Raw genomic sequence first — 242,124 nt, forward strand, 5'->3', positions numbered from 1 at the left:
CAAGCATAGGCCTTTTACGTTGTTGAAGTCCGCGATTGCGTCACTTCGAGGTGCCCCCCTTGGGGCAGCTCTTAACGACACACCTTTTGAGGTATCAATTCGAAATTTTGTACGAACTATCAAGAAGTATTACTCTTTCCATCGAGCGCGGTCCCATAATTTTACCATAATCCGTTGTGACGTCACAATGCGACGAAAATCACCTTTGTTTAAACAATCGCTGGGTGGCGCACGTACTTGGGAGGGCAAAGTGAGGGGGTGCAAGGTCGAGAGGAGGGATAGACCTTTCCAACGGTACCCGGATTGTCGCTCTGCGCGTTCTACTTTTTGCGTAGTGGGCTCGCGAATTCTGGTCAAGAAAGTACACTTGGTGCAAGCATAGGCCTTTTACGTTGTTGAAGTCCGCGATTGCGTCACTTCGAGGTGCCCCCCTTGGGGCAGCTCTTAACGACACACCTTTTGAGGTATCAATTCGAAATTTTGTACGAACTATCAAGAAGTATTACTCTTTCCATCGAGCGCGGTCCCATAATTTTACCATAATCCGTTGTGACGTCACAATGCGACGAAAATCACCTTTGTTTAAACAATCGCTGGGTGGCGCACGTACTTGGGAGGGCAAAGTGAGGGGGTGCAAGGTCGAGAGGAGGGATAGACCTTTCCAACGGTACCCGGATTGTCGCTCTGCGCGTTCTACTTTTTGCGTAGTGGGCTCGCGAATTCTGGTCAAGAAAGTACACTTGGTGCAAGCATAGGCCTTTTACGTTGTTGAAGTCCGCGATTGCGTCACTTCGAGGTGCCCCCCTTGGGGCAGCTCTTAACGACACACCTTTTGAGGTATCAATTCGAAATTTTGTACGAACTATCAAGAAGTATTACTCTTTCCATCGAGCGCGGTCCCATAATTTTACCATAATCCGTTGTGACGTCACAATGCGACGAAAATCACCTTTGTTTAAACAATCGCTGGGTGGCGCACGTACTTGGGAGGGCAAAGTGAGGGGGTGCAAGGTCGAGAGGAGGGATAGACCTTTCCAACGGTACCCGGATTGTCGCTCTGCGCGTTCTACTTTTTGCGTAGTGGGCTCGCGAATTCTGGTCAAGAAAGTACACTTGGTGCAAGCATAGGCCTTTTACGTTGTTGAAGTCCGCGATTGCGTCACTTCGAGGTGCCCCCCTTGGGGCAGCTCTTAACGACACACCTTTTGAGGTATCAATTCGAAATTTTGTACGAACTATCAAGAAGTATTACTCTTTCCATCGAGCGCGGTCCCATAATTTTACCATAATCCGTTGTGACGTCACAATGCGACGAAAATCACCTTTGTTTAAACAATCGCTGGGTGGCGCACGTACTTGGGAGGGCAAAGTGAGGGGGTGCAAGGTCGAGAGGAGGGATAGACCTTTCCAACGGTACCCGGATTGTCGCTCTGCGCGTTCTACTTTTTGCGTAGTGGGCTCGCGAATTCTGGTCAAGAAAGTACACTTGGTGCAAGCATAGGCCTTTTACGTTGTTGAAGTCCGCGATTGCGTCACTTCGAGGTGCCCCCCTTGGGGCAGCTCTTAACGACACACCTTTTGAGGTATCAATTCGAAATTTTGTACGAACTATCAAGAAGTATTACTCTTTCCATCGAGCGCGGTCCCATAATTTTACCATAATCCGTTGTGACGTCACAATGCGACGAAAATCACCTTTGTTTAAACAATCGCTGGGTGGCGCACGTACTTGGGAGGGCAAAGTGAGGGGGTGCAAGGTCGAGAGGAGGGATAGACCTTTCCAACGGTACCCGGATTGTCGCTCTGCGCGTTCTACTTTTTGCGTAGTGGGCTCGCGAATTCTGGTCAAGAAAGTACACTTGGTGCAAGCATAGGCCTTTTACGTTGTTGAAGTCCGCGATTGCGTCACTTCGAGGTGCCCCCCTTGGGGCAGCTCTTAACGACACACCTTTTGAGGTATCAATTCGAAATTTTGTACGAACTATCAAGAAGTATTACTCTTTCCATCGAGCGCGGTCCCATAATTTTACCATAATCCGTTGTGACGTCACAATGCGACGAAAATCACCTTTGTTTAAACAATCGCTGGGTGGCGCACGTACTTGGGAGGGCAAAGTGAGGGGGTGCAAGGTCGAGAGGAGGGATAGACCTTTCCAACGGTACCCGGATTGTCGCTCTGCGCGTTCTACTTTTTGCGTAGTGGGCTCGCGAATTCTGGTCAAGAAAGTACACTTGGTGCAAGCATAGGCCTTTTACGTTGTTGAAGTCCGCGATTGCGTCACTTCGAGGTGCCCCCCTTGGGGCAGCTCTTAACGACACACCTTTTGAGGTATCAATTCGAAATTTTGTACGAACTATCAAGAAGTATTACTCTTTCCATCGAGCGCGGTCCCATAATTTTACCATAATCCGTTGTGACGTCACAATGCGACGAAAATCACCTTTGTTTAAACAATCGCTGGGTGGCGCACGTACTTGGGAGGGCAAAGTGAGGGGGTGCAAGGTCGAGAGGAGGGATAGACCTTTCCAACGGTACCCGGATTGTCGCTCTGCGCGTTCTACTTTTTGCGTAGTGGGCTCGCGAATTCTGGTCAAGAAAGTACACTTGGTGCAAGCATAGGCCTTTTACGTTGTTGAAGTCCGCGATTGCGTCACTTCGAGGTGCCCCCCTTGGGGCAGCTCTTAACGACACACCTTTTGAGGTATCAATTCGAAATTTTGTACGAACTATCAAGAAGTATTACTCTTTCCATCGAGCGCGGTCCCATAATTTTACCATAATCCGTTGTGACGTCACAATGCGACGAAAATCACCTTTGTTTAAACAATCGCTGGGTGGCGCACGTACTTGGGAGGGCAAAGTGAGGGGGTGCAAGGTCGAGAGGAGGGATAGACCTTTCCAACGGTACCCGGATTGTCGCTCTGCGCGTTCTACTTTTTGCGTAGTGGGCTCGCGAATTCTGGTCAAGAAAGTACACTTGGTGCAAGCATAGGCCTTTTACGTTGTTGAAGTCCGCGATTGCGTCACTTCGAGGTGCCCCCCTTGGGGCAGCTCTTAACGACACACCTTTTGAGGTATCAATTCGAAATTTTGTACGAACTATCAAGAAGTATTACTCTTTCCATCGAGCGCGGTCCCATAATTTTACCATAATCCGTTGTGACGTCACAATGCGACGAAAATCACCTTTGTTTAAACAATCGCTGGGTGGCGCACGTACTTGGGAGGGCAAAGTGAGGGGGTGCAAGGTCGAGAGGAGGGATAGACCTTTCCAACGGTACCCGGATTGTCGCTCTGCGCGTTCTACTTTTTGCGTAGTGGGCTCGCGAATTCTGGTCAAGAAAGTACACTTGGTGCAAGCATAGGCCTTTTACGTTGTTGAAGTCCGCGATTGCGTCACTTCGAGGTGCCCCCCTTGGGGCAGCTCTTAACGACACACCTTTTGAGGTATCAATTCGAAATTTTGTACGAACTATCAAGAAGTATTACTCTTTCCATCGAGCGCGGTCCCATAATTTTACCATAATCCGTTGTGACGTCACAATGCGACGAAAATCACCTTTGTTTAAACAATCGCTGGGTGGCGCACGTACTTGGGAGGGCAAAGTGAGGGGGTGCAAGGTCGAGAGGAGGGATAGACCTTTCCAACGGTACCCGGATTGTCGCTCTGCGCGTTCTACTTTTTGCGTAGTGGGCTCGCGAATTCTGGTCAAGAAAGTACACTTGGTGCAAGCATAGGCCTTTTACGTTGTTGAAGTCCGCGATTGCGTCACTTCGAGGTGCCCCCCTTGGGGCAGCTCTTAACGACACACCTTTTGAGGTATCAATTCGAAATTTTGTACGAACTATCAAGAAGTATTACTCTTTCCATCGAGCGCGGTCCCATAATTTTACCATAATCCGTTGTGACGTCACAATGCGACGAAAATCACCTTTGTTTAAACAATCGCTGGGTGGCGCACGTACTTGGGAGGGCAAAGTGAGGGGGTGCAAGGTCGAGAGGAGGGATAGACCTTTCCAACGGTACCCGGATTGTCGCTCTGCGCGTTCTACTTTTTGCGTAGTGGGCTCGCGAATTCTGGTCAAGAAAGTACACTTGGTGCAAGCATAGGCCTTTTACGTTGTTGAAGTCCGCGATTGCGTCACTTCGAGGTGCCCCCCTTGGGGCAGCTCTTAACGACACACCTTTTGAGGTATCAATTCGAAATTTTGTACGAACTATCAAGAAGTATTACTCTTTCCATCGAGCGCGGTCCCATAATTTTACCATAATCCGTTGTGACGTCACAATGCGACGAAAATCACCTTTGTTTAAACAATCGCTGGGTGGCGCACGTACTTGGGAGGGCAAAGTGAGGGGGTGCAAGGTCGAGAGGAGGGATAGACCTTTCCAACGGTACCCGGATTGTCGCTCTGCGCGTTCTACTTTTTGCGTAGTGGGCTCGCGAATTCTGGTCAAGAAAGTACACTTGGTGCAAGCATAGGCCTTTTACGTTGTTGAAGTCCGCGATTGCGTCACTTCGAGGTGCCCCCCTTGGGGCAGCTCTTAACGACACACCTTTTGAGGTATCAATTCGAAATTTTGTACGAACTATCAAGAAGTATTACTCTTTCCATCGAGCGCGGTCCCATAATTTTACCATAATCCGTTGTGACGTCACAATGCGACGAAAATCACCTTTGTTTAAACAATCGCTGGGTGGCGCACGTACTTGGGAGGGCAAAGTGAGGGGGTGCAAGGTCGAGAGGAGGGATAGACCTTTCCAACGGTACCCGGATTGTCGCTCTGCGCGTTCTACTTTTTGCGTAGTGGGCTCGCGAATTCTGGTCAAGAAAGTACACTTGGTGCAAGCATAGGCCTTTTACGTTGTTGAAGTCCGCGATTGCGTCACTTCGAGGTGCCCCCCTTGGGGCAGCTCTTAACGACACACCTTTTGAGGTATCAATTCGAAATTTTGTACGAACTATCAAGAAGTATTACTCTTTCCATCGAGCGCGGTCCCATAATTTTACCATAATCCGTTGTGACGTCACAATGCGACGAAAATCACCTTTGTTTAAACAATCGCTGGGTGGCGCACGTACTTGGGAGGGCAAAGTGAGGGGGTGCAAGGTCGAGAGGAGGGATAGACCTTTCCAACGGTACCCGGATTGTCGCTCTGCGCGTTCTACTTTTTGCGTAGTGGGCTCGCGAATTCTGGTCAAGAAAGTACACTTGGTGCAAGCATAGGCCTTTTACGTTGTTGAAGTCCGCGATTGCGTCACTTCGAGGTGCCCCCCTTGGGGCAGCTCTTAACGACACACCTTTTGAGGTATCAATTCGAAATTTTGTACGAACTATCAAGAAGTATTACTCTTTCCATCGAGCGCGGTCCCATAATTTTACCATAATCCGTTGTGACGTCACAATGCGACGAAAATCACCTTTGTTTAAACAATCGCTGGGTGGCGCACGTACTTGGGAGGGCAAAGTGAGGGGGTGCAAGGTCGAGAGGAGGGATAGACCTTTCCAACGGTACCCGGATTGTCGCTCTGCGCGTTCTACTTTTTGCGTAGTGGGCTCGCGAATTCTGGTCAAGAAAGTACACTTGGTGCAAGCATAGGCCTTTTACGTTGTTGAAGTCCGCGATTGCGTCACTTCGAGGTGCCCCCCTTGGGGCAGCTCTTAACGACACACCTTTTGAGGTATCAATTCGAAATTTTGTACGAACTATCAAGAAGTATTACTCTTTCCATCGAGCGCGGTCCCATAATTTTACCATAATCCGTTGTGACGTCACAATGCGACGAAAATCACCTTTGTTTAAACAATCGCTGGGTGGCGCACGTACTTGGGAGGGCAAAGTGAGGGGGTGCAAGGTCGAGAGGAGGGATAGACCTTTCCAACGGTACCCGGATTGTCGCTCTGCGCGTTCTACTTTTTGCGTAGTGGGCTCGCGAATTCTGGTCAAGAAAGTACACTTGGTGCAAGCATAGGCCTTTTACGTTGTTGAAGTCCGCGATTGCGTCACTTCGAGGTGCCCCCCTTGGGGCAGCTCTTAACGACACACCTTTTGAGGTATCAATTCGAAATTTTGTACGAACTATCAAGAAGTATTACTCTTTCCATCGAGCGCGGTCCCATAATTTTACCATAATCCGTTGTGACGTCACAATGCGACGAAAATCACCTTTGTTTAAACAATCGCTGGGTGGCGCACGTACTTGGGAGGGCAAAGTGAGGGGGTGCAAGGTCGAGAGGAGGGATAGACCTTTCCAACGGTACCCGGATTGTCGCTCTGCGCGTTCTACTTTTTGCGTAGTGGGCTCGCGAATTCTGGTCAAGAAAGTACACTTGGTGCAAGCATAGGCCTTTTACGTTGTTGAAGTCCGCGATTGCGTCACTTCGAGGTGCCCCCCTTGGGGCAGCTCTTAACGACACACCTTTTGAGGTATCAATTCGAAATTTTGTACGAACTATCAAGAAGTATTACTCTTTCCATCGAGCGCGGTCCCATAATTTTACCATAATCCGTTGTGACGTCACAATGCGACGAAAATCACCTTTGTTTAAACAATCGCTGGGTGGCGCACGTACTTGGGAGGGCAAAGTGAGGGGGTGCAAGGTCGAGAGGAGGGATAGACCTTTCCAACGGTACCCGGATTGTCGCTCTGCGCGTTCTACTTTTTGCGTAGTGGGCTCGCGAATTCTGGTCAAGAAAGTACACTTGGTGCAAGCATAGGCCTTTTACGTTGTTGAAGTCCGCGATTGCGTCACTTCGAGGTGCCCCCCTTGGGGCAGCTCTTAACGACACACCTTTTGAGGTATCAATTCGAAATTTTGTACGAACTATCAAGAAGTATTACTCTTTCCATCGAGCGCGGTCCCATAATTTTACCATAATCCGTTGTGACGTCACAATGCGACGAAAATCACCTTTGTTTAAACAATCGCTGGGTGGCGCACGTACTTGGGAGGGCAAAGTGAGGGGGTGCAAGGTCGAGAGGAGGGATAGACCTTTCCAACGGTACCCGGATTGTCGCTCTGCGCGTTCTACTTTTTGCGTAGTGGGCTCGCGAATTCTGGTCAAGAAAGTACACTTGGTGCAAGCATAGGCCTTTTACGTTGTTGAAGTCCGCGATTGCGTCACTTCGAGGTGCCCCCCTTGGGGCAGCTCTTAACGACACACCTTTTGAGGTATCAATTCGAAATTTTGTACGAACTATCAAGAAGTATTACTCTTTCCATCGAGCGCGGTCCCATAATTTTACCATAATCCGTTGTGACGTCACAATGCGACGAAAATCACCTTTGTTTAAACAATCGCTGGGTGGCGCACGTACTTGGGAGGGCAAAGTGAGGGGGTGCAAGGTCGAGAGGAGGGATAGACCTTTCCAACGGTACCCGGATTGTCGCTCTGCGCGTTCTACTTTTTGCGTAGTGGGCTCGCGAATTCTGGTCAAGAAAGTACACTTGGTGCAAGCATAGGCCTTTTACGTTGTTGAAGTCCGCGATTGCGTCACTTCGAGGTGCCCCCCTTGGGGCAGCTCTTAACGACACACCTTTTGAGGTATCAATTCGAAATTTTGTACGAACTATCAAGAAGTATTACTCTTTCCATCGAGCGCGGTCCCATAATTTTACCATAATCCGTTGTGACGTCACAATGCGACGAAAATCACCTTTGTTTAAACAATCGCTGGGTGGCGCACGTACTTGGGAGGGCAAAGTGAGGGGGTGCAAGGTCGAGAGGAGGGATAGACCTTTCCAACGGTACCCGGATTGTCGCTCTGCGCGTTCTACTTTTTGCGTAGTGGGCTCGCGAATTCTGGTCAAGAAAGTACACTTGGTGCAAGCATAGGCCTTTTACGTTGTTGAAGTCCGCGATTGCGTCACTTCGAGGTGCCCCCCTTGGGGCAGCTCTTAACGACACACCTTTTGAGGTATCAATTCGAAATTTTGTACGAACTATCAAGAAGTATTACTCTTTCCATCGAGCGCGGTCCCATAATTTTACCATAATCCGTTGTGACGTCACAATGCGACGAAAATCACCTTTGTTTAAACAATCGCTGGGTGGCGCACGTACTTGGGAGGGCAAAGTGAGGGGGTGCAAGGTCGAGAGGAGGGATAGACCTTTCCAACGGTACCCGGATTGTCGCTCTGCGCGTTCTACTTTTTGCGTAGTGGGCTCGCGAATTCTGGTCAAGAAAGTACACTTGGTGCAAGCATAGGCCTTTTACGTTGTTGAAGTCCGCGATTGCGTCACTTCGAGGTGCCCCCCTTGGGGCAGCTCTTAACGACACACCTTTTGAGGTATCAATTCGAAATTTTGTACGAACTATCAAGAAGTATTACTCTTTCCATCGAGCGCGGTCCCATAATTTTACCATAATCCGTTGTGACGTCACAATGCGACGAAAATCACCTTTGTTTAAACAATCGCTGGGTGGCGCACGTACTTGGGAGGGCAAAGTGAGGGGGTGCAAGGTCGAGAGGAGGGATAGACCTTTCCAACGGTACCCGGATTGTCGCTCTGCGCGTTCTACTTTTTGCGTAGTGGGCTCGCGAATTCTGGTCAAGAAAGTACACTTGGTGCAAGCATAGGCCTTTTACGTTGTTGAAGTCCGCGATTGCGTCACTTCGAGGTGCCCCCCTTGGGGCAGCTCTTAACGACACACCTTTTGAGGTATCAATTCGAAATTTTGTACGAACTATCAAGAAGTATTACTCTTTCCATCGAGCGCGGTCCCATAATTTTACCATAATCCGTTGTGACGTCACAATGCGACGAAAATCACCTTTGTTTAAACAATCGCTGGGTGGCGCACGTACTTGGGAGGGCAAAGTGAGGGGGTGCAAGGTCGAGAGGAGGGATAGACCTTTCCAACGGTACCCGGATTGTCGCTCTGCGCGTTCTACTTTTTGCCCAGTAGGCTCATATACTGCGGTGTTGGATTCAGTGTATACCTCTTTCGTACTTTGCTCGTATGGGATATAAGAGATAAAAGGAACCCAATATCGTCATAATTCGCGAATTCATGGAAATCATATACCTAATTACAAAATGAAGCGTTTTTGATGATTTATTTTGTATTAATAATATTTGTCAATGTCAGAAGAAGAAGAAAAGGCGAGAAAACTGCTTTTGTTGTGACGCTTTTGGGCAAAAGGAGGCTGTTTTGTCGTAAAATTTGTGTTGAATGGTACCTTACTCCTGTTTTACGGCAGAGACGCGACTGTTGTGCTTGCGCTGGTCGCGTCACAGGGTTAACTTAGTTTAAGGTGTAAAAAAGTTGTGTTAATGATGAGCGATTGACGTCATTTTTTGCATGACGTCATCAGAAGGTGTGATGACGTCATGTATAAAGTTTGGGCTCGCTACGATGAGTATTTCACAAAATGGCGTTTTTTAGAAGGCCTGTAAAATTTTATGATGACGTCATAGTGACGTCATTATGTGTGTGACGTATCCGGGTTATGACGTAGTTCATTATATATCAATATCGTAAGGTTACGTCATAGGGTTCGGAAGTTATTGCGTTTGGTCAAGAAAGTACACCAGACCCCAATATTTAACACCGCAAAAGATGGTGACCGTTTTCTACTTTAAAACCTCTTTTATGTTCAGTCCGGATTACTGTTACCTGTAATGAATGTCAAAAATCATCCCACACTAATCACACTATAAGACACACGTTTTTTGTGAAATATTTTCCGAAGTTTAAGTGCACTTCATTTCTAACAGTCGGATATTCCCGCCCTTGCAGGTTTAGCAAATGCTGGTCCTTGAAAAATTCTGTGCTGATTCGCAACCAACAACTTTTCGCTGCAACGACCAGTTTCGTGGAATTTATTTCCAAAACTCGGGGAGATGAATTTTTGTGAGACAAGTATAGGAAAATTTAAACGTTTGGATCGGACAAGTGAGTTTAACCTTCATAGTTTTAATAAACGTTTTTTTGTTCATGTTACATTGCAAAAGAAAAAAAATCGTTTAATTGGAAATAGTCTATTTTTCAACTGTATTTGTGGAAATCAATGAAAAAGCGGAACCATTTTTGTAGACTTTAACTTTGATTTAATTTGAGATAAAAATATCAATTGTCCTATAAAACAGAACTCTTGTGTGCTAACAACTTGTTTAGCTGTTTGGTTCCTGGACTGTACATCTGTTTACTTGGAAGAAACGTTTTTTGGCCATAACACCAACAAGATGATCAACAGCAACTTTACTAGCAGCACAGTATTGTGGACGCTGATTAGCTGCGTTAATTTGCATCTAGATTGTCGTGCTTTATTTAAATTTAAACAAATCATGGTTTGCCTAGGATCTGCCGATATAAAAGTAGTCAATATCGACGTGTGCAACCTGTTCAGGTTAAGAATGCTTCTTTATTGTTAAGCTGCTACTGACAAAATTAAACGAGTAATGGCTACATATATTTTATTTCAATAAACGAGCATATTTACCTTTGCTCCAGCACCAAAAAGTAACAAAAACAATCAATAGAAAACTAACCACTACATGAAACAGCTAGGTTACACGCATGTGTAGGCTAGGCTACATGGCGCCCTCTATTACAAGCAGTATCAACATAGCCTACCAAGAACAAATTTGAAATAGCAAAGCTATTACAGCAAGCAACATTTATGCACAAAAAACTATATTAAAAATATACATAGGCTATATTTCACAGTTGGCGAAACGCTGCTTCTTTAGATGCTTGAACCTAACGTACACAGAGACAAACAAAAACGTCACAGTGCAAAAAGCCACCATAGAGAGCAAAGCAGATACAGTATCGCAAACAGAAATCTAATGCTGTTGAAGCAGCATGGCCGCTCCACACTGCACCCAAGTGTTGTGATTGCCACCGCAAGGCACATCCAGACAAGTGACGATGCTCTCTCTGGTGGAACTCGTGTACACTGGTAGGGATATTGTTTCACTTGAGCTGTACGGACCAGGTGAGTCCTGCAATATAATGTCTAGTCGTTAAACAGTACACAAAGCACTATATAACAGCGGCATGAATTTAGGAAAAAGCTAACAGCATTCGCCATTTTGAGAAAACGATGCATTACTATGCACGGTGTTTTACTGCCCAAGCGTGATGTTAACCTCATTTTAGTCAACAAAAAGTTACATACAACTTGTGACGGTTAGAAAGTCTGAAATCTCTACCTTTCGAACCCATGCAACATAGCACGATGGTACAGCGGACACAGTAGGAGAGTCGCGCTGATTTTCCGAGAGCCGAGTGCCGTCAAACGAACATCCTTCCAGCTGCAGGTTTCCAATCTGGTTCGAACAAACGTATGTTAAACCGATGTACAGTAAAAAGCGACAGCACATTCAATAATACTCGTTAGCGACTGGAAGTAGTTTTCGTCAGATCGCGCTTATGTTACAAGAATTACTAGTGTAGTAGCGTGTACAGTAGGCCATTTTATTGCGACTATCGTAAATCAAACGATTTTATACACATGAATCTTTATCATACAAAACATATTTAAAACTGATAAATGTACAACATCATGACATAATTAGCGCACTGCCGTTCACATACTAACTTGGTTTTGTTTTCATTTATCCGATAGGTGCACAAATACCAACCTTGTTTTGTAACAGCAGCACAAAAAGAGATTATTGTCTGGCCCAACACAAGACCGTTGACCATATTTTAAAAAGTAGACAAACTTGACAGGGAACTACCACTAATAAAAAGATGTAAAGAAAAAAATACAAATTCTTTGTTTTGGGTTGAACATCTTGACAATCTATACAGGTACACTTTTGTTTTACCTTAACGGTAACTTTGGATGCCGATACGGTCCCTTTCCACGAACAGACAAACTTCAGTTCATCCATAGAAACATGGGATTCGCGAGCAGTTTTCTGTCGGACCGCATTCAGGAAAGTGCTCGGATGAAAGAGATCAGCAAGATTGAGATCCTCCGAGCCGAGAAGAGAACCACGTTCGGCCTTTTCCACCCAGCCCTGCATCGAAAACAGAAAAAAAGTTTAACAAAGAAATCTCACCAACAGTTTTGCCCCACTCCCCCTCCAACAATTTTTTGCCCTCTTTGACAAATTCTGTTTTGGTACGCCTACAATCCAACCACATAAAATGCAATATATTTAATCGGTAGTATGAAATTACATTCGTATACTGATTACACAAGAAAAAATATCCAATCAAGTGCTCAAAGAAATAAAAAAAAACGATATTCCGCAGTTTATTGCAAGACAGTACGCACTGAGCCCATGTAACAAACAAAAACTGACAAGTTAACACAGCAATAATCACGACCGGCGGTTGGAGTCTTGATGTCTAAACTCTAAACAAGTAACAAACCTGTAGCGCCATGGTCTTGGCTACCAGTGCGTGTAGATATTGCATTGGATCGTCTGGTCCCTCCCACATACTGTGCCACTGCAACGGGGTTTCTTGCTGAAGGATCGAGTTAGCCAACTTGTGAACCTCTGTTGTTAACAATTGGGTACCTACAAGAAAATAAAGTATATTTTGTTTAGTGGGTATTTTCATTGTTAAAGTCAAACATTTTTGGATTGCTCCTACAATTGCTTTTGCTCAAATATATCCTTTATTGAATAAAACCTACATCATTTTAATTTAAAAAATCCCATGCTAATTTGTTACCTCTCATGACTTTGCTTAGAGCAGAGAGTGTCTGGTGAACTTTCTGGACGAGACGGATCGCGTTGTAGCGCTCCAAGTGGACAAACTGCAGCACGGGTGAATCACCAGACACAGTTGGGATGTCGACCTTGGCGTGAATAACGCTGCTACTTCCCTGGTTCAATCGCTTCCAAAGTTGGAGAATTGGGGCAAGTTCAGACTGCCAAGCTTCCCTGTAGTAATATGGTCATTATTTCGACAACATCGGTTTAAATTTCGGGAAAGTAATATTATATTTTGGAGGTGTGTAAACTGGTTTTAGTTCGAATCTGTAGGGTGCAACAAAGCTGTGTGTGGGTTTTGAGGTCCTTAAGCAAGCTGGTTTAAATTCTTTGGCGACAGATAAAAAAACGCAGGGCTTTAGCGAGTTGGTAAAAAATAAGAGGTTCTATGATATTTACTGTAGATTTTAGATTTTTTTAGCCATATTACAAATAAATCAAGAGAACGTCAAAAACCGGAGCATCTGTAAAACAAACCTGTCAAACTTTGCCCCCGCCTCTACAGTACGCATAAGCGCTTTCAATTGTGAAATGACTCTTTGCGAGTTGACCCGTTGTGCTGAACGCTCGATGTTTGCAGGTAAACTAAAGTACTTGGGAAGATCGTCTTCTGGCAACTGATTGATGATTTCTTGATAGTCCTGTAAATAAAAGTTTGTCTGTGAAAAGATGTTTAATGTATTTCTGCAATTACGACATCTAAAATACCTATAATTTATTGATTATGGCAATAACTTAGTGTACAGCCTCGATATCATTTTATGCTATACTTCCCTGTTAAATCACCGCTAAAGCACCAGCCGCAAAAGGTTTAGAACCTGGGTTTCATATACCTTGATATTAGTGCTTTGTGGGAGGTTGACGTTAGGAACAAGACTCTTGCCTCGGCTCCTCGATCCCGATAACACACTGGACTGGAAATATTGTCGAAGGTATGCAGATAATACTCGCATATCGAAGGTGTTATCAACACGACCTCCATATATCGCATTCTCCATCAGACCGTGCATAAAGTCCCACTGGATTTCTTGTCCTGACAAAAGAAGAGTTTTTGAAGAAAATGCCGCTGAAGAAATTATTGTAAGCGCGATTTTGTAGATCCTTGACAGTAACTTAAACGTTTTGCATTCATTCAAATGGTTCTAAAGAAGTTATAGTTTACCAACCTGTGCAAAGACGATCTAGAATATCCGACGCTGCTCGCATATCGCCCAGCGAGAACTCGTAAAATTTGGTCCACCCCTGCGGGATAAAATTTCTGCGCTCTTGCACCACCGCGTGGAACCATGCGAGAGCAAACAGGGACTGAAACAAAACAACAAGCGAATTATTTTTACTCAAAAACGACACAACGTTGTTTATGTTTAGTAATAGTACCTGAGATCTCATAACAGAGGGTTTTGAATGTTTCGTTCCGTTGGAAACAAATTCAGCGGTCCAGCTATCGTAAGTGCGGAATAAGTTTTTCTTGATTCCAGGTGGAGCCTGATACAAAAAAATCATCAAACTTAGCAATTCCATCATGTTTAAAAACTACTACTATAATAATGTGAACTGCAATCAAGCGTCGTTCTAATTTGATTAAACCACAAGCGTTTGTTAAGAAAACAGCTATTTAAAGGCCCAACATCGAACGACCTACCTCGTAAGTTATTTTCAAGCTGGACTGCAGCAATATTGTTGGAAACTTCACGTGAACTTCCGAAGTAAGCCACAAACGGAAGCTTTCGTGAGGAGTAAGCGAGTTAAGTTCCTGTTAAAACGGGTAAAATAATGAGGTATGAAATCTATTGGCAAAGGTCCTTAAAAATACTGCACACCTTTTCGAGCACCGGTAGCCACTTCGTAACGAGATGAAGATTCTTGAGACACAACCATTGTCCGTTTCTTGCACATTCCCTTACAAGTTGCATGGCTACATCTGCCTGGCCCTGACCCATTGCAACCTGACAGAAACAAATGGTGAAATAAGGTGGAGTTGAAGATACTTTGAAATTGATAAGGGTTTACTTTTTATCTGTGTCGCATTTACATCTCCTTGCATAAATATAAAAGCATACACAGCGTAATATCAGCTTAATATGTATACACACAGCGAAATATAAAGGTAATATTTAATAAGCAATAATATTGGCAAATTATTGAAATGAAGGTTTACGTTTGGGCCTGCTGTTTATTGGTCTTTATGAGGAAAACTTATTTCCAATTTATTTTGAGTGGGACATTTATATCATGAAGAACAACTGTCAGGTACACCACACAAGCACATAATTTCAATTGGGTTGCTGTAAAAAACGAGGGATATATAGTAAAATCACAGTGCAGTAAGTACCTGGTAATAGTTTTCATCTCCTACTACACTGCTGGCCAATTCCTGCAACTCCTGTGATGGATCGGCACCTTAAAGAAGAAGGAAGAAGAAATTGATAAGTACTGGTTTGGAACTAATTTTTTTAATACGGCTTTCAGTAAACCTTTCGAAATGTTAAAACAAAAATATTGTAAACTGCAGCTTACGTTGTACCAAAAAATACGTGATATCTATGTATGTATATATATGTGAACAAATGCTGTATACATCTTATTTGGTTGCTGTTTTGAAGACATAAGGATCCATCTTACATGCTTGGACATAAAATTGAAAATTACCAGGAGACAAAACAATAAGAACAGGTTCGCTAGCCAAAGTCACGCCGGATTCGTGCAAGCGACGAAGACTGGAAGCGGGTGGAGAAATTTCACGCAGACCAAGAGCCCGTGATGCGAAAAGAGCCATCGCACTTTGAAGGCGATCCGGTCGCAAAGCTTGTACCACCAAAATCTGAAAAGTCACGGAGTAAAAAGTTTAAAATTGCGCTGATTTCGCAGTTCGTAACGGTCGTAAGCAGTATAATGAATGTAAAATATTTTTTTACCGTATAAACGATGCGGTATTTGCTAAAATCGTCTCAACATATTAATCTTGATTAATAATTAAGACAGAAAAACAAAAACAACAATTGAAGACTTTGTAACATAAAAACATCACGAGACAAAATACTGTAGAGATATAGCCCATACATGTTACACCACTAAGATGAGAGATGGTCACCGTTTTGAAATATTTTTTACTGATTTTGCGTTCTGGACAACTCCGGCTTGCTTTCACCAAAGGTTGCTAATGACTCAAATGCAACAGCCGAAATAGAAAATTACACAAACCTGCTGAAACTGGGAAATCTTTGCAGCAACAGCATGTGGAAGTTCCTGTTCGCACTGTGAGCTTCTTGAAAACGTCACCCACGCACCGCTATCATCCAGTTTCAAAGCTTGGAAGAGCGACGGAAAGGTTGTTCGCAACGAAGATACTGCTCTATGTCTACAGACCAAACAATGTTTGTAGTGAATAGCTTTTACGAACTATTGGGTATTGTTTTTCTACTTGTTTGTATTAATTGAGCAATATACTACATATTGCGGAATTGGGTAACTTTGAAAACTTTACCGTAGTCAGATTTTGTGGAAAATTAAATACAATGTAGAAAATGATGCTATTACCTTTCCGACTCGATCCACAGAGGAAGATTTTCCCTGGAGTGTTTCTTTGCTTCACCTTTGTCCAGAACAGCGTCACTTACAATCATACCAAGAAAATATTCCCATTCCTAAATATAAAGAAATATGTATTACGTACACGTTTGTTTGTTTTCTGTTGTTGTATTTCGTTTTAAACAAGAGAAACCACGTCAGAAAAAAAGGTAAAGTAAAAAAACATTCAAAAATGATACCGTTTTGGCATAAAGTTTGGTTCAACAAGCGATGGTTTATGTAAAAAGATTATTCGTTATCTTAACAAAGCACACATAAAAGGTTAAAACCGATGGTTCCTGTCATAAATTTGTTCGTTATCCTGGCAAAGAACACATCAAGAAGCTTACATCCAGACTTCAAGGAATGGTAAAGATTTTTAAGACTTAGTAACAAAAGCAGCTATTTCAAAGTTCATGAAAGTAAATGCCACACGTTGTACCTTATCTTTAAAAATGTCGGGTCTAGTTCCACGAGCCAGATGGAGAGCAAACATGAGGCGGTCAGCCTTAAAGAGGGATTGTGCAACTTGAGCATATACCAACCACAACATGTGACTGCTCAGCGACTTGATACGAGCCTCCGTGTTGCTGAATTCCTGAGGTGCAGGGCAACAACAAAATATGACTTAATCATACTTTTGAAAAATGATTATTGAATAAAAACGAATATTCCACAAAATCCAATTAGACATATCTGCTCTAAAAATTTACCACTTAGATTTGGTTTGTGGGGGTGCACGAATGAAAATATCATATAATTTACAGCAAATAAAGTGACCCATATTTAGTGCATTGATAACAATTCTTTAAACTCTTATGGTAAACATCCCCTACCGTTTTCACTTCCAACGATTTCTGGAATAGCCTGAGGAATGAAGCCAAACTGAATCGATACATGTTGTTGATCTTTGAAAGATCACTGATGACAAAATAAATCGTGCTCCCGCTCTCAGCCAATGGCAGGTAAGCATCTCGTTCCTGGTAAATGGAAAGATTAATTTGTTTACATTCAATAAGAAAGCAGCAACATGAAAATCTAATTAAAATGCCTTAATAAAAAAGTGAAGTGAAACAAGCACAAGTTACCAGAACTTGTTTACTGACCATTATAACAAAGTAGTTGTTAAAACTTTGGAAACAGAAAACAACAAACAGGGGTTTTATTTCTGATTTAAACTGTTTGTGTTTGTTAACCTGGTCAAGGGAAGCTTCCATCTTCTGTGATTCGCTGAGCGATTGAGTGATGGTAAGACTGCTAGCTTTTGTCTGATTCAAGCCTTCGATCAGTTGTTTGTTCTCCAAAATGTTTCCTTCTGCTTTGGCCAATTGCTAACAAGACGCAAAACCTCTATGAGCTTAACAATTACAAACATGTTGCCAGCATGAAGCTCCACAAACCTCAAGAAGACTATCTTCCAGTTTTGCAAGCTCTATTTTCAATTCTTCCTCTTCTCGGAGTAATTGAGTCTTCCTCTGTTCAAGCTCTGGCTTTTCATGTTGAATGGTCAGTGCTAAAAGCTGAAACAAACCAACCTCACGATTAGATCTTGCAATACAACACAACGGTTAAGGTGGCGCACAGCAAACCGTGCCCCAAGATTCATTAAGAAGTAACATAGGAAAAAATGAAAACAGAGCAGAAACTTGACAATATATGTGTTTACTTTGGGACTGGGATTGTCATAAGCCAGATCCCCTTTAAAAATGTCACGAAAAATGTGAGATAATATGGGATTAAAATTTCAACACAATGGTGACATAACAAAGTATTGCTCATCCAGCAGTTTTATTATAAATAATCGACGTTTCGACGTCCTATACAAGACGCCTTCATCAGGATAATGACGTAACTTGCAGGACAAAATTCTTATATAGAGACAAAGTGCAAAACACACACAATGGTGACATCTTAGGTATATCATTAGTACTGTACCCACAGAAACGTTTATTTCCAGGCTAATATCAGTTAACTATCGCATGCAGAACAAAAATATTTCGCTAATGCAAGCATCTTTAAATTTCTTGTCAACAAACAAAATCAGTCCTTAACTTACTTGTCCCTTCAGGCCAGCTCTGGTAGTAGTGAAGTCGACTTCGGATATAATACTCGCAGCATCGGGTGGTATAGTTGGGTGTGGATTTCGAGTGGTCATATACAAGCGGAAATCCTCGTTGTAATCTACAGTCTTTTCACCAAGCTGTACCACATAGCGTGGACCTGTGAAAAAATAATGCACATACTTAAATATAGTTGAGTTAAAAATGTATGTTAGTTGGTACTTACCTAAGCTTACAAGATCTCCACGCAAGAGTGGATATAGCACGGGTTCTATGTGATCCATCTCCTGAATAATTAAGGTTTTTCCGAACCTCACAGCCAACTCCAACGTGGTACCAAAGTTGGCATCCTTATAAATAATAAATTCACATAAAAATTATAAAATGCATATTTTCATGTTCACTGTTGCTAGGTTACGAAATCCTTACCTGTTGATTGACAACTTCAAGTCTGGATTCTTTCAAATGCACCTTGAGCCACTCCGTTGCCCGGGACGACGGGTCGACGAGAAAAGGTTTTAGCGAGCTCTACATATTTCACAAAAAGTTAGCATAAGTTGGAACAAATTAGAAAGTGGGTGATTTGCTGTAAGCTATGAATACAAAGAAATCCCAGGTATGGATAACTAAACAGAAACTTTGGAAAGCGGGCGATAGATTGATTGAAATTGATTGCCGAAGTAATGAAACACAAACACAACATTTAGAGGGTTTTTCTCGACAACCCTACACCGATTGCACATGCATATGTTTTAGTAGATGTTTGATAGAGTTCGAACTATAAAAACATACAAAGCAAGAATTGTGTAAATCGAAAGAATGACCAAGACATCGCTTGCTTGGTGAGACAAAATACATGAGATAGTATACACGGTTAAGTGCCTAAGACAGTAAAGTGTGAGCCGCGCGGAACACTAGTGCGCCCGGAGAGATTCGAAAGCGTGTCCCAAAAGATTTGTTATTTTTAAGTTAAAACATCCTCTGCTGGTGTTTTCCGACTTTAAGACGAAATGCAGGGGTGTAGGACAACGTTTAAAGCTCCTTTTAACTTTATGTGTCTTAAATATCCATCAAACAAAGTTGCAAAGTAACTTTCTTTTGACAACTTCTGTTGTTGTTGGCCTGCAAAGTGTGCCGTGGAATGAAAATTCAGTTTGATTGTGCGCCGTAAGCTTGAAAAGTGGAAGAATATAAACAAATAAGTTTTTAATCGCATTTAGTTTTAAGCGTTTTATTTCACATTCGAAATATCACATTAAAACATAAGTGGCGAAAGCTGAATCTGACCCCTAAGCAGAAGAAATGTAAAGCAGTTTAGGAAAGAAAACTTCTTATTAGCATTTGTGCTCTTACCATGACAAGACGATCCTGATTAGTTGTTTCATTAAATGTTAAAACAATTAAGCGAACAAACAACATTATTTACAGTTGTGCAAAACGTGTTGTATTGTTGACGGAAGGATGCAGGCATAAAGGATTAGTTGTACTTTACGAGCTTATGTATGTACGGGTTTAAACATAGAAGCAAGCGACTGAAAGCAAATTAAAGGCCGATGATGCATAACTGAAGCAAAGGGTTTGGCACTGGCAGTTTACATTTTCTTACCTTTATCTCTGTAACCTTGAATATAAAAACATTCATAATTTTAAATCGGTTTTACACATGGCCGCTCTCAACACGGACAAGATAGAAAAATATGGACGGTATGTTATTAATATCCCTGGCTATTTTTTAATTTTTTGCAACTAGCAAGTAGTGTGAACGTGAACAATACTGTACATGCCTGCAAAATGATGAGTGCGTTCTCCATAGAAAGTTCATCCGAGGGTAGTCCCTCCCCTTTCCAACAAAGTTGTTCACTTTCTGTGCTAAGAAACCGACGAAGGTCGAAATCTGCGAAAAAAGGTTTAATGAGATGCCCCTGCAAAATTGCCATGGAAATAAAAAAAATCGCGCAGGTACATATTTTTTCTGACAATGTGGGAAAAATATACTGCATGATACTACTTGACATGAACTGCACAAAGCATCGCAAATTACCGACACTAAAGCGAAAACTGCGCATATTTTGTACAAAATGGTTAACACTTTTAACTAGTGTTGTTGCCAGGCATATTTCAAGATATTTCACATTTTAGAAACCCGGTTATTACAAAAAAACATTTATCAATCCGTCTGAATTGCTGCTAAGCTTATTTTTTTTCTAGACATTGGGGAACATACGTTTGAGTTGGGTCATTTCCATCCATTCACGCAGCATATCTTTCCTCACATCTTCAGGTGCTGAAGGAAGGTAAGTAATGAAAGCTGCTGCAAGTTGGGAGCAAGCAGGCAAACTTTGCAACTCCACCGTCAGCGACTTGACCTGGTAAAAAACAAAACAAATAAATTAAATACACAAAAGTATACACTGTTCACCCTTTACAATGTTAAGTGTTACATAAAGCAAGCAAACAAAAGCTACACCTTTCTTGTCAAAAGCACTGCTGGTATCATCTACATGTATTTCAAGTAAAAGTAAAAAAAATGTTGCATAACTAAAAAAACGTTTTTGTTGTCAAATGCAAAGAACCGCCAAAGCAACAGATCTAGTTCACCAATCCCGTTCTTTTCTTTTTTTCATTACCTGTTCATTCCAGCGCAAATGTTCGTCTCCAAGTTTCCCGACCAAGCTCTCTGCTGCCGCTATCGTCTCATTCGCTTTGTCGACTTCGATACGCAGTGTAGCGGCCTCAGTGGTTCGCTTCTCGAACTTGTTGCGAAGTTCGGCGACACGATCATCAACTTCATTCAATGCTTTGCTTAACTTCTCAACACGGGACTCAGCTTTCTCCAGGTTTCTGTGGTGATTAACCTTGACTTAGCACAAAAACATACTACATACAAGTACACACTTATATTTATTCAGCTATAAAACTATAGTTCTTTTGGAATTGGTTCAAAATTTTCTAGTGAATGAGGTAAGGTTTAATAATGAAAATAACGGCCCAAATAGACGTAAATAGCGACATGCTTTATTGTTCAAACGTTTCGGCAAATGCAAATACAAAGTTAGGGTTAGTTTTTGATTTGGTCAAAGAGGCCAATTTTTCAAGCCAAAACACACAAAAATATATGATTGTATGTACGCAGTTTATTAAATCTTTCAGACGAATGTATATCGAAGTGTGCCTTTGTTTTTCACTTTATCTGACCTTCTCAGTTTACTTTGTTCCTTTTCCAAAGGTTCGATCTTCTCAAGCACCTGCGAGTATTTCACGTTAGCTTTCACCCACTCAGCTAGTGGCAGAGCTGCAGTGCTCGCACGCTGGGCACTTTTCTTGTCGAAAGATCGCGAGTTGCTGTCGAGAAGTTCCTCCACAGAGCTTCGAATCTCAGGGTTGATTCTTCGGGCGTCGAAGTTAATAATGTCTTCCTTTACTCCCCGTTTGGCGAGAAAGCTAATTAGGAAAACAGAAGTTTGGATAAATTCTTGGTTTGCAGTTAAATAATGAGACAGTGACTTAAATGCTTCTCCGTCAATTTCAAAGCGCTGTTGTAACAAGTTAAATAGGCTGTTGCTGCCAGGCATAAAGTGTAAACGAGTAATGCTCTTCCAGTAGGTGTCATACTTAATCGACGTTTAAAAATCGAAGTTGTCTTAAAATTTGTCATTATCCTGTTGAAGGCGTCACCCTGATTTCGTATTGAACGCCGAAACGTCGACTATTTATAATAAAACTTCTGGAAAAACAACATTCGTCAAAACTTAGTTTAACCAATTTTGACTAGACTGTGGTGTAGAAGAACAGAAATAAAATAGAAAAAATTTTCACTTAAAAAAAAGCTATATACCAACCTTTTCATGCTGACCCAAGTTGTGTCAAAGATTCCCATAAGACGCAAAACGCCTTCAAGAATATCTCGAATAACTTCAGGGGGGCTTCGCAATGCTCTTATTTCTGATAGTGTTTGTGGGTTGATGTTTCCAACTGCCTGTTTGGCAGCAGTGATAAGCGGTTGTACCTAAACAGACAACATATCTAAAGTTAGGGAACGAGTAAGGATCAGGATCAGACAGTGCACACTGTTTCGTCCAATAGGGTTTAAGTGCAGTTGGTGACAAGACATTGGACGCCCAAGCTATTGGAGCTGAGTTAAGAATCACATAAAAAAATGTTAGTAGCAAAGAAACCGAATTATTTACAAACGAAGTAATTACAGGCTCTGAATTTGTGATGGGTTTAAATCGCAACGTAAATTGTTTTTACACCATAGCCTTGCTGCATGTGATTAAAAACAGATGGATTAGTGTTTGTACTCTTGTTACAAGTCAACATCAACCTGTACACAACTTTTAACCGGTAAACGTTTGATTGAACGTGAAAAACAATTGCCCAAAGATACCGACCTCTGAAAGTTCGATGTCAATCGCTTTCTTCCTCTTATCAATATTCACTCTTTCCTCCGCAGCCTTCTGTTTCAGGGCTTCCATTTCGTTTTTCTGTGTGCTGGCATCCTGGAAATTAAAAAAGATTGTAAATAACAAAATGAGCGTACAGTATCAATAATATAAAGCGAGTTCAAACGCGCACCTGCATTGCTTTCGTGATTTCCTTCAATGCATTATCAGCTTCCGACTGCTTTTGTACCAACAAGGCTCCTTGGTCGGCCGCTTTCTGCTTTAAGTTATCCACTAGCGACGTTGCCTCGTTCAGTTTGGAAAGACCAGCCTGAAATCGAAATGTAGGATATTAGTTCAAATGAAAACCTTGGATGTTTCATAAGAAATATGTTTCAACAAGCTGTTCGCCTGACTTTTGCAACAATGGGTTTTATACGCGTTACCACTTTTACTCTCACAAAACATCTGATAGATATGGCAATTACAGTATTTTTTTGAGACAAACCTGTAAATGTCCTTGTCTTCTCATTAAATCGTCTTTCCTGGATTGGAAGACGCTTCGATAGGTGCGAAGGAACGACATGTATCGTCTGGGTGTTGCGTCCTGCTGCCGACGCTGACCACACGATTGGTGAATCTTCACAAAGTTGCTGCACAACTGTTTGGCATTGTTGCTGCTGTCAGCAGGAAGATGCTGACTCAGCAACATTTCAGGGACCTGCAAAAACGATGTAACGAAAATTATTCTCCAAGGCACAGCCATCGTATTAACTGATTTACAAATTCTGAACTTGAATATGACTTTGTCAATTCCCACTAGCGATGGGCCGAGCCGAGCCGAAACCCGAGTACTCGGTACCGAGCATCGCTGTTTTTAATGCTCGGTACTCGGCCGAGCAGTTGCACAAACTGACCCGAGCGTTAAATTTGCATATTCATGCCCTGCTAACATACGTAACTGGTGTTCTAAAGGGTGTCTATGAACAAAAACGAATGTTTTTGTTTAACAAAATGTATAACAAATGTACTAGATGGTGGAAAAGCGCGTACTTTATGGGCATGTACAGCTTAATAAAACACCGCCGGTGACGTAAGAGACCTTGTAAAGCTAAAACGTAGAAAGGGGATTTTTTTATGACGTCACAATTTGGGATGGCCCGATAGTACTGTATCGGCGCCGATACCCGATGCCTCGAGCAGTATCGGTACTCGTCCGATACTTTAGCGGTATCGGTACAAGTACCGATACTTTTTTTGACTCATTTTTGAGGCAAAAAAAACAACCATCGGCTGGGATAAAATATTTATGGGACTACATTTAAAAAACGCGTTCGTTTTGGATTTAATGAAATAATATGACCTAATTCGCTACAGCGACTTGGTGCCGCAACACGTTTTTTAGGCCCGCGTAAGCATAAGTTTCGAAATGACAGGTGTTTAATTTGTATGGCCAAGTGTATTTAGACATTCCTAGTGTTATCAGTGACAAATTATTTTCTATGCTGTTAGGTGAACTTGTAAAAATGGCTTGTAAAAATCAAACTGCTGTGTGGGATTATTTTATGAAATGCGAAACTGATTTGTCTAAATGCATATGCAATCATTGTGGTGCAATTCTTGCCCGTGGTGGTAATAGTTCTAGGTCATGGTTAGGGATGTTCAAAGTAGAATAACTGGGTATTCTAGAATAATTGTTTCGAATCTAGAATATCGAATCCAATTCTTATATTATTTTTAACTTTGGAGTACTTTTAACGTTGACAATAACGAAAGTAGACCATTTTCGCACATTATAAAGTTAACCAAAACAAAGAAAATTACTGGGAAAAAACTTAGCACAACTGCATTGAAACTAAATACCCAAAAATCCACAAAGACAGAGAATTAGCATAAAAACTTTGATTATAATAATTTCATTTGGTGTTTTTTTTTGCCTTCAGTAGTAGTAACCATGTTGTGAGCATGCTGTGGTAATTTGATTTGTCTGGTTGTAAAGCACTGACATAGACTTCCTAGTGTACAGATATATAAAGTCATCACGTGATCAGATGCGTAACAACAAGTGCACCAATCGTTAATTATGCCTCCAAACTCAACTCAACTCAATGCACCACCGTCGTTAGGGCGTTTTTAGGTCGCCAACTGATTTACCAAAGAGTTTTTACCAGACCTGGGCATTTTACGACCTTAAGTGATTTATTAGACTGAGTGTGTTGCTAAATTAACTGTGATGGTAAAAAAGCAGTTATTGTGTTAGACTCAGTGTGTTGTTATATTAACTGTGATGGGAAAACACATTACAAATACATCAGTTTGAAAATGTTTTGGCTTGTTTGCAAAGTATCGGGTATCGGTATCGGATCGCAGTACTTTTGGGGTAAAATATCGGGTATCGGTTTAAAATATTGGTATCGGGCCAACCCTAGTCACAATGCACCGAGCCCGATTCGAACGGACGTTAAAGTTCTTAAAGGTCTCAACTTAGGCATTGAGCCGGACAAGAGAGTAAAATTGTAACCGGCATTGTAACCATCTTGTTACATTCCAAATCACGTACCTGTCTCATACTGTGTCTGTCCCAGTGATCCATCCATTCGACTTGACATAACTTGTACAATGCAGGATTGCTCTCACAGTTGATGGTAAAGTTTTCATGTGTGCAATCCATGATGAGCGCCACGTGCAGGTTACTCATCACCTCTGAAATACAAACTCAATTATGCAAAAGGACTCTTCGCTTGCATCAAATATATCTTCCATTTGTGTGGCATAGCAATCGACAATGTTTTATCTACTAGCAGCCAATCAGTGTTGATGAAATGAAATACTTAAAAACAGTAACGCATAAGGATTTTATACGTTTTGTTTTAACTCTGTTGCACTTGCACCGTATAACAGCTATCTGCAAGGTTCCAATACACGATAAACTTCCAAATATTGTTTTGGATTTTACTCAATAAACTACTACTACTACAGGGTATAAATTTAAAGGTAAAAACTTTAAGGTAAAGGTTTAAAGAAAACTTTCAAATCGTCTGCAGGCAATGGTAAAATGTATTAATTAGGTTTTGAATATTGCAAAATACTGCTTAAAAAAGCGAGTGTGACAATCGAATGTAACACAATAAATTCACTCAACTCTTTGCAAAATAACTGTAGAGTGGACCGCGATGTCCGGCTTCCGACGCTTCGTCACGCAAAGGTGCGAGCAGCGGTTCAAGTTCTTCGGTTGTGTACAAACCCGGCACTTCACCTGCCGACAATACACTGTTGATCAGCTCAAGGAAGGAATGATTGACAAGCTGGTAGTCCTCCAACAAGAGCACGACCTGAAGTGACAAAAAAGCAAAATTTGTGGTTGTGGATTTGGATACCTTTAAAGTTAAACTGCAGACAGTGAACACTGTTTCGACCTTCACGGCATCATCACTGCAGCTGGTGATAAGAGACCACCTTAAACGTCGAAACAGCGTACAATGTCTACGGATGTATTGGCTCGATGCTTTTATGGAGTGATAAACAAACAAAATAACTTGATTTTGGATACCCTTAACATTAGGGCATAAAACATAAATAACGTGCAAAAACATTTTTTTCAACACACCTCAGAGACCAAAATCGAAAACACGTGAAAAACAAATAAAAGGTGATTTGATTCCACAAACAGGACATGTTCTTATACCAACACCGACCTGTTCTCCTTCGATACCGGATTGTTGCATGACGTTCTTCAAATCGAGTCGGAAGTGTTTAAGACCGTAGTTCCGTGACACTTTGGGTGTGAACAGTGACATACGGTGCATGTGAGCGCACACTGCTACCGCTGTCCTACGTCCGACCCCTGTTCGACCTGCCATCAGCAAACTACCGCCTGGTGAAGACAGAACGCGGTCGACTCTTGCCATATATTCCAGAACCTAGAAAGATAAGTTTCAGCAACATACATGTCCGAATAGCCTTTGAATACACCCATTAAGTAGTGTTCTCGTAATATTTCCCAAAATATATTTGGGGTAAATTAGTCCTATTGAAGAAAACCTTAAAACCTACTGAATGCCTATGCTTTGTATTTCACTCGTGCCAAATATTTTGAGAAATTGAAGATATTTGACTTGTCTTAATAAGTATTTTAATTTCAGAAACAAGTTTTTCAACACACTGATTCCAGATAACTGTCAGCTTAAAAGCTACTGAATTCATAACCTTCGGCTGTAAATCACGAAGTTTATCACGAAGCTAAACGTGTCTAGTAAATTTGGAAACAAACCTCTTGAAAAACGAGAACATCTATTTCTCGCACTTCTCTGCTGTATGACGCAACAGCTTTAGTGACGACGTCATTGAGGTCGCTTGCCGACAAATGTCCGAGTGTCTTTCCATGGATGGGCAACACACCATCTCCTACAACAAATACACAATTTATAACCCACAGAGAGTTACACAGATTGATAACATAGTTCAAAGTGTTTTTCAGTGTCCTTGTAGCAACAATAACTTGAAATGTTGAATTTTCACTTGCCTACAACCTCTTGCCGTGCACCCCACGTTACGTAATATCCATCATGCATTCTCTCCGATGCATTTGTCGACCAATCATGTGCGAGAACTGACGACAACATCGAGTCGAAACGATCTTTGTCCTTTCCTCCAACTATTCGGTCCCTGTAAATTTTGAAAGTTTTTCTGGTTAAATATTTGCAAGTTTATTTTGAATTTAGTTGGTTTGGAGGGGCCAGTAAAATCGCACCACCATACAACATTCAGAAGAAGAAAAAAAACAGTCGTTTGCATATCAATCACTACTTGTTCTTGTTTTTCCTAATAACATTATTTAAAGTACTCACCTGAACATTCTGCAAGATTCGTACGTCCACACGCTAAGCAGGGCATCAGCTGACCGTCCGTCACCCGTCATGCTCGAGTGATCGTAGCGAATCATCGCCATGCACCACTTGGTGAGGTCACGTGGGGTGAAAAGGTAATGACCGTGGTCATCACTCAAAAACACTTTTCTTACTTGCTCATATATCTGAAAGAATGTCAATACAATTTATAGTGCACCTTAAGCTTTTGCTGATGCGGCTTTTACGTAAAAGTGCCTGAAGAAACTAATAGCACACGACAGCCTACCTGGACCATAGAAGATGCCAACTGCTGGACACGAGCAGCTGATCCCCACACCGGGTGGCGCTGCAGAGCAGTGTGGTGATGCAACACAGGTGTGAGGTAAGCCGTGTAAATCGAACACAACTCATCGGTGTCTGCATATTCCATACTTAAAATGCGAACTCGCGAAGTAAATCTGTAAAAAAATGTTGGTATTTAGTTGTTGGTATCAAACAAACTTGCCCCTACACAATGTGTTTGAACCACCACACTCAAGTAAAGATGGCTTTTGTAACATTTTTAGTTGGAAGCAAACATGCTTAAAAGTGTAGAAATGACACTCTTCCACGCAATTGGGGGCGTAGAACCAAGGTCATGTTTTATGAGTCTTTATGCAGAAAACAGTATCAATAATTTAAAAAACAAGAGTAGCCTAAGAACCTGGTAGTGAGCTTGTGTCTTCCGAGGGTAGCTGCAGCATTCATTGAAGCGACGATTTGAATTCCATCAAGTCCCACCCATTCGTTTTCCTCGTCGTAAAAGCCTTGGTATGTCAGAAGCTGAAAAAGTTAAATGTCGGAAATAAAAATTAAGACATGCAACTTGTATATTAGTCAAGGAAACTGTTTCAATTGTTTAACAAAAACAACATCGAACAAAACTAAGAGCACAAATCATATTTACTTGCTGCAAAAAGGCGATAGTCTGACTAGTCCCCCATTTGTCTGGTTTCGGAAGGTTGATGTCTTTCAAGTAAAGTACAAGATGTTCGCAGTCACGTGGTCTTAGAGCACGGCCGCTGCCACTGAAAAAGTAATAGTCATAAAGTTAATGTCAGCCAAAATTTCCTCTTCCATACGTTTATCTTACCTTCCACCTCCACTAATCGCCATACAAGCTTGCTGTAGTTTCTGTGTTAAGTGCGTTGGCGAAGTCTGTGCACTGCAGTGGATGGTTGCGACCTAAAACACATCGCGTTTTAGTCAAATATGTGAAAATCCCGGGATGGTGCACATACCTGGGTTGAGCGAAGTTTGTCGAAGCAATGGTGAAGCAACATGCTTTTTCCACTTCCGTCGGGTCCGACCACCACAAATGGATGACGATTGCCCGGCTTTAGCCAGTTCATCACGTGATCAACAAAGCGTTGCATCTCGGCGGTTTCAATCTGTAGAAATATATTACGTCCATCAACAACACGAAATACTGAATATTTGAAATAAATCTGAATGTAAAACAAGGTATTCGTTAAGGTAAAGGCACTTTGTCGACCAGTCTTTTTTAGCTTTCGATACAATTTGTAGTAAACAAAGCCGGGTTGTCTTACCATTGGAAATCGTTCCATTGTGGAAACGTTTTCCGGCGGAATGACAGTCGCATTTACGTCCAAACGGTAAGAATCAAGTCGTCCTGCAAAGAATCGAAAACAAACAATACAACATGTTTCTTTAGGGTGAAAACAAATAATCTCCACCTGTTTTTTCGTTGTAGAAAATGTTAGTGGGAGATCGTGAATCAGGGGGAGACTCGTGAGCCCACTGAAGAATTTCTTTCGCAAGATCATTGCTGCTCGATGCTGATAAGTTTCCACCCAAACCTTGAAAACATACATATTATAAAATAGACCTAGGACAGTTCAAGCGATAACACACCCCTCGTAGGGCAGAAGGCTTGAATACAATGTAGAGAGTAGACTTAAAAATTTAAAAAAAAAGTTACATGAAAAAAAATGCAACCATTTTAACCTTTCAATTTGATAATGTTTAATTTTACCAACAAAGAAGACTAACAGGAGAGGGGGTTTTAAGACGGTCAAGTTACGTTTACAATTTTGGTTATGTTACCTCTGATGAGCCCGACGACAAAAGAAAACTTGTCACTGCAGCCATGCAAATGTGAAAGGCCGTTCAAGACAAGCCCAACCAAACTGCAATCCACAACCAATCCTGACGAGCGGCGGACCCATTGCAAGGCTCTAAAGAAATTGACAATAACGTTTGCTAGTTCAGTGTTTTACATTTGTATGTATGCCAGCGGTTCTCAAACTGGGGTCCGCCAAGCGATTTCAGGGGGAACGCGAGGACCTCAAAGTATTTCTACAATCTTATGTAATATGAGATCTTGCGGGAGTATAAGCAAAAAATTAGATAGACAAACGAGTTTTCTACAACAAGAAGTAGTTATATAGTTCATTTTCAAGTAACAAACAGAGGCGATTGTTCGCGCACTACGTTTTTATTGTTTTAGTCTTGTTCGTGACGTAAGAAATTGCCTTTGAAACATTCCCATACAAAGTGATCTTAGGAAACTAAACTAAATTCATTCTGTATGGTGCTGTGCGAATGCTTTCGAAAGGAATAAATTAACTTTTAGTTTGGTAACTGGAAAGTTTTATTTTGCCAAGGTGTTTTAAATTTCATGAAAATATTTAGCTTGGACTGCGGGTGCTCGAAAAAAATTCGAAGGGACCGTTATGACAAAAAATTAAAAAAAGTTTGAGAACCGCTGATACATGCTTTATGATGAAGAACAGACCGATGGAAATAATCTTCAATCCATCCTTGTAGTTTCATCTGAAGTTCCTCCGGTTGTTTCTTCATCCAAGTATGAACGAGAGCCTTAACATCTGTGTCCTCCTCGCTGAGGAAGATCATTCCCATTCTGATCACAAAAAACAAAAGATTTGCAGTTTGTCAAGGCAACTCAGCAAGCATTATACAATATCTTCCACTAGTATTGTTTAGTGACTATAGTGCAGCGTTTCTCAACCCTATTTCCTTTGGGGGGGCTGAAAAATGCAGGTTTTAACCCAAGCGCAAAAAAACATACGCAATATCTTTCTCAGGTATTGACAGTTGGTTTAAACAAAAAATTGAATCAAACATTGTGCGTAAATAATCGCCCCGGTTCGCAATGTGATGGAATAAAAGAGCTTTGTATGGGTAGGCTTCTAGAAGAAGAAGCGGCCAGGATTTCACAAGATAAAAAATGTCAGTACGAGATTAGTTGACTTCCTCGTGTTTAGCAGCAATGACCCCAAATAACAGATTTTTCTTGATATTATCTTTAAACAATCAAACAAATCGTAATATCGTTAAACAAATGACTTGGTTAGTTTTTATTCAGCAAAGTACCTTGAGATAGTAGCAGGCGATGCACAGCTGAGGTCATGAGTCTCGAACAGAAAGTTGACATTCGGACCAAACTGGATTCTTTCACCGGATGGCATCGTCAGCAATCGGTTGTCATCCAATACTGAGTTGAGAGATTCGATCCATTCCGGGTCGATGTCGCCATCACACACTATCCATGACTGAACTTCCTAATGAGAGAAAAGGGTTCGTTAAATGTGTCTGTATGCAGAAATAACAGTTTCGTAAATAAGAATTGAATAAATACAACCAACAGGCGGCATGTGTGTATGGCTTGAATTTAAAATTTGCAACGTATTTACCAAGAAAGTAAAAAAAAGGATAAACTTACTACGAACAAAGGGACAGAGGATAATGGCAAAAACGTTTAGATTATTTGAAACACAAATTTACCCTTTTCAGTTTTTAAATAAAAATTTGGGAAATTTTTTTGCATACAAGTTAACGTCGCAATTTGTTATGCTGGACAGAAAGCAAAAAATCAAGACAAACGTTTCACATCTAAATACAGAAAACAAATAAAATCGTAGAACATTAAATTTAGCTTACCAACGGTTCGCGTACAACTTCTCTCGCACTGTTGGTTAGCACACCATCCGACCATTCCCGTGTGTCAAGGTCAATTTTACCGAGCAACTGTGTACGAGCCATGGCTTTCGGGTTCATCGTGTGAAGTTTCACCGTCTTGCCGAGTTTTGCTAATGCACCACGCAAGATCTGCCACAAAGTTGTCTTTCCTGCACAATATACTTCATCGTTGAAACAATAGTTATATATGTATAGTTTACGTTTTTGCTTTCGTCTTCCGGAGCTGATTCTACTGCTATTGATGCATTGCAGACCGAAATACCAAAATATCATGTCATAAAAACAACTTTTTTAAGCATAGGGAATTATAGTGTAAATGAAATAAACTGCGGTTAGATTTTAAAAACTCTGAAACGGTAATCGTAAATGTATATTATTTGCGTAGTTTTCCTTATAAACAGTAAATCATTTTTCCTTTACTAGTAAATAATGAAATGATCAATAAACGCGGAACAAAAGCTTCTCGAGAGTGGGTACACGATAGACATCTTTTACACAGCACCATTTACATTTTGACCCTTAATGAATTTTCGATTGAATAAGAACATTTTGTTGAGCAAAATTTGTTTTACCGGATCCTGACGGCCCGACAATGACAACACCCATCCTTTGCTGAAGTTGTTCGTACAGTTCCAGAATTTTCTTGATTTGACGATCTTGTTCGGCCAAATGAAGTTCGGTACACATTGCTTGAATTGCTCCCATCAGTTTCTCTTTTTCCAACTCTGCATCAGAAATATTAGTATCCCACTTTATAACAGTTTGTTAAATGGATTATATAAGTAACCAGTAAGCGATTAACCGAATTGGTCTGCATATACTTTTCCAAAAAAACTTGACACTATTCTTTAGTGTAACACTTTACTTGATAGGCATGTGGCAGGTCTCGAACGGATTCTATTTGGTAGAAGACTTTTCCCACAAACCAAGTTCAACGTTTACCTTTGAAGGTCACGTTCGGAAAGAGATCACGGACTAGGTCATCAAACCTCTGACTATCGGCAAACGTCAGTTTCGATAAAGTGTTGAGTCGTAAAGCTTGAACGACCAATCCAAATTCGTCCTCTGCACGAATCTGTAAAAATAAGTAAAACTAGTAGCTTATCTTTTCAAAGCTATTCAGCTTCTGGGTATTGCTTTTGGGTTATAAGTGCTTGTTGAAACACATTTGAAACTAAAGGTGACTATAGCCTGCGGTGGAATTTGAACCTAAGACAGAAGCCTATGCTGGGCTGGCGCTCTACCACTGAGCTCGATGATGAGATGGCGTTCTACTAACATAGGCACCGTTGCCTGCCTAGTATACGATTGGAAGAAAACAGTAACTTTGCTTTACCAAAACTTACTTTCTCATCGGAGTCTTCGGCCTCTAGTTTTCGTCTCAGTGTGTGAAGAGCCTGACCACTTCCACGCAGCACAGTTTTCAACGCACGCAATCCCCAGTCGTAGTGTTGTTGGGGAGTCAGAAGTTCACAGGAGAGGTTAAAGACGGCGACCAACTTGCGACCGAGCGCCTTTGCCTCGCGAAATCCCTCCGAGAACAGGATTACCTAAATGACATAGGTGATTGTTTATACTGGAGCAAGTAATATAAAAAAACATTAATGGAAAAAGCGCTCTCTGGAGATGTAAATAAAACCAAATTTAGCAATTCTTGCGATAAAAAAGCCTTGTCGAAATGCTGGAATGAACCTCATATTCCTGCTTTTAAAACTAAAGTAGTAGGCGTACTGCGTCTTAACTAAGAGAAGGAACTATTTTAATTCGTACACTAAGAAGGCTATGAAATCTGAAATACTGAGTAAATTGAATGAAGACCAGAAAATACACTTTTTTTCCTAAATGGACATTTATACATCTGTACGATTTATAAGCACAGCTAACATGTGGTACCTCAGCAATCTGTTCATTGTCAGGTTTGGACATCGCCACAGGTCTGAAAAGTTGCTTCAAGTTATCCGGAAGCTTCTGTCTTCCTCCGTAACCTTTCCCGGCAGGATTCATTGTTATGAAGATACCAGAGTTGGGATTTATGTCAACCTACAAAAAAACGGAAAAATAGAATTAGTTTTACCAGTTTATCGAACTTCGCTGTTTAATGCAGTGCTCGGTAGTCAAATAATACAATAACACATAATAATAGGTAAAGGTTTGAACAAGTCAAACACGTAAAGTGACCTCTATCAGAAATTATACGTCGAAAAAACGTTTTTTTAGAGTAAACGCCGCCGATGTATTGTTACATCATACTTATGTGACGCAATAATATGCTTGCAGCCGACCGTTCAAATTTTTTACATGGCGGGTGCTTCACCAAGCACGGTACCTGCAGTTGGCTTCTCATTGTGAAATATTCCCACCATGCATTTAAAGCAAAACTTTGGACCAACCTGTCTTCCAAGCAAGTCCACGGTGGGTGCACGACTTTTCAGGGCAGCCTGTATGACTTGGATGTCCATAGAAACAGTGGAAAGCACCGCTTCCTCAAGTCTGTTAAATTCATCGAAGCATCCCCAAGCACCACATTTCACTAAACCGATGAAAATCCGACCCATCGATTTCACATCAATACCCTGAAAATACAACAGTTGTTCAACCAAAATGTATGGCAACATTTTTTACGCATTTAGCCGCCATATTTTAACAGTGAATTGCTGGATTTCGGCGTTGGAGTTGGTGGACAGGCCAAGTGGTAATATTAGCCATGGGTCGAAATACTGCCACAGTACAACCGTTTGTGGTGAATGATGATAAGTTATCATCATTTTATCATTGATAAGTGATAACTGTATACTACATTTTACACTATAGTACGAAAACATAAAACCGGAGGGATAGGCATACATCGCGTCAAGTGTCAACATTATAACTTACCTTTATAACCTCAAACACAAAAACACATTATTTGCAAAGAAACAAGTTTTTACACATATCTTTTGACTTCCTGAGTATTAATGTTTTAGAAAAGCCACAATCTTTTAAATACCTCATCGCAGTTGAATACGAGCACTTGACGACCAAACAATCCTCCAAGTGCTTTTACCGACTCCGTTTTTCCAGTACCCGCAGGACCGTAGGGGTTTCCACCCAAACCCATATGCATACCCTGGGTAAGGGTCAGATAACATTTGTCGGTCAATGGGGTGTGAACCAGTTTCTGAGCATTTCCCTGTAAGTCGGTAAAATACGTAGTTCAGTTTTTGTAAGGTTTCAAAGTTTGAAGAAAACAAGTAAACAACTTCTTAACGAGTAAATGCAATTGGTTAATACATTAACCAAATCAAAAACAAATTATTGTACTCAATAAAGTCTTACATTTAAAAATATCGATATTGTTTGATCGCTGGTATTAAAGAAACACATTCAATTTTATGGAACCATTTATAGCCACTTTTTGCTCCAACGTACAGAGATCATAGCAGAGGAATTAACCAGAACCTTATTAAAACATACCTAATATTCAAGTATAGTTGAGTTTTTCATGGTTTTAATTGTGAAGAACAAGACACTTTAAAACGTGTAACTAAAATTTGTACAACAACCAAACCAAAAGCCAACAATCTTTTTGAGAAAAGCGATCCTTACACTGATCAGTGTTTCGTATTGTTGAATAGCAGGTATTCCAAAAAACACATTTACATTTTAGGGCACCTTTTAGCCATTTAAGGGGACCATACAGAGACCACGGGATCAGTATTTTACCGGAACTATAATAAAGAATACCTGATACTCGAAGGTGTAGTTGAATTCGGCGTCCACCATTCGCATAACAGTTGTACGTTGAGCGTAGTAACGCAGTTGTTTCTGCCACGTCCAGTCGCCAGTTGATCTGATTCCAGTCTTGATCAGTTGCTCCACCACATCTATGTTGTGGATGATGTCCAGGATAAGAGACTTCAGTTTAAGATCCAGGATGTGGGCCTCTGTGAAATTATATTTGGAAATATCGATTTAATATTGTTACAAGCATAAATACAGGCAACAAGAAATCATAAGGTTGTTTAAATTTCCATTATCTTCTACAAGCGCTGTTTTTGTTTGCATTCCTTTTTTTATTTGAAAAAAAAAACAGTTTTAGGATTTTAAACGCTACAAAATTTACGAAGAAGATTCGTTCTATCATGCAAAGTACTTCATTTCATCCGGCAAATAAAGACGCCCCGTATGAATCGACGAACCGTGGGATGATTTGTTTATTTATATTCGCCGGTTGAACAAAAGGATATTTTATATCTGTACCACGTAAACAATGAAAGTTTAGAGAAAAAAACATGAAATATGTTCGAGAGAAGTACTGGCATGTGAGTGTTAAATGCTGTGAGATGTTTCAAAAATGTCGGTATACCTGTTTGGCCCATCTCCTGTGCATTGATAGACACAGATGTATATGACCGCAACTTTTTGTCGAGTTCACTCTTTAGTTGACTCAAGCGATTTTCGCCGATCGCTGATTCGCAATCGCGGTTGAAGGCGATTTGCTCTCCCAAACACAAAATCTAAAAGATAATTTTTTTGGTAGAAATGAAAAATGAATTTTATGCAGGAATGTACCTGTGATGGAAAATTGCTTGGGTCTTTGTTACTTGAGCTGATGTTTTTCGACAGTAGGGATTTCAAGGTGTCTTTCATTTTTTCGGAGAGGTCCATCAACCATTCCTAAACACAAAAAAACTCAAGGTGTTGTGCTTATTATCTAGTATTAATCATTTCATTGTTTATGCGAAAAATTTGACTGAATGTTATAATAAGCAATAGCTGGCCTTAACTACATGATTTTCGACAACCGTTTTTTAGTAAATCAATACAAAAAAATAATCGAAATAGTCGAAGCAAAAAAATGTGAAGTGTTTCGCATCAATGCCTCATCCATCAATTCCATCACAATGACTGGTTCTATTTGTTGAAATCGTATTTTCTTCAACGGAGAGCAAAGTTTTCTCCGTTGTTTAAGAACGTTTTATCACTTTGTGATTACCTATTTACATGTGGTTATAATACACTAATCTCAGGAAAGCAAAACGCTTTAAAATATGCTTCATTACCTCCACGTCAGAGGTCACGTGCACTGATTGTTCAAGCGGAACGTGTTCTCCATCCAAACTTTTCATGGCAACAATTTGTTTCTTGTTACCACCATCATCTTCGAACTCGACCGAGTGAATTCCAGCAAAAAGTTTCTTGAGATGTGATTGGATCACTGTCGGGTTGGTCGACTAACCACATTTACAAGTTAGTGGGATTTAGTGTTTGATTGGTGAAAAACAACTCTTCAAACACACTAAAACTTTAAAAAAATATTGCTTAACCTCACATTTTAAGCGTTCAGTTAAGTAGTTTTTAAAGTATGTTACTATAAAATAGGGGTTCCCAACCTGTGGCACGCGTACCACTAGTGGTACGCGAAGGTTTTTCAGGTGGTACGCGAGTAGCTTCAGTTTTTTTCACAAAAACCTGGATTCACAACTTTATATTTTTTTATCTGGTTGATGGACAGTAAACAAAAATCTAATTCAATTTAGTTGTGGTGCTTTATTGTTATTGTAGCAGGCCAATATTATTATTCTAAATAAAATATGATCAAATTAGTTGTTCTGCAAGAAGTGGTACGCGTGGCAGTACAGAGCGCCCAAGTGGTACGAGATCGTAAAAAGGTTGGGAATCCCTGCTACAGAACAAAGGAACATTTCGAAAACATTTTAAACAAGCAGTTAAAAAATAGGGGGTTACATCTTACACACAATAAATTGATTCAAATGTGTGTTATTGATTTTGTCCCATTCAAACAACAATATTGCAACAAAAAATAAATTTTATCATAAATTGTAACAATTCTAAACATAAAAGTGTAGCGATTTTAGCACAAGAGAAACAAATGATTTAGTATTTGTAATGCGTAAAGCATTTTTTTATAATTTTGTTGGTTAACAGCACATTTTTTTGAGTACCAAATAAGTGTTTGTATCAGTCGACAAATAGAGGTTTATTATCTTACATACCAATACCAATATTTAATTCAAGTGTGGCAATGTCAAGAGGGCCAATGTTCTTAAATTTTCATGCTCAAACAACAATGTTGCAACCAAATTTACATTTTAATGTGAAATTGTAACAATTTTAGCACATAGAAATACGTTTTGGATTTTGGCATATTTTTACAGACCTGTCCGAGTATTTCAAGCAAGTCGTCGTCTCCGATGAAGTAAAAGCGCGGAAAGGCATCTCTCTTTTCCTCCAGATATTCATTAAGTGATCTCTGGCATCTCTGCAGCTGATCTAACATCGAAGTAAGTTGGTTCCGTAACCCGGCTCGACCCACAACAGATAGAACACGACCGTCTCTGCTTATGTCAGCCATGATGCCCCTTGAGAAACAACACCAAATGTGTTATGTTTCTAGGCAGTAGAAAACAAAAAAAATACAGAAAACAACATTTTTTCCCCACAGTATATGGATGTTTTGGAAAATTGCCGACAAAATTTATCACTGTCTGTATCTCTGATATCTAATGTGTACTTTTCTTCATAAACAGACAACTAAACATTTATATTGCTCGATAGGAATTGTCATCCACTTAGCATTTTGGCAATAGGTAAAATCTGTGCAGGTTATCAGCCATACCTTTAGAAATAAATGAAAATTACACTCAATGCAATCAGAAAATTGCAGGGTGCACAAAAAAGCCATAAAAGTCCTTTAAAAAAAACAGGAAATTTACGGGACGTACAAAAAGCCATCGGCAAAAAAAAACAGACAAATCAAAACCATCACTCCACAGAAATAGATGAAAAAACGAGTGTCGTGCTCTCGTGCTCCCGCTTAATTTTAGATTTGACGCAATTTGTTAAAAAAACGTTTAAAAAAAGACTGACCGTACTTAGTCGCAAAAAGACAAATAACAACATGCTACAATACACAGTCTATAATACTTACCTAAACTCGCCATCAACTCGAGAAAATCGCGCCTGCTCACGTGGGAGAGCCCCGTGACCGAAAATTGGTTCCAGGTAAACCCATTTCCGCTGGATGGCGTTTATCTGGCGCAGGTGTTCGTCGAGTTCCACCAGTTTGCGATCCCACACTCCTGCTTTGTCTTCGAATCCGCTGTAATAGGGCGAATCCTTAAGCGACTGAAGCAGGCATTGATTGTCACCGACCTGAAAGGAACAGTCGTGTCAAAAATAAGGTATTAACAAAGAGGGTCCTTGTCTAAGTATTTGATTTAATGTTGGAATTTGTTCAAAAAATCGCGACTTTAAGTAGAGAGTTCTTCTCCCAATATTTTTTGGTTACAAAAATAAACTAATTATCAAAGTCTTTCTGTTACTTATGTTGGAATTTAAACCAAAAAATAGTGGTCTTTTAGTAGCGAGTTTTTGCCCTAATATTTTTTGGTTACGAAATCGAGATAATCTTCTTTATTCTGTGGTCAACATTACCTCATTTAGCAAGTCTTTCCATTCTTTGATGAGTCGAATGGTTGCGTTGTTGCTGTCCTGATATTCTGTGAATGCAAACGTGGCACCCACTCCCCATAACTCCAGCTCTCTCAGTGCTTCTCTGATGGAAACTTCACCTTGTGCGCGGCTGTTTAATTCCTGCAACAATCAGATAAAAAGTCCTAATATAAGCTATTGCTGCCAGGAATAGTATCAAGTTTAAAGAGCTCTTCTGGCAAATGTGATTTTATTCCGACGTTTCGACGTCCTATACAGGTCGTCTTCATCAGGGTAAATAATTTTCCTTTGTTTATCGTGCACTGTACTAGTCGCATTCAGTGTTATTTACCCTGATGAAGACGACCTGTATAGGACGTCGAAACGTCGGAATAAAATCACATTTGCCAGAAGAGCTCTTTAAAGAAGACCTAATATTGTGCTGAGATTTACTTGGCAGTTTTTTCGACCACCGCGTATTTCAAATACAAAAGGAGTAATAAAGTGCGCTGCCTAAACAAACTAAAATAAATATATATGTATTACAGTGATTTTTACGGGTAAAAACGAGTTTTGGCTTTTGAATGTTAATCTTATCAAATACTACCACAAAAGATGCATTAGGTTTTGCAGAAAGCGCACAATTACCCAGAATGGCTTTGGAAATAAACAAATGTAACTAAAAAATCATTTTTGTCGATCTCTGTACTAATCTTTTGCCAAAATTATCCGGACCTTGTGACTAATTTGGAGAAATGAGAATTATATCATATTTTTTGCTATATTTTTTACCTTTAGTTCAGTGACACAGTTGACGATGTTCGGAGCAACTGATAAAATATCCTGGAAAGTCAACCTCTCAAGGGTGGTACCACGTGGCATGCCAATCAAGCGGAACAGATCAAGCCAGTGGTCATGTGACAAGTGTTCACCTCGTACGTACTTCAGTACTGGTATCATATCCTGTTAGAAAAGCACGTAACGCGTAAGATAGAAAAATGTGCAGCAATGCTCGGAAAAATAAGGTTATCACCTTGTAGATTGAAATGTCCTTCAGTAATTTCACAGTCATCATGGTCGTATCCCCTTTGCGCAGTCTGTCATCCCATGAGAGCAGGAATTCTTCAAACGTGTGAGTTTTGCCTCTGTAATAAAATAAAAATTAAGTCAACTAAGTCACTAAAACGAACATTAGTTCACAACTGGGATCAACCCTAAAGCGTCTAGCTAGACTCTATGCAGACCAGCGATCACGGAATACTCATATGTAATTTACAGTACGCCATAGGAGGCAGGCAAATTGTGCTTGCTGAGCCTGTGTAGCTCAGTTGATAGAGCGCGAGTCCCGGAAAGACTCCTGTCGTGGATTCGAATCCCACAGGCTACATTTTTCTAGCCTACGCCTTGCCATATGGTGGTGAATGCTTGGTAAACGGCTGGTTCGGTATAACGCCTTTAATGAGCATAGCGTACTATGATTTACTAAGCTACTAACACGAAATAACATTTCAGTGCGACTCTTATGTCACTTGTTAATCATTACAGTTTACTTGTATTTCAGCAGGAACATGTGGCCAAGCAAACCCTATATACAGTATTGAATATGTTTTTTTCAATGTATAGATATTTGTGTCCGAAAAAATATAGTGTATTAATTTCATACCTGAACGAAATCCAATCTTGTTGAGCCATTTCGGTCAAACCCGAATGAAAGTCTTCGTAGAGGAGCCACGTGACTTCCAGCTCTTCCAAGTCAACCCGAATTTCTTCAGCCAAACTGAAGTCAGGCGCGGGCAACTCGAAGTGCTGGCATTCCAAACTGCAACAAAAGTAAACATTGACAACAGAAGCAGTCAACTACTTATCGTATGCCTATTCGTGGTCATTACAACGCAAAAGCAGTTAGTTACGCCTGATTTTCAGTAACTGGTTTCGTTGACAGCCCGGACATAGTAAGGCAAAAACACTTAAACCAACGTTAGGTAACCAAGGAAGGGCTACAACTCTAACAACATTCCACATAAATGCATACCGCCTTAGATCACAGATTTTGTTTTACTCACAGGAGCTGATCCTTGGACTGGTTTAGTTCAGAAAATTCATCTTTTCTCTCCTTAATCGCTTTCACAGCTTCCGCGAGCCTCGATTTGTCTCCAGACTCGATAACGTCATTACCCGGTTTCAGTTGATGCCACCTAGCGGAGAATTTCTCCAGCTCGGCGACAAAAGACTCGACGCGAGACTGTACGCCACTCTTCATCACAGACATCTGGGAAACATGTTCCGTATTTAATTGTTACAAATACCAAACGGTATTAAAATAATGTGAACCACTCAATGTAATTTACTGTACTTAAACTGCACATACAGCCAAAAAGGATGGGCTGAGCCGGACCGAAATCCAAGTACTCGGTACCGAGTATTGCTGTTTTTGATTCTCGGTTCTCGGCCAAGCAGTTGCACAAAGGGAACCAAGCAATAAATTTGCATATTCATGCCGTCCTAACATACGAAACCAGTGTTCGAGGAGATATCCAAGAACAATAATGATTGTTTTTTAAATGCGTTAGAATGGATGCGCGTACTTCTGGGGTCGCTACAGCTTAGTACACCGCTAGTAACGTAAGGGAGCTTGGAAAACATAAAGTTTTGCCCACCATAAAGAAACAAATACTTCAATAACTGACAAACTAAAAATATCCCACAGCTTCCTGTCAGACAAGCGCCAATTTATTTAAGGTTTGTAACAAGAAAGTAATTACTAGTTGGATCCTCTACCTGACCACGTATAACTTCTTGGTGACTTTCCATCATCACATCGAGGGAATCCCATCGGGATTTCAGTGCTGTGAGTTTATTACCCACTCCCTCTCCACACATTTTACGCAACAAGCCGTCAAGTTTATCAGCACCTGCGAATCTTGATTGCTGATTTGGCATTGATTCCTTCAACTCGGCGTGTCTGTTGATGCAAAAAAATATTATTATGGTCTTGACCAAAACTTTATACCGTAATAGTTGAAAAAATGAAACATTGCGTCGAGGCTTGCTCTGTTGGCAACAGCAAATGGAGAAACAGCTACCAACCCGAAAATTGTTTTGTAAACATTATGATACATTGGCCTTTTTTACTGGCTGTTACACCAGCGTTTGTTTTGACGTTGTATGTGTAGTAGACCCTAATTTTCAGAATTTCAATAACAAATCAAAAAAATGCAGCCCGAGGTCATGAGTTCAAACCTCATCTTAGGCTAGCCCAGTGGTCCCCTTTATCGACGAATTCAGCACTTAACAATTCAAAACATTTTTATTTCTGCCCAAAAATAGTAAACCATACAAAGATCATTTAAAATTGTGTCCATTAAAAAAGTTCTTTTATCACTTCACAGGTTATATGCCCAGAGTTAATGTGTCTATGTACATACCACATGTACAAATTAAAGTAAATTCCTCCCCTCAAGTTTTAAAATTCCTCCCTGGTTAGGAACCATTTAGCTAGTCATTCTCATGATCCGAAGAGAAAAGCACATCCATGATTGCTAACAGCCGGTAAAACATAACTGCTTTCTGGCAATGTGCGTTTAACAACAGGTTCTTTTAACTATTTCACTTACTTGGCGTTGGCCAAACCAATTTCGTGAATGGTTTGTGGCATAGTTTGAAGCGAGTCGCTCGCCGAGTTCACAAAGTTGGTGAGTTCCTCAACGTCCGAGTTGAGACGAGTTCGCAATGACTCCACAAGTGAATCGAACAATCTCTGAAGTTGATCGTCGATGGCGTTCTTCACAGGTGCGGTGGAAACTAACAAGCAGTCGACCTTCTCCGACACCGGCAGCTTCTCAATTTCTTTACCTGTTTTGAGGGGGTTACAAATTGTGGTTATGAATGTAAAACAGTTTAATTGTCTGTTACGAAGAAGAGTTTTGTATGTACTGCCATACTGTGCAATGCTGTGAAGTCGGACTTTAGTTTGGCAGATATGACTACAGTGATATTCGCCTCAGTGGTATGCATACGTAACATTTTACTGTTGTTAATGGACTTTTTTCCGACGGCGGGACTACAGTTGAATAACAATTTTCTAACACTGGATGACATCTTTTTTAATTTTAAACTTAATTCCACTCAAACCATGCAATCCTAATAAAATCAAAAGCAACACGAGTTTATCAAAAAAATGGTTTAAAATCTTAAATTTTACCACACCAACGAAATTTTCCCAAAAAAAGCAACAAAATAAAACTACAGCATAGTCTCACTAACCCTTCAGTTTGACCATCTTGAAGTTTCGTTCGTAATCGTCAAACGTAACACAATGAGTTGCCACTAGTTCTTCGATGTCAACTTTACCGAGAACAACCCACTCTTCAAAACGTGCTTTGACAGCCGCGAGACGTCTAAAAGTCAAAAAACAAACAATTAACTTCAACAACAAAAAATTAATAGCTAGTTGTAGCCAGAAAGAGAGTTATATAACGTGTTTCCTATTGTTGCGAATTATGTATCCAAACTTATTCAAAACTTACATCGCATTGTTTCTTACCATGTTTAAAAAACAGATACGGACCGAAAAGTAACCATTTAAATTCAATGGTTAATTCCTGAGACTTTTTTTCTTATTGTTTTAAGTCCTGTACTTTGACGTCTACCTGAAAAGATCCTCAGACTTGCTGTATATCGTGTAGAAACTGTCGGCGTTTCTATCAATCATCACAGGAAAGATAACTTGTCCTGTAGCCACCGGATCGTCCCCGCTCTCTGTGACACCACGGAATAGTCCAGGAATCCCAATAAACCTCTTCATCTCGCGATAAAACTTGGCACGAATCTCCTCGAAAGCAGGTCTGAACTGTAAGCGACCTTGCCTGAAGTACAAACACAGTATTGCCGACCACTAGAAATGTGGCTTTCATGAATGTTATAACAATTTATATTAACTGCATCCTATTTTATGAGCTTGTATGTACACCAGTTGCATATACTTGCAACATATATAGCTTACATTTGTTACCTAATTTCAAGAGGGTCCCACCTTTATCGGAAAAAACGAATGAGTCCCCACAAACGTGTATACGCGAATATTAGCGATATTAATACGGTGCGAACATGCACATTGATTAGGAATATTGGAGCTCGTAAACAACTCAAAATTCCTAGTCTAAACTAACTTAAGATCAACTATTTTTTGGGCTACACCGGAGTATATTACTGATCATTACTAACTTTGATAAACCGGGTTCTTTTGTTATAAAGCACTAATTAAGTATTGTTATTATAATGTTGCAACTTGCCCATTCTTATACTTTAACATGCTGTTTTACAAGTTTAGCGAAACTAAGGCAAACTGTAAACAAACACTTTTTCCTTGTTACCTAAATGTGAGATCTACGCGGATTTCAGGAAGATTCTGGTTTAAAGCCTCCAGCCCTATCTGATATTGGTGTTCCAGTGCCTTGTAAATCTGACGATTCCAATGAGCTCTCCAGCCCCTCACAGCGGTTGCATCGCCAGCAGCCTCTCGACGTTGCACATCTCCCATGATTTTGCGAATCTCTGAAAGCGAATCCTTCCACCGCTGTTGGTTACGCAGCAAGTCGACTCCCATCAAAGTCATTACCTGATGAATGATACACATATTCTTATTTTGTATGTCAAGTTAAGTTACCCCACAAATAAGTCTATTTGAAATTGGATAATTTGGTAAAAACAAACACTGCATAGGTGCGACATAAACAACTCTCGTTCTAAAAACAACCGACGTTCTGCATATTATTGAGACGCACTTTTAGGAAACATATTTGGTTTGCTAATGTTAGCGTCTAACGCATATGTTCTTGACCAACCCAAAAACTTATAACAAATGTTTGCGCCAACACATATGTTCTTGATAAACTAAAAATTTTGTCAACAACTAAAAACGTTTATCCAAATGCAAGTTTCTTGTAGAATTTAAAAAGCAAAACATCGTGTTTAAAAAATAATAATTACAGCGAAAAAAGTTAAAGATGGGTGAGTTACAAAGTCTTTATAGAGCAAATGAAACCAAATTTAGCCATAATAAAGAGAATATAATCATGATTATAGGATACGCGTCGTGAAATTTGTACCCTAACGGAATGAGGTTTCTCACCTTATCACAAATTACAGTGTGTTGCTTTCTTAAGCGTCGATTTTCAGTGGTCAATTTGTCGGCGGCGTTTTGAAGTTTTCCAATGTATTCTTCGAGGTCGTTCTCTTTGTCCCACGTGATGTGAACACGACCCTCTCCCGAAACCTTGGACGCCGCCTTTGGTTTCTTGATGATCCGCTCAAAGTTGAGAGCTGACTCGAGCATCAATGGACGCTGACTGGTGATCATTTGCTGGTCGATTGTGTTGTAGAAATGTGCGACCTGCGTTTAAAGTAATTTATGAGCAAAAAAATAAAGATTGTAAAGAAGAGCATTACATAAATTTACAAAACACATAACTTCAGTTTGTTTGTTTTTTACCGAAATTAAAAATGGAGTTTGGAAAAACATTTCCAAAATGTTTGTAAAAAAAAATGTAAAAGAGCAACTAAATAGCAGCGTATAGAATATTCACAGCAATTTACCAAAAACGTGCTTCAAATGGAATGTTTGCATTAAGTGCAACAGAAAATACGCACCTCGCAGTGGTTTTTTTAAGGTGTTTTGGGGGACCGAAACGGTCCCCCAAATTTCTCCAGCGGTTTCCCAAAATTTGGAAATGGCTATTTTTTGGTATTTAAATGAAACACTTGCGGTCTCTTAAAACTACTTAGCGGTCACCCAAACCAAACCTTAAAAAAAACCTGCGCACCTGCTTTAGAATCACAGCATGCTTGTAGAATTTTTGCGCTTGTGTGGCAGCCGCTTGGAGTTTAGGTGGAATGCGATGTCCCAGACCAGCTAGCTGTCGAACTTCGCGCAGCAGCGCCACCGTGCGATCAGAATAATGTACAGTCAGTCTGCCATCGTGATGATCCAACTCCATTACCTTACTGCTATTCTGCAAACTGCAGCAAAACATTTATTAGGCGAATTGAAGATTAGATTTGATAAAAAGGTATCACATATAACAGTGATTGACAAAACCAGTATACCTGACTGGGTCTGACGGGTCGTTTAGAGCGGACAGCATATATTCCGACCACGACTGAAACTGTTCTAATCGGTATGCTTCCATTTCATCACGTGACTTGACGCAAGCGTCTTTCAAACGTTCGACGTTGGGAAGTGACGAAAGAAGGTCGGTAGCAGCCTTTAGTACTTCTGTCATCTACAAAGCAAAATAAAGTACAGAAATTAACATAGAAACAGAATAAGTTATACACCGACTGTCATTAAGAATGAGTAAACCAAGTATTCACCTTGGCTTCCAACTGTTTCGCCCATATGATGTTGCTGACGACCTCCGACAGATTTTTTCCATTCAAGTGTGCACTGCTGGGTGCGCCGTCACGTGATCTCTGCTTAAACTCGCTTCGAAGAGTCTGGAAAACAGAAAGTGTTTGCAATGTTTTTTGTCATCAATACCTAAACTGTGAAATGTACCTTTGCATAGTTTGTAAGTAAACCAAGAAGAGTCTCCCGTTCCGCAGTTAAATCCTGTGCAATGCGAGGTCTGCGAATCAATTCCTTGTAACGCTGAAACTCGTGCAGCAATTGATGTACCTGTACATATGTTTAATTACACAATACGTTAAACCCAGTTCTGGATACTCGGAGTTTCCCAATAATAATCATTTTAGTTTCTTACCTTGCCAGAACTGTCCTTTAGTCGGCGTTTCAGCTTTTCAGCAACTGCATCTTCGGCAGGATTCATTGCTCGTTCGTATGCGGCAACTGCTGACCGCCACATAGGCTCCGTGTACGGGTTGTAATGCAACGCTCCCACTTTGTTGAAAGTTTTGGTCAAACTATCAGAGGCCGACAATCGATCGCGTTCCGAAGAAGACAAAAGTCGCATGAGATGTTCGTGCACGATTCGAAGCTCGCATATCTGGTTTGTTTAATAAACATGATGTAAAACAATTTTGGATAATATATTTTAAATGCAAAATTATGTGATAGGAAAAGTAAAGGGGAAATGTAAAAGCTCTGCTAAACTTTACAGGAAGTAAAAGCGTTTTAAGTCACATTTATGCATAAACAATTTCTCCTTGCATATGTCTGTGCCACAAACTCTATATTGGTGCCAAAAAGTTTTTGCTATACCCACCTCTTGAAAGCGGGCAGAAACCTTGCCCACGTTTTTAGGCTTATATTTCCCACTTTTCCACTGGTGTGTGGGATATTGTTTCCAAAGGCGTGATGTCAATGTTTCACAGGTGCTGGTCCATCGATCACAAATCTTAATAGCATCACGCAAGGCTTCTCTTACTGCTGCAAATGAACCTTCCCAGATAGAGGAAAAGTCACCTTCCAAACGTTTTTGTGCAAATCGACATAACTCATCACCTTCACAAGCAACACATAAAAATAGTTTTGAAAATCACACTTTTCTTACAAATAGCAAAGATGAATACATTCACACTGAGATAAGCCCTGAAGCATCCATGCAGATCAGCGATAACGACATATTCATTCATAAATCAAAGTGTGCGCCTGGCTGTTATATTATAAATGCTTGATATTTGTATTCGTCATACACAATTTTCATTAATTGCATTCAACATAGTGAAAAAAAAATATTGAGCTTATGTTGAATTACCAATGACATCGAATAGATTGACCATTCTTTCTTCTGGATACTCATTGTGTTCAGTTTGTTTCCACAGGTCATCAAGAGTGTCATGCACAATTTCAACAACCTCCAATGCATCACCTAAAATGTATTCCCAAATTGGTAACCATGACAAAACGTTACCGGAGGGGAGTTGGTGTTTATAGCCTACCAATTGACAGTGAATCTATATTGGTAAACTGTTGTTCCATGGGCTTCAACAAATCACAGAAATGTTGAGATCTTTCCTGATCTTCTAATCTAGCACCAGACATTGTTAAATCAGCCCAATATCTGCATTCATCCAATGGAGTCAATATTCCTGAAAATGTATTTTACCACATTAGTTTTGATTTCATGTTTTACACATGTACAAAGAAACACATATACAAACATTAATTACCTGAAAAGTCATTATCTGAAGAGCGTTTGCTTGATGAGCTTCGGTTTGGTTGTGATTTTCGAAGAATGCTTCCGAGACTTTGCTCTAAATCACCTAGTAGCTTTTGAACATTTTGACCTACTCCACGATTTGAATTGTCCTTTAACAGGCTTGGAGCAAACACCTAATAAAAAGGCAAGCTCAGCTAATTCAAAGGTTTGGTTGGATATGTATATGGCATAAAAAGTTGGAAAAACTAATTTGGCATTAAACTGAAGTGCTGGTCTTAAAGTTTAGTGTCAGTAAAATTTGAATCCAAACAGCTACTGATATTGCTTTTTTGATTAAAGTGATTTAAAATTACTAAAATGTATCTCATATCTAACTTAAATTGACACAAAAAATGTCATGTCTTCTCCTAAAGTATTTAAAAAAATCATGTCATCATCAATGATATATATCGTAAGGCAATTATATTCTCATAATAGTCATAAGATTTATGAGCAAAACAACATCCATAGGTTACATTTTAAACATATTTTCATGAAAACAAATCTAAAATAATAATTTTAAGTACCTTTTGCACCATATGATAAAGGCCATTAACAGGATCTGGCATTGTGGTCATTAAAACGTTTGTATGGAGATTCTGTAATGTGATTGCTTCTGGACGCAATTTGAAGAATATAAGAGCACTGTCAGTGCTAGCATCTGCAGCAAACTGAAACATAACATTGATAACTTTTAATTCACACACATTCAACAGTATTTGTTTAAGACCCATAGGTCAAATAATCTCAAAAAGTTACTTACTGCATTGGATACATGAATGTTTTTGGTAGAGTCCACGGATATTACCAATACCATACAATTTCCATCATCCAAGAATGAATTCACTTCTCGTTTATTACGAAAATCAGAATTTGTTTTGCCATAGTTTTGACTTATAAGTTGGCAAAGAAAATCCTTTCTTTCATCGACAGCCATGGGTGAGATATTTATAACAACGCCATCAGTATTCAATTGATTTTATCCAAACCTAATATAAAATTATAAAGCATTAACAATGAATAATTTTTACAATAAAAACTAATATGGTAGTAGGAATCAATTAAGAAAGTAACTTGACTAAAATTTGAACTGCCGACCTAATTTAATTTGTGTAGAAAACATGACAAGTTTAGAAACATTCTGTAAAATTTAGAAAGTTCGAAACAAATTTCCTATTGATACAAACATGATTATGTTTGTTTAATCACGGTTTTTAGCAACAGAGTCTTAACTAAACAATAATTTAAAGAAACGAGTTTTCAAAACAAGACAAAAACTTTTCCTTTTACAATTTACAGCGCTTTTCGCATTCTTCCGGCAACAGCTACAATTAACATAACATCGTCACTCAGCGAAAACTTTTTGTTTCGATGTCAAGAAACGGAAAATAAAAAAATGCAAAATCAACTAAAGTTTACAAACGAATGTTAAAGTAAGTGTGACTATTATTTTCAGTGATTTTATTTAGAACAATTTTAATACCTAGAGCAGTGGTCTTCAACCTTTCTTTAAAGTGATTCCAATTTAAAAGATAATGAAATCGGCATTTACATGCAATCCCATTCTTTCCGATAGGAAGAAAAATATTTCAAGTAATGCCGAAACAGAAACTATTTTCATGTAAATTTGCTCGTTTAATTTTCAAGTAGACTTTAAACGTTGGCATTCTGCATGTATTATTACGCTCAAAATTTTGAAGCCAAAAGTTGTATCTAATTTGACCCATCTAATTCGCGTTAAAGCCCACCAGTTTGCAGAAATCAGAAAATTTATATAGTTTGTCCTGCATCCTTTCTCTGTATTATTTTGGACACAATGTGTCATTCATGGGGCTCTATCGCGTAACAATGGGTTAGACAATTTTATTTCATATAGATTTGAGTCGCAACTATTCGGTTTTTGATTATTGCATCACAATGACCAGATTGTGGCACAAGGGACCAAGTTGTACCGCAAGACTTGAGCAAAGGTTGCGAACTAGAACAAAACGTTTTGATCTCGAAATTTAACAGTCGCCATTTGGTCTGTTATAGGTTAGGGTTATCCATGTTACCACAGTTTTTAAAAAAAAATTCAAAAATCATATTACATGTGCTTAATGACACGAATTTGCAATTTTCTGTTTTAATGACCACGCAAGAACTTTATGTGCAAAATATTCAGATACAATTGTAACAGAACACTGCATTGCAAGACAATATAGGAGACAATAAAAGTGGCACCATAATTTTCCAAAAGCATCACTGGAAGCTTATAGACAAGTAATGTGCTCTATTCGACCGTCGGGATCTTCCTCAGATTGGAAGCTGATGGCTCGCTGTGAATCGTAGAAGTAACGTCTTGCGTGTAAGTGAGGCCTTGAATCAGTGACTGCACGAATACTGGGTTGTGCTGATTTCGTGCCTTTGGTAACCGGAAGCCCTCGAGTCACTTTTTTACTGGGCGGAAAAATGGTGAGCATGACAGGTAGAAAGAAAAACACGTGTATAATGCCGATTACAACAAGTATAATAAGTCCGATGAGCGGGGCGCGAAACCCATAGAAATCTTTGGCGAACAGTACTAGAGACGAGAATCCAAGGGCTAAAAGACAAATCAGATTTGGGGCTGCGTGTTGACGCAAAGCGATCTGAGACCACTTTGATCGCCCTCCGTCATTTCCACCTGGAAAAAAAGAAAATAAATAATATATAATGCATTAACACTGAAAAAAATTAGACTGACAAAACATATATCAATTGAGCCGCCTCAACTTTTTGTCGAATTATAGCTTTCCACTTCGAGATATTTTTTATGACAAAAATAACGGGTAAAGTAAAAGGTAATATTTCTGGATGTGTTATTGTCTGGACCTAGGAAAGCCAAAATCCTACAGTTGGTGTGTTTCAGATTCCTTGAAATTCCCTAAAGAGGCCAAATGAATCCTGAAAAGGGCCGAATATAGACCCGAAAGTTGGCAAAAATGCACCTAAAATGATGCCGAATGTGAAGTTAAGAGCTAATCAATCCGTTTTATTGAAACCCAAAACCTAACTTACAACGGTGATGCGTTCAATATTAGATACATATTTGAGACTGAGTGAACTCTTCGCGGTGTAGTTTTTACATTAACAAAACACTTACTTGTGAAAACATCCAGAAAGTCATACGCCAAACCGTTAGAGTAAGGTAAGGCAAAAACCACACACGGTAAGGTGAAAGGATCTAGCCCGATGCGATGAAAGCTCAGGAACCCGCTAACACCAAACGCCATCGACATGGCCATCATAAACGAAAAGAAAGTCTGTGACAATGTTCTCAACAACAAACTAGCCGCAAGAATCACTAAAAATGCAAAACATTTTGTTTAAAATACATAACTGAACTTTTACTTTTTTTGTGAAATTTGAAGTGGTTGTTTTCGCAGATTTGAAGCAGACGCAATAAAGTTCTTGTAAAACGCTAAAGATTTTTGTGAATTTTGACAAATTGCAATATTGTGTTTTGAAGTTTGAACACATTGTGTAATGGCCCGTTGTCGTATGAATGCTACTAGTCACGGCTTACGCCTTTTCGTTTAGCGTTCGCCACAGTTGGTTGCGCGCAAAACACACTATAGGAATGTTAAGTATATACACGGTGCAATGTAAGTCAAGTATTTTAATGTTTTGACTGTCGAAAACCAAAACGGCGACAGAACGTTTCCCACGTCTTTGGTTTGCCACAAAACACACCGTTGGACTAGAGGAAATTAATCAGCTTTAGATTTCCGCATTCAGCACAAAGTGAATCTCGTACCTAATCCAAAAACGGCAAGAATGAATATTGGTTGATCGAACGACTTCGCTGCGATGGTTGCCCACCAATTCAATTCCGAAGAATGAATAAAGAATTCTGGAACGATGGTGGCGTTCCTCTCTTCGATTAACTGTCGAAACCATTCGAGTAAAACCCGTTTTTCGCCAGGTAAAACCGTGTCGTTGATTTCGTACACCCATCTGAAACATAAACAGTGAAACAAAAGTTCAAAAAAACATGCTAATCAATTGATATCCCACTAAACTAAAGTACATTAAAAACTTTGGAAAGGGTATTATGTCCCCAAAATGTATGTGCTTTCAAAGTTCATTACAAATATGTTACGTGAATTTAAAGCACTAAAGGCAAGCCATTGCTATATATGTTTGATCCCTTATTGATCAGATGCAAACAGAGCTGGAAAATTATCTTACCTAAAACTAAACGTTGCATTCTCGGGATAATCATCTTGCAAAAATGTTTTTACATTAGTATAATTTCCAAACACCAAGTCCGAGGCATAATTGACGCGGAAATTGTCGGTCAGAGTAAAATTGCTCCATATTTCTGGCCAGTTCTTGTGTTCTGGAATGCCAACAAGTTCGTAGGTCACTTCTTCGGCAACAGGTTCAAATTCATATTCGAAGGTGTAGCCAGCCATGTTGTCGATGTTATCGCTTAGCTGTTGTTGAGTTTGGAGCATTTCTTCTTGGGTACCGTACCTAAATTTTCTTTTTGTTGTTAATTTCGGCATACAACCTACAGTTACACGGTCTGAATTGAACGACAGGCAATTACTCACAGTACGTATTGACTAAGCCAATTGTCTTTGAGACCCCGGCAGACAGCAGAATACGACGAGATACCTCGGTGAATTCGGTAAAGCTCTTGTAACACCTCCGGTTGCCAGGGGTAACCGTGAAACTGGCCTAAAACAGCGAATCTGGGTCCAAACGGTTTAAAATCCTTCTCAATTGATTCCAAGTAATTAAAGGCACTGCTTGTCTAAAACGTAAACAGTTTTCAAATAAAATTTCAGTGTTGTTGTGTTACATTAAAAACTTCAAAACCCTGTATTTGTGTTTAAAAAATGAGACACATGTCTATGCACTATCATTAGCAATCAATTTCAATACTCACTGGGGATAGCAACATTCGTGGTTCAATGATTTCTGTAAAATGAAGACAACCGACGTATCCGAAAGACAGGTACGTTAAGTAGAAAAGTACTGTGGTCGGTCTGGCGTAATTTGTCACAACTCCCTCGAAATAAGCTTGCATCATGTCAAGCAGTTTCTTTTTGATTTTCTAGGAACAAAAAGTCTTACAAGACAAGCTAAACAATTTTTTGTGTGTAAACTTTGAAGACTTGCACCTGTCTCGTTGTCTTACGGGTCTTGATTTTGCGATGCGCTCGTCTTCGGCGCAATGGGGCTTGGGGAACTTCAGGAGGCCTATTAAGAAAAACATGTTTTGTGTAGCAAATGCCCCACAGTTGCTTTAAGCCTCTAGTCGAGACCATAAGCACGCCAGTGTTATGTCGTTTAGTAGAGTAATCCTAAAATTGTCTCGCTCGTTTTCGTTAAATCCAGCACGCATGCACCAACAGTGATGTCGACAAGGAACAATGTGATATCGAACAAGCTCATAAAAGATTCATGACCATCTTATCTTGTAACAAGCGGCAACCGTCAATCCTAAATACATGTGAGCGCTTAAGTCACCTCTCTTCAAGCAGGACTCGTTCTTCAGCTTCAGACGACAAAGATTTCGCACGTGATCGCATAACAATGTCATGGAGCGTTGCGATTGGTTGACGCAGGCGGCGTTCAAAAAGTCGCGCGCACGCGGGAGAGAAAGTCAGTTGGATGACAAAGTTGAGGCTGAAACCTGAAATGTATACAACAGGTGAAATGATATTCATACACAAATCTTGTTAACTTGCATAAACAACGCTAAGTTATTCACAAAACGTGATACGACCCTTTGTATGCAATTACATACCACATGGCGTCAATTCAAACTAAAATACACACACAAGGTCAAAATATAGCAATTCATTATTCATAAGTAACAATGATCTTTGCCATAAGCTGATACCATTATGTTTTGTTGGTCTGTAAACAAAATAGACGTGTATGTCCCAAACTTACCAATACACACGGTGCTACTAAATTGTCGAAAAGATAGAACCTTTGTTGATGCCAACGAAGTTGCCAGAAATGCAACGATGAAAGCTAGATAGCAGATAAACGAAGACACCAAGGCTGTACGGAAAAGCTTCACGTAATTCTTCACATCTGCAAATTTGACTTAAACACTTTAACATTACGTCCAAACCTGTCACTTTACCAAGCGCCTACAGAAATAGGAACCAATTTAACTGACCAGAAAGTGGTTTTGCGGAAGGCGTTATTTCTTCAGCATCAGGTGTGCTTTGTTTGTTGAGTGTTTGACACTTGAACAGTAAAACGTTCCGAAAACGCATTTGGATGAGCGATTGAAAAGCTAAAAAAAATGTGAAAAACGTTGATGAAAAGACCGAAAACCGAAGACGATGTCCATTACCGGCAACAAAAACAGCGGCCTGCACAAAATTGAAGCTGGATGTTCCGATCGATAGAAGGTGGATAGTGAAAGTGCTGCCCAACGTCATAGCAAGCGACGCAGCGGAACATATAGCGAGAAAGGCGGCTCTAAAAATGTCACATGTGTCAACGGAAAACTAATGGACAAAAGTATTTTCTTAATGCACAGGCAAGCATACACATTATTCGAAAATAAGAAACTATATAACACTGTACACGGATCTGTTCATAAGTTTAATGAGGAAAATAACAGCCCCAATTGACGTAAAAAACGACATGCTTTATTATTCAAACGTACGGGTGTAACTGATGTCGCCCCTCACTGATGATGACATCAGAATTTACCGAAACGTTTGAATAAAAAAGCATGCTGTTTTTTACGTCTATTTAGGCCGTCATTTTCCTCATTAAATATGCTATGCCGTTTGATAATAAATGTTTCATTTATCACTATGGAATCCATCACACGGCCATTTCGTGTTGACCGAGGATCGAAACTGGTCTTACATGCAAATTCCATCAAGGAAAGTGAAATAAATTGCTAACAAAAGCGATGTGACGCAGCAGAGAAAGATCACGTGAACAATCTTTAGTCCAATCAGCGACTGCCACTCTCGTCCAATGCTCTCAGTCGTCATAGCAATTAGAGGCGTTCCATCGAAGTTTTGATTCAGCATTATTTCTTCAAATCGTTTCAACCAAAGTCTAAAAGAATTTAAGTTGCACAGAATATATAGATGTGTTGACCTAGAAAATGTGCCATAGTTGTGGTGTAGATAAGTAGTCGGCAACCACCGGGCCGCGGCCCAGTGCCGCTCCTGAACGGTTTGTTACCGGGCCGCATAAAACTTACTCAAGGTTCGCATTGAATCAAAGTTGTAATGACTGTAATTAGTTTTCAGTGCTGAACATTTGTGGCTTTTACAGGCGGTCCGTTATTAAAAGTTTAGTTTCAAACCGGTTTGTAGTCCAAAAAAGGTTGCCAACCCCTGGCGTAGATAACTTACTCTGAAGATCTAGTTGCAGTATTGTTGGACACATCAAGAAGATAAGAGATGTGAAAAGCTCGGGCTGCCATAAGGTAGCTTCTGATCTGATCTATTAGACCGATGTTCTTTTCCAAGAACACTACAAAGAAGGGAAACAAGTGAATTCAATCCCCAACCGAGATTTCTTGCCATATTTATCCTACGCTTCTTTCAATTTTAACCCCTGTTGTTCATACCCTTTTCTACAGAGACTACAGAGGCTGACATGCATATCTCTAAGCTTATTTTTGAATCGTACAGCAAAATGATTGTTTTATAGTTATTTAGCTTGTTACTTCTAGTGTTTTGTAAACAATGCACAAAAGACTGGGAGCATAATTTGTGCAATTTGGAAGTTGTTTACCTTTTTTGAAGTTTTCATCTGTGTCATAATCGTATTCAGATCGCATCGACGCGGGGAAATTCATGTTTGCCGGGTTTAACCCCACTTCCACGTATGGGGCGCTAATTTCATCGTCCACAAGAATTTCCAATCGCTGTGTTTTGTCATTCCTCGACCTGATATTAATAATGCATGGCTTAAAAAACACGCGACACTTTCAATCATTGTCGCATTTATCGTCAGCCTAAGGCCGAAAAGACAACAGTCAAAACGGAATTAGGTAAGTTTCGATTGGTTCCAACAACGTGTTTCCAATATTAAGAATAAAATATGTCAAACGTTTTTGGGGCACAGATTTTCACATTTCAGTTCTAATGACAAAATATATTATGTAAAATAAACACTAGATACGGATCTGTTTATAAGTTTAATGATGAAAATAACGGCCCAAATAGACGTAAAAAGCGACATGATTCATTGTTCCAACGTTTCGGCAAATGTTCGTGCCACAATGAAGAACGTTGCTTTTTATCACTTTTTGGGCCGTCATTTTAAAAATTAAAAAGAGCAAATTTACGCAGCAAAATGCAAAAAGGCTGTCATATTAACAAAACGTGCACGAACCTTTGAAACACGTCCAAGAGCGGATCAAGATAACAGTTGCCGTTCTCTGCAGTTTTCATTGTGGACCTGTCCAATTGTTTCAAACAAACATCCCTAAGCAAAATAATAAATGGTCAGGTATTGTCACCTACATAAACTTGTTTAAGGTGTGTAGGTTGTGGGGATCATACCATTTGTAAGTTACTTCCACAACAAAAATTGCCTTGAAATAAGTGCCAGGGCTTAAGCGACCTAATGTCAATTTAAGTTAACCCTTTCCGTTCAAGGTCATACAATCAAACGAGTGAGACACTTCTATTGATCAGGACAACAATTATGTCGGAAATAATCGATATGTCTATTTCAGCATTCAAATCCCGTTAGCGTTTCCACTCATAGAGATTAGGTACGGATTAACTCATTAGTAGTCATGGGCACGGTTCCAGGTTCGATGATATTTGAGGTTGTGCGCTTGCGTATTTGCATTTCCCAATACTTTCGTTAAAGAACAAAAACTGATTTCAGTTAAATCAATATGGCGCCATTGCTGTGTATGGATTATTTATACCAGTACCACTTTGTGCGATTTTGCGCGATTGTGGTTTCCATAAGATTGACCAAATGCGATTTCGGTCGACCTATATGTATAGTTTTTAGGCCTAGTTATAGTACTACGTTTTCAAAAATGTATAAACATATTAAAGTGCTTACTGGTAAGAGATGGTAGTATTTGACAATGGATCAAATGTAGAGATTTCGGCAACCATTTGGTGTAGCTTAAGCACCTCCGAAATCGTATCGTCTGTAACCAAATTTTTCTTCGATCTTGATCTTATAATTATTTGACCACAGCTTGATGTGTAGCCGACCTGTGCCCAGGTGCTCCCAAACCACGTCTGCAAATCAAGAAGGAGATTTGCTAAAATGTATGATTGAAAAATACTGTGAGCGCAAATTAGTTTTTTTCAAATTTTGATGGGATTTTCCTTGGACAGAGCCACGATCAGGCAGCTTGTGTTGTTTGTTGAAATTAAATCAAATCACGTAAGGTTTTAAACCAACATTGCTAAAGCCAAGGTAATTTGTTGAAAACATAATCGTGTGTTTTGTTTGTGAATGGAACGTTATCTAAAGAAGCCTATAAAACCAGACATATCTCTTAGCCTATACACAACCGTTTTTAAATTGCGACCCTCCTTATATCGGTGCTGCACAGCAATATTCCATTTCCTTGATTTTGAACAAAATGAATTGAACCGCTTTGTTTTACTGTGCAAATAATCCTTTTCACAATGGCCAGGGAATCGATTTTTTGCCAACACTCAAACTCGATACCAACTCACGTTTTCAAATCTCTTCAATCGACCATCTGTGTTGCTGTTCAATACAAACATGTCTTTGATTGTAGAAGCAAACGGTTCTTGTGGCTTAGGTGTAACAAGAGCTACGACCCCCAGCACTAAGGCTAACAGCGCTGGAACGACTACGAACCAAGTTTCGTGATTGAACACAGCGTTTCCGAATGAATCTGAAAGCAACTGCAACACACACAAATGTATATGTAGAACTTTCTGTTAGGAAAATATAGATTGTGATATCTATAGTCACGAAATCAACACTAAGCCAGGCCGAGTTTGCCCACATACCAAACACCATTATTGCCTAAAAAGGGACTTGTTTACCAACCTCAAGTATGTAGATCGTCTTGGAACGACATTTTGCGAAGAACGAAAACACAGCGCTTTTACGCTTTGGTTCCATTGTCATGCAGTTACAACACATTTTTTTAAGCAGACAGTTGAATTGTTCTGACTATACATTTCGCACTGGGAAACATTTTGCTAATACTTCAGGATAAAACCATGTATTATCAGTTTGTAAACGATTGCCAGTTCGCCAGTTTGCAAACAAGAGTTTTTCTGTTCGCCAGTTACATTTCTAATATTTAACTCCAAAGTGCAAGCTTTGTTCACTATCAAGCAATACCTATTAAAAACGTAACGCATTCCTTTAAATGTGCCGAAAACGGCAAACGCTGAAGGTGTACATGATCTTAAACCAAACACGTTGTCTTATACCGTTTTTCGGACAACATAGGCTTAACCTACACAATACCTTCTTTAATTGAGCCTAACTGACAACTTTGACGTTTTACACACCAACAAATACAAGCTGTCAGTCCTTTCTGAAATATGTCTATGCTCTACCAAGTTGAACAGTTGACTGAGAGGTTGCTTGTTAAGTTTCGCTTCGTTGCATTCGCTCAATTCCTGTTTTATAAACTGCTACGGCTAGGTGAGCAAACCGCATTTTATTGAAGCCTGCTGAAGTGTTATAAAGCGTGTATGACCCGACGTGAGGCCGAGCCACACTTCCTCGAGATTGAACAAAATCTATGTGCTGTAGCTTGGTCGATGATCGGTGACTGCGATTAGGAGTCTCTTGAGAATTAAGCCATGGATCACATGAGAAAACGGCGCCATGTCTTGCATTCCAAGGTGATACATGGATTGTAGCTAGGATAAAATCTGTTACACTCTCCAGCTGCATGAGGGAAACAACCAAAGACTTGCAAAGCTCACCACGATATGATAATTGTTTCAACTTGGCAAATCGTTGGTAGGACAGTCAACTTGGCAAATCGTTTGTAATACAAGATTTGTGTTTTTATTTGGTGTATTTGTTTGTTTTCGTGGGTAGCAGCGCTAAAACTACGTGCGACTGGTTGGGTGTGAAAACGAGCCTTAGAGTTGTAAGTCAGGTCGGCTTTGAGCACGATAGGAAACGGTTTTGCGACAGGAAAACATGGCTATAACACTGTGCTATGTAGGAATGTAACTTAAATCTCACCAATTGTTATGGAAACCGAAGAAAAACATGTAACACGTGGGCAATCCCAGAAATCACTGCCACACTCACATGACTTCATGCACAATGCTTACCAAGCTATGCGACAGTGTAGAAAAATCACGCTTCACGTGAGTATCGTACAAGAACGCTGCGTCAACAAATACATTGTAATGCCTAAAAAGAATATTGTAAAAGCATTGGATCAGGTATGATGGAAAAGGCAATTCCAATGAGGTTTTCGTCGCATTGTGACGTCACAACATATTATGGTAAAATATGGGACCGGGTTCGATGGAAAGAGTAATACTTCTTGATCGTTCTCACAAGATTTTCGAATTGACCCCTCGAAGGGTCTGTCGTTGAGAGCTGCCCCAAGGGACCAGAATTCGCGATCCCACAACGCAAAAAGAAGAAAGGCCCATCCCTCCTCTCGACCTTGCATCCCTTCAAATGACCTAGTATTAGTAGCAACCTGCCCAATAGCTACTTTATATATTTGTATCTTTTCCTTACAATGGTTTTTTACACTTGCAGTGGCACCAAAATTCAAAACGAAACACGATCTGTGGACTATGTCAGTGGTCTTCAACCTGTGGGTCGCAACCCCAAGTGGGGTCGCCTAAACTTTTTCTGGGGTCGCTATAAATTCAATCTTTCGGCTTTTAAGTTCTTTACCAAAAAAAATGTCACGTTTTTGTCCCAGTTCGCAACCTTTGCTCAAGTTTTGCAGTACATCTTAGTACTTCGTGTCACAATCCAATCATTGTGATGCAATAGTCTATTTAAAAAAAACGTTATCCAACCCATTGTTACGCGATAAAGACCCATGAATGGCATATTGTGTCCAAAATAATACAGCGGGTATAGGGAAAAATACATAAATTAACTGATTTCTGCAAACTGGTAAGGCCAAATTTAATAAAACTTTTGGGTTCTAACATTTGAGCGTAATAATGCACACTGAATGCTAATATTTGAAGTCTACTTAAAAATTAAGCGGGCATATTTACATGAAAATATGTTTTTGTATCACTACAATGATTGTCTTTTTATGTAAGCTGCACTTTCACCCCTGTTTAAATCGTTTTGGTCTCTGATTTATTCCGAACAACTTTGAATAATTGATTTGCTTTATGCAACCTTTTATTTTGATTATACCCTAGTATTTTTTTCGTTGTGTTATTTTTTTCTGGGCTTCTGTTGTTAAAATGTATTTTTGCTTTTTAGAGTTATTCTTGCTATTTTATTTCATTTAACGCGTGTTGATATAAAATGCGAGTACGCGTTTGTATCTACAAAAAATCAATTAATGCACTTGCTTGCAGCCGACAAAGGGGTGAGTGCATGATGATTTGTTGCCTTAGTATATAAGATTGTACGTTATGTATCATTGTTGGGGCGAATAGTTTTTGAAAGCAATATTTGTGTTCATGAACGCGCAGTTGCTATAGCCTACAACCCATCTACAAGCCGGGCAGGGATTTTCTAGTCCGCTGTTCAACTTTAAAACTCTTCGCCAGTTTCGGACTTTGCGTTAGGCTACAACTCCTATTGTACAAAACCTACTGGTATAACATACTAATTTGTTTTTACACAAGGTTCTTTTGTTTTAAAAGTTTATTTCCCTAAATAAACGCAAAAATCGTTTAAAAAAGTGGACCGAAACACCACAGCTTAATTGTAACAGGTCTTGATAAAAGCCATCACACCACAACAAGGTGCCAGCCTTTCGTGACGGAAAAATGTGTGCCGATTTTTTTTGGATGCAAAGTGCAAGTTGCACTTGGTATAGGGGTTGGTGGCTATGGCACGAATAATTTCGGTGAAATATTGAGATTTCTCCCGTTTTTTTCATCAATGTAGGAAAGATTCAATAAATGTCCATTCATCAATGTAGGACAGGGGTGGGCAAACTTTTCAGTGCAAGGGCCGCATTCAAAAGTTTATAATCTTACCGGGCCGCATAGTATTTCACCAACGACCGCCAATTGCTTGCTTGTTGTTTTGTTTTAAAACAACTGATGCAAAGAATAAGGTTTGTATCATATATATACCATTTAAAGTCGCCTAAAATGCTCTGATTAACAATTTCTAACTTGTGCATAAATTTAGCTCAACGGAGCTAAATGTTTATGACGTCATAAACTGTATTGTGACGATTGCAGTGCCTGTTTTTTCGCATTGTTTGCACATAATAAGCGGATAGAAGGCACATATGGTTACTAGACTGCTAATCTTTTTTCCAGTCCCACGAAATCTGTTTTAGCAGTTTAAAAATCAAAATATTTAGCAAAATAGATTGCGGCCGCAGGTTGTGCACCCCTACGCAAAATTATTACATAGTATATTTTCAGCTTTATGCAAATACGTTTGTTCATGACTGTACAAACATTGGTTGAAACGCTACAATTGTAATTGTTTCAAAAAAACAAGCGTTTGTTGCAACAAAGGCTGAACCACGTTTTTTTGTTAATAAAGTCCGAGTGCCAACATTAAACAAAAAGTACTGCAACGACCTAAACATGATCCAAAGTGACCAAAGTTTGGGCGTCAACAGTGCAAAGTGGGCTGTTTTTGAAAACGTGAATCGCTTTTACTTTTATCGAACGAAGAAATTGTGTCAAGTGACGATTTGCATAATAACGTGGCAGAAACAACAGGCTAAAGCACGTGAAAAGTATCTGTGTTTAGTTCCAAAGTATCGAACGGGTACAGATACTGCATATGGCATTGGTATCGGCAAGTCGCACCCCCGGTATTTTTAAAACTCTGCGCCTGTGCTCATAGTACTATTCAGCGTTACTCGGAAACATTTGGCGGGCCGCATAAACTCCTTTGGGGCCGTAGTTTGCCCACCCCTGATGTAGGAAGTAATAAACTCCCTATACGCCCCCAACTCCCTTTTGCAGTCGCACAAGATCTTATTATCATTGGTATGCATGGACTCCGTTAGGAGACAGTGCGGTGTGTCTACTGCTGCAGCATGGCATACCTAAAACAGTTGTATGTAGTCATTATAATCAGACGTGTATCAGGAATATAGCTTTCTTACGTGACAAGTTGTTATTTGCTACCCACTCACCAGACCAGATTTCCGTTTGGGAAGCAACTGAGATATGACACCCTCGAGAGTTGCTCGGTCCCTGATGCGAGCAACGAGTTCTAGGAAGCATTCCCTGAAAGAAAAGAATCATGACAACAAGTAAACCAATACAACATACAAGTTTATAGAGCTCTTCTGGCAAATGAATTGTTATTCCGACGTCCTATGCAGGTCGCCTCCATCAGGGTAAATAACACTACATACATATAATACCTTGCTGTAAGGTCAATGCCCTCAAAAACCCATTGCTCGCGAAAGGGTCTGAGCGTTAGAGCCGCTTATTCTTTTCGCCACCATGGTTTCATCTATGGCCACAATGTGGCCAACACCACCGATCACGTGTGGCCTTGCAATAGATCTTGGGAGCATATCTGCGATTCGGTGTAATTTAAATGTAGTCATATAAAAACGAAAAAAATACCAAATTTCCTATACCTCAGGCAGAAAATTACACCAATCGATGCAAACGCATTCTTGCATTAACACGTCTTGTGTGACGTCACGTGTCCAAAGGTTAACAACTGATGACTTTTTTTCCTTTCGTATACGATAGAGACACAACTTTTCTACAACTCTAAAAAGTTATTAAAAAATCACTCCAACACTTAAAAGATAAATGAACTATGAAATAACGTACCCCAGAATGACACCGTCAAACATATCCATCAAGCTTGATTGGATCCCATCTTTTTTCGACCATATTGCACCTGCAACTGGGACACGACATACTACTATTTGCAAGAAGGCTAAACTCGCGACAAAAACAATGACCTTTTGCCGATCACGAAGCACGCCCATTTCTGACATTTTCATCACATTAATGCTGTTTAAAGACATTTTGCGCACATCTACTACCTCAATTATAAACTACGATGAATGTTTCACAAAACTTCGTTTTTTAAAGCCCTGCATTACTCTATGATGACGTCATTATATGTATGACGTATCCGGGTTATGATGTAGTTCATTGCATATCAATATCGTAAGGTTACGTCATAGGGTTAGGAAGTTATTGCGTTTGGTCAAAAAAGTAGCTACACCAGAACCTTAAACACATATAGACAAAGTGAATCACCAATAATCGCCAACGGCTTTTCTAACAAACGACGCAGCACCGTACTTCACGGAAGTCAGCAACGAAAAGAACTAAACTACGTTGCGTTATCACACAAAACTGTCAGTCGATTGTTACATCACACAACGCAATAGGTTGCAACACAAGTTGCAGTGAGAAAAAGCGGGAATCAATAGAAATAGGTAATTACTGGCAAATAAAATGTAACAATTTATGTTGCAATTCAAGCAACTTTTGGGCCTTTTGTGGGCTTTGTTTATTAAAAAAAAGGTTTCGGTTTCATGGATTTGCTTGCAAAGTTACTTTGAGGGTGGGTTGAGTTCGGCCCCGTTTAGAACTCCTTTATGGAGACACTTTATGGCAGGGGTGTGCAACCTTTGTTACTGTAGGGCCAAATATAATTGCCAAATTTAGATTACGGGCCGCACCTGTGTATAACACAAGGTGATTTCAATTTGTTGCTAACCAAATATGCTCAACTACAAGTAAAATTTGCATTTGATTCTAGTCACATATTGCCAGGTTGCAGAAAAATAGCATTGGACGCATTAATCTGCTCAAAAACATGTATTAGTTAGACTCGTTTGTCAGTACATTTAAAATCCAAGCGTCTCTGCGGGCCGCACAACCTTTAATTAAGGGTCGCATTTGACCCGCGGGCCGCAGGTTGCACACCCCTGCTTTAAGGCACAATTATGTTTCACATTTGGTTTACGATGTTATAAACTTTTTTTTTCAAAGCGTATTTCAGTGTGGAAATTATATGAAATAGTTATGGGTTGTTGTGTTGGAAAGAATTCTTTTAAATATTTTCGAAATAGCCTACTTAAGCTAATTGTTTTGCTTTGGGTATAGTACGTTTGTTAAGGGGTCGCTTGGTAGGCTATTAGAAAACCTCTAAAGGGGGTCGCAAAGCAAAAAAAGGTTCAAAACTACTGCCTAAACCGACCAAAAAATTCCTAATTTTTATGCAATTGGCTTTCTGCGTTCGAGACCGGAAACGGCAAGATGAAATGGTACTTTTAGTAACGATTAGAACATTATTTTCTTTTTACTGAAACTGTTTAGGCTATAGGCTATATTTTTTGCATTTTTCTCTATAGCCTATAGCACTTGCGGTCCAAGAGCAAAACCGTTTTGAATCCGAATACAGCATCCTTATAACTTAATTAGAAGTTTTCTACCGTAGTGTGTTTATCATACATTTTGCTGTACAGAAAACTCCTAAAATTGTAGTTATTGCTCATGTCGCCATAGCCTAGGCTAAATCTAATTTAATCCTTTTCAATGTTTCGGGCTTTTTATATTAAAAAAGCCAAAAACACAACCATAGACGATTAGACGTATATATTTGCTAATGCTGTTGAAGCCTATAACTGTTGTGTGAGATACTAGGCTATAGCCTATGCTAAAAAGAAGTCACGGGGAAAGTTTGCATAAAAATCTTTCGCAATTGGGTTTTTGGGTTGCGTCTTCGCGACCCCCTCATAAATGTCTGGCGACTAGAGATCCTACCGAATATTCGGTTTGCCGAATTTTTTCGGCCGAATAATTTGTTGGGATCCGGCCGAAACCGAATCTTTTACGAACACACATTAAAAAGCGTTAAATGAGTCTTTTCTGCTTAGTCCAAACGAAAATGGCGTCAATCATTAATCGCTTTTTGCACTGCAGACGAAAAATCAGCAATTGTTAAACCCCACAGAACTAAAATAAGGACAAAACACAACAATTCTCCACTAATTTGCCTGGTAGGTAAACTTATATTTTCATGTCAAACACGTAGAGTACGACTTCGCATGGCGTTAAAAATGATTTGGTTGATTGGGCCGAATTTATTCGGCAAAACCGCCGAATATTCGGTTTCGGCCGAATCGAAGGTTCGCCGATTCGGTACATCACTAATGGCGACCCCTTTGGGGGTCGCGATCCCCAGGTTGAGAAACTCGCTGGTTTAAAGGTTTATTTGGGGCATACTTAACTTTCTGTCACATTTGTGTCATAATTTTGCGTTGGTAAATATAGGCCAGAAACGATTTTCGCCCCTTTGGAAAGCCGCAGAGCGACACTCAAATACAAAACGCAAACGATGTTGGCGTACCATTGAACCATTACATACTTGTTAGTATTCGAAAAACATGAAAGAGATCGCTGAACGTTATCCTGTGCCGATCATTTTTTTATAAGTGGTCCATTTTACGTCGAACTGATAAACCAAATCGTCAGAGTGAGCCTTACTAACAACGTGTACTTCCATGTTGCTAGTACTCCATCAGATCACATTAAATGCAAATAACATGTTTTTGAACTGGGCAAAAATCGTTTATCTGTGCGCTCCAACATTTCCAGGGGTGAACTTCCCTATTGTGAAAATCATTTTGTACAGTGGTACACACAGCAGGCTAATGACTTATTTTAGGAAACTCCTGTCAATATACGAATTCACTAAACATTTCTGTTGATGATGATCTGCAAAAACGTGTTGGGATCTTGCAGATAGGAGTGACGTAATGCAAATGAGCGTTTGAAGCATAAGTTGTGCAGTGCTAAACTTCAGTGGAGGGAGCATCTGTCCCACAAGTGTTGTATGACCCACATGGTTGACATTTTAGGCCAAGAATATGGAACTTTACCTCCGACACCTGAAAACACACACAATAAACCACAATAGTTGCAAGTATATGTTTCAGGTTTGTTTCAGAAAAGGACATTTTTACAAAACCTTTTATAGCATTATTGTAGCAACCAAACAGATACAAAAAATAAATCACCTAAATATAACAAATAACACAATTGAACCAGAGGCCAAACCTATTTATTCAACAAAGGTTGACTTTACTTTGTAACATACCAAACACCTTTATATGGAAGGGATTGTAGTCACATTTTTAAATGAAAGTAAATTGGCATTATGCTGCTTTACCTTATGACAGTCTTTGCATAATATCCACTGCTTGATATTACTATATTCTTCAGGCATTGGTGTATGCTCAATTTCTGTGTCCAACTGTAAAATATGTACAGCAGTCAAACTTTAGGATTGGCTGATGCCATGTTACTGTTTGAAAAATATTAACCTTATTAAAACTGATAACGTGGATTTACTATAACACCTGAATAAATTTTCAAAAAGTTTAAATGGTTGTGTGGGCTTAGTTTTGGTTATTTTCTTAAATATTTGTGGTATTTAGGTAAATACCAAAAAACTAAGGACACAACACCATTAGTAGAATAGTTTGCAGCATGAAAAAGCAAAATTGAAACCATTTTCCATTGTTCTTTCATGGATACAACAGAAACACCACAAATTGCACAACGGTAATCTCCCGCTTTTAATAAGCTTTCATAGCATGAGGTATGCAAAACATGTCCACAACTTGGAACATGGCTGGCAATTGTGGAATTGTGTATGTCTTCAAGACAAATTGGACAGTTCCTTTTGGAATTACTTTCAATGCATCTGCAAGCAAAACATTTAAAATATTTATAAACCCTGTATTATTTTGTTCAATATTTTTTTGGCTTTAACTAACTTGTGACTTTCAATGATGCTGTTCGGTAAACAAAATCCACAGGTTTCACAATGTTTAAAATTTATTCTCCCACCAACTCTACAAATTCCACATAATTCACAATGGAACTGTCCCTTGTCCTTATCATCATAAAGTCGACAAATAGCACAAAAGTAGTTGCCAAATTTAACATGGCAAGAAATACATCTGTTGGAAAGTATTGTGTTACAAAGAATGAAAACATCACTAAAATCTTCCTGCTGGTGAAGTGTACCAGTAAAACATATGAAAGAAGAGACAGAAAATGTAACTATGGAGATGTATAAACTTATCAGTACATACTTGTTTGAAATTCCTTGTGTCACAGTACATGCACAACATACAATTTTTTCAACAGCATGTCTGTTTAGTTTGTGAGAAGAAATTTCTTCGTCGTGACAAAGCCGACAAGAAAATAGTTTGCTGCAGCAAGGACTGACAAACTTGCACATTCGCTGGTAATGTTTACAGCCACTCTTCGTCTGGTCCATATCCAAATTTGCCATGTGCAATGTTATGCCGGTTACGTTACGCCCAATTGCAAACGTACTAGCGTTCTATGGTCAAAAACAGCAGAACTGTGAAGATTATACTGTCCATTACTTCATTTAAATCGCTGTTCAAAGTCGTCTAAGATTGCTAAAAAATATTTGAGGAAAAATGCTTTGTAGCAATCACGTCACAAGCTCAATCACCAACTCGTCATAATTGATTGTCTTCGTGCTATTCTCGTAATATCCTATGACCTATGTGGTACCTGAATCTCCAGATTAATGTCTAACTTAATCAATAGATACTAGATAGATAGAATTGAAAGATTGTCGATCACTGTTTATGACGTCACACGTAATAGATTAAACTTACAATCGGAATATTCCAGTTTTGCCACAGAGTTCGAGATAAATTAGCGGATAAACAAATGTAAGTTGCGTAAACAACGAGGTGTAGTTTGTTTGTTTGTTTAAAATGTACACAACAACAATCAAGACCGTATAAACAAACATTTTTACTTGCCCTCCAATCTTCGTACATTTTTAATAAGCCAATTCCATACAAATAATGTCCTTCAGTGTGTTATTAGTTTTGCATTCCCGCTGGTACCTTTTACTGATGCCAATAAATTTAATACCCTGTAGGTTTGGATTATGTGCTTGTCCACGCATTGCGCAAACGCGAAGGGGACTGTGAAGCTCTTTTTTACTTCTCCCTGTGGCGTGGTACCTGATTTACGTGTCACCAGGCTTATTTCAGTTACAAATCATCAAAATGGCAGGAAAACTGTATGCGTTTCCTAATAGCTTTCAAGCGCAAAAGATTCAAATTGCTGCAGCTTTTAGTGGAAAAAGTGTAGAGGTTGCCGACTTCGTTGTTGGAGAAACAAACAAATCTGCGGAATTTTTAAAAAAGTTTCCTTTGGGCAAGGTACCCGCCTTTGAAGGGAATGAAGTAACCCTCTTTGAGACGAACGCCATTGCATATTATGTGGGAAATGATGAAACCAGAGGTGGGGCTAACGAGGCTGAAGTCTTGCAATGGATTGGTGTGGCTGACAACGAAATTCTTCCTTTAGCTTGTACTTGGATTTATCCTACACTTGGTATTATGCAGTACAACAAAGCAGCAACAGAAAAAGCAAAGGAAGACATTAAAAAAGTTATGATGTTGCTAAACAATCATCTTTTGTCTCGTACATTTGTGGTTGGTGAAAGGATTACTCAAGCAGATATCTCTCTTGCTTGTACACTGCTGATGCTGTATGTTGGGGTTTTTGATGCTGATTTCCGTGCAGCATTTCCAAATGTAAACCGCTGGTTTACCACCTTGATTAATCAACCACAATTCAAATCTGTGTTGGGTGATGTACAGCTCTGTACCAAAATGGCACAATTCGATGCCAAAAAGTACAACGAGGTATGTGGCAAATCAGCTAAAAAAGAGCAACCACCCAAGACAAAAGCTAAAGAAGAGAAGAAACCTAAGAAGAAAGAAGTTGGTGGTGGAGAAACAGTAGCTCTCCCAGAAGCACCAGCAAAAAAGACGGACCCTTGGGCCAATTGTCCAGAAGCTACCTTCAACATGGAAGAGTGGAAACGGACATTCTCTAATGATTCACATGAGGTCGCCTACCAATATTTTCTGGATAATTTCCCCAAAGAAAATTATTCAGTTTGGCACTGCAAGTACATGTACAATGATGAATTGAAAATCAATTTTATGTCAATGAACTTAATCAATGGGATGCTGCAAAGATTGGAAAAGCTTCGTAAAAATGCTTTTGGTGTCATGCTGCTACTTTGTGATGATGGTCCACCAAAAAAATTGGCTATTGAGGGTCTTTGGATTTGGCTTGGTGACGAACTTGCATTCAAGAGGAGTCCAGATTGGCAAATAGATTATGAGTACTTCGCTTGGGAAAAATTGGATTATGATAACCAATGCACTAAAGATACCATTAAAAAGTTTTTTAAGTGTGAAGGTGAATTCAATGGCATGGAATGTGTAGATTCCTCAGATTACAAGTAGGGCTAATATTATAGATGCAAAATTTTTCGTCCTACTCTGTTATATGTTCCATGATATTGTGTATTGGGAGGTAGAAATGTATGGTTTTTGTCATAGTTTATCCACCAATCAAATTAAACAATGGTAACAGATGCATTGTGTGTGTGTGTGTGTTTTGTATGAAGGTGTAGGTTTAGGAAAAGTTGTTTTTATTATAAATTAGGTAAAATGCAGCCTGGTGGGCCAGGGTGGAATGATCCGCCAAAACTAAACTATCAAGTGTATTCTGAGACAAAGACAAGAAGAAATGTTTTAAACAAGCGGGTGGCATACTTGGGTAATGAAACTACTACTGCAAAAAACACAGAGAGTATAGGACTAGATGCCAGTAAACCCCCACCAACATGCAATTTCCTTCAAGTAGCTGACAATAAAGAAGAAACAAAAACATCTGACAAACCAACAGTAAAAGTTGATATCTTTACACCCGGTAGTGGACCTGCAAAGGACATGGTGTCACCTGTTCAAAACAAACTGCCTGATGATCTGGTGGAAACTACATGTGATGACAAATTTGACGTAGTAACACAGATACAAATGCTCGTGGATAAATTGGAGGTGTGTCTTGTAAGACGTATGCTTAACTTCCATGCATGAAGTCAAAATTATGTTTTAGGCTGCTTCACGAAAAGAAGTTGAGAAAAAAGTCTCTATGTTTGTAAAATTGAAAGAGGTCAATGAGCTTTCTGATAATGTGGCAAACAAAATGAAAGAGCTGGTTTTTTACCTGTCCACTAAGCAGCACCAAAAGGCATGGGATATACATGTCGCCTTGACCTGTGACCACTTTTCAGAGGTAAATAGGTAACTTGCGTTTACCAACAAGTTACATATGAAGCAATTTATTTTGAGGGACAGTAATCATCTTGCTTCAAGTATAATAGCTTTTTAATTATATAATTTTTAACCATATAAAGTTTTATCTGAAATAAAGCTAACATTTTAGAATTGATAAGGCATATTGTTCCACTTGGAAATTTTTTAGGCAGTTTCCAAAAAAGGTCAAAAACATGGATCTAAGCTAACTGTTAAAAAAATGTTTGCTTGTAGGTCAGTCAGTGGATGCCAGGAGTAAAGAGACTGATCAACACCCTAAGAGATATTGATAGTTTAAACTAAAATTTATAGTTTCTTGAATTTTATACCTGACATGTAAAGTTGTATTGTTGTTTTTCGTCAATAAATCATTATGTTGCATTTTTTGACACAAAACACTCTTTTACAGGGCAGATAAAATATTATTTTTGCACTTGAGATCACATAACAATAAATAAGATAAAATTACAAAACAACTGATTCATCAAATTTCTGTGATAAAAAACAACAACAAAATGAAATATGTATAACTAAAACAAGGCACACATATTCGGCATAAGACTAGTGATACACCTATCCCGTCTTACACTTACCCCCTAAAAGAATCAATTGTTGTTTTAAGACAAGTCAAATTTTTTTATGACAGAAATGGCCTTTATGATATAAAAGCTGTACAAAACAAAATTGTTGGCTGACAATTTGAAAATTTGCCTGACACCAAAACAATGCTAATAAGGTATATTTACTCAAAATGTTTTGGACAACTAAAACTTTAGGTGCATCAGTATACATAATGTTCAAACATTTTTGAAGCCTCTTTGGTAGTGCAAATATTGCAGGTTGTTGGTCCGTGTACCTAGGGTGTACAATAGAAGCTCAAAAAAATATACAAAGGCTGCTGCATAAAATGATGTAACGATTTGAAGAAATGTTAAATGCATAGAAACTGGTTGGCCCCCCTACAGCTCTGGTTTCTGTTTGGGGAACAGACATGATTAAGTGAAGAAAAGGTTTAAAGCAGAGTAAAACACAAATCTGACTTGGTCACGAAAGGAAAGTGCACATGCTGATTACTGTAGGAATCACAAGCAAGTGTGAAGTACAACTGGCCATAAAATATGTTGTTTAACTCAGTTTCCAGCATCATACATGCCTTCTGCCAAACAACTTGCATTTACAGTATCGATGAGATCATTAAAAGTGGTATGTAATGATTCAAATGAGGGTCTCTTTTCAGGTTCCATGTCCCAAGTGTTTAGCATCAGACTGTACACAGCATGCGGACAGTTCTGTGGTCTCTCCAGTCTATGTCCCTGGGCAACCCTCTCCACCACTTCTGTGTTACTAAAAGCCCTGTAAGGGGTCTTTCCACCTAAAACAACATCAAGAGACTTATCAGCTGTACCTTTACGGATAGTGTTAATGATGGTCTCACAACTGGGCCTTAAAAATCATCTGTACAGTGAAACTCATTTTAGTAATCATCATGAATAACGGAGAGAGCTGTACCTGTAAATAGTTCCCACATAAGCACACCAAATGCCCAAACATCTGACTTTGAACTAAATTTGGTGTAATTGAGAACCTCAGGTGCCGCCCATTTTATAGGAAATTTGCTTCCCAGTGAGCTTGTGTATTCATCATCAAGAACGTATCTAAATTTCAGAAAAAAGTTTCAGTTGAAGAAACAAAATGATTTTGCTGAAGTGCACCACGAAAAGGTTTCAAACAATCAAATTTCGAACGTTAAATTAGCAAAAGATAATTCATTAAAGCACAATTTTATAGCATCAAACATTTAGCTGCATACATAGGCGCCCACTTGCTAAAATCGGCGGGGAGGCAGAATTTTATAACTCGGTAAAGACGGAAATATTCAGCCCGGACGTCACTTAACGTCGCAAGTTACACCCTTTGCAGTGTTTCGGTACTAGTATACATAACATTAGCAGCCGAAGCCGACCCAACTATACAGTAATACATTTTTTCATCCCCGCAACAATTATTACAAAGCATGTTTTATTTTTACGCAACAAGGCGCACATGCGTCTAAAAAGCCATTATAATAATCGTTTCTTACGTTTCTAGGTCGTTTGGTTGGTTTCAACCATGTTTTCTATTTACACAGGAAATTGCATGTAACGCATTTAAGTTTAGTTTATTTTAAATCAGGAATTACCAAAGTAAAGCCCGCGAAGGTTTTTGTTCTAAATATATATCTTGGAAAATAACGAGTCAACCGTTGAAAGTTAATTTGCCACCAAAGAGTTCCCACAACAACATGTGGTCTTAAGTTTACCTAGTTTTACACTTCACAGGACGCATAAAAATGATCCAAAATCAGTTTGTTACATCACAGACAAGACTTAAAGTATCAATGCTTTCGTTACTGTGCGTGTACAGGTGCCTTTCTTTGTTAATTGTGATGACATAAATGAGAAGTTAGTAATTTATGTCACATAATTTTATAGTTCGACAGTAGCGCTATCTCTTAATAATATTGTATAGCTCCTGCTGGTCCCACAAAAGCGCTTTGTAGACCACAGTTGCGGAACGGCGCTGCGTTTGTGCTTGTAAGCGATGTGGCCGTCTAATGTCATTTTCATGTTATGCGGCATGCTTTTCATGTTATTTTCATGTTACCCTGAAAAAAAAATTGGCTACCCCCTTTGTAAACGATGTCAATTTGTGTCGATGTTGCTGACCGAGTTTTAGCAAACACTTCTTGCATGTTTTTATCCAATGGTTCATTGCATATAACCAGGGTTGCCATCGACATGGAACTCGAAATAAGGACACACGAACAATTGGACTTTCATGTCAAAGGACACACGAACAAATTGGACTTTCATGTCGAAACAAACGTTTTTGAATCTTTGCATTTATACGAGCCTTGACATATCACATGTCATATTTCTTTTTGCCAGGAACAATCTGTTCCAACTCCTTGTTCGTAGAAAACACGTAGTGCATCTCACGACAGCCCAGGTCTAGGTTTACTTTTAGCAGGGATTTGACTTGTAATTGTTAAAAAAAAGGACAAATCTTAGAAATAAGGACGGTATGGCAACCCTGCATATAACACTTCAAGTATACGTTTGTGACGTAACAATATGCGTTGTTTGATTTTTCAGAAAGGTTTGTCGGTTCAAACTAGGCAGTTGTTGACTGTGCAGTAGTACAGAGTTACTACAAAACTGTGTGTGCATAAATTAGCGCAAAACTGGTTTATGACGTAGTCAGCGACGCAAATACCCGGGGAGGCGGCGCCTCCCCGCCTCCCCATAAGTGGGCGCCAGTGGCTGCATACTTATCTGTTTGAAAGTAACACAGACCACAATATAAAACAAAGAAAGTCAAATATTTTTTAAATAAAAATGCTCTTGTGCCAAACCTTATATAATACTGACCTTGATAAGCCAAAGTCGGCCACTTTGATGGTCAGGTTCTTGCCAACCAAGCAGTTACGAGCCGCCAAGTCTCTATGGATTGTATTGATGCTCTCCAAGTATTTCATAGCACCACAGACCTGAAAATAAATGTACATTACATTAAATAAGAATAAATTCTCTGTATATGTACATATAAATTGATTAGTAGTGTACACTATTAAAAGAAAGTAAATGTGTATTTACATGATGCAAAATGTAAAGGCATGAGTAGTAGAAAAAAGTTACTGAACATTAACATCAATGATGTAGCTCGAATGTGCAGAGGTCTTAAAATTCTAAGTAGTGTGTTACCTAGTCCCATTACCACAAACCGGTAGGGCAGAAACACTTCGCATTTTTTAACATCAACATACCTGATAACACATATCCAGCAGCGTATCTGGATGGGTTTGTAAGTAGTGGTTCTTCCTGATGTATTCCAATAAGCAGCCGCCTTCCATGTATTCAGTGACAATGCAGATGGGTCTTTGCTTGGTAACAACACCATATAGTTCCACAAGATTTGGATGGTGAAGTTTGCTAAATGAAAATTGTTTCATTCTTAATATCAAGCAACTTTGAAAAAATACTGTATGGCAGACCTAGCCTCTTAATTAAGTGTTACATATCATTCTGGGACCTGGGTATTATCAATTTTGGTTTGTCAAATTTGTTTCTAATGTCAGAATAAGTAAACAAAACATTTTTTTGGTAGCAATTACCTAGTAATAAACTATAGACAGGGTTGCCATCGACATGGACCCCAAAACAAGGCCAACCGAAAAATTACATTTTCATCCAAATGAAACAAACGTTTTTGAACAAATCTTAAAAAAAGGACAATAATTTTTTCCTAAAACATTGCCCTTCAAAATACGGACAGTATGGTAACCCTGACTATAGTTATGGATTCTGTGGGTAAATAAACAGACCCTGTGCTTTACCGAATTGTGAAAGGACAACATTTCCTGTAATACAGGGGGTACGAGAACTGTTCCTAGGGGGTGCAGGGATGCTGAATCATTAAGGTTGGTTAGGTCTATTCTATATGAATACAAAAACCCAGGTGGGAGTGAAAATTGGTTGGTGATTTGAAAGGGGTGCACAAGAAAAAAGGTTAAGAACCACTGCTGTAATAGATTATTTAACTACATTTAATAGATCATAAGCCAACCCAAGTCACAAAAAGGGTTTCGCAAAGTAAAAGTGATGGTCTACATCAGTGGTTCTTAACCTGTGGGTAATTACCCCCAAAGGGGTAATTTGGCATTTTAAAAGGGGTAACATAGATTTTCTGTTATAGTTATCTTTAGATTCTTGATAATCATTATTGTAACCAGCAAACATTTTGTAATGTCTCTCCTGCACTCAGCCTAGATTTGCACGCTTAGTAGCTAAAAAGCAGTATATCAACCTTCCCATTAACTGCATTTGAAATGAATCTTTGAATGTACAATAAATAATGACTTTGTTTTTCTGTGGGTTTATTTTGGATTGCAAGCTATATTAGGTGATGTTTTTCTAAAAAGGGGTAATTGATATCCATCAAAACATTTTGTGGGTAACAACAGAGAAAAGGTTAAGAACCACTGGTCTACATTATCAACAGAATTTTTTCTTTGAACAGGTGATGGCTTCTTTAAACTTTATAACTTACCGCAACAAAACAGGATTATTCAATACAACTTTGGACTTATAAAATATATTTAGACTAGTGTTTTGTTTTACCAGTTGTTGTAACAAACTTCTGTATGGTAATTTGTGGGATGAAACTTAACAGTATTTATGCATCATTATGACTACACCCTTCCTGTACAAGTCCTAATTGATAAATGCAAATTAAGGATACAAGACTAAAACTACAACACCAATTTGCTGGTGTCATACACTTTTTTTAGCTTATTTAAATTTTCCCAGTTATTCTGTAAACTTCCTGATGTTATTAATAAAAGGTTGCACTGCAACACGAAATATTAAAGTCATATTGTTTGTGTGGTAAAAAAAACAAGTTTCAGTGTTTTTAGCCCAATCCTTTGTAAAAAGTTCACACTGCTCTTATACCATCTAGTTTGATCTATACCATCATCTACACATATGATTGTTTTATGATTGAAAACGAATGGGTCCCCACACGCGCGTTTGTGCGGATTTATGGTAAACAAACATCCTGGTTATTTTTAGATTTTAAGGAAAAAACCAACTTTAGCCTTAACCCAACTTTAAAAGTTTTATCCGTATTCTTTTTGCATCATTATTGTCATATAATTACAAAAAACAGTAAATAAGAACAGGAAAAATACTTTCAATTTAATCTCATGCTTTGACCTTGATATTGTCGTTCAAGGTCAGTTTTTAAACACAATATTCCAAAACTGAAAATGGGCTTGATAACTTAATAAAACGACATAGCATAGCTGTGCAAAAAACAGCTGATTTCTAATCACCAACACGACTGTATCGTAAAACGTCCGTCCGGACGTCAAGCTGAGCACTCCCGCTGCATTCACCCGCCTTAATCGTAAACAAGTGAATCACTACCTTGTAAGTTGAGACTTCTATCTGACAGTGTACACATATTATGGGCTTTAAAAGTAACTATTTGGCTGGTTAAGGCAATTTTTAAATACTAAACGAATAACCTACTGCAAACAATTGTTTAACATTTCAGCACATTAGGGCTTGTATTTCTGGCCTAAAACTTATTATTTTGGGGTTTTAAGGGGTAAAATTGGGTGAATCCCATAAAAAGTTACAAAATTCTTTAGAATAGCTTACATTGCACCAACCAACAAAGCATGAAACCCTCAGATTATGTACTTGGGTCAGTACAGCCGTTTTTAATTTTTTCGTTTGGGGGGCCTGTGGGTGAACTGCTGGGTCGTTTGGGGTCAAACTTCAGGAGGATCAAATTTGGAACAATAACTAACATCTGTGCAAATTTGAATAAATTTAAAGCACTCTTTCTTGACCAAGCGCATTTAACAAACCAGCGTTAGACAGAAACGAATATTTTGGGGTTTAAGGGGTGAAAATGGGTAAATCTTTTTTTAAGGTACAAAATTCTTTGAAATACCTTATATTGCACCAAACAACAAAGCATATAACTCCTAAATGAAGTAATTTAGCAAGTATAGCCATTTTAAAAATTCCACGTATTAGGGGGCTGTGTGTGAACCGAGGGATCAAACGGGGTTAAAATTCACATGGACCATCTTTAGACCAATATCTATAATGTGTGTAAATTGAAAAAGTTTGAACCATTCTTTCTTTACCAAAACGTGGGAACAAATCTGCGTTAGAAAGAAAAAAAGAAAATAAGAAAAAATATATATAGACAAAAACAATATGTGTCCCCTTCAGGGAAGGGGACCCATAATAATAGTAACCTCAGCCAAGTTCCTTGTTTCTTACACGGAACACAAACTACAATTTAAACTCAGTTTCGACATGGACAAATCACTTGTACTCACGTCATAAATTCAGCTTCCTCTATAAAATGATCTTCTTCCATTGTTCCTTCTTTCATAATTTTTAGTGCTACATCCTTTTTACCACGGTACTTTCCCAGTCGAACTACCCCGAATTGACCTAAATGATATAGGACTTTAAGTTAGACAACTGCACAAGGTTAGTGAAGGTTTTAATTAAACTTTCAGGTTCTATTCTTGGTTTGCTTAGCAAATATGTTCACTTAAGTATCAAAAAGAAAAATAGCCCCATAACTCCACTTCATACGAGGTTAACTTTTAATGAATTGTGTGCATGTACATATCATAACACTACACTAATTTCTGTATTTAGTCTTTGGAATGAAATATCTTACATGACGAACAAGTTAAGCTGGTAGAGTAACTCTTACCACTTCCTAGCTCTCGATCAAAACTTAGTTCGCTAACATCAATTTCCCATTTTGAGTCACTGAATAAATGTGTGGAAGGGCGCTCTGTTCGAAGAAATGCTTGAGGTGCCTGCCGTAATCTTGTAACAAGACCTAAAAATAAAACCGATTGTTTTGTGGTCTATTTGTAAACATGTATTCATGTGTTCAATTCTGGTTCAGTACTGGTAGTCTAAATATATACGTATAACAAAGAACAAAACAAAACATGTTATTTCAAATAATGTTGTGAAGATGACTAAACAAGCCTACATATTTTCAAACAACATCAGTTTTATGGGAAAAAATTTCATTTCTTTAAAGATCACATAAATGTGCTTGCCCATCGTTATATACTTTTGCATAGTAAACTCGGCCAATAGTTTTGTTGTTTAACCTTTTTTCAGAGTAACATGTGGCACCACGGAACAAGAGGCCAGGCGCTTTAGCTATTGTCATTATGCTATTGCTCAAAAAATATTGAAGTACAGCTATTTTGTTGTAAAGCAGGGGTGTACAACCTGCGGCCCCAGAGACGAGTTATGCTGCCGTGAACATGTATATTCAGTATGTGTACTGGCCGTCGTGACGTAAATACAACACTTTTGCGAAATATTTGGATTTCATAACTGCTATAATTGGATTTTTGTTGGGTTGAAAAGAGTATCACCAGCCTAATAGTCATATGCGTCGGACTTTTTGTACGCCTATTGTGTGCAAACAATGCGGAAAAACAAGCACCGCAAGCGTCACAATATGGATGATGACGTCACAAACAGTTAAGACTAATTTTAAAACAAAAACGATGCGGCCGTCATAGTTAAAAGCTTGTGCACCCTTGTTGCAAAGGGATTTGTTACATTGACAAAATGATACCTAAGCACACTAAGCAACCAAAACGTAAGTCGGGGCAAGCAAGTGCACCACAGAAAATTTCCAAATGTGTCGCAAAATGTTTGTTTTTGTCGAGTCATTTCATGTTTTAGGATTAATGACAAAACGCTGATGTGCGCGCCATCGCTACAACCCCATTTTGAACTTATTTAATTTGTGCCAAACACAGTCTCGCCCATTACCCTAAATTTGATTTTAGTTTTCACTATCTGCAAAGTATGCCTTGAAAATGATATTATTTGTGTAGTGAACCGCGGCATAATACCTAAAAAACACCCAAAAGGCCCACGTAAGCAGCAAATCCAAAACTGTCAGGTTTCACAAGGCCGTTAGAGTACCGTAACAAGCCAGAAAAGCAAGGTTTAAACCGGCCAACAAGTACCTTAGTGCCGAAAAACTTGACAACATTTTAGTTTCACGTGCAGGCATTGGTTATTACAACATCGGAGCATCATTGTGTAACAATGGACTGTAGATTTACTAGTTGAAATCCTTGGTAGTTTTTGATTCGTTTAATTCGGTAAAACACGGAAAGTTAAGCACAAAGCTAATAGCGCCAGTAATTTGTTTTGTTCTAACAATAATACTGTTTTGACAGGCCTAGTTAGTAATTAGGTCCAAAGTATGTTTTAAAAACCCACGTAGTATTACAGGCACTGACGCATCGAGGAATAGCAGAGTATTCAGTCAGGTACACAAATTGTTTTTGACGCTATAGTCCAACGTGCATACGTGTGATTTCATTGCTGCGAGAACTTTCCATGCGCACAATAGCCTTTGAACAACCTTTTCATGTGGTTTCGATGACACAAAGTTAATCGTTTAGCTCAGTGTTTCTAACCCATTTTACCTACAACGTCCCTTTTACGCCTACGAAAGTTAAAAATGCCTCCCTTGAAGTATACAAAAATCGAAACGAGTTTATTTCACGGATCATATGAACGCGATGTTTAAGGCCGAGGTAAAGACACTTTTTCTTTCACCAGCTATATTTTCGCATCAAAAATGTAATATACTAATGGTTAACACGGTTTATTATATTCTCCACTGAGCCTGCGTAGCTCAGTTGGTGGAGCGCGAGTCCTGGAAAGACTCCTGTCGTGGGTTCGAATCCCACCGAAAGATATATAACAAAAACTATTCTGTCGTTTTAGTTTGTATTAACTGTTCAATTTTTTCTCAGCGTCCCCAATCGTCCTTTATTGTTCAGGGCCCCCATAATGATAACTAGCGTCTACGTTGAGAACCGCCGGTTTTGCTTGTAAAAAATTGCATATTAATGCAATAAAATACAGAGACTTACGCTGCAACTGGAAACGCCTGTCTTATTTCAATACTGGGTAATGTACAACCGCAACGCACTGAACATTGTATGGGAGAGGATCGTATGCGATTTGCTAAGCAATATCAACTACTTTCGAAATGATCAAGTGAAACTATCTTGTGCGTTTGCTGTGTGATATGGCCAACATGAGATTAATTTTCAACAACGAAAACACTTCCTTGAAGTACGCCCGTTCATGCATGAAGTAGCGTTAGCTTTCAAACACATCTTAAAGAAACAAAGCGATTATGAAGTCGCAACTGAAAGTCTGTAAACAAAAACATTAGACAAACAAACCTAAGAAATAATGCTAAAAAACGACGGTAACATACTTTCAAAAGGTTTCAAAAATATGTCTTAAGCTTTTCTAAACCAAACTAAAACTGTACGTCTTCATATTGGGCATATAACTGGCTTGCAGATAAACATACCTCCAGCATTGTATTTGTGGTAGTTGATTAATGCCATAATTGTAGCATGAGCATGTTTTTCTGAAAGGAAGAATTGGTCTTGACTGTTCTTCCGGATGTGATAGTGCTTTAGGATTGGTTGTCCATTTATCCTAAAGTTACCATGGTGTTAATGTTAGATTACCCAGTTTATGTTATATAGTACATATTTGCATTGTTAGACTTTGCTATGTAATTTTAAAATATAGTTGTAGTTGTAATGAAGACTTCTGTATTTAGTAAGAGATAAGTGAAAAAATATCCTACAACTGGTAGTTTTCAAACACTTTTGGAATTTGAGTAAACACTACAAAAATAGCTAGAAGGTATGAGTTTTGTTTCAAAAATAAAATATTCTTGAGACACCTGCACTTGACAGTACATTGCGAAACAGGCTGCTACCCGATACTGAAAGTAATTAAGATTGAGTAAACAACATTAAAGATTGTTAAATATTAACATATTTCTTTAATGTGAACACTTCGATTCTGAAAGAAATCTTAAAAAAATATTTTAAGAAGATTTTTAAGTAACTTTTTTGGGGTCAAATAACAGGGAAAGAGCTAGCCATATACACATTCTTAATGTTGGCTAACAATTTTTTTTTAATATCATATCAGTCTTCAACGCAAAGCCTATGCATGCCCTAGAAACCTTATCTTTTAAGAGACATAAATTAAAATTCAAACCCTGATTATACCAAATTACTCTATAAAACATAAAACCTTGTACTTTCACTTTAGCAGTAAACATTAACAGAAAACCTTAGACACCAGTCAACAAACCATGTTCGCAAAGATAGTTTAGAAAATGGATTCGAAACCTTGTTAAAAAAAATTTAGGTGTTAAAATTTACTTAATCAAACAAAATATTGTTTTAACAGTCATTGGGTTATTGTGCTATCACACTCATTATGCCAAATTAGTGTCACAAGGTGTTTTTTTATTTCCTATTTCATCCTATTCCATTGTATAAGGCACTGTTTTTAAACCTTTTTTGAGCCACGGAACACTTTATGCATAAAAATACCAATTCAAATTTCATAATAATTCAATAAAATATACAAGCTCACACACAACTACTGTATTCTACTTAAAAAGCAACAGGCCCAGTACATTCTTACCATTATCCAAAAAAATTAAAGCAAATGTTGATTTAAACTGGTAATAATGGAAAATTACTTTCATAAAAGAAAATCTATATATGCCCACTGTGTTAAACCAGTCATTTGCAACCGGTATTCCATGGTAGAACACAAATCAAACTAATAAATGTTTTCCAGAACACCTGACAATCTTTCACGAAACATTAGTGTTCCGTGAAACACTGATTGAAAATCACTGATATAAGGCACATTTGGAACACTATATACGGATCTGTTCATAAGTTTAATGGTGAAAATAACGGTCCTTTATGCGGCTCATGTGTATATAAACGGGTGTAAATGATGTGGCCTTCATATCACTGAATGGCATGAGCATTTGCCGAAACACTTAAACAATAAAGCATGTCGCTTTTTACGTCTATTTGGGCCGTTATTTTTTACCATTAAAGGCACATTTGTGCGAGAAAAACTTGTAAATTATATTCATAATGTGTTTGATGATTCTAATATGAAAGACAACTTACATTCCACATTTGGAGACAACAGACAACGTGTAGATGACTGAGGGTTGTGATGAGTTTCGAATTATGAAACTTCCTTCTTTGCCATCTTGTTTTAATAAATATTCGGCTCGTTGTCTTGAGAGATCCTTCTGGAACCAACTGCAAATTGTTTTCAAATTAATAAAGTTGATTTTTTTCTGTACTGAGCAATATCAAGAGGTTATGGTGATAATGCAGGACAGACAACAAGCAAAGAAAACATTGCCTCATTTCAAACTCCATGTGAACTAGTTTATTACACAAGTTAAACAAATTTGCCCTTTTTAGGATTTTGATATCATGTGTTTGTAGTATGTATTCCATGATAACTATGCATAGATAAAGTTACTTTTAGATTCCATGTTATGACTAAATTTAGTTACTAAATTTTATTGTAGTATGACAACATGCAAAGTCAACAAACCCAATGTCATCATTACAAACAAATTCGAATTTAAGAATACATTTATTGCATCAGCTTGTAAATTAAGAGCTAAGGACATATTATGTGGGTTTATGATTGTACACAAGGTAAACAGTCTTCACTATGATGAACCTTATACTAAATGAATAAAATTGCAAGAGAAAAGTTGATACACCATAACATAATAATTTATAATTTTTTGTATCGCAGTTTATGCAGTAAAACTTATGTCCAAAACATCACTCAAAAATCAAGGCTACACAAAAACCAAGAAATTTATAATAACACTTACTCCTGTGTTTCCAATCCATCTCCAGTTTGTTCTTTGCAGTAATTTGCAGGAACATATCCCTCTTCCCAGTTTGAATTTCGCACTTTCCACCAGTGCGGGCGACCTGTGTCTAATACCGTGTATGACTCGCCTACTCTAAGGGGTATATCTCCCTGCTCCTGGGGCTGTTAACAAAATCACGTTACCTACAGTTTAGCAAAAGTTTTTTTTTAATCTTGTTTGTGAAAGCCATATGAAAGCAATAATCTGCACCTTCTGGTTTACATTAGCTAGAAGGATTAGGTTTTGATGTTTTGTAAAAGATTGTATTTCATATTGCCTAAAATTTTTTTTACTAAACTCCAACCTCAAAGTCATATATTGCAGTGACAATTTTTAAATCTGATGTATCAGGAGCTGGCTGAGGTGGTGGGGGGAAATTATCTGCAACAAAACAACAAAAAACTTGTTTACAAATTAAAAATGTCAATAATAAGATTTGCATCAATTTTTAAGTGTTAGCTAGTAATCGGTCAATTTACAAAATCAAATCAAAAGCCCTTAGTGCAATAGCAGATGCAAATGTAAACAAATTGGAAGATGCAAAATAAACTAATCCAAGCAGACGGCACTCTGTTTGTTTGAGTTGCAGAAAAAATTGCCACAAGCTGCTGATGAGTAATGACATGGGTACTTCCTGACAAGTGGTAGCTTGGTACTGAGTTTGTGCTAACACAGCATGCATCACATGCACGTTAGCCCACTTCTTAATGACGACAGTGTCGCCCAAACCCACATGTGTGTGGCACTGCACTACCACATAAATATACAAGACAAATTAAAGTCAATGAGCAAAATTACATCACTACAAATGTCACACAAACTACTGACAAATTGTGATGAACAAAAAAAAACAAGTTTGATATTATGTGTAATTAAATGTCTAAAATCCATGCAAATCAGAACTTAAACTGACTATTTGTTAAAGGTTATTAATCATAATGTAAATATTTAAATTTGTGCTCGCTTTGAAATCAACAAAAGATATATATATTTAACATCTGCATATCAATCAATTGTTGAAAGATTGGAGAAAAAAATTCAACAACTACTACTAATTTGTGTTACTTTTTTCAAAAGGATTATTGCAGGGTTAACTCATCATGCATAAAAGATAACTTAAAGTCATGCAGCTGATGCAATCAATTTCAGCCGGCATCTAACCTTGCTGGTGATATGAAGGTTCAAAGTTTTTCACCGGTACAATTTGTGATGACAGAGCATGGCTTTTGGGGTACATGGCACCTGCCCCATAAGACCTTACTTCTGGCTCATTGTCAAAAGTGTCCCCTTCCCCTGGTGGGTATTTTCCCTGACTTGGGTAGGTTTTCATAGAAGTGCTGACATTAGGTGTGTGGTCCTGACTTCCACTAGAAACAGGGCTTGTCCTTGGCCACTGTGAATGTCCACCCTGCTTTCCGGGGGGTATCAGACAGAATGGTTTTTGCACTGGTTGTGGTAGTGTATGAGAAAGTGGTTCAGCAGGTAACGGTTTATTCCAAGAATGGTTTGACTTGGGAATGGGTCTAGCAGCAACTGGGGGAGGATAGTCATCATGTGACGATACACTCCATGGTTTAGATGGAGGATAGGGTGGGTTTGAATGGGGCATAGCATCAAGTGTATTTCTTCTTAGTCCAAAATTGTTTATTGCCGGTGAAATAGGGGAGAGCCCTAACAATTTGAATGAGATGGTGCAACTGTTCTGTAAAAAGGTGGTAATATTAACAGTTTTTGCTTACCTGGGATAGGAGGTTGTGTTGGTTGATGTAATTGGTTAGGATTGTATATTTCACACCCAGGTGCATTTTTGTCACTCTTCAGGCAGCATTGCCACTTGCCACTGCTAAAGATTTTTGTGTGGTGCTTTTGTTGCAACAGATTTCCCTGGTTTATACATGCTAAAATAGAACACATTGAACAATTTGTTTAAAATTTAAACACATTAGGGGTGATAGTTTTTACTATACTTTTTTAAAGGACTGTTAAACACAAAAACGATTATTTGGGTAAAAACTGGGTGAATCCAAAGTCTCAAGATGAACAAAAGTTAATTATAATGCACCAAGCAATAAAGTATGAAACTCCTCAATCATGTACTTTAGTAAGTATAGTTATTTTACCAATAGCAAGGCTTCCCAAACTTTTCCAGCTCACGGCCCACTTTTAACAATTTTTTTTGGCGGACCACTGTTTCAACACATTGTGCTTTTGCCTCACAGTCAGTTCCTGCCTCTAGCATCAATATTTTACAACTAATACAAGTAGTGCTGTGATGCGACAATTGCAGTTTAAGTACTGTTGTGACGTAATAATTGCAATTTGTGTGTGTAATAAAAGCCTTGTAATGTGTTCTACCTCTCGATTGACAACCTGCACTGATGATGACAACAGTGATTGTTAAAACGTCTGCAAAATGTATTCTATATACACCAGTTCTTTGGCAGTTATGTTTATGACTAAATTACTCTTCAGGTCCGTGTATAGTGTTTTTAAACAAGCAAAATAGTATAAAATGGTTTGAAGAATTGAATAAAAAATATACATATACGACCAATATGTCACATTAGGTTCTATTTTTATGTCTTACTAATTCTCACCAAATCTACTGGACTGCTTTTTTCTCCAATTTATAGGAAGACATTCAAATACAAACCTTCATAAAAAACTAAACCTTAGGATTATCAGTCTCATTGCTTTATCACTCACGCAACCATAAATAAAAACGATTGTGTGCTGGTGTCATATTAATGTGTTTTTGCAATAAAGCTTACCTTGTGTAATTGCCAAAATCCACTCATCCCTTTCTCGACTTGTTTTGGGACAGCAGTACAAGTAGCAGTCATTATACGCTATCTATAAAATCAAATTTGTCTCAGCAATACATAATGTTAACTTTTCATGCAGAGATTTTGATGCTACAAACAAGAAACCACGAACACTTTGTGATATACCTGAAATGTGTTGGAACCTTGTAAATTAGAATCATTGATGTTTCCCACAAAAGTTATGTGGTTAATGTTTAAACTTCCCTTCACCTTCCCTCTTTGCTGAAATAAGCCATAACATGGAATAAATACAAAAACACATAAAAAATTAAATTTGTACAAACCAGACACTACACTCAGACAAGGATGTTACCAAGTTACATTTTGTTCATTAACTGTCTGAGGTTTGAACAACACCTTAAATATACATTCATATCTAACAAATAGTCCCACATTTTTCAAAAAAAGATTAACATCTAACCTGCAAATTTCCTTCGTAGTATGACAATTTAGTTGGAGTTAACACAAACACTCTATCCTTGTAATTTGTTGGCCCAATACTTTTCTTTTGTTGGGCTCTTTTTGTCATCATCCCAACCTTAAGCTCCTTTTCCCCCATGGTTTATAATTCCTTGAAGATAGTCCAACAGGGTTTGGCAATGTTATGAAACCCAAAACATATTGAATGACAAGTGTACCAAGTTTTTTTTTATATGTCACATGTTAAGTTAAGAGACAGTTTTGTTGTAACAAGTTTTACAGATGGTAATCTATTTGCAGCTGTTAAAAGATATTTTTGTGGCACTGTACCAGATTGGAAAGAATGGCCTGCGTGGAGGATTTATCCGCCGCGCAATATTTTGGATTTCCCCTTGTAATCCGCGCAAATTTAGGCTTTTTACGTGTAATCCGCACAAAAAAATGTTGTCCGCGCAACTTAGCACAGCTTTCGTAGGTAACTATAATAAACTTTTTTAAAATTTTAGTTTTTCATTGCACAATGCAGTTCTATGTCGATACAAGCGTTATTCGCGAACAATCCGCGTAAATCAGTCAAGCCCATCGAAAATTACCGATCGTCACGCTTGAAATAACATTTCTATTTCACTAACGTAATCATTAAAAGTACATTTATCTGTATTTTTAGGACGTAGTTTGACTATTAAAGTGACTGTCGGCTGGGCAAGTTGCATAAAATAATGTTTTCTGCATGACATATTCTAATTACTGACAGTTAAGAGCAGTTTGACAATCATAAACTATCCTTACAAACAAATCAGCAAAATGTTTGAATCGTTATGAAAATGAAAAATTGTAGAATCTAGCAGAACAGCTGCATGTGCAATAGAGCAAAACTGAAGATTCGTTGTGTTTATTACTTTATTTAGTTGTTCTTTTTGTCGGCTGGATAGTCTTGTAGGCGTTACATACAAATTGCGTTAATCGTTAAATCCACCTGTCAATCAAAAGTCTATCAATCCGCGCAGAAAATTGTAATTCCGTGCAATTATTTTGACGAAAAAAATATCCTCCGCGCAAAAATAAAACTTTCCAATCTGGGCACTGTATGCTATGAAAATAATAACTATCACATGTATTTATATATTTATAAACAACATGGCATTTCTGGAATGAAAACCCTACTCATACAAGAGATTATTTATAAGATGACACAAAAGTAGTTTCATTTAGTCAAAAATGTATTTGGCTTTTTACCAGCTTCATAAATAATTATTGTATGATCTACAACATTTTATGTACAAATCTGTACTAGCCTGCATTTTTGTAAACAAAAACCAGCTTCGAACAGCATAAATATTAGAAAAAATATATTAATATATATATATATATATACAGGGTTGCCATACCGTCCTTATTTCTAAGATTTGTCCTTATTTTGAAGGGCTATGTCTTAGAAAAGTTTGTTGTCCTTATTTCTAAGAAATGTCCTTATTTTTGGCTTGAGTCCTTCTTTTGTCTTATTTTCAACAATTACTGGTCAAATCCCTGCTACAAGTAACAGTAAACCTAGACCTAAGCTGTTGTGAGATGCACGAAGTATTTTCTACGAACAAGGAGTAGCTGCAAAAAATTGTTTCTGGCCAAAATATTTCATATGACATGTCATGACTCGTAAAATGCAAAGATTTGTTCAAAAACGTTTGTTTTGTTTTGTATGAAATTTTTTTTTCTGTTGTCCTTATTTTTGGTTTCAAGCCGATGGCAACCCTGTATATATATGAAAAAAAATAAGTAACTACAATTTTGTGAAGTTATAAACAGATGACGTCCACTAACATAGGTGTTTAGCGTGAAATACTGCCTGCGCCTACACAACAAACGAATTAAAGCAAAAACAATGAAATAAACTTGCATCGACAAGTGTCTGTAAATCTGTAAATCTTTTGAGCTAGCTTCCTTATTATTAACGGAAAGAGAACGTTATGTTTCCATTTTTACGCTATGGTGAGTTTACACGGTTGAATGATTATGAAACTTCCGCATCAATAATATTTTAACATGAGTAAAGTTGAGTAGAATTTAAAATTGCAAACACAAAATCTTCGAAAATATGCTGATAATTGCATATGTACGTAAAGCAAACCGAGAGAAGGGAATGGTTTCTAAATCATTTTTGTACTTTTAATGTTTATGCTTTCAGATTACGTTTATCTGGAAGTGTTTCCGACCTTTGTATTGTAGGAAATTGCTATTACTTCATTGACCAGTGTCATCTCTAGTTTATCATTAAGACGTCCTGTGGACCACCCAAAAAGTCATCATGGACCAGTGGTGGTCCCTGGACCACCAGTTGAGAACCACTGTCTTTTACCATATTCTATCAGTTGTTTTGTTGTGACGTCATACTGGCTACCAAAAAATCATTTTTACCAGCAAAAATCCACGAAATTTGTGGATTTGCGCCATGGGTAAAACGTGCCAAGTGGGCACGACCAGGGCACAGCGCACTACGGGGCGTAAACGGACGTGTTGCTATACACCAGGGGTGCACAACCTTTTTGCTAGGACAGCCGCATCGCAGATTCTTATTTCACCAACGGCCGCCAATTACCTGCTTGTTTTTGCTTTTAAATTTATTATGTGAAAAAATCAATAAATAGGCCTTGTCCCACATACATAAACCATTTAATGGCGTTCAAAAATCCCGGATAATTTAAAACTTGATCCACAGATTGAGCTAAACTGTCTGACGACCAGTCTGAGCTATTTATGACGTCATAATCTATATTGTGACGTAAGAGGTGACTGTTTATTTACATTGTTTGCACACAATAGGCGTATATAAAGTGTGATGCACAGGGTCACTAGGCTGGTAATATTCTTTAGTCTTGCAAAATCTATTTAATGCAGTTTGAACAAAATCATTGGTTTGAAAGTCAAAATATTTAGAAAAAGAGGTTTTTACGTCACGACCGCCAGTGCATATATTTTAATAAACATGTTCACGGCCGCACAAAATCGTCTACTCGGCCGCAGGTTGTGCACCCCTACTATACACGTTACCCTAATTTTCACTTAAGTTACAAACTGACACATACCGTATTTACTCGATTGTAAGCCGCCCTCGATTGTAAGCCGCACGCTGGAATTTTTGATACTATTACTTCTTAATACATATTTCTGTTGTTACATAGCACAACTATTTACCCACATTTGTTAGTTACGTTGATAACTGTACCCAACAGAACGTATATCGACGTATAATCTGTACATGCATGCATGTTTTGAACCCCAAATAATTTAAAACCTTGGAGTATAGAAATAATTTCGGTATAAAATTAAAATATAAGCCGCCCTCGATTATAAGCCGCACAAACGGCAGCTAAAAAACAATATAAGCCGCGGCTTACAATCGAGTAAATACGGTAGGCTATACTTTGTATGGTTGTTGTACATAGTTCTAAATCTCAGCAGAAACGTGGGTAAGCTGCTGTGTATAACGTAACGATGCGAGTTTGAAAATGTTTATGTTTTTTTTTAAGTTAAAAACATGGCATACTTAATCGTCTATTTACAACATTCAGATCAGAACCAAACACAAAATGCATGTAGGCTAGCCTACGGTTAATATATTTATGTGGCGAATATGCTGTCTCATTTTAATCGGATAGAGAAAAAACAAGTTCAGTTATAATACAGTAATCTGTAACGCATTGGCTTTTCTTTTGGTTAAATCTCTTTTTTAAACACTAAATTCCATTGTTGCTATGTATAGGCCAGTAACATTGTTGTGTTGCTAAAAAAATACCGAAAGCAGAAAATGTGATGACGAAGTATAGTGACTGGAGTTTAGTTTCTGTACAGGATTTATTACACAAGCAGTTGAAAACCAAAACTTATTTTCCGTTTAATGCGATTCAGTCACATCGCAGTTTCATGTTTACAGCTTTTATTGCCTCGCTGCTGCCTTTCCACGGATGCCATACGATTTTGTCCCATGCTGTTGTGCTTTGTCCCCATGGAGCATTCAGGCTTGCGCGAAAACAGGCGTTGTACCAAAATGATCCGGAGTTATGCCGAAACACACATTGGTCAGGGGCCCTGCGCACAAAAACAACACAAGTTTTTCATTTTTTAGGGTTTGAAAAATGTATTGAATCCAATTTTAAAATGTCACCAAGATGACCTTTTTGTTTGTCGTGACCGCCATGTGTTAAAGTGTGCTATAAGCTGCGTTGCTACCACTCAGTAAAACCTAATAGGGTGAAACAACTTGTTTTTAACTCAATTACTCAAAAGAAAAAAAATGTTTAACGAATTTGCGAGCAGGCAGCTCAACAGCGGGCTTATTGTGGGTATAACGCATTTACAGTAAAAATAAAACTAATCAGCAGCAACAAGTTTATATTATAGATACTTATCACAGAAAAGGATATGATTGGCATAAGCCACTTAACAAATAAAACTAATGGGAACACTGTGATGTTCTTTTGGTTTTTAATTAAGAATCGCTTCTGTATCAATATGGACGAGTTAGAAATAAAAAGAAAAAAAATTACAAATCGTTGTCACGATCTGCAGAACTGAAAGCCATTCCATTGTGAGGTGCCATGGCATCGCCAGCAGTACCACTGTAACCGTCGACATGCAAACGGTAATTGCCAGTTTCGTCTTCAATGTAAAACAGGCTGCAAAATAAAACCATACGTATAACCTACATATCGATAAGTGTTTTGTCGGACAACAATATTGCCCGCCTTATTTGTCCATACTTTTATAGGTTGTAAAAAATGTACCTGTATTCTGCATAGGCGTAGTTATCGTTGAAGTCCCACAAGTCAACACGAAGTCTGCAACCTTTTCTATGCGTGAGCTGGTGAAGCTTATTTAGACCTGTTTAGAAAAAAAATACTTTGTTAAAAAAGTAATTGACCCCAAATGAACAAACACCAGCCTTTTGAGGGAGGCCGAAAAGGCTAGTCGCTTCCTTACACAAAAGTTACCAAATACCACTACACGATCAGTAGATTTTGCCCTTTGGAAATGTTACGTCCTTGGTTTTTACATGTTTAGCTGTAGAAACATACATACACTATTCCGTATGGTTTTTTTACCGTTAGGTACTCGCCAGAAAACTTAGACAAATTAATGAAACAACTGTGTGTTTTAATGGCAAAGAAATGTTTCGTACATACATATTAAACTCAAGATATATTTGTAGCATACCAAACCAAAACTCTCCGGACAAGTTTCCGAAGCCACTTGAAAAGTTGGCCCAGTTCAGCAAGAAGTCGGTAGATCCATCAAATCGACGTTGAAAGACCTGTAGAGCGCAATGATCAAACGTCACACCAACTACAAACTAATGTATTACCACTAAATGCGACTTGCCGTCCATCCATTGTCGCAGAAAACTTCTTCGCCGTTTCGCAAAGTCTGACGCCCGTATACAGACGACGTCATGCAGCTGGCAGGACGCATTAAATTGTTCAAATCTAGGAAACAACCTAATATAAAAACTATGTTCCAATACTTATCTTGTGAAGAAAACGCATTATTCATTGACCTGAAGAAGCCAACAAAAATGCATGTTAAGTTCTCAAACTTTTTTGACCGCGACCCAAATCAGAGTTTTATGAACATCTCACGACCCAAGCCTCAAACATAAAAAATGTATTAACGAGATGGACTGCAATTTCGAGGCCACGTCGCCGCATAGAAGTCTGTCCATATCAAAATGTCTCCAGACTTGACGAGGTCGATTCATTCGACAACACTGCATAACGCAACACACATTGTGGCTTTGCAGCACCATGAATATTGATAGAAGTAAATCCCAAATCAAAAAAAGTTTCCTTGTACGAATACCTACTCATCCACGCTAACTGTTACGTCTCTACGTTCAGTTACGCCAGATTAACGTGTCCTATTATTTCCCGTGCTACAACGTTACAATCGCCATGTGCGTAACAGTCAAGTTGGTGGTAATGATTGGTTCATTTTACTGTACAACGTGGTCGAGTGAGGTGACTTTACTACTAGATTAAATAAATCCGTTTGTGTTTACTTAATGCAGAAATAGTTCGTTTGGGCAGAATTGAATCACCATAGCGTTTTTTTAAACCTGCGCGACCCATGTTTGGGGTCGCGACCCATACTTTGAGAACCACTGTCCTACAACCTACACTACCAACCTCGGCAAAAACATTAAATATTTTACACTTTATTCCAGTTTGCAGTGGTTACCTTGTAATCGACATCTGATTTCTTCCTTAAATTGTTCAAAGTTTTCAGGTTCGCCCTTGTCGCCTTTTGGACCAATTGGACCCATCTTACCAGGCGGTCCAGCATCTCCTTTCATTCCTCTTTCGCCTCCAAGTTGTCCTGGGGTCACTGTGACGTCATTATTACAAACAGGAACTGTGACGTAACTGCAGCTGTCTGCTTGCACTGTCGAAATTTGTAGCAGGCAAAATAATGCAAACCACATCTTTCAGTTTAATGCAGATCGAAAATAAACGTTGACTTGACAAGGCAGGTATTTCACTGTTTTCAAAACCAGGAAGTTTTTCACTGCTAAGGAGGAAAAACAAGGTTTGAGACAAACTGTGTAAGGCGCTTATAAATAAACCTTGGAGGTTAATTTTTTTATGACTGGAGGCACTTTCACAAACAGGTCTTTTAAATGGCAAGTGACAATTTAACTTTTTTGTAACAACCCAATCAAAAATGTCAATCAAGTGCGCTGGCGCATTGACGCAACCTTTGACAAGTTCAAGTATTTTTGTACGTCATTGCACAAATGCTACTTTGGCAATTGACTTTTGTGATGACTGAAGTCAAGAAATTAGATCAGCGATCCTCAAACTGGTGTACGCAGTCCCTCATGGGCAGTGCTGGATTAACCATTAGGCAAAGTAGGCACGTGCCTACAGGCCAGCCAAAAATCCAGGCCACTTTAAAAACAGTACAAATTTAGTCATGTTTTCAAAATAATTATTTTCTAAACTATAATAAGTATTTATCTTAATAGCTCTGTGTTTTCCAGATGAATTAAAGGTTGCAAAACTCGTTAAAAAAGACGAATTATGGGGAATACTAGGAGCAAAAAGTATTTCTGCCACCTCATGTAATTTTGGATCTTGAAACTACAAAAGCAAAAAAAATATGAGGTAAATAAGTGTCATGTAACAAAAAGTAATCATTTACCTCATTTTCAAGGCACAAAGAAGGTGATTGTTCGTGCACAAATTCATAATTGTTTTAGTTTTGTTTGTGATGTAATAAAATATCATCGAGTTATTCCCCGACGAGGTTATCTTACGAAACAAAACATCATTTATCGCGCATGTTGTCATGGAAATTCGTTTGCAAAACCGTTTGGTTGTTAACTCCAGTTTTTTTTCGCACATGCATCTTTAGTTTTATAAATACATTTAGCTTGGACCGAGAGTGCAAAAGAATTTTTTTGAAGGGACCGTTATGACTGACAAAAAAGTTTGAGAACCACTAAATTAGATTACACAATTCAAGACAAACATATTGAAATGTCCAGATTTTTTTCACGGTGTTCGAACCCAGGATGCTTTCTGCCAGTGGCGTAACGTGAAATTAAACCTTTGCCATTATGCGTTATCGTGAACATACCCAGAACACAAATTTTGAAAAACAATAAAATACTTGAACGTTAATTTACCAGCTGATTGTTGCAGAAAAAAAAACAATTATGCGCTTGCAATAATTATTTTTTAAATATAATTATTATATAATTTATTTTTTTGTTAAAAATTAAGCTATGTTGAGTATAGGTTTACCACATCGGAGTGGATCAAATTCGTGTAAACTCCTATAGAGTCGACTCTATATATAGCCTACCATCATATTGAAAGAAACGTCACAGATTTGTTTCCTTATAAGTTAGGTTAAAACTGTGATCAACTGTGACCGAACATTTTCTTCTCGTTTAGGATTGTTGTAATCATTTTGACAGGATATGATTGCATTTTTTTTAAAATTAACTTTACAAGATCATCAACATTACTTATAATTTAGCGTAGCAATCCATGTTGCCTGGTATAGTCATTAATACATTAATTTAAAATTATTATAAGCCTAACTTCTGAACAAAATCAACTATATTATTATTAGCTTAACTATTATAACGTAATGAATTTTCTTTTTTATTGGGATAATAAGCTCGACCAGAGTATAATGTTTAACATATATGGTCGGTTGAGTGCAGGAAATTGTTTTCATCAGAGAAAAAGGTGTTCGGGGCTCAAAAAAGGTTGAAATAGAGTAACCGCAGTACGGTAGCAATATGTCACTCTCACAATATTGTAGTAGTAATTTTTATTTACAGTGGTTTTTAATAACACAGCAATTAATATTTTTAACAACATATTTATTTGTCAAAATCAAAATTACACCCTGATTTGGGTGTTTGGCTTTGTTTATGTTAAATTATTTATACGCTCAAATGAAAACATGTTTTGAATCCATAATAAAACACGTTCGGACTTTAAACGATGTTAAAACGTAATAACTTACATATAACGAACTTTCAAGGCGTTTTTACTTGGAGAAATCTTCTACACCAGGGTTAGGCAACCTTTTTTTGTTTTTGAAACTTTATCGCGGACCAGTCTTCAAAAAACTACATATATTTAGCAATAAAAACGCCTAAATTAGTTTATCATCCCCGGGATACATTAGCAACATGTTTACTAGGATTTAACCTGAAAACTTATATATACGGCCCGGTAACGAACTCCTCGCGCACCGGTACCGGGCCGCGGACCGGCGGTTGCCGACCATAGTTCTACACTATTTGCGGTTTAACTAAACATTTCTAAAAAATACGTTAAATAGAATTTCAATCTTTTGAGACTGCTACGGAGTTAGAACGTGCGATTTTTTTATACCAACTTTGGCGAAAAACTTTTCGTATACCAACTTTCCTGCTGCGGTGCAAAACTATATAAGCTTAACCATGTAGGTTATGCGCCAGCAGAACTGCATTTACCTTTTGACGAAACTGCTCGCTAAGATCGATGGAATTAACAAGATCAGAAGTTATTTCCATACCAGCTGTTGTGCATTCCTTCAGTTTTTGTTCAAGGTGGTTTTGAGTGCTATCAAATGATTTTAATTGACCAACAATGCATTCTAAAGTTGATTGGTAATAATTGTTTACGTCACCAACCAGTGTTTTTTTTAAGGTGTTTGGGAAATTTTCCAGCGGTTTCCCAAAATTTGAATATGGCTATTTTTTGGTATTTAAATGAAACACTTGCGGTCTCTTAAAATTACTTAGCGGTCACCCAAACCAAACCTTAAAAAAAAAAAACCTGTCACCAACATAAACCTTGTCATCGGACGGTATAGCTTCGAAAACGTCTTGATATTTGCGCACTGGGTAACTGTATACCTTTTCGTTGTAAACTCCACTAAATACGTGCTCCTCAAACAATTTGGTGGCATATTTCCCCATTTCGGTTTCGTTGCCCAGCGGCAAAGAACAGGGTTTATTAATTCGTGGTATAGGCACGGACACAACACTGCAAGACACCCATTCTTCTTCAGCACTCTTTGGGTCTCCAAATAAAATTTCGGCAAATCAAACCAGTGAGCGGATGTGGTACTTAATACTAAGTCGGCAACATTGTCTTGTAGCGGTAGGCTTTCAGCGCTCCCTTGGACATAATACACATGACTCAACTTGTTCTGCTTTTTGGCTTCAAGAATTTGATTACAACTAACATCAACGCCCTTAACCTGTTGGAAAAACGGCGCAAACAGGTTTGTAGCCTGGCCACTTCCACATCCAACATCCACCAGCAATTCAAACTTAGATTCTTCTTGGCTTGCTGTGATTAACTTGTTTGTTGCCTTCACATAGTCCATTACGATGTTAATTATGTCTTGTGAGTATCCAGGTCGGTGTTTTGCGTACAAGTCGGTAATGGCTTGAGTTTCAGAACCGCGCAACATGTTCGAGCTTGAAAACTTAAAGGGTTGTCTGGGGTAAACACCTTGAAACAAAAAGGTTAAATTTTACGGGGTTTAAACGATTTTGCATTAGAGGTGTACATTGAGTCACTACATATAATTTACATCCATATACTTAACTTTCGCCTAATAAAGCTCCCACGGTATTGTGGTTTCAACACTTCTGATAAAAAAACACTATATAAAACGTTTTTAAAATAACAAACTACTGAGACTATTGAATCTAAACTGAAATATATTTTTGATTAAATTTCAGATAAAAATTAAGATTGGTTGCTACGATTTAAAACGATGGGTGCCTTTATTGTTCATGACAATTATAGGACACAACTGCCAAGCAGCTTTTATAAGCATTTTTAACCACATTTCACTGATGTCAAAAGCTGTCCTAGCCTGCTAAAAAAGGCACAAGTAACAACAGTTGTGAACATAAAACTGTAACAAACCGAATTACTATCACACTTATGCCTTTCCTATTAATAATGCTTTGCTATCTGCCATCAACCAGACTATTGGACACATAAACACAAAACCTAGCTAAAATTCAAAGGCAAAATTTAATTTAATAGTTCGTGGTAACACATTGCAAAATAAATCGTAAAATCTTATGACAGAAGTTTTTGCACTGTCTTTTGAAGAGCTAACGAAAAATTAGATTTCAAAACATTAAGTTCGTCCTTGTACGATTCATTTGTGCGAACGGGGGCGTTTGCTCAATTTTTGTTTAAACTTGCCACACTGTCCACCTTATGCCTTTGTTTCATCTACGAGTTTTTAGGGTTCGGGTCAGGTTTTAAAAAATATAACTTTCGGGTTCGGGTTTTGTTCCAGTTCTTGCAAATTACCTGGTCCAGAACGCTTTTCGGTTTTAAACCGGTTTGCATTCCGTTTTTTGTTTAATTCTCTCCACATGGCCATTTGAAACTACAAAAGCGCACCTTTTATCTTTCGATTCTGATTGTGAACTGTGTAACACCATGTAATGGGCCGTTTTTGGCATGCCCTATACCTGTGTAACTTCAGGTGTCCAGTCCTGATAAGCTGAGGAGCTTGGGAGGTTAAGGACGGTGTGACGCGGTTAAAACCTTGAGAATTATTAGCGAACATTAAACATATCTCTCGCTCGCGCTCACTACAAAATTTGGTGCCGCTCGAGTGAAGAGAACTTTAAAGAAATTGCTTTTTAACGAGTGATAACTTCAGAAAAGTTCGAGTGATGTCAGCAAAGTTTATTACAAGAGACCAAAGGAATTAAGTTTTCTCTCCAAATTTCTGGACTGTATCTTTAAGCTAATAAGTTGTAAACATTTTACTTTTTGCAGAAAACTGTATTTTATGTGTTGTCATCAACGTGCATTTTTGTTTCTCACCATTCGGATCATATGTTTCTATTCCATCGTACGATCAGTTGCACCACTGTACGACGTCTTTTCTTAAACGAGTTGAGCAAATATTGACGCGCTATTCTTGGCTGATTTGTTATTCGGATGCATTTTTATTCCACGCAAATCTTTACATATCTCATATTACGGCTACGGGAATTAGTTCAAAAATAAATAACTTTAAATCTTGAAAAATAACTACTTAACTGTACTCAACGTCGAACTTAAGAATATGGTACACGGGTTTTGCTTTGGCATACAATAGACGCGGAGCAGACAACACAACTACCGCTACGTCAAGGGTGGTGCTGCATGCGCGAGTCACAGCACCCGGTCTCCTATTTCTCCCGGCATGCAGCTTTTCCAAGTGTGCATGCGCACAACTGCATAACGTCATGAAACTGTGTGCTGTAAAGCCAAATACCCTGGTGAAGCCCCATCATAGATAACTTAATGGTCCAAAAAAAAATTGCCGATGCAGGCGGAAATTTTGCTTATTACGTTCTGCTCAACCATAAAAAAGTATTGTAATGAAAGTTATTTGCAAAATTGTAGTAGAAATATAGTAAAAACGTGCATTTTTGTTTCTCACCATTCGGATCATATGTTTCTATTCCGTCGTACGATCAGTTGCACCACTGTACGACGTCTTTTCTCAAACGAGGTGAGCAAATATTGACGCGCTATTCTTGGCTGATTTGTTATTCGGATGCATTTTTGTTCCACGTAAATCTTTACATATCTCATATTACGGCTACGGGAATTAGTTTAAACTACTTAAATAAAAAAAAATCTTGGGCGTACTGCAGCCCCGCAGCACAAGCCGCCCCTGAACGCAACTAAATCTTCGTGTAACTTTATACCGAAATTTTTCATTGAAATTTGCTTGACTTTTTCCTTTTTTTTCTATTTTACGTAAGTGGCCATAAATCCAACTAAAATTATTTCAATCAACACGATTTACTTTATTTCAGCCTAAAACATGAAAGGAAAAAAACACACGATAGCAACACTAAAACACGATAAACAACCACACCTGACAATAAGACAAAAAGTTCTTCAACGCCTTAGGTAAAACCACGTTTACATAAAATCCCTTTTGAGAGCAAGCAAACTAGTGAACTAAGTATCAGGTGCGTCTTTGCGATCTCTATACGCCTTGGCTACTAAGTCACCAACTTTTTTAATATCAGCCTCTTCTATCACATCACCTTCATCTCCATGTTCTAGGAAGTAATAAAAAATAAAACGTTTTTAATATTGGTATGCTTGTTTCAATTAAACCAGCGGCTCTCAAGCATGGGTACGAGCAAGACGCATTTCTGCCATCTTATTATTACATTTCAGATCTTGCAACTATATAAGTGAACATTTGACAGGTGAATGAGTTTTCTGCGACAAAAAGTATTCTTTTACTTTATTTTTAAGGAACAAAACAGGCGATTGTTCTCACACATTTTTTATTGTCTTAATCTTGTTTGTGTAGCAATAAGTTATACTTGAGTCATTCACATGCTGTGTAATGTTAGGAAACTAAACAAAATACGTCCTACATTATGCTGTGGGAATACTTTCGCAGGAAATAAATTACATTTTGTTTGTTAACTTCAGGTTTAGTTTCGCAAGGGCCTATTTATAGTTTCACAGATGTATCAAGCTTTGGCCGCGAGTGCTCGAGGAACTTGCGAAGGACTGTTATGACAAAAAAAAGTAAGGAAGTTTGAGAACATTGTCGTAGCCAAATTTTTGATGTTGTTTATTGGGAACTTTAATTTAGTGTAGTTTTGTATCAGATCACGGCCAAAATATCAAATAAATCTACAACTGCCACAAATGACAGAGTTGTAAGCATAAATCCACATATATTTAGATTTCTCCAAACAAAAATAATGAAAGCTTTACTGTGTCCCGTCGAACCATCGTGTTTGGTATAACACCTTTACTCAAACGGGATTGTGGACCGCAAATTATTTGGCCCCTCCCGTAACTTGAGAACCACTTAAATTAAACAATTTGGACTTTGGTGTCTATCCATTTCACTTACGTCGTAGTTTCTGGCCTTCTTCTCCATTAACGACAGGATTCATCCACGTCGAGGAACGTGTCACACTCGGCTCCATTCTGGCACCTTGTGGCACAAAAATGTAGAACGCTACCTCTATTACGTCATCACGCGTCATCGCAGTCTTCGACCGCATTTTCTTGCGTTCCCGGTTCATGGTACGACTCTGCGTGAAATTTATTTAACTTACACATGAAATGTTTTGCTTTAGTTAATTTACGTTTCTGATGGTACAACTACAAACCGAGTGGAGACTACAAAGTTTGTGCGTTGTAAATGGGTCTTGTGCGTTTGTCGTTTATGTATTTTCTGCGTTCTCTATTGCTTCTTGCCGCGCGCAAAACTTTAAACGAACTTGTATTGCTCTCATTTCTAATTTCATACGTTATTCATCGATGTTGCTCAACAGTTATAACAAAAAATGAAATAAGTCAAACTTTTCTGATTGAATCCCATGCGTCGGTTACTTCCTCTTGTGACGGAAACAAACTGCAGTCGTTGAAGAAAGCTGGCAGCTCACTCGATTCCATTTCATTCCAAAACTCGCGTTTCTTAAACATCAGTTCAAATTCTAAAACAATCACAAAATTGGTATGTTACGTTTGGGGATAAGAGCAAACTATGTGTGTCAGGTTGATGATTTAAGACAATTACTTTTCTTTTGGTCCAAATAACTATCCAGCTCATCGTAAGTCAAGTATAGAGATGGTTTCATCTTGCCATGGCGTTCTTGCGTTCTTCTCAATATGCCGCGGTACTCACTTACTGCTGAAGCCATGTCTGTGTAATCGCATTGTCTTATCTGCACGTGAGAAACGTGTAAATTACCAACTAACGTGGGTAAACAAACCTATGACCATATGGAAACAGTAAAATGTACAAGGATGTCAAAGAATCAAATCATAAAGCGCTTCCAAACAACATGCAACCGATTTGGTTAACATTCAGCTAAAAATGAATGTCTGCACCTTTTACTTAATATGCTTTAGTTTGTTTCGTAGCAACCAGCCCCGAACTTGTCTTTGTATTGCAACAGCACTTTCCTGAATCAGCTCCCTGAAGGGCAATTCAGGTGCAGGGTGAAATACCTAATATGAAAAATTGTTTGTAAATGAAAAAGCTCATGTTGGTTAAGAGATCCAACGGTTTTTTTATAATTACAATCATCATTGTTTGTAATCATCAAAGTTTTTTAGGGGAAACTCTTATCCGTCATTACATACCTCATATACTTCATTGTGTGGTCCGACGCGATTTAGCCTTTGCATCTCACGGCGTTCCGTAGCTCGCATGCTGTTCCTGGAATCCCGAAGACGTTGTTTGCGTCTTTCGCTTTTTTCTTTCAGAAGAACTTTAAACATACAAAGGTGTAAAAATTAACAAGTATCACAAAAAAGATATTGCTAACGCTCTTTTACTTATCATTGCTGGCTTTAGTTTGCTGCAATCAGCAGTTGTATAATCGACGCAAAATTATATGGATATAACCTTAAATACTGAAACATTTTCTGTAAACGTGAAAATTGGGTTCAATATTTGATTCTTGAACATTATATCATTAAACCTTTATAAGATCGCGCCCATTCCAATGTTTCTTTGCTTATTCCTGCACATTTCCTTGCAGCTCTTGTTCGTGCTAAATGATGTCTGTAAGCTCTCTGCATCTTCACGGCAGCATTGGTGTGGGTTTCGTTGGCTTGTTCCGCTGCTTCATTGGTTGTTTCGCTTTCTGCAAAACATCAAATTTAAATCGGACTAATCACTTACAGACGATAAATGTTTGTATGTTAAAATTTAGGTACATTTAGTGGTTATTACAATGTTACGTATAAACTAGAAGAGTGGCTTTCTGATATACTTCCATTTTATATATTCTATATGATATTTACCAATTTACTATACACATCATTTGATCTACATGTATGATTGTTTTTGTACACAAAAACAAATGGGTCCCCACACGCGTGTTTGTGCGGATTGACAGTAAACAAATGTTGCGTTGATTTTTAGATTCTTAAGGACAAATTTTTAGAAAGCATTAACCCAACAATAAAAAAAAATGTTGGTATTCTTTTTGCACTAGGTCGGGTTTTGAACACATTTTTTTTAGAAAGCTGTAACAGTTGTGTTACAGACACTTTAAATTAAAAAGCAATTTGCTACAAGTGTATACATAACAAATTGTTTTTCATTTAACTTTGTTTCGCAAAACGAGTACCATTGACCTGTAGTAACCTCTCAGGGTGCACACGCCAAACGACTGTTTGACCTTTTGACACCGTTTTCAATAACACGCCGTCCTGAGTGTTCAACAATACCGTTAAGCCTAATTATTACATGTCTTGAGCATTGACTCCTAAATTGATTGTCAAAAAAAAAAACGCTACCTTATGACGAAAGAAAGTACTGAACACTGTTTGTAATACCTACTAGTTGACCTTAAGTAACCCGTGATCATGCGGCGGCCAACCTGACAATGAGCATTTAAAAAAACATATATTTTGCAAAAAAGTCAAGTTCATTTTTTCATGTTTACTTTGATTAACAAAGTTTTGCTTGACATGTACGAAACCGAAGCACGGTTATTAGGTTTAAATCACGTCATAGGTGTAAAACCTTCGTCAAAACCAAAAATGTGAGTGATAACTTAATAAAACGACATAGCATTGCTGTGCAAAACAGCTGATTTCTAATCACTGAAACGACGTCTCGTAAAACGTCTGTCCGACGTCAAGCTGAGCCCTCCCGCTATCGTAAACCAATTACTCTCTTGGTACTTCTGCCTACAGTGTCTTTCTTGACCAAACGAGCGTTAGACACATTTACGTTTCGGGGGCCTGTGGGTGAACCGCTGGGTAATTCGGGGTCAAACTTATAGAGGATCAAGTTCAGATTGATAACTAACATATGTCCAAATTTGAATAAATTTGAAGCACTCCTTCTTTACCACACGAGCGATAAAAACCAGCGTTAAAAATTTTACGTTTCGGGGACCTGTGGGTGAATCGCTGGGTGATTCGGGGTTAAACTTCTGGAGGATCAAGTTTGGATTAATAACTAACATATGTCCAAATTTGAAGCACTTTTTCTTTACCACACGAGCATTACAAACCAGCGTTAAAAATTTTACGTTTCGGGGGCCTGTGGGTGAACTGAGGGATCAAACGGGGTCAAAATTCACATGGACCATCTTTAGACCAATATCTGTAATGTGTGTCAATTTGAAAAAGTTTGAACCATTCTTTCTTGACCAAAACGTGGGAACAAATCCGCGTTAGACGGAAAAAAAAATACGGACAAAAACAATATGTGTCCCCTTCAGGGAAGGGGACCCATAAATAATACATGAGTAAGTATAGTTTGGTACTGAAATTAACCCGTACAACCCCGAGATAACTGTACCTACTGCAATCATTATCCAAAATTACAAACGAAATTGACTAATATACAATATTGTTCACAGAATATATATTTCATTGGAGGTTTTCGCTATAAATAGTTTCTTATTTACCACTCGAAATATTTATGCGCTTGCAATAATTATTTTTTAAATATAATTATTATAGAATTTATTTTTTTGATAAAAATTAAGCTATGTTGAGTAGGTTTACCATATCGGAGTGGGTCAAATTCCTGATACTTTCAATAAAAACCTTGGCGACAACATCCTGCAGAAAGCAAAAGGATGTTGTCGCATTCTGCAAATCCCAACACCATTTGTTAACTGTAAACGTGTAAAGTGTAAACTCCTATATGGTCGACTCTATATTTAGTCTACCATCATATTGAAAGAAACGTCACAGATTTGTTTCCTTACAAGTTAGGTTAAAACTGTGATTAACTGTGACCGAACATTTTCTTCTCCTTTAGGATTATTGTAATCATTTTGACAGTATATGATTGCATTTTTTTTATCGTTGCCTATTTTTTTAAAATTAACTTCATAAGATCATCAACATTATTTATAATTTAGCGTAGCAATCCATGTTGCCCGGTATAGTCATTAATACCTTAATTTAAAATTATTATGAGCCAAACTTGAACAAAATCAACTATATTATCATTAATTATTATAACCAATGGATTTTTTTATTGGGATAATAAGCTCAACAAGAGTATCATGTTTAACATATATGGTCGGTTGAGTGCAGAAATTGTTTTTATCAGAGAAAAAGGTGTTTGGGGCTCAAAAAAGGTTGAAATAGACTAATCGCAGTACGGTAGCAAAATGTCACTCACAACTTTGTAGTAGTTAGTATTTTTATTTACAGTGGTTTTTAATAACACAGCAATTAATATTTTTAATAACATATTGATTTTATTTGTCAAATTCAAAATTACACCCTGATTGGGTGTTTGGCTTTGTTTATGCTAAATTATGTATACGCTCAAATAAAACCATGTTTTGAATCCTTAATAAAACACATACACTTTTGTACAAATCTTGCGTCCTAAATGTTTGGACTTCAAGCGATGTTAAAACGTAATAACTTACATATAACGAACTTTCAAGGCGTTTTTACTTAAAGAAATCTTCTACACTATTTGCGGTTTCACTAAACATTTCTAAAAAATACGTGAAATAGAATTTCAATCTTTTGAGACTATTACGGAGTTAGAACGTGCGATTTAGGCGAAAACTTTATCGTATGCCAACTTTCCTGCTGCGGTGCAAAACTATATATGCTTAACCATGTAGGTTATGCGCCAGCAGAATATACATGTCAGTTTCAACATTAACTAACACTTCAGCATCAGCAACATCTTCAATCTTCCAAGCTGCATTTACCTTTTGACGAAACTGCTCGCTAAGATCGATGGAATTAACAAGATCAGAAGTTATTTCCATACCAGCTGTTCTGCATTCCTTCAGTTTTTGTTCAAGATGGTTTTGAGTGCTATCAAATGATTTTAATTGACCAACAATGCACTCTAAAGTTGATTGGTAATAATTGTTCACGTCACCAACATAAACCTTGTCGTCGGACGGTATAGCTTCGAAAACGTCCTTATATTTGCGCACTGGGTAACTGTATACCTTTTCGTTGTAAACTCCACTAAATACGTGCTTCTCAAACAATTTGGTGGCATATTTCCCCATTTCAACTTCGTTGCCCAGCGGCAAAGAACTGGGTTCAATTCGTGGTAGGCACGGGCACAACACTGCAAGACACCCATTCTTCTTCAGCACTCTTTGGGTCTCCAAATAAAATTTCGGCAAATCAAACCAGTATGCGGATGTGGCACTTAATACTAAGTCGGCAACATTGTCTGGCACCGGTATGCTTTCAGCGGACCCTTGGACATAATACACATGACTCAACTTGTTCTGCATTTTGGCTTCAAGAATTTGATTAGAGCTAATATCAACGCCCTTAACCCGTTGGAAAAACGGCGCAAACAGGTTTGTGGCCTGACCACTTCCACATCCAACATCCACCAGTAATTCAAACTTAGATTCTTCTTGCCCTGACTTGGTTAACTTGTTTGTTGCCTTCACATAGTCCATTACGATGTTAATTATGTCTTGTGAGTATCCAGGTCGGTGTTTTGCGTACAAGTCGGTGATGGCTTGACTTTCAAAGCCGCGCAACATGTTCGAACGTGAAAAGAGGCTTTACCACAGATATAAGTAATATATAACTTGAACGGTTTTCTGAGGTAAACACCTAAAAACAAAAAAGGATACAATTTACGGGGTTTAAACGATGTTGCATTGGAAGATTACTTTTCAATTATTTCTGTGTTCCTGCATAAACGTTTCAAAGGCAAACGATTAAATCAGCTTCCACATCCAGAATGGGAGAAAGTGGAGGGGCGATAAAGTCAAAAAGTTATTTATGGCAGCGCCAAATTTTAGTTTTACCGTAAACCTTTTTCCCTTTAAGTTATAGAATTTATTTTATGGCAAATGTGCGAAGTCATAGCGTACTCTAACCGAGCTGCTATGCTTTTTCTCAGGTACTAGGGCGGTGGTTCTCAACCCGTTTTGGGCCATGGACCACCGCCCCAGCAAAAATAATATCATGGACCATTTAGTTTTTAAGCAAGATTGAAGTACGCATACAAAACAACCATTTGGGCTCAACACATACTTTTTAAAAACGATTTTCAAGAAGTGAGATACATTTATAAACAGCTTGCATTTTGATACTCCTTCAACATGTAATATGCAATCATCTCTAGTTTATTACTAAATTTAGTGGACGTCCTGTGGATCACCAAAAAAGGCATCCATGGACCACCAGTTGAGAACCACTGTACTAGCGGCTGTGATTCTACGTTAAAAACGACAGTATTGACAGGAGGAAGTATATGCGCAATGATGAACAAAGACCTTATGTTTGTGCAGAACATTCGAGAAAAACAAAATAACTCAATACTTCTTAGGCATTGTACGAAACGGAAATGTTATATCTTAGAAAACATTTTGTGACGAGTTAAACACATTTCCCGTTGTTGTATAAAATGCTCTTGCACACGAAAATGCACACGTTAATGTAAACATTGTACACAATATATCATGGCCGCTACACTGGCAACCCCAAGTACCTGAAGCAACTAATTGTGTCCTATTGATTTTTACTTTCTCGGTGTTTTAGGTAAATAAAAATTGCTTGGTAATTACGACAATTAAGTTAAACTTTCAATGTCATTCTCTTCGTTTGTTGCTTTTCAACAGTCAGCACGCATCTATAGACTTAGAACTGTGATGTCAGAAAACGAGCATTCAGGTTTTTTTTAAGGTTTGGTTTGGGTGACCGTTAAGTAGCTTTAAGAGACCGCAAGTGTTTCATTTAAATACCAAAAAATAGTACTGTAGTTGCAAGTCCAAATTTTGGGAAACTGCTGGAGAAATTTGAAATTTTTAAAACACCTTAAAAAAACACTGCGAGCATTGACGAAACCCTTATGAGACAAGAAAACAAACAAATGCAATCGGTGATGGAAAAACGTAAACTGACTCACATGGTGTACATTGAGTCTCTACATATAATTTACATCCATGTACTTTCGCCTAATAAAGTTCCCACACCATTGTTGTTTCACCAAACATTGCTGAAAAAAAAAAAAAAAACTATGAAAAACGTTTTTAAAACAACACACTACTGAGACTAAATCCAAACTGAATATTTTCTTAGTGCAATTTTGATTTAATTTTAGATAGAAATTAAATGATAATGATAATTATAGGACACAGCTGCCAAGCCCTTTGTAAGCATTTTTAGCCACAATTCACTGACATCACAAGTTGTCCTGGCCTGCTAAACAAAAAAGGACATAAGTAACAAAACTTGTCAACATGAAACTGCAACAACCCGAATTATCTTCAAACTTTTGCCTTTCCTATTATTATTGCCATCAACCAGATTATTAGACACATTTAAAGGCAAAATTTAATTTAATCGCTCGTGGACCGTGGTAACACATTGCAAAATAATTCGTCAAATCTCATGACAGAAGTTTTTGCACTACCTTTCGCATCACAGAATTTTCTGTTGTCTATGAAATCCGCTGCTAAGTTTTTCTTCATCACATATGAAAGCTTATAACCTCCTATTCCGTGTGTACGGTAGTTGTCTTTTGTCTGCTTGACTGTCCAGCGCAGAGGCTATCTGGGCTTCTTATCGCCAGAGGCAAGTCAAAAAGTTACGCTTCATTGAAGGGCGAAAGCCTGTTCCGGGCTTTGTTATGGACCCCTTTAACGGGCAGGTAAGATGATTTATGCGTTCGGTCTTTTTAGTTTTGCTGTTAACATGTAGGTCTGCTACCGCGCCATAGGTACACATTGATTTGCGCACTACAAGAGTTGGGCACCAAAACATGAGATTTGAAAAAATGTCCTTGTATTCGTTTCATTTGCTAAAGGTAGTGTTTGTTGCTTAGAACTAAAAACGGATTGAGCATATTTTAATGACACTTTAAAATAGTAGGCGACCGAGCTCAAATATTTTGCTTAAACTTGCCACATTATCCATCTTACGCCTTTGTTTTTATCCAGGAGCTTTTATTATTTTGGGGTTTCGTGTTCGGTTCAGGTCTAAAAAAATATACATATTTTTAGCTTCAGGTTTTGTTTCTGGGTTCCGGTTTGATTTCCTGAGTTAAACAATCCTAGAAGTTGCATATGGGGTAACTAGGCTAATACGTAATTACTGATCTATCCCCTTGCACTGTCGGTATTTTGACAACCCAAAAACGTTTTCTCTCGTTTCTTTTTTTAAATAAGTGAGCGCATAAATCCAACTACAATTATTTCAATCAACACGATTTACTTTATTACATTCTAAAAAATGGATGCAAAGAACACGATAGCAACACTGAAAACACGATAAGCAACCACACCTCACAATAAGTTCGTCAACACGGTAGGTGAAAAAAGTTTACTTAAAATCACTTTTGAGACAAAGCAATCTAGTTAACTAAGTTTTAGGTATGTCTTTGCGATCTCTATAAGCCTTGGCTACCAAGTGACCAACTTTTTTCATATCAGCCTCTTCTATCATATCACCTTCATGTCCATGCTCTGGAAGTAGTAAGAAAAATAAATAAAACGTTTTTAATGTTAATATGTTTGTTTCAATTAAATCAGCGTTATCAAATATGGATACGCGGTCCCTTACGGGTCCGCAGAGCAATTTCAGAGGAACCGCGAGGATTAAGACGTATATTTCTGCAATCTTATGTATTTTATATCAGATCTTGCAACTGTATATAAGAAAACATTTGACACATGAGTAAGTTTTCACTGCCTGAGGAGCACTAAATTAAACAATTTGGCCTTTGGTGTATATACGTTGCACTTACGTCGTAGTTTCAGACCTTCTTCACCATTAACGACTGGATTCATCCACGTTGAAGAACGCGTCACACTTGTCTCCATTCTGGCCCCTTGTGGCACGAAAATGTAGAACGCTACTTCCATTACGTCATCAAGCGTCATCGCAGTCTTCGACCGCATTTTCTTGCGTTCCCGGTTCATGGTACGACTCTGCATTAAATTTATCTGATACAACTACAAACTGAGTGGAGACTACAAACTTAATTTTTTTGTGGCTTGGTCTGCTTGAAACATTCCCCTCCAACCGCGCGCAAAATTTTGAACGAACTTGTAGAGCAGTGGTTCTCAACTCATTTCATGCCATGGACACCTTGTCCAGCAAAAATAATATCGTGGACCATTCCATTTTCAGCAAGATTGAAGTAAACATACGCAACAAGCTTTTTGGCTAGAAAACTTACCTCTTTGAAACCTCTTTTATAAAATGGGTTAAAATTATTAACAACTAACATTTTGACCTTCTTTTTATGTTTTATATGTAATCATATCCAGTTTATCACCAACCCAATCAAAAATTTAAGTCGGCGTATCTCCGGCCAACTGTTGATTTGACCAGTTCATGTCTGGATTATGCCACACTCGGCCACGTGGTCCTTGACGATTGTCGAAGATAATTTAGTTTTAAGCTTGGTTTGTTATGCGTGGCCACCTGAAGGATTTTTTAAGCATGGCCAGATTTATTGATTTGGGGAAAAGTTGAAGGATTTTTTAAGCATGGCCAGATTTATTGATTCGTTTTTTTAATTTTGTCTTAAATTTCAACAGTGTTCAATTTAACCTGCGTTAAAACTTGGTGTTGGTTTTGAAACGCTTGGCAAAATGCATGTGATGAATATTAAAACAACATGGGTTCGTTTCAGTTTGATCATAGGACAACTCATAGTCTGCATGTGACGAATAAATCAAAATGTAGTGCGTTAAAATGGCGTCGTTTTTTGGTGAAAATATATCATTATTTAGTTCAAGCTACATCAGCAACTAACTTTCGGGTGACGAAACGCGCAATGTTTTTTAAAAGCTGTCGGGTAACGTTGAAACAAATTTAAATAGACTGTACAGTTTATCAAATAAAAAACAGCAACTAGGTATTGTTTGGAGACTTTGAAAAACTTTGTGTGCAACCACAGTCTTGTCCAAATTGTTCCTTTGTGACGTCAAACAATGTCGTATCGTGTAATTGGTTGACAAAATCACGTGAGTATGTATTTGAATATGATCAAAGTCTATATAAAACACAAGTTGTCCAACCTATTGTTACGCAATAAAGCTTATGTAGCCATTTGTGTCCAAAATGATACTGTGGCTAGAGAAAAATAACACATAAATTGTCTGATTTTTACAAACTGGAGAGCATCAAATCAAATGTTAGAACCCAAAAGTTTTATTCGATTTTACTTATCAAACTCGCGTTAAATCCCACCAGTTTGTAAAAATCAGACAATTTATGTGTTTTTCCCTATACCTGCTGTATTACTTTGGACACAAAATGGCGTCCATGCGGCTCTACGCGTAACAATGGGTTGGACAAAGTGTGGCAGTTGGAGAGAGAGGTGTTGCAGTGTCACTGTTATGACTTTTTCAAAACCTTGTCATCAACTTTTAAGACAGCTTAAATGGAGTCGTCGTTTGCTATACAACAATGGCGAAGAGTGCAGGCTGTGGTATTAATGGAATTTATTTAGAATCTTCAACCAAAAAACGTATCAGCATAGGTTTGGGAAAGCGTATCAGCATAGGTTTGATGTACATCGTCTGTTATAAGTGGTAAGTTCTTGGTTTGTATGTTCAAGTTCCTTTAACTAACTGTGTTGAAACAAAATATACTAAAATAGTTTTATGTGTGTAATAAGTTGCAGAATTGGAACGTCTACTTTTAAGCAAGTCGGTTGAGCCTTTTATTTTTCTCATCACATCACAAGTTTCAGAAGTCTAAACTAACTTGCAGTCATTCTGTTTACAGATGTTTTATTACACGGTGAGCAAGAGCTGGGGAATGGAATGAGGACGTGCACTACGGCATTACTGGCAACATTGATTAAAAGCGAAATGTTTTTTTCAATACAAAGTGTACAAATAAAATATGTTGTGTTATTTTTACCATGCGCCGGGGTAAAGAAGTAATTTTCTCGTGTTTAGGCTTGGGACATGCAAGGGTTATCTGAATTTTAATGTATTTAAGTTTGGAACACCGAAGTGTTATCGTACTTGCGCAGTGCATAATGCACGTGTAGGCCATCGAAAGGCCGATGTCAAATTTCAGGGGTATACACAAGTGTCTATCCCAATTTTATCAATGGACTATAACAACTGACCATGTATGACTGATCGATAATTTATGGATAAATCAAGCTTGGGGTAGTGATAAATTTCTGATTGGGAAATTCAGTAGACGTTCTGTGGGCCACCCAAAAAGTCATCATGTACCACTTCTGGTACATGGACCACCAGTTAAGAACCACTGTGGTAGAGAGTTACAACATATTAGGTCCCCTCTATAAACAAAATGGACTTGCGAATCAGTGCTGATCGTAGTTTTAAATTCATACTTTATTTATCGATGGTGCTTAACAGGATACGTTGTAACAACAAATTAAAGAAGTCAAACCTTTCTGATTGAATCCCATGCGTCGGTTACTTCCTCTTGTGACGGAAACAAATTACAGTCGTTGAAGAAAGCAGGTAGCTCACTCGATTCCATTTCATTCCAAAACTCGCGTTTCTTAAACATCAGCTCAAATTCTAAAAAAATCACAAAGTAAAGTATATGTTGCCTTTACAGATCAGAGCACAATATATGTGTCAGCTTTATGATTTGAGACACAATCTTCTTGTGCGAATTTTACAACTTATGCACTTACTTTTTGTTTGGTCCAAATAACTCTCCAGTTCATCGTAAGTTAAGAATAAAGATGGTTTCATCTTGCCATGGCGTTCTTGCGTTCTTCTCAATATGCCACGGTACTCACTCACTGCTGAAGCCATGTCTGGGTAGCCGCTTTGTTTTATCTGCATGTAAGAAATGTGTAAATTGCTAACTAACGTGGGTAAACAAACCAACGACCAGAAGGAAACAGCCAAATATACAATGGATACTAAAGAGTTAAAATTTAAAGTACCTCCACACCAGAGTTGCAAGCGGGCCCGAAATTTGAGACCGAACCCGGTCCGAACCCGAATCGTTTTGAAGAAGCCTGTTGGTCCGAATTAGGCCCGTGTGATACAAACACCAAAGTCTGAACCCGGCCTGAACGCGGCCCGAACCCGAACCCGACCCGAAAAGCCCGGCCCGACTTACAACTCTGTTGCAGACAACATGTAATTCATTCAGTTAATTGTCTGCACCTTTTCCTCAATGTGCTTTAGTTTGTTTCGTAGCAGCCATCCCCGAACTTGTCTTTGTATTTCGACAGCACTGTCCTGAATCAGCTCCCTAGAGGGCAATTCGGGTTCGGGATGAAACACCTAGAATGGCATTGATGTTCGTAAACGGAAAAGGTTATGCTTGAGATTTTAAAATCACAGAACAACGGTTAATTTTGAGTAACAATCATCGTTGTATGCAAGTAATTTAACTCTTATACGTTGTTTCATACCTCATATACTTCATTGTGTGGTCCGACACGATTTAGTCTCTGCATCTCACGGCGTCCCGAAGCCCGCATGCTGTTCCTGGAATCTAGAAGACGTTGTTTGCGCCTTTCGCTTTTTTCTTTCAGAAGAACTTTAAACATACAAAAGTGTAAAAAGAAATAAGTAACACAAGAAATATGTTGCAAATGCTCTTCAATGTGGCATTGCTGTTTAAGAACATCAAATATTTTAACGTTTCAAAAAAACGTAAAAAATCGGTTCAATATTTAATTCTTGTACACTGTATTGTTAAACCTTTATAAGATCGCGCCCATTCCAGCGTTTCCTTGCTTATTCCTGCACATTTCCTTGCAGCCCTTGTTCGAGCTAGATGATGTCTATAGGCCCGCTGCATCTTCACGGCAGCATTGGTGTGGGTTTCGTTGGCTTGTTCTGTTGTTTCATTAGTTGTTTCGCCAGCTGCCAAACATCAAATAAAAAAGGAAGAAAATTAGCCTACTTATTTAAAACATCGATGTTTTGTTGTTATTTTTGTGCAACATGTGAAATATTACTGTAGGTAAAGCATAGTTTTGTTCAAAATCAATCCCTACAACAGAAGGTTATGCTGTCAAAATTCACTGCAAGCATTATTCAAAACTCAAACGGAATCGATAAGTAAACACAATTGTTAACAGATTAAAAATTTTACCAAAGATGTTTGGCATCATTTGTTACAATTTAAAATGTAAAATACATATTTTCTGTGAAAAAAATGTGTTTTTAGTTCGAGTCTTTAAACAGGGTTTCGTACAATTCGGATAATACTCCCAGTATAAATTTGTACAAACACAGACATAAAAAGCCATTTATATACTCAGTATATACATAAGACATAGCCAAAAAACTTACCCCGTGCGTTGTCACTGAATATCGCCTGAACATCAACACTACGATCAATTTGCTTTTGCCGAGTACTGGCGACCATTTCCACAAACGGATCTCGAACTTCCTTCTCGTCCGGGATTGGACGACCCGAGGCGGGCCGAGACAACGAGGTCACTGCTGCGATTTCTTCTCTCGTAATCAAACGCGAATCCGATTCCACTGCTGTTTGCAAATCGTCCCCAACACTGTTTACAGGCTCAGCTTCGGCATCAGCGGAATTAGAAACGTGTTTAACATCTTCTGTACTTGGGATTTCTGGATCTGTCACAACTGCAACCGAATCTTCTTTTAGGACTTCTTCAGTTTGTATTGACTCCTTTTCTTTTTGCAATTCGCGTTCGACCTTTTTAGCTGATGTGATCACGATTCGAATAACGTAGCCGTCGTGAAGGATCTCCCTATCGCTCTCTATCGATGACTCGGATGTTGCTCTGTCGCTGCGGCCCGATGATGGACATTCTGATTCGTAATCGTATGATGCATCACTTTGATCTTTGACCTCTATTGTTGCGGGTGTGCTCACTGCACTGTTGTCCTCGTCTCCCTCCTGCTCCTCCTTCTCTTCCTCCTCCTGCTCCTCGTTCTCTATCTCCTCTTGCTCCTGCTCTTCCTCCTCTACATTTTCGCTTTGTTCGTTTTCAGGGATACCTTCCAAAGTAAAGTCTCTGTTCTTCTTTATGCCTTTCCTGCGAATATCCTGGGCTGAATCATTTTTATCGAGGTTTGTTGTTTGTTTCTGTGTGGCGGTTTCGGGTACCACGTTGACGGCCAAAATAAGTTCGCTGACAACTGACTTAACAGCCTCGTGTATTTCGGCAACAACTTGCTCTCGATTAAACTCTTGTTCCGGAAGACCAACTTCCATGTTGTCTGTAGCAATAGCACTGTCAGAGGAGGATTGAACGTCGCTTTCATCATCAACACCGTCTGTGGTATTATTTCCCCGTTCCCCTTCATTACCATTTATTTCACTTTCTTGTACAATAAAATAGCCATCTTGGTCGGGTTCTATCTGGACTAAATCTTGGTCTTCAGGAAGATCATTATCCTCTTTTGCAGTCTGTGATCTTCTTGAGTCCTCAGAGCCGTTATCAACACCGGACGAGTTTTGTGTGGTCACCGAAGACAGCGATGATCTCGGACTTGCGGCGTCCAATGTGTTTTCATCCGATGCGGTAGAAACACTAAGGCCGTCGTTGTTGCAAATATTTGATGGTGGTTTTGAGACACCAAGCTGATCTACATCGCTGCGACCGACAAAGGAAGGATCTGACCTACAATAATGGCAAAACATTGAAGGTAAAACTCTAATTTTTTTTATTTATGCAAAAACATTTGCGTCATAAGGTTAGGGCTGAGGACATTTAATGACTGATTGGAGCAAAACTTACAAATGAATAAGTTTAAATGCGTTTTAGGTTTTTTATCGCTATATGAAAATGAGTGGGGTCAAAAAGTTGTTGTTTTCTCAGTGGGTCAAAAAGGTATTTAAGCTAAAAATACACTGCTAATCAATTACATCATAAACAAAAAAACGTTAATTATGATCAGTATAATTTTCAGGTGGCACGAAATATTTGAAACACAAAACACTATGGATTTATTTCTGAACGTAACACCGACCGTGGCGACAAAGCAAACTCCAAAACGTCCGGAGACCCAACTTGCAAAGCAGCGGCCCCAGTTGAAGACGGTTGTTCATCGGAATAGGATCTTTCATCCGATGAGTCCAAATTAGCTGCACGACTGACAAGATCAGCGTAAGTAGTGGCACCGCCCTGGCGACTGGCATCCTGCAAACCGTCTAGAGGTCCTCCTGAAGACATAAAAGACAATACTGAATACCTATATTTTCTTGTCTCAGACTCTTAGAGCAATTAATAATACGAAAACGTTATGGTTGTGTTTCCGTACCACTTAGCCATTTGGAAAGCCAGTTGTCTTGTTCTGCTTCACTTTGCTCCTCCGCTGTTTTGGCCACGCTGTGATAATCTAAATATAAACACTGACATTAAAAATCAAGCAAAAAACAAGTGATTCGGTTCAAACTTTTCAAAGTTTCCACTTGCTTGTAAAGCACATAAGCAAAGAGAAAAAACAACAGTCAAAATTTGGCCCTACAAAATTTCATTGTTGGTAACATTATTTCAGTTCTCAAGTCGCGTGTGTACTTTTACATAGGTCATAACTCCAGTACTCGACAAGCGAACTTGACTTACCCTCCAAACTTAGGACCTCTTCAAAATCCAAATCGTCGCCGGTTTGATCCCCCTTGTTGTCGGTTGCTATAGCTACGACCGCCGTGGTTCCACAGTAAACACCGCCTGCGACCGACAGACAAACATTACACAAAGGCACGGCCATGTTGAATAAAGAGATTTAGAATAATAGAACCATGCTATATTGTGGTAAGGTAAATAATGGCTGATTTAAATCAGTCTTATTGACTTGCGTTTGGTTTGTATTAAGGGCCGATTAAATTTTGCAGCGTTACCTGAATGTCATCCCTACGGAAAATATATGTTAACCGTAATATACTTTAACATTGTACACATTGATAATTAGCATGTATAGTTACCGGGCGGTGCATATGTGGTAGCGGTGAGATCGCTGGGTACGTGCATCGGTGCCACAATACTGACGAACGATAACTGTGGCATTGGAAATGTACCTTCGCACGTCGACACCTCGTGAATGTGGTCGGGCTTTTTTCTGCGGCCAGCTGACCACAAAACATGTACAGTAAAAATTTGGGCCAATATGGTAAGAAAGCGTGCAGTCAATACATGATCAGTAGTAAGCTGCACACAGTGTTCACTGTTTCGACCCCAGTTTGTTGGGAGTAACAGAGTAAAAAGTCTAGCACGTAGGACTGCTGTCTTGTCACCAGCTGCACTGACGAGACGATATTGGTCGAAATACTGTGCAGTATCTGCAGCTTACTTATCTAGTATTATTGACTCGATTTCATTAGCCAGCATGTTGTGGTAATGCCAGAAAGTAATTTAGCCTTGTCATTTAGCATCAGCAATATGACAAGAGTCATGGTACGGTTGTAGTACCTGTTGGACGAACAGGTAAAGGGCCTCCAGTCCGCTGTTTTGCTCTCAGCTGTGCAACGTACGAGCTTGCAGACGACCGTCCTGAATTTGAGCCGCGGTCCCTAAACTTTGCCACAGACCTAAAAACACAAGCGGTTTAAGTGTTACGGTGGATTATTGCAATAGCTGTATGACAATAAGCAGAGAAATGAGTTTCCGTAAGAAACCAATTATTTTGCCTCGTTGGCGGATACGTCCAAAGAACTTTGTCACCACTATTCCATTGATTAAGTTAGATACCAATCCGCTGAATAAGGGAATGATTACCAACAACACAAAAAAATAAGAAATTAACGACAAAATCACAAACCTGAAGAAAGAAATTTTAAACAATCGATTAGAAAATGAGGAAGAAAATGAGGAAATTTGAAACAAGGACAACATCACAAACTGTCCAACATTCACACGGTTAATTTTACCTCACTCGCATCGACTCCGCTACAGTCCTGTGACGAAGAATTCCAGTTGAGTGGTGACTGGCGGCTCCGATTGACTTCGAAACCTCTGATTGGGCGGGATAAGAACCCCACGAGGCTGCTGTTCTCGGCCGACTCGGCCCCTGGGCAGTTCCAGCACTACGCAAGCCATGGCCACGATCATACACACCAGCATGGTAATAGTCAGGGTCTGGGGTTTCGTCTGTGGGCCAACGAGCACCGGGCTTGTATTGACGATAAACCGCAGTCACTGAAAACACACAATAGTCAAATGACGTTTAAGGCCGCAATGCTACCTGCTGGTCGTCAACAGTACAACTTAAAATTTTGACAATTGATATGTTTTTCTAAGTTACCCCCAGATAAGTATCGCGGACTAGACTGTGGTCTCGGCGAAAGCTGCGTAGCTGTTCCGTTTGAAATAACGCTCTTGGCTGATTTTGGTCGCGATAGGCTTGTCCCTGTACCAAAGCGCCTTTAAATTAAAGCCAAATTGTCACGCAAAGAATACAAGCAAACTACGCACTAGGTGTGTTGTGTCGTGCATGAAGGTCGTTCAAAGTTTCGATGTCGCCCTGGAAAAAAATAGGGTCCCAAACAAAAACTCCAAAGTTACAAACAAAAAATCAAATCAGTCACCATGTTGTCTTCCATCGTCGGTTCTGTGGATTTTGCTCTTTCTGCTGCGGTTAGTGGTATCAGAACCTTGTGTTGAATCTTGTCGCCGTCGTGCAGAGCAAGGACCATTCCCGAAGCCGACTTTGGAACTTGTGAATCACTTGTCGCTACAGGAATCATCGGATATCGCCATCCATGCTGAGGGGCTGACAAAACCTGCCAGAAAGTATCTTTCCATTTAAGGTGTTTGGTAACGTTGAATGTTTGAGTATAATAAATACTGTTTAAATTTGTGTGTTGTTTTATGAACAGAATCGAAATTCATACCATACTACAGTATGTAGGAAGCATAGGTAAACGGTCAGTGTACCTGTTCTTTGATATTGTTCATTCTCTTTCCTGTACTGTCGGCCAAGTCAAAAACCGAAGAAACTGTTACGTTGGATCTCTTTGGTTGGACGACCGTCATCTTTTCTGTTGGAGGTTTAGGAATGCGATGTGGATTGCCGCTAGACAACAAAAGTGTGATAATAAAACATCGCAAAAACATGTAATTTGCATTGACAACTTCAAAATATCGTGACAGAAAAGTACCAAGCTGCACATGAACAAAAAACTAACTGCATATTTTCGCCGAACAATAAACAATACTTTTCTTTGTCAGTGAGTTATTGTACTTACTTTTCTGGCGCATTTGAAAACGATCTTCCGTCGTGGTCGTTATCGTGGGACATGACAAGTCGCGCCGGAGCTGAATTCGATCTTGCCGAGTTCATGTTTTCGGGAGCATTACAGCTTTCTTTATCATCGGTTTGGGTGACTGAAGAATCCTTATTTAGAAATTCCTCCAGCGACAAATCACGATAGGCCGACATTTTCGACTACACATTTACAAAAAAAAAAATTACTTGCACTTCAAACTAAAAAAAAAACAGAAATCACCCATCAACCGATGATGCTGTCAAAACATATGTATCTCAAAGTCTTAAGGACGAATGACCCACAGAAGTGTTGATTTTGTATTGGGACTTTACACGCAAGAGACGTCATGTTGGCTAGTCTAAAAGGAGCGCTCTAGCTTATCTAATGACTCAGTTGTATGACCAACCAAAAAACTCTTACCTTGAAAGCTCCATGACTTTTAGGAGGATTCCGGCGATGGAGGAGGTTGGCTGTTTTTCGCACTCGAGTCTCAGTGTTGTTCTCTGGAAACTCAAGAAAGTGCTGTCGGGTGCCGTGTTTGTGATTGACGTACTGTCGCATGTAGTTTTCTTGCTGACTCGCGTGCTGACAAAAAATCCGGGCATAATGTAACATTAAAATATCTGCTGCGTATATTGCAGCAAAAATGTTTGGGTAGTTTGTACTAGTGGGTAAAAGAAAACAAAGGATTCTTACTGCCGGAATTTGATACTATATCCCTAAATAGAATATGTAACAACCAAACGAAGATAAATTTGTAAAGAATTATTACGTCACTATGTCGTCATAATCTTGTTCCGGGATCAAGCACTTTCTACATTCGCAAAGCAAGCGCAATAATGGCCGCGTTTAATGTTCACCACACAATAGCACGCTATATAAGAGCAGGACAAAAGGCAATCCACATCGTCTGGAACTCGACAACACAATGCTCTGAAGTGGAAACAAATATATCGAACCGTGATATAATAGTTTCAGTGGCGTGTACGCGGTCGCCGGGACGCTGGCAAGTGTTAAAATACTTGAGACCAACAACAAAGCAGTAGCAACACAAACAGGCGCCTAAATGCCCTGATTGTCAACAACAATAGGCAAAATGCCTGTAAAAAGGCCTGAGCAGAGGGCTCCACTATTTTCATTTCGTAAAAATGTGCGTTAGCGACATAAACAAAACAGAGAACAATGGGTTTGAAACATTAAAACTGAACCGATAGTTTAGTAAACTCGCAAATATTTAACTAAAGGCGTTACATTTATTCGAGTCCACGCAACAAAGCACATGAACTTCCGGGCTCTGGCTTACACATCCTGTGTATTATTAGCATAAAAGTTGTCTCACCTGCACACAATACTCCTTAAACATAACCAGCTTTGCAATTCTTGCAGGGTCTGTGATGACTTCAGGTGCTGAGGGTGGCCCTGAAACATGTTCTGACGGAATGGTAATGTGTATCTTTTTGACAGTTGATTCTGCATCTTTTTCTACCTTTGATTTCTTATTTATTAATTTTGATAGAGGGGTAGGTGAGAGCTTTGCCCATGAAAGCTCATGTTGAACCTGAACAATACGAAATTTATTACAATCTAGGCATTTTATTTCTGTAAAAGATACTTGCATCATTCAGAGCAGATTGAGGTCTTGCTCTTGGAGTTGGCTTAAGGCCGTATTGAAGTGCCATATCCCTTGAGTCAGTGTTCTCCTGCATAGGGCTTGCAAACTTTTTTAGACGAGGTGGAGCAGTCATAGGTCGATTCAGTCTCTCAATTCGATTGCCACCAAAATATTCTTGATCTACTAGTTCTCGTGCAAAATCAAAGTCTTCCTCATAAAATCCCTTTGATAATACAACATATTTGTTACATTTTGGTATGCAATAAACAAAGGCTTATTAACAATAAACACTTTTCTTTGTTTGAGCTTCTACAGCATTTTTGTGATATAAATAGTTTGGTAAAAACACATTTTAGATGCATAAAAGGACAGGCAGTGTATTTAAACCAAACACAACAAACCTTGTCTCTAATGGTAGCTGAATCAACACTGGTTAAATCTTGTGTTGGACTTGGAGCAAACATAGATGAACCACTGTCTATATTCATACTGGATGCCTCTTCTTTTAAGGCATGTAATTCTTTCAGATGACCATCAATTGTCTGAAAGAAAAAAAAAATTAACAACATGCTTATTTTTAAGTTATGTCTTCAATTTACCTTTAACTGTGTTTGTGAAATATTTAAATGCTTTCGCTTTTTACCCAAAGCTGCACGCCTTCTCGCAATATTTTTTTGTTTTTTCTCAAAGAGTTCGTCAGTAATTTTGCGTGCAGATGGAAAATACTGAAAAACAACATTATCAGCTATAATTTTTGAAAAGTTAAAACAGTAAAGCTCTTACTCCATCTGATCGAACCAGAACATGCTTGTTTGATTGAAACCACAAGTAAACTTTTCGAAGTGCCAAAAGTTGCTGTTCAGCTGCCTTGGCAGAAGCATTGCTGGTAGGTGAATCATATGAAACCTCAAGTAACATCTTTTCAAGAACAGAAAAGAAAACTCTGTCTTGTGTTTGTTGCCCTCTGATATTTTTTCTTCCTGGTAACAGTTTATTTCATGTTACATTATTAATTTATGAAAAGGGTTTAAAAACAACGGTTTGAAAAGAAGTTTTTTTCCAAATTTGTTCTTACCTGTAAGTGCCCGAACAGCTAGATCCTCTTTAAATCTTTGCAAACTATTCACCATAGTGTTAAACTCAGTAACTTGCATTAGACGACAACTCTTCAAAATTTTTAGTTCCTTATCTGGACCAATCATTGTAATGGTGTCTTTATAACACTCAAATAAATATCCAAATAGAAAGAAAAAGTGTTGATTTTTCACCTCTTGCTAAAAACAATCAAACAAAAACAAACATTTTTTTCACTCAAAAGTAAATAGTCTATGAAATGAGTTGTGTTTAATAAAAACAGTAAGAGTGATTCTAAACAAATTTGGCACAATGTTTTCAACAAATTATATTCAACAAATTATATTCAACATTAAAATTTGCTTTCTGGAGTTTTTCTCCAACAAAATATCAGAACTGTAAGAGAAAACTATGATTAAGGCATTCTAAATGAGTTGGTACAGATGTTTTTTCACCTGTAGATTTTTTTCTCAGACAGATTTTTTTCAACTTCTGCTGTTATGGTTCGCAAGTCTTTAACTCACTCTCTCCAATATTTAACTTTAAGTTTTACCAAATTTAGCATTAAAGACTAGGAAAACCTAAAAATTCATGGGGGGGGGGGATTCTTCTTCTACTTTAACATTTGTGGTATGAATTATGGGTACCCTAATGTTTTAACCAATTTAAGTAGAACAACAATTCTAATTCAATTTGTATTTTTTTCTGTTATACTCACACTTTAAGTGCTGTTTTCTGGTAAATTCTTATAGCTTGGGAAATTTATACGATCATCCTCTTGTCCATTTTTAACAGAACCCAGCCCTAATCAACACACACACAGCAATTCAGTTGTAATGGCAAACCGCTACACCTAACCAAAGTCTATATAAAACTTTGCACCTAACTTACTTCACAGCTGTGGGTTCCTAACAACGCTCTTTGCCGCCAAATGTGGGCAAAGAAATAGTAAAATATTTTTAAGTAAAGGTTTGAGCATAGAAGTCTAATAACTTCTAAATGGTTTGAAAGATGGGGTGGGTAGCAGAATGTGCTGGAAAATTATTTTCCATTGGTAACTATATAAATAATACAAGAAACCATGGACAAAACCTGACTTTATCTGATTTCAAAAGGTTTCCTTTTTAGGCATCTCTATGAAGAGATCGCAGAACCATACGTCCTCTTTTTGGAAGATACGTTTTTCTTTGCTAGTAAAAGTAGTTTGTACTGTGGTCGTACTACAATGCCTAAAATGCCCTTTTGCTTTTTGAGTTCTTTATTTTACTTGATATCTACATGTAATTGTTAACTTGTTATTCAACTCTTGTCAACAACATACCATTAGCTCAACGTTTCAGTATAGAATCTATAGATGAAGTTGAAATGTCGGAATTATAAATGACTACTGCCAGAAGCCTTCGCTTTTTAGGGGTACCCTATCCCTGAGCAGAAATATAACAGTCACTTTCCAAGTTTAAGACAAGGGCCTCGTATACAACTTTAATCCGCTTCTGCTTCAGTTTTTTTTTTTTTAAATGGCCAAATGTCGTCGTGTGGCTTGTGAGATACATAAATTCATTCACTGTTATTTACCCTCACGACCTGCATAGTACGTCGAAACGTCGGAATAAAACTACTTGCCACAAGAGCTCTATAAACTGGACATTTCTAAGTTCGTTAAATGTTTTAAAACGAATGATAAATGTTTGAATAAAGGATATAAAAAGACGTAAGTTAATGAACAAGCAATAACCTTAACGTGTTTTGGCACGTGCTAAAATGCTTGAGAAACAGCTTTATCAACTGTATTTGTGTTGTGCCCATGCAGTCATGGACAACACAATTGGAGTTAATTGTCAAATTAGCATATATTTCTTATGTTTGCTTTCCTTTTGCCTAAAATTAACTGTTTTGAGAAGACACTTTTTCATAAACCATTCTTGACTACACAGAGCTGCTTGCCAATTAATAATTAATTGGAGAACAACCAAATGTCGTGAGCTGTGGCCCGTCTACCAAATGCTGTGCCTTTACCTCTTGTTTTAACCTCTTGATAAATATAAGCTCAAATGGTCTTGTACATAAAACTGATAACTCCAAAGTACATCAAAAACAGGTATAAAAGTTCGAAGTCGTAATCTCATGTAAAAAATGTATTTCAAAAATCGCGTACAAAAACAAAAGTGCTTAAAGCTGAAAAAAATAAACTACTCATCCTCTTCCATTCCAACAACATCGGGACCGTAGCTCGGAGTCCAATAATAAAAACGACGAATGCCATGTGACATTTCGGCTAAAATGGTACGACCGTCCACGACATACGGTCTCACGTCAGTGTTTTTCTGTTGCAGTCTGTTGGAGTCAATCAAGCCACCCATGGCGTCGCATGCTTTCTCGTCCAGGTCGTTACCCCACACATACAGATTGGCCAGTGATGAGTTGGTGTTCATGGACGAAGCGACGGCCACGATGCCTTGACCACCAATACAATTGCTGACCAGTACCAAAGCCTTTAGGTTGTTGTTTGATGCAGCTAGGGCGGAGCTAATGTACTGGGCACCGTCGTTTTCTATGCGATTAAAGCCCAGGTCAAGAATTTCCAGTGGAGTGTTTCTCCGCAGTAGCTTGGCAATGTGTCCTGCGCCATCACGAGTGATTCGGTTGCAGCTGAGGTTCAAATAAGCCATCGAGTAGTTGTCGTAAAGGCCATCGCAGAGTCGCTCAACTCCAAAGTCACGCATGTCAAATTTGGCAAGATGTAACTCCCGCAGACTAGTATTCACCTTGATGGTTTTGCCGATGTGTACCACCGTTTCTTCTTCCAATGAAAAGAGGATTGGCCTGTTCATGTTCAGGGCACGAAGATGCTTGTTCTGGTTGAGAACAGTTGACAAAGCAATCACACACTCTGTGCCCAAATCACAGTCTCCCAGATCTAGCTCCCTTAGCTTGTTGTTGATCTGCAGTGCTTGGGCAAAGTACATGCCACCGCGGTTTCCAATCTTGTTACCGTTCATTTTAAGTGATCGGAGAGTTTTGGAAGTGTGTAAGGCTTCTGCAATGTACTCAGCACCTCTTTCAGTTATGTCATTGCACATAACATTTAATTCTCTTAGCGAGGGGCTGTCTTTAATGAGCCTGCTAATATGCCTTGCCCCTTCATCAGTAAAGTTGTTGTATCGCAAATCAAGAGAAGTCAATGCAGTGCTGCGACTAAGAATGGTTACAACCGCTTCAATGTCAGAATCACCCAGTCGGCTATCTGTCATAAGCTTGTTGTTTCCCGCAAGGTCAAGTTTCAGCTCCTCAGTTGTTGAAATTAAAAATTCAGTAGCTGCCTTTGTTAATGCCTTGACAACATAGTTGTGTGGAGTGATATCTCTCTGCTGACAAAGCACAACATACCTGTCTCTGGTCTCAGTTGCAGCTGAAGATGCCATTACCCCCAAAATATCAGAAAATGTTTCAAATATTAGCTGTGGCGCAGTAAATGCCCTCCAAACCAAAATCAGTGGTTGATGCTTACTGTGTTTACACTGTTGCTAGGCGTTGTCATGAAGTACGCCACTAGTGGCTGCAGATATTTAATTTCATTGGGGACCGTTGATAATCACATCACAGCACCGTCTTTGCTAAACAAACGTGGTAGACCACAAACATTAACATTGGTTTTCAAGATATCTAACGGGCACTGAATAATCGTTAAAGCCATTAACAAATTTAGTGTAATAAGTTTGTAGTTTATCCGCTTTCAATATGTGAGCTAAATTACTCAAAATTAAGAAATGTTTACAGGTATTTACACCTGTATTTACAGGTAATTTTTAAACAGATTTTGACAGCAAACCTTTTCCATACACAAGGCTTTGTAACAACTCTTCCAATCCGCAAAACAGTGCTTATTTTTTTATTTCAAGACACGTGGTGGAACACCAACAATACAACAGAAATCGTAGCGACGTTCGTCGGAAAATTGCACAAGTTTGCCAATCAGATTCACAAAGTTAAGCACATAGAAAAAACATGCACTTTGGTCAATAGCCACGACTTTACTCCAGTTTTGTAAAAATGCCTCATTTGACTATTTACTCTTGTCTAGTTTAAGACTTGTTGGTCATTTCGGTGCTAACACCTGTCCAGTGGGGCATGAGTTCAGAAATTTGCTGTACCAAATTTGTCGCCACGATAAACAAGAGGTAGGCAAAAGATCAATGGACCAATTTAGAAACATGCCAGAAATGTCAGCTAGTACTTCCAACTAATAATCGCTATTATATCACAATCGGACATTCCCACTGTGTACAATAGGCAAGCACCCTTGGCTCATGGTAAAGTCAAGCGCAGATATATGAAAATGTCAGGTCAGAGAAAACAATCGTTGCGCTTTTTGGGAGCACTCAAATACGTGGCAAAAATATGTATAAAATGTAAAACAAATTCAACACTCTGGCGTCGCACGATAAAACTAAAAGTAGGTAGAATAGGTGTGGAAATGACAGGATTTAAACTTACATCATAATTATTTCTTCCTCGTCGTGGTTTTCCCGGCGCTCCTCGTTTCGTTTTACACGTGGTTTAGGAGTAGGTCGGTTTGTGGTCACTTTAGGTCCGCCATTGCTCATAGCGTTTGAACGTAACGTCGATCCCGAGGAGTTGGTCAAAGTGGAATGGGCAGTTGACTGACCAGACGGTGTTCGTACAAGCAGCGACGACGGCGAGGGGGATGACGCGTCACAGTAAACGGACTGCGCGGCAAAGTCGGACGTCGATAAGTGTCTAGCTGTGGCAAGCTGCATCGGCGTCGGGGTCGACTCGTCAATTACGCTGAGGGAGTTCACTGAAGATCCGCGACTCATCAACGAGCTTTTGCTGGAAGTCAGCGACGATTGGCGACTGCCGCTGCTACTGAGGCTCAGACTGCTGCCAGGGAGTGATGTGGTGGTGGTTGCAGTGATAGTGGAATTCTGTGCTGTCCTTCTAACGAACGCATGCAACGGACGGTTCGGGAGAACGTCGTCGTAAGGAGGGGAGTGTAGAGGTGTTGAGCCCTCACCGGCAGATGAAAGGGCGGGAGAAGAGAAGGCGGAATCTGATGCACCAGACGACGATGGGGAGACGCCGCCTTTGGTCATAGTTGGTCGAATTGGACCTTTTAATAAACATGTGGTTATTGCATGTGTCCGGTAATTACTTCGTTCCAATACATAAACTTATTTACTTCAAAAAGTTCGAAAAATATAACCTGCTTAGGTATGTCAGAATCGCGATAGAGTGTTTTACAACTTCATAGCAAACGTGTAAATAGCATGACTATTAACTGCACAACGATGTTAACTAGTTCACAGGAAACATGACAACCACATCCCACATTTCCTACTATGACCGCAAATAACTTTGATCATCTTACCCTTTTCGGCCTGTTCGGCGTGTTTACGCATACTTCTGCGTACCACCTGAGCCTGGAGTCTCGTCATTGAGTTGTTGCGACGAGTAAAAGACTGTGCGCGCTTTTGCTGGCCGTCAGCTCTTTGATGTGATGAAGCAATGCCGACCTCGCAACTGCTAGATCGTCCATTGGCAAGGGACATTGTTGTCATCGCTTTGGCCGAACCTTGACTGGACGTGGACGATAGTGACATGCTACTTGCTGAAAGGCTGCAAAGTTGAAAATACAGTTAGTTCTTGAAATAACTATGTGCTTACACCGCAGAACACGACATGCAACACTATTTTAGATTTAGGTAGTTATATTTAAATCAACCATAATAGCTACATTACTGGAGATGTTTGATATTAACAGTCAGGCTTTGAACGTGTCTACTGGACAAAACATGGGGCCGACTTCCAAATTTGTTTCTATTCGTACAAAACAAATGATTCGTTTTTTCATGGCGCTTATTTGATTGCTAAATACCAACTAAAACGATTTTATGTATAAACGATTCACACCCGAACGCGATAAGCAACATAGGCCGATGATGCTGTCAACATCCGGCTTAAAATCACGAGATGGAAACGATAAGAAAGCAACCGCACTTTACATGCGAAAATGCCTGAGTGACATCAGATAAGGTTGCACGAGCAGCAAATCACAGCCAGACGTATACCTTCTGAGGCGACACTCGATTCTGGTAGCAAGTTCCATCGAGTCTCGCAGCTGCTTGTTGACGCTCTCGTGCCGTTCAACTCGCTTCAATCGCTCGCCTAACTCGCGGTTGTTGAAATCTTTCGCGTTCCTAAAAAAATGTAACTTTAAAGCTTGTTATCGATGCTTTTTGTATTAACGATGCTTTTGTTGCTTTATAAGAACAATATGCCATTATCCTAATGAAGGGGTCTCGTATGGGACGTCGAAACGCAGGTTAATTATACAATAAAAAATCTGCCGGAAGAGCAAAAATTATGAAAAGTAAGACATGGATGTCACAGGACACGATAGTCTGACAGGTTGTCCAATTATTTTTTGGAAGATATGCACATTTATCAAAAATAATAAAAAATTCAAATATGTAGAGACACTAGTCAGGTCTTACAAAGTAGGTTGATTTACTACATAAAAAATATATTCATAACATATAAGCTCTCCGGCTATGGTTCATAATCATGTTAAAGGCGTTTCAACAAAATGAAATACCTTTCGAAATAAAGGCTGCAAGGGGAATTTTATGTAGTAATAGTCCTTTCCATAAAAGGGTATTGACTTAATGTGTTTCTGGCCACTTTCGATTTACTGGAGAAGTAATCCATTGCATTTGTATCAAATATCTTTTCAGGGAACATCGTAAAGTGGTTTATTTGTTGAGCACCACACCTCCCACGCAATGTTAAATTTCACTCGCCCTTTGTTTTACATCGCACAAAACAGATAGTCTCACATTTCTAACACCGAAGTGCCGATTGTGGTATACAATGCAACGGGTTTGTACCATATTTGGGTGTCTGGATAATGTCGGATTACTACGAAAACCGGAGATGGGTGCGAGACCAGAAGAACAGTCGTAAACAATATTTACCTCAAAGCATGTAAACACTGATAGCAAAATCGCGTGGCAGAAAGCGAAAGGAGCGAATCGCGTACCATACAGGTTGAAACACGTCGGTCGACATAACCCAGCAGCCGATAAGCCAACAATTACAAGCATCGCCAGTGCACTCTACACAGGACGTCAATTCGACCCCCTGCTAACCAAACAGCAATGTCGTTTGTGCAAGTCCCAGTGAGCAAATAGTACACGTCGTATGGGAGACCACGGAATGTACTCGATGGAAAATATGCGACCCGTTAAAAGCAGGCGCTCCATCGACCGTTTAACTTCTGTGGTCACGATTGCAATGCGTTTGCGTAAACAGGGGTTGAACGACTTCGCTCGCAATAACAACTGGTCCTGCGAAGTGGTGTTTTAGAAATGTCCTCAGAACCTAAACATTGCTTCCGAGTAGACTGTGTAAACTTTTAAAGTATTTTGCCAACACCTAGTTCAGGTTGCACTGGTTGCTGCTTCGCCGCACAAAAACAACAAAAGTGCGCTGCGTTGTAGAGTTTTAGAAATGTTGTAGAGGATATCCCTATTGCTTCCAAGTGGATCGTAGTATTGATTTAAGTGTGGGTTAACACCCGTTATAGGATGATATTTTACAGATATATTTGAAATACATACAGATATACATATTAAACTGTTGTGGGGTTACTATGTAAAATACACAACCCGAAGCACTTCTTACTGATTAACCAAACAAAAAAATCATCAGAGTCAACTTCAGTTCATTGACGTTTAATTCTATCCTATTGACAAGTGCCATTGTCCCGATGGTATGCATTGCAACTCTCAAACCAATATTCACACTCGTTGACATTCCACGCCAATCATCAATAAGTAACGTATTTATGTTTGACTTGTTCGCAACATATGGCCTGATGACTGGAACAATCATTGACGAACTAATTATAGAGTGTGGGCAATAGGACCTTGGTGAACATGTGAAAATGGACAAACGAAAATAGTTTATTGGCGAGCTTGCAAATCGCCAAACCAAAATTGTGAAACGCTTTCGCTTTCTGAATCTTATCTAATCCAGTTGAAAACTTTTCCATTTGCAAATATGGTTTCAGCTTTTTGATAAGTACCTTAACTCCTTTTCGAGTTGTTTGCAGCGGTCGACGGCAGTCTTCCTTTCCACTTCGGTTGACCTTGTCCCAGCTGTTCGCGTGTATAACACGTTTAGCAATTCCTCCTTTTCTGATATGAGTAGGAGTGTTTTCGGGTTCCCGTCGCACGACCCCATTTCCTCAAGCGACCGCAGTTCCTTGGTCAATTGAGCGATCCTAATCGAACAAAAAATCCAGCATATAAAAACGAAACCAGATTGTTTTTGTTTTTTGTGTAGACTGTAGACAGTAAAACATCACGAAAGTGTTCTCAGCTATTAACGGTAACTAATCGTTGAAAATTTATTGTAAACTGCTATTTGAACCGCCGAAGGATGAAACAAAACAAAAATGTACGTTACCAAACGACTATAATTTAAAGTCTCAAATGGGGCAGAAAATATGGCGAAAGTTAACGATACGAAAGAACTAACTACAAACCTATCGTTCATGCTCTGTAGTTGTGATACGAGCAATTCCTTTTCTTCTTCCTCGCCGAGTTCGTCTGCCTGAAACGAATCCCTGTAAAAAAACAAAAACAAAGGAGGTTAACTACAGCGAAACTATAGTTTTCAACTGAAATGAGACAAACATGTGCAAACTGGTCACGGGTATAAAAGACTAGCACACTCAGGGACGCAAGTTGTTATCATGCGAAGCAAATGCAGATATTGCCCAAAAACGTACAAATGGTTTTTCCATCTATCCTTCTGGCTGCGGGCATTGGTAAGGTCAGCTTCAGCATCCGTAAGTTCGCGTCTTAGCATCGCTACTCGGCGTTTCATCTCATTAAGGTCATTGCGTACTTGATCAGGGTCGAACTTGGTGCATATCGACCAGTTGGAACACGAAGTCCCCGCGCTGTTCACTGATCAATAGAAAATAATGGATATAAGGGCGTCTAGAGTCTGAAGTGATTGTGGGAATTAGTTGTATGGTGTCGTGCACCACGGTAAGAGCTTATAAGACCAATGTGTTGTCATTTAAGTGTGTATTATCGAACACTTGCCCCAGGATGGGATTATCATCGAAACACAATAATTAGCTTTAAACTCCTCAGTATATCCTATTACTTACGTATTGCAAATGCTAAATATTTACAGATAAAGGAAGTACTTGATTTCTTAAAGTATCGTTACAATGATAATCAAGAGCAAGCAAGTGGGTTTTAAAAGGAGTATAAAACCATAATAAACGGTTTAAAATCAATATCAGAGTGTGGAATCTTGACTTACAGCTCTGAGTGGACTTGGCACTCTGGCTTTGTTTTCTGATAACTTGATGCTTAAGTTCTCGAATCTGCAAACATAAATGTAGTTTATATTGGATGCTTACAAAAAGATATTTTCAATACACATGTAATAAATGGTAATGAGGACAAACCTGTTTTGTGGCCTCTTCAATCTCTTCATTCTTTATTGTCACAACTTTCTCTTTCACCTAAAGTATAGAAGAAGTGGTGTTAAGATATGGGTAAACCTACAAACGTTTTCAAATATTTAACACAGTGGACAAGCAAGTTTTCAAATAACGCAAACAGAATATTGTAAACTTACATCAACATTTTTTCCCAAAAATCACACAAATGAATCACTCTCCATAAATTGACCCACATACAGGTTCAAAAATCACATTTACACAGCGAAGACAGAGAGAGAGCGAAAATGATTTAACGCAGATAATCTACTGAATATTTTATTTTCACAAGTGGCTTGGACAAACCTCGGGCGACAAAGCACCTGGCGCAGGTAATAACGCGCCCGCCTGAAACAACATTGGCCTGGTGGCAGTTCAAACAGGGCTGCACCGAGCACACAGGCCGCAATCACGGCGCGAACATTCCGAACACGGGAGACAGTATACGACCGACGGAACGACAAGTTGACACACACATTCCATTGTGTCCACATACGGTAGTTAAGTTGACTCGGTTTTTGTATTTTGGTGACGCCGTGTGACTATGTATTGTGGGCTGTGGCTAAACGTTTTTTATATTGTATAATGGAACATAAACGTGTTAAGCTATTCCTTGCAATGTACAATATGGCTGGTCGTAGGATTGTTAATTTAAAAGGTTCTTCTGTTTTAGGACGATTACAAAGTTGCAAAACTACTTGACTAGCCGTTTTTACGCAACTCTAAACAGAACAAAAACATGTCACCTATTTCCTAATAATGAAAATTTGTACACAGTGTGAGATTGGCAGGCAAACCAATAGGACTAATTTGTTGAGGAGGTGCTGGACTATTCGACTTTTCACTTTCTGGGCTGTGTGGCAAGTTTCCTTTCGGCGACGTTTTTACCGTTTCGTTGTGAATTTTCACGTTCGCGGTTTCGTCGACGCCTCACTGAGCATTTGAGGCCACTCCAAGGCCACTTACGGAAAAGGCGATTGTATTTACAGCGGGCAGGATTACGCTAGAGCTCCAATCTTTTTCTTCAGCTGGAAATAACAGCGCAACGCTAATAAAGCACGCATTCGCGGTTGCCCGTGTCGAATCCGATCAATCGGCCAGTGTGGGAAAACGCTAATGAGGTCATGTTTTCGATTTATTGTCAAAACAGCCGGCCTGTGTATGACAAATTATGCAATACATTTCATAACAAGTACATTTTTTGTGACATACACAAGATTTGGTTTCGTCAAAGCCAACACAAACTCGGGCAAAATGCCTAACTTTGATAGACAAACGCAAACAAAATTTTAAGTGGTTAAACGTGGAACTTTGATTTTATCTTTCCGTCATCAGTACCTGGTTCTGCCTATGCGCATAATCGTTTGTTTGGGTTTCTGCATCAATGGTTTGCTCTAATTTTAGGGTGCTTGTGGTAGGACAAATATGTTGTGATTTTTCTTTGAGAAAAAGTAGTGGCAAAATGCTTTATGGTGCACTACCAGGGCTCTTGCTGTTCGTTATGACAAACATAATACCTAAATATGTGTTTTGCACGTGTACAATACACATTAACCGGCCCCACACCAGGGTATGAAAGGCAAAACTCGTGAGAATCAAGGAGTGACAATACCAAAAGTTATGACATATGACGGCTGGGTCACAAAAACATCAAAACATTGGAAAGGATTTAAAAGCAGAGTTGTGGACAAATGCGGGAGGAATGATCTTAAAAGGATTTTCATATCAAAGTGCACCGACGGTTGGTCTGTGTATGGAGTGTGTTTGAGTGACACAAACCACAAACTTGCCAACTATTTTCTGTTTCATTGATTCTTTAAATCGAGCCAGCGCGTCGCCATTTTGACACAACAAAGTTTTGAAGCAACATGTATTGGATTACGCGAAAGTTTGACAGAACGCGACATCCAACAAAGAGTTTCTATACTGGGCATTGTTTCACCACAACCGTAGGCGCTATCTGAAATCTGAACTAAATGACGTCACAAGTAAAGAAGCAAACGCGGTGTCGGGCAACAAAATTAACAATCGCCAGTAAAGATTCTCCCTTTCCCCAGCTTCTGCGGTTTCGCCCATCCATTTGCGCAGGCATTATACAGCGATAAGGGTTTCCTGCAGCAAGACTGGGCCAGACTATTCGACTGTTGGCACTGTATGAATGATTCACATTGAGTCACAGTCAATAGATTTCATCGGCGCCGCATCCTAGATCCGGCAACTTTTTGGAACTCAATCTTTTCTTATAATTTCAAATCGACGGACACCTGATTCAATTATTTGATGGACCGTGCCTTAAAAGTGTAAACATACCACGATAAGAAGCCAGATTGTGCAAACTTTTTACATCGCATATAAAGAACAAATCGAAACGATCTAATACGTAGTGGCAAATATCAACAGCCTCTTTAAATGTATGCTTTATCGGAAAACCAAAATTTTACACGCATTATAAAATCCGGGATCAAAATGCACTTGTCCAAAGGCAACAGCGATGTCAAAAGTAGGGATTACAGACGTCGGACATTCAATTCTCGCAGGAGTATTTTCGACAACAATTGGTAGGAATTCTCTAAAATGCCAACCCCTGACATCGCATGCCACAGGACCGCCACGCACACAATGAAATTAGGTAAACCAAACACATCACGTCATAAGTATTCTTGGCGCTTGTTTAATTTTCATACCACACCACGAATACACTGTGCGCGTGCGAACCCCGTTCAGGCGTACAGGGTGTGGCAATTGGGATAGAGAGGTCACGAGGTCTGGTAGACTTTTGTTTACGGAACAATGGAACGACTAATAATTGTGTCATGCCCACCCCGACGAAATACCCGAAAGTCGTCAGGTTGCCTATGCCCTTTCAAGGACTCACAACAGTGATGTAATGACCAAGGACGCCCATAACAGGCGAAGTAGGCTGGGGGGAATTTAAAACACAAAAGCCGCACGCTTGACTTCGCGCAAATCACAATTCAGGTCCTATGGGTATGAAGCTGCACAAATTTTCAGCTAAACAAAGCTTTATGTTGCATGAATGATATGTGCCAGCATAATATAGATATTATTTTACTTTGGGGCAAAAAATAAACTGTACACTGGCCGGTATAAGGGGTAACGGTCACTGGTCAACGACAAATGTTAATGGGATCGTGTGAACACACAGTCGCCAACAAGCAATTACGCAGCACATTAGCAATTTGACCTTCTTTCACATATAGTCATTGTCAAGTTGAACACTCAGGAATTTAAAACACTACAAACGCTTCAGGCTAAACCAGCGCTTTAGCATGAAAAAAAGAAAAATGCCTGTAGTGGAACTATCAATGCAAAATCGTTAAGTGGAGATATAAAATCGCTACTGAAAATAACTAAACTAAAGTAAACCAAAAATAGCAACAGCAAACATGAGCGAAATAAGTCAAGCCACCATAACACTTCAAAGTTAGGGAGAAGTGCTGTTGTGGCTCACTACTTTACCACAGATAACATGTAACATGACAGACATATTGCTGCACACAAGCCATCACAAAATTAGGTCAGATAACTGTTAAACCAGTTGTTAAGAATGCCACAAGAGCTTTTCACTGGAAAAACAGGTGCTGCCCTGTAGATTAATAAGGAAACTAGAAGCTGGATTTTGGTGATTGTTGAATGATATTGCACTTGTAAAGGTGCTTTAGGCAGCTTAACATTTTTCAGAGCCACTTGACTGAGTAATCGGGAAGCTAGCCACTACATAGAGTAGAGAGATTCTTTAATCGTTTCGCTCCACCATCAGTGCTGTGCAAGGATGAAGCATCCACACATATTATGGCTTGGCTCTTAGAACCACTTATCCTACCCTACAGACCAAGCTAACAATCACCATCCACAAAGAGGGTGTGGCTGCCCTTTACCTGTGTAAATGTGGCAAGAAGAATGCACAACATCATGCCCAAAGTTTAACATTTTGATTTAGTTACACACAAGATGGAGACTAAACCAAATATGCTGAAGTGGAACAGTATGACACTAGACAGAAAAGTCAACCTAAACACATGGCTTTGACAACAACAACAACAACAACAACAATGTTTAAACAGCTATAAAAAATCAACCAAGATGTCCATATAAAGTAAATATCCCACCATATTTAACCTTTCACAAGGAGTACATACTATCTATGCTAAAATACTTTTTTTGTCAACATTAACAGAAAGTTGCTTATGGTAGTGTTTACCTGAATTTCATTCACAGCAAGACAAAGGTAATCCTCGAGCATATTCTGCTGTGTAGTTCTCCAAACCACTCGTGGATCTTCCCTTTGGTTTACCTCTGAAATAGTAGCACATACTTTCAACAAATTTTGCACCCAAATACTGTGATAAGTGCTTGGCACACACAAAGTTATTTGTTTTTTAATTAGGCCAAAGATGAAAAAAAATATTAATCAAGCTGTATTAAGATATATAATATATGGACTTACGATTAAGATGATCAATATAATAAATGCCAAATTCATCATCTGTGTATTCTTCCCATCCAATTGGAAGTTCTAATAAATAGCAATGGACTTTTAATTGTAACGAATACACATTCAAAAACAGTAAATAAAAAAAGCAATAATGATGAAGGTACCTGACGCATTGTCGCAGCAGATTTCCTAAATAGGAATCGAACTTAAACTACAATGACACAAATGCAGCTTCAAATTTAAAATCGTCCCTTTCTTACTTACTCCTACTTTTGCCGTAACAATTCAGTAGGCAATATGTTGGATCCGAACACATCGACTTTACATTTTACATTATTTTCTCAAAATTTATTTTTTGTTAAAACTTTTCAAATTATTGTAGTGGTAGTACATGCATACCTGTGCTTATGCAATCAGCAAAAGTGTGAGGTTTTGTAAGTCGATCCCTTGGATCAATCCAAGATGTTCTTTGTGTGTTATGATCTATGTAGAACACCCGATTGTCAAAGTCGTAAGCTTCTTCCCACCCCGCGGGCAATGGAAGTTCTCTGCAGGTTTCACTCATACTTAAAGTTGTTCATACATCCAACACCATTTGAGATAATCCTGTGAATTGTCTGCTTGCTTCAAGTTCAAATGTAAATGAACTAAGACATTGTTACAAACAATCTGTAACTAACAGAACAACATTTTGTAAGTTACACATATGTGTTCTGTATGTATAGTTGTGTTGCAAATTTTTAGCAGTAAAAGTAAAATAATACATTCAGTTAGACTAGCATGTGTCTTTAAAAAACCTTAATACATCGACCAATTACCAACACTACTGTATTATTTGATCACATACATCAGGTTGGTCTTTACCTACACGCTACACCTAGATTCGGGTGTACATCTGAGCAGTGTACACTCAGCACTGCACAGTACACACTAACAGTCTAACATTTGTACCAAAAAATCTATTAAATCACGTTCTTTGCTTTATAACTTACAAGACAGCTGGCCTGGAAATAAAAGTATTAACTGTTTCCATGACATCAAACCAGAAAGTACGCAAAAATTGTAAAACAACTGATCAGGTCACCTATCCCCAAAGCGTACCGCCGAACTGTCAGAAAACAAACGCTTCGGGCGAAAGAATTCAAGTAAAAAATTCCACAACGAAATGGTTTGCACGACATCGCCATCACGCGGACAGCAACAATGCCGTTTATTTGGTCACTGCAAGTTTGTGTTTTCAAAAGATTTTGGTTTCAAATAAAGGACAAAGAAAATGAACTTAGGCAAGGCATTGTTTTGGGCAGCCATATTTTTCCTCAGTGTTTTTCAAAGCTCAGGTACATGCAACTCTCGTTTGCAGCATCGCGACGTATTTGCTGGACAAGACGTGATATTGTCATGTGCTTGCGAAAATGCGGTAGCTGCTTCAAGTCGTACAAAAATTAAATTGGACCAGTTGCTTACGGTTTGGACCGTCGCAAACGATAGCAGTCCACAAAGAATTGTAGCATACTCAGCGCACAGACAGCACGAGATGCATGATACAAAAGGTACGTTTTGATACTGTGACTTTGGCAAAAAAATTGGCAAATCAGGCTATATTTCTTGTGCAGATGCTAACAAGGTTGCTTCTCAAAGCGGCAATGCTGAAGGAGCAAGTTGTCAGTTTCCATTTAGAGTAAAGGACAAGTTAAACAAGACTAATTATCATTTTTCTTGTTTGGACTCAGGAAGAGAAGATGCCAGTTGCTGGTGCTTTAGTTTGCGAAATATGCATACTACTAAGTACTGTACTAGATTAGCTTGGAAACTTGGTATTTTTAGCATTAATTAGGCTTGTAGTCGGTTCACTCAACGCAACATTATTGTCTGGTCAGCCCAATACTGAATAGAGTATATTCCCATTCATGTTGGATTTCCCTACAGTGCAATATTTAAAGAAAGTGAATTGTTATTTGCAGGTGTTCCACGACACCTGATTTCGCGTCAGATGAAAAATGGGGATTTTGTCCATGTGCCTTTCCCACAACAGGAGTTCGTTTGTTGGCGGAGTACGGCACATCACCCGGCGACTATTGTCATTTCCCGTTCAAGTACAAAGGTGACTGCTCGAAAGTTGTTAGTTGTTATTGTGCTTCAAACATTTCCAACAAATTAACCAGTATATTTCAATATCATCTCAGGTAATGTGTACAAAGAATGCACAACGGACCACCGCCCAAGTGGCAGATGCTGGTGTGGAACCACATATCTGGTCGATGTCGACGATAAATGGGGATTTTGCCCTTGCGCTAGCGCAACGTTAGAAGGCAACTGGGGAAACTGGGGTGCCTGGACCAAATGTACATGTGGTGAACTGCGATTCAGGTCTCGTCCTTGCAATCCCCATACAGAGGTAATCCTTTAATAATTGTTGCATCCGACGTAAGTGGACGAACTAAAAGAATATTCTCGTATTCTTTTTTTCTTTTCTTTTTTGAACTAAAATTAAACCTTACTTTTATTTAGTTAAAAACTGTTCCTACTGGTAGACAAGTGCTGTGTGATGGGGATGCAATTGATATCGAAATGTGTTCATGCGAGCAGGCAACGCTAATCAGTGGAATTTTAGAACTAATAGACTTGCGGGTGCGCTTCGCTATACGGGGTTAGCGCGAAATGTACTTAACTATACGGTTTTATGTAAAACAGGGTCGGGTAACTGCAAGATCTGGAGCGTTTGCCGGTAGCAAATCATACATGGTCATCAAAAACATCAAAGTTGCTGATTCCGGTTTGTACCTTTGTAACAAATTGCATGTACCAAGGCAAGTGCTTTGACAATGTAGTTTTAAAGGTGTGCAAGGTAAATTCATTAATTAGGTTTTTCCTCAGGGCGATGCAATACGAAAAGCTTACCCTCAACCGTATGGGTGCATATCACATCAACGTGGTAGAGGTAAAATCGTTGGAGATGGTTCTCGAGGATAAAGGCGACGTACCTTCCCAGCAACAGGGCCAGTATGGATTGGACTGGTTGGTATGGCATTGGACTAACTGGCAAGCCTGCGATAGATGTGGAATATTCTTTGGGGAAAGAAGAAAGTACGGTAGGCCACATCGCGTTTGCGACGGTGTTAGAGCGAATTGTAGAAAATATTGATGCATTGCTTAAGGATCTAAATTAAACAACATTTTTGGTTTGCAGGTTTTTGCTACACAAGTGCCAATCTACCGCGTAACTTACAGGGAAATCGCCTGCCTTGTAAGTCACCGTTGTTGCCAATTGACAAGCGGAAGAGGCTTGACGCATTTCCAAACTACATGACAATTCAACGCTGCAAATCGAGATGCCCCCGAAAAACCAAAGATTACGTTCTTGTTAAGGCGAAGTCTGGTCAGTGCGTTTTAAGTATTTGAGTCCATTTATTTTAATGATGTCTGTAAGATATGTGTACTAAATTTACTGCGAACACAACACCAGGTGAAAATCCAGAAATGCCGCAACCCGCTAACAGAAAGGTAGCCAATGGCGTGAAATCTGCCGAAATCGTGCTTAATTGTTCTGGATCGTCACCTGGACTCCCTGTTTCTTGGCAATTTGACGAACTGAATGAAGTTGGACAGACGTGGGCATTGTCACGACAGGAACGTGTTAAAGGATGTTCTGTCAACGCCGAGGATAATCTACATGTACAAAATATTATGGTATGTTTATGGATGTTAACAATGCCGAGGTTATCATTTTTTACAAAACCTTGAGGGTTGCATCCTGATCCGTAAGTCGACATATAGATATTTGCAGTACAGGGGCGTATCCAAAAATTTTTGAAAAAGGGGGAGGGAGAGGGTCCAACATTTCAATTTGGAAAATTTCCCTTATAAATGTGAACTTGCAGCTTTGGCACGTTTTTCATCTCAAGCCGCTAAGGTGAGCGGCATCGGCTTCTATTTATAAGTGATTTTTTTTCTGAAACTTACAGCTTTGGTACGTTTTTTTAGCTCAAGCCGCTAAGGTGATTTTTTTAAAGCTTGTAATTTCAAGTTAACTATCTCGCTGACTCAGCAAAAGTGCAGCTGCAAGATAATCGTGACTGTCATGAAATTAGAATACGATCGTTGATTTAAAAATAAAAATCGGCAACAACTCCCAAAGGAACTAAACGTCTTTATGAAACGGTGATTCATCTTTCAAGTTGCGCAAAGTCACGAATGCACTAAAGTCGGTTACTAGAACACCTTATGCCACTTACCAATTAGGTGTATCTTAACAAAAAGCAAATACTTTGAGGATTAGAAGCCATTACAAAAGGATATAAAGGCGCACGGCTTTTAGACATAACGTATCCCTGTATCACGCAGTAATAAACAGAATGTTCTGGGCCCATTTAATATACGAACAACTTTTTAAAAAGGGGAGTCCGGCCCCTGAACCCCAATTGGATACGTCACACTGACACTGTACCTGCTTTGCTACTAGCATTTTCCCTTAAACATGAAGCTATATGATGCACACCAGATAGCACTTGTCGTTGTAGGCTACTGAATGGTCGTCTGTGGAAGATGATGCGAGGATAAGTAGGTTTTAAAAAGCAACACATCTCGTTGTTTTTTGTTCAGGAATATCATGCCGGGTACTACAGCTGCTTTGTAAATGGTTCGCTTTCAGTAAGCTACAGGCTATTTGTGATCAATGACGATTGGAAACAACTTTACCAGGCGGTGGATTATTCCATATTTTTGGTTATTTTGATGGTGGCAATCGTCTTTATTGTGGCAGTGTGTGGAACAATTCAAGCAGCCAGATTTAAATTCTGAAATCAACATTTGTGTTCAAAAAAGAGCAAAACACCTTTGAACACTTTTTTACTAATCTCATATTAGGGAGAGTCCCTACAAGACGAATGAGAGACGCCGTTTTGGTTCCCTTTTTTACATAAAAGAACTAATTCCATTTTAATTGCGGAAGTATGGTCGCCAAATGTCAGTAGTAGGTGTTATTTCAAACACTTCTTATTTGTGTGTTATAACGGCAACATTGGTGGTGCAAAAATGTGAAACAAGTTGTATTCTTTTTGCAAACTAACATATTGAGGTGTTACTTTGGTTAGTTTTTGAACGTTACTGGTGTATTATTGTATGAATTTTATTGGAGCAGATATGAGGAATAAAACTGACAGACTTACTCCAATAAGGCATATTACCAACAATTCCATGCTTTTCTAAAATCGTAAAGACTATGGCAACATAGTGCACCTCAATTTGAAAAACTTTAAATAATATGTTCAACCAAGTAACCAGTGCTGTTGTATCAAGTTATATAGAGTCGGCTGCTACTATTGTAATAAAAATGCCGCTGCCAGTTGCACAAGTCATGGAGGCCATCAGCACCATTGCCAGGGAGGAAAACATAAGAGTTTCTGTGACCCAGGCTCTTCGAGGTGGTGCATTGGCTGGTGGTGGGGCTGTGGTTGGTGCACTTTTGGGTGGACCAGCTGGAATGGCAATAGGTACAGTGATAAAAATTTAAATCTTACCTTAAACCATAATGACAATCAGACTTAAGATAAGTTGTATGGTGGTGTTTTGAGGCCAAACTTTTACCTAACCTTCTTATTTGTTTTTGAAGATATACAACTAATTTTTAAGTGTGTATGTTCTGCAGGTGGAACAGTGGGTTCCATTTTAGGTGCCACAACCTCCAAGGACTTCAAACCCCTAATAACTGTCCTGAAAGAGCTTCCAGCACACAAGCAACAAGAACTTGCTGACAAAATACAAAATGTTGTGGCCTCCTTCAACCCTCAAGATGCTTTAATGTTGGTGGCTTTGATCCAGGGAAGCGCAAGTGTACATCAAGAAGTTTTTGGGGCAGTTAGAGACTATTTTGATAAAAACTTGAGTGGAATGACTGTAGAGTGTTAACTGATCCAAACATATACCTGTTGATTTTTTTCAATATAATTGTCTTTGATGTATATACCCGATGTTTTACCTGACTTGGTCAGCATTGTAATAAATTGCACTAAAAGTAATGTACAGTATGACAATTTTTTTGTAAGGTTTAAAATAAAAACATGGTATGACCATATTCACACTGCTCTGACAGGTGTTGACATCTTTTGTACCATTATTTCAAAAAAAGGTAGACTGGACTACTTTTCTGCACTCAAACATAGAAGGAATATGTGTAGCACAACATGTAGAGTTTATTAGAATAATAACACTAAAGCAAGCAGCACAAAAATAATTGACAAGGCTTCATACAATCGTAGCATGCAATGGTGTGTTTTTATGAAGAGGAAATCCTTCCAACATTTACAAACACTGTTTGTTTCAACCAATCTGCTTCTGGCTCGCCCTGTTGCTTGTCACCTTTCAACAGTGCCACGATTGTTGTGTTCCCGTAATGCTCATGCTTGTACTTAAATGTCACCCAAACCTCATCCCCATGCTGTAGGTCCTTATCTGGAGTACACTGGAGATAAAATCCAATCCTGTTGCCCCGTCGGTAAGCAATTACCCTAAACAAAAGTTATGGTTGCTTATTAACGGAAGGAACTTTAAATGAGACATGGCAAAAAGGAATGCAATGAAATTAATCATGGCAAACCAAGCCACCTTGTGTAGCCACAACATTGATTTTGCAACTGCTACTGTGATTAAAAAAGAAACTGATTACAAGAAAAGAGCTTTTAGAGTCATGGAACATTTACTAAATGATAAAGAGAAAACTCATGTTCTAATGCCAATTTGATTTAAGTCACTTTCACAACTCTAAAGTACAGTTTTTTTATCAGCGTTTTATTACTGTTTCATGTCAGTTTCCTCCTGTTTTCACCCTGTGCAGTGTTATTAAAATGATTTCGATAGGTAGTGTATTAGCCTAAAGAAGATGCTCTGAATCGCAAAATGAAATCAAAACATCAGATTAGTTGTTTATAATTGCCAGTTGAGCAAGAAGAAAACTTTGAAACATGTTATGCATGCTGTCAACATAGCACACGTTGTAGGATTTAATATATTTACTCAGGGTCATCTTCAAATTGAGCTTGTCCACCTTCAGGAGCTATAAATTCAGCAGCTTCATCATACTTTGACAGCACAAGGTCACTTGTTGGCAATTCTACCTGTATAAACAAAAGTAAGCTATTTTTTACTTCTTGGATAAAGTTGATTAAACATAGGCAGTAGCACTGATACCAAAGCATTTTGTAAAATGTGGGCAGTACATAGTCAACTTACATGATACATCAGATCAGGTTTGTGGGTGGAACACTTCATGTTTTTTAAATTTAAATTTAGATAGGCTTTGGTACATAACAAACAGGAAACAGCACTATGACTATGATTAGTCATACAAACGCCTTAAAATGCTAGCTATGTGTTGTAAGTGATGCCAAAATGCGAGACCCAAGCTATGGTTGAATGTGCCATGTAATTAACCCACAGTTAATCCAATAAAATAAAAAAGAGACAAATGAAACCAGGTTTAAAAACTGTCACAGGAGCAGAAATGGACTGTAATTAACATTTGGGATTTGTTTGGATTGTCACATGTTGGTACCTCTAGCAATCTACACCAATGCTAACTATTTAAACAAGTTTTAAAAGTCCACAATAATAAAAATGATTTCTCATGTATTTTATCCACCTGGCAGTTACTTCTTTGGGTTTTTTCTTCCTCAATGTGTGGTAGCAATGTAACATGTAACACATGTTCAGTTGGGTTTACTAGAGTCAAGATTATTTTACAAGATTCACCAGGAACCAGTTTGGGAACTTTGTTAATCCGGATCTCAGGAATTTGATTTCTGTCAAATTAACATGCTTTAATAAACAACTGTAAAATGTGTTGTACAAGACCAACTGTAAACATACTTACACAGCAACAAGATGAATTTTAAATTTAATAGAAGATGCATTGTATTCTGGCTTGATTATGTTGTGGTCACAGCCCTGATAAGAATTTTAGATTAAGTACGTTAATACAACACGTCTATTATGTCAGTTTATATAACTAACCTTGCACCTTAGAGATTGCTTAATAAACATGCGCGTTTTTTGAGGCCAAAAATCATTTACACTTTCTGATTGATGTTCAGGATGACTGTGTCGTTGGGTAACAGAAGAAACTACAAAACAGCGTGTTATGCTGTAAAACATACCGACAAAATATGTGTGATAGAAAATTGACTGAATTTAATGGTTTTAACATTTTTTTAATGGCATGAACATTGTTTATTTCTACAATTATGACAAGCAAGCTATACAAACTTCTGCAACAAAACAAGCAAATACTGAAAGTTATTACCAGGAATTCACTGTAAACTGTTTAAAAACATTTACCACAACAGGCATTTGAAAGCAAACAGTAAGGCTTCTGTGTCATGGAGATATTTACATACAAACAAAAATTTGCATCGTAAATAGAATCAATGAAATCATCATGCTTGGTGTTTCCTCTGAGAAAGCAACCCTTAATATGCTGTTTTTTTAATTTTAACTTTATAATGATAGAAGCTGATGGGTTGCACCTTTTGCAAAGTTTACTACTTTATGATATATATCTTCTGGCAGTGGTTCCAAATCCTCCAGGGCATATGTTTTTGCAGGTTCAATGGTGACTTCTTTAAGTGAGGGGCTTTCGCCTAATTTTGATGATACTTGTGTGAGTGGAGAAGGCTTCTTGCCACCAATTCCAAGTCGTGCACCACCATACTTGTTCAGCTACAATACCACAATTCAGAAGCATATTTTTTTTGTTTTTTTTTTACAACTTACCTGCATGGCTACAGCAAAGTAACCACGCTTTTTAGATGAGCGCTTTGTTTCCTGATCCAATTTTTCTTGTTGAGCTACATACTTGTAATACTCCAGCAGTTGATTGACCTGCAATTGAGATGTTATGACAATGCACTTTTGTTCAAACATTGTAAACAGCTACACATTTTTTTAATTCTAAAATCACACTTATGATATTTTTTGTAGAGATTTGTAAATTTGTTTACCCTTTGCACATCTGGGTTTGCTTTTTCTGTCCATGCTCCATTTACTGAAAAAGTACAATATGATAGGCACAACAAAAATGTGGCAATTTTATTACTGGTATCAAACTAACCAATGTCCTTATCGGGCATCCCAATTCCTCGCGTTGACCACCTGCAAAATGTACATGCCTGGTAATAAACCTTTTTTGCTGTGGATTTTGTGGGATCATCTGTCACTTGAATTGCTGTGCTTGTTGCCCTGGTGGACAATGGGTGCAAACATGCTGGACACTGCCAGGAGTTTGCAGACCTAAAAAAGTTACAACATTATAAGTGCTGAATATGAAGAAATAGTTTAGTAATAAATGTACACACTTGTTCCTTTTCAATGGTGCTTCTGCAGGAGAAAGACTGTCCAATGTTTGCGGGCAAAAATGTGAATCTATCTGAAATTGATTCATATTTGAATGCATATTTACAATATTTGTAAGAATTGGGCTAGCAGACCAGACACCATATCAATACCATGAAAACTACATAATCATAAATACCTCGTGTTGCAAAACATCTGCTGATCTCAGAGATAAACAATACATGCAAAAGTACAGGTTTGCCAGTGAGTCACACTCATCGGAATTCTCATCTATCAGGTATTTAACCTTGGATATTTGCAGTAAAGTTGCCATGACGAGTAGCTACTGTAAAAGTAAGATTTTGCTGTTGTCATTAATTTGCTTTGAAAACTTTGTCCAATAGTGTTACGGTGTTTTACGGCCTATTTGATTGTATCAAAATACTATGACACGTCTGTCCGTTCAACAGTTTAGGCCTCCACCTCCACCATGTCAAACCACATACAACATGTAAACTGCATTTGTTGCTCATTGCGTCCCTCTAGCGGTTTATCACTAACATACGTTCAACCACAAAAAAGAAAGTACCGTATAAAGAGTTCTTTGACAACAGTATGCTGTAAGTCCCAACGTTTTTGTAATCTGTGGTCGCGTGTAACTTTAAGGTTACGCATTTCAAGCTTGTACGATCCATAAAAAAACAGTTTCGATAAGATTGGGAAACATTGAAAGTTCACAAACAGGCTTGTGCCGATATTTTGCACAATGTGCATGTTACAGCGAGAATTTTCTTGTATGCGCTTTCTTTCTCTGTTTCTAGTTCACCCCAGTGATCTGACTATATGTACTGTGACGTAACAAACCGCCTGCCACGTATGGTATAGAAATCTCCAACGTAACAAATGCGTATGATGTCATTAGTGGTGCAATCTTGTGCTTACCACGTTTTACAGTTTCTTTCTGTTCTGGGAGAAGACTTTTAGTAGTCGCAGTTTGTGGTTGATCTAATTTAGTTTTTTTTAGATATTCATTTCTAACATTACCGTGTATTCTTGCAGCTACAAATCATGAATGCTAAAGTTAACTTACAATGCTGAAACGTCCGCCAAAGTGTGTGTATTTTAACCTGGATTCCTAACAACTTGGTACGTACATTGATTGTGTGTAATTGTATTAGTTCAGGGATGGGCAACCTGCGTCCCGCGGGCCACATGCGGCCCATTGATTAAAGTTGTGCGGCCCGCAGAGACACTTGGATTTCAAATGTACTGGCAAACGAATCCAATGATTATATTTTTTGAGCAGATTAGTGTGCCCGGTGCTATTTTTCTGCGACCTGGCAATATGCTGCTAGAATCAAATCCGACTTTTAATTGTAGTAAGGCATTTTTGGTATGGAACAAAGTAAAATCACCTTGTGTAATATAAAGGTGCGGCCTGCGATCTAATCATCGCAATTGTATTTGGCCCCACAGTGACAAAGGTTGCCCACCCCTGTATTAGTTCAATGTCGTGATAATGTTCGTGTTTGGGTTAAGACAGCGGTTCCCAACCTGTGGGTCGCGACCCCAGTTGGGGTCGCGACCCACAGGTTGGGAACCGCTGCCCTAGTGCGACAGTCGGTGCAGATCCAGGCTGCACAGATTATTAAATAAATTCCGGCAGCTACAGTGCACGTCAAAATGTGTGTATATTTTCCAAAAACGCAACAACTAACTAACATAGCCTACAGTCCACACAATTGGCGTTTTAAATAATTTTTTGTTAAATTCCCATGCAAGCTGTCCCCTTTTGTTAAACTCCCAAGCTGTGTTTTAACAAATACTTATGTAAATACAGCAACATTTAACATAACTAAAGATTTAACTTGTCCAATGTTACTTTTTTTATTTTTACCAACATTCCCAGTATAACTATAAGCGTTAAACCGTCGAAGAAAATGAGGGAAGTGCCCCAATCACAACTTATTAAAGTCATCACATGTTTACGGAACAAGGGCTTTGGGTAAAGTCTAATAATATTATGTCAACCCTGTTCATCATGCACGTCACTGGACATTGTGCAAAAACAATCGGATTCTCGTCTTTGTGTCAAAAATGTACAGATGTCGAAATGACGTGCACATTTAAGCTTGCACATAAAAACAAAAAACGCACGTACGCACCCCCGTCTCGAATGTTCCTGAATAGACTACACAACCCGATTAGTTTTCGTGCAGTCTGAACTATGAAAATGTGTTTTCAGTAAGTTACGTATTGATCAGGGGTGTAGGCTATACGCCTCTGTTTGTTACCTAAAATGAAGAATACAAAATAGACCACTTCTTGTGACAGAAAATCCATTTGTCTGACTAATTTTTGCTTATACACTCGCAAGATCTGATATTACATAAGATTGTAGAAATACTTTTAAGCTCCTCTATCGCGGTCCCTCTGAAATTGCGTGGAGGACCCCAGTTAGAGAACCGCATATAGTGGCTCTGCTTGGACCGCGAGGGAGTGCGCAAAAAAATTGCGAAGGGACCGTTATGACAAAAAATTAAAAAAGTTTGGGGACCGCTGGTCTAAACAAACGTGTGCAGGCAGGGGGGTGGTACAAATTAGATTATACTACATCAAGTAATTATGCACATAGGCTAAATCCTGGTCATAAATTATGTAAAATATAGAAATGCGTTGCTATATCCTGAAACACTCTAGTCTACGATGTAAACAAAATCCCCAGGTAGTCACGTGCCCATCACAAGTACCATATTGTCTGTTTGAGCAACTAAACGACAGAGGCTATAAAAAAGAAAGGATTTTAACGCACATCCAGCTGTTGGTTTCAGACTTAACACAGCTGCTGTCACAGTTACGAATCGCCCTTTGATTTGACACATCTTAATTAACACTTGCACACTTAGCCTTTTACACCACTCAACCAGTTGGCAAATTATGTCAACCTCAGTAGACGTCGAGGTGAAACGAGTACGCCTAACACCCTCCCTTGAACCTACGATCGATCGACATTCCCAATACTACTGCTGTTACGGCGTGTTGCGTAACCGATTGCACCAGCGAGAGTCATTTAAAGGAGTGGTGCTACAGAATACAAATGCATTTCACTTGAGGCCGAAATGAAATATTTGGCCGAAACCAAGTTGACAAAATAAAACGCCGCGGAATAGTATCCGCGCCAGATGTTTTTATTCTTTATGATTTGGGTGTTTTTAGCTTGTCAAACAAACTTACATCACACATTTCAAACTCGTCAGTCTATCAAAAATTTCACTGAGTTGTCTAACATAACAAAACCACTCCGGGAGTTAGCAAAATCTTGTATGCACCCACAGTGACAACGTAAGTTTCTCATGGTCAACGCCATGGTGGTACATAATTTTGGCAACTTGATTGTTCGACAGTGTCACAGATCAACCAGTTACTTCCATATACAAAGTTTGTACTTCAGCTCCTCGTATTAATGCCCTTTTCATACATTTTTCAACATGCTCTTCTTGAAGCGTTACACCACCTGACCAAAACATAGTAGATTTACAGTGCAAATAAAAGTATATTACTGACATACCTGGTCGTTCCATATAAATAATGCGACCTTGCTGGTCTGTGACTATTGTCAACTGCCCTTCAGTTAGTTCTTCCTCCATTGAGGTTGGGTCCGCAATAATGTTTGACCTACAATTTCATAGATTTTTAAGAATCAGATTTTTTGCTGCTTTAAGAAGTCTAAATTTCTACACTGTTCAAGAACTTACAACACACCTATCAAATACACGGAACGTTGTTGAAACAGGACAGCTACAAAGCTTTAATGTGGCAGTGCATTTCAGATTAACTTCAACACTTTCACATTCCTCATTAATTTTCACTTCAGGCAGTTTGACTGAAAAAAGTACATATTATCATTGAGCTTTAGGGTTTACAAAAATGTGTCAACTAACCAGTGTTAAACAAATAAAGGGAAGTTACTGATACTGGTGTGATAAAAACAAATATTACCATTCTGCAGTGCTGCCATCAATGATATTACTGATGCATCGACAATGTTTCCATCATAGTCAATACAGATTAAATCACAATATAGAATCCAAACCAATTTGTCATTCTCCACACAAAGATCATCAAGACATATTAAATTGGTGCTAAAGGCAATGTATATTTTTATTTTAATCTGTAGTCTTATAAAGCTTATTTATCATTACCTTTGTATCAAGTTATCTAAAAACTTTGTGACCACTTGTGCTTGATCGCATGGTGGACCAGGTTTAAATTTCGGAGAACAAAGAGGTGAAAGTTCAACATTGGGAACTACATATCAGAGAAGCATTAAAAACAATAAACTGTACAAGGATGATATCATACCAACGATCCCCTTTCCAGGATGACTAGCATTCGGTTCAGTTAGTTCAGCTTTTATTCCACACACCACAGTAGTATTTCCAACTTTGACAAGTGAAGAGCCACTGGCAGTGGATATTGACCCTTAACGAAAAAAGGTATTGCTAAAGAAATATTGCCACCAGAATTTATCACCAGTATGCAATATATTGTATCAGTCTTTTTAGTTTTTAATAATATAAATGATATCATTTATCGAGCAATCCATTTAAATCTTACTACTATATTGTTTAGCAGCCCTTAATTGGTTGAAAAAAAATAAGTTAAAAGCACAGTTTCAAAAAACATTTTTTTAACCAAAACGTAAGAAACACTTAAACAATGACTTTCACGACTTAACAATCTTACCAACATTTAAAACCATTGGTCTCATTTCCATCAGCATTCTTCCATCAGGTCGGATTCCTTCTTTCTGTAAAGAAAAACAAATCTTTTTTCACCTGAACAAAAAAAAATCAAGCTAAATTTATCAACATTTCATAAAACAACTGTCATTCAACTGTTGTTAGTGTTAGGAACAGGTTGGCTTTTTGATATTGCATTAAGCCATAAAATAATGTAAGTACCAAATGTAAATGTAATATGATCTATGTTTTAAAAAAACTGGAAACGCCCATAACACAAACATGTGCACACTTTTATTTCTTACCAAATGCAATTTGTAGAAATCATCAGATTTATCATTTCTATAAAAAACAAAATGGGAAAAGTAATACTATATATTTTAGGTAACTAAAGTGTTCACTGTTCACCAGCTATAAAATTACATGAGCTAGTCACACTTTATAAAAGTAGACTTTACATTTCAGTAGTTACATATCTTTACTTCTGCACTTACATGAGGAAATTCATCATAAATAATTTTGGTTTCCAATTAAATAGTGTTCAGGGTATCTGTCCAAATAAACATGCAAACTGCTTTAAGCAAACTTACCAATTTCGCGGTATATATTATGCATCTAATTTGACATAATATCATGCATACTATTATCATTAGAACATTAAACAGTCGATTGTTAACTTTGTGTATGTTACGTGTCACGTGTGCATACGTTTGTTTAATACACAAACAATATTGAAAATACAGTATAGTTTAAAAAATCAACCCCTACAGTCGCAGTTGTCCAGTGCTTGATTTGATTACTGTTCGCATAATCCCAGTGTTTAAAACCCTAGGCCAAACAGAACCAACCGGTAACAATATGAAATGTATGTTTTTGAATTTCTGAATTCTGATCAGTAAAATTTAGGGTAGAACTGGCAGTTTTGGAAACTACAGCATAATGTGTTTAGGTAGTTGTCGCAAGATTATTTAATTTCTATTAACCAGCAGAGTGCTGATTAAGCCCTAATATTGTCATCGATTTCGCAAGCCGTGTACGTGACGTAGCGAACGAACTAAGAACAAAGCATTAAGCAACCGACTTCGATCTGTGATGCTGTTGCGTTGCGCAACAACGTCCTAACTGCTTTTCTGTTGCGTCACAGCTTTTTTCGTCATGTGACGTGTTGCACCAGAAAAGTCGCGATGTCTGGAGAAAAAACGCAAAGCAAACGTCAAAGACGCAATGCATTGTGGGAAGAAAAACTGTCCAATGAGATGGAAGTAACATCAAGCAACTGCGAGTTTAATGTTAATCCGCTATAATGTTTCCACAATATTTCATAATTTAATGCAAATTTGAAAAACAAATTTTCTACGGCTTAACTTAAAAATTGCTTTTGTGTTTCTTTTGCATACAATTGTGCTGAAAAACACTTTATAATGTACAAAGATATCATTTTATATCAGGCGGATGAATACATGACGTCACACTGTTTACCACTATGGGAACTGTTCATCTTCAGTGAAGCAACCCGAATCCACCATTTCTGCTGTTGCAAGTTGTGAATAGGTTGTTGGTTTTCGTCTTTGTAGTTGTTGTCGGTCAGCTAACAAACCAAGTGAAAGATGTTGTCAAGGAATTGAATTAGAGGAATATTATTATCACGGCTTGAGAATGGTACAGGTTTGCGTGACTTGGTGTAATGGCTAATAGGCTTGCGCTGCGCTTGTGTACGGATCGCCAGAATTTGCTCTTTTCTTGAGTGCTTGACACCAAAGATAACAAGATAAATGGTAAGCAGTGTTTATGATATGATTTAAACTGTGTAATTTTTAAACCTTCGCTTTGGAACTTTTTTTAAACAAAAATAACTTAATTCTTAGGTAACTTGAATGAATGGAGAATTGCCCTTTTATTTTCTTGTCTACGTGGTGTTAGTTGCTTAGCTTCAAACATACGTACTAGGCGATCAGGGCAGGGACTGTGTGTCTGTATTCCAGTTTACCATAAGAAAGGCAAGATTTGCATGTAAAGGAAGCAGTCCAACTTTTTTGTCATTGAGGTAAAAACGATTTTTACTTTGTGTTCTTTAAGGAGTTTAGCTTTTAGACTTGTACATCTGTGTCACACAGTTTACTCACTGTGTTTGTAAGAAAAACTGATGTAGTCATAATTCAATATTTTTGTCATATTGCAATAGACTATCAAATGGTGATTTCGATACAAAACCTATATGTTCATGAACAAACTAGGCAGCCTAGTTTTAACAACTTGTAAAAAAAATATATCTTAAACAAAATTACACCAAACAACAGCCAAAAATTTTTAAATGTGCTTTAACAAACATTTTGGTTTCAGTGTTTGCGGCTTTGTCTGTCTGGTTTGGTTTTCTTGAAGAAACAACTGTAGATGTTTTTTTTCTCATGGCATTGGTCATTAATACTAGTGGAAAAAATCAGTCCTGAATTCAGCAGTATATGTTCAACATCACACAAAGATTCTGAAGAAACACATGTCATCACATTAGCTTTATGCAACACAAAGAGTTTTGTCACATTGCAAATGCTAAAGGTATCTTTGGTAGTATGCACATTGGAAATTTGTTCTAAAGAAGGTCGGTAAAATTTACCAATGTTGGAAATTCCAAAAAAAAACTAGAATCCTCTTGGGTTGCATTATTGAAACAACATGTTTTTTGTGTGGAGTCAAACATTGATTATGCAAGTTAAAAATATTTACATTTGATTGTTTTTGAAGTGCTGATTTATTTCCATTACATAAGATACCATAGCACACATTTTTAACTTGTCCTTTCAACAAAAGCCTATAAATTTCACTCACTACAAATCTTATGTCTGTTACTTGAAAAATGTACAAAATTTGTTTTAGGTTGTATTGAAAGAAATTGTTCTTGCATAGTGGTCAAACACTTTTCAGTGATATTAGAAATCCTGTTTTAAATTACAAAACAACTAAATGCTTAATACAATGTGATGATGGTAGGTGAATGTCATTCGGTACTATGTGTGGTCATTTTATGTTTTAAGGACATAACAGGCTTTGATTGCAGACGAACATTGCTTCCGTTTTATTTTATCAGTGAAAAGTCATTCTTCTGTATGTATGGAGGTCGTAAGCATAAAGATTCAATACTTTTCTTCTGCTTGCAATTGTGTACGTTTTAGGGTGGTAACTCTTATTGCAGGAATAAAAACGTGGAAGATGCAATCGGCTTTCCCTGTGCACAAAACTTAGGTCTAAAAATGTCAGCAACTGCAGGAAATAGAATTATTCTCCCAAATGCGAAATCTAATTTATTCAAAGAAAATAAAACAAATTAACAACCAAACAAATGGTAATATGTATACAATGTATGAAGGTATGAGAAACCCTATCTGTGTTGCAGGATTGAGTGGAGTTTTTCAGTGAAACGTATGTTGTGTCAACATTTTTGTGGTGGAAAAATGGTGCTCAGATAATATTTGTAAGTGTGGGATTAAATTGTTTTGGACAGTAGCAGAAGTTGTGTGATACCTTAATCAACCTGTGTTCAGACTTTTGAATGTTCAGTAGGCAAAAATCATATGTTACAGGCATAATAAAGTGATCTGCAATAATTTTTTCCACTGGCTTAAAAAAAGATTCACCAAGACAAGAGCAAGGCACATGCAAAGTATGCTTCACTGTCCCTACTATCCCAAACAGACTGTGCTTTAAAGCGAGGATTGACGAAATGTGAACCACAACTATCGTACCACCCCCCCAAAAAACACTCAAAATTCAGCAGTTTGGTTTTTAACATAGTGTGCCAAATGTAGAATGTAAGAAATATTTTAACAGGTATTTCCACAAGCAAGGATGTGTGAAAATGTTTCATATCAAGGTTTGGCGGTCAGATTCGATCTCTGTTGCTTAGCTGCTTTGCAGAAATTCTTTTCTTGCCACATTGTTAACAGGCTGCATGAGAGTTGTGCTACAGCATTTATCAAACAAGCCACTCCAAAGAGTAACCACTGGTAAAAGTGTTAGTCTGTAAGATGTAATATTAAGGCAGGTCCAATAATTGTGTTTCAGGCTTAAACTCATTGAGAACCTGTGCTCGGAAGCAATTAATACTTTAAACCGAACAACTATGTACCTCTGCTTATACAAGCCATGATTTTAATCAAGACATTGATTCTACATTAAGACACACAAATAGGTTTCAGTTGTTGCCTATCTATGTTCAACATGTAGCTGTTTTTTTGTTTAAACATAAAATATGTTCCGTAGGCAATAACCATATGTTACAGGCATGATACAGTTCTTTGCATTCAATTTTCGTTACACTGACTGAATAAACATCGCCCCAAACAAGAGCAATGCGCCTGAGAAGTATGCTTCACTCCAGATTGTTATCGGTTCCAGGAAGTCTAAACTTAAAAGTGTTTTGTGACTGCGTGTAGGGAAGGTTGTGGTTCTTGTTGCAGGGCCTGTTTTCTATAGGATGAAACTGATCTCTTTATCCCCAACAAACTTCAAATGTAAACAAGGAACCAGCGAAAGTGTGCATCACAACTACAGCGCTAAGTACATTTGTACTACTTGTAACACCCTAAAATAACATTCAAAATTTTCCAGTCTGTTGTGTCAATATACTGCGCTAGATGTAGGATGTCAGAAATATTTTACAGACATTTCCGAAAGCCCGACCGCTGGTGTGTGAAATGGTTTCGTATCGAGGTTTGCCCGTCAGGTTTTGGTTTCTGGTGTTTTGGAATTAGCCGGTTTGTAGAAAATATTTGCTCGCCATTTTGTTTACAGGTTGCATGAGAGTTGTGCTACAGCATTTATCAAGAAATCTACTTTAAAGTGTAACCACTGGTAAAAAGCATTGAATGAAATATTTAGGTAGGAACAATAACTGTGTTTCAGGGTTAAACTCTCCCCATTGGCAAAAGTACGGTCCCTGTGGTAAAGACATGCAAAGTTGCTTACGAAGACTTTCACCATATTTTTTTCATTGGCACCTGCCCGAAAATGGAATCGTTGTGCTTTAACATACACATCATTCAAAACATTGTGGTTTGATCTTGCACTTTTGCACATTGTATGTATTTTGGGTATACATATTTTTTTTCAAATCCTGTTTTAAATGCACATCGCTGTTAAAATGAAGTGAGATTTACTATTTGTACCCCTAATTGTGATAGGTAGGACAGTAACCATGTATTACAGGTATAATACAGACAACTACAAGTGATTCCACTAAACGCAGCGAAAGAAAACACTCGGTGTCTGCGATATAATTTGGTAAAGGTGGATGAAAAATTGAGTCCAGATAACTGTTGGCAACCTGACCGCATTGTTGTTACTTTGTTAAGTTGTGATTTTAGTAGGTTAGTAACTCTTGTTTCAGAACTAATTTTCAATCTGTTGAAAGTATTTTTACAATTGCGACTCCTGCACTCTGGTGATTGAAAATGCGCTTGAGATGATGAGATAAGACGCAACAACTACTCGCTCAAATCCATATAAATTGTAATGTTATGTAACTAGATGTAGGATATCCCAACATATTTTGCAGATATGCATTATCCAAACTCATTACACGACTCTGGGAAAGCATTATACTAGGAAGTTTGCTAACCTAAAGATATGTTTTCATACTTTTAATGGTTCCAAGCTTATAGGATTTATGAATGTGGTTAGTTTGCGCAATACTTGCACTCTTTTTTTGTGTGATGTGTAAAATATCCGATATAGTGTGAAACTGTGTAATGACTGTTGTGAAAATGTTTTGGTAGGGCCAATGACTGTGTTTCAGGCATCAACTATTCCGGTTTGCGAGAACCTGTGCTTTGCAGCCAACTATGTACCTCTGCTTACTTGAGCCAGGATTGCGATCAAGACTTTGATTCTGCACTAAGACACTCACATATCAATAGGTTTTAATTGTTGCCAATCTATGTTCAACACGAGACTGTATTTTTTGTTTTTACGTAAAATATTTTCTGTACGCAATAACCATATGTTACAGGCATGATACAGTTTTCTGCAGTCACTTTTTTCCCTCTGACTGAATAAACATCGCTCCAAACACGAGCAATGCGCCTGAGAAATATGCTTCACTCCAGATTGTTATCGGTCCCAGGGAGTCCAGGGAGAAGTGTTTTGTAACTGTGTGTAGGAAAGGATGTGGTTCTTGTTGCAGGCCTTTTTTTGTATAGGATGAAACTGATCTATTTATCCCCAACAAACTGATTGTAAGCACGGAATTGGCAAAGTGTGCACCACAACTACAGCGCTAAGTACATTTGTACCACCCAAAAAAGGGTCCAAAATTTCCAGTCTGTTATGTAAATATACTGTGCTATATGTAGGAGGTCAGAAATATTTTTACAGGCATTTTCAAAAGCCGGACAGCGCATGTGTGGAAATATTTCATATTGAGGTTTGCCCGTCTAGTTTTGGTTTCTGATGCTTTGCAATTACGCGATTTGTAGAAAATATTTGCTCGCCATCTTGTTTACAGGTTTCATGAAAGTTGTGCTACAGAATTTATCAAGAAAGCTACTTCAAAGTGTAACCACTGGTAAAAAGCCTTGAATGAAATATTTAGGTAGGAGCATTAACTGTGTTTCAGGGTTAAACTCTCCCCATTGGCAAAGGTATTGTTTCCGTGATAAAGACATGCCAAGTTACTTATGAAGCGTAATATCCCTTTCACCATACTTTTTTCCTTGACACCTACCTGAAAATGGAATCATTGCACTATAACATACACATCATTCAAAACATTGTGGTTTGATCTTGCACTTTTGCACATTGTACGTATTTTGGGTATACATGTTTTTTTCAAATCCTTTTTTTAATGCACATCGGTGTTAAAATGAAGTAAGGTTTACTATTTGTTCCCCTAATTGTGCTAGGTAGGGCAGTAACCATGTATTACAGGTATAATACAGACAACTACAAGTGATTCCACTAAACGCCGCGAAAGAAAACACTCGGTATCTGCGATATAATTTGGTAAAGGTGGATGAAAAATTGAGTCCAGATAACTGTTTTCAACCTGACTTCATTGTTGTTACTTTGTTAAGTTTTGATTCTGGTAGGTTAGTAACTCTTGTTGCAGAACTAGGACATGTTTCTACAGTTGCGACTCCTGGGCACTGCTGATCGAAAATGCGCTTGAGATGTTGAGATAAAACGCAACAACTACTCACTCAAATCCATATAAATTGTAATGTTAAGTAACTGGATGTAGGATATCCCAACATATTTTGCAGATATGCATTATCCAAACTCTTTACACGATTGTCGGAAAACATTACATTAGGAAGTTTGCTAATCTAAAGGTTTGTTTTCATACTTTTGAAGATTCTAAGCTGATAGGACTTACGAATGTGTTTACTTTGCGCATGCTTCTTGCAGTCATTTTTGTGTGATGTGTAAAATGTCCGATATATTGTGAAACTGTGTAATGACTGGTGTGAAAATGTTTTGGTAGGGCCAATAACTGTGTTTCAGGCATCAACTATTCCGGTTGCGAGAACCTGTGCTTTGCAGCAATTAATACTAACAACTATGTACCTCTGCTTACTTGAGCCAGGATTGCGATCAAGACTTTGATTCTGCACTAAGACACTCACATATCAATAGGTTTCAATTGTTGCCAATCTATGTTCAACACGAGACTGTATTTTTTGTTTTTGCGTAAAATATGTTATGTAGGCAATAATCATATGTTACAGGCATGATACAGTTTTCTGCAGTAACTTTTTTCCCTCTGACTGAATAATTATCGCCCCAAACAAGATCAATGCACCTGAGAAATATGCTTCACTCAGATTGTTATCGGTTCCAGGGAGTCCAGGGAGAAGTGTTTTGTAACTGTGTGTAGGAAAGGATGTGGTTCTTGTTGCAGGGCTTTTTTTGTATAGGATGAAACTGATCTATTTATCCCCAACAAACTGTGATTGTAAGCACGGAATTGGCAAAGTGTGCACCACAACTACAGCGCTAAGTACATTTGTACCACCCCAAATAATGCTCCAAAATTTCAAGTTTGTTATGTAAATATACTGTGCTATATGTAGGAGGTCAGAAATATTTTTACAGGCATTTTCAAAAGCCGGACAGCGCATGTGTGGAAATATTTCATATCGAGGTTTGCCCGTCAGGTTTTGGTTTCAGATGCTTTGGAATTACCCGGTTTGTAGAAAATATTTGTTCACAAGTTGCATAAGAGTTTTGCTACAGCATTTATCAAGAGAGCCACCACTGGTAAAGAGTGTTAGATGAAATATTTAGGTAAGAACATTAACTGTGTTTTAGGGTTAAACTCATCCCGTTGGCAAAGATATTGTTTCAGCGATAAGGATGTGCGAAGTTACTACCGAAGCATAGAATCCCTTTCACCTAATTTTTTCTGTTCAAGAAATCAAATCATTGCGCCTTAACAGATACATCATTTGACACATTCTGGTTTGATCTTGCACATTGTATGTATTTTGGGGATTCTTATTTTTTTTCAAATCCTATTGTTAGTGCACATTTACGTTAAAATGAAGTAAGGTTTACTATGCGTTTTCTTAATTGTGCTAGGTAGGGCAGTAACCATGTATTACAGGTATAATACAGACAACTACAAGTGATTCCACTAAACACGCTGAAAGAAAATTAAATGACTCGATATCTGCGATTTGATTTTGTAAAGGTGGATAAAAAATTGAGCCAAGATAAATATTTGCAACCTGACTGCATTGTTGGTACTTTTTTAAGTTTTGATTGTGGTAGGTTAGTAGCTGTTGTTGCAGAACTTATTTTCAATCGGTTGGAGCCATTTTACAATTATGAGTCTTACACACTGCTGATCAAAAAAGCGCTTGAGATGATGAGATAAATTCATATAAATTGTAATGTTCAGTCACTAGATGTAGGATATCGCAACATATTTTGCAGATATGCATTATCCAACCTTTTTACACGACTGTCGGAAAACATTACATTAGGAAGTTCACCAATCTAAAGGTTTGATTCATACTTTTTATGATTCGATGCTTTAATGGATTTGTGAATGTGTTTACTTTGCGCAATACTTCTTGCACTCATTGTTTCGGGGACGTGTGAAATGTTTGATAAATGGTGAAGCTGTGTAATGACTGGTGTGAAAATATTATGGTAGGGCCAATAACTGTGTTTCAGGCTTCAACTTTTCCAGTTTGCCAAGACCTGTGCTTTGCAGCAAATAATACTCTTAACAACTACGTTCCTCCACTTACATGAGCCCTGATTGTGATCAAGGCATTGATACTGCATTAAGACACACATACACCAATAGGTTTCAATTGTTTCACATCTATTTTAACATGTGGCTGTTTTTTTTTGTTCTTACATAACATATGTTTTGTAGGCAATAACCATATGTTACAGGCATGACACAGTTCTCTGCATTAACTTTTTTTCCACTGACTGAATAAACATCGCCCCAAACAAGATCAATGCGCCTGAGAAATATGCTTCACTCCAGATTGTTATCGGTTCCAGGGAGTCAAAACTTAAAAGTGTTTTGTAACTGTGTGTAGGGAAGGTTGTGGTTCTTGTTGCAGGGCCTGTTTTCTATAGGATGATCTCTTTATCCCTAACAAACTTCGATTGTAAGCAAGGAATCGGCGAAGTGTGAACCTCCACTACAGCGCTAAGTACATTTGTACTACTTGTATCACCCCGAAATAACGCTCGAAAATTTCCAATCTGTTATGTAAATATACTGTGCTAGATGTAGGATGTCAAAAATATTTCACAGGCATTTCTCAATACCCGACCGCTGATGTGTGAAAACGTTTCATATCGAGGTTTGCCCGTCAGGTTTTGGTTTCTGATGTTTTGGAATTACCCGGTTTGTAGAAAATATTTGCTCGCCATCTTGTTTACAGGTTGCATGAGAGTTGTGCTACAGAATTTGTCATGAAAGGCACTTCAACGAGTAACCACTGGTAAAATGCGTTAGATGAAATATTTAGGTAGGAACATTAACTGTGTTTCAGGATTAAACTCTTCCCATTGTCAAAGATTGTCTCAGCAATAAGGATGTGCCAAGTTATTACCGAAGCATTGAATCCCTTTTTCCCTATTTTTTCCATTCGATCTGGCCCTAAAATTGAATCATTGCGCCTTAACATATTTATCATTCAAAACATTGTGGTTTGATCTTGCACATTGTATGTATAATATTTTGGCTGTATATATTTTTTTCAATTTCTGTTTTTAATGCACTTTGGTGTTAAAATGAAGTAAATAAGGTATGCTATATGTTCTTTTAATTGTGCTAGGTGGGGCATTAACCATGTATTTCAGGTATAATACAGACAACTACAAGTGATTGCACTAGACAACATGAAAGAAAATTACATGACTAGGTATCTGCGATTTAATTTGGTAAAGGTGGATGAAAAATTAAGCCAAGATAAATATTTTCAACCTGTCTGGATTGTTGTTACTTTGTTAAGTTTTGATTGTAAGTCCTACACACTGCTGGTCATAAATGCGCTTAAGATGATGAATCAAAATGCAACAACTACTCACTCAAATCCATATAAATTGTAATGTTAAGTAACTAGATGTAGGATATCCCAACATATTTTGCAGATATGCATTATCTAAACTCATTGCAAGGCTGTCAGAAAACATTACATTAGGAAGTTTGCCAATCTAAAGGTTTGTTTTCATACTTTTTATGATTCGCTGCTTAATAAGATTTGTGAATGTGTTTACTTTGCGCAATACTTTTTGCACTCATTTTTTTCGGGGACATGTGGAATGTCTGATAAATTGTGAAGCTGTGTAATGACTGGTGTGAAAATATTATGGTAGGGCCAATAACTGTGTTTCAGGCTTCAACTTTTTCCGGTTTGCTAAGACCTGTGCTTTGCAGCAAATGATACTCCTAACAACTACGTTCCTCTGCTTACATGAGCCCTGATTGTGATCAAGACATTGATACTGCATTAAGACACACATACACCAATAGGTTTCAATTGTTTCACATCTATTTTAACATGTGGCTGTTTTTTTTTGTTCTTGCATAACATGTTTTGTAGGCGATAACCATATGTTACAGGCATGATACAGTTCTCTGCAGTAACTTTTTTCTTCCACTGACTGAATAAACATCGCCCCAAACAAGATCAATGCACCTGAGAAATATGCTTCACTCCAGATTGTTATCGATTCCAGGGAGTCAAAACTAAAAAGTGTTTTGTAACTGTGTGTAGGGAAGGTTGTGGTTCTTGTTGCAGGGCCTGTTTTCTGTAGGATGAAACTGATCTCTTTATCCCAAACAAGCTGCGTAAGCAAGGAATTGGCGAAATGTGCACCACAATTACAACGCTAAGTACATTTGTACTACTTGTAACACCCAAAATACAGCTCGGAAAATTTCCAGTCTGTTATGTAAATATACTGTGCTAGATATAGGATGTCAGAAATATTTTTGCAGGCATTTCCAAAAGCCTGACCGCTTATGTGTGAAATTGTTTTCTGTGGAGGTTTGCCAGTCAGGTTTTGGTTTCTGGTGTTTTGGAATTAGCCGGTTTGTAGAAAATATTTGCTTGCCATCTTGTTTACAGTTTGCATGAGAGTTGTGCTACAGCATTTATCAAGAAAGCCACTTCAAAGAGTAACCACTGGTAAAATGCGTTAGATGAAATATTTAGGTAGGAATATTAACTGTGTTTCAGGGTTAAACTCTCCCTACTGGCAAAGATATTGTCTCCGCGATAAGGAATCCCGCCACCATACTTTTTTACCTTCAAAACCAAATGGTATGAAATGACCAATGTCTTCTCCACCTGCTACATTTCATTAGTTGTGTTGGTTTATTGGATTAAACGGTTGACCTCCAAACGCCTGGCATAAAATCGAATGATTGCGCCTTTACATACACATCACTGAGAACATTGTGGTTTGATCTTGCACTTTTGCACATTGTATGTATTTTGGCTATACAGATTTTTTCCAAATCTTGTTTTTAATGCACATCGGCGTTAAAATGAAATAAGGTTTACTGTTTGTTCCCCTAATTGTGCTAGGTAGGGCAGTAACCATGTATTACAGGTATAACACAGACAACTACAAGTGATTCCACTAAACGTTGCGAATAAAAATTACTTGACTCTGTATCTGCGATTTAATTTGGTGAAGGTGGATGAAAAATTGAATCAAGATAACTGTTTTCAACCTGACTGCATTGTTGTTACTTTGTTAACTTTTGGTTTTAGTTGGTTAGTAACTTTTGTTTCAGAACTAATTTTCAATCTGTTGGGTGTGTTTTTACAATTGCGAGTCCTGCACACTGCTAATCAAAAATGTGTCTGAGATGATGAGATGAAATACAACAACTACCCACTCACATCTATATAAATTGTAATGTTAAGTAACTAGATGTAGGATATCCCAACATATTTTGCAGATATGCATTATCTAAACTCATTGCATGGCTGTCGGAAAACATTACATTAGGAAGTTCGCAATCTAAAGGTTTGATTTCATTCTTTTTATGATTCGCTGCTTAATAAGATTTGTGAATGTGTTTACTTTGCGCAATACTTCTTGCACTCATTGTTTCGGGGACGTGTGAAATGTCTGATAAATTGTGAAGCTGTGTAATGACTGGTGTGAAAATATTATGGTAGGGCCAATAACTGTGTTTCAGGCTTCAACTTTTCCGGTTTGCCAAGACCTGTGCTTTGCAGCAAATAATACTCCTAACAACTACGTTCCTCCGCTTACATGAGCCATGATTGTGATCAAGACATTGATACTGCATTAAGACACACATACACCAATAGGTTTCGATTGTTTCACATCTATTTTAACATGTGGCTGTTTTTTTTTTTTTGTTCTTACATAACATATGTTTTGTAGGCAATAACCATATGTTACAGGCTACAGTACATGATACAGTTCTCTGCATTAACCTTTTTCTTCCACTGACTGAATAAACATCGCTCCAAACAAGATCAATGCGCCTGAGAAATATGCTTCACTCCAGATTGTTATCGATTCCAGGGAGTCAAAACTTTAGTGTTGTGTAACTGTGTGTAGGGAAGGTTGTGGTTCTTGTTGCAGGGCCTGTTTTCTGTAGGATGAAACTGATCTCTTTATCCCAAACAAGCTGCGTAAGCAAGGAATTGGCGAAATGTGCACCACAATTACAACGCTAAGTACATTTGTACTACTTGTAACACCCAAAAATACCACTAGGAAAATTTCCAGTCTGTTATGTAAATATACTGTGCTAGATATAGGATGTCAGAAATATTTTTGCAGGCATTTCTCAAAGCACGACCACTGATGTGTGAAAATGTTTTCTGTGGAGGTTTGCCAGTCAGGTTTTGGTTTCTGGTGTTTTGGAATTGCCGGTTTGTAGAAAATATTTGCTTGCCATCTTGTTTACAGGTTGCATGAGAGTTGTGCTATGGCATTTATCAAGAAAGCCACTTCAAAGAGTAACCACTGGTAAAAAGCGTTAGATGAAATATTTAGGTGGGAATATTAACTGTGTTTCAGGTTAAACTCTCCCCTTGGGCAAAGATATATGCTCCGCGATAAGGAATCCCGCCACGATACTTTTTTACTTTCAAAACCAAATGGTATGAAATGACCAATGTCTTCTCCACCTGCTACATTTCATTAGTTGTGTTCGTTTTTTGGATTGAATGGTTGACCTCCAAACGCCTGGCATAAAATCGAATGATTGCGCCTTTACATACACATCACTGAGAACATTGTGGTTTGATCTTGCACTTTTGCACATTGTATGTATTTTGGCTATACAGATTTTTTCCAAATCTTGTTTTTAATGCACATTGGCGTTAAAATGAAATACGGTTTACTGTTTGTTCCCCTAATTGTGCTAGGTAGGGCAGTAACCATGTATTACAGGTATAACACAGACAACTACAAGTGATTCCACTAAACGTCGCGAATAAAAATTACTTGACTCTGTATTTGCGATTTAATTTGGTGAAGGTGGATGAAAAATTGAATCAAGATAACTGTTTTCAACCTGACTGCATTGTTGTTACTTTGTTAACTTTTGGTTTTAGTTGGTTAGTAACTTTTGTTTCAGAACTAATTTTCAATCTGTTGGGTGTGTTTTTACAATTGCGAGTCTTGCACACTGCTAATCAAAAATGTGTCTGAGATGATGAGATAAAATACAACAACTACCCACTCACATCTATATAAATTGTAATGTTAAGTAACTAGATGTAGGATATCCCAACATATTTTGCAGATATGCATTATCTAAACTCATTGCATGGCTGTCGGAAAACATTACATTAGGAAGTTCGCAATCTAAAGGTTTGATTTCATACTTTTTATGATTCGCTGCTTAATAAGATTTGTGAATGTGTTTACTTTGCGCAATACTTCTTGCACTCATTGTTTCGGGGACGTGTGAAATGTCTGATAAATTGTGAAGCTGTGCAATGACTGGTGTGAAAATATTATGGTAGGGCCAATAACTGTGTTTCAGGCTTCAACTTTTCCGGTTTGCCAAGACCTGTGCTTTGCAGCAAATAATACTCCTAACAACTACGTTCCTCCGCTTACATGAGCCATGATTGTGATCAAGACATTGATACTGCATTAAGACACACATGCACCAATAGGTTTCAATTGTTTCACATCTATTTTAACATGTGGCTGTTTTTTTTTGTTCTTGCATAACATGTTTTGTAGGCGATAACCATATGTTACAGGCATGATACAGTTCTCTGCAGTAACTTTTTTCTTCCACTGACTGAATAAACATCGCCCCAAACAAGATCAATGCACCTGAGAAATATGCTTCACTCCAGATTGTTATCGATTCCAGGGAGTCAAAACTAAAAAGTGTTTTGTAACTGTGTGTAGGGAAGGTTGTGGTTCTTGTTGCAGGGCCTGTTTTCTGTAGGATGAAACTGATCTCTTTATCCCAAACAAGCTGTGTAAGCAAGGAATTGGCGAAATGTGCACCACAATTACAACGCTAAGTACATTTGTACTACTTGTAACACCCAAAATACAGCTCGGAAAATTTCCAGTCTGTTATGTAAATATACTGTGCTAGATATAGGATGTCAGAAATATTTTTGCAGGCATTTCCAAAAGCCCGACCGCTTATGTGTGAAATTGTTTTCTGTGGAGGTTTGCCAGTCAGGTTTTGGTTTCTGGTGTTTTGGAATTAGCCGGTTTGTAGAAAATATTTGCTTGCCATCTTGTTTACAGGGTGCATGAGAGTTGTGCTACAGCATTTATCAAGAAAGCCACTTCAAAGAGTAACCACTGGTAAAATGCGTTAGATGAAATATTTAGGTAGGAATATTAACTGTGTTTCAGGTTAAACTCTCCCTACTGGCAAAGATATTGTCTCCGCGATAAGGAATCCCGCCACCATACTTTTTTACCTTCAAAACCAAATGGTATGAAATGACCAATGTCTTCTCCACCTGCTACATTTCATTAGTTGTGTTGGTTTATTGGATTAAACGGTTGACCTCCAAACGCCTGGCATAAAATCGAATGATTGCGCCTTTACATACACATCACTGAGAACATTGTGGTTTGATCTTGCACTTTTGCACATTGTATGTATTTTGGCTATACAGATTTTTTCCAAATCTTGTTTTTAATGCACATCGGCGTTAAAATGAAATACGGTTTACTGTTTGTTCCCCTAATTGTGCTAGGTAGGGCAGTAACCATGTATTACAGGTATAACACAGACAACTACAAGTGATTCCACTAAACGTCGCGAATAAAAATTACTTGACTCTGTATCTCAATTTAATTTGGTGAAGGTGGATGAAAAATTGAATCAAGATAACTGTTTTCAACCTGACTGCATTGTTGTTACTTTGTTAACTTTTGGTTTTAGTTGGTTAGTAACTTTTGTTTCAGAACTAATTTTCAATCTGTTGGGTGTGTTTTTACAATTGCGAGTCTTGCACACTGCTAATCAAAAATGTGTCTGAGATGATGAGATAAAATACAACAACTACCCACTCACATCTATATAAATTGTAATGTTAAGTAACTAGATGTAGGATATCCCAACATATTTTGCAGATATGCATTATCTAAACTCATTGCATGGCTGTCGGAAAACATTACATTAGGAAGTTCGCAATCTAAAGGTTTGATTTCATACTTTTTATGATTCGCTGCTTAATAAGATTTGTGAATGTGTTTACTTTGCGCAATACTTCTTGCACTCATTTTTTTCGGGGACATGTGGAATGTCTGATAAATTGTGAAGCTGTGTAATGACTGGTGTGAAAATATTATGGTAGGGCCAATAACTGTGTTTCAGGCTTCAACTTTTCCGGTTTGCCAAGACCTGTGCTTTGCAGCAAATAATACTCCTAACAACTACGTTCCTCCGCTTACATGAGCCATGATTGTGATCAAGACATTGGTACTGCATTAAGACACACATGCACCAATAGGTTTCAATTGTTTCACATCTATTTTAACATGTGGCTGTTTTTTTTTGTTCTTACATAACATATGTTTTGTAGGCAATAACCATATGTTACAGGCTACAGTACATGATACAGTTCTCTGCATTAACTTTTTTCTTCCACTGACTGAATAAACATCGCTCCAAACAAGATCAATGCGCCTGAGAAATATGCTTCATTTCAGATTGTTATCGATTCCAGGGAGTCAAAACTTTAGTGTTGTGTAACTGTGTGTAGGGAAGGTTGTGGTTCTTGTTGCAGGGCCTGTTTTCTGTAGGATGAAACTGATCTCTTTATCCCAAACAAGCTGTGTAAGCAAGGAATTGGCGAAATGTGCACCACAATTACAACGCTAAGTACATTTGTACTACTTGTAACACCCAAAAATACCGCTAGGAAAATTTCCAGTCTGTTATGTAAATATACTGTGCTAGATATAGGATGTCAGAAATATTTTTGCAGGCATTTCTCAAAGCCCAAACCACTGATGTGTGAAAATGTTTTCTGTGGAGGTTTGCCAGTCAGGTTTTGGTTTCTGGTGTTTTGGAATTAGCCGGTTTGTAGAAAATATTTGCTTGCCATCTTGTTTACAGGGTGCATGAGAGTTGTGCTATGGCATTTATCAAGAAAGCCACTTCAAAGAGTAATCACTGGTAAAAAGCGTTAGATGAAATATTTAGGTAGGAATATTAACTGTGTTTCAGGTTAAACTCTCCGTGTTGGCAAAGATGTTGTCTCCGCGATAAGGAATCCCGCCACCATACTTTTTTGCCTTCAAAACCAAATGGTATGAAATGACCAATGTCTTCTCCACCTGCTACATTTCATTAGTTGTGTTCGTTTTTTGGATTGAACGGTTGACCTCCAAACGCCTGGCATAAAATCGAATGATTGCGCCTTTACATACACATCACTGAGAACATTGTGGTTTGATCTTGCACTTTTGCACATTGTATGTATTTTGGCTATACAGATTTTTTCCAAATCTTGTTTTTAATGCACATCGGCGTTAAAATGAAATAAGGTTTACTGTTTGTTCCCCTAATTGTGCTAGGTAGGGCAGTAACCATGTATTACAGGTATAACACAGACAACTACAAGTGATTCCACTAAACGTCGCTAAAGAAAATTACATGACTCCGTATCTGCGATTTAATTTGGTGAAGGTGGATGAAAAATTGAATCAAGATAACTGTTTTCAACCTGACTGCATTGTTGTTACTTTGTTAACTTTGGTTTTGGTTGGTTAGTAACTTTTCTTTCAGAACTAATTTTCAATCTGTTGGATGTGATGTGTTTTTACAATTGCGAGTCCTGCACACTGCTAATCAAAAATGTGCCTGAGATAATCAGATAAAATACAACAACTACCCACTCACATCCATATAAATTGTAATGTTAAGTAACTAGATGTAGGATATCCCAACATATTTTGCAGATATGCATTATCCAGACTTATCACATGACTGTCGGAAAACATTACATTAGGAAGTTTGCCAATCTAAAGGTTTGTTTTCATACTTTTTATGGTTATGGTTGTAAGCTAATAGAATTGACGAATGTGAATAGTTTGAACAATGCTTCTTGCACTCATTTTTGTGTGATGTATAAAATGTCTGAGAAAGTGTGAAACTATAATGACTGGTGTGAAAATGTTTTGGTAGGGCCAATAATTGTGTTTCAGACATCAACTATTCCGGTTTGCGAGGGCTGGTGCTTTGCAGCAATTAATACTCATGTGAGCCATGATTGTGATCAAGACATTGATTCTGCATTAAGACCCACCAATCGGTTTCAATTGTTACCAATCTTTGTTTAACATGTGGCTGTATTTTTTTTTGTTCTAGCATAAAATAGTTTCTGTGGGCAATAACCATATGTTACAGGCATGATACAGTTCTCTGCATTAACTTTTTTTCCACTGACTGAATAAACATTCCCCCAAACAAGAGCAATGCGCCTGAGAAATATGCTTCACTCCAGATTGTTATCGGTTCCAGGGAGTCAAATCTTAAAAGTGTTTTGTAACTGTGTGTAGGGAAGGTGGTTGTTGTTGCAGGGCCTGTTTTCTTTACGATGAAACTGATCTCTTTATCCCCAACAAACTTCGATTGTAAACACGGAATTGACGAAGTGTGCACCTCCACCACAGCGCTAAGTACACTTGTATCACCCCGTAATAACGCTAGAAAATTTCCAGTTGTTATGTAAATATACTGCGCTAGATGTAGGATGTCAGAAATATTTTACTGGCATTTCCCAAAGCCTGACCGCTGATGTGTGAAAACGTTTCATATCGAGGTTTGCCCGTCAGGTTTTTTTTTCTGGTGTTTTGGAATTAGCCGGTTTGTAGGAAATATTTGCTCGCCATCTTGTTTACAGGTTGCATGAGAGTTGTGCTACAGCGTTTTATCAAGAAAGCCACTTCAAAGATTAACCACTGGTAAAAAGCGTTAAATGAAATATTTAGGTAGGAACATTAACTGTGTTTCAGGATTAAACTCTTCCCATTGGCAAAGATATTGTCTCAGCAATAAGGACATGCCAAGTTACTACCGAAGCATAGAGTCCCTTTATCTATTTTTTCCATTCAATCTGGCCTTAAAATGGAATCCGTGCGCCTTAACATATTTATTATTCAAAACATTGAGGTTTGATCTTGCACATTGTATGTATTTTGGGTATACTTATTTTTTTCAAATCCTGTTTTTAATGCACTTTGGTGTTAAAATATAGTAAATAAGGTATGCTATATATTCTCTTAATTGTGCTAGGTAGGGCATTAACCATGTATTTCAGGTATAATACAGACAACTGCAAGTGATTCCACTAAACACCCTCAAAGAAAATTACATGACTATGTATCTGTGATTTAATTTGGTAAAGGTGGATGAAAAATTGAGCCAAGATAAATATTTTCAACCTACCTGGATTGTTGTTACTTTGTTAAGTTTTGATTGCAAGTCCTACACACTGCTGGTCATAAATACGCTTAAGATGATGAAATAAAACGCGACAACTACTCACTCAAATCCATATAAATTGTAATGTTAAGTAACTAGATGTAGGATATCCCAACATATTTTGCAGATATGCATTATCTAAACTCATTGCAAGGCTGTCGGAAAACATTACATTAGGAAGTTTGCCAATCTGAAGGTTTGATTTCATACTTTCAGTAATTCAAAGCATGTTAATGTTTGTATATGTACTTACTTTGAGAACGTGTTTGCCGGGTGTTTTTATTGTTTGCCATTAAATTTTTTTGGTGAAGCTGTGTAATGTTGAATATTCTGTTGTCTAATTACTGTTTGAAGGTTTTTTGGTAGGTTGCTGTGTTTCAGTCATCAACTTTCATTGTTTGTGGGGGCATATACTCTGTAACAATGAATGCTTTAAACTCAATTTGTGATTAAAAGTAATCAGTGAAATTGGAAAATGTTAGTTTTGGTGCTTTTCTTCTCATGAAACATGGCAATGATATTTTTTTAGTGGAGGCAATAATTGTGATTTAGAAATAGACTTGTCATGGTTTGTAATGTCATAAACTCAACAGTGAAATCATTTTCTAAAAATTTGCCCTCGACAAAAATCACAATCATGTTTGTTGTTCGTGAAACAGTTTCTTAATGATTATTGCAATTCCACTTGTTTGCTTGTTTTGTTATTCGTTGGATGTAGAAATTTTGATTGACAAAAACTTTCATAAACGCTTGGAAACCTATGTTTGAAATATTTTAGAAAAACATTGTTTTTGTAGATCTAACCTGCTACGATGCTTTAATATAAAATCTTATGAATGCTGTGTTTTTGACATAGTACCTTTGCATGTTGGTAAATTTCCAAATGCTTTACTTTGCATAAAAACCATGTACTTAATCCAAAACCTGATTATCATTTTCTGTGGTTATATGGATTAGTTAATCTGCAGTCTGCACACAATTTCACTAGCATTTATGGTCAATGTGTTAAACAAATGGTTCTGTTGGAATGTCTTTATTATTATTTTCACGCTGAAAGTGATTTAACAAATATATTGGTGCCTTGTATTTAGATGTTTATTGCCATCACATTTAGTAGATATAACTCACAACAATCATTGACTTTTTTACAATAATGCTTTTATTTGCATGAAGGCAAAATTAATCTAGTTTTAAAAGCAAATTTAAAACGTATACAATCATTTAATTCACGCACTTTGTTCTAGTGATGTTGTTACCTGGTGTCATGTTGGGTTTTTAGTGATTGACAGCATTTTTTACAATTCAATTCAAAACTTGGCTGTGTACCATTGGCTTACTATTAAGGTTGAAATGTAATATTTTGCAGCATGAAGAATTGTTAATCAGTTACTGTTTGCTCAACCTGTTGTTAGGTGTTTTTCATGTTTATTTGCATTGTCCATCCTTGATTAAATAATCTTTTGACTTCTAATGTTTAACTTCAAAGCAACCAAACTAAATTGTGTATGGTGTAATTTGAAGCATCATAGCCGTAGATACTCGCTTATTTAAGTGCGACGGTGTTTTCATTAAATATCCATTTTCTTGACAATCATAGAAAATGTTTATGCTTGTCTTAACTACGTTTCTATTTTCGTTTGCATTGCACACGTCATGTAGAACAGAAGCAACACAATCGAAACGAAAGTCGAATGCTTCGGAGACGGACTTGTACTAATGGGCGAACGTTGTTTGAGTTTGTTTCGTTTTTTCCTCTACCTTCATGCATGTAAATTAGCTATCGTTTTTGCTCAAAACGTTAATGTTTGTGGTGTTCCATCTGCCCCTGTTTGGCGCAATCTTGTTGTATGAATAGATTCCAGTTTCTTTTCCTTGCACAGTGATAGTCTACCTGTGCAGGGGTCTCTTCTGGTTTATCAAAAAGAGACCCACTGCAAAGGCTGGCACCTTGACGTGGTGCAGTGGCTTACTAACCAAGACCAGCCGACTACCACAACAAAAACAGTTCACAGTTATAAACTATTAAATCTTGATTGCAAAAAATAGTCTGCAACGAATACGGAGCATATACTGCACCAACATTTCAGGCAAACGCAAGCAACAAACTTTGATGGTGTGGTTTCAAAATAGTGTGCCGTCTGTCAAATGGATGTTGAATAAACTTAGCATCAGATAGTAGGCTACTGGAAGAAATAAACCACATTATTTCGAACTGGGTGTTGTAAGTTCAATATTTTCAGCTCGATGTTGTAAGTTCAATAAACTCATTTGACTTCTATCAAGCTCCTGCTCATAGCTGCAAACAGTGACTAACAAACCAATGCTATGAAGTGTGTCATACGTTGTATCAAACCAATATTGAAATCATCCACAACTGAGAGCAAAGAGAAACGCCATCGTATGAAAGGAATGAGTTTGCTGTTGTACCAACTCCTTAAAAGTGTTTCTTTACCTCAGTAATTTTAAAAAACAAGCAGGCAGGCAATTGGCGGCCGTTGGTAAAATAAAGATCTGTGGTGCCGCCGTCATAGCAAAAAGGTTGTGCACCTATGCACTAAAGCAGGGCTTCTGAAACATTATGCGTTATTATGTCAGTCACAATAAATGGTGTATGTGCGTACATTCATTGGTGCCAGAGACGAGTTTGTGCGGCCGTGGTCATGTTTATTAGAATACAGTCAAACTTCGATACTATGCCACCCTCGCTACTATACCACTTTTGATCGTCACCAACTAAATTCAATAGAAAATATATTTACTTGGCCACCCCTTGCCCTTGATACTATGACACATGAGAGCAAGGGCGTCCGCACATAGGGGCAAATGGGGTCAGCTGACCCCCCCTGGAAAATTGTTGGATGAAAAATGAAAATGCGTAAAGTAATGAAAAAGTAATTTTAAACATTTGCCAAAAATAAAACTATTTTCGTTACCAATAGGGGTGAACAGGCAACTTTCTTTTTTGTTGATACCCACGAAAGAACGAGACAGTTCTAAACCGAGAAACTTTTTATTCTGTGGATACATCGATATCCACATAATCATACACATTACGCTTGCTTTTCAATTTCTATTATACGCTTGCTGTTCAATTTCTTTAGTTTTTTGACAAATGCAGTTATATGGTGATTTGTGGTTCGTAGATATCAGAATAATTGATTTTGGGGATTAGTGCAGAATGCTCAAATCTTTTTTGGCTAACTGCAAATCTCAAATCATCACATATAGGCTATACTGGTAAACTGCATTTACAGCTTGCCACACTTCTACCAGTCCTTGGCAGATTGAAACTAAGCTATTTGAACAATCGCTAATTTTCAAATTTGCTGTTGATATAATCACAACTCATAACTTTTTCTGTGTATGGTTTTAAAGATTATAGACTCCCAAATACCATCGCGTAATTGAAATGCTTCTTTTTCTCTGTTCTTACCTTCCTTTACTATCTCTTCTTGGCAGGGCCGGATTAACACCATTAGAGGCCCTAAGCACTAAAACAATTTGGTGCCCCTTACACCATTTTTAATTCGAAATATAAACGTAAAAAGAAAATTCTTCATCGAGATTTCGATTTTAACATAATATACAATGGACTATAAGCTTAGCTTTGATATTAAACTGGCAGATTTGTTTCAGAATGCCAGAAATACTTCAAAACTCAATTAAAAACGCCTAATTTTGCTGCTGCCTTCCCCAGTCTCAGCACTGTTGCCCAATTGTAAAACATACTAGTATTAGCGTCGTGTTTAAGTTACATTTGCCACATACGAGAATATGTTTTCAAACAGCATGCTATTAACTAAGCACTGCCTTACTGTCTTGACCAGGGGTGCCCAATCTTTTTTGACTCAAGATCGACGTTTGAGGTAGTCCAACTCCGGGATCTACCATTCCAATACAAACTAACAAGATAATGCAAGACTATGTGTGTATTACCAAAGGAAAACTAGCATTTTCCGAGCCCTGTTTTATGTTTTTTATCGTGGTTTGGGTGTGACTTTTTACACTGCATTGAACTTAATTTTTTATAATTCATCCGACGCTAATCTTGATAATAAAAAAGTACCAGCACAAAGTAACCATTGCTATTGTAACTATTACTTTTGTGACTTTTGCGACGTAAAGCGTCGACTGAGTATTTGTGGTGTGACTATATCAACAAATCCTAATGAATAACTTTCACAATAAAGTCATCTATGTAGGGCAACATTCCCTAAGAACGCATTACAAAACAAGTATTGTAAATAATTTTCTGAATCCCTCGCGGTCGACTTGATATCAGTCCGTGATCGACCAGTCGATCGTGAGTCTTGACTGTTTCAGGTTTTAACAAACAGAACAACGCAACGTTGTTACGTCATATAGCACGCAATCAATCCCTTTTGTCAGTTATTTTATTTGATTTTCTCGCTTTATAAACAGAACTTATTCATTTCATTACATTTTGAATATAGTTGTAGTTTTTTGTTAGATTCAATAATTTACCTAGAAACCATTTCTGTGGTGCCCCTCCTTTACTTGATGCCCTAAGCGCGTGCTTATATTGTTTATAGGTTAATCCAGCACTGCTTCTTGGAACTACTAGCTACTAGCAGTCGGTCGCTGCGTAAACCACACAGTTATGAATTATGACAAAACAAAGTGCATTATTAACCCAAATGTATATATTACACCTTACGCAAGGTTCACTTGAGCACGATAATAGATAATTTGTGCTCTGGCCAATTTTGATTAAAAATCCGTAGAAATGGAAACACTGATAAAAATGATAAATTGTCTGGATGGTGTAATGGTCAAATTTTCAAAAAAAATTTGCATCTGGCCGAAAGGGCAGAGTGAACCCACCTTGACCCCCCCTAACCGAAAACCTGCGGACGCCCTTGCATGAGTGTACAGTATCACTGTATTAACGGTCTGGTTCCGGATTAAAAATTGATCCTTCTGACAATTTTCGGTTTGAGCTCATGATAAAACAGAGAAAAAATGAAAAACAAATCGTTGAGTAAATAAACGTGGTCATGCTAAGAGGTTTTACGGCTTTGCAGAGAGTTATGTAAACGCCGTTCCGTGCTTGTGTCACAACAAAACTAACAGATCTTGTTTGTTCTATGCACGATCTAGCCGTTTTTTGTAATAAACTATACTGCATACTGTACCTTATACTGTATATACTGTAATAAATTACAATCGTACAACACAACGTGGCATTACAGTACATTGTCACGTCACAAGGCTATTTTTACAACCAACCCTCGGTATTATGCCACCCTCGGTACTACGTCACTTTCCTTCGGTCCCAAATGGTGGCATAGTATCGAAGTTTGACTTATGCACTGGCGACAGTGACGTAAATAAAAACTCAAATTATTTTGATTTTCAAACTGCTCTAAACACATTTCGTGGAACTTAAAAGAGTATTACCAGTCTAGTAGCCATATGCGCCAGATTGATTTATGTCTATTGTGTGCAAACAATGCGAAAAAGCAGATACCACAAACGTTAGAATATAGATTATGACGTCATAAAAGATCAGACTGTCAATCTGTGTGTCAAGTTTTTTTAAGGCGCCATTAGATGGTATATATCAGTGGTTCCCAACCTTTCGTGGACCATGGCCCCCTTAAAGTATCTTTTTGGCCTCGTGGCCCCCTTCAAGTTACCATGTAGGACCTGTGGCCCCCTTAAAATGTAGATAGCAATCTCGTGTTGGAATGCGGTATTAATTTTGGCCTTAAACAGGTCTAATAGAGTAAATGAGTGTGATAAACCTCACTGTAAACAAATAGTATGTGAAATAGTCGATTAAATTCGGGAATAAAGTTAAAGTGAAAATGACTTTTAATGGGTGTTACTTGTGAATCTACGCCCATGGCCCCCCGGAACACAGCTCGTGGCCCCTGGTTGGGAACCGCTGGTATATATATACATATATAATATAAGTATTTCTTTACATCAGTAATTTTTAAACCTAAGCAAGCAGGCAATTGGCGGCCGTTTGTGAAATAAAGATATGTGATGCGGCTGTCATAGCGAAAAGGTTGTGCACCCCTGGGCTATTCCAATCAAGGGGTCGCGTAGGAATTTCTGTTTTAAAATGGGGTCGCAAAGCAAGAAAGTTTGAGTAGCCCTGCACTAAAGCAGGGGTGGGGAACCTTTTTGTTTATAAAGGCCACCAAACGGTTTGTTGACACTCGTTTAGGCCGCATAGACTATTTCCCAAGCCAAGGACAGTGGTGTTCAATCTTTTTGACTTACAGAATGGTCGTTTGCTATTCCCTCGTAGAGTTGTAGGACTTGCGGTCCAAGCTGAATACAATTCCTCTGGCTTGTTTGCAAATATCGATGATCTAAGGCCAGCTTGTGACATCACAGACGTGTTTAAGACATTCGATTATGCGCCAACAATTGTTCTATTGCAAGACAAGTAAGATTGTAGAACCTACGGAAATCGCTTCGTGCACCACAACGGGACCATTTGGCCGCAGCCCTATAGAACTAATCAAATAGTAATGTGGAATTAATGTCAAAAAATACGTTTCTGTATATTTTTCAGCGCCTGGTGCAGTTTGTAATATCAACATCGTAATATTTATTCTGACGTCGAGGGCCGCACGTAGTGCCCTAAAAGGCCGCATGCGGCCTTTAGGCCGCAGGTTCCCCACCCCTGCACTAAAGGGTTGAATTATAACAAAGGGGTTAACGTTTGCAGAGGAAAAATATGCAAGCCAGAAGTCAACGAATTTCGACCCACTGGCCAGATTTGGCCTTGAATAAACCGTTGAATGTCAACTTACTACAATAGTATTCCCGCAAAAACGTGAAAGATTAATTTCACAAGTCGCATGAAACGTTTAACTCATTTAACTATTGTTGATGAGCATGTAGATCAGAAGATAAACTATAGTTTATCAGCGAAACCCCGCCGCACCTATAGGTCAACTTGTAGCTATAACAAAACACATCTAGTTCACAATTTAGCTTCTTTATTTCTGACAAATTAACCCGAGAAACAGTAGCCTCCTTGGGTTATGTATAAAATAGGTAAAGCGTTGTTGTTAAACATTAACTGCGTGCTACCGAAAACCGTGTCACAAGGTCATTAAACGGTCGTTCGGTTAGTGCACGGCGAGAGGGTATTCGTTTTGCGATACGAAGTTCAGTGAAGAACAATTTGTTATACTGTTGATGTATTGTATAGTGACTTCTTAATTCGCCATTGTCTGTTATACAGTTTGGTTTTCTACGACAAGTTTTAACTGTTTTCACACTGACCTCGGATAACAATAAGGTCAAAGCTAAACATTTTTTACCGTTCTTTTTACTAAATATATAACAACACAAAGATGTAAAAAGTATATGGACAAAACCTTTTAAAGCTTGGGTGGACGCTTTCTACTAATTTATCCTCAATAATCTAAAAATAATCGCGACATTTTTACACCGAATTAGCATATATACGTGTGGGGGGACCCATTTGTGTTTGCTTGCAAAAAACATCATATTATAAGTAGGTCAAATAGTGTACATAGTAAGTCAATAGGTAGTATAAATAACATGTAAATTAGCAATATGTAGGAAAGCTGCTCTTATAGTTTCATTTCATTCCTTACTTTTGATCAAAATGTTTTTCGAAACCTGAAAAGGTTGTTGCCAATTTGCGTGCACACGTGTTTGAGGACCATTCGTTTTTGCTTGCAGAAACATTTGTGTTGTCTAATGCGGGATAAATGTGGGGACCGAATTAAATTTATGTTACGAATATGTATTCCATATTTGTAAGCAAATGGTGTTGTATTGTATGTGACTATGTGTGGTACGCATTATGTAAGATGTAGAACATATAAATTGCACATATGTAGAAAAGTATCAACAAAATTTTCAGCTCTTCCGGCAGTTTTTTATTCTACTGTGCCAACGTTTCGATGTCCCATACGAAACACCTTCATCAGGGTAATGACATACATTGCAAACACAAGTTATTATAAAGCGAAAAGGGCGGCGAAACACACACAAAAAAGGCGGTAGAAAAAACGCAATAAACGCAAAAAACGCACCAATGGTCGTTTCGCCGCCCTTTTCGCTTTATAATAACTTGTGTTTGCAATGTATGTCATTACCCTGATGAAGGTGTTTCGTATGGGACATCGAAACGTTGGCACAGTAGAATAAAAAACTGCCGGAAGAGCTGAAAATTTTGTTGATACGTTATGCCTGGCAGCAACAGTGTATTCATTGAATTCAAAGGTCTGTACGGACCCAACGTCCTTTCCCAACTGCGGAAATACGTTGATTTAAGACATACGATTGTGAGACACAAGATGCACCTTTTTTTTCAACCATAGGTGCCTTAGGGACAATGTGTTGCCTCGGTCGCTTCGGTTCAAATCGCCTCATAATTCGGCAGCAGGTAAAAAGATAATGTGGAAGTGTGGAATGGCGTTTATTAGGCTGCGTATAGGCCTTTCCCACAAGCGAATCAAAGAATCAACCGCACAGTCCGAAGAGCTATTTCTCAGATTGGCGGCTATTCTTTCGCATCATGACTTGCGTCGTTTTGAGAGGTACGTCACTGCGGGTGATGAGTTCCTTCGGCGTCAGCTATTAAACAACAACGAACGACATCTCAATTCGATGGCGCCAAAGATGAAGGAAGCTGTAAATGCAACCGAAAAAAGGAATTGGGTCATCAACCTGTCGCATTATCAGCCCAATGATGTGGAACTAAAGGTTTTACAACTTGGAACGAACTTCGCAACGGCACCAAGAGCAGTTCCTGAGGGGAGTATGTTAGCATGTGTGGAGAAGGGAATTTATTCGCTGCCGATGCACGTCAAGACATTGATACAGAGCAAGCTTGTTAACTGCCTGAAGAGTCACAAGAGCATTCCTTGCAACCTTACAGCAGCCGATCAGCGTGCAATTAAAAGTCTCAAAGCTAATGAAGACATCACCATTCTACCGGCAGATAAGGGTAACAGTACTGTTATTCTAGACCGCAAGGAGTATGACGACAAGATTTATAAGCTTTTGCGCGATTCTGATACTTACAGGAAATTGCCACGTGACCCGACCCGAAAAACGGAGCAAGTTCTCAACAAGTTTGTTTCTATCTTGCATAAAGAACGGAAATGCATTTCGGATGCAATGTTTCATCAGTTGCACAGCACCGATGGTTCTGCCCCACGGCTGTACGGACTGCCAAAAGTCCATAAAACAGATGTACCCCTTCGGCCAATCGTGTCTTTTGTTGGAAGCCCGACTTACAACCTCGCGAAATACCTGGCTCGTCTATTGGCGCCCTTGGTGGGTAACACAGAATACACGTTAAAGAATTCTGAGGAGTTTGTTAAAGCAGTCACAACACAACGGCCACTGGATGAAGACGAAACGTTGGTTTCGTTTGACGTAGTCTCGTTGTTTACCAACGTACCAATTGACCTGGCACTGGAAATCGCTAAGTCAAGACTGCTGGAGGACTACAGCCGTAAGGATATAGAACCAAGTGGTCATACGAGGACATTCATCTTGGACTAGAGATTTGTTTGCAGCAGACTTACTGCACATTTAGAGGCCAGTTTTACAAACAAGTGTATGGCACGGCCATGGGCTCTCCAGTGTCGGTGGTGGTTGCCAATATGGTTATGGAGTCGGTGGAAGAACGCGCTCTCCAAACGGATACCACACCACCACGATTCTGGCAAAGATATGTGGATGACACGTTCTGCATCATCAATATTAGCCAGGTTACAGCGTTTCTAGATCACTTAAACAACGTGCAACAAGGGATCGCATTTACCATGGAATTGCAACGTAACAACCGGCTTCCTTTTCTGGATGTGGAGGTATTACTGGCAACAGACGGGAGACTTTCCACGCAAGTGTACCACAAACCAACGAGCACCAGGCGCTACTTGCATTTCACGTCTCACCATCCTCTGCACCACAAGAGAGCTGTGGTGAAAGCGCTAACAGATCAGGCCCGAAGGTTGACCACAGAACCCGGAATGCTCCAAACCGAATTACGAAGGGTGCACCAGGCCCTGTGGTTAAATGGCTACCCGAACTGGATCCTCCGTGACCGAAAAACCACGGGTGCTCGGAAAAAGGTTCAGTCCAAAGAGCGTGCTTTTGTTACCTTGCCATACATTCCTAGGTTAACAGACATAATACGTCGCATGTTAATCGACTTTGGGATCTCGGTAGGGATTAAACCAGTCAACACCCTACGTCAGATGTTGTCGCACCCCAAAGACCCCATTGATACAAACGCGGCCAGGGGTGTGGTGTACGCGATCCCATGTCAACAGTGCAAGGAGATTTACATTGGCGAAACGGGAAGATCTCTGAATACGCGCCGTAAAGAACATGAAAGGGATGTAGCCAAGAAAGATGCTAAAAAATCGGCATTAGCGCAACATGCTACTGTCCTCGGTCACACCATAAACTTCTCTGCTGCCCAGGTGTTAGCGAGAGAAACCGATTTTCACAAGCGAGGTTTCCTGGAGTCGTGGAACATACATTCTCACACCAACACGATGAACGTTAAAACGGACGTTCTAATGCCGATAACTTATCGGTCGCTTTTGCACCATTGAGCCAGGTGTTATCACACGACCATTGGTGCGTTTTTTGCGTTTATTGCGTTTTTTCTACCGCCTTTTTTGTGTGTGTTTCGCCGCCCTTTTCGCTTTATAATAACTTGTGTTTGCAATGTATGTCATTACCCTGATGAAGGTGTTTCGTATGGGACATCGAAACGTTGGCACAGTAGAATAAAAAACTGCCGGAAGAGCTGAAAATTTTGTTGATACGTTATGCCTGGCAGCAACAGTGTATTCGTAGAAAAGTATGTTTCTAATTGATCATGGTAGTTGGTCTCAGCCATCACAGTAAACCAGGCCTGTTGAAGGCGTTATACATAACAGACAAAAATATTTTTCTTATTGTAGTAACAGTCTCAATAAACGACTTACTGTCAAACGACCAAATACTTTTTATACATTTTAGCTTGTTACATTTTAATTGTAAGTTTAGTAATGTACCTCTGCATTTGTCTGATATTACTTCGTACTGACTTGACGTTGCAATGTTCAACTGAATTCAGAAAAGGGAATGGAACCACCTAGTAAACAAAATGCAGAATTGCTCTAATCTAGCAATCCTAATGGGCTAATTCTACCACATAAAAACCCACCCAACAGGCGACTGTGAATTGATGAATACAAGCAATCTACACCTTCTTACGCTAACCGAGAGTAAAACAAACAAACGACAACTGCAACGCTTCAAATACGCATATTAATAGCCTACAGCAGTGGTTCTCAAACTGTGCGTCGCGACGCCCTGGTGCGTCGTTTCAATTTCCAAGGGCGTCGCAGAATATTTCCGTTTCGTGGCTGAACTCAGTTTATCTCATAAAAATGAGGTTTCAGTGCGGTTGACGTATATCTGCGTCCAAATACTTTTTGCGTATAGAGTGCGGATTGACGTAAATTTACCTTTTTTTTGATCAAAAATGCGGCTGTCCGTTAATTTACGTCGAGACCAAACAGTACAAGCAGCAAGTTAGGCGCGTGTCTGGGGCGACGCTTCGCGGGCATTAAACTTAAATATGTGAACGGAGTCTTGCTTCATAACAATGTAACAAAGGCGACTTTTCTAGCAAAGGCTTGAGGTAGTTATAACGTACAATTGTTAGCTAAAGTTTTAAGTGATTATTGTGCATGAGCTGCAGCAGTAAATTTTTGTGCATCAGTTTATATTGTGCGTAAGTTGAAACATTACTTTCATTGTAATTCGTTATTGATGCTTTTGAGGCCTTGCAGCAGACAAGACAATGCAATTCTGCGCAATAATTGAAACAATTACCAAAAGCCCGCACGTTATTGCAGGGTGCACTGAAAGTGTTGAGTGCAGTTTTACAACTTTGTCGAAAAACAGTTAGGCTAAAATTGTTCTCTAAGTGCTGTTTAATAGATTTAAATGAACTGTTTATTGATAAGTTTCCTCATTAACTTTTATTTGCTGGTGCGTCGCAAGTCCAGAAAACTTTTCTAGAGGCGTCGCAACCAAAAAAAGTTTGAGAACCACTGGCCTACAGAGTTTCAACAATCTTACTTTACTGCGGCAAAGAAAATGTTTTTTTTTATTGTTTGCGGTGCGTCGATTTTTCGACTGTGGCAGATCATAACTCGTACGTAGGATTCTTCTTTATTTTCGCGCAAAAATATGATGTTTGTGTGGTTAGTGAAGAAATAGGTAGGGTAGAACTACTAGGTAGCAGAGTTGGGCATGGATCCGGATACCGGATCGTGATCCGGCAGAATCTTCGTTTTTTGACGGATACCGGATCGGATCCGGATGCTACTTTACAGCTGCCGAATCAGGATCCGGATTATCCAATCCAGTTTTTTGCACAACATACTCAGGGAAAATAATATAATATTTGTGAATTTTTGTTGTATAAAATATTATTCTTCCCCCCCTGCATACTAAGTGCATACTGCATATAGGCCTAGTGCACAAAATATCAGGAAGGATTACATTTTTGTCAAGAAGGCTGAAATTGTATGGGGCAAGTATTCAAGTAACCGTCGACGGCAATATAAATAGAAACTTGAATTGAACATATTTGCTGTGTGTCGTGTGCAGTTGTGCACCCTTAAAACTCATAAGGTTATGAGTGTGTCCTGTGTTTTTGTGTTGTTGTAAAATCTGGTTATCACATGACATAGTAGGCCTACCGTAAACAGTAACGTGCAACAAGGGAGTAAGGGACGCGTTATACGCCCTTATAGAAGGTGAAAATTTGATGACTAAGAAGTTGCATACTTCAATGGAGGTTATATTTCTTTTATGTTGTGAGATGTTAATATTTCTTTGTTGTTTCAGGCTAGATGTTACATTTAGATAATTTTTGTATTGAACTAAACAGTTCTAATAAAATTAGAAAATTTTCGGATATTTTTCGGATCGGATCTTATTGTTGCTCGAAAATTTTGGATCAGGATCGGAGCGGAAAATCACAATTCAGGATCGGATTTCGGATCTCAAATTTCCCGATCCGCCCACCTCTGCTAGGTAGAGCTACTAACACCATACGTTTCGCCTGATCCAAAAGTGCTTAATTTTCGATAGGTGGCGTAAAGAGCTGAATTATTTATTTAGCGGCTATAAATGGGTTGGGAAATATTTACATAAAACTTTTACATTAGTAACTAATTTTTGGGGTTAGTTTTATTGAATTTTAAGTGTTAATTCCTTACCCCAACCCTAATAGCCCTAACCGTTAGCATTTTTTGAGTTATACCGTTTTGAAAATTAAACACTTTTGGATCAGGCGAAACGTATGGTGTTAGTAGCTCTACCGAACTACTAACACTGAGCTTCATCCCGGTCTGAGAACTTCTGGTAGGTGGCGCAACGGAGCATAGGCGTTTATGGTGCTGTTACAGCAGTTTGGGTTTATGGTAAGAATAATTGCTGAGTCAGCAGCATAAACGCCTATGCTCTGTTGCGCCACCTACCAGAAGTTCTCAGCCCGGGCCAAAGCTGAAGCTCAGTGTTAGTAGTTCTACCATAGATTACTTATGATACCATATTCTACCGAAGAAATACTACAATCGGATGCTGGGAAGGTAAGTGTCGGAGTATCGGCTATCGGCGGCATCGGGCAACAATAGGTTCCCGTTTTCGTTCAAGGTGTTTTAAAATGGAAAACTATACCTCTGCTTTATATTAGAATATTTTCAACCATTGACATCAAACGAACACAAATACTAACTGGAATCAGCGGGTCTTCTAAAAGCTGAACGTATCAATAAAAAGTTAAAAACCATTACCATTTGTTGCAAAAATAGTTGAGGTTTTGTATGTTTTCATGCAGATTTAATTTAAACACAATTGCGGTGGTTAAATTGCTATGACTGCTGATATTCAAAAGGATTTGGAGATGCATGGATGGTATGTTAATTATGTTAATGTGTTGTTTTAACTGTACGCTGAGCTGAGGTAGATGTCAATGAGAAATTGGGAATGGTAACTTGTCGGTTATATTTGGTAACCTCTTAAACTGAGCCTTGTATACAAATCTGATTAGGCTGCTCTCCCAATTGTCTAGCCCAGGGGTCGGCAACCTTTTTTACCGCTTTTGAAACTGAAATTTTGTCGCGGACCGGTCTTCAAAAAACAACAACAAATATGTAGCAATGAAAACGCTTAAATTATGTATCTTTCCCGGGAGACATGGAAAAAATGTTTTGAGGCATTTAACCTAAAAAAGTGCTCGGCCTGGTACCACTGGTCTAGCCCAAGTCCCTGCAGAAGTATAATAATTGTTCGTGGTTTTCAAAAATGCATACAGTTAAAGTACCAAATAATCTGATTTCAGATATCTAAGCATTGTTGAGTGCAGGCTTACCCTGGGATAAGTAGGCTTGTAGTTTAAGACTGCACCATATTCAAAATTTGTTACTCTTAGTTTAGATGAATTAACATATCAGTTTATTAGACATATAATTTATAGGCATCTTAGTCAAGAGGGGATTGACATCTGCAAAGAAGAAATCAAAACAACCCACAACAAGCCAGTTAAATGGCAGGACATAGAAAAAGCTGCACTAAATGTAGGTTTCAGTCTAAATGTTATTTGTGTGTTTTGTTTTGCTAGATCGAACCAGGGCTGTATTAAATTGTTTTGTTTAATTGCAAATACTGCTGTATGAAATTATTTGTGGTAATGTTTGTTATTGTGTTTTCAAATGTACCACACTTTGTGGGCATAATAATAATAATTGGGGTTGGTTTTAGTTAGATCTTGGTGACATTGGTGAGAAGTTTTTCACTGAAGAATTTACAAAGGAGAAGCGAAGTGAGGTAAAACAGTTTTGTCTCTTTCAATCAACCCAATAATTATGCTCAAAGTGGTTCTGTTCAGTTTACAGGACCTTGTGTGTTACAAGTGGTAAAAGTGCGCAATATATCAGCTCCAAAAGCCAATGAGCAGTCCACTGGAGCCCCACGAATGTTGCATATACACCTTACTGATGGCCATAGGACTTGCATTGCTATTGAGAATGAGAAAATCAGCTCATTAAAGTAAGACATTTCAACAAACAAATCTTAGTTTGTGCACCTACAATCTTTAAAAAAAATCAATGAATTCCAGTTTAGAAATAGCACCAGGCTCCAAACTCTGTTTGAAAGGAAAGATGGCCACTAGTTATGGAACAATTTTGTTAAACTCTCAAAATGCTGATTTACTTGGAGGGCGCGTTGACAGTTTGTACAACAAATGGATTGCTGCTAAGGTAGAAGATCACATCTTACTTACTTGATTTAATATCAAGTTAAATGCATATAACCTAAATTGATTACAACTATTGTATATATTATTGTTTTGTTAGGAAGCAAGTGGGTATACTCGCAGCATTGGTGAATCAGATGACACGCCTCCACCTTTTGTAAATTTTGGAAAGGTAAATAGATGAATCCAACTTATAATAGGCCGTGCATGCCAATGGTTTGACACGTGCTTTTCCATGAGTCATCAATTTAAAGGATAATTATTGCCAGAGAATAACCTACAAGTACAAAAGCAACACACCCTCACTGGAAAAGTCCGACCAGACAAATGATGATGCAAAGGAATTTAATGAGCAACGACAAGCAGCTATTGCAGAAGTTCAGAAATCCAAAACTGATGCATCAGGAAAGGTTTTTTCAACTGGGATAAACAAGACCACAATACGTAATTGTCTAAAATTTTTATTCCATTGTTTGTTTTATTTTATTTTGAGAGGTTACATAACTATATATTTATCCACTGAAAAGAACTAGTTTTTGTGTTTTGTATGTAGCAACAAACACGTCCTACCATCAAAGACAACCAGAAAAGTCTGAGGTTTATCGAGATGTTGCCACCACTTCACACAAGGTATAAAAATCACTATTGTCATGATTGTTCCACAGAATAAGCTAGCTTTGGTAAGTTTAGGTGTTAAATAACAATTAGTAATAAAACTTACAACTAAGGCAAGTTTGTATTTGGGAAACCTTTTCATGTCTAACATATTTATTTTAATGTGATAAGAACCCTTCTCTGGATGAAAACCTCTGTGATCAGTTGGTTCAAATGGGATTTGAACGTCAGCCTGCATCCAAAGCGTTGCTCGCTTCTAACAACAGTTTGGAACGTGCTTTGGAACACTTGGTAACGTCAAATGACAAACCTAACGTGCGGGAAACGAGGTCAGGAGACCGGGCGGACCGGGGAAGACGTGGTTTGTCACTTCTTTTAATTTTCCAGTCATGCATCTTCATTGTAAAGGTTCTCTTTGCTTTGTTTAAACCACACCGCCAACGTATGTTTGAACCTAATTGCCGCATACCTAATAGCCATTTACATAGCTTTAATTATGGGTCCCCTTCCCTGAAGGGGACACATATTGTTTTTGTCTATATTTTTTTCCCGTCTAACACTGATTTGTTCCCATGTTTTGGTCAATAAAGAATGGTTCAAACTTTTTCAAATTTACACACATTGTAGATATTGGTCTAAAGAGGGTCCATGTGAATTTTGACCCCGTTTGATCCCTCGGTTCACCCACAGCCCCCCCAAAACGTGAAATTTTTGAAACAAGTACTTCATTTAGGAGTTATATGCTTTGTTGTTTGGTGCAATATATGGTATTTCAAAGAATTTTGTACCTTAAAAAAAGATTTACCCATTTTCATCCCTTAAACCCCAAAATATTCGTTTCTGTCTAACGCTGGTTTGTTAAATGCGTTTGGTCAAGAAAGAGTGCTTTAAATTTATTTAAATTTGTTCAGATGTTAGTTATTGTTCCGAATTCTCCTGAAGTTTGACCCCAAATGACCCAGCGGTTCACCCACAGGCCCCCAAAACGAAAAAAATAAAAAGTACATAATCTGAGGGTTTCATGCTTTGTTGGTTGGTGCAATGTAAGCTATTCTAAAGAATTTTGTAACCTTTTATTGGATTCACCCATTTTTACCCCTTAAACCCCAAAATAATAAGTTTTAGGCCAGAAATACAAGCCCTAATATGTTGAAATGTTAAACAATTCTTTGCAGTAGGTTATTCGTTTAGTATTTAAAAATTTGCCTTAATCGCCCAAATAGTTATTTTTACAGCCCATAATATGTGTACACTGTGAGTCAGATAGAAGTCTCAACTCTCAAGGTAGTAATTCACTTGTTTACGATTAAGGCGGGTGAATGCAGCGGGAGTGCTCAGCTTAACGTCTGGACGGGCGTTTTAGACAGTCGTGTTGGTGATTAGAAATCAGCTGTTTTTGCGCAGCTATGCTATGTCGTTTTATTAAGTTATCAAGCACATTTTTAGTTTTGGAAAATTGTGTTTAAAAACTGACCTTGAACGACAATATCAAGGTCAAACCATGAGAAAAAAATGATAGTATTTATCCTGTTCTTATTTACTGTTTTTTGTAATTATATATATGACAATGATGATGCAAAAAGAATACGGACAAAACTTTTAAAGTTGGTTTAAGGCTAAAGTTGGTTAAGTTTTTCCGTAATAATCTAAAAATAACCAGGATGTTAGTTTACCATAAGGCCGCACAAACGCGCGTGTGGGGACCCATTCGTTTTTGCTTGCAAAAACAATCATATGTGTTGATCAAATGATGTGTATAGTAAATTGGTAAATATCTAACAATGATTGTGCCCTATTTTTACTGTTACCAAATCGCATATGCATATGTGTGGGGACCCATTAAATTATGCTTGCAGAAACAATTATGTTATAAAGGGCCAGGAAAAAGATGAAATGTAGGTGCCAAATATATATCCATTATAAACATAGTAAATGGTATATGTGATACATCGTTAAATATGATGTAGTATATATAAGCTGGCAATATATAGGAAAACCACTATTCTAGTTATTTATCCCAAATTAGGTAAGATTTGAAACAAAACGTTTTGTTTGACAGGTGGTCGTGGTAGAAACAGACGAGGTAGGAATGATGACGACGCAGGGGAGGAACATAGACAATCCTCCAATGCAACCTTGTTCGACTTTCTGGAAACCAAATTTGCCAAACAGCCTGCGCAGAAAAGTAAGGTTTTGCTAATTCCGAAACAATACAATAGGTTATTGGTTAAACAATAGACAGTAATTTCTTTTCATGCAGAGAGCGCTTCGAGTTCAGGCCAGAATTATCGAGGGCCAATTCGGCGCAACGATGGAGATAACAATAACGACGACGAACAGTTGCAAGACGAATATATTATGGAATATGTCCGTGAATTGAGTTTAGTGGAGACTAGAGGAGGGGGCAGTGACATGGAGAAGGGTCGCCAAAACAAAAATCCCCGAGATGAAGGTAACCGGGAGAGAAGGGGAAAGGAAGGGGGGCGATTTGACAAGTCTCGCGATGCCCCACGTTTTAACGACACGTCGAATACGAATAAAAGGTAAAAGAAATGTATGCCCAAAACGAGTATATGTGTTGCGAAATCGCAAGTTTGTTTGAAACTCAAATCATACCTTGACCTTAACGTGCATTCACATTTGTTGCTTTTTGAATCCTAGAAACTCGTTCCGGGGCGAAGGCAGAGGCGGTCGAGGACGCGGTCAGAAATATCACAGTAATCGAGATTCCAATGATAGAAGACCGAACGGGTACAGGGGCGAAAACGAAGAGCGTTTTTCACGTTTCGAGTCGGACTTGAATGCGAATGTAACCGGACAAAAACGGGGCAAATCATACAGAAACGCCCGTGGAAGCAGAATGGACAACGGCCAACCACCTGTCGATTGGCGAGACGATGTGGATGAAATCTCAAGACGTGGGCAGGACAGATTACCACCTGAACAGCAATTACGGGACCCCGGGCCCGGAGGAAATTATCACCGAAGTCAGCGGGAAAGGCAAAGCGATGTACCACCACGGTTTAGAAAAAATCAACCATATCAGGTACACTGCTCCTGCCAATGTATTTAAATTGAATTCGCAGAAAGTGCGTTTTAGTACGGGCATTGTAGTGAACTTAGGTTTGAGAAAATATGTAGCACAAATGCCACGTGTTGGCATTAATCTATACATGGGCTGTTGAGATTAATATTCTGCTCCACATCTGTAACTTTTTTAAATTATTATTGGAGCAATACAAGAGCATAAATGCACAGATCAAGAACAAACTTGACAGAACTTGTATATAGTGAACTTATTGTATTGCCTAAGTTTCAACAATGGCTGTAGTTATCATCAGTACAAAGCTTTTATTCACTGTAAGTCCTCTTGATATTTTGTTTTTGGTCTGTGCTTTTAATGTTTAGAACTATTCAGAAAGAGGACTTAGAAACATATTGTGTTTTAACATTTTCTTGGTAGAACAAATTCCCATCTGAGGACCAGGAAAATCACCAACGTTATGAACGTGGAAACTATAATCCAGAAAGTAGGCAGGAAAAATATCCAAGATCCCACCCGGAACAGAAAAGAGGGTTAACTCTTGCCGATACTGCCAAACAAATTAAGCCAAGTGAAACTCAACCTGCAAAACAATCGTACCAACAGCCGCGTAACAACGGAAATCGTCAATCAAACCACAGAATGAAAGAAAATGCGCGAGTATCGGGATGGAAAAAGGGAGCGCATTGCAAGGCTAAATACTGGGAAGATGGCCAGGTAAAAAATAATACTTTAAAAAACATGCTTATCACAATTTATTATACGCTTTACACGCATCCAGAAAGATGTAGACCCGTAAACAGTTTTTTACAGTTTGAAATCAAACGAGTATGCCTTTCATTTTTCCTTTGTCTTTTGCGCTAAATGTGAAACAGGAACAGTAAAAGTTTATCCAAGGTGAACTACAGCGCTATTACTTTGTAGTATCACGATGCTGTTGTTGTCGACGTTCATGCGGAACTTCCTTATGCTGTGGTTGAGTATCTGGGATATGGAAACTGCGAGGAAGTTGCTTTTGAAGACATGACACCTGCTAATCACGAGGTACATAAACAATTCTCATGCAACATTTTTTTACACAATATAAAAAACATCGCTTTCAGATTGCAAAACACCATGTCGGTGGTGGAGATCAGATTGTAACCCAGGAATTCAGAAGACGGCGTGGACCAAACCAAGGTGCACAAAACAAACGTGCACCCAATCGACCAACGCAAAAACTGTACGAGCTGCCGTCACACAAACAGCCATCTTAAATTGAGTTCTTGCTCTTGGGGGAAACACGCCGAAAATTCGATGTTTGTTTAATGGGCCGCTAGATGTCGCCAGAAAGTCGTTTTCTACTGAGAGTAACGGCGCCGTGTTTCAGCTACAGCATATCATAAAGACTGTTCTTCTCTCGAACCGAAAGGCCTTTATTCAAACAACAAATTCTACATACCCTAAAAGTTTCATTCATACGAAAGACTTTGTTGTAATTTTTGTACAGGTGCTGCTAGTATACTGTGATTTTCAAAAACATTTTGCGATTTGAGATGAGTCTTTGCAAAGTTTTACAACCGAATTCGCTGTAAAATTGATTCATACTGTCCGATTGTTTTTGTATTTAGGTGGTAGTTGATTGTTGCTGTTATACATGTCCAATAAAGTAGTGCCACGATTTTTCATTAATCGTGTGTATGATTGTCTGTGGATGGGATTCTCATGTATAGGAAACAAAGCCACAATACATTCCTCAGAATGCTTGAAAACTGTCATACGATACGTTGATTGCACCAAATCTGATATAACTTGACAAAATTATTTTTCAGACTCGTTCCTCTATTTTGCCCCGCGTTCTGTGTCTGGTTTTTATATACCGCCTTTAAAAGGGTTTAAAGAGTGCCTACAAAAAACTATCAAATTTCACGCTAAAGGGTACAATACTCCCGCTTTGGATAAATACCAGGCAGTGGGCTTTGTGTAGTTTATCAGCGGTTTGGTTCATCAGTGTGCGAGCGTTTATAGAGTATACATCACAATAGGTTGGTTATCAGATACACAAGTTCCAGTTCCTTAATGTATGATTTGTTGTCTTGAAAAGAGCGCAGTCCTCCGGTGATTGTGGATGTGGGAATTGAGAATCAGTTTAGGTTTGAGGACAACGTTGTATAGCCTACTAGATTCAAGTGAAATGTTTCAGATCAAAAGCTTGGCCTTAGACGGACCGTTAACGTTTATATGCAGTACTTTTCTAAATTAGTACATGTAATCTTATGAATAAATGTATGGACAAAGTAAATCTGAAAACTTTCCGTTGTATTTTATGCATTCACGAGTCACCAGATATTCAGTATCAGGGATGGAGACAACAGCCGCATATAATTAACAAACTGGAAAAGTCTGAACCCATCCACCGTTTATTTAGGACGTATATTATGCAGAAGTAGTATAGGCATTATCAATGTTTAAAGACACCAAAGATTGTGATTTAACGAGTAACATTTGGAAGTAGTTAATTCGGAAATGATCATAAGAAAGTTACCTTAGTCAAAATCCGTTGACACTTTTCACATAGGTCTACTATTTCAAAAGTCTACAACAGTTATTCGTACATGGTAAATGTGAGATCCCAAATCCCCACTGATAAAAAAGATACGCCACACTTTCTATCTATGTCGGAAAGTCCAAACAATCAGTTTTAATTGATCGATTCTGTGCACAGTGCCCCTCTCGAAATAAGATCTTGAAAGTGTTGTTGACGTAATAGTGCTGAAGTGGGGTGTCCTATTGTAATTGAGATTGACGGTGTGAGTCACTCAAAAAAACTTTATGCAACGAAGTATCGAAGAAAGTGGATTCGATAATAATTTAGTTTGATCTGATTAAATATTTATAAGAGGTCCTAAGAAAGTTACTCAGATTTCGGCAAAATTTCCCGCTGGTATCGAGTGAACAATGCACACTACCGGTTCTATTACGTGCCGGGCGATATTACGTCATTTATCCGAATAGTATAGTTACACAGTCGCATTCCGGATTGTCAACAACACAAAGGAGAGATAGTACGGAAGACTGCAACACACTAAACTAGTCCTGAAACAAAGGATGGAATGTGGCCTTTCGCACGGCCTTAGAAAGCGAAACTTTTAGCTTTGTCGGTCGTGAAATGATCGAGCTCTCGCTACCGGACTTGATATGTTTACTCCGCTGTGTGGCGGCGCTATTTCTTTGCGTATTGAAGGGCCATTGGTCCTTTCGCGCTTAGTTAACCCGTAACTGGGCGAAAAAGGCCAAAGCGACGAGTGCGCTTGAACTGGCACTCGCGCACAGTCTTCTAATTTTGCCCGTTCCACGCTCGAGGACGCAACTGCACGAGTGCCATTGTTGATTTTTAAATTTTTTACTTGCTGGGCTCATTACCGATCGACTGGTGTTGCTCTCTTTACTACGCCTTTGGTCTAACTTGGCAACGCTGCTAATCAGGGAGATTTAAGTGGCAGTGGACATTGTTTCAAGTGTAGTGGAAGTTGCGTGCTATTGACAATTGTGACGCTTGTCGTGGATGCTCCTCGCTGTATTTAGTGACCATGTGACAACAAAATGTAGAAAAGTTTTAAAAAGCACAAGGTTAAAGGGGGTAAAGGACGTTTAAGTTGAGAATCTCAAGCGTGTTTTCTGCGTGGTTTTGAGCAGGATTAGTGAGGTACATATTTGTCGTGTCGTTTTTTGTCCATCTGCAACGACGAGAATTCGTAATTTGTCGCCAGAGTAGTAATTTACGGTGTCCGTAAGCTAGCAGAACAGATCATCGTTTTTGTTCCTGTTGTGAACAAATCGGTACAGTTGAGAACATTTGTGCTGTGTAGGCGTAGGGTATATATCGCTTTAAACAGAACAAAGGGAGTCAAACAGAGTCGCCTGCTCTTTTCGTCCATATACACGTAATAATAATGTATGATTTAGTCAACACACCCAGAAGTATAATCCATTTGGTGATTTCACATGATTTTTAGTCGTTGCCGTGCGACAAAACCTTTGTATGTCGACCATAATGACAACGCTACGTTGACAGTGAATGCCGTTTGTGAAACTAAACGTTGTTTTACACACCGCCTGCGTGCCAACAACTTCCAAATAGTCCTTTCACAATCATCGAGGTAATCGTTTAGGGAGCAGATTTAGGGCGAATGGGGGAAACGTATGCCTGTGTGGGGAAATGCCTTGAAAAGGTGTTGTTTTTGCAAAGACCATTACGGCGCCCAAACTGTCAAAACAACACGCGACGAAAAATCACGCGTTTATCTCAAGAACCTTGAAATATAATTTCCAATGAGGGACTTTGGGAGATCCGTTTTTGCTTTCTCGTTGAGTGCACTGTGCCGGTGAGAGCACATTATGTACTTTATAGTTAAGCGAACAAGCGCGAGTACTTCCAGACATAACGAGGTGCACAAACGAATATAAATCGTCACCTAACCCTTATCGTTAATTAGGTGCAGTCTACTGAAATTACGGAAGCACTGCCAAGTACTGCTATAATTTCTGGAACGAGGAAAGTGTGGCGTGGACTTGAGGCGAACTTACCACTAATTGGACCACTTGCCCACCAATCCTCCAAAGACCAATTATGGCGGCAATACGCCGTTTCAATATCGGAAAATGGCAGGCCAGTTGACATTTCATAAATCGCATCAAGCAGGATCAAGCAGTCGAGCGTAGTTTCCTAAACATGCAGTAAAATCACCATAATAAAATGTAAAGGCAAAGTTAGGACACGTACAGTTTTATTGTGAATAATTTAGTTCAGCTGAATATCTTGTAACTGTGGTGAAAATGCTACGTTTTAACTTCTAGTATTTGGCAGTTAGAAACTTTTATGTCATAATTAAGTTAGCTAAGTTTTTTTTAGCGGCAGGATCTTCTGAAATGTTACGAGTGCGTATATTGGGTGGCATACGACTTCACGTTCGGCTAGTCGCAATGTCAACAGGCTCGTGTTTGACATCTATTGAGTCGTGTGTTTGCGTGGATTCTTTTTAAGTCACCTTATCGCCATCCAGAAGTTATGATTGGCTGTGTTTGCTGCACAACATAGTTTAAAGCCCCGCTTTTGTGCCTCTGATCCGGTTCGAGGGCGAACCGCCCTTTGTTCGGGGTTGACGCAAAGACAAACAGCAGCGACGGAAAGAAAAGCGAAGTATCAACAATATTCGAGCCTCCGGTTACCGCAGTGTCTGTCCGGTCGAACTTGATACCGAGGTTATATGCGAGGCGAGAGCCCAAATTGCTCGTGGATTGATAGATTGTTGCGGGATTATTGAGCGTGATGTTCGGGTCGTGTGGCCATTGTTTATTTACATTGACCACGCCGCAGTCAAACTGTGCCCCGAGGTTAATGGAATTCTACCCGAGTGGTTCGAAAAGTGTGTTTAATCATCACAATTTGCCAATCATGTTTATCGTCGTATTATTACCAGGCGTTTGTAGAAAATTTAGTGCGAAGTCGGAGCATATTGAAAAAAGGGTATTATTGTTGTCAGTAAGACAGTCATATACTGTTTTCTTGTCGTAGTTTTCGGTTCACTATTACTGTAAAAAGCAGAAATAGGGTTACAGAGGCAGAAAAATCAGATGTCACAATTAGTTCATGATAGCTTGTCTTGGACAGTGCGACAGTGGTCATTCCATCAGCGCGAGGATTAATCCCGCAGCGAGAAAAAAGAGACTGACTGTGTCGGACTGTGTTTGTGGGTCGCGAGTCGCCAGTGATCAGTATAACATGAGCAGCGAACGGCAACAACTTTCAGGTGGATACTAATATCAGGTTACAATCTTGCTTGCATGGTGTTGAGGAATAGCGCAAGGTGTTCTAGAAAAGAGTCAACAGCGATGCTTTTAGATTGGTCTCGTGGGAAAATATGCGCAATTAGGAAACGTGGCATCGATAAGAAATTACGAGGATAAAAATTGAAACTTTGTAGCACGTTGGAATGAGTGAGCTGTGCCGTCCATGTTTTGACAGCGCGAGCTTTATATCAGCCAATTAAACTAATTACCGATTTTGCTGTTTGATGCAAGAGAGCGCAAGATCCTTGGGATTAGTTTGCGGGAAGCTGCTGCAGCGATCAGGGCGACATGTCAAAATGTTGCTACGATGATGTTTTACCATCCCGCTTTGCGGCGTACGGCGACGTGTTAGGCCGTACGGCACTTAGTGCAACAACTTAATTGCCAGCGTGGAATTCGTTTAATACAGAGTTTCTCGTCCGTGCCTTGGTACCTCCTGGTACTGGCTGTGGTGCGTTTGACCACTGCGGTTAAAGCGACTGACTGTTTGTAATTAATTTCCGACATATTCGTGTATTACGTTGTACATAAATAACGCTAATTTCGTTTTATCTTGCCGCTCCAGGGTCCGTATACCGCGAATTGTAAGGACAATATCATAAGGTGAAATATGACCCGAAAGTGATTTTTCTGTCGGTCATGCCCATTGCAAGTGGAGCTAATACACAGAAACGATCTGAGTGCTGCTTACGAGTTGCACTTCTGCGGCGTCTATTTTGACAAACGCCAACATGCTACCTCATCACAAACTCATTATTGGACTATTACTTGGATTATGCTGTGTAAAGAACTGTCTGGGCGTAACCTTTTCAATCAGGGAGGAATTAGAAGGATCACATAGTCTTGGTTTCATCGGAGTCACCCCAGGCCACACTTACCGGTAAACTAAACGAATTTGTTTTGTTTTACAAGCCAAATGAGTTAAAAAAAGTATTGTGCAGTTGACCGTTGTTGATTTAATGTCTAAAAGTTTAATGTCGGTTACATTGTTATTAGACTTTTATTTGATAAAAAGCTTTCCACAACGGTATATGGGTATGCGATATAGCCTGTTGATAAACAATCAAGGATATTCACACAACACCTCTTGGGTCGCTGTCAAATAAGTTAATACGCATCGAAACTGTATAAATGAAAGATAGCGCAATGAATATTTCATGGCTATTCGACGGCAAGCGATCATGACAGGCGCCGTACAATGTCAATCACATTACGAGAGTGCTTTCCGTGTGTCGCAAGGCTAAAAGCGGAAATTGCCCGCTACAAAGTTGGTTTGCCAAAGAAATGCGATCGACTGAATTTTCAATGAACTTTCCGGCCGAAGCGCGAATAGAGTTTCGGGGCCCAAAGTGCGGGGATATTGGCCGGTGAAGAGAGGCGCGAAAATCCGATCGATTGCATGCGCTGCGTAATAACACGAGTGCCGAGAAAATTGATATCACGGCCAATCCTTTGTGACCGACTTTGATTTTCTGCTACGTCGAATCAACTGCCCGCTCCCAGATGCCTGCCGACATTTTGACCCGACAGGGGGAAAGATAATAATTAAGCGCGTGACTATAACCAATCTACTGCCCTTCCAATGCTCTAAGCATATGGCGCAATGGGGAATTGATTTATACCTGCCTTTTATGAGCATTTGCGAAACAAAACGTTGCGTCAATATGGTTAAACAAATGTTGTCACTGCAACTTGGCCTTTCGTTAAGCTGTATCACATGTTGCATAGGATTGGTGGACAGCGATTTTAAAATCGGCGCTTGCGGCTATGTCCATTCCGATGTCAACAGTTCGACCTTCGCGGTATTAGCGATTTGTGCGACACGCAAACCTACCAAAATAGCAGCGTCATAGAAAAGCGCCTTACAGGCCTTTTAACAAACTAGTAGGTTCGTGTTGTGTTTGTGACCGTTAATCTTATATCGTCGTGACTAATACGTAGGCCAAGAACTAACCGCGACGTTTCTCCAGATTAAATCCACCCAACAGTCTGTTTTGGCTAAACGGGGTCACCGGAGAATTGTGGGCTAATAAAACCATCGATCGGGAGGCGCTTAATAGTGATGTCATCAAGCTTTTCGCTGTAGCGGACTCGTCAGCACCGGCGCCCATTGAAATTGAAGTCACAGTCATCGATATCAACGACAATGATCCCACGTTTTTACCTGTTTCTGTTACTCTGGAAATACCAGAGAACACAGACGCTGGGACAAATGTAAGTTATACACTTTTACTCACAGGAAAACACATTTGTTCATAATTTGAGGTGATTAAATATAAATTGAATTTAGTACATTTTGTCGACGGCTACCGATGCCGATGGGCCTGATAATGGGATATCTGCGAATTACACGATCATCGGCGACACTGACAAATTTATGTTGGTCATTGATTCCTCTCCTGGAGATCAAACCTTGGTCTACTTGAGAACCTTGACCGAGTTCAACAGGGAAGACCAGGTTAGTGTTTTTGTCCTAAATTTCCCAGTAAAACGGTTTCACTGCAGTCAAAATATGTTGCAACCATTTGAAAGATAAAATTTGATTCGTCATATTTTTCCATTATTTTGATTCAAACGTGTTATATGATCAGGATCATTACACCCTGAACATATCGGCGACCGACGACGGAACACCTCCACGACATGGTTACCTCACTGTATCCGTCACAATATTAGATAGAAATGACAACACTCCGACTTTTGATATAAGCGCCTACACAGCCACGGTCCAGGAAAATGCAACTCTTGATTCAGAAGTCATCGTGGTTCACGCTTCTGACACAGATCAGGTAATTTGGTCATAACATTTAAACAAAGGTTTCATGCATTTTATAAGAACAACCGGAACTATTTTGTTAGGGTGACAACGGAGTCGTCAGCTACAGAATTGATCCCAACTCTGCCTCGGCCGCGTTCTTTGCTATAAACTCCACGACAGGAGTAGTTACCTTAAAATCGCCACTGGATTACGAGACCCAAGACGTTCATTACGTGACTTTGGAGGCCTTCGATGGGGGCGAGTCTTCCTTGTTTGCCCAAGCGCTACTGACTGTCTCAGTTGGAAACGTGAACGATAACGATCCAGAGATTACCAACTTAAGGTAAATACCCATCATTTTGGTAAACATATCAAGAAAGCATTGACAATTCAGAAGTGTGCACACATTAGAAAAATAAGGATGTTTGTTGAAACGTTTGCATTGAAATTTTGTTTCCAGATATTTTCCAACCGCTGCCAGCATTGCATCAGTGGACGACAAGGCCACCGCCGGTACGAATGTGGCTTTAATTACAGTTTCGGACAAGGACAACAAACGACCCAGTGACGGAAGTTTGTCGCTAAACATTGTTCAAGGAAACGAGCTAGGACATTTCCGACTGCTCAGCATTGGAAACGGCAACACCGGTTTGTTGCAGGTGAGTGATTGGCCTTCTAATACACTCAATAGCTTGATCATTCCTTGACACAGCTTTAACGTTACTTTCAGGTGATTGGAGGTATAAACAGACAAAGTGTTCCACTGTACGACCTGCGGATTCGTGTACAAGATGATGGGGCACCTTTCGCGCGATTTGCTTACCAAAACATTAAAATTATTGTAAATTCGGCCAATGACCATAGCCCAGTATTTTCCGACCAACCCTACACGTCTCTACTATCAGAGTTGACTCCCATTGGTTCTTGTGTGATGGCTGTGCGAGCTACAGATAACGATGTTGGTTTGCCAGCAACTCTAAGATACTCGTAAGCGATTTACATTTAGTCTTGTTTTAACTTAATAGGTTTAATCACACAGATATGGTTTACAGAATAACAAGTGGAAACACACTCGGATGGTTTAGGATCGAACCACACACTGGTCTCGTGCAGACAACAGAGATGATGCATTACGACCAAATAACGGAAAGCGACGGTCAAGTTAAACTTGTCATTTCTGCAAGTGATGAAACGTCCACACCACGAACTACTAGCGTGGAACTTACCGTGCAACTAACTGATGAAAACGACAACTGGCCAAGATTTGATGAATTTTTGAACGAGGTCAATTTACATCCTGCCTCCACATTGACCAATATAATCCAAGTTGGAGCTACGGATCTTGATTCCGGAATAAATGGTTCTATCTCGTACACCATAAACTATGTAAAGACATCCACTGGGAACGTACAGGCAACTGGATTATGCTCAGTGGATGTGGATAACGGCCATATTTCCGTCACTGAAAAATTGGTAAACCAATACACGTCGCCATTCGATATAATGGTTCAAGCTTCTGATGGTGCAAAGAATCCACTCAGCAGCAATACGATTGTCAGGGTCACAGTTTCCAGGACTGAACGTTCAGAGCCAAGGTTTTATCCTTCGAATTTGTACGTGGCTTTGTCACCTGGAGTTTATAACGGTCTTGAAGTCGCAACAGTTAGCGCAGCTGCAAACAATTACAGCGACAACACTTTGCGATACCGTATCAGTCCCACGACAGCGGGTCTCAATATTAACACAGTAAGTGGTGTCGTAACTGCATTTGGCACCTTAAATGCGGGTGTTCTCCGGACATTTACTGTCAACGTGGCTGACGGCCTTGGTAACATAGCTGCAGCCTCTGCAAATATACATCTGGTTGTTGAAGACAATCAACCTATGCTCGAATTTAGCAGAGCCAACTACCATTTTAGGGTATACGAGAATGTTGGCAAACGTGTTGTCGGTCAGGTGACCATGAGTGTGCTTAACAATCAATCGAAGGACGTAAGTTTTTCAATCGTAGATGGTGATCTATCAAATATGTTTGGAATTGATTCCACGTCCGGTGAAATTTCAACCAGTCTTTTGTCAACGTTGGATAGGGAAGTGCAAGCACAGTACACGTTAACTGTTGTTGCAGCCCTACAATCCGTTGAAAGAAGAGTCACACAGTTTGCAACTACCACTGTGTCGATCGACGTTCTGGATATCAACGACAACATACCTATGTTCACAGGCGATGCAGTTCTAAATGCTATTGACAGCACCAGTTCCATACAATTTTACACTGATTCTGCAAAAGTAATTCTAACGACAGAAATACCTAAAGTCGGAGAAATGTTGTATAATGCTTTTGCCGAAGATGTGGACACCGGGGTCAATGGTAATGTACAGTATACAATGTACGACGCTATGGATCTTTTTGCAGTTGACGAACAAGGAATCATCTTTATTAAATCCTTGTTTTCTAATGAAGAATTTACTGACGTGGTGCGCGTTACGGCATGTGACGAAGGTGCCCCAGTATTGTGCTCCGAGCTTAAACTTTCAATCCACGTTAACCCCTTGCTTGGAAACTCTGTTCCAACCCCAACTTTGACTGTTACTGTACCAGAAAACGCTCCTTCGAACTCAAAAATTGTTAACATTGCTGCTGCACTTCCTCTTGAATTTACAGCCCCAGTCATCGTAACACAAGAGGGAGTTGAGAACACAGTTAACTTTTCGATTACAGCTGGGAACGGTGATGATGATTTCGGAATATTTCCGGACGGCCAACTCTTTTTGAAAGCCGCTACCTTGGATCGCGAATACAAGAGCGAATACGATGTTGGCGTGACGATAAATCTCGGTAGATATGTCACTAAGAAATGGCAAGTGATAATCCATGTCAGCGACGTAAATGATAATGCACCGAAGTTTCCTCAAAATGAGTATGTGTTCAACGTGATGGAAAATATGCCTCATGGTAGTTCTGTCGGTGAGGTACGAGCTTTCGATCCCGATGATGCTTTGGCTTCGAGTCTTGTTTATGAATTTGCCCCATCTTCCTCCAATAAGGCCAGACCCTTTACAATAGACAGATTTAGTGGGAAAATTACCACAAATTGTGTTTTGGACAAGGAAACTTTAGTTGACCTGTGGGGTGAATTTCTGACAACAAATGAGAGCTTTTCTCTCCAACTACAAGCTACGGACAACAAAGGTGCAAAGAATGTAGGTTCGCATACATCAGTGGTAACCGTTGAAATCTTTGTTGTGGATGTCAATGAATTCGTACCAGAGTTTGAAAGACAAATCTACTATGCTACAGTTGGCGAAAACAGCCGTAAAGGACAGCTTGTAACTCAGGTGACGGCCACCGACAAAGATCAAACTCACAACTTCAGATACAAGCTCGTTAACAATCTTTCAAGTTTTCCATTCGCAATAGATACAACGAGTGGAGCAATAACAGTCCAAGAGACGAATGCTTTGGATCGCGAAACGCAGGATTTGTACACATTCCAGGTAAAAGTTTTGGATGGTGAAGGAGAAGGAGCTAAAACCGGTTTTGCGACGGTCCAGGTTGTCATTAGAGACTTTAATGACGAGACCCCTGCTTTTCCGGAAGGGTCTCGTGTATTTGAAGTTTCGGAATCAGTTTCGATGAATTCCGAAGTTGGACGTGTTTTAGCCATCGACGGCGACCAATTCGGCTCTGTTAACAACTTAGTTAGTTACACATTGGCCCCGGACAACACTGCTACGGTTTTGGAAACATTCAGCGTCGAAGAGTCCACGGGAAGAATAATCCTGAAGAAAAACTTGGACCGGGAAGAAATTTCATCTTATGCTCTTTCGGTTGTAGCAAGCGACAATGGAAATCCTGTACGATCGGCTACAGCAACTATTTCCGTATCAGTGGAAGATGCAAATGACAATGCGCCGGAACTACTTGGCCAGACACAGTTTCATATCGTTGAGGGGAATTATCCCACAGCTACATCCTTCGCCAAACTGACCACAAGAGATCGTGACGCGGGCAACAACGCACGGATGACCTATCAAATGATTCAACAGGAGCCGGAAAACAATCAAGCGCAAATCTCAGTCCATGGCAGCAGCGGCGAACTGTTTGTGGCAGGAACCGTAGACAGAGAATCGGTTCTTCCAGGAGGCATGATTCGTGTCAAGATCCGAATAAGTGACAACCCGGCGATCGCAGCAGATACCTTATCCACAGTATCAACAGTGTACGTGATCATCGACGATCTGAACGATAGCGATCCTGTCTTTGCTTCCCCCGACGCCGTGTTTATTCCGCGTCGTAGCATGGCTTCGATCGGATACGATATCACAACAGTTTATGCTGAAGACAATGACGATGGACCGAACGGATCATTGAGCTATTCATTTTCCAGCCGCAATGGCGGAGGGTCGTTCCTGGTTGAAACAGCTACGGGAAAATTGGAGTTATTTGAAGCCATGACTACTTCGGGCCCAGTCGTGCAATCGCTAGAAGTTGTGGCTCGTGACCAAGGTAAACAATTGTTGGGGCCTTTGCAATTTCTCTCAGCTATGTTAATTGTGTACCAAAAGTTCCCAAACCGGTTTCAACTGTACTTCCCATGGTTGTAGCTATACATAACTCACCATTATGTACAATCAAAATGTAATTCGCAATTTACAAAATTACCCGTAAGTGTCTGGGCTAAACTTATCCAAACTTCGGCTTACGGAAAACACAACTTGGGCATTTGCCGACAGTAACTTTTTCTGCTGGTGAATGAACACAAACATTTGTAGTGTACATAATTTGTTAGATTCAATTAGATTGAAAACATGGCGTAGTCTGGGTTAAAAGGTAGTGCAACCGTTCTCCTTTGTGATTATAGTATTACTGTAGGCTTAAATTAAGACCATGTTTTCAAAATTTCGATAGAACCGCGTAAACTACACCAGAACGTAAATTCGACAGATCTTTTTTAATTCCATGGCTATATACTTTGATCCGGGAGTCTCCAATTACAACAGAAGGTGTATTGAGATCAATCGTGAAAATTTTGCAAGCGCCGTTAATGGGATTGTTTGTGGTTAACATGACGCGTAAAAGGTGTACAATTTCAGGCACAACGAAACTTGTGTATCGCACTTAAGTTACATTATTAAATCCAGGCCGATTCGTGTCGCAGATTATGCGTGTCCCGAATCTAGCTAGTGTTTACAATAAACGCAGCAAAACTTGTCGTCAAAAGCGAGCATGTTTGCAAGTTAATGCGGATTTGGATTAGAGTCATTGGCCGGTCAGGCTCCGGCCGAATAAATTTGTTTTTGTACCGGAGGCAGCAAAAAAACATGTCATATGCAAAGTACAAACCAAATTGCATACCATGACTAATAACATAGACATATTTTCCGTCGCATCGCAAAAGATGTTGACCATACGTCTTGACATGGTATAATGATTGCCCACAAATAGTTAACATGGTCCAAACAATTCACAGGTGTTCCATCAAAGTTCTCCACAATGATGCTGCGCGTGATCATCGGCGATTCGGATCTCCAAAATGGTCCTGTTTTCGAAAGCTCCTCATATTCAGGGATTATCGAAGAAAACAAATCGCCGGGAAGTTTTGTCGCCAGCGTCTCTGCACCAGGCAATCAGGTTCGTGTATTTCTCAACGTATATTGTATCTTAATCTCAAATCTTTTTCCGTAACGAATGACAACCCTTTCGGTACGCTAAGCGGTCGTGAGCAGCGCAAAAACTCCTGTAAGTCGATTGTAAAATAGTGTTTTTTTCAAAAAATAAGGTTGCGTACTACATCACCGATGTCACCGCAACAACCACAAGCGGACGTTTAGTACGCCGAAGACCTTTTCGTATCAACGAAAGTAGCGGAGTAATCACAACGCTTATGACACTAGACAGGGAAGATGGGGTGTCATCATATCGCCTCCAGATCACAGCGGTGGATCTCACCTCAACAAGGTCAAACCCACGGATGAGCACAACGAACGTAAGCACATACGAAGGCTTATTCTCAAGAGGGCATTGGTTAATAATAAATTCAGTTTGAAAACAGACTGTTTTAAATTTAGCACGGCTTTTACCCCTTAAAATCGCTTTCCCAGTGGTTTTGCAAACGATTTCCAATGACGAAAGTAGCCGGTGCACTCTAAGCTTCTGTCGAAAAATAATTACTATGTCATGACTTAACGTCGCCATAAGCACAAGTGCAAGCTTTCAAGCACCTCGTTCGCACGCAACCCGTTCTTCCCAAGACTTTACGCGACGTACGAAAATCGATTAATCCCTCTGTCTAATGCGCGGGAGCTCTTCAAGTCGCCCATTCAGCATCTAGTTTACCACTAATGGTGTCTTGCTTTGATAGTGCTCTTGGTTGCAAAACCCTGTTTCGACCTTTACCATTTCAAGGCCTGGTTGTTATTGTGGCTTTTGTGTCGGTTTGCGCAAGTGACCACATACGGTTGGACAGTTTCGGGGCGTTGAATCGCAGCGACAGGAGTTTTACTGCATTGTACCTTGTTTTCGACTGGAACGGGTTTTTGTTTCCGATAGAAAGCAAATCAATAGCCGTGATAAGTTCGATCTGTTCGACACTTTGCTTTCAAGGGGTGGGTAGGCTACAGGGAATTGAAAAAAGGTTAAGATTGGGTGTCGACTTGACGTTTCAGGAATTCACTCTTCCTAGTATTGGCTTCCTTATTCTTCTTCTGCATACGCTAATTACATCTATGGAAAACGCGAACCAAATCTCGTTTTATATCTGCTGTTGATAAGGTAAAACAATTTGCCGAAAACAATTTCGTTTTCAATTAATGTCACAAGTTTATTTTTGATAAACTTTACGCAGTAGCTCGGCTGTCAAACCAAACCTTTTCGAAACCTAATTTGCCAAGTTACCGAAATCGAATGTGACTGGACAAAGTTCAATTTAGTTGCAGCAAACAAAAACTTTGCCAAGCGCTTTCTGGTAGCTTTTTGCATCAAACGATTTCGTGGTAGCAGTATGTTCACCTTCGTGTCGAACAGGTTGCAAAACTAGTCGAAAGCATGTTATCCACTTCAAACCTTGTTGTTGTTGTAAAGGAGTGCATTTAAGGTCGTGTTAAAATGGTTGGTAAAACATAAAATCTTCGAGCGTCATCGGTTTAATGGATCGTTCTATCTCAATGCAACATCTGATGGAGTGCAAAGATATCACAGTTCTTTGCGCAATTGTCGAATTTCGCAGTATGCTCCGAGAAACCGTTAGACTTGGTCCCACAACCGCAAAATCGGTTTCATTTTTAACAAAATTTGTCGTTCAACTGGTGTTATGCTAAACAAAATACTAGTTGTTGTTTCAAACAAGTTCTTGAAACAACAACTAGTATTTTGTTTAGCGTAACACCAGTTGAACGACGAATTTTGTTAAATATGCAACCTGGTGGACGAAACGCATGTTCAGTATTTTCTAAAATCGGTTTCGCTAAAAATAATGACTCCCCAAATTGCTACAACTTCAAACATTAACGCGCAAGTTGTTTACCTCGTATCGAACACAAACCTCTGCGGCAAATTCGCGACACAGTTTCCAGTTTTTTTGTAAATACTGGATGAATCACTTTGAGATTTGTCAAATCCCGTTGACATCTATCAGGACACTGGAGTCAAAACGTGATCTGCCTTGCGGTTTAGTGAAGGTTTTCACGGAAGGCACGAGGCTTGTCATTACCTTCGAAGTAACAGGCAACATAAATTCGGCGCATGGCGACCTGTTTGTTGTTTTGTTTAAACACGCGCGGACTTAGTTGGGTTTGGCGCTCGGCCTGCGAAGTGGACGACGCTCGCCCGCGGCAAACGATTATAGAACGTCGACAGGCGAGCTGGACCTTCCAAATGTGGGCGCGGCGTAATCACAGACTTTGCCATAATGTTTTCATCTCGCCAGTTGCCAAGCTCGCGGCGAGAAGATGAACCACTGAAACATGTGCCTCGATTGTTTGCCCTAGACTGCGCTAATGCGAGGTACGAGCCCGCAAGCGTATTTCGAAGTTCAGGCGCCCACACATGCGCCATAATCAAGGTCGACACGGTTTTTAATATCGTTCCCACGCCTGTTAGTCATGCGGTATCTGTTTTAATGACCGCGAGCCCAACCAACAGAGTGTACATGTAAATACACAAGATACTGCACAGTGTCGCATTTATTACCTCATTTTTTCGGTGTTTAGGTTGCAGTGACAGTTATGGATGTGAACGACAACCCGCCTCTCTTCGGACAAGCTGTCGTGGACGTGATTTTATCCGAGTCGGTACAGGCCGGATACAAAGTGCACACTCTTTCGGCAAAGGACGCTGATGGCAATAGTCCGATTACATACACCCTACTCTCAAGTCCAGGGCCAACTGACTTTAACATTGATACACAATCGGGAATTATTACCGTTGGTGAAAACGGATTGGATAGGGAGAGGAATGAAAATTACATTTTGAGAGGTAAATTTCGAATTTGAAATAAACCAATTTCGAGAGCTGGTTTTAAAATGTATAATTTGCAGTTGTTGCCTCCGATGGTGAACTGGAATCTTCCATGGAGCTTGTGGTGCGAGTTGTGGACGTAAACGACCACGTGCCCACCTTCGACCAAGCAGAATATGTATTTATAATAGAAGAAGGTGCAAGCACTCCACCCAATAACGGAAAACTTGTTGGTATAGTCAGTGCGACTGATAAGGACGCAAATGAAAATGCAATACTCTCATACAGTTTCGCCGAAGGTTAGTGTTGTTTTTAAAATATATCAGTTTAAATATATGTTAAAATACTGGACCTAATAAGCACCTTCCACCGATACATTTACAATATTGGTATAACACAAAATGCAAGGCAATGTCAGAAAAATAGCGTTTAAATTTGCGTTTGTAGGCTCCGACCAAGGAAGGTTTAAAATCAACCAGCACACAGGGACCATCACCATCAACCGATCCTTTACAGAAGTATTCGACCGGGAACAGCGCGACTTGTACCTGCTTTTGGCGAGGGCTACTGATGGTGGAGGTATAGGTTCATTCTTCACCCTTCCTTAATGTCCAATATGCATTTTAAATAATAATGACTTGGTTATTGAATACAGGCCGGTTCCGCGATGTACGAGTGTATGTGAATGTGGCTGACACTAACGATAACGCTCCAATGTTTCACTCAACACAAACCGCATTCGATGTGACGGAAGATAGTGAAGTCGGTTTGGAGATAGGCACCGTGGAGGCAACTGACAAGGACCTGGGTGAGTCACCTTGAGTGTTTATCAGTGGACTTTACTACGGACTTTTGCTGTGTAAAAAACTGCAGTTTTTGGTCCGAATAAAAACTCAACAATCAACCTTAAAACGTTTTGTCGCTCATATATTTAGAATTTTAAACCTTTATTTAAAGATTTATGTTAACATATCGTGCGTCTGTAGATCGTACCGAAAAAAAGTTCTGTAATACAGTTTTAATGGTGCACCTGAAGTCGCCCTGTTCATTTGAATTAGAGCTGACATACACATCGAATGTAGCCTACGCAAGCAAATCCTCTTTAAGCCTTATAAGCTCAACATCTCGCACTCGACCTGTGTTAGCCGTTATCATCCAAACGGACGGATTAAAGGGATTCATTAATCTTATACTTTACTCAGTGAGAAATTTTTTCCGTCCCAATGCGCTTAGAAGGAACTGTTAGTGGCAATCTGATTTTTATGAACTATCGCACTTTAATAACGGCCGACGGCGCACTAAATGTATGCTTCTGGGAAAGCGGAGATAAAAGGTGGTTCCGATTGATTTAATTGGCGTCCTTGAAAGGCGGGCGCATTCCAAATTCGGCTTGTCTCATCTTTTAGGCATTTGTTATTTTCAGGCATTTGCTGGCCCGAAGCTCCAAATAAAAGCATTTTTCGCCTGAAATTTCAAGAAGCTACCTTACTTCCAAAAACGTTTTGCTGTTAAAATGTTATCCGACTTTAGAGATAGCATAGATATTGAGCTAAAAAAACCACTATGCCATCAGTGTTTAAACAAATCGACATTTACTTTCGGCAAAAACGGCATTAAAGTTTATGATGCAATCCAACAGGTTTCAATGGGACTGTGGAATATAAGTTAGTAAGCGGCAACGCAGGAGGCTACTTCAGGATCGCAATGGATTCGGGAATTATCTACTTACAAAAAATGTTGGACTACGAAACCCAGACAATACACCACTTGACCGTGATGGCATACGACCTTGCTCCACCTTCTCATCGCCTTAGGTCCTTCCTGGACATCACTGTTCGTGTTCAGAACATAGATGATAATCCTCCACAGCTTGTAATGCCCACATTGTGGTAAGTTGTCGAACTTCGATGACTTGTGGTCTTGATGTCATACATTTGTTTTTATGCATATGCAGGTACGTTGAAGAAAAGTCTATCACCGGTACTGATCTTTTTAAAGTTGGGTCAATCGATGCCGATCTGACAAAGGGTAAGTTATACAATAAAGTATCACACATTGTTAGATGAAACACCCAATTTCCATGTTTTATCAATTGTAGCTGGTGGCATCTCTGGAAATGTTAGATATTCCATAATATCGCAAATACCGGATAACAGCGCCTTTCTGATCGCCCCTATAAGCGGCCAAGTTTATGTTAATACTGAGGTTTTATCCCAACGGACGGTCGAAAGTTACAGTCTAACTATTTCAGCAACCGACAAAGGTATTTCTGTAGCAATCATTAAGCAAGTGTAAGTTTTGAATTTTCACTTCTTGCTTTGCAGGCTCAATGATTCAGCGCAACATTGATATCGTGGTAACAGATAAAAACGACAATTCTCCAACTTTCTCGTCGCCCAGCGGGTACACTGTAAATGTAGCTGAAGACGCAGATGTTGGGACCTCTATTCTCACTGTCACAGCTACGGATGAAGATGTAGCCTGGAACGGCAAGATTCAATATTCCATCGCCGAACCTTCATCGGGAAATTTTAAAATCGACCGCGAATCAGGTAGGAGCTTTTTACGAATTGGCATTATTTGTTGAGTATTCTACTACACGGACAAAGCGAAGATGCTTCTTCGTTTTTCAAACGTCTGCCAAAAATGGTATTTCGACGATCTAACTTCTGTTTCCTTGGTTGAGGCCGCACGAACTGGCAAATACCGATGCCTCACCTGTTTTTCCCAAGTAATATTCACCGTGTTTGTGGCTTTTTGCACTCTCACGTGCGTCCACGGCGGTCGTCTCTTGTCATTACATAGCTGTTTCGCTGAAGTGTTACACTTTTCTACAGGCGTCCTCTATCTGAGCAGAAAGCTAGACCGAGAAAGTGTCTCCCACGAAACACTCGAGGTCTTGGCACGTGACATGGGCATTCCGCCGCGCTTCACTAACACGACGGTTGAAGTCACAATTACGGATGTAAACGACAGACAGCCGCTCTTTGCGCCTCAAGCCTCCGTGCTTAGAGTTAATGAGAGCGCGACATCGGCTGTTGAACTTCTAACGGTAAGCGAAATGGTCCGCTAAGAAGTACTAATTTTGGGTTAACGCCATGACGCGTATAGTTGTACGTCAGCATATGGTTTATCACATACCAATGTTCTAAATTTGCTGGAAAAGGTGAAGGTGTAAGGTTCTTGGGTAAATACTGGAGTAATATCTACGTTACCAAAAACCATGGCGTTTGACACAACAAACCTTACAATTACCAAACAAAATTCATAAGCATACAGCAGGTCATCTTGAGAATATTTACACAGTTTTCGCTACGGGACGATGATGCTGGAAACGAGGGTGTTGCCGAATACCGAAGTGCAATCGTAACTCGTGTGGCTCCTGATGGCGCAAGCGAGCGGGATAATAATGTGATGAGTCTTTCCCCATCTGGAATCCTCAGCATTAACCCCGTGGTTGACCGGGAAACCGCAAGCTACTATTCCGTCCTTATCACAGCTGTGGACAGAGGTATGATCGTGCATCTTATTGTTTTAGTATCATAACAAACAATTGTCAGTGGTTAAACTGATGATGTTCAGGGACACCCGCCCTGACCGCATCCGCGTCTGTGATTGTCATTGTTGAGGACCTAAATGAGTTTGCTCCTGTGTTCCGTCCCAATGTTTATCGTGCAGCTGTATCCGAAGACATATCGCTGGGAAGTCACGTGATAACAGTGAATGCTGTTGATCAGGACGCTGGTGTTTATGGGGTTGTGAGGTGCGTATCATACAGCTTCAAATAAATAAATATGGTCAATGTCTCATTCCTTATTGAAATTTTGTTGTTGCAGATATGCGATCGTTCACAATGGAGATTCAACTTTGCCGTTTGTGGTCGACCCAACTACTGGTATGATAACTACGTCCCGACTCTTGGACAGAGAAATAAAAGATTCGTACACTTTCACTGTATCAGCAATGGACAGTGATGGTCAGTGTTTCTGTAATTTTTTTATTTTTGATCTCCGTTTAACCTTTCTGTTTACTTAACAGGTGACAACTCGTTTTCTGCAACTGCTAAAGTTATTGTTAGAATAACAGACATCAACGATAATGCACCCAAATTTGAGTTAAATACTTACCAGATGTACACCAAACCGGATACAGGTATTACTCGGTTTATTTTGACCCCAAAGGTGTCCAAGCTCAAATCTAATATATGATATTTACTTAGGAAACCTTTGTGGAGCGATTTTTGCCCAAGACCCTGATTCGGGTGAAAACGGAGTCGTCTCATATTGGATCCATCCGGATTATGAAAATCTTCCGTTTGCTATCGACAGAAGTCGTGGAAGTGTAACAACTACAGGCACACTTACAGACTCATTTTACAATTTTACGGTAAATATTGTAACAAATATGTAATTTTTTAAGTGAGAGACACGAAAAGCATGGCAAATATTGCAAATTCGGAATGCAGGTTATTGCTGAAGACGAGGGTATTCCGGTTAAGACGGTTGAAGCGAAGGTCAACATTGAAGTAAACCGAGGTCAATTTCCAAATTTTGTCAGTTCTCCACCTTCCGTGGCCTTTCTGGAAAACGACAATCCAACCACTGATGTTTTATTCAGTGCCAACACCGCAAGGACTGGAGCGGGGAACATTCTCTTTTATTTAGCAGGTTAGTAAATTTCCAAAAACCTTGGTAAATCTAAACACATTAATCTGAAAGACTAACACCACTCGGCGAAAAAAAGTAGTGCTAGTCATCTTAAACAATGAAAATATTGTTCTCACAGCCACAAGAGAACCCATTTTTAATTGTCGCCGCTGTTGCTTTTTAGGTGGAAATGTTGACGGGAGTTTTACGATTAACGCAAGTTCTGGAGCTCTCCGTCAAACAAGAGCTTTGGACAGGGAGAAATTTGCCAGCTTTCAGCTTTGGATTGAAGCACGCGACTCCGGAAATCCTCAGCTTTCCTCATTTGCATCCTTGGCAGTAATGGTACGGCGACGATTTGCCAATACTGTATTAGACTCAGTACGCATAGTTATGCCTGTGTAATTGCTTTAGGTATCAGACATCAACGATAACGCTCCGATATTCACCCAGCCCACGTATATTGGCGAAGTTCGTGAAGATGACCTCAGAACAATGATTGTGCAAGTTTCAGCAAGTGATCCCGATTCCGGTAAGTCGTGACTTGCTAGAAGTCGCGCAGATGGTTTTAACAGGTATGTTCGTGTTTGTAGGCGTTGGTGGTAGCTTTACGTTCACCATTGACGAAAGCACCAGCGAAAGTCCGGAAAAGTTTCGTCTCGACTCAAACGGAATTTTAAGAAACATAGTAAGATTGGACCGAGAGGAAAAGGATACGTAAGTTATACAATAATAGGTGGTGGATATCATTCCAACCCATGAGACATCATTTCAACCCGTTGCAGGTATTTTCTGACTGTTCGTGCACAAGATCAGGGTTCGGATCCACAAACAAGTTCAGTTATTGTGAAAGTGGTCGTAACCGACGATAACGATGAGCGACCAACGTTCTCTCGTCTCTTTAGCGGCGAAATCAAGGAGGATGCTCAAATCGGAGACTACGTGGTTCAGGTATTGTGTGTTTATTATCTTGTACAAAAACTTAAAAATGCCAAAGTGAGACAACCCCAAATTCCTTGACAGCTTGCTGCAACCGACGGTGACTTAGGAGTAAACTCCCAAGTGCGGTACCGCCTGGCAGACAGCGCAAACCAATCGTTTGCCATCGATCCAGTTTCCGGCTTGGTGACTGTCAACAAACAGCTTGACCGCGAGGCGAACCCCGAGTAAGTAAAACAAGCAAAATTGCCTTTACGACCAGCCGGGTCCATCCACTTTGGAGTTGATTATTAATTGCGATTCGGCCCCAGGGCACGGTTTACGCGGCTGTTGTTATTACAGGTACAATTTACGAGTAGATGCGACTGACTTGGACTGGACGACTCATACCTCCGTTACAGTGACAGTGACAGATGTGAACGATAACCCGCCAAGGTTGGTAAATGTTTTTGCTTCGACCGGCTTGGTCGGATGCTTATGCGAACCGGGTTGTGCGGTAGAAGACGAGCCACTCCTTGTCACCTGCTACCAAATGTCTCAACAATTTGTAAACGTGATGTACGACCTGGGATTAGCAAACAGGCGATTACGAGCTCCAGTTTTGCCACCCTGTCATTACCGGTAAAAACGCGTCGCCGAGCGGTCGGTGTCGGGAACCACGAAACATTTTGTCCCTGACCTTTTTTGATTTGCTTTTTAATGTCTTGCTTCAGGTTTGACCAAGCTGTTTACGTCGTGGGTGTTCCTTCTGGCACTTCAGCAGGTAGCGAACTTGTAAAAGTGACCGCCACTGATCGCGACCAAGGTGTAAATAAGCAGGTTGGTACGATTTTATTGTCATTCCGGAGCAACACATACATTGCCCGGAAGAGCACCACTTTACCAATACGCGCAATTAACGTTCCTAAACTTTATCACGCGCAGATTTATTACACGATGCAAAGCAACGACGAGGCCTTTCGCATCGACCACTCAACGGGCGAAATATATTCCACCAGAAAACTCCACTGCGATCCTTTGCCAGGTAATAATTGCAGTAATCAAATTGCTTACTATTTGGCACGTTATCAACGCAGCTTGTAAATGCAGAGTGTGATACCAAACACTATCGTGCTTACTTCAGAGTGTTTGTCGTTGTGTTATCATTTTCTCCTGAGTCGTGTTTACCGTTGTTTAAACTGGCAATTTGTTCGTCGCAGGCCAAGTCAATTCTTGTCCCTGGCGAAAAAATCTGCTTGTTGTAGCCACCGACTGCGGAAGTCCACAGTCTCTGTCGAACGATGTCCATGTCACAATTACTATCGTCTCCCCTAATCTTCACCAGCCAGCTTTTGCCAACCTCAACCTGCCAATTGCGGTGTTGCAATCGACGCCAATTGGAGAAAAGGTGGGAAATGTGAAATATGTACCTATGTTTATCCTGTCGCGAATGCACATTTACGGTCATAAAATGTCTCGTTTTACAATAATCGATATTTAATGACGACAGTGTTACCGCTTCGTCCAGGTTTTTGCTGCTGAAGCCAAGGACCAAGATGTTGGGACCACAATTACCTACCAGCTGCTTGGCAGCAAGAACTCTTCATTTTTTGTCATTAATTCAGTAACAGGCGCTGTGAGCCTTGCCGATGACCTCCCCAGCCAATCCTTATCATTACTTTCAGCAACAGTACGTGCTAGCGATAACGGTTCTCCCAGCCTTTATGCGGAGCTTGATTTGACATTTGAAGTTACTTCACCAAATGCCAACTCGTAAGTTTACTTGAGTTTGCTCGCCCAGTAACTGGTTGTTTGCTCTTTACAATAATCGACTGTTGTAGGCCAAGATTCGATCGTCCTTCGTACAAAGCACCCGACGTTTCTGAAGGTTCGCCACCCGGAACTGTGGCCTACACTTTGATTGCTCGGGACAACGACCCAGGCGTGAACGGAGAGGTAATTTACATTATCAAGAGATGCACTGAATAATGAGGTGCTAACTTCTGGATATTTGCTGCAGGTTGTTTACAGCCTTGGAACTGAAGACGAAGATAAACCATTTGTGATCGACTCCGAAAAGGGGCAGGTTTTAACAAACGGCGAAATAGACTATGAAGAACACACATCATACACTTTGACAGTGATAGGTATGCTTCAATGAACGTTTTTAGCCCCAACGATACTTTAATTGCTGCTGTTCATTTCAGCTACTGATCGAGGTGTAATACCTCGAAGCTCGTCAGCGACACTGAATATTGCAGTATCTGATGTGAATGACAATGTCCCCTCCTTCAGTTCACCTTTTTTCCTGGCATACGTTACCGAAAGCGTGAAACGGTCCAGTATCGTAACACGGTATGTTTTAATTTCTTTACGAATTTCCAGACAATTACAGTAACTTACTTTTGATTCGACAGGCTGACAGCGGAGGACAGGGATTCTGGTGCAAACGCGCTTGTACGATATGGAGCAATGCCGCAGCGGGATTTGATCATCGGTGCTCGAACTGGCGAGGTGTCATTGGCACCAGGAACCAGCCTTGATTATGAACAACGTACTTCTTACCAATTGACGGTAAGTGTCGCACCATTCTAGTACTTTGACATACTACAGTACACTTCACTTGCATTGATGTTGGGACTGAACCGTTCATTGAATTGTATCTGACATTGTTTCAGGTGAGCGCTGCCAATGATGGCGGTGAATCTACATCAGCTGAACTTACAGTCCTGGTAACCGGTGTGAATGAGTTTGCTCCCCAGTTTTCGTCTTTGGAATATCCCCTCGTTACCTCAGTCAACTCAAATCCAGGTAAACACTCATTGCAAAACCTTTGACAATGTATTGATTTTCCTTGTTATTATGTGGTATTGTTTTTATAAAGGTCGCGTAATTTTTAACTTGAACGGGACTGACGATGACGCGGGTCCTGATGGTGTCATTTCATACGTTCTTAGTGGATGGAGCGAAGCAAAGGGTTTTCGCCTAAACTCTGCAACAGGTAAGCACAGCGCTTTTACCAAGTTATATTCCCATATGCCACCAATTGACACATTACGTTCTTATCGACAGGCGAAATCGTGGTGAATGATGGAGCTGATTTTACAGTCGGTGATGTTGTGAACCTTACTGCCATTGCAAAGAATCCGGGCCTGGCGAATTCCGCTATTGTCACAGAAATCAGTATTATTGTTTCCATTGTGTCAGATATGTGTCTTGGGCAACCGTGTGAAAACGGTGCGGTTTGTCGTGATCTATCGAACGGCTATGTATGCGAATGCTTGCCAGGTAAACTTATTTAATGTTGATAGAGTGCAACTCATCATTTTTAGCAATTTATGTAACAATGACTGCTTCCTAGGCTTCACTGGATCCAGTTGCAACGTTGAAATCAACGAATGTGACCCAAACCCTTGTCAGAACGGCGGCACCTGTAGAGACCTGATTGGGAAGTTCGAATGCCAATGCAGAGTTGGGTTTAACGGTGCGACGTGCGCTAACAACATCGACTACTGCAGTGAGCAGCCTTGTTTAAACGGAGGAACATGTATCGGTGTGTATTTGGGAGTTCTGTATAAACGACATTTGGAGTAGGGCGGTCAATGAAAACCTTTATGTTTTTTCAGATGGTGAAAGTAACTACACTTGTGATTGCCCTTTCGGTACAAATGGAAGAAACTGCGAAGAAACCACGCTTGGATTTCCAGCGACATCGTTTCTCGGTCTGGCTCATCTCCATCACGCTGCCAATCAAATTTCACTGTCATTCGCAACAGGTTTGTTTGCTTGGAGTGTAACAACATGGTTCAGTTCAGGGCGCTGACATTTGATATTTGTGACAGTTACGCCATCAAGCTTGCTATTTTACAATCACGGTGGAGAGTCTTTAACAACCTTCGTCGCATTGGAATTGATTAATGGTCGTGCTCGTTTATCGTATAGCTTTGAAGGCACAAGGTAAGTTGACTTCAAGAATTACATTTGGTTCCCGTTTCTACAATGCTTAAACGTGGTTTGTTTTTTTACCAGAACATATCGGATAACGACTGGAAATGGTTTAAACGATGGTGAATGGCACCAGATATCTGTCGTGATGAATCGTTTTCTGATGTCAGTATCCGTGGACCAATGTCCGATCGGGGATACTTCTTGTGCTTCGAGTCAAGCGCATACAGGTCTATCAGTTTCCCACCTATCTGGACTCGGAACGCAGAATCTGTATGTCGGTGGTGTTTCGTCGATTGAAGACATAACAAGTCATCCTGGACAGGTGAATGTAGATGTAGTTTAGGACTTGCACAAGCATAACGTAAAAACGAATTCAAGTGGTTGCGTGTTAAAATTGCCTTGGCTTTGATTTCGCATTTCCCCGAAAGAAGTAAAAGATAACTTGCTGATACTAAAATCGATGTAGGTGTTCATTTTACTCATAGCAGATCCAACAACATATGCATCTATTTGTACAGGTTTCCAGTTATGACTTTGTTGGCTGCATAAATAACATCATGGTCAACAACGTGAACATAACGGGTACGATGTCGCCAGCCATTCTTGAAAATCAAGGTGTCGTGGATGGATGCGTTCGCGCTGGTTCGCGGGCCACAGCTGATGCCTGTATCTCCACCGAAAACCAACAGTCAGTGTGCGGTGTCGGTGCGAGCTGCTCGGATCGCTGGTCAAGCGTCCTATGCGAATGCCCTGATGACAAGTCCGGCAAAACGTGCCAAAACACAAGGGTAAGCTTAATGGCATATTGCTATTTTCGGTTTGCCCTTGCGTGATGGGAACCTAGATTTTGACGATGTAATTACGTAGGTTGGGTCGACGTTCGGTGATACTAATTATCTCGCCTACGCGTTTGACGACGGATACGTTCAAGCTACGTTGGTGGAATCTTCAGGCGCTCTCTTTACGTCGGGAACTACTTCTAGGGTGCGACGTCAAACTGCTGGGACGACAGGTAAGGAGTGGCTGAAGAGGAGTAATCACGCAAGGATGTGTGGGGTGATAATTAGAGGTTTTCTTGCGCAGAGTCAAGTATTCAAGTACGGTTTCGCACACGACAAAATGAATCGCTTATTGCTGTGGCGCAAGGCCAGACGGGATATGGCAGTGGCGCTTTATATGTAAGTTTTCATCTCCAAACTTGGAATTAAAAATGCATTTTGGCTTTGCAATGAATTTTTTTAACACAGGTTGAAAATGGGGGAGTTGTGTATTCATACACGGAACCAGCGCTCACAAGTCACAAAACGAATGTTGTCGTGTCTGATGGATCTTGGCACACTGTCGAAGTCGTTCTTAAAGCCCTCGACTCTGCTGTCGCCGTCACAATCTCCGTTGACGGGGTTGTTCGATTCGATGGAACGTCATCAAGCTCGATCAAAAAATTCTCAAACCCATCACAAGTAAAGGTAAATTAATCCCACATTCAGCCACAGGAAATAACAGGGCACGACCTTTACATAACACCTAGTAATCGCAATCAGAACTGCATAGATGTCATACCCAGCTCAGAAACACTACCACTTCTCTGTCCCCATTAATTAGCAGCTACAGTATGGTGAAAGGGCGTGTTGTTCTTCGCAGGCATTTTACCTCGGAGGTGCACCTGTTGGTTCGTACAACCCTGTACCCGCCCTTGCCGGCTGCGTGTATAGCTTCCACGTGGATGGAAGCCCACAACCCTTGGCTGATGACGGTGGCAGCGCATTCCTGCGCGTGTCCCAGGGCGGTGCGACACCTGGTGGTAACGTTACCCACGGCTGCACTGGCAGTGACGTGTGCGTTGCGCAACCATGCGAAACCGATCAGACGTGTGTGGATATTTGGTAAGAATACCGTTCTCCATTACACACATATTTCCATAAATCTGATTGTGGATGCCTGCTCTCCAAACATAAACTTGTCGTTGGTAATATTGTTGGGTTTTATACATTTTTGTTTGGGTATTCTATTCAGGTTTATTTTTAAGTTATTTTTGTCACATGAAAACTTTTGAAAATCCTATTAAATCTGAAATGTGTGTCAAAATCATATAGTCAATTTTGGAACATAAAATACAACATTTTCATTTTTGTTACAGGGAAGCGTACGAGTGCGAATGTGTTTCCGGAAACGAGCTCGATGAGAACGGCAAGTGTCTTGTAAACTCGGCAGCTTTGTCTTGGTGGATATACGTCGTGATTGTTGTCATCGTTATAATCTTGCTTCTAATCGGCGCCTACGTGCTGTACATGTGGAGGTCAAAGAAGGATACCACCACTCCATACGGGATATGCTGCAGTAACGAGAGCAAAGCTATTCCATCCACAATAAACGGTAAATAGAAACACGAGATATCTTTTAAGCAAACAATGCTGTAGGCACACAACAAAAAACAAAAAAATTGTCATTTAATGTTGAAGACAGTTATGCGATAAAAATCACCGAAGTATGTTTTTCACACCATACATATAAAATGGATTTTAGGCCATTTTCCGCAATCAAATGCAAATACGTCAATGCTTGCAACAATTTTAAACAACATTGTTTATATCTTTTGCAGGTAATGGCATTGCCGGACGAAATAACAACAGTTTTGAATCTGAAGCTCACAAGAAAAGCAATGGAACGAACGGATCGTTGTCAGCTGTGCGACCCGATCTTATATCGGATGATGTGAGGATTGTGGATGAGGAGGCGGTCAGTTCCGCCGCACAGACTAGTAGTGGAGCGGGAACTCCAGCAACCTCTCCTACATCTACAGTAAGTTTCTATAAGTTTTCTTTGGTGGAAATGTTAACACCATTAAGTTTATTGGGTTTCAGCAGCCCCAAAAATGATAAAATAGCCTGTTACATGAGTTGTTAGAAAAGCAATTTTAGACGTTTTCTAGAGGCTTTAAAAGAAAAAATATCAGTGGAGTGCATGTAGCCTTCGTACATTCAGCCTACGGTGCCTATGTCTGTCATGTCCCATCAACAAATGCTAATACCTCTGATCCCGTTTTAGCGGAGCACCGTAAACAATCGTTCGTTGACGCCGCTACACGAACAACATGAGGTGAGGCCCTCGAGCAAACTCTCCAACAAGTCTGCTTCGCCTTTACCCGATTATGACGCCATAATGCGGACAAGATACGGTGTCGCCGACAAAGCCGACCGCGCATCTACGTTGCCCCCCATGTACGAAAGTGAGCGGGAATCGGCGACCCTTGGAAGAAGAGGACAGGTGCCACACGGCGTCTCACCTCTAACTGGAGAACTCTTTGCCGTCACTGACATGTCCGGAAACTCCTCAGGAAGTGATGGAAAATATCGCGAGAGAAAGCGTTCAGCGCCTGCAAATGCCTATGACTCCAACGAAAGTCGACAAATGAGCAGATTACTAAATAAGTCACCTTACCTACAAGGTGGCAGGACATCCCCGCTGAAAGGAACCAATACCCTTCCTATGACACGACTAACTCCACAAAGCGAATTAAACAGGTAATTCTTAGGCAATGTTGTACAGGTGTGGTCCAATCAGTTTATTTGCATATCTCTATAAATATATATTGTTTTAGTTCCAACGCGAGTCGATATCAAACAGCGCGACCTCGAAGAGTGTCCGGTTCTGCTGCGTCATCATCAACAACGTCATCGCTATCCCATGATACAGGACAACCTTCGTCACCAAGCAAACTACCCACAATCGAGGACATGGTTCAGGTAAATAGATTAAAAATTATTATCAACTACCCCAAATTTTAGCGTTGGGCTTGTTGTCAAATGATGTTTTTAAAATTGTCTGTTGTTTCGACAAATTTAACATTCTTTACTATTTTAGCAACTCAACGGCCTCGTTGGATTAACCAGTGAAGAGATCGAATTGCTTAATGGCAACAGGTCAACGCACAGTTACTCTGACTCTGGTAGCATTACCACCAGTTATCCGCCGTCTGTCGCCACTGAGCTTGCAGAACCCATACCACCGCCTATGCCACATATCAGGCGAACTTCATATACCCCGGCAGAGCGTCCTTCGTCTTTGCCAGGGAGAAAAATACACCGCGTAGCTGTTGGGTCTCGCAGCAAAACTCCCATGACTTTAGCGAACGGACATTACAAGCTGTCTCCCAGCACCAATAAAGAAATCTATAGGGATCTACCGGCGGATCTTCGTCCGTCAGAGCTCCTTCAGCCTCCTCCAGACACAAGTTCAGATGAAGAGAGCGACATCTTTATTAACGAGAGGGCAAACCGACGAAGATCGTCAACTATGATTCCAGAATTGGTTGAGCCGCCGATCATGGGTAAGTAAACTTTGGTTTATGTTTGCTAAACTTGTTCATGGAAACACAGTAGCCCAACAAAAGGTATCAAAGTTAAAAAAACAAACAAGAAAATGGAAATTTTACTGGTGTGAAATATATCTTTGAAAAAAGATCATTTTAACCATATAATCGGGTGTGTTAATTTTGTTTACATCAGTTTACATAACCTTTTTTCCTTGGAATTCTACACGGACATTTTTTATATCTATAGAAGTTGACGATCATGATTTGGAAGCGTACAACTCGATGAATGGACTCAATTTCGACTTTCTGCAGACGTACGGCAAGCATTACGAAGCTTTAGCCGGAGTCTTCCAGCAACTTGCTGCCCTACCGTCAATTGATGATGAAGAAAATGTTGCAGAGTAAGTTCAAATGTTGGCAAAACTGCTCCTACCCTCAACTGTACACGTGATGCCCTGTGCGATTTAATTAAATTTCGACCCATTGATAATTTTGCGTAGTTGGAAATATCCAAACCTTACCATTTAGCACTTGAATAAAATAACCATCACTCTACAGATATAACACTGACTCGACGCAATCATCAACAAACAGTCAGGGCACTGGTAGAGTAAGCAGGAGCTCAACCAATCGCAGCGCTTCATCGCGTCGTACGAACGCCACGCGCACAAACAACCATCCACCTCAGCGACGGTCGTCGGCCGTATCCCACAACAATCCTCCGCGAACGCGAGGCTTATCTACGTCAGCTCTGCCACGCGTGACGTCACCGGTGGACGTTCAAACTGCGCGACCGCGATCGGTAAACTGCAAGCGGACACGACTTGAACATTATGTTTGATTGTTGTTTTTGTTTATTTGTCTTCCCTCACCGTGCAATGATATTTCTATTTGCGTTTTTTAACGTTCCGTCTGCCTGGTGTTAAGGTCCGTCTTGCCCGGGATATTTTACTGTATTTGTGCGTTATTGCTCTTCCCAAACTTCACGTTGCCAATAAATATTACATTGTTGCTATATGTGCTAAAAGTGATCGACTTAATGCAGCGTCCAAGTGAGTTATTTGTCGCTAATAGTTAGAAAGATGTTTTTAGTTCCAAGAACGGCGGAAGAATAAGAACAGTTTTATCCTGCGTTAAATGACAAACGTTTATTGACCAACGCTTGTGTTGTGGCAGTAAGTGCTAAAAGAAACTAAAACTAATCAGTAGCTATAGCTTAAGACCACTACCTTTTCAAAATTGAACTTGGCACTCCGAAGAACACAGCTTACAACTATTTTCAAAATATTATGTTTGAGCAAAAAAATCTTTTGGACAAAACTCGAGTTTTAACCAACAAAGGGGTCGTTGATTTAGATCTGTCAATAATATGACGTCATTTAGGGCCAAGCATTATTTAATAGTCTTAATATCGGGGCAAAATCTTACTTGTCGGTGCCTTGGTGTGGGACAGTGGTCATAGCGTCAGTGCTGCGTCACATAGGCCTGATTTGAAGGACCTGGCAGCCCACGCGATGTCTTGGTCCACGTCTAATGAAACGTATTATTTCTACAAATCAGATCTAAATAAGAAATCAGATCAATATTTTTAACAAAATCACAGAAGTCCAGAACGGCGGAGTTTTATCCGACTAGTTTGTTCTTTTTGTCATTTTCTGTGGAACGATGGGACTTTCCCGAGGAAATTTTTAATCCAATACAACAGAAATATTCTTGTACTCAAAATATCACAATAAAATATTAATTGACTTACAAAAGTGCATTTAGAAAACACACATTTGTACAATGTAAGTGAGAAAAATATTTTTACTTTTTATAACAAATCAAACAACACATGCTTTTTTTTCTAAATATTTTTGTAAACGATCACATTGTTGCGGATATATTTACATAGTACATGTGCTGTGATTTTTGGCAACTTTAGCTTGTTGTTGGGCTAACAAGATTCCAGAGCAACACACAAACTTCTTAAAAAAGGCCGGGATGAAGTTCGGATTTAAGGTAAGGAAGATTTTTACGATCAAATCATGTGCAATAGACAAACTATATCTATTATTTTCTTTCATAGGATAAGCCGTGATTCTGAATATGGTAGCCTGCTCGTAAAGTTACAAATGCTCTGCTGTTTGGCCTTCCAATAGGGCACAGGCCAAATTAGGGCAACTATATTATTGTGACCTTCTTTGAGTTGCGCCAAGTGTGATTGAAATATTTTTGTTTTTAGATAAGATTTTTTGAGGGATTGGTGTTTTTGGTCAGTTAGGTTGTAATTTTAAGGTGGAAAGTTAGTTTTAACTCCTTTTAGGTTGTTTAAAATACATTAATGTGTATGTTTTTTATTTTATTTAGTTTTCCAATCTTCTCGGAACGGTATATCGAAAGGGCAATGTGACTTTCCTCAAAGATGGGAATACTGTTGTCAGCCCAGTTGGAAATCGATTATCCCTATTTGATCTTAAAAGGTAAATAGTAGAATGATTCAGAGTGAGTAAAATGTCCCTTTATTTTAACATAATGTTTTCTTTGTAGTCCTCCCAAAATGCATAGAATATTATTAATAATATAAGGCCTGCTAAACAAACTAGATGTTAACGCAAAATATAATTTACTGTAGCAACAAATCTGAAACTCTTCAGTTCACAACTAAGCACAATATTTCATGTATTGCTGTGTCACCTGATAGCAGCGCAGCGATTCTTGTTGATGAAGGTATGCCTCATATCAATACATGTGATAAAAACAAAAACCTTATTTTTAATACTGCATCACTTTTTTTCCTCTTGTAGAAGGTGAAATTACATTGATTAACTTGATCAGTAAGACTGTACTGCATCGTCATGATTTTCGAAAACCAGTAAACTGTGTCAGGTAAGTTTAGTTGATTGTTTTGTGGTTCTGAATTTTAAATACATCTTTGTAAAAGCAAAAGAACCCACATATCAAGTATTAACCATTTTGTAAAAGTTTTCATTTGTACTATATTATTGTTTTTTCACAGCTTCAGTCCTGATGGTAAAAAATTTGCAGTTTGCAAAGACAATGTAATCCTAATGTATCATGCGCCTGGTAAAACAATGTCATTAAATCCATTCTCTCTGTATCGAACCTTTTATGGAGCATACAACGATGTTACATGCATAGACTGGACAGATGACAGTAGGTATGTAAAGTGACATTGTATGAACATTATTGTGTTACATGTCAACTTGAACATTTCGATCATAGAGTATTTGCTGTTGGTGGAAAGGATATGAACACAAGGGTATATGCAGCAGTAAAACTTGAGAACCTTGTTATCTACTCCCTTGGTGGTCACAAAGATGAAATAGTTGGTATGAAAACAGCTGATGCTAAGTGTATGTAACCTTTATTGGTATTTGAAATCATATTTGTTTTTAAGGCTGCTTTTTTGAAAAGGACTCATTGGATATTTACTCTGTTAGTCGGGATGGGACACTCAATGTATGGGATTGTGACACTGATTTGGATGACCTCAAGTCTCGTGCAGAATTTGAGTGAGTTACAATTTTAAAAGATAAGTGGCTGACATAGTTTAAAAATCTTCTTAATTTTAGAACTGTTCCATACTCAGAAGAATTTGTTGAGGAAACTGAGTTGGAGGAAGAAGAAACTAAAGCTTCCAAAACAGAGTCTGAAGTGGATACAACCAACACCAAGATTTTGTACACCAGGACTGCAAAGTATGTACACATTCTTAAGTTTAGAATATTTTAAATAATATATATTTTATTATTTCACTGTACCTGGAATGTTTTACAGGCATTTTTTCAACAAGGAAGGTGACTTTAACAATGTGACCAGTGTCTCCTACCATTCTGCCACACACATTCTGGTCACTGGTTTTGCCTCTGGCTCTTTCCAGATACATGAACTGCCTGATTTCAACCTCATTCATACTCTCAGGTGAAACTACGAAAAACTATGCCTACTCCTTTTCTCCTGGTTTCTCTATAACACTATAAGTCCAATACAAATATTAAAACCAATCAGGTAAAAACCTACAACATTAGTACTGAAGACAATTAGTTTACTTGAGCATGTATCAATAGATTGCTAGAAACTGATCAACTTTTTCAAAACTCTTGTTCTTAATCTAACTTTTTTGTTTGCAGTATATCAGAGCACAAAATTACAGCTTCTGCATTTAATGTGACTGGAGATTGGATTGCCCTTGCTTCAGCAGATCTTGGTCAGCTACTGGTCTGGGAATGGCAAAGTGAAACTTACATAATGAAACAACAAGGTCATTTTAACGGAATGTCATGCTTGGATTATTCGCCAGACGGACGATACATTGTGACTGGTGGAGAAGATGGCAAGGTGCATAAGTTTTGTTCTATAAAAACATCACATGAACCTAAATGTCTGAAAGACTAAAATGAAAAATTCAATACAAAGGGTTAATACCTAAAGTAGGGATTTGCTGAAGAAAAAACAATTTTGGAAAAGTGCTTGATGTACTATGGAATAGTAGTCCTGATCTTTTTGTGTCTTTGCGTTTTAAGGTAAAAGTTTGGAATACAAACAGTGGATTTTGTTTTGTGACATTTTCCGAGCACACAGCGGCCATCACCGGCGTCCAGTTTACTTCAAATGGTCACGTGATAATGTCTTCGTCCATCGACGGCACGGTCAGAGCATTTGATTTACACAGGTGTGACTTTTTTATTTTTTAAGGGTACAGTGAGCTTTTCTGTAGTGCGTGGTATTAGTCTAATTTAAACCGACGTAGATGCAAACAGATAACTCATTTGTTTACTACAGGTATCGGAATTTTCGAACCTTCACTGCGCCACGTCCCACACAGTTTTCGTGCCTTGCTGCTGATGGTAGTGGGGAGCTTGTGGGGGCAGGTTCTGAAGACAATTTCGAAATATACGTATGGTCTGTAAGAACTGGACGACTTCTGGATGTACTTGCAGGTTGGCGTTTGTTGTTTGTATTTGTTATGTAAGTGATATCAAGTCTAAGTATTAATTCTCACACCAAAAGCAACCACAAAGCTGTATTCTGTGCAAGTATATTGTTTAGGTTCACTGTTTTGCGTTTTGCGTATTAAAAACAAAAATCTGTTTTAATTCCAGCACATGAGGCCCCCGTTTCAAGTATTGCTTTCTCGCCAAACGAAAGTTTGTTGGCAAGCGGATCGTGGGACCACAGCGCCATCTTGTGGAAGATTGGCGACGAGAAGGGAGCGCGTGAAACCATACAGATTGGACATGACGGTAAAATACATCACTGTACAATCATTACAAGTCACTTTAATTAATACCAAAAATCGTGCTTAGTTATGTCTGTTGCTTTTCGACCTGACGGCAAGGAGTTAGCTGTTTCTTCACTCAACGCGGAAATAAGCTTCTGGGATGTTCAAACTGCTACGCAAAACGGGTCCGTCGAGTGCAGGTGGGAAAGCTAAAACCTTATTGATGAAACTGATTCTTTTTTTTCATAGAAAAAGTGCTTGAAACATCATCGTTTTTATCGTTTTTTTCGCATCACTAGTGGAAAGCCTACCAGGTGGTGCACAAGTTTACTGTAGCTAAAAAATCAAAATAACATAATTAGTATTATAATTAGCATGAACTTTTAGTTAGAATGATACATTGTGCGTTTGTGCCACAATCACTTTACACAAACTAAACTGATAGTAGGCATTGTAGTTTAGCCTATTTTCGGCATGTAAGTGGCAAACGAACAGGTTTTTCGGATATGAGTGGTACCCGACTTGAAACATTTTGGCAAACACTGTTTTATTCAAAATCAAATGCCCCACTGACCGTTACTGGGTCGCAGCCTGGTGTTTGCAGATCCCTGCTTTTAGGGCATCGAACAGTTTTTTTCCCGACATGTCAGTGCACATTTTTGTTTCCTCTAGACACGATATTGGAGGCGGACGAAGTCAAACCGACCGGGTTTCAGCAAAGACGAGTTCGTATGGAAAAGCTTTCCAGACTCTCTGTTACACTGCAGATGGCGAAGCAATTATCGCTGGTGAATAGAAATTGCAAAAATAGTTCAATTAACTGTGTGTGCTTTGCTGTTTGACTGATGTGGACTGCGCTTTAGGTGGACAGACGAAAAACGTGTGCGTTTATCATGTGAGGGAACAAATGCTAATGAAGAAGTTTCCTATATCAAAAAATCTTTCCTTTGATGCCATGGAGGTGATTTTCCTTTTTTTGTCGTCATAACTTTTAGAAAGAGAGCACCTAAAACTCGCCTGAATGAAACGCACAAAATATTTTAACAGCTAGCGCTCGACCATTTCCTTTTCGGTTGTTCTGAATTATTCTTTCCTAAAAGCATGAGATAAATATATTCATACTGGGATCAGTCCTGAAGCGTCGATGCAGACCAGCGATCAAGGCATACTTATCGATAAGTACGCCGTCAAAGGCGTCATACCGATTCAACCGGTCTCCCAAGCATTCCCATATATATACATTATTCCCGGCTTTTACCCTTTTTCCATTGTGACGAATGCCCATAGAAATGTGTTTTTTTCATCAGGAATTTTTGGACAAGCGAAAAATGACAGAGTTTGGACCTTCAGCGTTGATCGACATGGGAAAAGAGGACGAAAATGGGACCGCCCTTAAATTACCCGGGGTTCGAACTGGGGATTTAAGCTCCAGATCCTTCAAACCTGAAGTCCGAGTTTCGTGCATACGATTTTCTCCAACAGGTGAGGACCTGACTTGTAACTCCTTTTGACCCATGCAAAGTTCGCATATATTGCCGTTTGAATGCAAGGGTGTTGGATGTTGGAGAAATGCAGAACATTATAAAACGCACGAAAACACAGAAGTTGTAAACCATGTATCACGCGATTTTCTTAATTAGCCACTGACAAGAACATATTTTACAGGCCGCGAGTGGGCGTGCACGAGCACCGAGGGCCTGATGATTTACAGTTTGGATTCTAACCTTGTTTTTGATCCTTACGACCTCGATATCGACGTGACGCCTCAAAACATTCGAAAATTGCTGGATGTAAGGAAGACTTTACAATTTTATGCACGCATGTTGTCAAAAGTTTATGATATATTTGGGCACATTTGAATGTTGTTTATTTTCCATTTTCTTTCACAGAACAAAGACTACAGTAAAGCTTTTATAATGAGCTTTCGATTGAATGAGAAGAAACTGATAGAAGAAGTGGTTGAACACATTCCACATACACAAAGTAAGTAGTGCACCTGACGAAATGCCTGTTTGTGAAGAATAGTAGATTTTCATATTAATCTAGAATCTAGATCTAGACAGTTCGTAAATATTTGCGCAATTTGTCCGCCTGCGATATGCCAGGAAAGAAGCATCTTCCAAGACCTCAATTCACAGAGCGTTTTGGTCAGATCAAAGTGGTCATTATATTAAAATAGAAATCTCATTTCAAAGTCAATGTTATTGCGGCTGATGCCTATCCCATTTATAACATAAACTAAACAACTCCCTTCCCAATGCTAACCAACATACGTATGTGTTGTTCTGCAGTCGACGCTATCAGCAAAAACCTGCCACAAATTTACGTGGAAAAGTCGCTTGAGTTTATAGCACAACAACTGGACGCTTCCCCTTACATCGAGTTCTACCTTCGCTGGTGCCGAGCGCTTTTGGTCAATCACGGGCCTGTGTTGAAGAAACGATCGAACCAAGTTATGACCACGATGCGTCATCTGCAGAAGGGCTTAACCGGAAAGGCGCAAACCATAGGAAAACTGTAAGCAAAGATTATCTGATACGGGGCAACTACTGTTAGATTTAATCCCGATCTAAGCATGAGCTAATCGAGCGATTAAATTGCCGATAAATACGTCACTGCATATAGTTGTATGTGGAAAGGATGTGGTTTGAGGTCGTGCAAGACGGTTGTTGCCTCGCGGCGGGGCATTTTCGCGACGCTGCAACTAAGGGATGGTTTCGAATCAAGGCGATGGGAATCAAAAGTTTTTACAAACTGACCCGGGTGCGCCTAAATGTACAAATAGATTGCTGTTTGACCTACACCGTCCGATGGGCTTTATGCATTTAAGATAATCATCATCGTCAACAAACGTGTAAACGCACCTTGTTTTGTTGATTTATCTTTTAGATGTCCCTTTAACTGACGACACAAGACAACTTCGAAATCATTAGTATGCAACAATGCCCCGATTGAATTGAAGGAGCACCTCCAAAATACTAAATATAGGCGAAAATTTGCATTGCTTACAGAGTTGGGTTAAGATTACTGCGCACTTTTGTCGGGCGCCAGATTCTATTATTGTTACTATGGCAACAAAGCATGGCTAATAAATTACAAAAAATGACCACAAAATTAAACAATTTTTGAAGAATTGACTTACGGTTTCTGCACTCGGCGAAGTCCATCGAAAATATCCTCCAAGTCAATAGGATATCTCATGAAAAAAATACTGACTAAAACACACGATATATACTGAATTATTTTTTTCAGTTGCGACTCCAACGTCCACCAGATGCGCTACATCCTCTCACTGGCTAAGCTGCAAAAGCTAAAACTTGCCAAAGAACCAGAAGCCGAAGAAGCAATAGTTGGAAGTGAAAGCGACGAAAGTGATGACGATTTACAAATAATGTCGGTTGCCGCCACGTGATCCGCATTGCTATGGAAACGCAGTTATTAACCACGTGAATCTGTTTGGCCCTGTGCCAATGCTTGAGGTGTGACAAAACAGATGTCTTAACGCGTACTGTTTTGCATTTCCGATTTTCGCAAATACAAAGACATTCCGCGACAAACAGTTTCTGCTCATAAATTAATGGGTTTCTCTCCGGAGGGATTGTTTGCTTTTCTTTCCTTCCCTGTGGTTTGTCAGCCTTGTCAAATTTTTTAGTGGTTTTAAATGAAACTCTTTCTTTTGTAGATGGTTTTGTAAATGGAATGTAGTTTGTAGTAAGTGTAGCCTAATCTTTGTATAGCTGAAGTTCTTTTGAGAACCTCAGTTGAAGCAGTGGTTACGAAAATTTAGCAAGGTAAGCACATAAGAGAGCGGCATTTATTTCGTCCATTTACAAGCACAAAACCACGCGATTTCACATTTCTTAAAAAACACGGAGACGGGCGCTTGGAATGACAACTTGAGATGACAAAGCACAATGCAGGTAGTCCAAATTTACCAACAAAGAAACTTCACGAAGACTGAAGTTTCCTGAAAGCGTCGTCCTGCATAATTTTGGCACTGCATCTAGAGGTACGAAAAAAAGGTAACATGGCAGCTTCAAGTGGTTCATTGCGACTGTGGCTTAGTTTCAGCATGATTAATAATCGCATGTAGGCGATCAACTTGGGATGACATATTGTGCTCGTAAAAATCCATCGAACCCATCTTAGTGTCACCAACTGACACCCGCTTCGCTCTTGACCCTGCGCGAGGTTGATCTGGCAACGCAGGTAATAACTGCAGCTCCATATCTGCTTGTGCTATGTCGTCCGCAAGCTCTCTTTTCGGAGATATTGGGGTGACAGTGGATGCCACATGATCAAAACTGGAAAAAGTTGCAAAGTTTGCATATACAATACGGAAAATATTTTTTAATATAACAATAGTTGATACTCACTGTTCCATAAGCGAAATCAGAGCAGAGGCTTTTAGGACCCCGAAGTCGACGAGGGTTACAAAATGTAGCAGCAGATTGTTACGTAGCGAATGACGCGCTATGAGGGGTCCATACAAATCGAGAAATGTTCGACACGAAGAAAAAAGCTGGGCGTCAGCAATACAGCTAAGCAAATAAATAAAAAAAAAAAAAACATCATTAACTAATCATAGTACGCCAGGCTTACTGCATTAAAGGTGTGATATCAAATCAGAAGATTACCAATGTCACTTAATATTTGTTGTTGTTTTTTACCTAAAACTGTCCTCTTGGGTGTATACCAACGTTTGTGCTTTCTTTTAACTCAACGGCAACATATTAATAGCTTCATTGTCTGTTTAGTTCAGAAAGGTCAAAGCACAAATACGTTTTCTCGTGACATGACCTCATTGGCCACAAAAAGCTGATGGTATCCTAAAATGGGATGGCGAAGGCGTCTTTAAACATGGTCCCATTGAGTTTATTGCCCAGCCTGTGGTTCATTTCGGTCCGATACTTTCGCTCAGACACGGGGTAGCACCAACCAAGCCTATCACCTTGGGCTAAATATTGGCGTATTCTCCGTAAACAGTGACAGTAAAAAAATACCGAGCTGTCTAAACCAATAATTATAGTAAGCAATACGACTACAGGCGGTTTGCATGATCTGATTTGCATACGCGGGCACGTGTATTTTCGTAATTACGTAACAATACGCCGCATATGTCACGCGCTTTTCAAACCAATAATTGGTAACTCCCCTTGAAGAACGTACATCACTTTTGCCCGTTTCTTCTTTTTATGTCACTTTTCAGTACTGTTCAAAGTCCATTTTGAAGACCATAAACGTTTGAATAATAAAGCATGTCGCCTTTTACGTCTGTTTGGGGCGTTATATTCGTCATTAAACTTTTATTTAGTTAAAAAGACAAAAAAGGTCATATTTACCCCCACCAGTTTTTCATAATGTACAAATTCCATAATTTCATTACAGGCTTCTCTCCCTCGTTTACGTCTGTAAACTCGTCCAACATTCGCTTAGTGTAGGCTCTCAACCAATCAGGATCTGCCTCGTCCTCCGAATCACCTTCAAACTCGCATGGACGAATAGGAACGGCGTTGCGACTGTGGAAGTACAGCCGATGGTGTCCTGTGACAATTTAAATTTATTTTCTCATTTTAGACATGCTTTCGTTCATGAAAACGTTTACGCATTTATATCACCACGATTTGTCAGTTTCTTTAGGGCGGTTCCAGCTTCTTTGCAAAGAACATAATAGATTTCCTAATAATACTCCTACATTTAAGCACCACATTAAAAAAAATCCCAAAAAGATTATGTAGTTCACAGGTGCTAAATGTACTTTGTATAAACTCTTGGGCACAAGGCATATCCTGTTGTGGTATTCATATTGCTGGGTAATTCATAAGCCGAATGAAAACGAAATCTAACTTGATGCGTCAGTTCCGTGTGCTAGGGGTATCCCACCGGTTATTATTGCCGGTGAATCATCAATTATATAGTAATTAACTCTTCACGAAGCTTGCACGCGCCCAATGCGCTTACCACCAGTGTATATTTTTATTAAGGCAGAACGATTTTTAACGCATAGCCCGGTACATGGTAACGGGGGATCACAGGTTGCCCAAAAACGCCGGAGGGTCAGTTGCACAATTCTTTCAATATAACTGCCCCTTTAAATTAGTTGCTAACATTGAGTGTATATTTAGGTTATAATCTCAGTACCAAGTGGTACAGCTGTTAAAAAAGAAAAAAGCAAGAAATGCGCCTCTAAACTAAACAGATTGGAGGCTTGTAAGGTGTAAATCTCCGGCGGTGCAAACTTATACCTAAACATGGATGAAATGTCTTTTGACACCCCTAGAGATGTTTCGTTAGCGGGACCAAGAGCAGAACCACGTTAAAAATAGTTTTCTAAAATAGAATTGTCTTGTCATCCTTAAACGGCACACCCTTTCTTGTTGCAAAATTTTCACGCACACAAAATCCCAAACCACCAAATGACAGGTGGTGTTTTGCCGTCACAAAGTATGGGGTTACCCAACTAAATTCGTTCAAAACTTGAAGTCATTTAAACCAACAATGACGGGGGAACACACCAATACTGCAAAACTGAAACTTGGAAATATAACTAAATTTAAAACGTATGAGATCAGCGTCCTCATCATTACTGTTTATACTGTAGTGCAGTCAGCAACAAAAACGTATTTTTTCACACTTCACTCCGTTCTTCTTTAATTTCATTTTTTGGAGGCTTTTTGAAATGCCGGTGTTTAAATAAATATTTTGCATATAAGCAGGCCTGCGAATATATTGGAAGTTGGAACCGTTTAAGTATGACGTTTAAACGTGGTGTTTATTCTGGCAAAGTTGCCAGATGCAAACATTCGTAAAAAGGTATATTGTTAAAGACCTTTATCCTTTTACTTAAAAACGAGGACTTTCCAAATTTGCTTTAATTTTGACAGGAATTTCCATACTTAACATCATAAAAACTACATGTTGCTAAATTTCATAGTTAAATGAAAAGTTTCCAAACAAAATGGCATTCAGTTTGTGCAAGCTATCTGACTTCAGGCTTTTTACTACTAGCTTGATACAATCTATTTATTTTTCTTATCACCTGCAGTGTAATGGGCAGTTGGGGATGCGTCGTTTTCTTCCTTCTCAAGAAGTTCGGCGAGGGCAAGGTTTGCACAACGTCGTTCACGCCGCGGTCTGTACACCAAAGTGTCAGTCACCTCGATACGATGAACAGGTCCCCGGCGGCTGAAGGCCATTCCCGGCTGGGCAAATATAAACTGTAAAAAAGTAATGATATTAAAAGACCCAATGTGACTAAAACGTAAAATGTATTGCTTTTTAGCCGAAATTTAGTTTTGGCCGATACCTACTTGAAACTAGGGATGGGCCGAGCCGAGCCGAGTCAGAACCCGAGTACTCGGTACCCAGCATCGCTATTTTTGATGCTCGGTGCTCGGCCGAGCAGTTGAACAAACTGAGCCGAGCATTAAATTTGCATATTCATGCCCATTTATACGAAACTTGTGTTCGAAAGGTCATCCAAGAACAAAAATGACTGTTTTATTAAATGCGTCAGATGTTGGAATAGCTCGTATTTCTGGGGTCTGTACAGCTTAAAAATTCGCTGGTGACGTAAGAGACCTAGTAAAGCTACAAAACTAGCTGGAATTGGGAATGTTTGTGACGTCACAATGCACCGAGCGTGCTCGGCCGAGCACCGAGCATTAACGTGAGATGCTCGGTGCTCGACCAAACAGAACATTTGCAGTTTTGGCACATCCCTACTTGAAACTACAATATTTTAAGGTTGTACACGCCATGATCTCATAACGCGTTTCGTATATTTGTTATGAATGCTGTTATCGTAGCTACAAATTTAGGTCTGCGCTAAACATCGTGCGCGTACAGGTCGTGCGGTTTACCTAACATTCACAAACACAATAGCTGTATATACATTTCTTTGTCATGAACAACTTGATCTACCACAAGGGGTCTTCTTAAGTGACATGTCTCCTTACACCGGGTGGCACAGAAAAAGCCTCCAGACAGGACACGGAGTTTTGCTGTAGATAGCATTATACCAAAACCGACTGACGAAACAAAGCATATAACCGCAAATATCCAAACACGGCTCGTCTCTGTTAAAGGGCGATCGGGTGCCAACAAGAAACGGTATTTTGGAGAAACAGCACGCGGGACTCGCCTTTAGGTTATCTCGAAATTCCCCATCTTACCTGTGGGTTGCCGCAGTACGATCCGTCGTAACACTCGTTAACTGATACCTCGATGCAGGAGCCGTGCTGCTGCGGTGAATAGGTAAAGTTGAAGCGAGGATGGCAAAGCTTGAGGTGCTGCGGAATACAAATGGTAGATTGGGACGCCCGATAAACAAGAATTTCGGCACACGCGACACCCAGAGATCAAGCCGATAGATGAGCGGTGGAAACATTTGGCCTAAGTGAAAGCCGTTGGTATCACTTTTCGCAGGATAATGCGGCTATAGTTAAGATCGACTTGCCCGGGCCGCCGTATTGGAAAGTTGGGCAGGTATATGCGTATTAAAAACTTGGGACCATGTGGCTGCATGACGTCGAGTTATTTATTGTTTTAGCTAAGTACCTAATCTCGATTAGGAATTACTGTATTTTATATCAACGACTTCGAAACATGCGGGTTTAACCACCGTTAAATGCAACCGACGGTACCCCACCAGGTTCGTGCAGACGGTTGCGACCCTACAGCAGAACATACTTAAACCACATAACTCAATCATTATTCAAATAACAAGACACTTGGCCCGATAACCGATGCTTTTTTAAGGCCCTTGCTGTTTTACGTAAGAATGAAAATGTGTTGAAGTGAACATAAAAATAAATTTGACATGAGCGATTGTGCATAACGGCATGTTGGTGAGAGAGAAAAAAACGATTTCACAATTTACAGCCAATTTGTGATGCACTTTTATACGTGGTTCAATATAATGTCATAGATACCTTTATCAGACCATAAAGGGTCATGCAGTTGAGTTGGCACCAGGGACAAAAAAGATCCTCTCTGGCCTCTGTCTGTTGTTGTGTCTCACTGTTGTAGATGAACTGGTAGTAGACGAGAACCTTGTCTTCCGACATCACACTGTCCTCATCCCTGTCGCCCTTTGGAAACGTCGCCGATTGCAACTTCGATTTTCGGTATTCAACCAATTCTACGGGCAGTGTGTTTGGTTTGTCCGTATCGCCTGAATGATCATGCAAAAAATAAATGCATGTCCATTTTGGCTAAACTTTTTTGGGTATAAATTTGAGTCCTTGTATATGATAAGAATGAAAAATCAGTTTTTTTCGCAAGTTAGTAAGACCATGCAAAACAATCGCTTGAAAATATATTACAAAAATGTAATGTTGTTTTTGTACAAACAGAACAAAACAACGGCAGACAATTTTTTTTTCACAACATTATGAAGCAAAATGTTACCGTTGGTTTCTGAGGCAGCGTTTGTTTTCACACTTGGCCTCCGCCTCATTCGTTTTGTCTCGGGCTCATCGGACGTCGCATTCTTTGTATCGCCATTCTCGCTTGCGCTTAATGGACCAGGTTTTTCGTTTGCCGACCAACTGCAAAAATAAGAAAGCGGAAACTAAAATATGTTTTTAAAAGTTCCCATTTTGTTAAAGAACCATCAACCAAAATGTTGACAACCTATGGTACAAAAATGACTGCTCAAAACTTTCATGTCAAACGGTTTTGACTGCTTTGTTGTCGCCTTAAGGATTAAAAAGCGATTAAACTTGGTGGTAAGTGAACCCAACATGACTGCTTTTCAAACTACACTTTCTCCCACATCAAAACAAAACTGCGTATATTTACCAAAGTTTAAACTTGAGTACCGGTGCACTGTTCATTGTACTCAGCAGTTCAATGTCTCTCCCGCCATCAAGTGCTTCCCACGTGGCGTTTCTCTTCCGGCCCACACCCTCACTTTTCGTCCTTTGTATAAACATTCAAGTGTCAAACGCTTGTTGCGGTGTTGTATTTTTAATCAACCCATAAATTTAATTACATTCTTTTTATGTGTGTGGATTAGGAGAACTGACCTTGTAAGCGACAATTCGTATTCGCCGTCACTTAGAAAAAGTTGTTTCTCGGAATTAAACATCACCAACTCAGCTTCGTATACGGCGTTAGTGGTCAGTGTGCAGGATCTGCGAGAAAATAGTACAGTGTTTAAAATCCTAATTAAGTTCCATCACTTTGCTTGAACTGCACATACCAATACAAAAGTCAAATTTACAGTTACAATCAAATGATTTGTAAGTTATTGTACTATAGACAATTTTATTTCCTTTTCAAAAACGAAAGTACTAAGGATTACAGCAAATTTAGAATTAACAGCAAAGTGCTGTACTACAAATAATTCTCCCGACAACCAAAAAAATGAAGAAAACAAGATCGTCTTACTTTTCATTGTGGTTCTTTTTAAATTTCTTTGACGACCCATTGACCGGTTCTTCGTCGTCATCATCATCTTGTTTATCATCTGTCACAGTAAAGTCAGTATAAAGTACGGCAAAAATAGTCGTAAAATATGTACAATATACAACTTGGATCAACAAACAAACTTCACGGAAAAGTATACAGCAAAGTCAAGGAAAGAAGTTATATTATTACCGTCGTGAATAGTTCGGCGTCGTCTTGTTCCGGTGGTAAGGTTTTTAAGCGAAATACCAGCTGGGTCGTCCTCTTTTCGCTTTCGTTTTCTTCCACCAGGACCGTCGCTCTAACACGAATAATGGAACGTAAATAAACAGACCAACATACCGAGTGTGTCTAATACGGTGTGAAACTGCAAGTGACCATAAATTTAAAAGCATCAAGCCAGTACACGAAGAGCTACAGACAGTGCCCACTGTTTCGACCTATTAGGTCCCATTTGAAAGTGACTATTTTTCATCAAAAAATGTAGCTTACCCAATTATCGCTGTTGTCGCTATCCGAAAAGTCGCTTTCGCTTTCCGACTCATTGTCATTCGACTCGTAGACGCGAAAAACGAGTGAATAATTTTTCACTGAGGTGCCATCGCCGGTCTGGTACATGTGAGTGGTGCTCAGGTACAACGGGTCTTCCTCGTAGGCGTCAACATTGCGTGGATTGATTGGAGTGTCGGTAATCCCGACCAGCTCTTCGGTGTGGGAAGATTCACCGTCCTTCCTCCGGCAACGGTGTGTTTTGCGAAGGGACACTTGAGTTTCCAAGCTGGAGAACTGTCGGGTCAAACAGGTAACCCATGTTTATGTGGGATACACACGCCTCACGTGATTAAAGCGTGGTTAAAGAGCAACCACGCGGTTGCTGAAACACGTGGGGTAAGACATTTTCAGTAACGCAATCAAACTAACACTGCAAAAACTACAGACAGAAGCTGGAAAAATGCATTGTAGGCTACTCTATTTTACAAAAAGAAACAATTTTACAAAAATATTGTAGTTACTAGTGTGCGTTTATGAGTGTCCAACTTTTTCAGACCAGCAAGATATGCAATGCCACAGTATCACCAAGACATGCCACAGTATCACAAATCATTTTTACAATTTTTAGTCAGACAATTACCGCATTGAAAAATAACATGCAAAAGTTTTCAGTATAATATTTGCTGCAACAATTAGAAATTAAAGAGGAGTCTCAATCCAAGCCAACAACTGTGCCTTGAAACTTTTTCAAATTAAAATCAATATGGCTGTGTAAATACTGAAGCATACCTTTCGCCCAACATTATTTTCAGATCTCACACCAGGATCAATACAAAAACCCAACACAAGAATTTTGAGCTGGTCATATTGTTGTTGTGGAAGGAGTTTGTCAGTTGACTGTTTTGTTATGCAAGCTTCAAGCATGTCACCAACCTTGAATTTCTGCAATGTATATAGATGTGCAAATTTTAAACACTTTAAATTTTATCTATATTGTAGAAATAATGTCATGTGTCACTAAATACCTGTCGTCTAGCATGTGTTCTTGAGTTCCTCTTTAACATGTACAACAGAGATCGGTGTAAAAATGTTGGAGAAATACAATGCCGAGCTCTCAGGAAGCGATATATCTGTGTTGGTTTCTCAAACATACGTAGAAATTCTTCTCGATCCTAATAAACATTTTTGGTGTTACAGTTAAATACCAAATAAACAACAATACTGCAAAAGCATAATGAAATACCTGTCGAAGATCTGGTACCACATCCTCCTTTCGTTGCTTGTCTATTTTTTTTGGTCTTGGCATTGTGTGTTATTACAAACTGATTTACAACCAGTTTACCCAAGAAAAAGGTAGGTCTAATAATAATTCATGTCAATTAAACACAACAGTAAGTGTTTTGTATTTCATAACTCTGATTCTAATTTGATTTATAACTCATAAGTTGCAGTAAATAAAAAAAATTGTAGAATTGTGTGAGTGAAAACAGATTTTAGTTTTTTAGTGTGATGTCAAATTAGAACAATTTTAACAACGATGAACTTGTATCACTAGTTTGTGCAAATTAGCATAAAGATTGGTATGTATAAACAGTGGGTCCAATCTTAGCAAATGCAAAATAAAGATATTTAATACCAGTGTTAAACCTAACTAAAGTGCCCAAAGTAGTACTTAACTTCTTGAGAAATCCTAAAAGAAACTAAGACTAAAACATCACTATTTTGTTCATACAAATATTAATTATAAGTGCAAGATTTCCAAGCAGTATAATTGATGCAACTAAAACCAATGTATTTTAAGACAAAACATTATTTGGTAAATACCAAAAAAACGGCTAATGCTTCAAACCAACAGTAATGGAAACCTTAACAACAGTCAACAATTGCTGTGGAAAATTTCTGTTAACTTATTGGTAGCCTCAGTTTAGCTGAGTTGCATTATTGGATTTACTGCATTACTAATTACTGTTTAAAATTACATTAAAAGATTGTTTTGACCAGTTAAACTTAAACGAACCCTATACAATTTAACAACAATTGCAATTCGTACCACCCCCATTGTCTCGAATGTATCCACGTGATGGCGGGAAACAGTTCTCTCGTGCTGCTGAATCCAAGCCAAAAGTTTTACCCCAATACGGTATTATAGGTGTTTTTTTAATACGCAGGTATGCATATTTTTCAAACATATTTTTTTTAAAGTAATGTACCTTTATAAATCGTGCTAGATAATCTTTTATGTACACTCCGTTTGTATTTAACTCCACCGCATAGGACATCTTACACGAGTAAATATTTTATTCATGAGCGCAAAATAAAAGTACGACAAACAAATTTTGGCAATTTGCGGCCTACCATTTATCAATAGGAATTAAATTTTACCTAAATCTTTTCTGAAATAAATAATGATAAACTATGAAAACAGATTTTAAAATCGTCTGTGCTGGGAGTGAATTTCCAACCAGGGTCATAAACGACATGTTCTTGGTTTTCCACGTGAGCTACCTTTGTTAGCAGTTGCATCCTATGATAGGTTTTTGAGGTGTGGTGCGATTTTCTAACTATTCAGAAATTATATTTAAACAATTCTGTTTTTAAAAAATGTATTTTTAACATTCCAAACATAAAAAACAATTGATTTAAATCTTCTCACGAAAAATAAGTACAGGTGTGTGTATTTTGTATATTTTAGGGCTAGGAAGAAAATCACCAAAGCTTCGCCAAAAGTACATAAAGTGGCACCGGTCTTATTTTTCTATTGGGTGTTTAGGTGAAACTGCGGTTTCGACCACACCACATGCGGTTCGGGTAAAGTGGTGCAAATATAGTACACCAAAAATAATAAGCACACCCGGATAATGACGCTACCATTTTGATATACATCAGACTTACCTGATATGAAAAGTTGCCTTTGTGTCGTGTCCAACTTCAAACACTTTCCTGCTTCACACTAATTTGTGCTCTTGTACATTTTTTCTGAAAAGCGCGTACCTGGAGAATTGATTTGTTTACTCGTGACGGACACTTGTTTTTTACCTGGAACTTTGACGAACTGCTTCTGTTGAAAGGTGACAAACATTCGAGTCATTGACATTAAAACATGCTACAAAACACCATAAAAGAATAACCATCTAAATATATCTTTTGGAATATGTAATACGTATATTTAAAATGCTACAAAACACCATAAAAGAATAACCATCTAAATATATCTTTTGGAATATGTAATACGTATATGAAAATGTTTTGAATTTAAACATCACCCAGCAGCTGCCAATATCGTACAGCGTGTCCACTAGGTCCATTTTTTGGTTCAAACAAAAAATATTTCATACTTATACTCACATTTAAATGTCAAATTTGCCTTCGAATTGTGTACTGTAAACAGTTTCAGTATTGATGCGATATTATCGTTATATGTCCGCGGGCAATTGGTGCAGGAAAGGGAGGGATATATTGGAATAAACTTTACTTGCGTTAGTAAATTGGTTTATCCGTATTTCATACAGGAAAGGTTTTATCATGTCATGAACTATTTAATGCAATGCAAAATGCTGGATCGTTTAGCAGTCTTCTTCAATGTGGTCTACATTCATGGTTTAGGCAGTGCATGTCAAACATTTGCGTGCATGCTGCATACAAATGTGACAGCTTTGGAGTGGAATGTCGCTTGAAGTGCTTTGATATACAGTGGAGTCAATTTCGATTTAATCACCCCACGGAGAATTCTGGAGACAGTGTATAGAGTTCAGTTGCCGTAAAACGCTTACTCGAGGTCAAATTCGGAAAAACAAATTACTGTGTAACCGCACAAAACTGAAACGTGGAAAAGCAATTTGCTAGTGGCATTGGGTCATTTTAGCCAAAGCGCACATAGACATCATTGTCGAACAAGCAGACCATTAAAATGGAACCACAGTAAGCCTGTTCACATAAGCGGGTAAGATTCAAAACTTGTCCCTTAAATTTACTCCAGGTTCTGACAACACATTCTTGGTAAATTCTAAGTCTGAAATAGCCTCTGTTCACATGGATATCAATTTACCCTCTATTTATTCCATTTTCCGTCTTAGTACAGTCATAAAACATACCACAGGGATTTAAATTATGATAGGATAGGTATTGCGGCTTTCGGGTTAACGTTTCTCTTTCATGCTTCTTTTTTGACATTTTAACAAAGAAAACAACACAACTTTGTTACCTCATGTGACAATTTCATCAGCCAATTTATTTTTATGATCTTTGCAGTTTGCATTTTGTTTCTGATAACAATTAAAATATTTAAAAACCATGATATCTCATAAAGTCACAGACTGTGTAAGAAAAGCATTCGATAAAATTTACCCGTTTTTGTTTAAAATATACCCACCAAATCTACCTGGGTAATTTTATCAACATTTACCCTGATATTTATCTAATTTTTCGTTTGCTATTTTTGATAAAAAACAGTGTAATTTACTGTAATTTTGTTTGTGTATGTGTTATTCCTAAACGAAGGCCCAGAACATGCAAAATGAAACTTTTATTACCTATCATAAAAAAAAGCTATGAAGGCATTTAGCACGAGTAAGGCACCGAGGCAAACGCAAACGATGGATAAAAGCTCTGTGGACGGATTACACCGTTTATTGCAAAAGATGTACAGTATTAAAGGGAATACAGTACGGTTCAGTTCATCTGCAGTGCAGCGGAAAAAGGATATCGTGGGTGCTATGCAGTATCGGTTCATTTTGTGCTGTTCTCGCTGTTTCGAAAAAGTATTTGTTGGCAAATTCGAAAGTATAAGTGTAAACGTAAGAATGCAGAGTGTAACCATTCACGTTTATATATTAGATAACACAGGCATTCGTATGGAATCTTGTTTGTGTCAAAATGCAGGAAATTAGGCAGAAAATTGAAATAAATAGGTTTCAGAAACCGAAAATAGACACTCTTTTCGCATGATTTGTGCTTTGAACGGTATGCATGTGTACTGTTAGCAATCCGTACAGTTTTGTGCGAAAGTTTATTTTTACGTATAAACGTTGAGAATAGGTTTGTTTAGTTACATTTGTGTTTGGGTCAGTGTTTGCGGGTGTAACCTATGTTCAATGGACCGTGTAGGAAGCGCACGTGATGTTATCGCGTTCAGAAAGGGTTACAACCATTTTGATGAGTATATGTCCTACATTTTTATCGCAGATACCTTTGACGGTGATCTAATCGTGATGCCGCGTGTATAAACCGAAGCGATGTTATCGTCACAACTGGTTTTCACGATCATATACGGTTTTCAAAATGCGGGTGTTGAAATGTCAACGCTATCTTTCGCAAACTGTTTATCACCAAACATAGAGCATTGTACCATAGTTGCTGATTGTTCGTTGCATTTCTGGGGATTTCTAACGTGACGCTACCTGTGTGTCCTTTTGTTTGATACAAAACAACTAGAGATGTCCAGCAAGCGTGTTTAAGCTAGCGCGACTGATTAAAGTCCATTTTGACTTAGCGGGATTTGGGCTAAAATTGCCGGAAAAAACAAACTTTTCGAACCACAAACGTTACGTCGTGTGGTGAGTCCCAAGCCCCCAGAAAACCCCAGTCGATTTGGTTTCCATTTGTCCAGTAATAGATTTCCCCAATACTGTGAGTCATCAGCAATAAATGTGTCACAACCCCAATAGGAAATACACAGATATTGTCGCAAACGTGATGTTTTTCGGAAGTGCATCAAGGCGGGTACTGGATTTTGGTGAAGATTTTATTGAATTAATGTTAGGCTCTCCATATTACTCATGCGCGATTCATAAGTGTGTTGCCTTTATAAAGACTTTCTTCAAATATAGGGCTGATTCTGTCCAATTGGGACAAGGTGCGGCATGATTTGAATGTAGAGCGACCTTTATCACAACTAACAAAAACAATATTTTTTTTACATTTACATCCAATGCCGATCCCTTGCCTTTAACGTAGAAATTGCTATGTTAGTAATGTTTTTTTTTGCAAAATATATTTGACAGCATTAAAATTATTTTTTGCCAACAAAACTTCAACCCATTTTTTTGTCATTTTAGGGAAGGAATATTAAACTTTGCTAAGCAGTTTTTCCGGCGCCTAAAGAAATTTACTTTTTTATGGCCATAATCCACGAATTCCAAACAATTGCGCTCGAGTGATTTTGGGGCCAGTCGTGAAATTCAACACATTTATGACATTCTTGTTCACTTCTGTAACGTATACCGTTCGAACCGCAAATAACATAGCGATTTTATCTTATTACCTTTTTGTTGTAAATGTCAGCGTAAACTATTTTCACGAGCACCTGCACCGATAAATAAGTATTGCATAGTTTATTTTGACATATTTTGACATAATATTTTTACGTGCTTTAGTATTTATGGGGAAACCTTTACTATGTAAAATTAAAAATCACAGCATTTGCTGCCAACCCTCTGTACATGAATTACTCTGAGAATTGTTTAGCTCTTTATACAAAACATTTCAATCTCAATCGCTCTTTTCCAAAAAACACTTATATATGTTTTCAAGGAAGGCTTCCCGAAATTGCCGACTACAAAACAGTTTTTCCGAACTGTGTACTTTCACACGTATCAACAGTCTTTTCGCATACCGGCACCAAACCACTGTAAAAGTCAATCGACCTTGTCGGTACATCCTATTACCAATCAGCACTGATCTCATAAACAAGGGTGACTGAGAACTCGCTTTGAATTGCCGTGATGTAATGCTGGTGTATCGAGTATGGGAAATGGAAGTGACTCTAGGGTTTTAATTTGTCGCTATTGACGTTTAAAAAAGGCGCATGACGCATCATGAACACTCGGTATCCGTTTTGACAATGATATTGGGCGGGGCCTCTAAACAAGGGTCCTTCGTCATTTCAATCCGCATTATAAACATTTGGAGCTATATTTGCGGTAGAACTGTAGGGGCAGCTGGTTAAGCCTCCCACAGGTTATGCTTTGCCCAATAGCTAACGGTGTGAGAGTAATGAGAAGCGACAAACGACATAAATAATAACTTTTAACGAAGTTGTTTTCGAACTGGCGGCCATAGCTAACTTATCTAAGTTATGACATCCGCGCGACTGCCCAAAGGCAATCAACTAACCAATCAACCAAATATTGGATAACATCTATTTGCGCGACACGTATGTTTCCATGGGACTTTGCTGACAACAATTCACTCGGTGTCACGGTATGTATATTGTTCTGTCAGTGACGCACAATTTTAGTGACGCGTTAAATTGAGTGTGTTTTTGTCTTCTATGCGCCTCTTTTCTGTGATAATACAGTTGAGCTACACTGCAAACAAAGTTTCACGTGCAACGTCTTTGTTGTCGTAAAACGCTGGAAAACCATTCATCGCGTTGCTTGACAAACAACAAAAAATAGGGAATGTCGCATTTTTATCGACAATCGGTCAGTCAATTACCCTATCGTTTTCTAAAGATGGATGCAAATCAATGTCAAGTATTGCAGCATTGCATAGTTGAAGGTAATGCTGGAGGCAAATCTTGCAGAGCTCTGCGTAACCCGCAATCACTGCAAGCTGTTTACCCTCGACCGCGGTCGTCCACATGCAATCAAAGCTCGCAATCACACGGTGATCGCAATGATAATTTGCGCCCTTATATCTTCACGAGTACAATTAGTTTTTATTTATCCCTTTGGCCGGCTTCACTAAAAATAGATTTTAACGTGACTTTTGCATTGAGGTCGAGGATGTTGACAAGGACCGAGAGGCATAAGCACACACAAACCTCAATGAGACAGCGTTTTTGGGTCTGAGCGGAGTGAGCAAAACGAAAACTCTCAATTATTGCAGCGCGGTATGGGGCTGAATCGTATCCGTGGGCAAACTTCGGGAACAAGTGCAGTTTTCATAGGAAGTTGTTCAGTCGGCACACAAATAGCAGGGAAATTTTGCTTGCTTCTGTGATAAGTATTGGATTTGCTGCGGACAGGAGCGAAACTTGACAATGCTGACAGTACAGCGGTCTAGGAAATTTTGTGTTCGAAAAGGTTACATCTATTTTTGAGCTCAGACTTTCGCTAGTCTTTTCCAGACTACCGCACAAATCAGGTACGGTATCACATCGCGAGGTAAAACGTTTTTGGTCTTGCACAATGTTACTTATAAATAGAAAAAGTGGGTCACAACATCGCCTTGATCCTTTAGTAAAATCCCCAGCTTCCTGCTGACTTGTCCAATTTCGTGACGGACATCACGAAACCAGCGGCGATCGACAACTTT

General features: G+C 39.1%; 20 protein-coding genes and 1 long non-coding RNA gene across 31 annotated transcripts; 8 read left to right on the forward strand and 13 right to left on the reverse strand.

Annotated features, from left to right (window-relative positions):
- Nucleotides 1-10,411: 10,411 nt before the first annotated feature.
- Nucleotides 10,412-49,124, reverse strand: LOC145237430 (cytoplasmic dynein 2 heavy chain 1-like). The gene is made up of 81 exons (XM_080100286.1): nt 48,904-49,124; nt 48,668-48,811; nt 48,112-48,274; nt 47,881-48,030; nt 47,697-47,810; nt 47,205-47,443; nt 46,743-46,985; nt 46,538-46,657; nt 46,354-46,476; nt 46,087-46,262; nt 45,804-45,999; nt 45,113-45,373; nt 44,355-44,599; nt 43,632-43,847; nt 43,246-43,379; nt 42,597-42,834; nt 41,761-41,944; nt 41,046-41,251; nt 40,646-40,801; nt 40,016-40,127; nt 39,775-39,945; nt 38,986-39,144; nt 38,480-38,703; nt 37,709-37,910; nt 36,591-36,761; nt 36,100-36,204; nt 35,894-36,044; nt 35,272-35,471; nt 34,535-34,717; nt 33,939-34,121; nt 33,442-33,588; nt 32,895-33,098; nt 32,491-32,623; nt 32,121-32,273; nt 31,510-31,697; nt 30,943-31,130; nt 30,344-30,469; nt 29,653-29,783; nt 29,283-29,405; nt 29,136-29,218; nt 28,827-28,976; nt 28,679-28,770; nt 28,493-28,613; nt 28,250-28,368; nt 27,833-28,004; nt 27,547-27,731; nt 27,222-27,364; nt 26,970-27,103; nt 26,395-26,619; nt 25,842-26,031; nt 25,260-25,402; nt 23,208-23,420; nt 22,893-23,030; nt 22,709-22,816; nt 22,157-22,323; nt 21,513-21,758; nt 20,945-21,158; nt 20,542-20,683; nt 20,102-20,211; nt 18,747-18,845; nt 18,544-18,667; nt 18,314-18,477; nt 17,658-17,777; nt 17,454-17,588; nt 17,094-17,237; nt 16,700-16,855; nt 16,228-16,334; nt 15,892-16,048; nt 15,340-15,511; nt 15,023-15,090; nt 14,511-14,636; nt 14,333-14,443; nt 14,068-14,175; nt 13,857-13,995; nt 13,524-13,723; nt 13,168-13,331; nt 12,650-12,861; nt 12,344-12,492; nt 11,791-11,985; nt 11,170-11,286; nt 10,412-10,959 (listed from the first exon to the last, which is right to left on the reverse strand). The coding sequence occupies exons 1-81, from the start codon at nt 49,075-49,077 to the stop codon at nt 10,801-10,803; spliced, it is 12,957 nt and encodes a 4,318-aa protein (XP_079956412.1). The 5' UTR covers nt 49,078-49,124; the 3' UTR covers nt 10,412-10,800.
- Nucleotides 49,125-50,255: 1,131 nt separating this feature from the next.
- LOC145239539 (uncharacterized) lies at nt 50,256-58,435 on the reverse strand. The gene is made up of 18 exons (XM_080102886.1): nt 58,167-58,435; nt 57,824-58,018; nt 57,192-57,376; nt 56,502-56,594; nt 55,899-56,053; nt 55,514-55,634; nt 55,014-55,211; nt 54,487-54,614; nt 54,307-54,426; nt 54,072-54,218; nt 53,643-53,808; nt 53,294-53,372; nt 53,059-53,226; nt 52,721-52,923; nt 52,353-52,640; nt 51,919-52,118; nt 51,265-51,465; nt 50,256-50,805 (listed from the first exon to the last, which is right to left on the reverse strand). Exons 1-18 carry the CDS (start codon nt 58,260-58,262, stop codon nt 50,393-50,395), a joined length of 3,156 nt encoding a protein of 1,051 aa, XP_079959012.1. The 5' UTR covers nt 58,263-58,435; the 3' UTR covers nt 50,256-50,392.
- A 6,816-nt stretch (nt 58,436-65,251) lies between these two features.
- LOC145237428 (RING finger and CHY zinc finger domain-containing protein 1-like) lies at nt 65,252-68,194 on the reverse strand. 2 transcript variants are annotated; one of them, XM_080100282.1, is made up of 5 exons: nt 67,363-68,178; nt 67,042-67,227; nt 66,773-66,968; nt 66,432-66,515; nt 65,252-66,150 (listed from the first exon to the last, which is right to left on the reverse strand). In XM_080100282.1, the coding sequence occupies exons 1-5, from the start codon at nt 67,563-67,565 to the stop codon at nt 66,055-66,057; spliced, it is 765 nt and encodes a 254-aa protein (XP_079956408.1). In that variant the 5' UTR covers nt 67,566-68,178; the 3' UTR covers nt 65,252-66,054. The 2 variants fall into 2 exon arrangements, with proteins under 2 accessions (XP_079956408.1, XP_079956409.1); XM_080100283.1 differs by having other exon boundaries at nt 66,073-66,150; nt 66,708-66,968; nt 67,363-68,194.
- A 29-nt stretch (nt 68,195-68,223) lies between these two features.
- On the forward strand, nt 68,224-69,713 carry LOC145237426 (elongation factor 1-gamma-like). Its single transcript, XM_080100281.1, has one exon. It carries the CDS (start codon nt 68,326-68,328, stop codon nt 69,580-69,582), a length of 1,257 nt encoding a protein of 418 aa, XP_079956407.1. The 5' UTR covers nt 68,224-68,325; the 3' UTR covers nt 69,583-69,713.
- Nucleotides 69,714-69,728: 15 nt separating this feature from the next.
- LOC145237429 (steroid receptor RNA activator 1-like) lies at nt 69,729-70,818 on the forward strand. The gene is made up of 3 exons (XM_080100284.1): nt 69,729-70,179; nt 70,238-70,417; nt 70,672-70,818. The coding sequence occupies exons 1-3, from the start codon at nt 69,790-69,792 to the stop codon at nt 70,738-70,740; spliced, it is 639 nt and encodes a 212-aa protein (XP_079956410.1). The 5' UTR covers nt 69,729-69,789; the 3' UTR covers nt 70,741-70,818.
- A 20-nt stretch (nt 70,819-70,838) lies between these two features.
- Nucleotides 70,839-87,171, reverse strand: LOC145237425 (tyrosine-protein kinase Tec-like). Of its 2 annotated transcripts, XM_080100278.1 has the most exons (15): nt 86,065-87,171; nt 85,770-85,865; nt 85,590-85,671; nt 84,558-84,716; nt 83,980-84,489; nt 83,123-83,199; nt 82,777-82,940; nt 82,043-82,180; nt 80,395-80,525; nt 77,728-77,859; nt 77,339-77,456; nt 74,243-74,408; nt 73,848-73,966; nt 71,947-72,092; nt 70,839-71,809 (listed from the first exon to the last, which is right to left on the reverse strand). In XM_080100278.1, the coding sequence occupies exons 1-15, from the start codon at nt 86,200-86,202 to the stop codon at nt 71,568-71,570; spliced, it is 2,418 nt and encodes an 805-aa protein (XP_079956404.1). In that variant the 5' UTR covers nt 86,203-87,171; the 3' UTR covers nt 70,839-71,567. The 2 variants fall into 2 exon arrangements, with proteins under 2 accessions (XP_079956404.1, XP_079956405.1); XM_080100279.1 differs by lacking the exon at nt 83,980-84,489 and having other exon boundaries at nt 86,065-87,159.
- Nucleotides 87,172-98,379: 11,208 nt separating this feature from the next.
- On the reverse strand, nt 98,380-100,843 carry LOC145238011 (IQ domain-containing protein M-like). The gene is made up of 6 exons (XM_080101034.1): nt 100,724-100,843; nt 100,469-100,588; nt 100,155-100,302; nt 99,938-100,071; nt 99,483-99,666; nt 98,380-98,664 (listed from the first exon to the last, which is right to left on the reverse strand). The coding sequence occupies exons 3-6, from the start codon at nt 100,276-100,278 to the stop codon at nt 98,561-98,563; spliced, it is 546 nt and encodes a 181-aa protein (XP_079957160.1). The 5' UTR covers nt 100,279-100,302; nt 100,469-100,588; nt 100,724-100,843; the 3' UTR covers nt 98,380-98,560.
- A 2,899-nt stretch (nt 100,844-103,742) lies between these two features.
- On the reverse strand, nt 103,743-107,085 carry LOC145238010 (putative methyltransferase DDB_G0268948). Its single transcript, XM_080101033.1, has 3 exons — nt 106,977-107,085; nt 106,470-106,559; nt 103,743-105,169 (listed from the first exon to the last, which is right to left on the reverse strand). The coding sequence occupies exon 3, from the start codon at nt 105,094-105,096 to the stop codon at nt 104,188-104,190; it is 909 nt and encodes a 302-aa protein (XP_079957159.1). The 5' UTR covers nt 105,097-105,169; nt 106,470-106,559; nt 106,977-107,085; the 3' UTR covers nt 103,743-104,187.
- Nucleotides 107,086-107,754: 669 nt separating this feature from the next.
- Nucleotides 107,755-121,333, reverse strand: LOC145238009 (uncharacterized). 2 transcript variants are annotated; one of them, XM_080101030.1, is made up of 28 exons: nt 121,296-121,333; nt 121,123-121,208; nt 120,406-120,604; nt 120,114-120,310; nt 119,930-120,055; nt 119,732-119,872; nt 119,335-119,553; nt 119,058-119,276; nt 118,139-118,303; nt 117,698-117,897; nt 117,387-117,525; nt 117,038-117,232; nt 116,925-116,973; nt 116,755-116,859; nt 116,381-116,648; nt 115,923-116,041; nt 115,439-115,582; nt 115,080-115,184; nt 114,775-114,852; nt 114,484-114,676; nt 112,825-114,134; nt 112,228-112,392; nt 111,936-112,063; nt 111,685-111,804; nt 111,201-111,348; nt 110,948-111,081; nt 108,309-108,492; nt 107,755-108,027 (listed from the first exon to the last, which is right to left on the reverse strand). In XM_080101030.1, the coding sequence occupies exons 3-28, from the start codon at nt 120,530-120,532 to the stop codon at nt 107,924-107,926; spliced, it is 5,082 nt and encodes a 1,693-aa protein (XP_079957156.1). In that variant the 5' UTR covers nt 120,533-120,604; nt 121,123-121,208; nt 121,296-121,333; the 3' UTR covers nt 107,755-107,923. The 2 variants fall into 2 exon arrangements, with proteins under 2 accessions (XP_079957156.1, XP_079957155.1); XM_080101029.1 differs by lacking the exon at nt 121,296-121,333 and having other exon boundaries at nt 121,123-121,279.
- Nucleotides 121,334-122,524: 1,191 nt separating this feature from the next.
- Nucleotides 122,525-123,877, reverse strand: LOC145238530 (leucine-rich repeat-containing protein 34-like). The gene has a single exon (XM_080101724.1). It carries the CDS (start codon nt 123,824-123,826, stop codon nt 122,594-122,596), a length of 1,233 nt encoding a protein of 410 aa, XP_079957850.1. The 5' UTR covers nt 123,827-123,877; the 3' UTR covers nt 122,525-122,593.
- Nucleotides 123,878-124,277: 400 nt separating this feature from the next.
- LOC145238539 (protein WWC2-like) lies at nt 124,278-135,100 on the reverse strand. Its single transcript, XM_080101742.1, has 11 exons — nt 134,804-135,100; nt 134,417-134,485; nt 134,171-134,265; nt 129,916-129,972; nt 129,768-129,831; nt 129,220-129,400; nt 128,974-129,054; nt 128,512-128,709; nt 126,494-126,622; nt 125,794-126,041; nt 124,278-125,535 (listed from the first exon to the last, which is right to left on the reverse strand). Exons 1-11 carry the CDS (start codon nt 134,967-134,969, stop codon nt 124,895-124,897), a joined length of 1,929 nt encoding a protein of 642 aa, XP_079957868.1. The 5' UTR covers nt 134,970-135,100; the 3' UTR covers nt 124,278-124,894.
- Nucleotides 135,101-135,607: 507 nt separating this feature from the next.
- On the forward strand, nt 135,608-139,201 carry LOC145237844 (uncharacterized). Its single transcript, XM_080100833.1, has 11 exons — nt 135,608-135,631; nt 135,765-135,954; nt 136,018-136,156; nt 136,366-136,505; nt 136,588-136,799; nt 136,913-137,032; nt 137,096-137,211; nt 137,279-137,493; nt 137,592-137,780; nt 137,868-138,091; nt 139,004-139,201. The coding sequence occupies exons 1-11, from the start codon at nt 135,608-135,610 to the stop codon at nt 139,199-139,201; spliced, it is 1,767 nt and encodes a 588-aa protein (XP_079956959.1).
- A 214-nt stretch (nt 139,202-139,415) lies between these two features.
- LOC145238323 (protein C19orf12 homolog) lies at nt 139,416-140,483 on the forward strand. The gene is made up of 2 exons (XM_080101461.1): nt 139,416-139,893; nt 140,049-140,483. Exons 1-2 carry the CDS (start codon nt 139,665-139,667, stop codon nt 140,306-140,308), a joined length of 489 nt encoding a protein of 162 aa, XP_079957587.1. The 5' UTR covers nt 139,416-139,664; the 3' UTR covers nt 140,309-140,483.
- Nucleotides 140,484-140,572: 89 nt separating this feature from the next.
- Nucleotides 140,573-145,218, reverse strand: LOC145238320 (dynactin subunit 4-like). Of its 2 annotated transcripts, XM_080101455.1 has the most exons (12): nt 144,315-145,218; nt 143,925-144,071; nt 143,749-143,819; nt 143,505-143,683; nt 143,395-143,438; nt 143,168-143,275; nt 142,921-143,113; nt 142,409-142,518; nt 142,269-142,342; nt 142,038-142,197; nt 141,413-141,513; nt 140,573-140,907 (listed from the first exon to the last, which is right to left on the reverse strand). In XM_080101455.1, exons 2-12 carry the CDS (start codon nt 144,057-144,059, stop codon nt 140,676-140,678), a joined length of 1,407 nt encoding a protein of 468 aa, XP_079957581.1. In that variant the 5' UTR covers nt 144,060-144,071; nt 144,315-145,218; the 3' UTR covers nt 140,573-140,675. The 2 variants fall into 2 exon arrangements, with proteins under 2 accessions (XP_079957581.1, XP_079957580.1); XM_080101454.1 differs by lacking the exon at nt 144,315-145,218 and having other exon boundaries at nt 143,925-144,280.
- A 1,659-nt stretch (nt 145,219-146,877) lies between these two features.
- Nucleotides 146,878-149,623, reverse strand: LOC145238322 (exosome complex component RRP43-like). 3 transcript variants are annotated; one of them, XM_080101459.1, is made up of 10 exons: nt 149,236-149,622; nt 148,962-149,017; nt 148,773-148,809; nt 148,472-148,535; nt 148,088-148,207; nt 147,928-148,033; nt 147,725-147,867; nt 147,488-147,608; nt 147,294-147,400; nt 146,878-147,239 (listed from the first exon to the last, which is right to left on the reverse strand). In XM_080101459.1, the coding sequence occupies exons 2-10, from the start codon at nt 148,976-148,978 to the stop codon at nt 147,139-147,141; spliced, it is 816 nt and encodes a 271-aa protein (XP_079957585.1). In that variant the 5' UTR covers nt 148,979-149,017; nt 149,236-149,622; the 3' UTR covers nt 146,878-147,138. The 3 variants fall into 3 exon arrangements, with proteins under 3 accessions (XP_079957585.1, XP_079957584.1, XP_079957586.1); XM_080101458.1 differs by lacking the exon at nt 148,962-149,017 and having other exon boundaries at nt 149,236-149,623; XM_080101460.1 differs by lacking the exon at nt 148,962-149,017 and having other exon boundaries at nt 149,058-149,621.
- A 285-nt stretch (nt 149,624-149,908) lies between these two features.
- On the forward strand, nt 149,909-180,799 carry LOC145238321 (uncharacterized). The gene is made up of 3 exons (XM_080101457.1): nt 149,909-150,242; nt 150,333-150,511; nt 150,808-180,799. The coding sequence occupies exon 3, from the start codon at nt 176,327-176,329 to the stop codon at nt 177,440-177,442; it is 1,116 nt and encodes a 371-aa protein (XP_079957583.1). The 5' UTR covers nt 149,909-150,242; nt 150,333-150,511; nt 150,808-176,326; the 3' UTR covers nt 177,443-180,799.
- A 61-nt stretch (nt 180,800-180,860) lies between these two features.
- Nucleotides 180,861-188,537, forward strand: LOC145238318 (uncharacterized). 4 transcript variants are annotated; one of them, XM_080101451.1, is made up of 17 exons: nt 180,861-180,988; nt 181,520-181,545; nt 181,794-181,870; nt 182,433-182,532; nt 182,717-182,782; nt 182,844-183,004; nt 183,075-183,216; nt 183,313-183,384; nt 183,482-183,656; nt 183,766-183,842; nt 183,999-184,188; nt 185,887-186,012; nt 186,088-186,370; nt 186,489-186,873; nt 187,291-187,587; nt 187,795-187,914; nt 187,974-188,537. In XM_080101451.1, exons 3-17 carry the CDS (start codon nt 181,830-181,832, stop codon nt 188,124-188,126), a joined length of 2,388 nt encoding a protein of 795 aa, XP_079957577.1. In that variant the 5' UTR covers nt 180,861-180,988; nt 181,520-181,545; nt 181,794-181,829; the 3' UTR covers nt 188,127-188,537. The 4 variants fall into 4 exon arrangements, with proteins under 4 accessions (XP_079957577.1, XP_079957576.1, XP_079957579.1 ...); XM_080101450.1 differs by having other exon boundaries at nt 180,861-181,545; XM_080101453.1 differs by lacking the exon at nt 181,794-181,870.
- A 4,731-nt stretch (nt 188,538-193,268) lies between these two features.
- On the forward strand, nt 193,269-218,756 carry LOC145239271 (protocadherin Fat 4-like). Its single transcript, XM_080102576.1, has 58 exons — nt 193,269-193,579; nt 194,670-194,913; nt 194,990-195,157; nt 195,291-195,488; nt 195,559-195,800; nt 195,918-196,116; nt 196,188-196,444; nt 196,510-199,967; nt 200,932-201,092; nt 201,241-201,447; nt 203,669-203,933; nt 203,996-204,214; nt 204,363-204,494; nt 204,571-204,723; nt 205,555-205,804; nt 205,870-205,943; nt 206,014-206,178; nt 206,240-206,467; nt 206,753-206,967; nt 207,222-207,426; nt 207,498-207,678; nt 207,752-207,891; nt 207,954-208,067; nt 208,135-208,301; nt 208,381-208,582; nt 208,746-208,906; nt 208,976-209,093; nt 209,155-209,278; nt 209,347-209,512; nt 209,585-209,727; nt 209,843-209,935; nt 210,214-210,319; nt 210,425-210,524; nt 210,700-210,887; nt 211,008-211,252; nt 211,321-211,435; nt 211,500-211,626; nt 211,687-211,834; nt 211,897-212,053; nt 212,158-212,290; nt 212,364-212,480; nt 212,552-212,767; nt 212,841-213,032; nt 213,106-213,255; nt 213,322-213,436; nt 213,509-213,749; nt 213,946-214,215; nt 214,295-214,439; nt 214,511-214,605; nt 214,675-214,893; nt 215,069-215,310; nt 215,565-215,800; nt 216,027-216,226; nt 216,473-216,948; nt 217,026-217,170; nt 217,289-217,754; nt 217,987-218,140; nt 218,298-218,756. Exons 1-58 carry the CDS (start codon nt 193,431-193,433, stop codon nt 218,578-218,580), a joined length of 14,079 nt encoding a protein of 4,692 aa, XP_079958702.1. The 5' UTR covers nt 193,269-193,430; the 3' UTR covers nt 218,581-218,756.
- Nucleotides 218,757-219,626: 870 nt separating this feature from the next.
- LOC145239272 (periodic tryptophan protein 2 homolog) lies at nt 219,627-226,520 on the forward strand. 2 transcript variants are annotated; one of them, XM_080102577.1, is made up of 21 exons: nt 219,628-219,740; nt 220,089-220,201; nt 220,354-220,448; nt 220,526-220,607; nt 220,738-220,899; nt 220,965-221,071; nt 221,140-221,254; nt 221,315-221,440; nt 221,520-221,663; nt 221,873-222,080; nt 222,266-222,414; nt 222,525-222,682; nt 222,845-222,985; nt 223,049-223,163; nt 223,636-223,751; nt 223,827-223,924; nt 224,271-224,445; nt 224,629-224,753; nt 224,853-224,946; nt 225,255-225,480; nt 226,216-226,520. In XM_080102577.1, exons 1-21 carry the CDS (start codon nt 219,723-219,725, stop codon nt 226,373-226,375), a joined length of 2,727 nt encoding a protein of 908 aa, XP_079958703.1. In that variant the 5' UTR covers nt 219,628-219,722; the 3' UTR covers nt 226,376-226,520. The 2 variants fall into 2 exon arrangements, with proteins under 2 accessions (XP_079958704.1, XP_079958703.1); XM_080102578.1 differs by lacking the exon at nt 225,255-225,480 and having other exon boundaries at nt 219,627-219,740; nt 226,216-226,338.
- On the reverse strand, nt 223,004-223,640 carry LOC145239275 (uncharacterized). Its single transcript, XR_013862267.1, has 2 exons — nt 223,538-223,640; nt 223,004-223,299 (listed from the first exon to the last, which is right to left on the reverse strand). It is a non-coding gene; the product is annotated as an uncharacterized LOC145239275 (long non-coding RNA).
- Nucleotides 226,521-226,763: 243 nt separating the features above from the next.
- Nucleotides 226,764-235,863, reverse strand: LOC145239274 (polycomb protein suz12-A-like). The gene is made up of 15 exons (XM_080102579.1): nt 235,112-235,863; nt 234,894-235,040; nt 234,658-234,810; nt 233,869-234,162; nt 233,569-233,677; nt 233,359-233,437; nt 232,995-233,102; nt 232,768-232,887; nt 232,375-232,514; nt 231,897-232,138; nt 231,138-231,254; nt 230,003-230,180; nt 228,306-228,507; nt 227,340-227,504; nt 226,764-227,267 (listed from the first exon to the last, which is right to left on the reverse strand). The coding sequence occupies exons 1-15, from the start codon at nt 235,172-235,174 to the stop codon at nt 227,009-227,011; spliced, it is 2,376 nt and encodes a 791-aa protein (XP_079958705.1). The 5' UTR covers nt 235,175-235,863; the 3' UTR covers nt 226,764-227,008.
- Nucleotides 235,864-242,124: the final 6,261 nt, after the last annotated feature.

This window comes from Phallusia mammillata, chromosome 7 (genome assembly GCF_965637545.1).
Source record: "Phallusia mammillata chromosome 7, kaPhaMamm4.hap1.1, whole genome shotgun sequence".
In the NCBI taxonomy this organism is placed as follows: Eukaryota; Metazoa; Chordata; class Ascidiacea; order Phlebobranchia; family Ascidiidae; genus Phallusia; species Phallusia mammillata.

What these genes read in the sequence shown, in the direction of transcription:
- LOC145238530 (XM_080101724.1), bottom strand. Translation starts at nt 123,826, where the DNA reads ATGGCATCTTCAGCTGCAACTGAGACCAGAGACAGGTATGTTGTGCTT.
- LOC145238323 (XM_080101461.1), top strand. Translation starts at nt 139,665, where the DNA reads ATGTTCAACCAAGTAACCAGTGCTGTTGTATCAAGTTATATAGAGTCG. An exon ending in ACCAGCTGGAATGGCAATAG is followed by an intron (nt 139,894 to 140,048) that starts GTACAGTGATAA and finishes TATGTTCTGCAG; the next exon opens with GTGGAACAGTGGGTTCCATT.
- LOC145239274 (XM_080102579.1), bottom strand. Translation starts at nt 235,174, where the DNA reads ATGCCAAGACCAAAAAAAATAGACAAGCAACGAAAGGAGGATGTGGTA. An exon ending in AAAAAGAACCACAATGAAAA is followed by an intron (nt 233,103 to 233,358) that starts GTAAGACGATCT and finishes ATTTTCTCGCAG; the next exon opens with ATCCTGCACACTGACCACTA. An exon ending in ATTATGAAAAACTGGTGGGG is followed by an intron (nt 227,505 to 228,305) that starts GTAAATATGACC and finishes TTATTTGCTTAG; the next exon opens with CTGTATTGCTGACGCCCAGC.
- LOC145237844 (XM_080100833.1), top strand. Translation starts at nt 135,608, where the DNA reads ATGCCGTTTATTTGGTCACTGCAA. An exon ending in CTTGCAATCCCCATACAGAG is followed by an intron (nt 136,800 to 136,912) that starts GTAATCCTTTAA and finishes ACTTTTATTTAG; the next exon opens with TTAAAAACTGTTCCTACTGG. An exon ending in TACATGTACAAAATATTATG is followed by an intron (nt 138,092 to 139,003) that starts GTATGTTTATGG and finishes TTTTTTGTTCAG; the next exon opens with GAATATCATGCCGGGTACTA.
- LOC145238010 (XM_080101033.1), bottom strand. Translation starts at nt 105,096, where the DNA reads ATGTTGCGCGGCTTTGAAAGTCAAGCCATCACCGACTTGTACGCAAAA.
- LOC145237429 (XM_080100284.1), top strand. Translation starts at nt 69,790, where the DNA reads ATGCAGCCTGGTGGGCCAGGGTGGAATGATCCGCCAAAACTAAACTAT. An exon ending in TGCTCGTGGATAAATTGGAG is followed by an intron (nt 70,180 to 70,237) that starts GTGTGTCTTGTA and finishes ATTATGTTTTAG; the next exon opens with GCTGCTTCACGAAAAGAAGT. An exon ending in CCTGTGACCACTTTTCAGAG is followed by an intron (nt 70,418 to 70,671) that starts GTAAATAGGTAA and finishes GTTTGCTTGTAG; the next exon opens with GTCAGTCAGTGGATGCCAGG.
- LOC145238321 (XM_080101457.1), top strand. Translation starts at nt 176,327, where the DNA reads ATGTGGAAGTGTGGAATGGCGTTTATTAGGCTGCGTATAGGCCTTTCC.
- LOC145238322 (XM_080101458.1), bottom strand. Translation starts at nt 149,276, where the DNA reads ATGCGAACAGTAATCAAATCAAGCACTGGACAACTGCGACT. An exon ending in AGCACTGGACAACTGCGACT is followed by an intron (nt 148,810 to 149,235) that starts GTAGGGGTTGAT and finishes TGTTTTTTATAG; the next exon opens with AAATGATAAATCTGATGATT. An exon ending in ATTTCTACAAATTGCATTTG is followed by an intron (nt 148,536 to 148,772) that starts GTAAGAAATAAA and finishes TTTTCTTTACAG; the next exon opens with AAAGAAGGAATCCGACCTGA.
- LOC145237426 (XM_080100281.1), top strand. Translation starts at nt 68,326, where the DNA reads ATGGCAGGAAAACTGTATGCGTTTCCTAATAGCTTTCAAGCGCAAAAG.
- LOC145239271 (XM_080102576.1), top strand. Translation starts at nt 193,431, where the DNA reads ATGCTACCTCATCACAAACTCATTATTGGACTATTACTTGGATTATGC. An exon ending in AGTTGTGGCTCGTGACCAAG is followed by an intron (nt 199,968 to 200,931) that starts GTAAACAATTGT and finishes AACAATTCACAG; the next exon opens with GTGTTCCATCAAAGTTCTCC. An exon ending in GTACACCAAACCGGATACAG is followed by an intron (nt 208,068 to 208,134) that starts GTATTACTCGGT and finishes ATATTTACTTAG; the next exon opens with GAAACCTTTGTGGAGCGATT.
- LOC145237428 (XM_080100282.1), bottom strand. Translation starts at nt 67,565, where the DNA reads ATGGCAAATTTGGATATGGACCAGACGAAGAGTGGCTGTAAACATTAC. An exon ending in ACACAAGGAATTTCAAACAA is followed by an intron (nt 67,228 to 67,362) that starts GTATGTACTGAT and finishes ACTTTCCAACAG; the next exon opens with ATGTATTTCTTGCCATGTTA. An exon ending in TGAAAGAACAATGGAAAATG is followed by an intron (nt 66,516 to 66,772) that starts GTTTCAATTTTG and finishes CATATTTTACAG; the next exon opens with TTGGACACAGAAATTGAGCA.
- LOC145237430 (XM_080100286.1), bottom strand. Translation starts at nt 49,077, where the DNA reads ATGGCTGTCGATGAAAGAAAGGATTTTCTTTGCCAACTTATAAGTCAA. An exon ending in ACAATGAACAGATTGCTGAG is followed by an intron (nt 33,099 to 33,441) that starts GTACCACATGTT and finishes TATGTCATTTAG; the next exon opens with GTAATCCTGTTCTCGGAGGG. An exon ending in TCTAAGCAAAGTCATGAGAG is followed by an intron (nt 12,493 to 12,649) that starts GTAACAAATTAG and finishes ATTTTCTTGTAG; the next exon opens with GTACCCAATTGTTAACAACA.
- LOC145237425 (XM_080100278.1), bottom strand. Translation starts at nt 86,202, where the DNA reads ATGGGGGAAAAGGAGCTTAAGGTTGGGATGATGACAAAAAGAGCCCAA. An exon ending in ACCTTCATATCACCAGCAAG is followed by an intron (nt 83,200 to 83,979) that starts GTTAGATGCCGG and finishes GTTTTGTTGCAG; the next exon opens with ATAATTTCCCCCCACCACCT. An exon ending in GAGGAAGCTGAATTTATGAC is followed by an intron (nt 74,409 to 77,338) that starts GTGAGTACAAGT and finishes ATTTTCATTTAG; the next exon opens with CAAACTTCACCATCCAAATC.
- LOC145238011 (XM_080101034.1), bottom strand. Translation starts at nt 100,278, where the DNA reads ATGGCTTCAGCAGTAAGTGAGTACCGCGGCATATTGAGAAGAACGCAA. An exon ending in CATGGGATTCAATCAGAAAA is followed by an intron (nt 99,667 to 99,937) that starts GTTTGACTTATT and finishes AATTTCACGCAG; the next exon opens with AGTCGTACCATGAACCGGGA. An exon ending in AGAAGGCCAGAAACTACGAC is followed by an intron (nt 98,665 to 99,482) that starts GTAAGTGAAATG and finishes ATTACTTCCTAG; the next exon opens with AACATGGAGATGAAGGTGAT.
- LOC145238009 (XM_080101030.1), bottom strand. Translation starts at nt 120,532, where the DNA reads ATGATTGGTCCAGATAAGGAACTAAAAATTTTGAAGAGTTGTCGTCTA. An exon ending in TCCGCGATACTTATCTGGGG is followed by an intron (nt 116,649 to 116,754) that starts GTAACTTAGAAA and finishes GTGTGTTTTCAG; the next exon opens with TGACTGCGGTTTATCGTCAA. An exon ending in GCGGAGTCGATGCGAGTGAG is followed by an intron (nt 116,042 to 116,380) that starts GTAAAATTAACC and finishes TTGTGTTTTTAG; the next exon opens with GTCTGTGGCAAAGTTTAGGG.
- LOC145239272 (XM_080102577.1), top strand. An exon ending in CATACAGATTGGACATGACG is followed by an intron (nt 222,986 to 223,048) that starts GTAAAATACATC and finishes AATCGTGCTTAG; the next exon opens with TTATGTCTGTTGCTTTTCGA. An exon ending in TTTCCTTTGATGCCATGGAG is followed by an intron (nt 223,925 to 224,270) that starts GTGATTTTCCTT and finishes TTTTTTCATCAG; the next exon opens with GAATTTTTGGACAAGCGAAA.
- LOC145239539 (XM_080102886.1), bottom strand. Translation starts at nt 58,262, where the DNA reads ATGTGTTGTAACTGCATGACAATGGAACCAAAGCGTAAAAGCGCTGTG. An exon ending in AGATGAAAACTTCAAAAAAG is followed by an intron (nt 55,635 to 55,898) that starts GTAAACAACTTC and finishes CCTTCTTTGTAG; the next exon opens with TGTTCTTGGAAAAGAACATC. An exon ending in TAGTAGCACCGTGTGTATTG is followed by an intron (nt 53,809 to 54,071) that starts GTAAGTTTGGGA and finishes TATACATTTCAG; the next exon opens with GTTTCAGCCTCAACTTTGTC.
- LOC145238318 (XM_080101450.1), top strand. Translation starts at nt 181,830, where the DNA reads ATGACTGCTGATATTCAAAAGGATTTGGAGATGCATGGATG. An exon ending in GATTTGGAGATGCATGGATG is followed by an intron (nt 181,871 to 182,432) that starts GTATGTTAATTA and finishes TATAATTTATAG; the next exon opens with GCATCTTAGTCAAGAGGGGA. An exon ending in CTTTTGTAAATTTTGGAAAG is followed by an intron (nt 183,385 to 183,481) that starts GTAAATAGATGA and finishes AATTATTGCCAG; the next exon opens with AGAATAACCTACAAGTACAA.
- LOC145238320 (XM_080101455.1), bottom strand. Translation starts at nt 144,059, where the DNA reads ATGGCAACTTTACTGCAAATATCCAAGGTTAAATACCTGATAGATGAG. An exon ending in CAAACCCAGATGTGCAAAGG is followed by an intron (nt 143,276 to 143,394) that starts GTAAACAAATTT and finishes TCTCAATTGCAG; the next exon opens with GTCAATCAACTGCTGGAGTA. An exon ending in AGTAGTAAACTTTGCAAAAG is followed by an intron (nt 142,519 to 142,920) that starts GTGCAACCCATC and finishes GCTGTTTTGTAG; the next exon opens with TTTCTTCTGTTACCCAACGA.
- LOC145238539 (XM_080101742.1), bottom strand. Translation starts at nt 134,969, where the DNA reads ATGAGTGAAACCTGCAGAGAACTTCCATTGCCCGCGGGGTGGGAAGAA. An exon ending in CAACTCGAAAAGGAGTTAAG is followed by an intron (nt 126,623 to 128,511) that starts GTACTTATCAAA and finishes ACATTTTTTTAG; the next exon opens with GAACGCGAAAGATTTCAACA. An exon ending in ATCGAGTGTCGCCTCAGAAG is followed by an intron (nt 126,042 to 126,493) that starts GTATACGTCTGG and finishes TCAACTTTGCAG; the next exon opens with CCTTTCAGCAAGTAGCATGT.